At 44.5% G+C, this 231,314-nt stretch overlaps 1 protein-coding gene and 1 pseudogene across 8 annotated transcripts; one reads left to right on the forward strand and one right to left on the reverse strand.

The window, feature by feature from the left end:
* The first annotated feature begins 20,557 nt into the window (after positions 1-20,557).
* Positions 20,558-218,690, forward strand: LOC139277143 (DNA topoisomerase 1-like). 8 transcript variants are annotated; one of them, XM_070895198.1, is made up of 26 exons: positions 20,558-20,696; positions 20,812-20,848; positions 39,085-39,226; positions 46,911-47,010; positions 49,258-49,307; positions 55,596-55,704; positions 63,087-63,142; positions 67,476-67,580; positions 75,825-75,938; positions 77,633-77,725; positions 112,349-112,412; positions 131,192-131,352; positions 134,608-134,748; positions 140,478-140,593; positions 143,336-143,457; positions 167,333-167,455; positions 192,619-192,806; positions 193,826-193,970; positions 202,946-203,089; positions 205,297-205,482; positions 211,392-211,460; positions 211,663-211,777; positions 213,125-213,252; positions 216,477-216,571; positions 217,445-217,594; positions 218,231-218,690. In XM_070895198.1, exons 1-26 carry the CDS (start codon positions 20,664-20,666, stop codon positions 218,331-218,333), a joined length of 2,889 nt encoding a protein of 962 aa, XP_070751299.1. In that variant the 5' UTR covers positions 20,558-20,663; the 3' UTR covers positions 218,334-218,690. The 8 variants fall into 8 exon arrangements, with proteins under 8 accessions (XP_070751299.1, XP_070751304.1, XP_070751314.1 ...); XM_070895203.1 differs by lacking the exon at positions 134,608-134,748; XM_070895213.1 differs by lacking the exons at positions 20,558-20,696; positions 20,812-20,848; positions 39,085-39,226; ... (5 more) ...; positions 75,825-75,938; positions 77,633-77,725 and adding an exon at positions 84,638-85,079.
* On the reverse strand, positions 187,895-188,133 carry LOC139279896 (U2 spliceosomal RNA; annotated as a pseudogene).
* Positions 218,691-231,314: the final 12,624 nt, after the last annotated feature.

A 231,314-nucleotide genomic window follows, 5' to 3' on the forward strand; every position in this document is an offset into this window, starting at 1 on the left:
CTGGGGAACCTGTAGAGCCTGTGAACCTAGAAAACATAAATGAGGTTAGTAGAAGAGAAGGGGATGCCAGGCTGACATGAGAATGCTTATGCTATATAGTCATATGTTCAAGGAGCAACACTACCGCTATAAATATAAACGACAGACGTCATATAATTAATATCATGATAACACAGAATCTACATTGCATTACAATGATATTTCATGATCCCATCATTAATTGCATAGCATTACATAACATTACATCAATCATATGTTGTACTGAAATGGCATTAAATTATTTTAAATCACCAATGGTTTAAACATTACTCACATGGCACAAAAACAGGTTCAGCACCACTACGGCTGGCCAACCGATTGTGGACCCTCACTAAGACTAACGCCCAGTCTTCAAGGTCAGTCAATGGAGATATATCTGCCGATCCTCCCCCAGTACGCCTCTGTTCTTCTGCAAAGGTGACATGAGCATGGCATAAGATCATTGCCTAGGTACTATTACAGATATCAGATATTGTTACTATTACACAACACACACAGCACAACACACAGACAATCCCCAATTAGTCATCGCCCATGCTATTTATCATTAACGTTAGCTTCAGATGCAATTGAATGCATGGTTATATCTATGGTCTGAGAATAAATTTAATAAGATCGAGGTTAGGAACTAACGCACCACACCAAGATTACCAGCCTATTTACAATCCAGCAGATCTATATTTGAGTTAATCATTGCATCATAACAATTTATTTAATAAATTTCTTACTCTTCTGGAACCAACGAGGTCATTCCAGCGCTTGCTGCATTGGTTAGGCTCACGGACCTCATGTGTCGCGGAAGAGACCACTTCGGCGATCTCTGCCCAGATTCGTTGGTTCACCCGGGGGGGGGGGGGGTTCCACCATCACCTCAGGTCAATTGGGCCCAACGATCTTTGACCTCCGCAACTAGGACAGCATTGGCCTCCGCGGAAAAGTGCTTTGCGCGCCTTCTATCGCCCATCTCCTCTTCCACCTCACCCAGATCACCCATTTCAGCCACCTCCTGCACCTCTACAACGGTCATAATTACATCAATTTATTCCATTTTAATCAATAATTCAATAATCCAGCCACTAATCAATAATCCACACCAGCTTCCTCACAACAACTACTCTCTCTTTTCTGCGCATGTGCAGATGACACCTGATCTCCCGAATCGCGGGAAAAGCAAATCACAAAAAAAAACATGCATGCGCAGAGCAGCCGTTGCTATGGATGGCGGCCTTGCAGGATGAAATAAATCACTAACGTCCATTTCACACCACCACGGCTAACGCCCAAATAAAAAAATGGAAACTAGCGGGTTTTAAAATGGATGATATTCCAGCGATCCTGAAAAAAAAATCACTAACGCCGGAAATATCGCCCATTTTTGGGCGATCTGGACAATGATGCAAAGTCTAGCCCTGGGACTTGCCACTCCTAGGTTTAGTATGGCACAGAACAGATGTAATCTAAAGATCTCACTACTCTGCCCGAACAAGCTGCCTTAATCCTAAATTCAGCATACCTTTTACTGCACCAGTGTGACATGTTCAATTTCTCACATCTATTCTCTCTGAAGTTGTTAATTTAATGGAAATTAATGCCAAATTTTAAATGTGAACGGTTTAATCTGCATGAAACTCTTTCATAAGAACATAAGAAATAGGAACAGGAGTAGGCCATACGGCCCATTGAGCCTGCTCCGCCATTCAATACGATCATGGCTGATCTGATCATGGACTCAGCTGCATTTCCCTGCCCGCTCCCCATAACCCCTTATTGTTTAAGAAACTGTCTATTTGTGTCAAATTTATTCAATGTCCCAGCTTCCACAGCTCTCTGAGGCAGCGAATTCCACAGATTTACAACCCTTTGAGAGAAAACATTTCTCCTCATTTGTTTTAAATGGGCGGCCCCTTGTTCTAAGATCATGTCCTCTAGTTCCAGTTTTAAATGGGCAGCCCTTTTTTTTTTTAAGATCATGCCCTCCAGTTCTCGTCTCCCCTATCAGTGGAAACATCCTCTCTGCATCCTCCTTGTCAAGCCCCCTCGTAATCTTATATGTTTCGATAAGATCATCTCTCACTCTTCTGAATTCCAATGAGTAGAGGTCCAATCTACTCAACCTTTCCTCATAAGTCAACTCCCTCATCTCCGGAATCAACTAGTCAACATTCTCTGTATTGCCTCCAAAGCAAGTATACTCTTTCGTAAATATGGAAACTGGAGGGCATGATCTTAGAATAAGGGGCCGCCCATTTAAAACTGAGATAAGGAGAAATTTCTTCTGTCAGAGGATTGTAAATCTGTGGAATTCGCTGCCTCAGAGAGCTGTAGAAGCTGGGCCATTGAATAAATTTAAGACAGAAATAGACTGTTTCTTAAACAATAAAGGAAGAAGGGGTTATGGGGAGCGGGCAGGGAAGTGGACCTGAGTCTATGATCGGATCAGCCATGATCGTATTAAATGGTGGAGCAGACTCGAGGGATCGTATGGCCTACTCCTGCTCCTATTTCTTACGTTCTTATGTTCTTTAGTCCCTATTTTAATTGCCCGCCTGACAGCAACAATAGGGCACAAGAGCCAAGGTTTAGGGCCCCCCAAATAAATCAGGGTGCGATGACACAATTAAGACACCAACGCCATTTTAATTCTAAATCACAGAAGTTCCACCCAGTGCTCCATCCGCCAGTAAAACATGGCAACATTGGTCTTTCAGTCACTAAAGCAGTATTTAAATGGGTATTCACCTACAACTAATTGAATTACTGGAACTTTGTGCTATTTAGATTGCTAGGAGAGTTTTCAGCTTCAAGGTTATTTTCTAATTTTTTCAGTCTTATTACCCTCAGTAAGATTTATCTGCTTTGTGGTATGGCTGCTAGTTTTATTTGGATGGAGGAACAATGGATGAAAGGGTGAAACAGCAGTCGCCTCAGCAACGAGCAGCAGCAGCTGAGAGGGGAGGGGGCAGGGGGAGTACTGCTTGTCGGAGGCCATACTTTGCACATAGGGTGTACAGGCCAAGAGTCACTTTCTGAAAAGTAGTACATCAGGAGGCTGTGCTTCTCAACAATTTCAGTGACCTCATTCCCCTACCCTCAAAACTGACACAGAACCCCTCTGCATTAACATTCCTTATTACATCCTTCACCACTCTTTTAATTCTGCATTAAAAAATATTTAATCTGTTAATAATTACTTCCATTCATTTCTCACTTATCAACTCATAGTTTTCTAATTGTACTACCAGAAAGTGCTCCTCTAGTGGTCTCAGCAAAGCTGGAGGAAGGCTGCATTTCCTTATGTTGGGACCCATGAGATGCTTGTGACTTCTGGTTGCTCGTGTCTATGTGAGGAAAGTAGTTTTCTTTTGAAAGTGGGCCTCTGAAGTCTTCATTTCTGTCCTGCTCATCAGAGCTGAGAGAGGACTTCGCCCTCTAGCAAGCTCTTTTCTGGTCTGTCCCTGTCACCAGTACTTGCCGCTGCTCACATACTGGGTGTTTCACCACATGCAGATCTTGGCCTCACTATTTAACTTATGCAGAGTGCCAATGTCTGTACTAGTGCTTGGGAGGGATGATGCGTGTGCATCCTCAGCTGGATTATCCTCATCCGAGATATCTTCTTCAGGAGCCTCTTGACTCTCCCCTTTCCTCAGCAGCAAGAGTTAGGAGAAGCTGAACATTATCAGGTGATAGTCTTGAAAATATAGCTTGAACTTGTGAAGCTTGCTAAATATTTGCTGAGGTGAATGAAGTAATATGCAGCTGCTAGCCTCATCTTCCCCAATGCTCAGGGCTCCGCCTAGGTAAATAATCTTCAGGGGTTGAGGGCTATAATGTTGGATACTCACCCGCCAGTCTTGATCCTCGTCCTGGCATTATGTGTTGACTTATCCTACAGAAAGAGAGGGTGAGAGTTATTGAGTGGTTATTGAAAAGTTAAGTGGTGATGTGTATGGTTTGTGCGTCTGTTGGGAGGTGGAGAAGGAGGATGCAATGGGAATGTGGAGGTGATGAACATAAACCCAAGTATGTGGAATGTGAAGTGACAAAGGACTTCTGGGAAGAGTTAGTGGTTGTCTAAGTGCTCGGATGCGAGAAGAGAATTATGTTATTGTGTGATGTGAAGAGAGGAAAGAAAGATATAAGTATATTTGGAATGAGAAAGAGAGGTGTTGCAGTGAGGTCTTGTGATTGTATGCTGAAGGATGGATGGGATGGAGTTGTTAAGAGTGATGGGGAGGGGATGAAAGGAGTGTTGTTAGCAATTCCCTTGAATTACCCCCCCACCCCCGCTGCCCCCACACGGGGCCACTTTAAATCTTTAAATTTGCTGTGCGGCCACACATGCATGGTATCTCTTCCAGCGGCAGCAGCTGGTGAACGGCCTGCATGGGACCTCAAACATTGGTTGTCAAGTGTTATGAGAGAGGTGAGAGAGTGAGAGAGGTAATTGAAAGTCTTCCAACACTGAAGCCAGGTCATAACACTAACCCAGTCAGCCTCCTGTGTTCAGGCCAGTACATGTGTGTACCTGCAAATACTTCTGCGGGTGCTAAGGAAGCGTACCTCCCACCTTACCCTGAGCTCCTCCTCAAGGACCTCCAGGAAGGCATCAGAAAGCCTGAAGGCAGCCTTCCAACTTAACTCTGGTGCCACAATTATTCCTAACACTGCTGAAACAAAATCCAAAAAAACCTCGCTTTAAGAGGCGCATTCCTATCTTAAATAGGCCTGAAATTGTGCACATCAAGTGGCGGACTGCCCAATTTTAGACGTGATCAGGTGGGGCCGTCAATGACATTGAAGTGAGACCTGGGAGTTAAATTGCCCGGGCCTCAAGTCGCAACACCATGGGGGCTTCCTGCTTACCCTGCCCCCCACCCACACTAACCGTGAGTTAATTATTGGCCAAACCTAGTTGCCCTGACGGCATCTAAAGGCAACCATATATTGTGGACTGTCATGTATGTACTTTTGGTATCACTAGCCACCAGATGGCGTCACTGTTGGAGGCCATTGGGCTGCATGCACGTGTTTGCAGCCCAAGTATAAAAGTCCAGCCATTTTGTATATTAGTCACTTTGGGCCTTAATAAAGCAGAGCCAAGGTCATACCTCTTGGAGTTAAACAGTACTCAGTTTAACAGGTTTTGCATACACAACATGGACTGAAGTCACATGTAGGCTAGATCAGGTAGAGGTGGCAGGTTCCCTTCCCTGAAAGACATTAGTGAACCAGTTCAATTTTTTCAAGTGCTAGCCTACAAATTACCAGATTTACTGAATTCAATTTTACAGCTTGACATGGTGGGTTTTGAACTCATGACCTCTGAGTTGCTAGTCCATTGCACTACAATATGAAGGTTACCAGCCACGGTACTGGTGAGGGAATGTCAAATGGTCTCAAAGTTTTTGATTTAGACAAGTGGAAAAATCTTCAGCCCAGGTCACACCTGATCCCTATCCAGCAGCCACAGCTAGAAAATTTAGGTATGCAGATATTAGATAAGGATAGGATCAGATTTGGCTGTAAATAGCCTACTAACAATGTCTGTAAGGTCTGCATTCAGGATAGCTGGTTTAAAGAGATACTGAAGGACAGCTGACAGAAACCATGTCCCAGTATAAGTCACGGGGTGTTCACAGGGGTGTGAAGTGGAGCATGTGTGAATCTGGAGAAAGGGGGAACTGAGCTCAGCTGCACGAAGTGGGGGAGATTGTCAGAGTGTACATGAGTGGGGGAGGTAAGCGTGTGATACATACAGTGGGGGGGGGGAGGTTAGTGACACCGAGTCTGGAAGTGACAACTCAAGGTTTGGCAAATAAGGTATCACTAGCCAGCACAGACACAATGAGCCAAAGGGCCTCCTTCTGCGCCGTAAATTTCTATGGGCTAGACTTTCCATCGGGATCTATAGCGCTCAAAAATGGGTGATATTTCCGATGTTAGTGATATTATTATTTTTCTGGATCGCCGGAATATTGCCCATTTTAAAAACCGCTAGTTTTGATTTTTTAATTTGGGCGTTAGCGATTTATTCCGTCGTGCAAAGCCGGTGTCCATAGCAACGGCCGTTCTGCGCATGTGCGTTTTTTTTTAAGTGATTAACTTTTCCCGCGAATCGGGAGGTCAGGGGTCATCTGCACATCTGCAGGAGAGTGTGGTTGGAAAGTTGGTTTTGTTGATTGGATATTGAAGGGGAATAACTGAAAATAATTATAAATAAATAATGGAACACGTAGAGGAGGCCATGTTGAGTGATGTCGTAAAGATGGAGGAGGTGGGTGAAGGGAGTGATCTCGGTGCGTGGGAGAGATCGGTGACAGAAGGCATGCCAAGCATTTTTCAGAAGAGGCAAATGCTCCCCTAGTCCACGAGGTGGAAACTCGTTGGGCCCAATTGACCCGGGGTGGTCGTGGCAAACCATCCCCCAGGGTGTATCAGAGAATATGGGCGGAGATCGCCGAAGTGGTCTCATCGGCGGCACATGATGTGCGTGAGCCAAACCAGTGCCGCAGGCGCTGGAACAATCTTGTTGGTTCTGGAAGAGTAAGTATTACATTTATTAAATTTATAAATTGTAATGATGCAATGACTCATTAATTCAAATGTAGATCTGCTGGATTGTAATTAAACTGGTAATCTTGGTGTCATGTGTTAGTTCCTAACCTCGATCTTATTAAATTTATTCTCAGACAGTAGATATAACCATGCATTCAATTGTATTAGCATATAACATTAACGATGAATAGCAAGGGTGATGACTAATTGTGGATTATCTGTGTGTTGTGCAATAGTAATAGTATCTATTAATATCTGTAATAGTACCTAGGCAATGAGCTTATGCCATGCTCTTGTCACCTTTGCAGAGGAAACTGTCCAAAAACTGGGCCGAGCAGAGGCGGACTGGAGGAGGACCGGCAGATCTGTGCCAACTCACCAACCTCGAGGAGTGGGCGTTGGTGTTAGTGAGGGTCCACAATCGTTCGGCCACCCATGGTGGTACTGAACCTGTTCTTGTGCCACGTGAGTAATGTATAAACCATTGATGATTTAAAGTAATTTAATGCCATTTCAGTATAATATGATTGATGTAATGTTATGTAATTAATGACGTGATCATGAAATATCATTGTAATGCAATGCAGATTCTGAACTATCATGGTATTAATTATATGTCACGTCTGTCAGTGATATTTAAAGCAGTAGTGTTGCTCCTTGTATCTATGCCTGCGTAGCGCAAGCATTCTCATGTCACCCTGGTATCCCCTTCTCTTCTACTAACCTCATTTATGTTTTCTAGGTCCCCAGGCTTCGCAGCTCCCCAGGCTCTCCAGCCTCCCAGGTTCTATCTGGACGCAAGGAGGCAAGAGCCGATCCCCCTGCTTGTACAAGTGCTCTTGTCCACCAAGGACAGCGAGGAGGTGGAAGAAGAACTTGCAGCAGGGCACCCAGAGTGGTTCAATGCCTGCGCCGGCCTCGCGGAGGTTGGTTCGGCGAGGTCGGATTGCTCCCAGACCGGCAGAAGTCAACCTGGACATGGTACAACTGTCTCGGACGAGCGCGACATTGGTCGAGAGCTCCTCCAGGCAATGGGCGGGTTAACTGGGCACATTGCCACTCTGACCACGGAGATGCCGCGGATGGTTGCGGCAATGCAGAGAATAGCCGATTCCATGGATGCCAGACGGCAGGCTGTGGTCTCGGAATATGGTACTGCGCCCCAAGGTGCTGTATGGTGTTTTGTGTGCCTCGTGTCTCCATGACTCTCCCTTGAGTTGACTCGTGCTTTAAAACTCCCCGGTTTGGGTTGTTTCCCTTTGGACGGCAAGAGCTTTTGCCAATAGTTTCTGCCTGTCCCGTCAATTAGCGGGTAATCTCACAGAGAGAGAGAGAGAGAGAGAGAGAGAGAGACCAAGGTCAGATAGGTCTTCTCCTATGTCCGATGTGCAGCGTACCCCAGCGGGATTACTGTGTATCCCGGCCATGAGTGGATGGCCCCCGGTTGGTCTTCCGAATTATACCATGAACAACAAGCCCCACAACCCCCAAGTTCGTACGCAAGGAGGTACTATGCATAGATTATAATTGACTCAGACAAAACAAAACGGTCAAAGATCGATTCCTTTTATTACACTCACAAAACGACAACCCCTACTCCTTTCGCTTACGGCTTAAAGAGTAGGTGACTGTGGACACTAGCTTAAAACCTTAAACTAAATACACACTCTGTCGGTTTCGCCGAACCAACCCCCTTCCCAGAATCTAAGCCTAGATAATGGAAACCTTCTAACTAAACCCCTCTTCCGGTTTGGTCAGAACCCACACTTGGAAGCCTCCTCATACACACGTGTTAGTCTGCGTCTTGGACTCTTGCAGTTCCTCAGCAGTCAAACACGTTGGCGGTCTTGGGATTTCCAGAGGTGTATGCTGGATATAGTTACCAGCCCTTGTTGTTGATTCACGTGGTCCCGGGTCCGTTTGACTCTAAAGACAAAACCGTGCCTAACAGAGGCATGCGATGAGGCCTAGAGAGTTACGTTCAGGCGGTATGGCGAGGCACTCACTTCGGGTGTTCCTGGAGAGTAGCCACGCGGGGAACCCCGTCCCAGATGGTAGAGAAAAATAAGTATTGAATCTCAAAAGTTCAGCATATTTATACCCCGTATAATACACAAAACTGTCTAGGCGATTCCTGGTTACCATGGTTGCAGAGATGCTAGTTGGTCTTCCTGGTGACACCTCTGTCCTGGATTGGTCATCTTGATGAAAACAATTATAGGCCATTTCTGTAGATGAGTAGTTCTCGAAGTGCTAACTACTGAGTTATTGACTGCTCCTTCATTGAAACAATCCAGAGGAGTTACAATTGGCCTGCAAACCTCATTGTCCATCCAGACATACCGACTCCAGGGACAAAAGGTGTTTTTTCACAAATCACACAAAGTTTGAAATGAAAAGGACTTTGCCTTTCATGACGTCAGCGTTGAGACTGGTCCCATGGCAACCCAAAAGACAGACAGCTCCTGCTATACTTCACAGAAACCAAAAATCAGTCCTTTTAAAGTCCAAAAGTCCAAACTCCATTTTGAAATGCAGCCCATTTGCTTCTCCAATTTAAAATGGTACAGGGGACTGGGAGAAATTTAGAACACAGCAGAGGAGGACAAAGGGATTGATTAGAGCAGGGAAAATAGAGTACGAGAGGAAGCTTGCAGGGAACATTAAGATGGACTGCAAAATTCTATAGATATGTAAAGAGAAAAAGGTTAGTAAAGACAAACGTAGGTCTCCTGCAGTCAGAATCAGGGCAAGTCATAACGGGGAACAAAGAAACGGCAGACCAATTGAACAAGTACTTTGGTTCGGTATTCACTAAGGAGGACACAAACAACCTTCTGGATATAAACGGGGTCAGAGGGTCTAGTAAGAAGGAGGAACTGAGGGAAATCCTTATTAGTCGGGAAATTGTGTTGGGGAAATTGATGCGATTGAAGGACGATAAATCCCCAGTGCCTGATGGACTGCATCCCAGAGTACTTAAGGAGGTGGCCTTGGAAATAGCAGATGCATTGACAGTCATTTTCCAACATTCCATAAACTCTGGATCAGTTCCTATGGAGTGGAGGGTAGCCAATGTAACCCCACTTTTTAAAAAAGGAGGGAGAGAGAAAATAGGGAATTATAGACCGGTCAGCCTGACATCGGTAGTGGGTAAAATGATGGAATCAATTATTAAGGATGACATAGCAGCACATTTGGAAAGAGGTGACATGATAGGTCCAAGTCAGCATGGATTTATGAAAGGGAAATCATGCTTGACAAATCTTCTGGAATTTTTTGAGGATGTTTCCGGTGGAGTGGACAAGGGAGAACCAGTTGATGTGGTGTATTTGGACTTTCAGAAGGCTTTCGACAAGGTCCCACACAAGAGATTAATGTGCACATGGGATTGGCGGTAGTGTGCTGATGTGGATTGAGAACTGGTTGGCAGACAGGAAGTAAATGGGTACTTTTCAGAATGGCAGGCAGTGACTAGTGGGGTACCACAAGGTTCTGTGCTGGGGCCCCAGCTGTTTACATTGTACATTAATGATTTAGACGAGGGGATTAAATGTAGTATCTCCAAATTTGCGGATGACACTAGGTTGGGTGGCAGTGTGAGCTGCGAGGAGGATGCTATGAGGCTGCAGAGTGACTTGGATAGGTTAGGTGAGTGGGCAAATGCATGGCAGATGAAGTATAATGTGGATAAATGTGAGGTTATCCACTTTGGTGGCAAAAACACAAAGGCAGATTATCTGAATGGTGGCAGATTAGGAAAAGGGGAGGTGCAACGAGACCTGGGTGTCATGGTATATCAGTCATTGAAAGTTGGCATGCAGGTACAGCAGGCGGTTAAGAAAGCAAATGGCATGTTGGCTTTCATAGCGAGGGGGTTTGAGTACAGGGGCAGGGAAGTGTTACTACAGTTGTACAGGGCCTTGGTGAAGCCACACCTGGAGTATTATGTACAGTTTTGGTCTCCTAACTTGAGGAAGGACATTCTTGCTATTGAGGGAGTGCAGCAAGGGTTCACCAGACTGATTCCCGGGATGGCAGGACTGACATATCAAGAAAGACTGGATCAACTGGGCTTGTATTCACTGGAGTTCAGAAGAATAAGAGGGGATCTCATAGAAACGTTTAAAATTCTGGCAGGTTTAGACAGGTTAGATGCAGGAAGAATGTTCCCAATGTTGGGGAAGTCCAGAACCAGGGGTCACAGTCTTAGGATAAGGGATAAGCCATTTAGGATCGAGATGAGGAGAAACTTCTTCACCCAGAGAGTGGTGAACCTGTGGAATTCTCTACTACAGAAAGTTGTTGAGGCCAATTCACTAAATATATTCAAAAAGGAGTTAGAAGTAGTCCTTACTACTAGGGGGATCAAGGGGTATGGCGAGAAAGCAGGAATGGGGTACTGAAGTTGCATGTTCAGCCATGAACTCATTGAATGGTGTTGCAGGCTCGAAGGATCGAATGGCTTACTCCTGCACCTATTTTCTATGTTTCTATGGTCCATTTTTAAATCCTTCCGGCCCATACAAACACTGATGTTGGCACCGGCCAAATCCCAGAGTGTCACACCGCCATTGACGATGGATGCGAGTCAGGAGAAAGCAGTTGCTACTGACTCGGAGGACTTTTCTTTGGAAACGTCCTCTCCAGCCTCATCTGTGACTCTGCCACCGTCTGCCCCCACACAGCAGCAGTGCTCAGGGCATTCTGCTACAAGGCGGCTTGGTGTGGCTAGAAGGCGGGGTATAAGTGGGAGAGGGGGTTCAGACCAGGGAGGGGGTAAAGGCAAGGCGAGGTGTGGCCACAAGGCCAGGGAGGTAGGGGGGGGGGGGAAAGAGACTGTATTTTTGTATTATTATTGTTATTAATAAATTTGTTGACTGTTGGGTGGGTGGGTGTTTGTCATATTTATAATGTTTTTGAAAGTTTGTCGTTGTTATTATTGTTATTGTTATATAGTTATATATTATGCTGTTGGTACTGTTATTTAAAAACATGTCACTGTTGGGGTTCGGGGGTAGATGGGTGTTTATATATTTATTTTTTTAAATTCTTTAAAAATGTTGTAATCATTAAATATTTTTTATTAAACTAACATTGTTGTGCAGTGTCTTCCCAATAACAGAAAGGTTAACCATCAATACAAAGTTTGCAAATAATGGTGAGACCAGGCCAGGCAAGCCATGAAACATAACTTAACACAACTATAACTGTCACCAACGTAACTTCACACAAAGCGTTCATTTATGAGCTGCTGACGCAACAGTCTTGCAGCTGCGAAACTACCATGGGGCTTTTCCTGCGGTCTAGGGTGGGGTGGGGGCATGGTTTCAACGCCAGCCTGATTGTCCTCCCAGAGGCCCTCATCCACCTCCTCATTCGCCTCCCCTCTCTCCTGAGGTGGACTGGAAGTCCCATCCGGCAATTCTTGTCCCTTCCCAATAGCTAAGTTATGCAACATGCAGCACACCACAATGAACTCAGCGACATAGAAACATAGAAACATAGAAAATAGGTGCAGGAGCAGGCCATTCAGCCCTTCTAGCCTGCACCGCCATTCAATGAGTTCATGGCTGAACATGAAACTTCAGTACCCCCTTCCTGCTTTCTCGCCATAACCCTTGATCCCCCGAGTAGTAAGGACTTCATCTAACTCCCTTTTGAATATATTTAGTGAATTGGCCTCAACTACTTTCTGTGGTAGAGAATTCCACAGGTTCACCACTCTCTGAGTGAAGAAGTTTCTCCTCATCTCGGTCCTAAATGGCTTACCCCTTATCCTCAGACTGTGACCCCTGGTTCTGGACTTCCCCATCATTGGGAACATTCTTCCTGCATCTAACCTGTCTAACCCCGTCAGAATTTTAAACGTTTCCATGAGGTCCTCTCTCATTCTTCTGAACTCCAGTGAATACAAGCCCAGTTGATCCAGTCTTTCTTGATAGGTCAGTCCCGCCATCCCGGGAATCAGTCTGGTGAATCTTCGCTGCACTCCCTCAATAGCAAGAATGTCCTTCCTCAAGTTAGGAGACCAAAACTGTACACAATACTCCAGGTGTGGCCTCACCAAGGTCCTGTACAACTGTAGCAACACCTCCCTGCCCCTGTATTCAAATCCCCTCGCTATGAAGGCCAACATGCCATTTGCTTTCTTAACCGCCTGCTGTACCTGCATGCTAACCTTCAATGACTGATGTACCATGACACCCAGGTCTCGTTGCACCTTCCCTTTTCCTAATCTGTCACCATTCAGATAATAGTCTGTCTCTCTGTTTTTACCACCAAAGTGGATAACCTCAGGGTGGTATTCTAAGTCGCCTCCAAGCATCAGAAGTGCTGCTTAAGCACTCCAAATTGTTTTCCGATGATATTGCATGTGGCTCTATGGCTTTCGTTGCAGTGCTTCTCGGCTTCTGTCTGGGGCATCATGAGCCAGCTGGCAAGGCCATATCCTTTATCCCCCAGCATCCAACCGTGATCTTGTGGCTGACTCTTAAACAGGTCAGAGACAGTGCTCTCACGCAAGATGTGCGCATCATGGATGCTCCCTGGAAAATTTGCATTTACTGCCATGATTATTTACTTGTGGTCGGCAACGAGTTGCACATTCAGGGAGTGGAATCCCTTTCGGTTCTGAAACACCTCTGCATCCTGAAAAGGTGCTCGCAGGGCGATGTGCGTACAGTCTATTGCTCCCTGCACCTTGGGAAAAGTTTGCTACTCTCGAGAAACCCAAAGCCCTTTCAGTCTGTGCCTCCCTGGTCATAGGGAAGTTTATAAAGTCCATCCTGCGAGCATAAAGGACTTCAGTCACCTGTCGAATGGAGCAATGTGTGGCGTACTGAGTTATACCGCAAATGTCGCCAGCTGAGGCCTGAAAGGAACCTGGATGCACATAAGGAAAGTGGCGCAGTAACCTTGACCTCAACGGGTAGTGTGGTCCTGATGGTGTTGTTAGGCTGCAGATCTCCCTTAATTAGCTGGCATATCTCACTGATGACCTCCTTTCGGAAGTGCAGCCTCCTAAGGCACGTGTTATCGGACAAGTCGAGGTATGATCGCTTATCCCTGTAAGTGCGTTGGGTGTAAGGTCTCCTCCTCCTCAGCAGTCTGCCATCTCTTTGATTGAGCACATAATGCTCCTCAATATACCGTCTCCCATCTAGTCTGCAGCATGTGAGTAGTCATCAATATTGGCTGAGAAATTACAGGCCCAATTACTATAAATGCCCTATTATGTCTTCAAAATTATTAAGTTGTCCTCTAAAAACGCAATAGAAACTCAAAATTCACCACAATGTCATTAAATGGTTGTCAAGAGATTTTAAAACCTTAAAAGCACTCACGAATTACTTCAATGCGCTCATGAACTTGAAGCAGCCTTTTATGAAAAATCCTCCGAATGACAAAGTGGCATCCATACCGCTGGGTTAAGGTCAGGTGAGCGCAGTTTTCTTGAACATCTTTTTGGGCGAGCGATTATTTGGGCGGTATATGGACGAGATGCCGAAAGTAGCGGTCGGTGATAATCTGGCCGGTATTTGGGTGTTAGTTTTGTAGGGGAGGACGAAAACCCCTCATTTTACCCAGAAGGAAAAGGGCTGTGGGATCAGTCTGTGCTGTGAATTGAAACCGATGGAAGGAAAACTTTGGGACACAAATGGAGACCCCCCCCCCCCCAGTGTTTGGACTCATAGGAAAGGGAATTTAATTTGGAACTATCTACCAGAAAGTTTGAAATCCTAAAGTGCACATGGAAGAAACTACGAACTTTAATCGAATTTGGGATTTTTTTAAAGGTCTGCAAGAAAAGGGGTGGAGTCAATATCAAAAGGGCCAGTTTGGACATTGGAACTAATCAAATTGTCTGGGAACTGTATACCCTCGAAACTTGCCCCTTGAAAATATTAAGCATTTAAACAATGCCACATACATATTCCAACACCTTTTTCATCAGGCATAGAAAAATCTGGCTCAGGCCAGACTAGCACAATGGCTACAGGAGGCCAATGCAATCAACACCCACTCAAACCTTGAGTAGGTTAAGATCAGTGGGGAAAAAAAACCTAAAAACCTCAAACTGTTGCATTTTTCAAAATCAAAAGTCCACCAATGAGAAGAATCGACTTCAGCAGGAGAGGCGGACTGAATAATCTGGCTATAAAAAAGGGGTTTCTGACGTAGTGAGATAGAGGAGTGATGATTTTCCCTGCCCTGGTGATTCAACAACCACAACCACAGGCCTCTCGACACTGAAGGAAAACCAGCGTCCGAAGACACCAAAGATAGAAGAAACAAACCACCAGACTGCGGAAGGCACAGTAGTGAGTATAACCTCTGGTCCCCAGAACTCCCAACTCAGTTAGGCCAGGAAAGGTGGGAGGTTGGGCATTGTACTGCTAAACTGGTGTAAAGATTTTCGTTGTGTCCGTTTAGTGGGATTTAGGGGGATTGTTTTGTTGGTGTATTGCTGTTTGTTGAGTTACACCTTGCCAAATAAATTGGAAGCCTAAAGTTCCTCTTGGAATCACCTTGTCTCAGTTCTATTGTATTACATCTCCTGATCGTGAGTCTTATGTCAGAACCGTGTAAGGGAAGCTAGGAGCGCCTCGAAAACGCTCAACTGTGTGTCACAGGCTAGGGAAGAAGGGGTTAGGAGTGTTTGACACTCACAGGTGCCTCACAGGCGAGGCATAAGCTGTGGGGACACACGAGTCTCAAAACCCCCTTCATAAGCTGTGGACACAGTCTCTCCAGGGGTGCTCTTGCAGCACTCAGGGTACCTCACAGGCCAGGCATAAGCTGTGAGGGCAGAAACCCAGAGAGAGACACCCAAGGCACAACAACCCTGTGAAAACCCCTTACAGTTTCCATTAAGAATATAAGAACATAAGAAATAGGAACAGGAGTAGGCCATAGGGCCCCTCGAGCCTGCTGCGCCATTCAATAAGATCATGGCTGATCTGATCATGGACTCAGCTCTACTCCCCCGCCCGCTCCCCATAACCCCTTATCCCCTTATCGTTTAAGAAACAGTCTATTTCTGTCTTAAATTTATTCAATGTCCCAGCTTCCAAAGCTCTCTGAGGCAGCGAATTCCACAGATTTACAACCCTCTGACAGAAGAAATTTTTCCTCATCTCTGTTTTAAATGGGCAGCCCCTTATTCTAAGATCGTGCCCTCTAGTTCTAATCTCCCCCATCAGTGGAAACATCCTCTCTGCATCCACCTTGTCAAGCCCTCTCATAATCTTATACGTTTCGATAAGATCACCTCTCATTCTTCTGAATTCCAATGAGTAGAGGCCCAACCTACTCAACCTTTCCTCATAAGTCAACCGCCTCATCACCGGAATCAACCTAGTGAACCTTCTCTGAACTGCCTCCAAAGCAAGTATATCCTTTCGCAAATATGGAAATCAAAACTGCACGCAGTATTCCAGGTGTGGCCTCACCAATACCTTATATAGCTGTAGTAAGACTTCCCTGCTTTTATATTCGGTCCCCTTTGCAATAAAGGCCAAGATACCATTGGCCTTCCTGATCACTTGCTGTACCTGCACACTATCCTTTTGTGTTTTATGCACAAGTACACCCAGGTCCCGCTGTCCTGCAGCACTTGCTCTTTGATTTTTTTTCTGACAAAGTGCATGACCTCACACTTTCCAACATTATACTCCATCTGCCAAATTTTTGTCCATTCACTTAGTCTGTCTATGTCCTTTTTCAGATTTTTTTGTGTCCTCCTCACACATTGCTTTTCCTCCCATCTTTGTATCGTCAGCAAACTTGGCTACGTTACACTCGGTCTCTTCTTCCAAGTCGTTAATATAGATTGTAAATAGTTGGGGTCTCAGCATTGATCCCTGCAGCACTCCACTAGTTACTGATTGCCAACCAGAGAATGAACCATTTATCCCAACTCTCTGTTTGCTGTTAGTTAGCCAATCCTCTCTCTATCCATGTTAATATAGTACCCCCAACCCCGTGAACTTTTATCTTGTGCAGTAACCTTTTATGTGGCACGCTGTCAACTGCCTTCTGGAAGTCCAAATACATCACATTCACTGGTTCCCCTTTATCCACCCTGTTCATTACATCCTCAAAGAACTCCAGCAAATTTGTCAAACATGACTTCCCCTTCATAAATTCATGCTGACTCTGCCTGACCGAATTTTGCTTATCCAAATGTCCTGCTGCTGCTTCTTTAATAATGGACGCCAACATTTTCCCAACCGGAGATGTTAGGCTAACTGGTGTATAGTTTCCTGCTTTTTGTCTGCCTCCTTTTTTAAATAGGGGCATTACATTTCCAGTTTTCCAATCTGCTGGGATCTCCCCAGAATCCAGGAAATGTTGGTAAATTACAACCAATGCATCCATAATCCCTGCTGCTACTTCTCTTAAGACCCTAGGATGCAAGCCATCAGGTCCATGGGAATTATTGGGCTATAAACAGTCTTCTGGGTGGTGCACGAGTGATGTCGTCAGATTTTATTAAAAAAATATGGGCGGGCGATTCAGCTAATTCCCGGTTCAAGTTAATTAGATGGCGAAAGTTACGCCGGCGATAAATGGGCGATACGTCTCCATTTTTAATCGAATATGGACGTTAAACTGAATCTCAGTTGTTAAATGGGCGGTAACTGGGCAATCCCGATGGAAAATCTAGCCCTATGATTCTATCTCTTAGGAATAAGAACAATAATAGTATAATGCTTCCACTTATCATGTGCCTCATCACCAAAATTTCTCATGGTGCATCAAACATTGAATTAACATTAATTTAGTGTCACTCAGTCATAACGTTCCACGTCTTTTTAAAAAGGAGAAAGATATTATAAACAACATTTTGACTGTTTCGGGAAATGAATGTATTCCTGTGTCAACCAGGAATAACCTATCTTATTTATGTTTTTATACGACTACCAGCTGAAACAAAAAGATACTGTTTCTAGGTTTATATTTTCTTGCTTTACATGGCCTTGCCGTTCCCTATCTCTGTAACCTCCTCCAGCCCTACAATCCTTCATGAACTCTGCGTTCCTCCAACTCTGGCCTTTTGTGCGTCCCCCACTTCCTTTACCCCACCATTGATGGCTGTATCTTCAGCCGTCTAGGCCCTAAGCTCTGGAATCCCCTCCCTAAACCTCTCCACCTCTCTCCTCCTTTAAGACGCTTCTCAAAACCTCTCTCTTGACTAAGCCCAACCTAACATCTCCTTATTTGGCTCGGTGTCAATTTTTGTCTGGTTGAAGCATCTTGGATACATTTTGCTACATTTAAGGCTTGCTATAAATGCAATTTGTTGTTGTGTGGCTCCATCAAATCTCTGATACCTCACCCAAGTGGCCATTCTATGCCTATGAGTTTAGACAGCAAGTGTTGTCAGACTATTGTAATATTTCCAAGTTTGCTGACAACACAAAACTAGGTGGGATTGTGAGTTGTGAGGAGGATACAAAGACGCTGCAAGGCGATTTAGATAGGTTGAGTGAATGGGCAAACACATGGCAGATGCAGTATAACGTGGATAAATGTGAAGTTATCTACTTTGGTAGGAAAAACATAAAGACAAAGTATTATTTAAATGGTGATAGCTGGAGAAATGTTGATGTACAAAGGGACTTGGGTGTCCTTGTACACCAGTCATTGAAAGCAAACATGCAGGTGCAGTAAGCAGTTAGGAAGGCAAATGGTATAGTTGGCCTTCATTGCAAGAGGATGTGAGTACAGGAGCAAGGATGTCTTACTACAGTTATACAGGGCCTTGGTGAGACCGCACCTGGAGTATTGTGTGCAGTTTTGGTCACATTACCGAAGAAAGGATAAACGTGGCATAGAGGGAATGCAGCGAAGGTTCACCAGACTGATTCCTGGGATGGTAGGACGGTCATATGAGGAGAGATTGGGTCGACTAGGCCTGTATTCACTAGAGTTTAGAAGAATAAGAGGGGATCTCATTGAAACGTAGGGCAGCGAAGGTTCACCAGGGTGATTTGGACAGGTTAGGAGAGTGGGCAAATGCATGGCAGATGCAGTATAATGTGGATAAATGTGAGGTTATCCACTTTGGTGGCAAAAACACAAAGACAGAATATTATCTGAATGGCGGCAGATTAGGAAAAGGGGAGGTGCGACGAGACCTGGGTGTCATGGTTCATCAGGCATTGAAAGTTGGGATGCAGGTACAGGTGAAGAAGGCAAATGGCATGTTGGCCTTCATAGCTAGGGGATTTGAGTATAGGAGCAGGGAGGTATTACTGCAATTGTACAGGGCCTTGGTGAGGCCTCAACTGGAATATTGTGTTCAGTTTTGGTCTCCTAATGTGAGGAAGGACGTTCTTGCTATTGATAGCGATTGATAGCAAGTGCAGCGAAGGTTCACCAGACTGATTCCAGGGATGGCTGGACTGACATATGAGGAGAGACTGGATCAACTGGGCCTTTATACATTGGAGTTTAGAAGGATGAGAGGGGATCTCATAGAAACGTATAAGATACTGACGGGGTGGAACAGGTTAGATGCGGGAAGAATGTTCCCGATGTTGGGGAAGTCCAGAATCAGGGAACACAGTCTTATGATAAGGGGTAGGCCATTTAGGACTGAGATGAGGAGAAACTTTTTCACTCAGAGAGTTGTTAACCTGTGAAATTCCCTGCCACAGAGAGTCGTTGATGCCAGTTCATTGGATATATTCAAGAGGGAGTTAGCTGTGGCCCTTACGGCTAAAGGGATCAAGGGGTATGGAGAGAAAGCGGGAAAGGGATACTGAGGTGAATGATCGGCCATGGTCATATTGAATGGTGGTGCAGGCTCGAAGGGCCGAATGGCCTACTCCTGCACCTATTTTCTATGTTTCTATAATATTCTGACGAGGTTTTTCAGACTGGATGCGGGGAGGATGTTTACCATGGCTGGGAAGTCTAGAACAAGGGGTCACAGTCTCAGGATACGGGGTAGGAAATTTAGGATCGCGATGAGGAGAAATTTTTTCACTCAGAGAGTGATGAACCTGTGGAATTCTCTACCACAGAAGGCTGTGTCACTGAATATATTTAAGGGGGAGATAGATAGATTTCTAGACACAAAAGGCATCAAGGGTAATGGGGAAAAAGCGGGAATATGGTGTTGAGATAGAGGATCAGCCATGATCATACTGAATGGCGGTGCAGGCTCGAAGGGCCGAATGGCCTACTACTGCTCCTATTTTCTCTGTTTATTCCCTTATGATGCTGGAGGGCATCAGAGCCTAAACTGAACATGTCCTCTCCTGATGTCCATTTTTAACAGGGTGGGGACTAACTAACAAGTAGCAGTGGGAATCTTGGCTGATTAACTGTAAATAGTGGTATTAATGTTGGGTCAATGACCTTGTGTGTCAGTCACCAACAGTGATACATAATGGTGATATCTTCATTCTGCCTATGTGGCAAGAACAGTTCATCAATCTCTGCTCAATCTCAAGATACATTGTTGTTTTTATATGTTTGTGGAAGCTGTTTGGATAGTTTTATTTTATTTTCAGAAAGATATAAAATAAATACATATGTGGTTTTAAACCCGCAATGGTAGACAGTAGTAAATGACCAGGGGTCAAAATCAAATTATATAATTTGGGACTTCAACAGAAAACTGCATGCATTTAACTGTAGGTCTTGTGAATATATTTTCAACATTATTCCCATCATATTTCAAAATTATAATTTTCCAACTTTAATATTGTTATTCTGTGTTATTTACTTATAGAAATTTACAGCACAGAAATAATTTGTATTAGTATAAATATTTCGTGTTGTGTATGAGGTTATAAAAATCCTGTTACAAGAATTTTAAAACAATTGTTTTAAAAATAAAAACTACATGGTAACAATCTATTTGCTAACTCTAGACACAGTGCTGGGCGGGGAGGTCAAGTCGGGTTGTGCGAGTCGGGAACATGCGCAGTGCGGTCATTTCGGCACTTGGTGCAGGTTATAAGAAGGGAAGAGAAGGAGCGGCGGTAGCGGCGACAGTTTGCGTTCAATTTAAAATTAAATTAACGGCTTCGTGATCATTAAATATAATGAACGAAGCTGTACCTTTAACTTCATCGGAGGTGAGAGATTTAAATGAGAAAAAAAGTTCTCACTCAGTGACTGAATTATTCCAACCCTCTCTGTATTTTAGTAATTATTCGATGTTAAAGTTTGATGTTTGTGTCTATCCCGCAGGGGGAGAGTTTACCTCAGGACTCGGGCTCCTCGAGCGGTGAGTAGGATCTTTCTCTCCGGGTCCCGAATGGCGCTTTCCCCTCTGGTGTTTGGTGCCGGCCAGTTATTTTGGGGGATGCCGTCTCAGGCTCTTGCCTCCTTCCTCTTCACCCACCGGAGACCTTTCGGAAAACCGTCAATCAACGCCTCTGGGCTTCGTGTCAATCAGCGCGCGCGCGCGCGCGCTCCCCCTTTCGCTCGTGCACGCGCGCACTCTCACCACCCTCCCGCGGAGGCGCTCACTTACTCTTAATTCACCTGCACCCCCACCCACCTCCCCCGGAATTCTCTTCCTTCCCCCGTTCATGCACGTGCACTCTCACCACCCTCCCGCGGAGGCGCTCACTCTTAATTCACCTGCACTCAGCACCTCCACCCTCCTTCGCTCGTGCACACTCGCCACCATCTCACAAGGCGCTCAGTTTCTCCTATTTCACCTCCTCCCTGCACTCCCCATCCACCCCCTCCACTCACCCCGGCCCCCGTCCCTCCCCCTCCCCCTACTCCACACTTTTCCCCAACCCCCTTCTGCAACTCTTACTCCCCAACCCCTGTTTCCTCCTGGACCTAAGAGGGTATTGGTTTTTTTTAGTTATGCAACTGGTCAGATGGACTGCAATAGTCTATTGGCCCTATTGTAATCAATTTAGATAAAAAATAAAAGCTTGCTATCAGAAATTAAAATAGAAAATGTTGAAAATAACCAGCTAGTCAGCCTCTGAGAAGAGTGACAGTATTTCTTGCTGCTATGTTTTGCTAAACAAGTATTGGAAAAATGTTTGTAATATAGTTTCACAAAAATCTCACATCTATTGTATGTACTTGAACCTGAAGTTCAATATACCTGCAGTTTTTATTTCTTTTTATTTAATAAATATTTCATATACAAAGTAGGCATATTTAAGACTTATAATCAAAAAAACTATACTAGAATAGTTAATAGCGTGCAATAAATTTTGGACTGTTGGGGAGCCCTGTTGTGGTTGTGCAAAATAAATCGCATTTTGTAAAATACAGTAAAATGTAAAATTCTGTTAATTTATTAATATGGATAAAAAAAGGGAATTGTCCTGTACTTGAATATAGCATTCTTTGAATTAATAAGTTGTGTTTTTATAGAATTTAAAATGTTTTCTTTAGAGATCCCATTTTATATTTTAAGATATTTCTACAACACTGACTACATTTTGAAAGTACTTCATTGGCTTTCAAGTGCTTTCTGACGTCCTGAGGTCGTGAAATATGTTATATAAGTCTTTCTTTAATGAGCCCAGCTAGTAGCCATATTGACCATAAATCTAATGGATGAATAGCTACCTGGGACAGTCATAGAAAATATTTGCAGTTTATATGCTGCAAGGAAGCAGCCTCTTTGGCTTACGGCTCCCAAGATCTTTCTTTATAAAGTCAATGCGAACAGCATATCTGAATGAGGGACTGTAGCCATGCCATGAATGACTGGTGAATGCACATGATGAAGAAAAAGCTGGGCAAGCTAATCGTCTTCACTTTAATCTCCTGAAAAACACAGAAAATCGCAACAGAATTCTCCTTAAAACATCAATTGTCTAACAGTAAGATTCTTGACCATTTCTGAGCAAACATATTGCCTGATAGAACACACAACACCTAGCAGTAACTGAGAACCTCACCAGTCTACCTTGTTGTCTGCAAACTCTACTTCAGCTTCTGGGGCTGATCTCATCAGGAGAAATAACAAATCAGATTTTTGCAATCCCTATTACTGTACCTATTGCCTGAATAGTAGTCTTAAATATTTCTATCCACTGATGTGGATGGATACTGTACCTGTAGAAATTTTTCAAATATAGAAGGATGGGATCCAGTCTTTTTGAATTGCGACCAAAATGGCCAGAATGTTCCTTGAAACCTGCCGCGAGCTCTTCTCTAGCAAGATGGAGAATAAATGGGTACTAAGACATGCACAAGGGTTACACAGGCCTAAAAACAATCCTAGAATTTCTCTTTCCTGTGGCATTGTGCATAGGTAGTCAAGATCTAGTTCAAGTCAAATGGGGTTAGAGGGTGGTGGTTAATTGTGCCAAGATGGGGGAGAGGAGTGAGTCAGGGTGGTGGGTAGAACTACCTTGTGGGGCTTGGAAAAACTACTGAGGTGGGGGGTATGAATAGTTCCTTGGTGGGATGAATTACCTTCGCAATGAAGGAGCGGGGGTAGGATAAGTCCCTCAATAGGAGCAGTTGAAAATGTACTTCAGTGTGAGGGTCTCTGATCTTTCAACAAATTAGGGGGTCCCTACTTTTTTTTCGAACTGAAGAAGCCCTGATTTATTTTAAAGAAACAGATGCCTAACTGTACTAGCAAGATTTTATCCAGGTTTGTTTCTGAAAAAAATTGTGAGTGTTCCTAACATTAGCAAAGCTCAACATTGAAACTGTCTATTATTGTGCAGCCTACAGGTGTAATGGGTATTACAGGTAAATATGGACACTTTTATAGTATGCTTATCCTAGGATCGAGTTGAAGTAGGAGTTCTGAATGCATTTTGCAATGGAATATTATGTCCACCTACCATTTCAAATATGTAATTGTTGTTGGTGGTTCTTTGTTTTGTCAAAACACACTGATCAAGATTATTAATGAGCAGTGAAGTAAGAAGTGATTGACCCATCCAGTAATGCTTTGGAAATTGAGTACTGTTGCAAAAAAAAAAAGTAATTCTTAGGCTGCCACATAACCCAAGTACAGAACAATAGCAAGCACCTTTGTTTCTGGATAACAATGATTAATAGCTTTGTGAATGGGTCTCCCTCAAGAAACTGAGTGAATTATCCAGTGAATTGACTATTTTATCATAACCGAGATCAAGTTCTTTGATGACTTGCATATACTGGCTGGGAGCAATCCTATATGAATGGTCTTCTCTCCCAGATCCCAGTTTTTCCATATTGGTGCTTACAACCCTTGTATTTAGACTTTTTAAACAGATTTTGTGTTTTGGTACTATGGACTGTCCAGCCTCTGGTTTTGTTGCAAAAGGTTATAGCAGGTGATTCTATTAATGTGCAAGAAAGCTGTAGAAGGTAAAAGAACAAAAAGTACCTAATTCCATTTGGCTTGCTCGGATATAAGAGCTCAGAACACTTTCATCTACAATGCAACTTGCAGCTATCATGTATCTCTCAAATTAGGTAACTCATTGTTTCCTTAATTTGATGATAGGTCCTTGCTTTTGTTTTCTGGTTTTAACAGATCTTCTCCAAATCACCAATTTAAACTGTTAATTAAGTATTAACAATGTAACTTACTTGGTCTTGAAAGTTCCTTAGACATCCTAACCTATATTTGCTAAACAGTTTAACTATTTAGATAGCTACCTTCAATTAGCTTTAGCATACTGGAGCTGGTGAGGAGAGTGGGAGGGAGTGGAAATATGTCGGCCAGTAATTAGTTACCCCTGATGGAAAGTGCATAAATAAATGTCTACTGAAGACAGGATCATGCTCTGTTGAGATAGTCAAGCCTGCCAACAGTTGTATCATCGAGATTCGTGTGAAGAATGGCAGCTTGGATGACGTACTGGAGGATGGTTGGCACCTGTGGAATTGTATCTCTACGAATTGCCTCTTTCAGGAAAGAAGGGAAGAAAAGAAGCAAAAAACGAGAGAAGAACACTGTTGCATTTTTCCTGCTGCACTTCAGTTGTTTGTACAGGTTGAAACTCCCTTATCTGGAACTCCCTTATCCGGAGCCATCCTGGGTGGCGCATGCGCAGAACTCAGACATGCACAAATTGAAGTCCATTCTCGCTGCCGACTCCCGCTATCGCTGGCCTGACCCTGTGATTTCCGCCCCTCCTCATGATCTCTGCCGCATTCCCAGCCCCGATATCCCCTTGCTCAGTACCTGTACCATCCAATTTAACGTGGCCACCCCTTGTCTGGAAAAATCCCTTATCTAGAACAGGCCAGGTCCCGAGGGTTGCGGATAAGGGAGGTTCAACCTGTATAATAATTTGCATATTAGCAACAATACATATTTTTGTATATCTCATTAAATTAGTGCATCGCCTGTGGTGTTAATGAGAAAATTGCAAAGGAAAGTACATAAATAAATCTTCTTCTGGAACTCATCCTATTTGTGTCTATATCAGGCTCTTGCTAAATCGATGGTTAATCTACTTTAACCTGATAATAGTTCATATTTGCTCAGGCCTGTATTTCTCCAGAAACAATTTGATTAAGGAACCTGGATCATCATCATTCATAACATTTAGCCATAAAAATCTAACTTCTGAGATATAGACTGAGTGACGACAGTCATAATGGCTGAACTTTTTTTCCCTACCGAATTGGCTTGGTTTTGTAGAATGTGATTGGTTATTTTTTTTGTGCCGTTGTGATATCTAAAGGGAATTGAATATTTAACACCAATTTGTTTTTTTCAGGGGAGGTGTGGGCAGGCAGTCCACAATACAATCATGGATTCTAGATAGACTGGGCTTGATGGGCTGACTGGCTTGATTTTTGTTGTCTGTAATAGCTGTTTTATGCTTTCTAAATGATTCATACTTTCTTATGCTGGTTGTGTGCGTGTGTGATAGAGTTTTTAAAGAGAGTAAGGCCAAGTTGGCTAAAGGCTGTGCCATCAATGAAAAAGTGGAGAAAGGGGGAAATGTACAGGCTAGAGTTAGAAGAATGAAAGTTGCAGGCTGGAGGAAGCAGATACAAGGTAAGGTGAAGCCATTCGGTAATTGTAAATGCGGATGTGAATTTTCAGTTTCGTGGGTTGGGGGACGGAGCCAATGTACATTTGAGAAAATAAGTGATGCGGGACTGATGTAGGACAGGATGTGGCCCATCAAGTTTTTAAATTGGTTTATTTAGGGATCAGGGATGGCATTGGGGGTATGTAGATATATGAATAGATATATTAAATTCTTGTATAAAACACTTTGATACTCAAATGGCTCATTGGTAAGTAGATCACCTTGAACAATACCTTTCAGACACTACTTTATCACATAACTGCTGTTTGCTAATTGAGGCATTATGCTTGCAATACCACTTTCAAGGTCAGCAATAAATATAATGGATAACAAGACTCTTGAGTTCATTTTCAATATTGTTTGCCCAATTATAATTACAACATTGATGGATACCTTTTTGTTTCCAATGAACTATTCGATCTAACCTACAACTTTGTCTTCAATTGCAGGAGTTTTAACCAAAAGTTTGGAGAGTCTGAACTCGATATTTGACATTCATGAGCTTATATTCTTGGAAAATTCCAAAGTAGTTATGTTGTACAAACTGCCTTTCAGAAATGTATGGGTTAGATTTAGAGCCACAGGAAGTTACAGCACAGCAGAGGTCATTCAGCCCATCGTAGCTGTGCTAGTTTTTTGCTAAAGCGATTGAAAATTAATCCTCCAATTCTGTCTTTCATAGTTTCTGCTTCAAATGTTTATCGACTCTACCCTTAAAATGTACAACAACAACCACTGCCTCAACTACTCCCTATGGTAAAGAATTCCATCCACTAACCATTTTCTGCATTAAGAAACTCCTTCCTAACTCACTTCTCACTCTCTTGGTGACTGGTCTGCAATATAAAACTATCAGGCAATCAATCATCAACAATGTCTTGAGTCCTGTGAACCTGTCCATTTTTGGTATCTGATTACTCACAGACTGACCTCCATCTTGAAGCTAATTTTACCCCAAAGAAACCCTTCTTATTGCCATATGTCCATCCCAAGGAGGATAATCAGTAGCTGATCATTAGAAAACTGGGAAGAGTGGTTTTGAGCCCTTGCAAGACTGACAGCAGATACCAGAGACTCCTCACCAGCACAACAGTGAGCAACATCACCAAAAAATGTGAATACACTCCTATCGTCCTCCTGACCGCAGCAAGGATGCATACTATATTGCATCAAATAGTGGTACTAACCTTTTTCCAGTGAAGACCTTCCTTTGTCTCGTAGCTCAGATCCATCTGTTCATTTTTTTCATTATCCTTTCCAAATCTGATCTTTCCAAATAGTTTTCTTTTAAACTTTGAGTTCTTTTCCCAAAAATACTTTTTGTTTTTCTATTACTCAATTTTCTCGCCTTTAAAAAATAAATTATAAAAAATAAAAATTCCTATAATTAACTGGTGTTAACTGAGTTTGATGGTCAATTGCAGTACTTGAAAGTACAACATTCTGGTTGGCTACGAGTTGCATGTTGAAACTCAATTGGAGATCCCTGAAGTTCTTAATATGTGGGCAGCATGATTTCATTTACCACCTTTCATCATCATCATAGGCGGTCCCTCGAACCAGGATGACTTGCTTCCACGCTTAAAAAAAAAAAGGACGAGTTCACAAGTGTTTTACTGAAGGACCCGAACTACATCCTGAAGGGTGGAAGATGTCTGTGCGTGCATTTTTTTTAACGTGGGGTGGCCGTTGCACACCAGCCACCACACGGGCTTGACAGAGCTAGGTCTTGGTCCAGTGGCAAGGATTACCCAAGACAACAGGGGACCAGCTCTGCTGCACTGACCTAGTGCGCACATGCATTGCAATGTGGGCTGGTCCGTGCTGCCCCTGGGCCCCCGGCCCCGATCACGTCCCTCCACAGTCTCTCGCCGCTCCTTCGCCCCGACCTCACTGCTCCTGCTGTATCTGCCCACATTCCAATCACCGACCTGGATCTTGATGACTTCACTCTTCGCAGCCGTCACCCTCCTGCACCAGCTCGCGCTGTACCTTGTAGTGGCACGCCTCCACGCTGCCCATGGCCGCCGCTCGCCGCTCCTTTTATGGCCCTGACCTGCCGCTGATGTTCCCTCGCAGGTCTACATAGTGACCCATGATAAATGAGTCAAATTACTTGATGTAAAAATGGAAATTTTTCAATTAATGAACATAATTTGTCTAAATTACTTGTGTAGTAGCATCCAGGTATAGTGATCAATTTGGCAAATAGTGCAGATGATCATTCTATCTGACCAGGCATTATAACATTGCTGGTATCCCACAATCTTCCAGTTTCCCATGATCGCCACTTTCATTCATAAATTTACCCATGCATAAAACCATTGAAAAAGGATGACCTATTTGCTGCAATTTAATTTTTAAAATGTTGTAAAAGCTTTTTAAATGTCTTAAAAAGTTTGCTAATTTAGAAGAAAAGTCTAAAGGTAGGTAAGCTCCAACAATTGCTCATTATTCCTCATGAGACTTGATGGGATTGATTTGAGGGAGTTTAAATTTAAGATCTTTAGTGTGTCACTGGCAGCAGAGATTTCTTAGCTATCGCTGGATTTTTTTTTGAAAAATGCAAATAATAGTGAGTGGTAATGAAAACCAGGAAGCACTTGAAATTAAATTGATTTAAGCAGTAATAAAAGCCCCATATCCTTTACTTGGAAATTAAGATTCAGGCCTGTTGGAGGGACTTTGCCTCTTAGAAGTAGAACTCTACCTTAGGGTGCTGAATGACATACTTTTCTAAATTTCCCTTCTCATGAAGGTGATGATTCGTCCTGAAGAATCATTTTACAATAGCTGGTGCCATGCTTAATAGGTTATACTTTGTCTTTGAGGTAAGATGGCAACTATTTGATGGCTGTTTCACCCTGGCGGCATCATAGTTGAGGTCAGTCTTTTCATGAGATGGCGTGAACAGTTTCCAAAACATTTTTGGTGAAGTCTGTATTCATCAAGGTAAGGAATATTAGTTCAAGGAAATAGAATGCTTTTAAATTTTGCACCTAGTTTTTGTATCAACTATTTTAAGGTCCCTGCTCCTATGGTTCAGTGAACTTGTTCCCCAATGGCATGGTGAGTGCATCCTCTAGTATATAGTTGAGTCAGAGATCTGAAGAGGGGCTAGCTTGATAGCTATGATACTAGCCAAGAACATAAAAAATAGGAGCAGGAGTTGGCCACCTGGCCCCTCGAACCTGCTCCGCCATTTAATAAGATCATGGCTGATCTGATCATGGAGTCGGCTCCATTTCCCTGCACATTCCCCATAACCCTTTATTCCCTTATTGCTCAAAAATCTGTCTATCTCCGCCGTAAATATATTCAATGACCCAGCCTCCACCACACTCTGGGGCAAAGAATTCCATAGATTTACAACCCTCAGAAGAAATGCCTCCTCATCTCCGTTTTAAATGGGCGGCCCCTTATTCTGAGACTATGTCCCCTAGTTTTAGTTTCCCCTATGAGTGGAAATATCCTCTCTGCATCCACCTTGTCGAGCCCCCTCATTATCTTATATGCTTTGATAAGATCATCTCCAATTCTTCTGAACTCCAATGAGTATAGTCCCAACCTACTCAACCTATTTTCATAAGTCAACCCCCTCATAGAAACATAGGAAATAGGTGCCGGAGCAGGCCATCCGGCCCTTCCAGTCTACACCGCCATTCAATATGATCATGGCTGATCATTCAACCTCACTACCCCACCCCAGCCTTCTCTCCATACCTCCGGATCCCTTTAGTTGTAAGGGCCACATTTAACTCCCTTTTGAATATGTAACAAACTGGACTCGACAACTTTCTGTGGCAGAAAATTCCACAGGTTCACAACTCTCTGGGTGAAAAAGTTTCTCTTCATCTCGGTCCTATATGGCTTACCCTTTATCCTTAGACTGTGTCCCCTGGTTTTGGACTTCCCCAACATCGGGAACATTCTTCCTGCATCTAACCTGTCCAATCCTGTCAGAATTTTATACGTTTCTATGAGATCCCCTCTCATTCTTCTAAATTCCCGTGAGTATAAGCCTAGCCGATCCATTCTGTCCTCGTATGTCAGTCCTGCCATCCCGGGAATCAGTCTGGTGAACCTTCGCTGCACTCCCTCAATAGCAAGCATGTCCTTCCTCAGATTAGGAGACCAACTGCACACAATACTCAAGGTGTGGTCTCACCAAAGCCCTTTACAACTGCAGCAAGTCCTCCCTGCTCCTATACTCAAATTCCCTCGCTTTGAAGGCCAGCATGCCATTTGCTTTCTTTATTGCCTGCTGAACCTGCATGCCTACCTTCAATGGTATGTTGGCTTTCATAACTAGGGGATTTGAGTATTAGGAGCAGGGAAGTCTTACTGCAGTTGTACAGAGCCTTAGTGAGGCCTCACCTGGAATATTGTGTTCAGTTTTGGTCTCCTAATCTGAGGAAGGACGTTCTTGCTATTGAGGGAGTGCAGCGAAGGTTCACCAGACTTGATGGCTGGACTGTCATGAGGAGAGACTGGATCGACTGGGTCTTTATTCACTGGAGTTTAGAAGGATGAGAGGGGATCTCATAGAAACGTATAAGATTCTGACGGGACTGGACAGGTTAGATGCAGGAAGAATGTTCCTGACGTTGGGGAAGTTCAGAACCAGGGGACATAGGCTTTGGATAAGGGGTAGGCCATTTAGGACTGAGATGAGGAGAAACTTCTTCACTGAGTTGTTAACCTGTGGAATTCCCTGCCACAGAGTTGTTGATGCCAGTTCATTAGATATATTCAAGAGGGAGTTAGATATGGCCCTTATGGCTAAGGGGATCAAGGGGTATGGAGAGAAAGCGGGAAAGAGGTACTGAGAGAATGATCAGCCATGATCTTACTGAATGGTGGTGCAGGCTCAAAGGGCTAAACGGCCTACTCCTGCACCTATTTTCCATATTTCTATGACTGATGTACCATGATACCCAGGTCTCGTTGCACCTCCCCTTTTACTAATCTGTCACCTTTCAGATAATCTGCCTTCGTGTTTTTGCTACCAAAGTGGATAACCTCACATTTATCCACATTGGGCAAATGCATGGCAGATGCAGTGTATTCAGCTAACCTGTCCAAGTCACCCTGCAGCCTCTTAGCATTCTCCTCGCCGCTCGCACTGCCAACCAGCTTAGTGTCATCTGCAAACTTGGAGATATTACATTCAATTCCTTCGTCTAAATCATTAATGTAAATTGTAAATAGCTGGGTTCCCACCACTGAATCCTGCGGCACCCCACTAGTCACTGCCTGCCATTCTGAAAAGGACCCGTTTATTCCCACTCTTTGCTTCCTGTCTGCCAACCATTTCTCTATCCACGTCAATACATTACCCCCAATACCATGTGCCTTAATTTTGCAAACTAATCTCGTGTGGGACCTTGTCAAAAAGCCTTTTGAAAGTGCAAATACACCACATCCACTGGTTCTCCCTTGTCCACTCTACTAGTTACATCCTCAAAAAATTCTAGAAGATTTGTCAAGCATGATTTTACCTTTCATAAATCCATGCTAACTTGGATCGATCCTGTCACTGCTTTCCAAATGCACTGCTATTACATCTTTCATAATTGACTCCAGCATTTTCCCCACCTCTGATGTCAGGCTAACTGGTCTATAATTCCCTGTTTTCTCTCTCCATTTTAAAAAAAAAAGTGGTGTTATATTAGCTACCCTCCAATCCATAGGAACTGATCCAAAGTCCATGGAATGTTGGAAAATGACCACCAATGCATTTACTATTTCAAGGGCCACTTCCTTAAGTACTCTGGGATGCAGACTCGGGCCCTGGGGATTTATCGGCCTTCAGTCCCTAACACCATTTCCTGACTAATAAGGATTTCCCTCAATTCCCCCTTCTCGCTAGACCCTCAGTCCCCTAGTATTTTCGGGAGGTTATTCGTGTCTTCCTTAGTGAAGACAGAACCAAAGTATTTGTTCAATTTCCTTTTGCCCCATTATGAATTCACCTGATTCTGACTGCAAGGACCTACATTAGTCTTCACTAATCTTTTTCTCTTCACATATCTATAGAAGCTTTTGCAGTCAGTTTTTATGTTCCCTGCAAGCTTACACTCGTACTCTATTTTCCTCCTCCTAATTAAACCTTTAGTCCTCTGCTGAATTCTAAATTTCTCCCAGTCTTCAGGTTTGCTGCTTTTTCTGGCCAATGTATATACCTCTTCCTTGGATTTAACACTTTCCCTAATTTCCCTTGTTAGGCATGTTTGAGCCACCTTCCTTTTTTATTTTTACGTCACACCGGGATGTACAATTGTTGTAATTCATCCATGTGATTTTTAAATGTCTGCCATTGCCTATCCACTGTCAACCCTTTAAGTATCATTCTCCAGTCTATCCTAGCTAATTCACATCACATAGTTCAAGACCCTAGTCCCTGTGTCACTCTCCATCTTAATAAAGAATTCTACCATATTATGGTCACTCTTCCCCAAGGGCACGACCAGATTGCTAATTAATCCCCTCTCGTTACACAAGACCCAGTCTAGGATTGCTTGCTCTCTAGTTGGTTCTTCAACATATTGGTCTAGAAAACCATCCCTTATACACTCCAGGAACAACTCCACAGTATTGCTACCAATTTGGTTAGCCCAATCAATATGTAGATTAAAGTCACCCATGATAACTGCTGTAGCCTTATTACATGCGTCCCTAATTTCCTGTTTGATGCCGGCCCCAACCACCCTACTACTGTTTGGTGGTCTGTACACAACTCCCACTAATGTTTTCTGCTCTTTGGTGTTTCGTAGCTCTCCCCATATAGATGCCACATCATGCACGTTAATGTCCTTCCTTACTATTGCGTTAATCTCCTCCTTTAACCAGTAACGCTATCCCACCTCCATTTCCTTCCTGTCTATGCTTCCTGAATATTGAATACCCCTGGATGTTGAGTTCTCAGCCTTGGTTACCCTGGAGCCATGTCTTCGTAATCCCAATTACATCATATACGTTAACAGCTATCTGCACAGTTAATTCATCCACCTTATTACGAATGCTCCTCGCATTGAGACTCAGTCTTCAGGCTTGTTTTTGTAACACTCTTTGTCCTTTTAGAATTATGTTGTAATGTGGCCCTTTTTGATTTTTGCCCTTGATTTCTCTGCTTTTTCACTCATGGTTTTTCTCCTTCCTATCTTTTGCTTCTGCCCCCTTTTTACTTTCCTCTGCCTGCCTGCATTGATTCCCATCCCCCTGCCATTTTAGTTTAAACCCTCCCCAACAGGACTAGCAAACACTCCGCCTCGGACATCGGTTCCGGTCCTGCCCAGGTGTAGACCATCCGGTTTGTACTGGTCCCACCTCCCCCAGAACCGGTTCCAATGTCCCAGGAATTTGAATCCCTCCCCCTTGCACCATTCTTCAAGCCACATATTCATCTTAACTATGTAGCAATCCTGAGATTACTACCTTTTGAGGTCCTACTTTTTAATTTAACTCCTAGCTCCCTAAATTCAATTTGTAGGACCTGATCCTGTTTTTTACCTATACCGTTGGTACCTATATGCACCATGACAGCTGGCTATTCACCCTCCCCCTCCAGAATGCGCTGCAGCCGCTCCGAGACATCCTTGACCCTTGCACCAGGGAGGCAACATACCACCCTAGAGTCTCGCTTGCAGTCGCAGAAACGTCTATCTATTCCCTTTACAATAGAATCCCCTATCACTATAGCTGCCCCACTCTTTTTCCTGCCCTCCTGTGCAGCAGAGCCACCCCTGGTGCCATGGACTTGGCTGCTGCTGCCTTCCCTTGATGAGCCACCTCCCTCAACAGTACCCAAAACGGAGTATCTGTTTTGGAGGGAGGTGACCACAGAGGGACCCCTGCACTACCTGCTTTCCCTTGTTCTTCCTGATGGTCACCTATTCCCTATCTGCCTTTGTAGCCTTTACCTGCATTGTGACCAACTCACTAAACCTGCTATTCACGACATTGTAAGCATCGCGGATTCTCCAGAGTGAATCCATCCGCAGCTACAGTGTCGCAATGCGGTCTGTCAGGAACTGCAGCTGGATACATTTCCCGCACACGTAGTAGTTGGACACTGGTAGAATCAACCTCGTGAACCTTCTCTGAACAGCCTCCAATGCAAGTATATCCTTTGTTAACTACGGAGACCAAAACTGTACGTAGTACTCCAGGTGTGGCCTCCCCAATACCCTGTACAGTTGTAGCAGGACTTCTATGCTTTTCTACTCTTATCCCCCTTGCAATAAATAGCAACATTCCATTTGCCTTCCTGATTACTTGTTGTACCTGCATACTCACTTTTTTGTGCTTCATGCATTAGGACCCCCAGGTCTCGTTGTACTGCAGCACTTTTTGAAATTTTTCTCCATTTAAATTATAATTTGCTTTTCTATTTTTTTTCTGCCAAAGTGGATAACCTCACATTTTGCCACATTATACTCCATCCAAGATTCCAGACTTTCTGTCAGCATCCATGGATATGTCCTCACTCATCAGCAGGATAGTCTGACACATGGGTATACAGTCAAGTGGACATGGCCCTGGCAGTCCTCACCACTGACTGAAGTCTCATAGCTTCAGGTAAGACCAGGCCAAGGAAATCTGCTGTTTACCACCTACTGCAACCTCAACTGAAATAATCGGTGGTGCTTCATATTGGAGGAAACACTGAGGGAAGATTACTTTCCCACCTAGCCTTGTATCGTTGGCAAACTTGGATACATTGTACTCAGTCTCTTCACCTAAGTCATTAATCTAAATTGTAAATAGCTGAGGCCCATGCACTGATCCTTGTAGCACCCCACTATTAACAGCCTGCCAACTGGAAAATGACCCCTTTATTGCTACTCACTCTTCTGTCAATTAGCCAATCTTCTATCCATGCTGCCCCCAACCCCATGAGCCCTTATCGTGAGTAGCAAGCATTCTTTTATGTGGCATCTTATCAAATGCCTTTTGGAAATCCAAATATGCAACATCCATCTGGTTTCTTTAGACTTTATCTTCTTGGAGATGGTCATTGCCCGGCACTTGTGTGGCGTGAATGTTACTTGCCACTTATCAGCCCAAGCCTGGATGTTGTCCAGGTATTGCTACATATGGGCACGGACTGCTTCATTATCTGGAGTTGTGAATGGAACTGGACACTGCAATCATCACCATGGATTGGATCATCCACTTCTGACCTTATGATGGAGGGAAGGTCATTGATGAAGCAGCTGAAGATGATTGGTTTACGACACTGCCCTGTATGGGGCTGAGATGCCTCCAACAACTATGTCCTTTGTGCTAGGTATGACTCTAACCAGTGGCGTTTTCCCCCTGATTCCCATTGATTTAAATTTTACTAGGGCTCCTTGATGCCACACTTGGTCAAATGCTGCCTTGATGTCGAGGGCAGTCTCGCTCATCTCATGTCTGGAATTCAGCTCTTTTGTCCATGTTTTGACCAAGGCTGTAAAGAGGTCTGCGTACAGAGAGTCTCGAGGACAGAGAGTGGGGTGGTCTTGGACCTGGCCTGGAGACGGCGAAAGTTGAACAGGTTCCCACTGGTTCTGTAGTTGAGTTTGTTGACTGTGAGATGGAGCATGGTAGTGAGGAAGAGGGTTGAGGTGATGACGACGCGATTCCAGTGCAGCCTTCAGCCTCCTGAGGAAAAGAGTATTTGAAGACCAGGACCTCAAAACTACCACCAAGCTCATGGTCTACAGGGCTGTAGTAATACCCGCCCTCCTGAATGGCAGAGACATGGACCATGTACAGTAGACATCTCAAGTCGCTGGAAAAATACCACCAAAGATGTCTCCTCAAGATCCTACAAATCCTCTGGGAGGACAGACACACCAACATTAGTGTCCTTGACCAGGCCAACATCCCTAGTATTGAAGCACTGACCACACTTGATCAGCTCTACTGGGCAGGCCATATTGTTCGCATGCCAGACACGAGACTCCCAAAGCAAGTGCTCTACTCTGAACTCCTTCGTGGCAAACAAGCCAAAGGTGGGCAAAGGAAATGTTACAAGGACACCTTCAAAGCCTCCCTGATAGTGCAACATCCCCACTGACACCTGGGAATCCCTGGCCAAAGACCGCCCTAAGTGGAGGAAGTGCATCCGGGAGGGCGCTGAGCACCTCGAAGCTCATTGCCGAAAGCATGCAGAAATCAAGCGCAGGCAGTGGAAAGTGCATGCAGCAAACCAGTCCCACCCACCCCTTCCCTCAACGACTATCTGTCCCACTTGTGACAGAGATTGTGGTTCTCGTATTGGACTGTTCAGCCACCTAAGAACTAATTTTACGAATGGAAGCAAGTCTTCCTCGATTCCGAGGGACTGCCTGATGATGCACTCAATGTAACTTACGAGCAGAGAGGGCTAGCATTCTCATAAGCTGATCTGTCCAGCTAAAGTGATCTATTTTGATGTGCTCAGTGCCTTTACAACTCTGTTTTCCTCAACTTTACCTGCCTATTTTGAAAGTTTTTTGTTTTGAGCTATACTTAACCGACATATCGTGTAGCAGCACGAGTTTCCCCATGTGGATTTCTCCATTTACAATCTTGATGGAAGAGAACAGAAGAGTAAAGCAACATCAAAGAGCTGAGGACCGCTTGCTTTTAACCCCCTCATAATTTGTTGAAGTCCCTGAGACTGCGCCATCACTTTAATTCACTGAGGTGGTCTTGATCTATACCATGTTCGGCACAATGACCTGCAGTCCCAATTAAGTGCCAAGTCCAGTTAATTGCTATCCAAGCCAGTACAGCTCTGAATTTTTATGCTGCTGATCATGGACTGCTGTAACATCACCTAGGGTGCCATCCAAGCCAGCATTCAGCAGATCGCAGATACCATCTTCAGGAGTCCTGGAGATTTCACCCATTTTGTATTGACTCCGAGGCAGTATCTTCACAGCTATTTAGTTCTCTCATTGATGGTTCTCAAGTTCAAGGGGCAATATATATTGTCCATGTTGCATTGTAGACTCCTACTGGGATTCTTTAAATTTCCTCCATAGAAGGGGATTCCACTTTCTAACCAGTTAAATAAAATCTCATGTCGCTGCCAAATATGCAGGGAGTCTGTCATGAGAAATTTCAACCTCTCTGCTCTATTCAGGGAAGAAAATTACATTTTGGAGTGGCTCTGAAACGAGGTGTATCTCTCGTTTCCATGGCATATGACTGCACTTCAACTGCCAAACTGAACCTGATGGCCTACATCTTGGGGTTTTAAAAGAAGTAACTACAGAGATAGTGGCATTGTTTTTGATCATCCAGAATTCCCTAGATTTTAAAACTGTCCCTGTGGATTGGAAGGCAGCAAATCCTAGACCTGCTTTTCAAGAAAGAAGGGAAGAGAGAAATCAGGGATCTTTCGACCACTTAGCCTGACATCCGTAGTCGGGAAAATGCTAGAATCTGTTATTAGGGACATGGTAACAGGACACTTGGGAAAATTATAATATGAGCCGTGGCTCATTTGGTATCACTTGTGGGTTCATGTCCCACTCGAGAGACTTGAGCACAAAAATCTGGGTTTGACACTCCACTGAAGCACTGTCAGAGGTGTCATCTTTCAGATGAGACGTTAAACCGAGGCCCCATCTGCTCTTTCAGGTCGACGTAAAAGTTCCCATGGCACTATTCAAAGAAGAGCAGAGAAGTTATCAGTATCCTGGCAAATATTTATCTGTCAATCACCATCACTAAAAAAACATTATCTGGTCATTATCACATTGCTGTTTCTGGGAGCTTGCTGTGCATAAATTGGCTATTGAGTTTCCTGCATTACAACAGTGACTACACTTTTAAAGTACTTCATTAACTGTAAAGTGCTTTGCGATGTCCTGAGGTCCTGAAAGGCACGAAGAGGAATGCAAGTTATTTCCTTTCTGTCAGAACCACATTACCAGCAACAATCTCCTGCAGAACAAGAATGACATTGTAAATTGGAAAGTTTAACACAGGGTTTTTTTAATTGGAGGGAGTTTTGAGAACAGTTAAATGTTTTCATTTTTATACCCAGCATGTACATGGTATAAAATAACCTCAGGTTTATCTTCTGTACTACCAGCCATCTTTTTAAATCTCTCTGCTCCTTCCACTTTCACCTCTAACAATTAACATGATTAGCTCATGGTCTTTATAAAACACCAAGATAGTTTATCTGTTGAAGCCACTCTGGTGTTTCTGCCCCCTTACCCACTAAGCCAAACTCACTTAGTCAGCAAGCCAAACATTATCTACGACCCTATCCTGGCCATGCCCTGAACTCCTATCTTTCTCATTTTCTCCAGCAAAGTATTGGGAAGACTGAAACCATTGTCTTTGACCCTTGATACTAACTCCATCCTGTTCAGACTTTTTGGAACCTCAGCATCCTATTTGACCCTGAGCTGAGATTCCAACTACATATCCTCCCCATCATAATGATTGCCCATTTCCACCTCTACCATCGCCTGCCTCCGCCTGTACTTCAGCCCATTTGCTGCTGAAGCCCGTTTTCACTTCCAGAGGTCATTTTTTTCAATGCTTTCCTGGCCACCTTTGCATCCTTCATCCTCAACTTCGGATTATTAAAAACTCTGATGCCCTTATACAATCCTGCACCATGTCCCACTGTCCGGTCACCCTTGTCCTTGATGTTCGTTGGTTCCTGGTTCCCCAATGCCTCAAATTTAAAATCTTTATCCTAGTATTTAAATACCTTTTTAAGTAGCCTTGTGTCTGCCCATTTCTAAACTTTTCCAGCACAGCACTTTCCCATTTAAGAATAAGAACATAAGAATTAGGAGTAGGCCATTCAGCCCCTTGAGCCTGCTCTGCCATTCAATACGATCATGGCTGATCTTCTACCTCAACTCCATTTTCCTGCACTGTCCCCATATCCCTTGATTCCCTTAATATTCAAAAATCTATTGATCTCTGTCTGGACTATACTCAAAGACTGAACCTCCACAGACCTCCGGATAAGAATTTCTCCCTCCGCTCCAATTCTCTCTCTTTGCCTGTGGCCGAGGGAGCGCCCCCTCATTGCACCACTCTTGGCGCTGTGCATTCAGCCAAATAGGTCCCATGTCCTGGAATTTCCTCCCTAAACCCCTCTGCTTCATCACATCTTTCTCCTTGAAGACCTTTTAAACCCACTTCCTGTGACCGTTTTGTTTTGGCTCTGTTAAATGTTGTAATGTACTTTTGTGAAGAACTTTGGGATGTTTTTCTACATTAAACCTCTATTCTAAATCCAAGTTTTGGGCAATAACAGAGTGGAATAAGTTTAATTTTCAGTATGGGACACACATTAAATCTATTTGAATCAACCCCACCCAAGAATAGCCCATTTTGAAATTATTGCACAGAAACTGCCTGACCTGAGTGTTTCCAGAATTTTCTATTTTTCCAACTTCTGCAGTACAGGTATTAAAATTTTACAAATTTCTTGTTTGCTTATCATATGTTATCAATTTTAATACCTATATTTCAGGCCTGAAAGGTGCAATATCAAAGGACAATGAGAAAGAAAAAAAGATCAATAAATCTAAAAAGGACAATGAGGATGAGAAAAACAAGAGGTCAAAAACTAATTCACCACTTCACCCTAAGGCTGAGAAAGAACCAAATCACAGGTAACAACTGAATGAAATCTGTAACACTTTTGATGCAGAGAAGAGCTTGACATTGATGGTGTAATAAAGGGCTAAAGCATCCTGTGACATACATTGTTCAGACTGACCAATGTCTAGTCATAAGAATTTGGAACAGGAGTAGGCCATCTAGCCCCTCGAGCCTGCTCCGCTATTCAATAAGATCATGGCTGATCTGGCCGTTGACTCGGCTCCACTTACCCGCTTGCTCCCCGTAACCCTTAATTCCCTTATTTGTTAAAAATCTATCTATCTGTGACTTGAATACATTCAATGAGCTAGCCTCAACTGCTTCCTTGGGCAGAGAATTCCACAGATTCACAACCCTCTGGGAGAAGAAATTCCTTCTCAACTCTGTTTTAAATTGGCTCCCCCGTATTTTGAGGCAGTGCCCCCTAGTTCTAGTCTCCCCGACCAGTGGAAAATCAACCTCTCTGCCTCTATCTTGTCTATCCCTTTCATTATTTTAAATGTTTCTATAAGATCACCCCTCATCCTTCTGAACTCCAACGAGTAAAGACCCAGTCTATTCAATCTATCATCATAAGGTAACCCCCTCATCTCCAGAATCAGCCGAATGAATTGTCTCTGTACCCCCTCCAAAGCCAGTATATCCTTAAGTAAGGTGACCAAAACTGCACGCAGTACTCCAGGTGCGGCCTTACCAATACCCTATACAGTTGCAGCAGGACCTCCCTGCTTTTGTACTCCATCCCTCTCGCAATGAAGGCCAACATTCCATTCGCCTTCCTGATTGCCTGCTGCACCTGCAAACTAACCTTTTGGGTTTCATGCACAAGGATGCAGGTTAACTCAAAAGAGTTTCATGCACAAGGACCCCCAGGTCCCTCTGCACTGCAGCATGTTGTAATTTCTTCCCATTCAAATATTCCCTTTTACTGTTTTTTTTTCCCAAGGTAGATGACCTCACACTTTCCGACATTGTATTCCATCTGTCAAACCTTCGCCCATTCGCTTAACCTATCTAAATCTCTTAGCAGCCTCTCTGTGTCCTCTACATCCCGCTTTCCCACTAATCTTTGTGTCATCTGCAAATGTCATCTGTTACACTACACTCTGTCCCCTCTTCCAGGTTATCTATGTGTATTGTAAACAGTTGTGGTCCCAGCACCGATCCCTGTGGCACACCACTAACCACTGATCTCCAACCCGAAAAGGGCCCATTTATCTCGACTCTCTGCTTTCTGTTCGCCAGCCAATTCTCTATCCATGCTAATACATTTCCTCTGACTCCGTGTATCTCTATCTTCTGCAGTAACCTTTTGTGTGGCACCTTATCGAATGCCTTTTGGAAATCTAAATACACCACATCCATCGGTACACCTCTATCCACCATGCTCGTTATATCCTCAAAGAATTCCAGTAAATTAGTTAAACATGATTTCCCCTTCATGAATCCATGTTGCGTCTGCTTGATTGCACTATTCCTATCTAGATGTCCTGCTATTTCTTCCTTAATGATAGCTTCAAGCATTTTCCCCACTGCAGATGTTAAACTAACCGGCCTATAGTTATCTGCCTTTTTTTTTTTTTGCCCCCTTTTTTTTAATCGGAGGCGTTACATTAACTGCTTTCCAATCCGCTGGTACCTCCCCAGAGAATTTTGGTACATTATAACGAATGCATCTGCTATAACTTCTGACATCTCTTTTAATACCCTGGGATGCATTTCATCAGGACCAGGGGACTTGTCCATCTCGAGTCCCATTAGCCTGTCCAGCACTACCCCCCTCGTGATAGTGATTGTCTCAAGGTCCTCCCTTCCCACATTCCTATGACCAGCAATTTTTGGCATGGTTTTTGTGTCTTCCACTGTGAAGACCGAAGCAAAATAATTGTTTAAAGTCTCAGCCATTTTCACATTTCCCATTATTAAATCCCCCTTCTCATCTTCTAAGGGACCAACATTTACTTTAGTCACTCTTTTCCGTTTTATATATCTGTAAAAGCTTTTACTATCTGTTTTTATATTTTGCGCAAGTTTACCGTCATAATCTATCTTTCCTTTCTTTCTTGCTTTTTTAGTCATTCTTTGCTGTTGTTTAAAATTTTCCCAATCTTCTAGTTTCCCACTAACCTTGGCCACCTTATACGCATTGGTCTTTGATTTGATACTCTCCTTTATTTCCTTGGTTATCCACGGCTGGTTATCTCTTCTCTTACCACCCTTCTTTTTCACTGGAATATATTTTTGTTGCGCACTATGAAAGAGCTCCTTAAAAGTCCTCCACTGTTCCCCAATTGTGCCACCGTTTAGTCTGTGTTCCCAGTCTACTTTAGCCAACTTTCTGCCCTCATCCCACTGTAGTCCCCTTTGTTTAAGCATCGTACGCTCGTTTCTGACACAACTTCCTCACCCTCAATCTGTATTACAAATTCAACCATACTATGATCACTCATTCCGAGAGGATCTTTTACTAGGAGATCGTTTATTTTTCCTGTCTCATTACACAGGACCAGATCTAAGATAGCTTGCTCCTTTGTAAGTTCTGTAACATACTGTTCTCGGAAACAATCCCGTATGCATTCTATGAATTCCTCCTCCAGGCTACCCCGTGCGATTTGAGTTGACCAATCGATATGTAGGTTAAAATCCCCCATGACTACTGCCGTTCCTTTTTCACATGCCTCCATTATTCCCTTGATTATTGCCCGCCCCACCATGAAGTTATTATTTGGGGGCCTATAAGCTACGCCCACCAGTGACTTTTTTTCCCCTTACTATCTCTAATCTCCACCCACAATGATTCAACATTTTGTTCATTAGAGCCAATATCGTCTCTCACAACTGCCCTGATATCATCCTTTATTAACAGAGCTACCCCACCTCCTTTCCCTTCTTGTCTATCCTTCCGAATTGTCAGATACCCCTGTATGTTTAATTCCCAGTCTTGGCCACCCTGCAACCATGTTTCTGTAATGGCCACCAAATCATACCCATCTGTAATGATTTGTGCCGTCAACTCATTTACTTTATTTTGAATGCTACGTGCGTTTAGGTAGAGTGTTTTAATCCTAGTTTTTAATGCATGATTTTTAGTTTTGACCCCTTCTGCAGCCCCTTTATATTCCGTGGCCCTTTTTTTTTGCCTTGGGTTTCTCTGCCCTCCACTTTTACTCATCTCCTTTCTGTCTTTTGCTTTTGTCTCTTTTTTTGTTTCCCTCTGTCTCCCTGCAATGATTCCCATCCCCTGCCATATTAGTTTAACTCCTCCCCAACAGCACTATCAAACACTCCCCCTTGGACATTGGTTCCGGTCCTGCCCAGGTGCAGACCGTCCGGTTTGTACTGGTCCCACCTCCCTCAGAACCTGTTCCAATGCCCCAGGAATTTGAATCCCTCCCTGCTGCACCACTGCTCAAGCTACTTGGTACACTTACGTTCTCGTCTGTCTATATTTATAAAAGGTTTATAGACCTATGGAAAATGAGTAGCTCTGTATTCTCTTTTTCTTTTTCTTCCTTTCTCTCCCCATTCTTTTGCTCTCTTTCTCACTCTTGTGCCCCTCCCTCTCCTCTCACCTCATTGATCCTGACTTGATCGTATAATTGGGTCTTTAATGTACACTCTGACTACATAGAAACATGGAAAATAGGTGCAGGAGTAGGCCCTTCGAGCCTGCACCACCATTCAATAAGATCATGACTGATCATTCACCTCAGAACCCCTTTCCTGTTTCTCCATACCCCTTGATCTCTTTAGCTGTAAGAGCCATATCTAACTCCCTCTTGGCATCAACAACTCTCTGCGGTATTTCACAGGTTAACAACTCTGAGTGAAGAAGTTTCTCCTCATCTCAGTCCTAAATGGTGTGACCCTTATCCTTAGACTATGTCCCCTGGTCCTGGACATCCCCAACATCGGGAACATTCTTCCTGCATCTAACCTGTCAATCCCGTCAGAATTTTATATGTTTCTATGCGATCCCTTCTCATCCTTCTAAACTCCAGTGAATACAGGCCCAGTCGATCCAGTCTCACCTCATATGTCAGTCCTGCCATCCCGCGAATCAGTCTGGTGAACCTTCGCTGCACTCCCTCAATAGCAAGAACGTCCTTCCTCACATTAGGAGACCAAAACTGAACACACTATTCCAGGTGAGGCCTCACTAAGGCCCTGTACAACTGCAGTAAGACCTCCCTGCTCCTATACTCAAATCCCCTAGCTATGAAGGCCAACATACCATTTGCCGCCTTCACTGCCTGTTGTACCTGCATGCCAACTTTCAATGACTGATGTACCATGACACCCAGGTCTCGTTGCACCTCCCCTTTTCCTAATCTGCCACCATTCAGATAATCTGCCTTTGTGTTTTTGCCACCAAAGTGGATAACCTCACATTTATCCACATTATACTGCATCTGCCACGCGTTTGCCCACTCACCTAACCTGTCCAAGTCACCCTGCAGTCTTTTAGTGTCCTCACTACTCACCACCACCACCCAGCTTAGTGTCATCTGCAAACTTGGAGATATTACACTCAATTCCTTCATTTAAATCATTGATGTACACTGTAAATAGCTGGCGTCCCAGCACTGAGCCCTGCGGCACTCCACTAGTCACTGCCTGCCATTCTGAAAAGGACCTCTCTGTTTCCTGTCTGCCAACCAGTTCTCTATCCACGTCAGTACATTACACCCAGTACCATGTCCTATAATTTTGCACACCAATCTCTTGTGTGGGACATTTTGCAAGTCCAAAAACATCACATCCACTGGTTCTCCCTTGTGCACTCTACCAGTTACATCCTCAAAAAAATTCTAGAAGATTTGTCGAGCAGGATTTCCCTTTCAGAAATCCATGCTGACTTGGACCGATCTTGTCACTGCTTTCCAAATGTGCTGCTATTTCATCTTTAGTAATTGATTCCAACATTTTCCCCACTACTGATATCCGGCTAACTGGTCTATAATTATACGTTTTCTCTCTCCCTCCTTTCTTAAAAAGTGGTGTTACATTAGCTACCCTCCAGCCCATAGGAACCGAACCAGAGTCGATAGACTGTTGGAAAATGATCACCAATGCATCCACTATTTCTAGGGCTACTTCCTTAAGTACTCTGGGATGCAGACTATCAAGCCCCGGGGATTTATCGACCTTCAATCCCATCAATTTCCCGAACACAATTTCCCGCCTAATAAGGATTTCCTTCAGTTCCTCCTTTCCACTAGACCCTTGGTCCCCTAGTATTTCTGGAAGGTTATTCGTGTCTTTCTTCGTGAAGACAGAACCAAAGTATTTGTTTAACTGGTCCGCCATTTCTTTGTTCTCCATTATAAATTCACCTGAATCTGACTGCAAGGGACCTATGTTTGTTTTCACTAATCTTTTTCTCTTCACATATCTTGGAAGCTTTTGCAGTCAATTTTTATGTTGCCAGCAAGCTTCCTCTCATACTCTATTTTCCCCCTTCCAATTAAACCATTTAACCTCCTCTGCTGTATTACAAAATTTTCCCAGTCCTCAGGTTTCTGCTTTTTCTGGCCAATTTATATGCCTCTTCCTTGGCTAGAGTGGACAAGGGAGAACCAGTTGATGTGGTGTATTTGGACTTTCAGAAGACTTTCGACAAGGTCCCACACAAGAGATTAATGTGCAAAGTTAAAGCACATGGGATTGGGGGTAGTGTGCTGACATGGATTGAGAACTGGTTGGCAGACAGGAAGCAAAGAGTAGGAGTAAATGGGGACTTTTCAGAATGGCAGGCAGTGACTAGTGGGGTACCGCAAGGTTCTGTGCTGGGGCTCCAGCTGTTTATATTGTACATTAATGATTTAGACAAGGGGATTAAATGTAGTATCTCCAAATTTGCGGATGACACTAAGTTGGGTGGCAGTGTGAGCTGCGAGGAGGATGCTATGAGGCTGCAGAGTGACTTGGATAGGTTAGGTGAGTGGGCAAATGCATGGCAGATGAAGTATAATGTGGATAAATGTGAGGTTATCCACTTTGGTGGTAAAAACAGAGAGACAGACTATTATCTGAATGGTGACAGATTAGGAAAAGGGGAGGTGCAACGAGACCTGGGTGTCATGGTACATCAGTCATTGAAGGTTGGCATGCAGGTACAACAGGCGGTTAAGAAAGCAAATGGCATGTTGGCCTTCATAGCGAGGGGATTTGAGTACAGGGGCTAGGAGGTGTTACTACAGTTGTACAGGGCCTTGGTGAGGCTACACCTGGAGTATTGTGTACAGTTTTGGTCTCCTAACTTGAGGAAGGACATTCTTGCGATTGAGGGAGTGCAGCGAAGGTTCACCAGACTGATTCCCGGGATGGCGGGACTGACATATCAAGAAAGACTGGATCCACTGGGCTTGTATTCACTGGAAGAATGAGAGGGGATCTCATAGAAACGTTTAAAATTCTGACGGGTTTAGACAGGTTAGATGCAGGAAGAATGTTCCCAATGTTGGGAAAGTCCAGAACCAGGGGTCACAGTCTAAGGATAAGGGGTAAGCCATTTAGGACCGAGATGAGGAGAAACTTCTTCACCCAGAGTGGTGAACCTGTGGAATTATCTACCACAGAAAGTTGTTGAGGCCAATTCACTAAATATATTCAAAAAGGAGTTAGATGTAGTCCTTACTACTCGGGGGGGGGGGGGGGGTCAATGGGTATGGTGAGAAAGCAGGAATGGGGTGCTGAAGTTGCATGTTCAGCCATGAACTCATTGAATTGCGGTGCAGGCTTGAAGGGCCGAATGACCAACTCATGCACCTATTTTCTATGTTTCTGTCTATGTTAACACTATCCTTTATTTCCCTTGTTAGCCATGGTTGAGCCACCTTCCCAGTTTTACTTTTACTCCAGACAGGGATGTACAATTGTTGAAGTTCATCCATGTGATCTTTAAATGTTTAATGTTTAATGACTCAGCAGTTGCGTCCTTTAATGTTTTCGCTGTCTCGCTTGTGTATTGTGTACCATTGGGTCGACCGTTGTATAAATATCAGATTTATTAAGTGATGTGTTTATACAATAATTAAGTGAATTGCATTTTTAAATTATTTCAATTGAAAATTTAAATGCCTGGATGGCGGGGGCGGATGGATGGATGTCAACTTGATGCTTATTTTTCTTTTGGGTCCCTCCCAAACTTTCTGGAAATGATTCAAACCTGTAGTTGCAGCCAGCTCTGTAAAGCAGTCATTTGTCTATGTATGATATTCCTGGCCAAAAGCTGGAGGAACTAATTGGGACTTATCCTCCATAAAATGGTCACTTTTGTATTCTATAATATATGGCCAATTAATTCCCTTTAATTTGGATGGTCAGGCCTCAATTGCTGGAGTCTTTCTGATTTCATTCAAATCCTGAGTTGCTTATTGTTTTGTGCTGATAGATCTGCTGAAGTCCTCTGAACCTTGTTTTCATGCTGGGTAGGAGTCGGTGGCTACTGATTTATAGATATTCCACTCTTCTCGTTGAGCAGTCTTCAATTAAAAGCCTGCCACACAGATTTTTCAACCAGAGAAACTAAGTGATCATTTAGCATTCCAATCATTGTTTGTGTACACCTGTAGTGTGGAGCATGAAATCACAGGCAGCCTGCTTTGGAAGTTTAAACCAGGATTTGTGTTCCCCCCCCCCTTCTCATTTCTTTCCTCCATTAAAAAAATATATATATTTGTCGGTTTGCAGGAAACGCAAGAAAAATGTGGCAGAAAATGACCTGAACAAAAAGCACAAGGAAGACATCTCAAAGCTGGAAATAAACAAAGAAGTACAAATTGAGCAAAGGGTAAATCATGGTAGAAATGATGCTTTCTGGCTTTTTTCCTCCCCATATTCTCCTCCTCTTGTTGCAGGTGTGCAGTTTTCAGGGTGCTGCCCATCCTCCAGTACCTTACCCATTTGCCATTCTTGTGTGACCCAAGGCTGCTGTTTTATGATGGAGGGTATCAAGGCAAAGTCTCTTGGTCGACATGCACACCTCTATTCCAGTGATGCTGAAGCAATTTATAACATCTCATTGGCTGTGATCAGCCAAATCATTATACAATGCAGATCAAACCTGAGACCTTACAACTTTGTACCGCTTTGGTGCATTTACCCAGTAGGCTGTTGGGAGAAAACCTGGAAATAATGTCTGTTCAAAGCAGGGACTTTTCCTGGACCCAGAGTGAGGGAAAGGTTAGAGTATGTTTTTATTGGTTTGTAATGTATGTATGCCTGGGTTTACCTGCCACCAGGGGGAGTGACTGTTGGAGGTAATTGGGCCACAGACACAAACGTGCAGCCCTTGCATATAAACGAAGCCTCCATGTTTAATCCTCACTTTGAGAGCTAATAAAGTAGAGTCAGGTTGCACCTGATTGAGTTCACGGTACTAAGCCTATTGAGTTACTGCATACGCAACGTTTGGCGACAAGGTACAATACGAACTTTCACGCACAAAAAAAATGAGCACAGTTGCAATACTGGAGCGATTCGTGGAGGGAGAAGACTGAGGATTTTATAGATCGCCTCGACCAGTACTTCGTGGCCAACAAGATGGATGAAGACACTGATGCAATTAGGTGCAGGGCGGTTTTCCTCACGGTTTGTGGTCCAAAAATCTATGGCCTCATAAAGAATCTGCTTTCACCTGCATGTCCAATGAAAAAGACCTATGAGGAATTGTGTGCTCTGAAGGCATCATTATCTTGAGATATGCTTTTACAACCATGTTCGTTCTGAGGGCCAGGACGTGGCGGAATTTGTTGCTGACCTGAGACGTCTCGCTGGGTCGTGTAAGTTTGGAACCGCGTTGGAAGACATGTTGTGCGACGCCTTTGTAATAGGCATAAACCATGGTGATCCTGCGGAAGCTGCTGGCTGCGGAGACGCTGAATCTGAGCAGGGTCATCACGATCGCTCAGGCTTGCCTGACCACGGTCGATAGTACGAAGCAGATATCCTCGCAGAATTGGAACTCCACGGCACGTACTGTGCACCAGATTGTGTCGTCGGTTGGCAGAGCTGCACCTGGCAGGGCCTATCTGATTGTGTTTGCGAAACCTGTAGCTGCTCGAAGTCCGCTTTGGGCACGAATCTGATTTCATCCTGTTGGTATTATGGGGGCAATCATCGGCCTCATCAATGCCGTTTCAGACAGTATATTTGTAGAGTCAGCGAAAATGGGGCACCTTCAGCGGATGTGTCCGCAGCTCAGCAAGCGTGCTGCAACACACCACGTGGATGATGATAACCGATCCGGAGTGATCCGGCAATGCAACCTGAGATATCCGAGGAGGAAGTGTGTAATGTACATTCGTTCCTGACAAAGAGGCAACCGATAATGATTGAAGTAAAATTTAACGGCGTGCTGGTATCTATGGAATTAGACACTGATGCGTGTCAGTCAATTATGAGCCAAAGGTCTTTAGAAAAGCTGTGGACACCAAGGCCGTGAAACCCAAGCTGAGTCCAGGATATGCAAAATTGCGTACCTACACCAAAGAGCTCGTACCATTGATTGGCAGTGCAGCAGTCAAGGTGTCGTATGATGGGGCGGTTCATGATCTATCGCTGTGGATTGTTCCAGGCAATGGTCCAACTCTGTTCGGCAGGAGTTGGCTCGAAAAAATAAAGTGGAACTGGAATGATAAAGCTTTGTCATCAGTGGATGACGCTTCGTGTGCTCAAGTACTGAACAAATTTCCCTTGCTGTTTGAACCGGGCATCGACAACTTCACGGGAGCCAAGGTGCAGATCCACCTGGACTCTGATGCAAGACCTGCCCATCACAAAACCCAGGCATGCATACATTACATGGTTGGTGTTTAAAGTTTAAAGTAGGAAGCTGGACAGGTGGTAAGGTTAATGGAATACTTGGGATTTATCAGCTGTCTGGTTATTTAGGACGAAGGAGTAATGCAAAAAAAAATACATTTCACATCGTATATATGGTAGCCATTTTGGGTCTAGACGATCGACTTCCCTTTGTTGGTTTATGATGTCTCAATCCCTGAATAATTTTAACAAAGTAGTTCATTATTTCTTACAGGAGAGCTATGACACTACAGAAAAGAAAATGAATGAAAACTTATTGAAGAGGTAAAGAAAACATTCTTGTGCAGTATTTAAAAGAAAAAGTGAGGGGGTTTTAAAATCAAATAAATGACAACACCAGAAGTAGGTTGTTTGCCCCCATTGTGTCTGTGCCAACTGTGAGCTATCCATTCAATTACAACTTTTCCCATACCCTTTCAAAATAAAATGGGGCAATTTTCAAATATTTATCATCATCCCTTTCAAAAGCTATATTATGGATTCTGCTTCCATCCCTATATATGTTGGGGCATTCTGCATCCTAATACCCTTTTTAAGAAAAATGGGAACTCCTAACCAATGTTCCCTTTTTTAAAATACATGGCTGAGCATATGCAGTATCTTCCAGCAGCAACAGCTTGTGAAACAGCCTGCACGGGACCTCCTGATTAATGCGCGGCCTTGCACCTTAAGTGGAACATTGATCCTAACCTCTTCTTTTGGTGATGATCTTAAATTTATGCCTGCTCATTACCAACTCTCCAGTGAAAGTTTTTTTTTTCTTATTTACCTGATCAAAATGCTTCATAATTCTCACATTTTTAAAAACTTTTTAATCTTTTTCTGTGTAAAGAACCATATATCCTCTCTATAGTCTTGGCATCCTTCCTAATATCAATCAACTAGTCAGGTGGGCAGAACAGTGGCAAATGGAATTTAATCCGTAGAAGTGTGAAGTAATGCATTTGGGGAAGGCTAACAAGGAAAAGGGATACACATTAAATGGTAGGACACTGAGAAGTGTAGAGGAACAAAGGGACTTTGGAGTGCAAATCCACAGATCCCTGAAGGTAGCAGGCCAGGTAGATAAGGTGGTTAAGAAGGCATATGGAATGCTTGCCTTTATTAGCTGAGTCATAGAATACAAGAGCAGGGTGGAGTTATGTTTGAATTGTATAAAACACTAGCTCGGCCACAGCTAGAGTAATGCGTCTAGTTCTGGTCATCGCATTACATGTAGAAAGAATGTGATTGCACTGGAAAAGGATAGAGAGGAGATTTACGAGGATGTTGCCGGGAGTGGAGAATCTTAGCTATGAGGACAGATTGGATAGGCTGGGTTTGTTTTCCTTGGAATAGCAGAGGCTGAGGGGAGACCTCATTGAGGTGTATAAAATTGAGGGTCCTAGATATAGTGGTCTATTTCCCTTCGCAGAGGGGTCCACAACCAGGGGGCATAAATTTAAAGTAATTGGTAGAAGGTTTAGAGGAGGTTTGAGGGGAAATGCCTTCACCCAGAGGGTTGTGGGGGTTCTGGAACTCACTGCCTGAAAGGGTGGTAGAGGTCGAAACCTTCACCACATTTAAAAAGTATTTGGATGTGCAGCTGAAGTACTGTAACCTGCAGGGCTAGGGACCTAGGGCTGGAAAGTGGGATTCGACTGGATCGCCTCTTGGCCAGCCTGTGCTGTATTCTATAACTGAACACAGTAAGCTAACTGCAACCTAACCAATAACCTAACTCCTTTTGCTTTTGTACTCTCTCTCCCTAATTATAAAATCTGAAATCCTCTTTTTTTTTTTAAATGTAAAGCAGCTTTATCATCATCTCCCACTTATTAAAAATGTCTTATCTGAATCCCTGAAGGTCTCTGTTCCTCCACTCCTTTAAAAGTTTTATTAATTAGGAGATATTTTCTCCTTCCTCCCAAAATGCATCATCTCTCATTTAACTAAATTAAATTTCATTCGGCATCAATCTACCCAATCCACTCACCTTGTCGTCCCCTCCTGAAGTCACTTACTGTTCTTTGCACAGTTAATTTTGCTGTATATTTTTGCATTGTCTGCAAATTTTGTACTGAGAATTGGTCTTAAACTGACCTCTGGAGACAATCCTGCAGTGTGGGGAAAAACACCAATTTATCTTCTCTCTTTGCATAGAATCATAGAATAGTATAGCACAGAAGGAAATCATTCGACCGATTGAGTCTCTGGGGGCTCTTTCAAAGAGCAATCCAGTTAGTCGCATTCCCTGGCTCTTTCCCCATACCACTGCAATTTTTTCTCCTTCAACTATTTATCCAATTCTCTTTTGAAAGCTACTATTGCCACTACCTTATCAGGCAGTGCATTCCAAATCCTAACGTTTCTCTTTGTACATCTTCATGATTTTAAACACCTATCAAATCTCCTCTTGGCTGCCTTTGCTCTAAGGAGAACAATCCCAGTTTCTCCAGTCTATAATTGTAATCCCTCATCCCTGGAACCTTTTTTTAAAAAAAAAAATTCGTACATGGGTTGTGGGCGTCACTGGCAAGGCCAACATTTATTGCCCATCCCTAATTGTTCTTGAGAAGATGGTGACAAGCCGCCACCTTGAACTGCTGCAGACTTGTGGTGAAGGTACTCCCACAGTGCTGTTGGGAAGGAATGTACTCTGGGTGATTTTGACTCAACGACAATGAAGGAACGGCGATATACTTCCAAGTCAGGATGGAGGTGATGCTATTCCCATGCGCCTGCTGTCCTTGTCCTTCTAGGTGCTAGAGGCCGCATGTTTGGGAGGTGCTGCCTAATGAGCCTTGTCAAGTTGCAACTTGTAGATGGTATACACTACAGTCACAGTATGGTGGTGCTGGAGGGATTGAATGTTTAAGGTGGTTGCCAATTAAGCGGGCTGCTATGTCCTGGATTGTGTCGATCATCTTGAGTGGTGGAGCTGCACTCATCCAGGCAAGTGGAGAGTATTCCATCACACTCCTGACTTGTGCCTCTAGCTGAAGATGTTTACAAAACGCTTCAGCCTTGTCTTTTGTATTCACATGCTGGGCTCTGCTATCATTGAGGATGGGGATATTCATGGAGCCTCCTCCTGTTAGTAGTTTAATGGTCCACCACCATTCGCGACTGGATGTGGCAGGACTGCAGAGCTTTGATCTAATCTGTTGATTGTGGGATCACATGCTGCTTCCGCTTTTTAGCATGCATGTAGGCCTGTATTGCAGCTTCCCCAGGTTGGCACCTCGTATTTAGATACGCCTGATACTGCTCCTGTCATGCTCTTCTACACTCCTCATTGAACCAGGGTTGGTCCCCTGGCTTGATGGTAATGGTAGAGTGAGGGACATGAGGTTACAGATTGTGGTAGAATACAATTCTGCTGCTAATGGCCCACAGTGCCTCATGGATGCCCAGCTTTGAGCTGCTAGATATGTTCTGAATCTATCCCATTTAGCATGGTGATAGTGCCACACAACACGATGGAGGGTGTCCTCAGTGTGAGAAAGGGATTTCGCCTTCACAATGACTGTGTGGTGGTCACTGCTACCAATGCTGTCATGGACAGATGCATCTGCGACAGGTAGATTGGTGAGGACGAGGTCAAGTAGGTTTTTCCCCTCGTGTTGGTTCTCATTACCTGCCGCAGGCCCAATCGGCCAGTTATGTCCTTCAGGACTTGGCCAGCTCGGTCAGTAGTGGTGCTACTGAGCCACTCTTGGTCATGGACATTGAAGTCCCCCACCCAGAGTACACCCTGTTCCTTTGCTACTCTCAGTGCCTCTTCCAAGTAGTGTTCAACATGGAGGAGTACTTATTCATCAGCGGAGGGAGGGCGGTAGGTGATAATCAGCAGGAGGTTTCCTTGCCCATACTTGACCTGAAGCCATGAGACTTCATGGGGTCCGGAGTCGATGTTGAGCACTCCCAGGATTACTCCCTCCCAACTATATACCACTGTGCCACCACCCCTGGTGGCTCTGTCCTGCGGGTGGGACGGGACATACCCAGGCATGGTGATGGAGTCGTCTGACTGAAAGGTATGATTCTGAGAGTCAGGCTATTGCTTGACTAGTCTGTGCGACAGCTCCTCCAATTTTGGGTACAAGTCCCCAGATGTTGATGAGAACTTTTCAGGGTCGACTGGGCTGTATGTACCATTGTCGTTTCCGTAGCTGGTGCCGAGGTCGATGCCGGGTGCTCTGTCAGGTTTTATTATTGTTTCTCGTAGCGGATTTGTTACAATTGAGTGGCTTGCTAGGCCATTTCAGAGGGCAGTTAAGAATCACCCACATTGCTGTGGGTCTGGAGTCATGTATAGGCCAGACCAGAGAAGGACGGCAGCTTTCCCTCCCTAAGGGACGTTAGCAAATTGGATAGGTTTTTACGACAATCTGAAAGTTTCATGATCACCATTACTGATACTAGCTTTTTAATCCAGATTTATTTAATTAACTGAATAAAATTCCCCAGCTGCTGTGGTGGGATATGAATTCACATCTCTGGATCATTAGTCCAGCCCTCTGGATTACCACTATGCTACCGTTCCTATTACTACTATGCTACCGTATCATTCTAGTAAATCTCTCCCAAAGCCTCACGTCATTCCTAACGTGTGGTGCCCAGAATTGGACACCATACTCCAGTTGGGGCCGAACTAGAGTTTTATATAGGTTTAGCCTAACTTCCTGGCTTTTATACATTTCTGTCTGCCAGCCTTTGACTCCAATTTGCTGAATTTAGCTCTCCTCCAGTTGAGTATTTTTATTCTAGATTGTTCCTTCTCCTTCTCCATAACTAATCTAAACCTTATGATCACTATTCCTGAGAAAGAAACATAGAAAGTAGGTGCAGAGGTAGGCCATTCGGCCCTTCCAGCCTGCACCACCATTCAATATGATCATGGCTGATCATGCAACTTCAGCACCCCTGCTTTCTCTCCATACCCCTTGATCCCTTTAGCCGTAAGGGCCACATCTTTTGAATATATTTAGTGAACTGCCTCAACAACTTTCTGTGGTAGAGAATTCCACAGGTTCACAATTCTGAGTGAAGAAGTTTCTCCTCATCTCGGTCCTAATCTTTTTCTCTTCACATATCTATAGAAGCGTTTGCAGTCAGTTTTTATGTTCCCTGCAAGCTTACACTCATACTCTATTTTCCCCCTCCTAATTAAACCCTTAGTCCTCCTCTGCTGAATTCTAAATTTCTCCCAGTCCTCAGGTTTGCTGCTTTTTCTGGCCAATTTATATGCCTCTTCCTTGGATTTAACACTTTCCCTAATTTCCCTTGTTTGCCACGGTTGAGCCACCTTCCCTTTTTTATTCTTACGCCACACAGGGATGTACAAGTCTTGTAGTTCATCCATGTGATATTTCATGCCTATCCACCGTCAACCATTTAAGTATCATTCTCCAGTTTATCCTAGCCAATTCACGTCCCATACTGTCGAAGTTTGCTTTCTTTAAGTTCAGGATCCTAGTCTCTGAATTTAACTGTGTTACTCTCCAATCTTAATGAAGAATTCTACCATATTTTGGTCACTCTTCCCCAAAGGACCCCGCATGACCAGATTGCTAATTAATCCTCTCCTGTTACACAAGACCCAGATGCTCCCTGATTTGAAATTCTCCACTTGACCCACTTCATTCTCCCAGGACTAGACCCAGCGATGCATCCTTTTCTATATTTTACTCAACTTCCTATGCATTCTTCCACATTTCCTGCTCTCTGGTTTTGCTCTCTGGCTGAACCAAGTATCTTGGCATCCTGTATGACCCTGAACTGTGCTTTAAAACCCCATGTCCTACCACCAAGATCATCTGCTTTGTCCTCTACCTCAGGCCCTCTGTTACTGAAATACTTATGAATAAGTTTATCTCCTGATTCGACACTCTGATGCTCTCCCATCCACCACTTTCCATGAATTCCAACATCCAAAACTCTGGTGTGTATGTACCCGGTCCTGCATTAGATTACATTCATCCATTACCCTTAACTTACTCTGGCTCCCCATCTTTTAACACATTTAAAATCTTTGTACACCTTTTTAAATCCCTACTCTATCTCTGCAATCTCCTCCAGTCCCACCTGCTTCCTGAATACTCTGTTCTTCTGATTCTGACCTTTTGTGCATGTTCTTTCTCTTTTGAACCACCATTTGTGGCATATACCTTAACTGTCTTGCTTCAAACTCCCTTCTTAAATCTCCTTGCCTCTTCGCATCTCTCTGCACCTTTTTTAAAAAACCTCTCTCAGACCTGGCCTCGGGTACCCCTCTTAATCTCTTCCTTCCTTGCTAACCCTCTATTTTCATGAAGCCAATTTGTGAAGCATCTTGGGACTTTAACGTTGAATGCACAAAATAACTGCATGTTGTTATTGTTGTGTCCCTCTGATATAAATTGGGAACTAGTTTATGTAGGATATGTTCTCCTCCAACCTGGCACTTTTTTTCCCCCTTAAGTTCTCGGAAATTGCTGGGCCATTTTAAAACCGTGGGTCAGTTGGTGCTTCATGATTTGTTTGGATTACAATCCTGACCTTTTTTCTCCATGTTTTTATTTTGCACAGATCTTCATGTCAGGAATCCTTTGAAGACATGCTAATGGGTATGGATGAACAGCTCAAAGAATTCTGTGCCAGGAAACAGAAAAATAAGGATAGGAAACACAAAGAAAGGGTAATTGTGCAGTATTAAAGTTTGGAGTTATTTGCCCATCAAGTCTATTCCAGTCAGAGACCATACATGATTCTGCTGCCAGGAATGACCTTACTTCCCTCCCATTATCACCACCTCTTGATCCCCTACTTTAAGGAAAACTATGGTTCTCCCTTTTCTCCACAAGGGGACATAAACAGAAATCAAACAGCTTTATTAGTGTCTCGAACTCTCGATTTCCCCCTTTACATCAGTTTAGCTTCCTTTAAAGATTATGTTTTTGGGTCAGTATTTGCTTTTGCTCACTGAGCACCAAATGGAAGGTTTACTGGATATATGGGGTGTCCTTTGACTGGTATAGTCACATCCGAGGAAGATTGAGAAGAGGGTTGGGGCGATGACCCAGCCCTGCTTGACTCCGGTCCGGACGTGAATTGGGTCTGTGATGGATCCATTGGTAAGGATCACAGCTTGCATGTCATTGTGGAGCAGGCGGAGGATGGTGACATACTTTTGGGGGCATCCGAAACGGAGGAGAACGCTCCATTGACCCTCGCGGTTGACCGTGTATAAGGTCGAAGAAGGCCATGCATTTTTCCTCCATCAATCTTCCTTGCTGCCATGCTCCACCTCACAGTTAAGCTCCCTGCTGGAGTGGAACTAAATTACAGAACCATGGGAAGCTGTTCAAACTTCTCCAAGACCACGACAACCTCTCGTCGAGCTACAGTACGTGGACGACGCCTGCGTCTGTGCGCACAGAGGCTGAACTCCAGGACATAGTCGACGTATTTACCGTCGTATGAAAGCATGGGCCTTACGCTAAACTTGAGTAAGACAAAGGTCCTCGACTAGCCTGTCCTCACCGCACAGCACTGCCCCCCAGACATCAAGATCCACGGCATGGCACTGGACAACGTGGACCACTTCCCTTATCTCTGGAGCCTCCTATCAACAAGAGCAGGCATTGACGACGCGATCCAACACCCCCCTCCAGTGCACCAGTGCAGCCTTCGGCCGCCTGAGGAAGAGAGTGTTTGAAGACCAGTCCCTCAAAACTGTCACCAAGCTTCATGGTCTACAGGGCTGTAGTAATACCCGCCCTCCTGTATAGCTCAGACGTGGACCATGTACAGTAGACACCAAGATGCTGGAGAAATAACACCAGTGATGTCTCCGCAAGATCCTGCAAATTCCCTGGGAGGACAGACGCACAAACATTAGTGTCCTCGTCCAGGCCAACATCCCCAGCATTGAAGCACTGACCACACTTGATCAGCTCCACTGGGCAGGTCACATAGTTCGCATGCCAGAGACGAGACTCCCAAAGCAAACGCTCTACTTGGAACTCGTCCACAGCAAACGAGCCAAAGGCGGGCAGAGGAAACATTACAAGGACACCCTCAAAGCCTCCCTGATAAAGTGCGACATCCACACGGACACCTGGAAGTCCCTGGCCATAGACCGCCCTAAGTGGAGGAAGTGCATTCGGGAGGGCGCTGAGCTGCTCTAGTATTGTCGCCGAGAGCATGCAGAAATGAAGCGCAGGCAGCGGAAGGAGTTTGCGGCAAACCAGGCTCCCTGCCCACCTTTCCCTCAACGACTATCTGTCTCACCTGTGACAGAGACTGTGTTTCTTGTATTGGACTGTACAGCCACCTAAGAAGTCATGCTAAGTGGAAGCAAGTCTTCCTCGATTCTGAGGGACTGCCTTATGATATTCACATCCTGTGTAGAGCAATTAGGTTTCTGGGGGTAAGGAATATCATCTTGTATTTTGGGGCAAGAGGTGTGTGCACACACCCAAAATAGACAATATAAACACCCCTTAGCTGAGTTAAGAATGGTGTAGGTCTTTTTGTCATTGAAGAATGATGCACTTTTAGCAGCAGGGAGAGGGATGCCAGTTAACCAGCTGATGGTTCAAGTACATGCAGGACTAGCAGAACTGGTAAGAGGGGTTGGAGGTGCTTCGCAACAGGCAATGCCCCCTCAAGCTAAAGGAACTGGAGTGGCATCTGCTCCTAGATTTTCTGCTGTCCCTCAATCCTGTGTACCAATGAGGGAGGGCCCCCACCTATTCTGAACCTTGGTGAGCCAAGGCCAGGCTTTATGGGACCACCACCGATGGGGATGCCTTCTAACAGAGGAATTCCTCCAGGAATGAGATCACTAAGGATGAGCAGTCCTCTGGGATCTATAACCCACCCCCCAGGCCTTAACCATGTATCCAAGAAGGACTTTGTCATCAGGTTTTCAGTAATTACAGTAATAGTCCCACTGAATCATTTTACTGTAAACAGATTAGTTAATGAAATTAAGTATAGGAACCAAAAGTTCAATTTTCTCCAAAGCTTTTTTTTGGCATACTTGAAGAGTTACGGCCGTTTTTTGGGGGCCCCAAGTATGCCAAAAAAAAGTTCTAAGTTTTCCCGTTTGATTTCTTTATTTTGGCGCAGCCTAACCTGTCCTTTAGTTTTGGGGGTGGCCTTTCTGTCCGCTCCCCCGCCTATAGCCGTGACCGAGTGGCCTCTCGATCCGCTCCCCGCCCGCCCCTAGCCCCACATGCTTCCCTCACGCGCCCCTAGCCCCGTGTGGCTTGCTGGTCTGCTTCCTCTGCCCGCCCCGAGCCCCGACTACCTTGCCGGTCCGTGCGGTCTCCCCCGTCCCCATCTCGGGCTGAATGGCCCCCTGGCCCCCCCCTGTCCCCATCTCTAGCCGAGTGCCCCCCGTCCCCATCTCTGGCCGAGTGGCCCCCTGGTCGGCTCCCCCGTCCCTAATTATGCCCGAAAGACTTCATCCCCTCTCTCTTACCTCTCCTGCTGTCCGGGCATCTGCTGCACTTATCTGTGCCGATTTCCTTGCCTGCGCCGATTTCTTTACCTCTCCAAAAGGTTTTTCTGCAGAGGCTGCATATGCTGGCCTAAGAAGAACTGGAGTAACTCTCAGCTGGCCAAACTTACCTAAATGGCCAGAATTGGCGTGGGTGGTAGGTTGCACTCCTTTGGCTGAAAAAAAAAGTTACCTTTTTAAAAAAAAATCGTAACTAGCTGGTGCAAATTGATCGGGGAAACTTTTTTTTTAAACTTAGGCCAAAAAAAGCGTCCTGCTCCAAAGGAAGGTACAAATCACTGGGGAAAATTGAGCCCCAAGTTGGAAAGTGAAGCAAAACTTATGCAGGTTCAGCACAATGGAGACACATTCCATTGGAAAAGGGCTCCACTAATCTGAAACACGTCAGGGGTTCAGGGTGCCTGGATCACAGACCCTACAGCACAGCACAAGCATACAGAGAAAGTGAGGCATCTGAAAACAGTATTAGGAGCTCAATTTTGCCCAAGCCCGTTTTCTGGTGTATTGCCAGAGTTACGCCCATTTCTCTAGGCCAGAAATGCGCTGGAAATATTTTGCCAAAGTTTCCCCGATCTATAATTCAAATTTGCCGCCGCGCAGGTGTCCAATCGCCTCGGGGGGTGGAGCCTGCTGTCTGCGCTGAAAACTGATGCTGCATCTTCTGCGCATGCGCGACAAAAAAAAGTTAGGTTTTTGACGTCGTTTCAATGGATGCGCATGCGCAGTACAGCTCCGAGTTGGCAATTGGCCATTTTTAAAGAGCCAGTTGTGTGTGTTACAAGTGCTGTTTGAGAGCATTGGAAAAATCAGAGCTGCAGTAGTACAAGATGCATCGCGGTACAAGAACCAAAAATTTCTTGCAGGATGAAGTGGAGGCACTAGTTACTGTAATTGAGAACAGATGGCATGAGCTGGACACCAGCAGAGGTCACACAAAAGTTCCACCCAAAGAAATGAAGAAACGGTGGAACCAACTTGCAGAAGATTACTGTGCAATGGGTGACCACCCCGAGATCTGGAGGCCAGTGTAAAAAGAAGTGGCAGGATCTTGGTCAAGTAATATTTTAATTTATTCAATGCAATTGCAATTGTAAATGTGACCAGCTATATATGTCCCACCCAGCAGAAAGACACCCTCTCTTTAAAAAAGAAAGTTATGTTTGCATCTTTGCAGAGGAAAGTGGCACAGAACAAACGAGAAAGAATCCGAACAGGAAGAGGCCTGACAAATCTGCAGCCACTGACACCCTTGGAAGAGAGGGGTGCTGCTTTGATGGGTCCTGCCTGGAGAAAAGCAACCACCACTGCACAAGCTGCGCCCACACTCGAGGGAGAGGGTAAGTCCTGCAAATTCCACAGTATGGCCTTGCTAAATGTTAATGTTGGTTCCTTTGTATGTCTCCAGCAGCTATGCTTCGGTTGATGCAATGTGCTATCATTCATCATGGTCCTTCAAATCAGCCTGCTGCCTGACCTGTGCTGTGTAAACCTACTCATGCCATCCACCCTGCCCCCTCCTCTGCTGTTAACCATTTGTCTATGCTCTGTTATATTTTGCAGAACTTGAGGCCGACCCTCACTATGTCGAAGAAAATTCAGACGAGGACCAGCCTGAACAGGATAACATCTTCAAATCCAACCTTCCAGACCAAGAACATGGGGGGGGAGGGGGAGTGGATGGAACTGGATGAAGACCCCACTGTTTTACTGACTTTGGAGGAGGTGCCGCTCATTACGGTGACAGCCCCTTCCATGACTAGTGGTTTGAATGGTGGTGGGACATTCCATGGTTTCTGAATGTCCGAGGCTGCAGGTCCCAGTGATTGGGTACAGCGAGGCATACCCAGGGCCCCATCTTCCGAGGTTGTGGATCCCAGTGGTATGGTGCAGCAGGGCACACCCAGGACTCCACCTTCCCAGGCTGCGGGGTCCGTGGGGAGGAGGGGGAAGAGGAGCTCAATTGCGCTCTCCTGAGGTGCAGAATCTACCAGTTGTGGTACACATGATGTAATTGAGTGCGGATTGCATTGACCTTACCTGCTCATTCCTGGACACCATCAGTGGGGTGAGTGATGCGGTAGTGGGACTGTCTGGAGTAGGAACAGCAATGACACGAAATGGGAACGATGTCCGGGGCCATCAGTGAGGGAATAGTAACCATGAGGGAGGGAATTTCAGAGGTAGCTGATGCGCTGTCAGTGACCATCAGGGAGGGAATGTCAGATAGTGCAAACACTGTCGCTGACCATGAGGGAGGGAATGTTGCAGGTAGTTAACCCCCCCCCCCCCACAATAGGTGTGCACTACCCAAGATCTTAGAAAGATAAGCTTGCTACCAACCCCAGAAACACTGTGCCACTGCCTGCAGGCAGGGGTGGTGGAGTCACCAAGAACAAATGCGGCAGGCGGTCTTAGAATAAGGTGGAGGAGAGATGGGTGCAGCCTTTCTTTGCTGCTGTTATTATTGTTACAGTTGTAACTGTTCTCAAATTAAGTGTTTTGTAAGCTGTTAAATTTACACATTTATTAGTAAGTGATCGTAACTGAAAACTTTAAAGTTTGATACAAGAATAATTTTATTAAAGTATACTTTATATACTTTAAAGTATATTTAAACTTTTGAATAAAATATATTTTACATTAAAACTGAATCATTTCCATTATTTGTTTGCTTATTAAAACTTCTCTCTTTTTCCCCCACCCCCACCCAACTGATTGTGGTCTTGTAACTTCTCTTTCTCCCCGTCACCTGCCACACCCCCCGCAACTGATTGCAGTCTTCAGAAGCCTTCTGATCAGCACCTCCCTCCCCAGGCTCCATGTGCATAAGTTTTATGATCGGCACCGCCCTCTCTAGCCCCCCCTCCCCCCCGCCAATCTCCCCCAAACACATTGCAGTTTAAAGAAGCCCTCCGATTGGCACCTCGCTCCCTGGGCTCAGTGCATAAGCCTTCCGATTGGTCAGCACCTCCCTCTCTTTCTTCAACATCCCCCCCCGGCTTGTTTTCCAACCGAGCCCCAAGCCCCTGTGCCTGGGGCCGATTCTGCCGGCCAAAGCTACAACCCTCTAGCCCTGCTTGAAGATGTTCGGTGGTGGCGTGTGCGTAAGAAGAAAAAAATGAAAACTTCTGAAATCCCCAAAACTTCCATTTACTATGTTGACAGGTTTAAAAAAAAAAGTTGAAATTGATTTTTTAGAGTATTCTTGGCTCCCTCCAAAATCTTCAATTTAAAAACAATGGTGTCCTTCAGCGTGGATTTGTTTGAACAGGTTAGATGCAGGAAGGAAGATGCGGACGGGTTTAGACCAGTTAGATGCAGGAAGAATGTTCCCAATGTTGGGGAAGTGCAGAACCAGGGGTCACAGTCTAAGAATAAGGGGTAAGTCATTTAGGTTCGAGAGGAGGAGAAACTTCTTCACCCAGAGAGTGGTGAACCTGTGGAATTCTCCACCACAAAGTTGAGGCCAATTCACTAAATATATTCAAAAAGGAGTTGGATGTAGTTCTTACTACTAGGGGGGATCAAGGGGTATGGCGAGAAAGCAGGAATGGGGTACTGAAGTTGCATGTTCAGCCATGAACTCATTGAATGGCGGTGCAGGCTCGAAGGGCCAAATGGCCTACTCCTGCACCTATTTTCTATGTTTCTATGTAATGTGCGCTGCTTTCTGCTAACTCTCCAGGAGGTTTTTTGGGAGTGGCCAGATACGCCGACCAAGGAGGAAAATTTTTTGGCCAAACTGCAAAAAATTATGAAAACCAGTGCAGACATTACGTCAAAAAAAAATTTGCCTAGAAAAATCGTAACTAACTCAGTTACCCCAGCGCAGATCGCAGGGGAAAGCCAGAAAAAAGGCGTGCACCAAAAAAATGCTGTAAATGACCTGGGAAAATTGAGCCCTTAATATACATGCGTTGTGTGAGTGAAGCAAATCGATACGAGGAATCATGTGGAGGCAGGTGGTGAGCACTAGCCTTTTACATAGAAACATCCCATCCCAGCCCTCAGTTATTCTCTCATGGGAGCAAGTCATCAATTTGTAAGAGGTACTTGATGCAAAACAGTCAAAATTGCACCCTATCCACAACCAGGTGATCTTGTGTGCTGTAATGGATGATGGGTGTATTAGTTAAGATCAAGACTAGTTTCTCGGTGTGGTTGCCACATCAATAGTGGCTATTCAAACAGAAACAGTAGGTTGTGGAGACATCACAAAGCTTTCAGCCATTGTCTTTGGGCAGACTGAATATGTGCAGCAGATGCAAACAAAAACCAACCAAGCAAAGCCAGTATCTTGAAATTTAGAGTGTTCTGTGATCAGAATGAAGTTCAGGTGATGATTGATTCAAAGGGAAATCTAGCTCTATCAGTAGAATAGATGTATTCAACCTGTTGGAAATTGCTGGTTCAGAATAGCTATTCACCTACATTGCATCAGTCACAGTACCTGAAAATTAATTCATTGTGTGAAGAGTTGTGAGATGTTTTGATGTTAAGAGCAATGTATATATGCAAGGATTATTCAGTATTATAAACTATTTTTGCAGGAAAAGAGTAATTCCTCCAATAAACCACAAGACAAGAAGGAAGATAGCCTTAGCAGGTAATTTTCTCTCTTTTTTGACTCGTGTGACTGATTCTGATGAATTATCTCTAACTAGTTTACAGTGATTATTTTTTCCATTTTACATGTTAAGGCTTTCATGGGTAACAGTATCTTCTGGCACCTAACTCAAATGGCAATTTTTACCTGTCAGCCTAGATAGTGAATATTGTAGACTGTTCGACCGTGGAGGACATCTTGCTTCCATTCTATAAAGTAATGAAACTGATCAGGAGTGAACTTGAGAATACTCTAACTATAACCTGGGTAACGGTACTCAGTATGGATTCAGAAAGGGAAGATGGTCATTCCTGGCCAATACTGGTTTATTTGATGCAAAATAATCAGATTTACAGATGGTAATCTGTAATCCTGTGAAATCTGAAGAGGTTGAGTTCGACAAGATATGTACGTGGGCAGAACGATGTCCGATGAAATTTAAAGCCGACAATATAAAGAGCTGGATAGAGGAAGGATAAATAACCAATGAAAATACTTAATTAATGGTGTTAAAATAGTGTAATTGGAAGAGAAATACGAGTTTTCGTTGACACTAAATGGGCCCAAGTTTCCACAAGAAAAAAAACGGGCGCCCCTCCAAGCTGGGCGCCCGTTTTTCGCGCCTAAAACGGCGCCTAAAAAAAATCCTCGGTATTCTCCACCTATTTACAGGTCCTCTGGCCCTCGGCACAGCCAGCATGAGCTGTGGGGGGGGCGGAGCCAGGTCCCGGCGCTGAAAACAGTGCTGGGACCTCTGCACATGCGCGCTACAGTCGGCACGCAAGTGCAGTAGCTCCAGGCGCCGAACTGTGTGGGATGGGCCCGAAGCACGCAGCCTCGAGCCCTGGCTGAATGGCCTCACTGGGGCTGCGTGAATGAGGCTCCTCCCACGGCCAGCTCCTGCTCCACCCACCCCCGAACCAGACCCGACACTCGCTTCTCCCCCCCCCCCCCACCCGCTGACCCGACCCGACACCCCCTCCCCCCCCCGGCCGACCAGACCCGACACCCCCCCCCCCCCCCCCCTGCCGACCAGACACCTGCTCCCCCCCCGCCCCTCCCCTCTCTCTTGCTCCCCCTCCCTCCCCTCTCCCCCTCCCTCCCCCCCTCGCGCTCGCTCTCCCCCTCCCTCCCCCCCTCGCGCTCGCTCTCCCCCTCCCTCCCCCCCTCGCGCTCGCTCTCCCCCTCCCTCCCCCCTCGCGCTCGCTCTCCCCCTCCCTCCCCCCTCGGCGGCATGAACGGCTGCAGAATACTCCCTGGCTGAAGCACTTTCACACAGGTAGGAAGATGGTTTATTTCATCTTTTCTTGGCTTATAAATGTTTATTCAGTTTGGATTTATTTGTAGAAGTATAAATAAGGATTTATTGTCGAATTTAATGAGTTCCCCTCCCCCCCCCCACCTCGTTCTGGACGCCTAATTTGTAACCTGCGCCTAATTTTTTAATGTGTAGAACAGGCTTTTTCAGTTCTACAAAAATCTTCACTGGCTCCATTCTACTCTAGTTTGGAGTACATTTTCACTGTGGAAACTTTCAAATCAGGCGTCAGTGGCCGGACACGCCCCCTTTTGAAGAAAATATTCTGTTTTAAACTAGAACTGTTCTACCTGACTAGAACTACAAAAAAAAATGTGGAGAATTGCTATTTCTAAAATAGTCCGTTCTCCACCAGTTGCTCCTAAAAATCAGGCGCGAGTCATGTGGAAACTTGGGCCCAATATTTCCAACTAATGTAGAACAGCAATCAACAAAGCCAAAAGAATGTTGAACTACATAGCCAAAAAAGTAGACATCAAACGGTAGAACACTGCACCTTGAGGTCCGCTAAGACATTCAAGTACTAGAGGTAGTGAAGAGCCACAAGACCTACCCTCGTGTCAGAAGTTTGAGTTGTATGGAAAGAATGAAGAAGCTTGGGTTTTTAAGCCTAGAAAGGGGGCATCTGAGAGGTGATCTTGTAGAGGTATATAAGATTAAAGATACACACAATGTTACCTGGAATATTACTTTATATTAAACTAGGAGTAGCACAAGAGGGAACAGGTTTAAACACTAGTACAAGGTAATTTTAGGACTGATATCATCAGAAAATTCTTCATGTAGAGTGATCAATGTCTGAGATAGAATTCCAGATAGATTAATGGAGGCAGAAATGCTAGAATCATTTAAGAAACAATTGGATGCTACAGTGGCTGTAGGAGGAAGTTACATTTTCTCTGAATGGAGACAAGTGCCTTCATCAGCATGTGCCCACTAGGCAATCATTAATAATAGAACTCCTGGCTGATTTTTGTTTATCTCCTTACCCAAGGGTACTGAAGCTAATTGTACAGCTCATACTGCTACCTCAGTGAACTATCTTCCTTTTTAAACTGCTGAAAGATTAAAGATGGGGATATGAGCATTCCGTGGTAGTGCGGTTCCTGTCTGGTAGCGATTGAGAAGTCAAAATTGAAATGATCCTTGCCCGCCCTTCTCCTAAACCCTAGAAGAAAAGTTTGACTGAAGATATAGCTCAAAAATTGCATTTTTCTTTCAGCAGATTTCAAAATATTCATTAGTAGATTTCTCTAGCCCCAACTTCAATTCCTGTTCTGTGCCGAATTGGCAGCAGAGACACTGCATGTAGTTGGTAAAGAAAAGAAAAGATCAGCCAGATTTTCCCACTCCTGGTCTCTGCTGGAAGTGTAGACATCAGGTGAGGACAGAATTGGGATTTACTCTTCACCAACATTCCATGCCAAAGCTCACACAACAGAACTTTGATTAACTTCACTTCCATTATGCATACTCTGGATTTAAGAAATTTTACATAAACAAGATGAAAAGCAACTGAACCTTTGGTAGCCAATATTTCAGACTCTAGATCAAGAGCTTTAAAGAATAAGTAGCTGTTATCTGGATGTCTGGATCAAGAGATCAGTAATATTTGGGCTCCAAGGCAGCAGGAGTTTGGTATTGTCATGTTATTTCCTAAATTTATCTCTTAAATGGAAATATGTGAGTCTTTGATTCTCATACTGGAAATGTGAATGGTATTGGACGAGTCAGTATACCACTTGGTAGTTAAAAGCTCAGAACTTATAAACATCAAAATCGCAAGGTACTTGGGGATCAGGAATGCCATCATTGGGATATTTCACTACATTAAAGACACCATAATTGCAAGTTGCTGCTGTTGACTAATTTGCTGTGGACTTCAAGCACTTTCTGAAATATAATTTCTGATGGATGTTGTTCCATAACTCTGGTATGCAAAGCCAGTCCAAGGTAAGTTTTAAAAATAGGTTTCCCCAATGGCTGAGAGTTTATCCTGGGAGTAGCTGAGCCATATACACCAGGAAAATCCTGTAGAAACCAGTTTCGTTTGGCTAGTAGCCCAAATGGTCATGACAGCCAATTTGCCATGTGTACTATGGCTCAGTAATAAGTGGCACTTAAACAGTTAATTGATCACTTGCAGTGCCACTCCTCTAACAGCAACTGCACCTGCTATTGCTGCTTGGGCTTAGAAATTACAGCACTGAAACGACTCATTCAGCCCAACCAGTCCATGTCGCTCTTTACCTTTTCATGTAAGCGAATAGTTTTAATCACATTTACCCACGCTGTTCCTATATCGCTTCAGACACTTTCCATTCAACCACCAAATTATATAATCTTGAATGTTAACATAGTCTCTTTGCTGTAACCACTAATATTGGAAATGAATTCTACAGCCTCAATATAAGGCTCTGTAAAGATGTTTCTTTTCCTCTCTGTTCAAAATCTCATGCAGTCAATCATATCTATGGCCCCTTGTTTGAGATCCCTCGACTACAAGAAACAGTCTGCTGTCTATCTACTCTGTTCCATCTGTTCATAATTTTAAACACTTCTCCCTTTTTGTTCTGACAACAAAACCCCAGTTTTTCAGTACAGGTATTTTGTTTAATTTAGTCTCAAACTGGCATTGTGATGAGCCCTTCCCAGCTGTTTATAGTCCTGGTGAACCACATTGAACAGTTGAGCGGTCCTGACGACAGTTCTAATAGCTGATCACTAAACTGGATTTAAAAATCAAGTTAGAAGTTCATGTTCGTGTTAGTGTTTCTGTTGAGAATGGGCTTTTGACCTTTTGTTCATTGATTCTCATAAACTGAAATCCTCTTTTAAATGCCTCCTTTTATAATTAAACTGTCCTCTGGTTATGGACTTGAAATCTTCAGTTTACCAGCAAGGAGATTTTACCATTTGATACATTCCCAATTAGCTGTTGTGTGAGAAATTTACACATTTTAATTGAAACCTTTTTGGTGATCTGACCCAAGGTATATTTTTCTTGTACTGTAGACCAAATGATGATGAACTGGAATCAACAGGCAGTGATTATAGAGACACAACTGAAAAAATAACGAGCAAAGGAACTCCAGAGAAGGAAGATCAGCTTTCGGAGGAGTAAGATGAGAAATGTTCAATCTATTGCAATTTTGTTTTTGTTAGTGGTGAGGATTACTGTCTGGTGGTGGAGTGTATTGATAAATACCAGGGGCTGGATTTTCAGTTGTCTTAACGCTTCAGTGAGTGGCCAAAGGAGGTGTTAGTGGGAATGTAAGAGGTTATCGACTGAGCATGCCACTTTTAGCGTCCCGACCAAAAATTCATGAGAGACTCATCGGGGGCACAAACCATTAGCGCCTGGCTGCTGACCATCAGTGCAATCCTGACGACGTCAGTCCTGGCGCAACGCCCATGTTTGTGTCCGTCGGTAAATTCGGTGTGGCTGCCTCATTTAGTGACCGCCAAGAAAAACAGTCGGTACAGGCTTGCAGAGTCATTAACTGGTGACTATACTTAAAGGGATGAGAAGCGCTTCCCGTGGAGGTCACAGTCAGACATACCAGTTGAGCTTGAGAAAAAGTTATTTCTAAAACTTTAATGGGGGCATTACTAGTTCACCAGCATCGCAAGGTGGTGTCAAGAGAGAAGGGCTGTTGGCCATGTTGGCAGCCGAAGGAGGAGAGCCGGTAGATGTCTGGGCAGGAGGCCTTACCGCCCTTCCCCCCCCCACCCCCCCCCCCATGGCTTTACCGGCGGCAATGCTCATACCTTGACCTGTCCGAGAAACTGTCAGAAGGCTGCGCTTCCGTAAGGAGGTCGTCGGAGATATCCCATCTCCTGCAGGAAGACCTGCAGCCTCACATTGGCACCAGAACTGCGCTGCCCATTGCAGCCTCTGGTACCTTCCAGGTAGTATCGGGGACATATGCAGCATGTCTCAACTTGCAGCACATTGCTGCATCTGTGACGTCACACAGACTCTCTACACCCGTCGAGTGGACTTCATTACCTTCCCGTTGATCAGGGAGAAACAGGATGAGCTTGCAAGTGGATTTACCAGGATAGCGGGATTCCCGAGGGTACAACGATGTAGCCTTGACTGCACGCATGTAGCCTTGCGAGCACCATTCCAGAATGCACGGGTCTTCAGAAACCAAAAGAGACATCACTCCCCAAATGTGCAGCTGGTGTGCTGCCGAGACTGGCTGTTCGGGGACAAAGGATATGGCCTGGAAACTGGCTAAGGACCCGTCACCATAAACCCCACTACAGAGCCAGAGGAACGCTACAATGAGAGTCCTGCCATCACCTGCAATATCATAGAGCAAACAATTGGGCTGCTGAAGCAGCGATAATGGAGTCACAGCAGCCTTCAATACTCCCCTCACCAGGTCTCACTATTCATTGTGGTGTGCTGTATGCTGCACAACTTGGCCATCATGAGGGCCCGGGCCTTGCCAGTGGGGCGCGATCCCACCTCAGGAGGACAAGGAACAAGAGCCTGGCGATGCCCCGAATGTCCAGCAAGATGACGAGGACCAGCAGCAGCCATGGAGGAGGCAGCATCCCAATGGCGGCGGCAGCACGGCTATTCAGCGGCGGCTCATTAAGGAGCGCTTTGCTTAAATGGAGGGAGCTGAGGGATGCAGCTAATAATGACTGCTAATTGTGCCACGATAAGGCCACATCTCCGTTACAAGTCAACAGTCATACACCAGAGACTGAAAGAAATGGTCAACGTAACATTATATTTGAAAAACATCCCTCAAACAACCCCAAAAACCCTACAACCGCCCCCCCCCCCCCCCCAAAGAAAACACAATGGGGCACCCGCCCCTTAGACTAATACAACAGATGAATAACATTTATAACACATGTACGCAGGCCCATAAGGAACCATTTTCATCAGTGGGTCTTGCGTAGGCATTTCCCATCCCTCTGCCTCACCACCTATACTTGCCTACGTCTCCACAATGGGTCCTCGGTGCCTGCAGTAAGGCCGCTTGAGGGCTGCTGTGACTCCAATGGACACAGGACTGATGGCCTCACATGACGCTCTGGGCCTGGAAGGCCCGGCTGCTTACAGCACCGCCTGAGTGGGCAGCAGCAGTGTCTGATGGCTGGGGTGCTGGTGGAACGGCAGTGTTATGTAATTGGCATCACGGAGACATGGCTCCAGGGTGACCAAGGCTGGGAACTCAACATTTAGGAGGGACAGACAGAAAGGAAAAAGAGGTGGGGTGGCATTGCTGGTTAAAGAGGAAATTAATGCAATAGTAAGGAAGGATGGTAGCTTGGATGATGTGGAATCGGTATGGGTGGAGCTATGGAATACCAAAGGGCGGAAAACACTAGTGGGAGTTGTGTACAGACCACCAAACAGTAGTGAGGTTGGGAACAGCATCAAACAAGAAATTAGGGATGTGTGCAATAAAGGTACAGCAGTTATCATGGGCGACTTTAATCTACATGTTGATTGGGCTAACCAAACTGGTAGCAATGCGGTGGAGGATTTCCTGGAGTGTATTAGGGATGGTTTCCGAGACCAATATATCAAGGAACCAACTAGAGAGCTGGCCATCCTAGACTGGGTGATGTATAATGAGAGGACTAATAAACAATCATGTTGTGTGAGGCCCCTTGGGTAGAATTCTTTATTAAGATGGGAGAGTGACAGTTAATTCAGAGACTAGGGTCCTGAACTTAAGGAAAAGTAACTTCGATGGTATGAGATGTGAATTGGCTAGAATAGACTGGCAAGTGATACTTAAAGGGTTGACAGTGGATAAGCAATGGCAAACATTTAAAGATCACATGGATGAACTTCAACAATTGTACATCCCTGTCTGGAGTAAAAATAAAACTGGGAAGGTGGCGCAACAGTGGCTAACAAGGGAAATTAAGGATAGTGTTAAATCCAAGGAAGAGGCATATAAATTGGCCAGAAAAAGCAGCAAACCTGAGGACTGGGAGAATTTTGTAATACAGCAGAGGAGGACAAAGGGTTTAATTGGAGGGGGAAAATAGAGTATGAGAGGAAGCTTACTGTCAACATAAAAACTGACTGCAAAAACTTCTATAGATTTGTAAAAATAAAAAGATTAGTGAAAACAAATGTAGATCCTTTGCAGTCAGATTCAGGTGAATTTATAATGGGGAACAAAGAAATGGCGGACCAGTTAAACAAACACTTTGGTTCTGTCTTCACGAAAGAAGACACGAATAACCTTCTGGAAATACGAGGGGACCGAAGGTCTCGTGGGAAGGAGGAACTGAAGGAAATCCTTATTAGGCGGGAAATTGTGTTCGGGAAATTTATGGGATTGAAGGTCGATAAATCCCCAGGGCCTGATAGTCTGCATCCCAGAGTACTTAAGGAAGTAGCCCTAGAAATAGTGGATGCATTGGTGATCATTTTCCAACAGTCTATCGACTCTGGATCAGTTCCTATGGACTGGAGGGTAGCTAATGTAACACCACTTTTTAAGAAAGGAAGGAAAGAGAAAACGGGTAATTATAGACCGGTTAGCCTGACGTCAGTAGTAGGGAAAATGTTGGAATCAATTATAAAAGATGAAATAGCAGCACATTTGGAAAGCAGTGACGGGATCGGTCCAAGTCACCATGGACTTATGAAGGGGAAATCCTGCTTGACAAATCTTCTGGAATTTTTTGAAGATGTAACTAGTAGAGTGGACAAGGGAGAACCAATGGATGTGGTGTATTTGGACTTTCAAAAGGCTTTTGACAAGGTCCCACACAAGAGATTGGTGTGTAAAATTAAAGCACATGATATTGGGGGTAATGTATTGACATGGATAGAGAACTGGTTGGCAGACAGTAAGCAGAATGTCGGGATAAACAGGTCCTTTTCAGAATGGCAGGCAGTGACTCGTGGGGAGCCGCAGGGCTCAGTGCTGGGACCCCAGCTATTTACAATATACATTAATGATTTGGATGAGGGAATTGAGTGTAATATCTCCAAGTTTGCAGATGACACTAAGCTGGGTGGCGGTGTGAGCTGTGAGGACGACGCTAAAAGGCTGCAGGGTGACTTGGACAGGTTAGGTGAGTGGGCAAACGCGTGGCAGATGCAGTATAATGTGGATAAATGTGAGGTTATCCACTTTGGCAAAAACACGAAGGCAGAGTATTATTTGAATTGTGGCAGAGTAGGAAAAGGGAAGGTGCAGCAAGACTTGGGTGCCATGGTTCATCAGTCATTGAAAGTTGGCATACAGATACAGCAGGCAGTGAAGAAGGCAAATGGTATGTTGGCCTTCATAGCTAGGGGATTTGAGTATAGGAGCAGGGAGGTCTTACTGCAGTTGTACAGGGCCTTAGTGAGGCTGCACCTGAAATATTGTGTTCAGTTTTGGTCTCCTAAATCTGAGGAAGGACGTTCTTGCTATTGAGGGAGTGCAGCAAAGATTCACCAGACTGATTCCCGGGATGGCAGGATCGACGTATGAGGAGAGACTGGATCGACTGGGCCTGTATTCACTAGAGTTTAGAAGGATGAGAGGGAATCTGATAGAAACATATAAAATTCTGACTCGACTGGACAGGTTAGATGCAGGAAAAATGTTCCCGATGTTGGGGAAGTCCAGAACCAGGGGACATAGTCTAAGGATAAGGGATAAGCCATTTAGGACTGAAAAGAGGAGGAACTTCTTCACTCAGAGTTGTTAACCTGTGGAATTCTCTACCACAGAGAGTTGTCGATGCCAGTTCATTGGATATATTCAAAAGGGAGTTAGATATGCCCCTTACAGCTCAAGGGATCAAGGGGCATGGAGAGAAAGCAGCAAAGCGGTACTGAGGTGAATGATCAGCCATGATCTTATTGAATGGGGGTGCAGGCTTGAAGGACAGAATGGCCTTCTCCTGCACCTATTTTCTATGTTTCTATGTTAGGAGACCGAATCATGTCCTGAGACGACATGTTTCATCTCGACAGATGGCCTGCCACTTCCTGGGGGCAGAGCTTCAGTATCTAATCAATCTAGTGGAGTGCAGATTGATGGCCTACTTTGGCACCGTTGGCTCCCCATTGGACTGATTCGATGGCAGCAGCCAGTGCTTGCGTGGCATCAATTTAACACTACATCAAAGCATACAGTGCATTGATGCCAGCACGCACTGACGACATGGCAGAATGCAGTTGTTGTGTTGTCTCGGCCTCCTGTTCAATGGCTACTGCCATGTCAGCGACGGCCCACGCCATCATTTCTAGGGCCCCATGGTCACTTGTGGCCTTCGTCCATTGGAATTTACCAAGGATGGGCTCGATGGGCCCCTGAGACGCAAATGCTAAGGTTGAGGTGGCCTCCCCGACATCCACGATCCTCGCCAATGCACCCATTAGCTCACGGTGCATCTGTATTGATTCCATGGACATAGCCTCAAATTCCAGGTGCTCATCTGCCTATCTGTGAGCAGGACTCATGGGGCTACTTACGCTCCGGAGATCTGGCCCCTGAGCTTCCCCTCGTGCTGGGCATTGTTGCAGGCCACAGGGGCTAGGAGCTTCGAGAAAGACGGCCTCTATTACTGAGGTGCTCTTCCCTACTTGTAAATGAGGATGTCTCCACCTGTCCCAGCGCACTGCGCTACTCATCCTCCTCCTTGTCTGAAGTCGTCGTCTGAAGACATCGTCAACCGACGGGCAGGTGGCGCTCTTGCTCATCATTTAAGCACAAAGCAACAGAAGTGCAGTTGTCATGTTGGGGAGGGGGCAAGAAGGGTGGCATCGTTACTTCAATTGCAACATCTGGCCTCAAGGCAAAGCGGACTCTCACATTCACATACTGTCACTGTTGAGCGGGGGCTCTGCCCTCCACCGCCACGACTGCAGCGCCCATGAGGGTGGACACTCGCTCATCCATGTCGGTCAGGACCTGGAGGTAGGGCTGGCCCTCACCCTGACGATGCGCGAGTTTGACCTGCAATGACGAAAGCAAAAAGTTGTTGGTGGCTGTGTAGGTGCTGCTGTGCCACATGTGTTTGCAGTAGGGCACTCGGGAGTAATATGCTGAAGTGTGCATATCTGCATTTCATCCTGCATGGCATTGCACACTGAATGTGTGAACAGTGGGTCTGGGACACAAGCAACTACCACTAAATATGAGACTTGGGCCTGTGACCACATATGAAGAGTGGAAAGATGTTCTTACGTGGCCGCAGGCTGAGTGAGGTGCTTGAATGGGCAGGACATGTCTGGTGAGGTGATGGAGAGGTCTCGGTCTGGCTTCAGCAAGGAGGAGCATGGCCTGGTAGACATAGAGAAGGGGTAGGCACTGCAAAGTCTTTACATTGTGTGAGACAGTGAGGTGCACATGAAGACATTGGAAGATGAATGGAAAGAGTACTCATCCTAACGACCGTAATAACACCGTTTACTTTATTGCGACATTGGGTCGCTGTTGTGGCCACCGTGCTCCAGGCTGTAATGTGCTATGCCACCTCCCTGCACAGCCTCGTCAAATCCCGAGGTGCTGACATTCGTCCCCCTACAGGCTGGAGAGCGACTCTCCACTGACTCCAGGGCAGTGGGTGAGAAGCGGGTAGATTGCTGGCATCCTCCTTGCTCCTCCATTTTCGCACTCTGAAGCCACTGGAACTGGAACTGCGCATGTGCTAGCTTGAGTTGCTGTGCCTTTAAGACTCTGCTGTTCCTGGGGGTCTGGCTTGGAGTTTCTTGCATGCGCAATGGGTCCCACAACATTTAGTGACCAAACGTTTTTTATTGCTCACCCCCCCACCCCCCAGCTCTGGTGTGCAACGGCAGACTTGGCATTCCTGTCAGCTATTCGACCGATTCTGATGAATTTCTCGGCGGAAGGCATTAAAATTAACACTCCGCCTGGGGTACCATCCTAACTGAGGCGCAACCGAATTTCTCCCCCAAGGTCTGTTATCAATAGATTGATCAAATAATTTCTTGAACTTTTTCCAGTCCCATGAGGTTTCTTCCCTTGCTAGTTTCTCACCGTTAGACATTGTCTGCAACAGAGAATGAAAAATGAGCATTGTGTAACCAGAAGCAGATGGGTGCAGCTGCTGTGAAACTTGCCATCGGATGTTTTCACTCCACCCTCTGAGACCTAACCTGATCCCTACTCATCACTTCTCGGCAACGGGGCGATTGAGTTGGGAAATAGTCGACTAGAGCAATCGCTCCTGTGTACGTTGCTTTGGTACTCCAGTGCACTGCCCTGCTATCTTGTAATCAATCACATTTTGAACATTTATAAAATAGTACAAATAGCAAATATTAAAATGCATTAATTTTTCAGCATTTGTAAAGAGAAAAGAATGGAGAAGAGAAAAGATCCTATCATCTCATTGCAGATGTTAACTACCTTGCTCTGTATCGCCACCATTTTTTGTTCTTTTCAAATTTGCTGAGGTTTTATAATATTTGCATTTATTCAATGACCTCTGCTCTCGCACAAAGTATAAACATCATGAGTAATTTTATATATAAAGTAGATTTGTAAGTCATTCTGATGTTTGACTCGTGTTGTAGAAGATGCTATGTTTTATTGAGGAAGGTAAATTGTACACTTCTCACCAGCCAACATAATCTAGTGCCCTGTAAAGTTCTACTTTCCTTCGTTTTATGCACAGAACCAAAAGAAAGGAGTGCTGACTAATTTTTAAAATTTACTGTAATAAAAACACTATTGAGTGGTTGGTAGCAAAAGAAATGATCACTACTGTCCACCTTGCCAGTCTCTGAGTTCAAAAACAGAATAAACAGTACACTATTTTAGTCCCTGACTTAATTTTCCTCACCAAATGCCTGTCCAATGCTCAGTCAAAATTACTGATATCTGCTTCAATTACCTCCTTGGACAGTGTAGTCCAAACATTCAGCACCATCCTCTGTGTGAAATAGTTATATTTGATGTGCCCATTTGCCCATCCCTCTTCTGAGCATCATCGCCATGCACTCTTTCATTTCCAAGGCAGGAGTCCAGTCTTTTGGTTCAGCTGTCGGCTTCTTGAGCTTTGGTTGAGGGGCTTGATTCTTTGATTTAGGTTTCTGTTTGTTAACCACTGCGTGCCACCTGGTATCATGTATGGGCCATGTGGATCTGCTCCTTGCTCAGCACTGCATTCCTACAGCAAAATGAACCACCCTTGCACAGAACCCAACTCTGCCACTTGTGCCATGTCCCATTGGGTAGACCTGGATCTCCCTAACTAGTGCTTCGCTACTTAGCAACTAGGAACGCCCCCCCTTATCTCCCATTAATCTTGTAATATGTTTTTGGGAATTATTTTGCAAACATATTGTGCTGGGTATGTCCTTAATGTGTTCAATGCACAAATTGCTCTTTTTTTTTAAAAAAGGCTTATTTTGAATGTGAAATCAGAGCCACAAACCACTGAGGAAGATTCTGGAAATCATGAAAGCAAGCAAAAGGAGAAAAGCGATGAGCAGAGTGATGAGGATCCTTCTACAAAGTGAGTGTGAATTTGAAACTCCATTTATTTTAATGGAACTCTTGTGAAGGTGATGGAGATTGCATGTTCATAATCTGAAAAATAAACACTTCATGATTTTAAAAACTATCCTTCGTTTAGGCAAGGAATGCAATTATTGACTTTAATATAGAAAACATTGGGTACGATCTACTTTCATTAATTTGCCATTGAGAACAAATGTGCAGTGTTTTTAAATTTCTAATGAAAACAGTTGGAAATGTATATCTGGTCAGTAGGGATCAGAAAGAGAAAAGTCTGATTTTTATTTTGGGTGGAAACATTCATTTTTTTATTTTCCCTCTTTTTAAAACATTACCATGTGCTTCAGATGCTGGTTGACACTAGTTTTTTGGAGGGGGCAGGGGTGATTGAATAGGATGTAGATTTTACCTGTTACAACACTGGATTTATGTACAGCTGGTCTTAAACTCTAACATTTGATTTGCCTGGTAACTGCTGACCTCCACAACGGAGACTTTCTCTCCCCTCTGCTTTGAAGAGGCCCTGATCTATACTTCTCTTCTCCTTGCCATCCCCATCTCATTTTCCTGTCCACTGAGCCAGGAGCTGTGATCCTACCACTGGTAATTATATTTTTTTAAATGTCTTTTTTGAAATCTGGACATCCTGAACAAAAGTTCAGAAAAGATAAGTGCACTTGAGAGATCCTATTCTTTAAAACGTATCTTTCCAGAGATGCATGATGCTCTGTAACTGAGTCAAACTACCTCTTGAATGACTTAGTTTTTGTCTCCACTACCCTACCTGATGACCATTCCAAGAATGGTCACTCATTACATAAAGAAGTATTTCCTGACATCAGTCATAAACTTGCAAGTTCCCTTATCCTATAGTTCCAACTTGAAAAATTTCTCATGATTAATATCCTATACCACTTAATATCTTGAATATCTCTAGACGGTTCCCTCTTAGTTAGCTCCTTTCAATACTCTGTTTCTTCAACCTTTCCTCATAACTCAATCCTCTAGTGATCAGTCTTATAATCCTTCGCTGTATCACTTCTAAGATGTTGGTGTTGCCCTCTTGCCTCAGTGATCAGAATCAATACATTATTCAAGGAGCGGTCTGACGAGAGCATCGTACTGATTCAGCAAGGTGATCTCAGACTTGTATGTTTTTGCCAGTATAGCTCAGAATTAGGTTTACTTTTTTGATTTATGTTTTATGTTGTCTGTTCATAGGCTAGTTTACTTTAATACCCAGATCTTTCTCAGCCTCTTATCTAGCAATTAAGATTTAACTTCTTAATTGTTCCATTTTGTTCCTTTCCAATTGTACATCTTTTCACTTACCTGAACTGAATTTCAACTGCCATAGTTCTGCCCACTCTTAAATATTATCTCTTCCTTGGTGTGTTCCCCCGCAACCACCCCCCCCCCCCACCCCAAGTTTAATGTAATTCATGAAATTTGACCAACCATAACACTAATCACATAATGAAAAGAGACAAAACAAACCAGGCAGATGTAATAGCGTACTTTAGAACAAAGACAGTAAGTAAATATTAGTCTGAACAGAACTAAACCTACAGGAGGCTGAAGTTTTCCTGCTGTTTGTGGTGGGAAGGCTAAGATGAAGAGCCTCACTGCGAGGGACTGTGACATGAAAGTCTGCCCATTTAGAAAACCGGTTTGTTTTCTGTATAATTGCAGGTTGGGTGAAGAACAAGATCTGGACGGAGATCAGTTTCCTGTTGAAAGTATTAAGAAAACTAAAAGGGTCTACTGCGATACCGGTTCTGACCAGTAAGTGACTAAATGACGTGATTTTGGTGGTAGTCAAAGATTTGGTTGGTGTAATGAAGCCATTCAGTTATCAGATATTTATTGAACACCAATCGTTTCTATCATGTATTCAACTGTCATTGTAACCCATGTATAAGCTAACCTAAGTTGTACACCTTGAGAACATTGACCACAGGGGGCGAACTTGTGGGAGACACTCCTAACCTGGACTTTCCGGTATAAAAGGGGAAGCTCCACCACCGTCGCTCTCTTGAGGTCTTGGTAATAAAGGTAACTGGTCACAGAGTGATCTTCTTGAGTATGGGCCTCATTTGCATTTATACTGTATAGTAAGGACATATTGGTGATGAGAAACTTGGATTTAAACCAAGCGAGCATGGCCACTAGCAGCACAGAAGAGAGGTACTGTGTTGGTGATGATTGGGACGACTTTATTGAGAGACTACAGCAAAGTTTGTCACTCAGGAATGGCTGGGACAGGATTTGGCTGACAAACGCAGGGCTCATCTCCTGACAGTTTGTGGATCCAGAACGTACTCCCTGATAAAGGACCTTCTAATGCCAGAGAAGCCGGCGGACAAGACGTTCGAAGAGCTCAGTAAGTTGATCGGGGAACACCTTAAACCGGCGAGTAGCATGCACATGGCGAGACATCGGTTTTACACACACCGGCGGCGAGATGGGCAAAGCGTTCCAGACTTCGTGGCAGATCTCCGGCGACTAGCGAGCCTATGTAAGTTGCCAGATGCATGCAGAGCGGAGATGCTGCGAGACTTTTTTATTGAGGGCATCGGGCACGCTGGGGTTTTCAGGAAACTGAGACCAAAGACTTGACCTTGGAAGCGGCGGCTCTGATAGCCCAGACAATTATCTCTGGGGAGGAAGAAACCAAAATGATTTATGGCAAAAATCTTGGCTCAAATGCAGCAAACAACCAGGGAGTCAACATTGTTAATGCGGCAGACAAGGGTAATCGGACATGCCCCAGTATGCAGTCGAACCCAAAGGGGGAGTTCAACAGAGACAATGACTAGCTGAACGGCGATTCATGCCATCCAAGGGACAATGGGGCCATCAACACCTGTTAATGGTGCGTTTAAGGACAGTTACAGAGACAGTCAGAGACGATCGACTGGTAATGGACCTTTTGTTTCCAACAATGGGGCCTTTAACTCATGCTGGAGGTGTGGAGGCAAACACCCAGCCAGAGCTTGCAGGTATCAGCAATATACCTGTAGAAACTGCAACGTCAGCGGTCACTTGGCACGTATGTGCAAGAAGCCTGCAGCCAGGTTGATGTACGAGGAGGACGGGGCCAATGTAAGCCCTACGAGGCCAAATGAATACTGGGGGAAATCGCTGGAAGCTGAAGTTCAGAGAGTTCATGTGGAGCACATATAGTTCATATGCCAGGATGCCACCAATAATGATGAAAGTGCTCCTCAATGGCATCCCAGCATTAATGGAGCTGGACATGGGGGCCAGCCAATCCCTGATGAGTATCAAACAGTTTGAAAGGTTGTGGGTGTCCAAGGCCAGGAGGCCAAAATTATTGCCAATTGACTCACTGCTACGGACATATACAAAGGAGATCATTCTGGTGCTAGGCAGCGCCACGGTAGTCGTGACCCACAAAGATTCGGAGAACGGGTTGCCACTCTGGATTGTCCCAGGAGACAGTCGTGCACTACAAGGGAGGAGTTGGCATGCTGTCATGAACTGGAAATGGGGCGATGTCGATGCAATTTCTTCTGTGGAGCGAGTATCATGCTCACAGGTCCTGGTCAAATTTGACTCATTATTTCAACCCAGCATCAGCACTTTCATGGAGAGCAAGGTAGTGATTCACACAAACCCGGACGCCAAGCCAGTACACCACAAAATCAGAGCAGTGCCGTACGTGATGCGGGAAAAGATAGAATGCGAATTGGATCGCCTGCTGAGGGAAGGCATCATCTTGCCAGTCAAATTCAGTGGGCGAGCCCGATCTTGCCGGTGCTCAAGGCAGATGGGTCGGTCAGGATATGTGGCGATTACAATGCCACCATCAATCGGGTGTCACTCCAAGACCAGTACCCGCTACCGAGAGCGGAGGACGACTTTGCGACGCTATCCGGTGATAAACTTTTTTTTCAAAATTGGACCTGACCTCAGCTTACATGACCCAGGAGCTGGCGAGTGAGTCGAAGAAGCTGAGCACCATCACGACACACAAGGGGTTGTTTGAGTATGACAGATGTCCGTTCGGGATTTGTTCGACTGCCGCGATCTTTCAGCGAAATATGGAAAGCCGCCTCAAGTCGATTCCAAGGACGGTGGTTTTTCAAGACGACATCCTCATCACGGGTTGTGATACTGAAGAACACCTCCACAACCTGGAGGAGGTGCTACGCAGACTGGACAAGGTAGGGCTGCGACTGAAAAAGGCGAAGTGCGTCTTCTTGGCTCCAGAGGTAGAATTCCTGGGGAGGAGGGTAGCGGCAGACTGGATCAGACCTACTGTGTCCAAAACAGAAACGATCCAGAGAGCACCCAGACCCCGTAACACGACAGAGCTGTGTTCGTTCCTGGGGCTCCTGGACTATTTTGGCAACATTCTTCCCAAATTGAGCACGCTGTTAGAGCCGCTACACATGCTCCTACGTAAAGGTCTCAATTGGGTCTGGGGGGACAGCCAGGAAAGGGCTTTTGATAGAGAATGCAATTTGTTATGCTCCAACAAACTTAACATTATATGACCCGTGTAAGAATCTAGTTTTAACGTGTGAAGCGTCGTCTTAGGGTGTCAGGTGTGTGTTGCAGCTTGTGAATGCCAATAGTCAGTTACAGCCGGTAGCTTATGCCTCCAGAAGTCTGTCCTGGGCAGAAAGGGGCTACGGGATGGTAGAAAAGGAAGTGCTAGCATGTGTATATGCAGTAAAAAAAAAAATGCACCAGTACCTGTTTGGCAGGAAAATTGAGCTGGAGACAGATCACAAACCCCTAACGTCCCTTTTGGCCGACAACAAGGCCATAAATGCGAATGCATCGGCCCGCATACAGAGGTGGGCACTTACGTTAGCTGCCTATGACTACACTAGCCACCACTGAGAGGGCAGCTGTGCATGATGCTGAGATGGTCATGGCTGTTGAGGCTTTCGATAGCGAAGACTCACCTGTGACAGCCCGTCAGATTAAAGTCTGGACAAATAAAGACCCGCTTCTGTTTTTAGTTAAGAAATGTGTCCTGAATGGGGACTGGGCAGCCACGTACCGGGCATGCCCTGAGGAGTTTAAACCGTTTCATAAGCGCAAAGATGAACTCTCGATTCAGGCCGATTGCCTGCTGTGGGAAAAGCGAGTAGTCATGCCCCAGAAGGGCAGAGAGGTGTTTATCAGAGAACTTCACAATGAGTACCCGGGTATTGTCATGATCAAGGCAATTGCCAGGTCACACGTTTAGTGGCCAGGGATAGATGCAGACCTGAAACTTTGTGTTCGCAGGTGCAATACGTGTGCAACGCACCCAGGGAAGCCCCCCCTTAACCTCTGGTCCTGGCCCACCAAGCCATGCTCACACATCCATGTGGACTACGCAGGTCCTTTGATGGGAAAAATGTTTTTGGTTGTAGTAGACGCCTACTCCAAATGGATTGAGTGTGCCATTTTAAATTCAAGCACATCCTCTGCCACAGTAGAAAGTCTACAGGCAATGTTCGCCGCCCATGGTCTACCGGACGTCTTGGTCAGCGACAATGGCCCGTGCTTCACGAGCACTGAATTCCAGGACTTCATGGCCGGCAATGGAATCAACCATGTCAGAACAGCACCGTTCAAGCCGGCCTCAAACGGCCAGGCGGAACGAGCAGTGCAGATGATCAAACAGGGGATGCTCAGAATCCAAAGGGGTTCCCTACAAAGCCGCTTATCACGCCTCCTGTTGGCCAATAGATCCCGACCACACTCGCTCACAGGGGTTCCACCCGCAGAGCTACTAATGAAAAGGATGCTTAAAACCAGGTTATCCCTTAGACACCCTATTATGAAAGAAATTGTTGAGAGCAAGCATCAGTCACAATGTGACTATCATGACAGGGATGTGAGGGTGCGATGTATTGATGTCAATCACCCTGTTTTTGTCCTTAATTACGCTGCAGGGCCCAAATGGCTTGCAGGCACTGTGATTGCTAAAGAGGGGAATAGGGTTTTGGTAGTTAAACTTACCAATGGACAAATCTGCCGCAAACACGTGGATCAAACTAAAAGGAGGTTCAGCAACCCCATAGAAGAAGCAGAGGAAGTACACGATGTAGAGTTCACTCCACCATAGGTGACCGAACACCGGAACCAAGTGGAGGAGAACCCAGTCATTGTGGGCGGTCCGCAAACAGCAGACACTCAGGCCAGCGCCCAACAACTGGAGCCCCAACTCAGGCGCTCTACAAGGGAGCGTAAACCACCAGAGAGACTTAATCTGTGATCCCAATAAGACTTTAGGGAGGAGGTGATGTCATGTATTCAACTGTCATTGTAACCCATGTATAAGCTGACCTAAGTTGTACACCTTGAGAACACTGACCACAGGGGGCGAACTTGTGGGAGACACTCCTAACCTGGACTTTCCGGTATAAAAGGGGAAGCTCCACCACCGTCGCTCTCTTGAGGTCTTGGTAATAAAGGTAACTGGTCACAGAGTGATCTTCTCTCCAGTATGGGCTCGTTTGCATTTCTACTGTATCGTAAGGACATATTAGTTTCTCCCTTTTGATTTCTCCCTTTCTATTTAAAGCCACATGTCCCCACAGCTGTCCTGTAAACCAGCCCGTCCAGTGTAACACCTAAAATAGCAGATCTATGTTTTCTTTCTTGACCAATGCAGTTGTCTTAAGAATATTGGAACAGGAGTAGGCCATTCAGCCCCTTGAACCCTCACCGGTGATCTGTATCTCTGCTGTTTCTACTTTTGCTCCATATTCCTTGATGCCCTTGCACAATACATGTCTATTGATCAATGGAGAGAAAAACAGAGTTAATGTTTCAGGTCGATGACCCTTCCTCAGAACCCTTTCATGGAAGGGTCATCGACCTGAAACATAGGGCCCAAGTTTCCACATGATTCGCGCCTGATTTTTAGGAGCAATTGGTGGAGAATGGACTATTTTAGAAATCGCAATTCTCCACATTTTTTTTTTTCTGCAGTTCTAGTCAGGTAGAACAGTTCTAGTTTAGAACAGAATTTTTTCTTCAAAAGGGGGCGTGTCCGGCCACTGACGCCTGATTTGAAAGTTTCCACAGTAAAAATGTACTCCAAACTAAAGTAGAATGGAGCCAGTGAAGATTTTTGTAGAACTGAAAAAACCTGTTCTACACATTAAAAAAATCAGGCGCAGGTTGCAAATTAGGAGTCCAGAACGAGGTGGGAGGGAGGGGAAGGGAACTCATTAAATTTGACAATAAATCCTTATTTATACTTCTACAAATATTATACAAATAAATCCAACCTGAATAAACATTTATAAGCCAAGAAAAGATTAAATAAACCATCTTCCTACCTGTGTGAAAGTGCTTCAGCCAGGGAGAATTCTGCAGCCGAGAGAGAGAGAGAGAGAGAGAGACACGGGGAACAGGAGCGCGGGTCAGTCGGGGGGGAAGCGGGTGTCGGGTCGGATCTGGTCGGCGTGGGGGGGGGGGGGGGGGGGGCGCGGGTGTCGGGTCGGGCGGGGAGCAGGAGCTGGCCGTGGGAGGAGCCTCATTCACGCAGCCCCAGTGAGGCCATTCAGCCAGGGCTAGGGGCTGCGTGCTTCGGGCCCCTCCCACACAGTTCGGTGCCTGGAGCTACTGCACTTGCGTGCCGACTGTAGCGCGCATGTGCAGAGGTCCCGGCACTGCCCCCCCCACAACTCGTGCTGGCTGCGCCGAGGGCCAGAGGACCTGTAAGTAGGTGGAGAATACCGATTATTTTTTTAGGCGCGAAAAACGGGCGCCCAGCTCGGAGGGGCGCCCGTTTTTGTTCTTGTGGAAACTTGGGCCCATTAACTCTGTTTTTCTCTCCACAGATGCGGCCTGACCTGCTGAGGTTTCCAACATTTTCTGTTTTTTTTTGAATCCAGCATCCGTAGTATCCTGCTTTTTATAAAAAATCTATTGATCTTGAAAATTTTAATTGAGCCAGTAATTTACAGTTCTAATATTCCACTACCCTTTGTATGGAAACAGTGCTTCCCGATTTTGTCTCTTTAAATATCCGAGCTCTGATTTTAAAATTATGCCTCCTTGTTCTGGATTCTTCTACCAGAGGAAATAGTTTCAGTACCTACCCTATCAAAACCTTGTATCATTTAAAAGACCACAATTAGATCACCACTTAACCTTCTAAAGTCAAGGGAATGCAAGCCAAGTTTATACAACTTGTCCTCATAATTGAACTCTTTAAACTCTGGTATAATTCTGGTGAATAAATGCTGTTCACCTTCCAAGGCCAGTATATATTTCCTGAGATTCAGTGCCCAAAACTGAACACAGTACTTACTGCAAATAGGGTCAGACCAAGGCTCTGTATAACTGAAGCTCGAAAACAAATATTCAACTAACCTTTTTTGATTTATTTTTTTGTACCTGTGCACTTTTTGTGTGTATCTTTTAGTGATCTGTACACATGCACACACAAAATCCCTTTGCTCCTCCACAGCTCCTAGTCTCATCATTTTAAAAAAAAAACATTCTGATTTTTTTCTTTCTCTGGTCCAAAATGGATGACTTTGCATTAAACTCCACCTGCCATGGTTTTGCCTACTCACTTTCTCCCATTTTGTAATTTCCTGCTGTCAAAAGAGCATAAGAATTGGGAGCAGAGTACGCCATATGGTCCCTTGAGCCTGCTCCGCCATTCAATAAGATAATGGTTGATTGTCAACCTCATCTACACAATTTACCGTGCTTCAACTCAGTGTCATCTCAAAACTTAGATGCACAACTCTCTCTTCCTCCTTCCAAGTCATTAATATATATGGCGAAAATCTGAGGCCCCTATACTGTTCCCACTAATCAAAGAATGAGCCCTTTATCCCAACTCTCCGTCTCTTGCCTTCCAACCAATTAGACACATGTCACAAGGTTACCTCCAATTTTGTGCACTTTACTTTTTTTAATAATGGCCCGAAATTTGCAGTCAACAGCGAAGCAAAGCCGTTCACCGATGGCCCTGAAGTTAGCTGCGCACAAATATCTCGTGATCTCTGTCGCTGTTTGGGTTTTCTGATGTTCAATTCAAATCGATGGTGTATAGTGGGAATTCCCTTGTGCGAGCTGCTGTGACGTCAACAAGCTGTCTCAGAAGCCAATCAATACGCAGACTTCTTAGACAGCGAACAAGGAAGTGAGTAAGCTCTTAAAATTCTAACTTTTTAAATAAGTAAGAGAGAACAAAGCAAAGATTGGGACTCTCGCAAGGGGGAGAGGCAAACCTGAAATAAAAATGAACAAACATTTAAACTTTTAAATGTTTTTTTTAAGTTTATTATTTTTTATTAAAATGGATAAATTTGACACTGCAGAAAATTAACATTTGTTTTTCAGGGCCATAACCTTTGATTAGCAGTCAATATGCTGTTAAAACCCCAGTTACACTTAATCCCTTTGGGTCTAACTCTCTGGGGAATTTAACAGCGTTAAATCACTTTCCTTGCTTTGAATGATTACACTGATTGCCGGCTCTGTGGGGTGGGAGTGGGTGTGGCACAGCGCATCCTGTGTCGGGAGCAGTGAATGACAGACCGCACCTTCAGAATTCCCATGCGCCAAATCCTGAAGTTGCGGTCAATTTCAAAGGTGGAATGACGGCGAACGCTGCCAGTTTGCTGTCAGCCAAACCCCAAATTCCAGGCCAATCTCTTGTGCGTAACCTTATCAAATGCCTTCTGGAAGTTCATATATATTGACGATCTGCAAAGGCACTCCCTAGTGGCCATGCTAGTGACCTCCTCACAAAAAATTCAGTTGGACAAGAGTTATCCATACTGTGCCCATGAGAGAATATTTTAGAAAGATTTGCAATAACTGCATCAGATATCCTTCCTTTTATTTCTTGGGAATTACCTAGCCTCCAATCAGTACACTGATCCTGAAGCTGAGATGAACCAGCATAGGGCAAGTATATTCATGATTTCCGCCAAGGGTTAGTGGATGTAATTACTGCAATTGATCATGGATGCTGTGAAAATCCTTTAGTCTGTGAGTTATCTCAGGTGATGGAGGAATTATAATTATAATAGTTATTGGGCTGGATTTTTGAGAGGTTTACGACTGGGTATTCGCCACAATTTGACCCTCCGCAGTGAAAACCCGGTCGCAAAGTCCAGGCGGGATCCTTGGGTACCTGTTTGCGGCGGCGCTTCCAAGTAGCATCGGGAAGAGGTACGCCAACTTGCAACAACGCTGATTACATTTGCGATCAACTTTCTGCACTCTCCTGACCCGTACGCCGCACCCAGAATAGCGACAGGTCAAACCTGTCAGTGCAGCCCTGCCAGCAACGGTAAGTATGAAAACCTGCAAAAAAAGGTAAGTTAGTTTGTATTAATTTTTTGCAGCGATTAGATAGTTAAGGGTCTTGCAAATGTTTTTTGGAATTCCTTCCTCTTTCCGTCCCCCCCCCCCCCCCCCCTCCCCAAGGCGCCTCTCACAGGGGTTCCCAGCCCCGAACTAAAGTTGCCAAAACTCACGTTTTGCACCGCGAATGCCTATGCAACGCCTCCCTTACTGATGTGTCCTGGCGTGGACGTAAAGGCCGAAAGTTCAGCCTAAAAACAGTAGCGTAGCGAAAACCATAAGTTTCACGTATCACTACCGTTTTTGACGAAAAACCTTGGGCTGGATTTTCAGCTTTCGAATGTGTCTGGAGCAGTGGGATCCTGTGTTCACAGAACTGGGATTAATTAGCAGAATACAGCGGGTGCAGTACAGCATCATAGAATTTTTAATATCAGACTTATTAATCGTTCTTCCTGCAGGTACAAATTGCTAAAACACCCAGATTGGGTGATGTCTATAATGTGGAAATTTCAATTTTCCCAGCATTAAATGATCCGATGATGGACTATCTCCAGTGTAGCAGGCTGATTAACAAACAGTTGTGCCATTAATGATCGTTTTCTAACGCAGCATGTTTGTGATGAGACTAAGAGTAGTCAAATTCTTGATCTATTTTTTAGCAGTAATGTATTTAGATGTTAGCTGTAGCTCAGTGGTAGCACACTCACCTCTGAGTCAGAAGATTGTAACTTCAAATCCAACTCCAGAGACTTGAACATAAAATGTAGGCTGACACTTCAAATACTGAGGGAGTGCTGTACGGTCAGGGGTACCACCTTTTGGATGAGACATTTAAAAAGAGGCACTATCGGCCCTCTTGGGTGGATATAAAAGACTACATGGCACTATTCTGAAGAAGAGCAGGGGAGTTTTACCCAGTGTCCTGGCCAATATTTATCCCTCAACTAACATCACTAAAACAGATCATCTGGTGGTCATCTCCTTGCTGTTTGTGGGACCTTGTTATGAGCAAATTGGCTGCCATGTTTCCTACATTATAATAGTGACTACATTTCAAAAGTACTTAATTACTCTATCATTGGCCCACTCTTATTTGTTATCTATATGTAGCAACTCGGCGACATCATCTGAAGACACAACATCCGCTTCCACGTACGCTCTACATCACCACCTCAACTTTTCCGCTGCCTTTATGTTGTCAGGCCACTTGTCCGACATTCAGTCCTGGATGAGCTGAAATTTCCTCCAATGAAACATTAGGAAGATCGAAGCCACAGCTCTCCTCCTTGGCCAGTGTCTGAGGCTGAACCATACTGTTCGCATCCCTGGTGTCTATTTAACTCTGAACTGGGCTTCTGACCCCATATCTTCGCCATCAAAAAGACCACCTAAATCCACCTCTGTAATCTTGCCTGTCTCCGCACCTGCCTCCGCCCATTTGTTGCTGATACCATCATTCATGCTTTTTTTTACCTCCAGACTCAACTATTCCAATACTCTCCTGACCGGCCTCCCATCTTCCATCCTCTAAATGTGAGTTCATCCAAAACTCTGCTGCCCATATCCTAACTTGCACCGAATCCTATTTACCCATCATCTCTGTGCTTGCTGATCTGCATTGCCTCCCAGTCCTAAAATTCTCATCCTCATGTTGAAATCCCTCCATGGCCTCATCCCTCTCTATCTCTGTAACCTTATGATCCTCTGAGAACTCTACATTCCTCCAATTCTGATCTCTTCCTTCGTCCAATGACCATGCCACTAAGCCCCAAGCTCATTAATTCCTTCCTTAAACTTCTTTGTCTCTCTCTCTCCTTCTTTAAGGTTGTTTAAAATCTACCTCTTTGATTAAGCGTTTGGTCACCTGTCCGAATGTCACTTTCTTTGGATCGGTGTTAAATTTTGTCTGATTATGCCCTTGCGAAGCACTTTGGGATGTTTTATGATGTTAAAGGCGCTGTAAAGTTGCTGTTGCCGGTATCGCTCACATCCACAGAACATATATACAGTTACTCAGGATTATCACTAGAAGAAGACGGGGAAAATTAGAAGCTTTTTCCATTCTGGCTGCTTGGTACATATTTTGCTTTACCACAAGTGGCTTTGAGACATTGACTACAATAGCAACAATGTACATTTATATGGTGCCGTTAACCTAGAAAAATGTCCCATGGTACTTCACAGATGTAATCAATGGAAGCTGCGCCAAAGAAAGAAGCAATGACGGGGGTGGGAGTAAAGAAAGATGGCACGATTGGATGACGGGCAGTGGAGGAGGCAAGAAAGAAGGGCCCAAGAAAAATAAAGTAGAAGTAATGGGGTCAGGCAGGAGCAAAAATCAGTATCAAAATTGACACCGATGGAATTTGGGTTACATTAGCATAGCAGAGATGAGGCATGGCATATCCTAGTCGTAAACCGCAGACCTTCATCCTTACTACATGTCTCGCATCATCAGCATCAAACAATTGTTACCCATAATACCTCAAGTGATACATTGGGCCAGATTTCACACTCAAAATATTGGTAAGCCTAATGGCGCTCACTGTTGTTTATGCGCAAATGGTACAACTACTTCAGGCAAGGAGCAGACACATGTTTAAATGCCAATATCCAAAAGTTGCTGTCCAAGTTGCGCCGCTCCATCGTTATTTTTAGTGAAAAAGGCTCCATTGTTATTTTCATGAAAAAGGCTCCATCATTATTTTCGTGAAAGCGGCATCTCGCTGTCAGCCTCACCATTGAAATGCATTGAATGTCGTGAAATTACTGTATTTCCACAGTAGATATGAAATAAAATGTTGCGTGGATAGACTAGAGAAGCTGGGGTTGATCGAGCAGAGAAGGATGAGAGTAGCTTTGATAGATGTGCTCAAAATCATGAGGGGTCGAGATCGAGAGAAACTATTCCCATTGGCGGAAGGGTCAAGAACCAGAGGACACAGATTCAAGGTGATTGGCAAAAGAACTAAAAGCGACATGAGGAAAAACATTTTTATACAGCGAGTGGTTAGGATCTGGAAAGCAATGCCTGAAAGGGTGGTGAAGACCGACTCAGTCGTGTCTTTCAAAAGGGAATTGATTAATACCTGAAGGAAAATTTTGCAGAGATGCAAGGAAAGAGCGGTGGAGTTGGGACTAGCTGAAGTGCTCTTGCAGAGAGCCGGCACGTGCTCGACAGGCCGAATGGCCTCCTTCTGTGCTGTAACCATTCTATGATTCTCAATCCACTACAGGAATTTCAGTCTTGTCACTTCAAGTGTCATCATCATCATAGGCAGTCCCTCGAAATCAAGGAAGACTTGCATCCACTCTAAAAATGAGTTCTTAAGTGACTGAACAGTCCAATACGGGAATTACAGTCTCTGTCACAGATTGGACAGTCATTGAAGGAAAGGGTGGGTGGAACTGGTTTGCTGCACGCTCCTTCCGCTACCTCAGCTTGATTTCTGCATGCTCTCGGCGAAGAGACTCGGTGCTCAGCGCCTTCCCAGATGCACTTCCTCCACTTAGAGCGTCTTTGGCCAGGGACTCCCAGGTGTCGGTGGGGATGTTGCATTTTATCAAGGAGGCTTTGAGGATGTCCTTGAAACATTTCCTCTGCCCATCTTTGGCTCGCTTGCCGTGCAGGAGTTCCGAGTAGAACGCTTGCTTTGGGAGTGTGTTCGCATGCCTGACACACGTGGCCTGGCTAGCAGAGCTGGTCGAGTGTGCTCAGTGCTTCGATGCTGCGGATGTTGGCCTGGTTGAGGACGCTAATGTTATGTGCGTCTGTCCTCCCAGGGGATTTGCAGGATCTTGCGGAGACATCGGTGGTGGCATTTCTCCTTGAATTTGAGGTGTCTACTGTATATGATCCATGTCTCTGAGCCATACAGGAGGGCAGGTATGACTACAGCCCTGTAGACCATGAGCTTGGTGGCAGATTTGAGGGCCTGATCTTCAAATGCTCTTTTCCTCGGGCAGCCGAAGGCTGCGCTGGCACACTGGAGGCGGTGTTGAATCTCGACATCGATATCTGTCCTTGTTGATGAGCTCTCGAGGTATGAAATGTTGTCCAGGGCTGTGCCATGGAGCTTGATGACTGGGGGTGTAGTGCTGTGTGGCGGGGTCAGGCTGGTGGAGAACCTTAGTCTTACTGATGTTTAGTGTAAGGCCCATGCTTTCGTACGCCTCCGTGAAGATGGTGACACTGTCTTGGAGTTCAGACACTCAATGTGCGCAGATGCAAGCGTCGTGCGTGTACTGTAGCTCAACGACAGAGGTTGGGACAGTCTTGGATCTAGTCTCGAGGCGACGAAGGTTGAACAGGTTCCCACTGGTTCTGTAGTTTAGTTCCACTCCAGCGGGGAGCTTGTTGAGTGTGAGGTGGAGCATTGCAGCGAGGGAAGATTGAGAAGAAGGTTGGTGTGATGAGACAGCCCTGCTTGACTCCGATCCGGATGTGGATTGGGTCTGTAATGGATCGTTGGTCAGGATCACTGCTTACATGTCATCATGAAGCAGGCGGAGGATGGTGATGAACTTTTGAGGACAGCTGAAATGGAGGAGGATGCTCCATCGTCCCTCATGGTTGACAGTGTCAAAGGCCTTTGTAAGGTCAAAAAAGGCCATGTACAAGGGTTGGTGCTGTTCCCTGCATTTTTTTCTTGTAGCTGTTGCGCTGTAAAAAATCATGCCTGTTGTACCCTTTCGAGGACGAAATCCGCACGATGATTCCGCGGGGAGCTTCTCGGCCACGGGGAGAAGACGGTTGAGGCGGATTCTCATGACGACTTTCCCGGTGGCTGATAACCGGGAGATTCCTCTGTAATTGCTGCACTCGGACTTTAAATTCCCCAGCTGCTGTAGTGGGATTTGAACTTCCCTCGGCCCTCGATCATTAGTCCAATCCTTCTTGATTGCTAGTCCAGTAACACGGCCACCATTCCTGATTCTGCTCAGGCTCCAAATGATCAAATAATTCATGAGCAATACCAGTAACCTCAATCGCACATCCTAACAGTCCACGCTGCTTATCTTTCCTCTATCACTGACCATCACATCGTCCTCTTTCCAACAACACAAAAATAAAAACCACCAGAAAATGCACATTTCAATCCAATATTATAAATTCCAATCATTTTATCATGCATACAAAAATAAACTAATCACCCTTGTGCATTCCCTTAGTGCCTGTCCTCCGTGAGCCTTTGCTGATCCTAGTGTCCTACCAATAGCTTCCCCAATGGCTGCTGCATGGGTGAGGGAAGGGTTATGATCTTTAATTGAGGGGACTGCAGATGGCCTTGGAGGGTGACCTCTAGCATCTCTGGGCCTAGAGGGACCCAGCTTTAAGACTGCATCATCTCACCTAGGCTATAGCAGTCTAGACTGGCTGGTTGATGGGCAAGGTCAATGGTGGAGTAGCAGGGGTGGGTGCAGGAATGCTGTCATCCTGAGAGGATAACAGGTTCATTTTCCACGGAGTAACTGCCACTATCCCAGGGTGGCGCCTCAATAATCCTACTGATCTGTTGGAGAACAGATTGATGGATTTCTGGAAGTCTTTTTGAACAGTGGTATCCATTATCATCATCACAGGTAGTCCCTCGAACGAGGATGACTTGTTTCCACATGGGTTCACAGATGTTTCAATGAAGGACCTGATATTCCAGTCCTGAACTCCATTTGAAGGGTTGGAAGATGCCTGTGCGTGGATTTTTTTAACGTGTGGTGACCATTGCACATCAGCCACTACACGGGCTTGACCGAGCTAGGCCTTTATCCAGTGGCAAGGGTTAACCAGGACATCTGGAGACCTGATCTGCACGGACCTAGTGCGCGCACACATCATAGTGTGCGCTGGCCCATGCTGCCCCTGGGCCCTCGGCTCTTCTGGGCCCCGGGCCCTCATTCGCCGTTCCTCCACCACGATGCCTCGCTGCTCCTCCGCCACACACAATCACTGCACCTCTGCCACAAACATTCAGCGTTCCTCCGCCATGATCTCTCGCCGTTCCTCCACTGCATCTGGGCCCTGCAATGGAGCGTGGGTAGCAACAACGGTAACCTGTGTTTTGATGACATCACCCAGTCGGCCATGTCGAAGCCGTCGTACACTTGTAGCAGCTCGCGCTGGAAGCTGTACTCCCTGACCTGCGGCGGTGTCCTCTCAGTTTGGGGGACCACGATGTTCCAGGCCCGCGCTCCACCTCTTTTACAGTGGTATCTAGAGACATGGTGGCAGCAGTCTGGGCTTCCACTGCAGCACTTGGAGCTTTTGAAAACTCTTTATGCTGCAATGCAAGCTGCGACATCGGCAATCAGACGCTGCATCATGGGTTACACAGGTGTTGATGCAGGTGCCCACCCATTACATGTTGGAAAGGCTGGGTTCCAAGCTCTGCGCAAAGCCCTGTGGTGCTGGATTCCTTCATGTTCCTTGATATTGTACGCAGACCTTCCAGTGCACCAAGCATTTGGTTATGTATACCCATCTTCTGTTGCCTGGCCCATCGCAATCCTCATCTGATTTTCCCCCCACCTTGGCTCCTGTGCATGTATGCCCAGTTTCTCACTACATGATGATCTCTCTTCTATCCTAGCCTCTGACACAGCGCGGAATTTAATCTCCGAGCTGGTGGCGGTGAGTGTAAGATCGAGTAACTCTATGTCTCCATCTTCGCTTTCTTCTTCCTCTTCCTGCTTTGACTGGGAAGGTTTCAGTTCTCGGGTATCTGAAATGAAAAAGAGACCTGGTTCAGTTATGGTCGGGGAGAGGAGAAAGTAACAGGTGTGTGCTTTCACCATCTGAGTCCGAAGAGAGTTTTGGATCGATCGATCTCGTGATTGATCTCCATCATCCAGCCCTGCCAGAAGCCATGTAGAAAAACTGTCTCTTTCATGGGGTTTAAAACATGTAGGCACCCTTGTCATCCTCCGTTTCTTTCCTGCTGCCTCATGTTATGCACCACCCTCTTGTGCAATGTCATATGTTTGGGTGATTTGGCTGTCACTGTTGAATAACTACCAGTGTGTGGGTGCGAAGCTTGAAATAGTGCGAAGTGTGAGGGTGAAGTAAAGCATGTGAATTGAAGGATTGAGTACTAATTGATGAGATTGTTGGTAGGTGGGTGATGGAGTGAATTGAGCAGTGATGAGCCTTCGTAGTACAGTTGATAGGATACGCCATTTGAAGAACTCTCACCTTGATGACTTGTGTGCGATCTGTAAACTTCTGCCCACACTGCATCCACGTTCTTTTTTTAATTATTCATGGGATGTGAGTGTTGCTGGCAAGGCCAGCATTTATTGCCTATCCCTAATTGCCCTTGAGAAGGTGGTGGTGAGCCTCCTTCTTGAACCGCTGCAGATCGTGTGGTGAAGGTATTCCCAGTGATATTACCGAGGGAGTTCCAGGATTTTGACCAAGTGACAATGAAGGAACGGCAATATATTTCCAAGTCTGGATGATATGTAACTTCGATGGTAACTTCCATGTGATGGTGTTCACATGCGCCTGCTGCCCTTGTCCTCCTAGGTGGTTGAGGTCGCGGGTTTGGAAGATGCTGCCGAAGAAGCCTTGGCAAGTTGCTGCAGTGCATCTTGTAGATGGTGCACAGTGCAGCCACGGTACGCCAGTGGTGGAGGGAGTGAATGTTTAAGGTGATGGATGGGATACCAATCAAGTGAAGCAGGCTGCTTTGTCCTGGATGTTGTTGAGCTTCTTGAATGTTGGAGCTGCACTCATCGAGCCAAGTGGAGCGTATTCCATCACACTCCTCAGTTGTGCCTTGTAGATGGTGGAAAGGCTTTGGGGAGTGAGGAAGTGAGACACTCTCCGCAGAATACCCAGCCTCTGCTCCGCTCTTGTAGCCACAGTATTTATGTGGCTGGTCCAGTTAATTTTGTGGTCAATGGTGACCCCCCCCCCCAGGATGTTGATGTTGGTTTCGGCGCTGTTGATGCCTATGAATGTCAAGGGCAGTTGTTAGACTGCCGCTTGTTGGAGATGGTCATTGCCTGGCAATTGTGTGGCGTGAATGTTACTTGCCATTTATCAGCCCAAGCCCCTGACTGTCGTCCAGGTTTTGCTGCATGTAGGTATGGACTACTTCATTATCTGAGGAGTTGTGAATGGCACGAAACATTGTAGTCATCAATGAACATCCCCACTTCTGACTTTATGATGGAGGGAAGGTCATTGATGAAGATGGTTGGGCAAAGGAAATTTCCCCTGAGGAACTCCTCAGCAATGTGATGATTAATAATGGGGGACAAAGAAATAGCAGACCAATTGAACAAATACTTTGTTCTGTCTTCAGTAAGGAAGACACGAAAAACGTTCCGGAAATACTAGGGGACCGAGGGTCTAGCGAGAAGGAGAAACTGAAGGAAATCCTTATTAGTCAGGAAATTGTGTTCAGGAAATTGATGGGATTGAAGGCTGATAAATCCCCACTGCCTGATGGTCTGCATCCCAGAGTACTTAAGGAAGTGGCCCTAGAAATAGTGGATGCATTGGTGGTCATTTTCTAACATTCTATCGACTCTGGATCAGTTCCTATGGACTGGAGGGTAGCTAATGTAACCCCACTTTTTAAAAAAGGAGGGAGAGAGAAAACAGGAATTATAGGCCGGTTAGCCTGACGTCGGTAGTGGGGAAAATGTTGGAATCAATTATAAAAGATGAAAGTGCACCACATTTGGAAAGCAGTGACAGGATCGGTCCAAGTCAGCATGGATTTATGAAAGGGCAATCATGCTTGACAAATCTTCTGGAATTTTTTGAGGATGTAACTAGTAGAGTTGACAAGGGAGAATCAGTGGATGTGGCGTATTTGGACTTTCAAAAGGCTTTTGACAAGGTCCTACACGAGATTGGTGTGCAAAATTAAAGCACATGGTATTGGGGGTAATGTATTGACGTGGATAGAGAACCGGTTGGCAGACAGGAAGCAAAGAATAGGAATAAACAGGTCCTTTTCAGAATGGCAGGCAGTGACTAGTGGGGTATCGCAAGGTTCAGTGCTGGGACCCCAGCTATTTACAATGTACATTAATGATTTAGATGAAGGAATTGAATGTAATATCTCCAAGTTTGCGGATGACACTAAACTGGATGGCGGTGTGAGCTGTGAGGAGGATGGTAAGAGGCTGCAGGGTGACTTGGACAGGTTAGGTGAGTGGGCAAATGCATGGCAGATGCAGTATAATGTAGATAAATGTGTGGTTATCCACTTTAGTGGCAAAAACAGGAAGGCAGAATATTATCTGGTGACCGATTAGGAAAAGGGGAGGTACAACGAGACTTGGATGTCATGGTATATCAGTTATTGAAAGTTGGCATGCAGATACAGCAGGCGGCGAAGAAAGAAAATGGCATGTTGGCCTTCAAAGCGAGAGGATTTGAGTATAGGAACAGGGAGGTCTTATTGTAGTTGTATAGGGCCTTGGTGAGACCACACCTTGAATATTGTGTACAGTTTTGGTCTCCTAATCTGAGGAAGGACATTCTTGCTATTGAGGGTGTGCAGCAAAGGTTCACCAGACTGATTCCTGGGATAGCAGGACTGACATATGAAAGACTGGATCGATTAGGCTTATATTCACTGGAATTTAGAAGAATGAGAGGGGATCTCATAGAAACATATAAAATTCTGACGGGATTGGACAGGTTAGATGCAGGAAGAATGTTCCCGATGTTGGGGAAGTCCAGAACCAGAGGTCACAGTCTAAGGATAAGGGGTAAGCCATTTAGGACCGAGATGAGGAGAAACTTCTTCACTTATAGAATTATGAACCTGTGGAATTCTCTACCACAGAAAGTTGTTAATGCCAGTTCGTTAGAAACATAGAAAATAGGTGCAGGAGTAGGCCATTCGGCCCTTTGTGCCTGCACCACCATTCAATATGATCATGGCTGATCATTCACCTCAGTATTCTTTTCCCGTTTTCTCTCCATACCCCTTGATTCCCTTTAGCCGTAAGGGCCACATCTAATTCCCTTTTGAATATATCCAATGAACTGGCATCACGACTCTCTGTGGCAGGGAATTCCACATGTTATCAACTCTGCGTGAAGAAGTTTCTCCTCCATCTCAGTCCTAAATGGCCTACCCCTTATCCTAAGACTGTGTCCCCTGGTTCTGGACTTCTCCAACATGGGGAACATTCTTCCCGCATCAAACCTGTTCCATTCCGTCAGAATCTTAAACGTTTCTGAGATCCCCTCTCATCCTTCTAAACTCCAGTGTATAAAGGCCCAGTTGATCCAGTCTCTCCTCATATGTCAGTCCAGCTATCCCTGGAATCAGTCTGGTGAACCTTCACTGCACTCCCTCAATAGCAAGAATGTCCTTCTGCAAAATAGGAGATCAAAACTGAACACAATATTCCAGTTGAGGCCTCACGAAGGCCCAATACAATTGCAGTAATAGATATATTCAAAAGGGAGTTAGATATCGCATATGGCCCTTGCAGCTAAAGGGATATAAGAAAGCAATAAAGAAAGGAAAGATAGATTACGAAAGTAAACTTTCGCAAAACATAAAACCAGATAGTAAAAGCTTTTGCCGATATATAAAATGGAAAAGAGTGACTAAAGTAAATGTTGGTCCCTTAGAAGATGAGAAGGGGGATTTAATAATGGGAAATGTGGAAATGGCTGAGACCTTAAACAATTATTTTGCTTCGGTCTTCACAGTGGAAGACACAAAAACCATACTAAACATTGCTGGTCACGGGAATGTGGGAAGGAAGGACCTTGAGAAAATCACTATCACTAGGCGGGGTAGTGCTGGACAGGCTAATGGGACTCAAGGTAGACAAGTCCCCTGGTCCTGATGAAATGCATCCCAGGGTATTAAGAGAGAGCAGAAGTTATAGCAGATGCATTCGTTATAATCTACCAAAATTCTCTGCACTCTGGGGAGGTACCAGCGGATTGGAAAGCAGCTAATGTAACACCTCTGTTTAAAAAAGGGGGCAGACAAAAGGCAGGTAACTATAGGCCAGTTAGTTTAACATCTGTAGTGGGGAAAATGATTGAAGCTATCATTAAGGAAGAAATAGCGGGACATCTAGATAGGAATAGTGCAATCAAGCAGACGCAACATGGATTCACGAAGGGGAAATCATGTTTAACTAATTTACTGGAATTCTTTGAGGATATAACAAGCATGGTGGATAGAGGTGTACCGATGGATGTGGTGTATTTAGATTTCCAAAAGGCATTCGATAAGGTGCCACACAAAAGGTTACTGCAGAAGATAAAGGTACGCGGAGTCAGAGGAAATGTATTGGCATGGATCGGGAATTGGCTTGCTAACAGAAAGCAGAGAGTCGGGATAAATGGGTCCTTTTCGGGTTGGAAATTGGTGGTTAGTGGTGTGCCACAGGGATCGTTGCTGGGACCACAACTGTTTACAATATACATAGATGACCTGGAAGAGGGGACAGAGTGTAGTGTAACAAAATTGGCAGATGACACAAAGATTAGTGGGAAAGCAGGTTGTGTAGAGGACACAGAGAGGCTGAAAAGAGATTTAGATAGGTTAAGCGAATGGGCTAAGGTTTGGCAGATGGAATACAATGTCGGAAAATGTGAGGTCATCCACCCTGGAAAAAAAAAACAGTAAAAGGGAATATTATTTGAATGGGGAGAAATTACAACATGCTGCGGTGCAGAGGAACCTGGGGGTCCTTGTGCATGAATCCCAAAAAGTTAGTTTGCAGGTGCAGCAGGTAATCAGGAAGGCGAATGGAATGTTAGCCTTCATTGCGAGAGGCATGGAGTACAAAAGCAGGGAGGTCCTGCTGCAACTGTACAGGGTATTGGTGAGGCCGCACCTGGAGTACTGCGTGCAGTTTTGGTCACCTTACTTAATTGGCCTGGGTTTTTACCTGTTTTTTGCCTCTCCCAGGAGATCACATGGCTCTAGGTGGTGCGGAGTGTAAAATGTTGCGATACATGGGGTATCGCAGTTGTGTGGGGTGGACAGATTGGGTCAGATGCTCTTTACCTGTCTGCCAATGTTCATAGGTTTATATGTAACCTTCAGGGCTGCTGATCAAGGGCCGTGAAGCTCTTTGTCGGCTGGAGTGGACACGATGGACTGAAATGGCCTCCTTCTGCGCTGTAAATGTCCATGTTTCTAATGAGTCCCACAGGACCTACAGTCGGTCACAGGTGGGACAGATGGTGGTCGAAGGAACGGGTGGGGATGCCGTGCACTCCTTCCGCTGTTTACATTTGATTTCAGCTAGCTCTCGGTGTAGAGACTCTAGGTGTTCGGCGCCTTCTCGAATGTTTTTCCTCCACTTTGTGCGGTCTTGGGCCAGAGATTCCCAGGTGTCGGTGGGGATGTTGCACTTTTTCAAGGAGGCTTTGAGGGTGTCCTTGAAGCATTTCCTCCGCCCACCTGGGGCTCGCTTGCCATGTCGGAGCTCTGATTAGAGCGCTTGTTTATAGATAAATCACCAAAAACGGATGTGATGCATCCTCGGATGCGAAGGTAATTGAGGGAGGAAATCGCAGAGGTACTGGCCATAATATTCCAATCCTCCTTAGATACGGAGGTAGTGACAGAGGACTGGAGAATTGCAAATATGTTAGCACGTTATTGTTTGAAAAAAGGGTAAGATAAACCAAGCAACTACAGGCCAGTCAGTTTAACCTCGGTAGTGGGGAAGCTTTTCGAAGCAGTAATCAGGGACAAAATTAACAGTCACTTGGACAAGATTGGGTATTAGGAATACTAAGAGAGCATGAAAAATTCTTGGCAAGTAAAATCAAGGAAAACCAAAAAGTATTCTATAAATATATTAAGAGCAAGAAACATCGAAACATAGAAAATAGGTGCAGGAGTAGGCCATTCGTCCCTTTGAGCCTGCACCACCATTCAAAAAGAGCATGGCTGATCATTCACCTCAGTACCCCTTTCCCGCTTTCTCTCCATACCCCTTGATCCCTTTAGCTGTAAGGGCCATATCTAACTCCCTGGACTGGAAAATGATAGTCAAAATTCTCTCTTACTTCGCTCAATAGCTTGGGATGCATTTCTTCTCGGCTTGGGGACTTATCCACTTTCAAAGCTGCTAAAACCCCTCAATACCTCCCCTCTCACTGTTTCTTTCTTCCAGAATTTCACAATCCTCCTCAATAGCAGTATCTGCATTGCACCTTTCCTTTGTGAAAACGGACGCAAAGTACTCATTTAAGAACCATACCCACATCTTCCGCTTCCACACACAGATTACCCTCATGGTCCCTAATAGGCCCTACCCTTTAGTTATCCTCTTGCTTTTAATATAGTTATAGAACCACTTTGGATTTTCCTTGATTTTACTTGCCAAGAATGTCTCGTGCTCTCTCAACATTCCTAATATCCTTTTTAATTTCACCTATGAACTTTCTATATTCTTCCAGCGATTCTACAGTATTTAGCTGTTGGTGTATGACATAAGCTTCCCTTTTTTTTCTTTATCCTCCCCTGTAAGTCCCTAGACATGCAGGAGGCTCTAGAATTGTTATTCCCACCCTTTTTCTTGAAGGGCACATGTTTGGCCTGAGCCCTCTAGATCTCCTCCTTGAATGCCTCCCACTGTTCCAACACTGATTTACCTTCAATAGCTGTTTCCAGTCCACTGTGGCCAAATTACTTCTCAACTTAGCAAAGTTAGCTTTTCCCCAATTTGGGACTTTTATTCTTGATCTATCCTTGTCCTTACCCATAACTACCTTGAATTTGACTGAATTATGGTCACTGGCACCCCAGTGCTCTCTCACTGATACCCCTTCCACCTGCCCAGCTTCATTCCCCAAAACTAAATCCAGAACCGCCCCCTTCCGTGTTGGGCTTGTTGCATACTGACTAAAAAAAAGTTCTCTTGAATGCATTTTAGGAATTTGCACCCTCTATACCCATCACACTATATTTGTCCCAATCAATATTAGGAGAGTTGAAATCCCTTACTATTACTGTCCTATGGATTTTGGACCACAGGAATGTGCCTACATATTTGCTGTTCTATCTCCCTCCCACTATTTGGGGGTCTAAAATACACACCCAGCAATGTGATGACCCCTTTTTTATTTTTCAGTTTGACCCAAATGGCCTCATTTGATGAACTCTCTAACATATCAATACCCCTCACAGCTGAAATAGTTTGATTAATCGATAACATGACCCCGTCCCCCTTTTTACCCCCTCTCTGTCCTGTCTAAAAATCCTGTAACCAGGAATATTGAGCTGCCAAACCTGCCCCTCTTTCAGCCATGTCTCTGTAATGGCTATAATGTCATACTCCCAAGTGTCTACCTGTGCTGTCAGCTCATCCGCCTTGTTCACTACACTCCTTGCATTGAAGTATATACCATTTAGCACAGGAAGACCTCCTTGATTACTACTTATTAACCCTTGTTTCCTCTGTCTTACAGATTCACTTTCTACATTCTTGCTGTCCAATTTCAGTTTTACTTCCTTCCCACCCCCCTGCAAAGCTAGTATAAACTCTCCCCAAAAGCAAAACTCCCCGCGAGGATATTGATCCCGGCGCTGTTGAGGTGCAACCCGTCCGGTTTGTACAGTTCCCATCTCCCCCAGAAGTGGTTCTCCTGCACTAAGTCTCCAGCCACGTGTTGATCCTCTCTACCCTTCTGTTCTTGTACTGATTAGCACATAGCACTACCTTTTGAGGTCCTACCCTTTAATTTTTCTCCTAGCTCCCTAAATTCTGCCTGCAGGACCTCATCCCTCTTTCTACCTATGTCATTGGTCCCGATATGGACCCAGACCTCTGGCTGTTCACCTTCTCCCCCCAGAATGCCCTCGTCTGCTCTGTGACATCCTTGACCCTGGCACCAGGGAGACACCATACCATTCTGGAATCACGTCTATGGCTGCAGAAACACCTCTCTATTCCCCTAACTATTGAATCCCCTACCATTAAAGCTCTTATTCTTTGTCCCTCCCCCCCTGTGAAACTGAGCCACCCGTGGTGCCTGAGACTTGGCTCTGGCTACGCTCCCCAGAGGCACCGATGCTCAGAAGAGAATATCGGTTGGAAAGCGAGATGGACTCTGGCACGGGGGGGGGGGGGTCGTCACTTCCTGCACTACCTGCCTAGCGTTCTTCCTTTGTTTGGTGTTCACCCATTTCCTCTCTGCCTGAATGCTTTTAAGCTGCGGTGTAACCACCTCCTGAAACGTGCTATCCACGTAGCTCTCAGCCTCGCGGATGTACCGTAGTGACTCATGCCGCTGCTCAAGCTCTGAAATGCAGAGCTCGAGTAGTTGAAACTGGAGACACCTGTTGCACATGGTTGTGTAGGCTGCGCGAAGTGTCCAGGACTTCCCACATGCTGCGGGACATGCACGCCACAGGACTGAGCTGCCCTGCCATCCCTCTAATTAGACTTAGCTGTTATAAAAGAGAGAGAGATACTTATCAATCAACCAGCCAATCACTTACCTGCCTGGATGAGGGCTGTGAGTGGGCTGAGGTTGGAAACGCAGTTTGGAGCCGAATCTGAAATCGGCGGGGCATGGCAGTAGCGCACTAGGGAGCGGGAGGCCTGGCGAGGAGCAGGAGGCCCAGCGGCGGTTGGCGAGGAGCGAGAGGGTCGGCGGGGAGGCCCGGCGAGGAGAGGGAGGGTCAGCGAGGAGCAGGAGGTTCGGAGGTCGGCCTGTGACGTCACAGGAAAGCAGGAAACGGAACGAGAAAAGTCACATGACTCATTTTTAGCGTGGAAGCAAGTCATCCTCGATTCCGAGGGACTGCCCAAGAAGATTTTAACTACAGCCAGCCTTTTTAATACCTCCTCTTGATAGGATAAAAATTGATAAGGTATCTCCACTACCTCCTCCTCTCTTAGGCAGTCCCCCGGAATCGGGTTTATTATGTCTATGGCAGCTTTCTCTTCCTTTGGTGAAGACAGATGCAAAATACTCATTTAGTACCTCAGCCATACCCTCTGCCTCAATGCATAGGTCTCCTTTTTGGTTTCTAATCGGCCCCACCCCTCCTGTCCTTTTCCATAGCTAATTAAACCTTATGATACTGTGGTCACTGTTCTCTAAATGTTCACTTCCTGAAGCTTGCTCTACATGACCTACCTCATTCCCCAGAACCAGATCCAGCAATTCCTCCTCCCTTGTCGGACCAGAAACATACCGATGAAGAAAGTTCTCCTGAACATAGTTCAGAAAATTACAATCCCAGTCTATATTAGGATAGTTGAAGTACCCCATTATTACTATTCTATAGTTCTTACACCCCTCTGTAATTTCTCTACAAATTTGCTCCTCCATATCTTTCCCACTATTTGGTGATCTATAGAATACACCTAGCAGTGTAATTGCACCTCCTATTATTTCTTAACTCTAGACATATCGATTCTGTCCTTGACCCCTCCAGGACATCCACCTTTTCCAACACTAATATTCTCCTCAACCAATACTGCCACACCACCTCCTATCTTTCCTTCCCCATCATTCTTGAACACCTTATAACCAGGAATGTTTAATACCGAATCCTGCCCTTTTTGAGCCAGGTTTTGGTTATTGCCACATCATATTCCCATGTGGTTATTTGTGCCTGCAGCTCACTTACCTTGTGTACTATGCTTTGTATATTCACATACATACACTGTAAACCCATCTTACACCATCCTATATTCTTAGTTTGACCCCAGCTAATATCTTACTATTTCTTACTTTAGTGCTCTCTGCCTCTCCCAATCCTTTGAACACTTTATTTCCTTTTTCTAATGTTACATCCTGGTGTCCATCCCCCAGGTATGACTCCAGCCAGTGGAGAGTTTTCCCCGATTCCATTGACTTAAATTTTACTCTGGTTCCTTGATGCCACACTTGGTCAAATGCTGACTTGATATCAAGGGCAGTCACTCGCCTCATCTCTGGTATTCAGCTCTTTTTGGACCAAGGCGCTAATGTGGTCTGGAGCCGAGTGGTCCAGGCGGAACCTAAACTGGGTATCGGTGAGCAGTTTGATAGCACTGTCGACAACATCTTCCATCACTTTGCTGATGATTGAGAGTAGAATGATGGGGCAGTAATGGGATGGATTGGATTTATTCTGCTTTTTGAGGGCAAGACATACCTGGGCAATTTTCCACATTGTCAGATAGATGCCAGTGTTGTAGCTGTACTGAAACAACTTGGCTAGAGGCGTGTCTAGTTCTGGAGCACAAGTCTTCAGCACGATAGCTGGGATGTTGTTGGGGCCCATAGCCTTTGCTGTATCCAGTGCGCTCAGCCGTTTCTTGATGTGGGATCACATAGCCCTGTCTATAGCATGATGCATCTGCTGTTTAGTGTGCATGTAGTCCTGTGTTGCATCTTTCCCAGGTTGGCACCTCATTTTTAGGTACCCCTAGTGCTGCTCCTGATATGCACTTCTACACTACTTAATAAGTCCGGGTGGGTCACCTGGCTTGGTACTAGTAGAGTGAGGGATGTGCTGAGCTGAGGTTACAGATTGTTGTGGAATACAATTCTGCTGCTGATGGCCCACAGCGCCTCATAGATGCCCAGTTTTGATTTGCTAGATCTGTTCTGAATCTATCCCATTTATCAAGGTGGTAGGGCCAAACTACACGATGGAGGATGTCCTCAGTGTGAAGACAGGACTTCATCTACGCAAGGATTGTGCGGTGGTTATTGCTACCAATGCTGTCATGGACCAATGCATCTGTGACAGGTAGATTGGTGAGGACAAGGTCAAGTAGGTTTTTCCCTCATGTTGGTTCTTTCACCACCTGCCACAGACCCAGTCTGGCAGCTATGTCCTTCAGGCCAGCTTGGTCAGTAGTGGTGCTACCAAGCCACTATTGGTCATGGACATTGAAGTCCCCCACCCAGAGTACATTCCTGTGCCCTTGCTACTCTGTGCTTCTTCCAAGTGGTGACTAAGTTGAGGACACCGAGTGTTTCCTTGCCCATGCTTGACCTGAAGCTATGAGACTTCATGGGGTCTGGAGTCAATGTTGAGGACTCCCAGGGCCACTCCCTCCCAACTGTATACCACTGTGCCGCCACCTCTGGTGGGTTTGTACTGGGATGATGATGGAGGAGTATGGGACATTGGCCAAAAGGTATGATTCTATAAGTATGTCTTTGTCAGGCTGTTGTTTGACTAGTTTGTGGGGCAGCTCTCCCAATTTTGATACTAGTCCTGAGATGTCTGTGAGGAGGACATTGCAGGGTCGGCTGGGCTGGGCTGGGTGTGCAGTAGCTGGTGCCAAGTGGTCCATCTGGTTTTACTTATTGTTTTTTGTAGTTTTTTTTTACAACAGAATGGCTTGGTAGGCCATTGCAGAGGGCAGTTAAGAGTCAACCACATTGCTGTGGGTCTGAAATCACATACGGGCCAGACCAGGTAAGGAAGGCATATTTTCTTCCTTCAAGGAAGGAATCAGATTGGTTTTTACGACAATCCGATAGTTTCATAATATAACTATTACTAATGCTAGTTTTTTACTCCAGATTTATTTAATTAACTAAATTTAAAGTCCCCAGCTGCCATGGTGGGATTTGAACTTGCGTCCCTATATCATTAGACCAGGTCTCTGGATTAATAGTCCAGTAACATAACTACTATGCTACCATTCCCTTGGAGATATAATTCACGGTATCTACCTTCCCACTGCCTCTTGAGGATGTAGGGTATGTCTCTTTCTCTCCACACCTTGCACCAAGACCTCCAGCGCGTTGGCACAAAAGCTTAGTGCTCAGCCATTCCACAAAGTATCACAGCCCAGATTTACTTTTCAAAAAAAAACTGTCACTAGGCACCTCTCCTTTTAAGAGGTGCAGGATACCGTTAATAGGGTCCCCTCTCCCTCACTCTTCCCCCCCCCCCCCCCCCCTCCCCACTTTTCGGTCAGTTCCCCACCCACCCCTTCTCGCTCTGTGTCCCCTCGCTCGCTCGCTGCGCACCCGGCGTCCCCACCTCGCCCGGCACGCACGCTCCCTACCTCGCTCGCTCGCTGCCCCTCTCTCGCTCTCTCTTTCTCTCTCTGCCTCAATGCGAGGAGTATTCATAATAAGGTGGACGAATTAACTGCACAGGCAGCTATTAACGAATATGATATGATTGGGATGACGGAGACATGTCTCCAGGGTGACCAAGGCTGGGAATTCAACATTCAGGAAGGATAGACAGAAAGGAAAAGGAGGTGGGGTAGCGTTGCTGGTTAGAGAAGAAATTAATGCAATAGCAATGAAGGACATTATCTTGGATAATGTGGAATCTGTATGGGTAGAGCTGCAGAATACCAAAGGGCAGAAAACGCTAGTGGAAGTTGTGTGCAGACCACCAAACAGCAGTAGTGAGGTTGGGGACAGCATCAAACAAGAAATTAGGGATGCATGCAATAAAGGTGCAGCAGTTATCATGGGCGACTTTAATCTATATATAAATTGGGCTAACCAAACTGGTAGCAGTATGGTGGAGGAGGATTTCCTGGAGTGTATTAGGGACGGTTTTCTAGACCAATATGTCGAGGAACCAACTAGAGGGCTGGCCATCCTAGACTAGGTGATGTGTAACAAGAAAGGACGAATTAGCAATCTTGTTGTGTGAGGCCCCTTGGGGAAGAGTGACCATAATATGGTAGAATTCTTTAAGATGGAGAGTGACGCAGTTAATTCAGAGACTAGGGTCCTGAACTTAAGGAAAGGTAACTTCGATGATATGAGACGTGATTTGGCTAGAATAGACTGGCGAGTGATACTTAAAGGGTTGATGGTGGATAGGCAATGGCAAACATTTAAAGATCACATGGATGAACTTCAACAATTGTACATCCCTGTCTGGAGTAAAAATAAAACTGGGAAGGTGGCTCAACCGTGGCTTACAAGGGAAATTAGGGATAGTGTTAAATCCAAGGGATAGTGTTAAATCCAAGGAAGAGGCATATAAATTGACCAGAAAAAGCAGCAAACCTGAGGACTGGAAGAAATTTAAAATTCAGTAGAGGATGACAAAGGGTTTAATTAGGAGGGGGAAACTAGAGTATGAGAGGATCATAAAAACTGACTGCAAAAGTTTCTATAGATATGTGAAGAGAAAAAGATTAGTGAAGACAAACGTAGGTCCCTTGCAATCCGAATCGGGTGAATTTATAATGGGGAACAAAGAAATCGCAGACCAATTGAACAAATACTTGGGTTCAGTCATCACGAAGGAAGACACAAATAACGTTCCGGAAATACTAGGAGACCGAGGGTCTAGTGAACAGGAGGAACTGAAGGAAATCCTTATTAATCAGGAAATTGTGTTAGGGAAATTGATGGGATTGAAGGCCGATAAATCCCCAGGGCCTGATAGTCTGCATCCCAGAGTACTTAAGGAAGTGGCCCTCGGAATAGTGGATGCATTGGTGATCATTTTCCAACAGTCTATCAACTCTGGATCAGTTCCTATGGACTGGAGGGTAGCTAATGTAACACGACTTTTTAAGAAAGGAGGGAGAGAGAAAACGTGGAATTATAGACCGGTTAGCCTGACATCAGTAGTGGGGAAAAGATTTGAATCAGTTATTAAAGATGAAATAGCGCATTTGGAAAGCAGTGACAGGATTGTTCCAAATCAGCATGGATTTATGAAAGTGAAATCTGGCTTGACAAATCTTCTAGAATTTTTTGAGGATGTAACTAGTAGAGTGGACAAGGGAGAACCAGTGGATGTGGTGTATTTGGACTTTCAAAAGGCTTTTGATAAAGTGCCACACAAGAGATTGGTGTGCAAAATTAAAGCACATGGTATTGGGGGTAATGTACTGACGTGGATAGAGAACTCGTTGGCAGACAGGAAGCAGAGAGTTGGGATAAATGGGTCCTTTTCAGAATGGCAGGCAATGACTAGTGGGGTGCCGCAGGGCTCAGTGCTGGGACGCCAGCTATTTACAATATACATCAATGACTTAGAGAAGGAATTGAGAGTAATATCTCCAAGTTTGCAGATGACACTAAGCTGGTTGGCGGTGTGAGCTGTGAGGAGAATGCTAAAAGGCTGCAGGGTGACTTGGACAGGTTAGGTGAGTGGGCAAATGCATGGCTGATACTGTATGATGTGGATAAATGTGAGGTTATCCACTTTGGTGGCAAAAACATGGAGGCAGAATATTATCTGTATGGCGGCAGATTAGGAAAAGGGAGGGTGCAATGAGACCTGGGTGTCATGGTACATCAGTCATTGAAGGTTGGCATGCAGGTGCAGCAGGTGTTGAAGGCAAATGGCATGTTGGCCTTCATAGCTAGGGGATTTGAGTATCGGAGCAGGGAGGTCTTGCTGCAGCTGTACAGGGCCTTGGTGAGGCCTCACCTGGAATATTGTGTTCAGTTTTGGTCTTCTAATCTGAGGAAGGACGCTCTTGCTATTGAGGGAGTGCAGCGAAGGTTCACCAGACTGATTTCTGGGATGGCAGGACTGACATGAGGAGAGACTGGAGTTTAGAAGAATGAGGGGACCTCATAGAAACATTAAATTCTGACGGGACTGGACAGGTTAGATGCAGGAAGAATGTTCCTGATGTTGGGGTCTAGAACCAGGGGTTACAGTCTAAAGGATAAGGAGTAAGCCATTTAGGACTGAGATAAGGAGAAACTTCTTCACTCAGAGTTGTTAACCTGTGGCATTCTCTTTGGCAGAGACTTGTTGATGCCATTTCGTTAGATATGTGCAAGAGGGAGTGGGATATGACCCTTATGGCTGAAGGGATCAAGGGGTATGGAGAGAAAGGAGGAAAGGGGTACTGAGATGAAAGATCAGCCATGATCTTATTGAATGGTGGTGTGGGCTCGAAGCACTGAATGGCCTACTCCTGCACCTATTTTCTATGTTTCTGCACATTGACATGATCACGTGACTTTTCCTTGCTTATTGCATGTACACAACTCTGATCATCAGTTACACATTTTATCTCTAACTTACAGTTGCTGTTACATTGCTTGAGTGTGTGGAACTGTTCCTTTTAATTGTAGTGGGTTGCAGGCCTCCTTTTCAGAGAGCCTGCTTTCTTTACCCCAATCGTCTTCTACATTTGGTGCCACATAATCCTCCATCAGCGCTGCACCTCGTGGTCTGGCCGCAGTCATCTTTTTCTTCAGCGCCTTACCTCGTAGTTTGAGTGCCATCTTTCCTCCATCCACGATGTCGACTGCGATGATTCTCTTCTCAGGTGTTTCAATGAAGGACTTAATATTCCAGGACCGGAACTAAATCTTGAAGGATGGAAGATGTCTGTGCTTGGATTTTTTTAACGTGTGGTGACCGATGCACACCAACCACCACACGAGCTTGACAGAGCTAGGTCTTGGTCCAGTGGCAAGGATTAACCATGATGACTGGAGACTAGCTCTGCTGCATGGGCCTAGTTCACACGCACATCGCAGTGTGGGTTGGCCCATGCTGCCCCGGCCCCAAATTCACGCCTCTGCTGGGCCCTGATCACATCCCTCTGCAATCTCTCGCCGCTCCTTCGCCCTGGCCTCGCCACTCCTGCTGTATCTGCCCATGCTTCAATCACCGACTTGGATCTTGGTGACGTCCCTCTTCACTGCCGTTGCTCTCCTGTTCAGTATTAGAGCATCCAAGGACATAATAATTGGCGACGAGTTTACGGACCTTCACGCGAAAATGGCTACCCTTGGTACGTTGTAGCAGTTCTATGATGGCGATGTTTGGGATGCCTTTGTGGAGCGGCTCGACCATTTCTTCACAGCAAACGACCTGGCAGGAGATAACCCGGCCACACTGGTTGATAAACGCAGAGCTATCCTGCTAACCAGTTTGGGCCCACTGTCTATGGTCTCGTCAGGGACTTGCTGGCACTAACGAAGACAAATGACCAAGACGTATGAGGAGCTCGTAACCCTGATCCATGAGCAACTCGAGCCCAAGGAGAACATCCTCACAGCCAGACCGACCGGTTCTCTACCCACCGACTGCCCGAAGGCCAGGAAATCACGAAATACGCCAGACCTCAGGAGGCTGGCGGCACAGTGTGATTTCGGCAACCACCTCAACGAAGCGTTGCGGGACATTTTTGTCATTGGAACTGGCCATGAGGGCCTTCTTCATAAGTTACTGTCAGCGGACACCACAGTCACACTGCAGAAGGCCATCTCTGTGAGCCAGGCATTCAAGACCTCAGTTCTCGGCAGATGACTCACCATGTTAGTTCACTAGAGAGCACCATGTTAGTTCACTATGATGTATCTAAGGAGATCAAGCTAGCATGTGATGCCTCTCCGTCTGGAGTTGGGGCAGTGATCTCTCATATACTACATAGTGGGGAGGAGAGACCAATTGCTTTTGCTTCACGCACTTTCAGTGCCAGTGAGCGTAATTATGCACAAATCGAAAGGGAAGCTTTGGCATTAATTTTTGGGGTCAAGAAGTTCCACAAATACTTGTATGGTCTTAAGTTTACCATCATTACGGACCATAAGCTCCTGACAGCAATCCTCCATCCAAAGTCCCCAGTTCCAACATTTGCTGCAGACCGAATGCAGTGATGGGCTTTGATTTTGCCAGCATATACATATGATATTGAATCCAGATGATCAGCTGATCTCAGTAATGCTGATGCTATGACTAAATTGCCTTCCCCATCACAAGTTACACCCGATAGGGAAGAAGTGTTCTATTTTTCATACATTGATGAACTGCCAGTCACAGCTGAAGAGATTGGTAGAGCAATCAAACATGACCCAGTTATGTCAAAGATGTATGATTATATTGCAAATGGCTAGCCAAACAAGGTAATAGACAAAGATATTCATCTATTCTTCATTCATAGGAATGAATTATTAGTCGATAAAGATTGTATCATGTGGGGTGTAAAAGTGGTTATACCAAATAAATTCGGGTCCAAGTTATTCGGAGACCTCCATGACTGGCACCTGGGAATGTACTTGACGAAGAGCTTTGCACACAGTTACTTTGATAAAGGTAGAGTAAATGAGAGAGAGTTCAAATGGAAATCAAGGGCATCCCTTGGAGGAAAACTTCCCTCAGGATCAGCCTCGAATGAGTTTAAATTTGACACCATGTTTGGAAGGTTCTGTTAGAGAGCAAAGGTATCCTCTTCGAAACAGAAAACAAGTGGTTAAGCTTGATTTGTAAATATGGCAAAATAAGTCCATCTCTCGTATAACCATGCAAGTTATGTATGATGATTATTTTGTTACACTTCTCCCTCCTTAATGAAGAAGTAATTATAATATATGTATGCTCTACCTGTGGACTGCTGAGGCAATGCAGGCAGTGCTGTGTACAAATAAAGAGGGTACAGGTCACCCGACTAGAGTTCCGGAGTGTTCTACTATCTTAAGGCTTGTGTGTGTTTGAGAGTTGTACTGAAGATATCACAGAGATTAGTCCTGAGAATTTTTGAGATTTAATGAAAGCCTTGTGAGGTTGTGTGATGTCACAATTGTGACCATGTGGCTTCAGTTTCTATTGGCAATATACCCATTAGTGTTTGAGACAATGCTATCGACAAGAAGAGCACACCATGGTCTGCGAGAAAATGGAAGAAAGCTTGGAAGAAAGCGTTTTAGCCTTGGGTGCTTACAGAACTTGGTTTCATGCTTTGTTTCATGGGGTCAAAGAGGGAAAGAAATACTTAGTCAGCAGTGATGAGAAAGTTAGAAATGGTAGAAAGGAAGTTAGATGCCATAACAACATATGAAAAGACAGCTTTTCCTTGAAGCTTTATACTAATTTAATGGTTAAGAGCACAGAAAGGCCTGGGGAACGAATATTGGAATCCCACAGAATGAGCCCATAGCATATTTTAATTATCCTAGTTCAGCAAGGAATGGCTATTTCTGAATTTGAGCATCTGGTGAATTCAAGGGCTAGGTGAATGGTTAGGCCAGTAAACGTGTTTGTTCTGCTCAGGACATTGATACAGAATGTTGACTGCATCTGCAGCAGCTGTTCTGTTTTTTTTTAAATGTGGAGGTGTGTCTTAAATGGCAACAATGCTCAGACTGCTTCAGTCATAATCTTGCATAGGATTAACTGCCTAACGACATCTATGTTGGAGAGGGTGGGCTTTTAATTTTAATTCGTGAAACCAATATGGGATTATATAGAAGGTTGCAGAGGTAATCTCTCGTGTGCAGCCATTTCACATCATCTTTCCCTCACTCATAGGAGGGTATGGGATAAGCTCTAGGGTACAAAGGTTGTGCATAATAAATTGGGTGAGTGTTTGCTGAAGCTTGGACAAAGTGTGGGTTTTCTCCCTTAAGCTGCCGGCTTCTATCGGTTATGATTCTGTGGGTGTCAGGCATGCTCTGATAACTTGCATAAGTTACCATTCTTTCCTTGAGTCCAGGCAATGAGTGTGGGCAATCTGCTTGAATTGGGGCCTCACAGTTGAAGCCTATCCAATCCTTGCCCATGTGAGTAAACCTTTTCCAGCAGGTATCACAGCAGCACAGAACTGAAGATATTACCTCTTCCCCACCGTCTCCTAGACTGAGGGCCCTATTGTCATCCTAGCTGAATTCAACCCAGAACTTTCTGGTTCCTACGGCTCAGTTGTATTTGATTTGCCAAATGAACCATTGTGTACGCTTGGAATACATTTTTATAGTAATTGTCTTATTTTTCCTTTTTATAAAAGAAACATGTGAATTTTGATATGTTTTGTCCTGGCCCGAAATCTCTCGAAGCACTTCACATACAAATAATCATTTTGAAATGCTGTTTAATGACTCAGCAACCATTTTGCCAACAGTAAGATCCTACAAGCAGTAATGTGATGAATGACCAGTTTATCCTTTTGTTGTCATGTTGCCTGAGGGAGGATTATTGGCCAGAATGCTGAGAACTTGCTTCAAATACGGCCATGGAATCTTAACATCCACCTGAAAGGCAGATAAGAGCTTTGTGTAACGACAGTGCTGGTGTGTCAGCCTTGAATGGGATTCAAACTTGCAAGCTTTTGATTCAGAAGGCAAGAATGCTGCCAACTGAGTTAGCTGATCCTAAATATCGGTTAGTGTGGCTTAAATTTTCTGATACTAGCTATTTTTGAAAACATTTACCTCTTCTGCTTTATTTTTAGGTCAGTGTACAATTCCAAGAAACTAAAATTGGAAGTCGTCAAAGTGGATGATGAAATACCTCAGGTATGCTTTTCTAGGTTTCTATTCATTAAAGATCACACTGCTGTAATTTGCTTCAAAAAGAGCTGGTGCGCGGGGCCCTAGGACATTGTGGGCCATCCCAACCTGTGTGAGAACATTTCCACAGGTTGGGGCTTCAAAAAGAGCTGGAGCATGCCACTGAAGATTCCAGCGCGAGCTGACACAAATGTGCGACGGCTTCAAGGTGGGTGACATCATCAGGACCCAGGTCGTCGTTTGGAGCGTGGGCAGGAACATCGGCTGGGCCCTGGTACAACAGATGAGTGGGAAGGTTGTGGTGGACTTGCAACGAGTGACCGGGGCAGAAGAGCGATGAGAGATCGTGCCTGAGATTTGGGGATGATCGTGGCGGAGATTCGATGAATGTTTGGTGCGGAGGTGCAACGTGTTTTTCTGGCGGAGGCACGGTGAATGAGGGTACGGAGCCCAGAAGAGCTGAAGGCCCAGGGGCAGCACAGGCCTGCCCACACTGCGATATGTGTGTGCACTCGGTCTGTGTAGCAGAGCAGATCTCCAGTCATCCTGGTTAACCCTTGCCACTGGATAAAGGCCAAGCTCTGTCAAGCCCATGTGGTGGCTGATATGCAACGGTCACCACACATTATTTATTTTTTTAAATCCACAAGCAGGCATCTTCGACCCCCTCAATTGGAGTTCAGGACTGGAACATCGGGTTCTTCATTGAAGCAAGTCATCCTCGTTCAAGGGACCGCCTATGATGTAATTTGCAATATAAACTTTTTTTATATTCATCTGATTTCCATTACCCATATGGGTAAGAGGCAAACTGCCATGATTCGTCAACATTATCATCACGAACACCCTCGTTCCAAACACTGGCACCTGCTCGACTGTCATCGTCCGAGCCAGGGATCGCAAGGATGTGCGCATCACCCGCGCCATGACAGGAGCTGACGACTACTGGACGGACCACCGCCTAATCCGATCCATCATCGACATTAACATAGTCCCAAAGCAGAGGCGACAGCAGAAGCAGTACTGTAAAAAAAAAAAAAAAAAGTTAATGCCAGAGCACTTAAAGACCCAGCTAAGAGAGCCCTATACAGCCAGCGCCTCAGAGCTAATCTGGCGTGCCTTGATGACCCTGAGATGCTGAATGCCCACAGCGCTTGGTCTGCCCTCCAGGCCTCCATAACCAGTGCCTGTGAAGTGACACTTGGTTACTCAACCAGAAAACACCAGGACTGGTTTGATGAAAATGATTAAGAGATCCAAGAACTTATAGATCGCAAGCACAAAGCATTTCTGAGCCTCCAGCAACAACCCAACACTGGAGCTGCAAAACAACATTACAGACGGCTCAAGGCTCAGGTCCAACAAAAAATCCAGGACCTAAAGTACAGTTGGTGGATGGAGAAAGCACAGGAGATACAACAACCTGGCCGACAGCCACGATATGCGAGGATTCTTCATTGCAGTCAAGGCCACCTACAGTCCAAACTCCCAAGGCCCCACCCACTCCTGGCCAAGAACAGGAAACACTCATCAAGGGCACCAAGGCTGTCTGGGCCTGATGGAAGGGGCACTTTGAAGATCTCCTCAATCTAGACTCTGCCTTTGACTCGAGTGTTCTCAACTCCATCCCGCAGCATGCGACCCGCCACCACCTCTGTGAAACCCCAATGTTGCACGAGGTAGGCAAAAGCCATAAAACAGCTCAAGAATAACAAGGCTACAGGTGCGGATGGAATCCCTGCTGAAGCATTAAAGTATGGTGGAGAGGTGCTGTTGGCGCGGATACATGACCTCATCTCTCTCATCTGGAGGGAGGAGAGCATGCAGTGATAGTGACCATTTTTTAAAAAGGGGACAAGTCCGACTGCGGCAAATGCAAGGGAATCTCCCTGCTATCAGCCACTGGGAAAGTTGTCGCTACAGTTCTCCTCAACCGTCTTCTCCCTGTGGCTGAGGAGCTCCTCCCGGAATCACAGTGCGGATTTCGTCCCCTAAGGGGTACAACGGGCATGATCTTTGCAGCGCGACAGCTGCAGGGTGCAGCGCTAGCCCTTATAAATGGTCTTTTTCGATCTTACAAAGGCCTTTGACACTGTCAACGGTGAGGGTCTATGGAGCGGCGTCCTCCATTTCAGATGCCCCCAAAAATTTGTCAACATCCTATGCCTGCTCCACGACGACATGCAGGCCATGATCCTTACCAATGAATCCATTACAGACCCAATTCACGTCCGGACCGGGGTCAAACAGGGCTGCGTCATCACTCCAACCCTCTTCTCAATCTTCGTCGCCGCCATGCTCCACATCAGTCAACAAGCTTTCCGCTGGAGTGGACCTAAATTACAGTGGGAAGCTGTTCAATCTACGCCGCCTCCAGGCCAGGTCTAATCACTCCAACTTCTGTCGTTGAGCTGTAGTACGTGAACGACGCCTGCATCTGTGCACATTGAGGCTGAACTCCAGGATATAGTCAATGTGTTCACTGAGACATATGAAAGCATGGGCCTTATGGTTAACATCTGTAAGACAAAGGTTCTCCACCAGCCTGTCCTCGCCGCACAGCACAGCCCTCCAGTCATCAAGATTCACGGCGCAGCCCTTGACAATGTGGACCATTTCCCATATCTCGGGAGCCTCCTATCAACAAAGGCAGACATTGATGCGGAGATTCAACATCGCCGCCAGTGCAGCCTTCGGCCGTCTCAGGAAAAGAGTTTTCGAAGGCCAGTCCCTCAAATCTACCACCATGCTCATGGTCTACAGGGCTGTAGTAATACCTGCCCTCCTGTATGGATCAGCGGCATGGGCGATGTATTGAAGGCACCTCGAGTCGTTGGAGATATAGCACCAACGATGTCTCCGCAAGACCCTGCAAATCCCCTGGGAGGACAGGCGCACCAACATCAGTGTCCTCGTCCAGGCTAGCATCTTCAGTATTAAAGCACTGACCACATTCGATTAACTTCGCTGGGCAGACCACTTGGTTCGCATGCCAGACATGAGACTCCCTAGGCAAATGCTTTATGCGGAGCTCCTTCATGGCAAACGAGCCAAAGATGGGCAGCGGAAACGTTACAAGGACACCCTCAAAGCCTCCCTGGTAAAGTGCAACATCACCATTGACACCTGGGAGACCCTGGCCGAAGTCCGCCCTAGGTGGAGAAAGTGCATCCGGGATGGCGTTGAGCTCTTAGAGTCTCAACGCAAAGAGCGTGAAGAGGTCAAGCGCAGGCAGCGGAAGGAGCGCACGGCAAACCAGCCCGACCCACCCCTTCCCTCGACGAATGTCTGTCCCACCTGTAACAGGGTCTGTGGCTCTCGTATTGGGCCAAAGAACTCACTTTAGGAATGGAAGCAAGTCTTCCTCAATTCTGAGGGACTGCCTATGATTATGATGTATCATGTGACTACCAGGATGGTGGTAGGTAAACTAGATGAACCTTGAGTTTTTTCATCCTGTAGTATAGGGTTTAATGGGTAATGGTACCGCTTGGTGTGTGACCTAAGCTTTAGGTCTGTGTTGAGTTAACTGATCCCAACTAGTGCAGCAGTTGGGTTACCATTTATTGTCCTCCAACTAAGATTTGGAATCAATTCCTAGAATCATAGAATGATGTAGGACAGAAGGAGGCTGTAATATATTTGCTTCATGGGTTTACTTCAGAATTCACAGAAACATATTAAGAACTAGTTTGTTTGTTAAACCATTGTTAATAATCACACTACACATTACCAATTCATCCACCAGGCTCTCAATTGCATGCCTCATCTTGGATAACCTAGACCCCAACTGACTGAGGTTTTATTGAGTCTTATGAACGTCACGTGACTGGCTAAGCCACTCAAATGCAACAGCTCTACAAACCTGTGAGCATACTCTCAGGTGCATACATTACTGAGGGCATTCGGTCTATCGTACCTGTGCTGGCTCTTTGGTAGAGCTATCCAGTTAATCCCGCTAACCTGTTCTTCCTGTTTCCTCACGTCGACTCTGGTTCCATTGACAGTTACATCACCACTGACACCTGGGAGACCCTGGCCGAAGACCGCTCAAGGTGGAGAAAGTGCATCCGGGAGGGTGTTGAGCTCTTCGAGTCTCAACGCAAAGAGCGTGAAGAGGTCACACGCAGGCAGCGGAAGGAGCGTGCGGCAAACCAGCCCCACCCACCCCTTCCCCCCCCGATGAATGTCTGTCCCACCTGTAACAGGGTCTGTGTCTCTCGTATTGGACTGTTCAGCCATCAAAGAGCACACTTTGGGAGTGGAAGCAAGTCTTCCTCAATTCCGAGGGACTGCCTATGATGATGATGACAGTTACCTGGTTACTGACCCTTTTGCCACTGGAAAGTTTTTTCTTATTTACTCTGAACACCTATCAAATCTCCTCTTAACCTTCTCTGTTCTAAGGAGAACAATCCCAGCTTCTCCAGTCTCTCTACACAACTGAAGCCCCTCATCCTTGGTATCATTCTAGTAAATCTCTTCTGCGCCGCCTTCTCTCAGGCCTTGACATCCTTCCGAAAGTGTTGTGCACTGTATTGAATCCAGTATTCCAGCTGAGGACCAACCAGTGTTTTATAAAGATTTAGCATAACGTCCTTGTTTTTGAACTTACTTCCTCTATTAATAAAGCCAAGGATTCTATATGCTTTTTAATAACTTTCTCAACTTGTCCCTGCTACCTTGAAAGATTTGTGTATGTGAACCTTGCTGTTTCTGTTCCTGCACCGCTTTAAAATTGTACCATTTAGTTCATATTGCCTCTCCTCATTTTTCCTACCAAAATGTATCACTTCATACTTCTCTGCTTTAAATTTAATCTGCCCTGTGCATGTCGATGTCCTGAAGTATGTTACTATCTTCCGTGTTGTTTACTGCATTTCCAAGTTTCTTAAATCATATTTTCATCAGGGTCCTGAATGCTATCCAGCGACATATACTAGAAAATGCACTTGCATGAATGTCTGTCAAAGACTGAATATAAAGGCCTTTTTAAAAAAAATTTACAGGATGTGGGCATCACTGGCAAGGCCTGCATTTATTCCCTATACCTAATTGCCCTTGAGAAGATGATGGTGATCCACCACCTTGAACTGCTGCAGTCTGTGTAATGAAGGTTCTCCCACAATGCTATTGGGGAGGGAGTGCCAGGATTTTGACCCAGCGACGATGAAGGAACGGCGATAAACTTCAAGTCAGGATGGTGTGTAACTTGGAAGTGGTGTTCGCATGTGCCTGCTGCACTTGACCTTCTAAGTGGTGGAGGCCATGGGTTTGGGAGGTGCTGTCGAAAAAACCTTGGCGAGTTGCAGCAGTGCATCTCTAGATGGTACACACTGCAGCCATATTGCATTGATATTGGAGGGAGTGAATATTTACGGTGGTGGATGGGATGCCAATCAAGCTGTGTCCTGGATGGTGTTGAGCTTCTTGAGTTGTTGAAGCTGCATTCATCTAGGCAAGTGAAGAGTATTCCATCCACTCCTGACTTGTGCCTTGTAGGTAGTGGAAATGCTTTTGGGGAGTCAGGAGCTGAGTCACTCTCTGAAGAATACCCAGCCTCTGACCAGCTCGTAGCCACAGTATTTATGTGACTGACTGTGAAGTTTCTGGTCAGTGATAACCCCCACAATGGTGGGGGAATCGGACGATGATAATGCCATTGAATGTCAATGCAAGGTGTTTAGACACTCTTGTTGGAACCGGTCATTACCTGGCACTTGCGTGGCGTGAATTGCCGCGATATTGATCAGGTGTTACTGCATGCAGGCACAGACTGCTTCATTATCTGAGAAATTACAAATGAAATTGAACATTGGGCAATCATCAGCGAACATCCCCACTCCTGACCTTATGATGGAGGGGAGTTAATTGATGAAGTAACTGAAGATGGTTGGGCCTAGGACACTGCCCAGAGGAACTCCTGCAGCGAAGTCCTGAGGCTGAGATGATTGGCCTGCAAAAAGCACAACTGCACCCATCTTCCTTTTGTGCTAGTTAGACTCTAGTCGGGTGTAGAGTTTTCCCCCCGATTCCCATTGACTTCAATTTTACTAGGGCTCCTTGGTGTCACTCTGTCAAATGCTCCCTTGATATTAAGGGCAGTCACTCTTGCCTCACCTCTGGAATTCAGCTCTTTTGTCCATGTTTGGCCCAAGACTCTGAGATCTGGTGCTGAATGGTCCTGGGGAAATAAAACTGAGCATCAGTGAACAGGTTATTGGTGTAAATACTGCTTAATAGCACTGTCAATGACACCTTCCATCACGTCTAGTTGGTCTGTCTGCCAGTGGGACAGGACATACCCAAAGATAGTGATGGAGCCTGGGACGTTGGCTGATGGGTATGATTCTGAGTGTGACTATGTCAGACTGTTGCTTGACTAGTCTTTGGGATAGATCTCCCAATTTTTGACACAAGCCCCGAGATGTTAATAAGGAGGACATTGCAGGATCAACTGGGCTGGATGTGCCTCTGCAGTGTCCCAACTGCCTAGATTGAGGCCGAGTAGTCCATCCAGTCTGATCCTTTGTCACTACATGACAAAAAGTGACGGGTTAGGTATTAGAAAGCTACCTGAACTGGAGAGGAGAAATAGGGGGAAAACATGTACATACAATAACCTTCAGTATGATTCTCTACTTTTTGGCAGAATGTTTCTAACTTAAGAAATGGTTTGCCTTTTCCTTCCTTACATCATTTTTTCTCTCTGTCTGTCTGTCTGTCTGTCTGTCTGTCTGTCTGTCTGTCTGTCCCTACCACCTCAATGTTTGGTAGGAGTAGCAGAATAGTTAGGATGAATACGTGGCTTCAGGGATTCAAATTCCTGGGACATTGGAACAGGTTCTGGGGGAGGTGGGGACCATTACAAACCGGACGGTCTGGACCTGGGCAGGGCTGGAACCGATGTCCTAGGGTGAGTGTTTGCTAGTGCTGTTGGGGAGGATTTAAACTAATAGGGCAGGGGGGTGGGAACATATGCGGGGAGACAGAGGGAAGTAAAATGGGGTCAGAAGCAAAAGGTATAAAGGAGAAAAGTAGCCGTGGAGGGCAGAAAAATCAAAGGCAAAAGTCAGAAAGGACCACATTACAACAATTCTAAAAGGGCAAAGAGTGTTAAAAAAAATAAGCCTGAAGGCTCTGTCTCAATGCGAGGAGCATTCGTAACAAGATGGATGAATTAACTGCACAGATAGCTGTTAACAGATATGATGTAATTGGGATTAGAGAGACATGGCTCCAGGGTGACCAAGGCTGGGAACTCAATATTCAGGAAAGATGGACTGAAAGGAAAAGGAGGTTGGGTAGCGTTGCTGGTTAAAGAGGAGATTAACGCAAGAGTAAGGAAGGACATTAGTGTGGAGGAGGTGGAATATGTATGGGTACAGCTGCGGAAAACACTAGTGGGAGTTGTGTACAGACCACCAAACAGTCATCGTGAGGTTGGGGATGGCATCAAACAGCAAATTAGGGATGCGTGCAATAAAAGGTACAGCAGTTATCATGGGTGACTTTAATGTATATATAGATTGCGCTAACCAAGCTGGAAGCAATACGGTGGAGGAGGATTTCCTGGAGTGTATAAGGGATGGTTTTCTCGACCAATATGTCGAACCAACTAGAGAGCTGGCCATCGTAGACTGGGTGTTGTGTAATGAGAGAGGATTCATTAGCAATCTTGTTGTACGAGGCCCCTTGGGGAAGAGTGATCATAATATGATAGAATTCTTCATTAAAATGGAGAGTGACACAGTTAAGAGTCCTGAACTTAAAGAAAGGTAACTTTGATGGTATGAGACATGAATTGGCTAGAATAGACTGGTGAATGATACTTAGAGGGTTGACGGTGGATAGGCAATGGCAGACATTTAATGGATGAACTTCAACAATTGTACATCCCTGTCTGCCGTAAAAATAAAACGGGGAAGGTGGCTGAACCGTGGCTTACAAGGGAAATTAGGGATAGTGTTAAATCCAAGGAAGAGGCATATAAAGTGGCCAAAAAAAGCAGCAAATCTGAGGACTGGGAGAAATTTAGAATTCAGCAGAGAAGGACAAAGGGTTTAATTAGGAGGGGGGAAATAGAATATGAGTAAGCTTGCAGGGAACATAAAAACTGACTGCAAAAGCTTCTACAGATACATGAAGAGAAAAAGATTAGTGAAGACAAACGTAGGTCCCTTACATTCAGAACCAGGCGAATTTATAATGGGGAACAAAGAAATGGCAGACCAATTGAACAAATACTTTGGTTCTGTCTTCACTGAGGAAGTCACAAATAACCTTCCTGAAATACTCGGGGACCGAAGGTCTAGCGAGAAAGAGAAACTAAAGGAAATCCTTATTAGTCAGCAAATTGTGTTGGGAAGATTGATGGGATTGATTTCTGCTAAATCTCCAGAGCCTGACAGTCTGCATCCCAGAGTACTTAAGGAAGTGGCCCTGGAAATAGTGGATGCATTGGTGGTCATTTTCCAACATTCTATCAACTCTGGATCAGTTCCTATGGACTGGAGGGTAGCTAATGTAACCCCACTTTTTTTTAAAAAGGAGGGACAGAGAAAATTGAATTATAGACCGATCAGCCTGACATCGGTGGTGGGGACAATGTTGGAATCAATTATTAAAGATGTAATAGAAGCGCATTTGGAAAGCAGTGACAAGATCGGTCCAAGTCAGAGTGGATTTATGAAAGGGAAATCATGTTTGACAAATCTTCTAGAATTTTTTGAGGATGTAACTAGTAGAGTGGACAAGAGGGAACCAGTGGATGTGGTGTATTTGGACTTTCAAAAGGCTTTTGACAAGGTCCCACACGAGATTAGTGTGCAAAATTAAAGCACATGGTATTGGGAGTAATGTACTGATAGAGAACTGGTTGGCAGACAGGAAGCAAAAAGTAGGAATAATCGGGTCATTTTTCAGAATGACAGGCAGTGACTAGTGGGGTACCGCAAGGTTCAGTGCTGGGACCCCAGCAATTTACAATATACATTAATAATTTAGATGAAGGAATTGAATGTAATATATCCAAGTTTGCAGATGACACTAAGCTGGGTGGCAGTGTGAGCTGTGAGGAGGATGCTAAGAGGCCGCAGGGTGACTTGGACAGATTAGGTGAGTGGGCAAATACATGGCAGATGCATTATAATGTAGATAAATGTGAGGTTATCCACTTTGGAGGTAAAAACAGGAAGGCAGATTATTATCTGAATGGTGACCGATTAGTAAAATGGGAGGTGCAATGAGACCTGGGTATCATTGAAAGTTGGCATACAGGTAGAGCAGGCGGTGAAGAAGGTAAGTGGCATGTTGGCCTTCGTAGCGAGAGGATTTGAGTATCGGAGCAGGGAGGTCTTACTGCAGTTGTACAGGGCCTTGATGAGGCCTCACCTGGAATTTTGTGTTCAGTTTTGGTCTCCTAATATGAGGAAGGACACTTTCTATTGAGGGAGTGCAGCAAAGACTCACCAGATTGATTCCCGGGATGACAGGACCGACATATGAAGAAAGACTGGATCGACTCCGCTTATATTCAATGGAATTTAGAAGAATGAGAGGGGATCTCATAAAATTATTCTGACGGGATTGGACAGGTTCGGTGCAGGAAAAATGTTCCCGATGTTGGGGAAGTCCAGACCCAGGGGTCACAGTCTAAGGATAAGGGGTAAGCCATTTAGGACCAAGATTAGGAGAAACTTCTTCACGCAGAGTGGTGAGCATGTGGAATTCTCTACCACAAAGTTTTTGAGGCCAGTTCGTTAGATATATTCAAAAGGGAGTTAGATATGGCCCTTACTGCTAAAGGGATCAAGGGGTATGGAGAGAAAGCAGGAATAGGGTTCTGAAGTGCATGATCAGCCATGATCATATTGAATGGTGGTGCAGGCTCGAAGGGCCGAATGGCCTACTCCTGTACCTACTTTCTATGTTTCATTAATGGTAGCTCCTGAAGGGCGCAATGTTCTAACTGACTATTCCAAAATGTAGTGGGTATCCTGAATTTGTTACTCTTGTACTGAATATTACAGGACAAAGGGCTATGACATTGAAGAACACCACAATTGAAGCTGGCAAATCACTCAAGTGATGGGTCACTTTGTGTGTTGAGCTATTAGCCCATTTATTTAGCTGGCTATCACAGTCTTAGTTCATTGAAAACATTCACAACTTTTGTAAATATAAAATCAATATGAGCTAAAACTATTAAGCTTTAGGCACTTTGTGATGTTGCTATTTTATTGTGATGTAGTCATACCTGCAGGAGTATATGCGTTACCTTTTTTAAAAAAAACTTCACTGATTTTTTTTACCACACCAGTATGTGTGAATTTTTTTTAAAACTGCTGATTTGCTTCCACTAATTTGCAAACCCTTTACAATCTTTTTTTTTTTTGTTTTCATTTTCATTTTTTTGATTCTCAATTGAAATCTAAGCGCATGTTCTTTAAAATGGCTCAGCAAGCAATTGGAGAAAGACATTGAACCTGAACACTGGGATTGGAGTAGATTGAACAAGGATGTTTAAATAGTAATACGAATTTTTGTGTGGCAAATAGTAGATCTACAGGATTCTTGTTTCTTTTTCCTGTTCCTGTCAGTTGGAGCACCATGTCGGAATTAATGTTGGAGTCTCAGGTACCGCACTGATGGAATGCCATCAAAATTGAGCATGTTGTGTCCCTGGATCATTGTTGTCTCCATTGTTGATTTTATTCTCCAGTGATGCTTCATCTGTAAACATTCAGAAGAGGACTGAGAAGGGGTCAACTTTGACTCACTGGGTTGACATTGCTGCAAAGTGGTGGGACACAGGTCACCTACAATCTTCCACATGCTGAGTTTTCAATATCAGCAGTGGCTCTGCAGTAAAGAATTAGAGGAATACTAAATGAAGGGCAAGCTGGGTAAATCTGAGGGAGAGTCAGCCAGGTTTGTATTCATGCACATCTTAGCAGCTGGCTTTCGATAGGCTTCAGAGCAGGTCAGCCATCAGTAACCCCTGCTTAAAGGTATTCAGGTCGAGTGAGGACGGGATTAGGTTCATCTGTAAAGACCCTTTCAGTCTGCTAACCTACAAATGCGCATTCTTTAGTTTCACAGAGGCCTTGGGTGCCATATTGGAGAGGGCTGCCTGCTTCGACAGATTATAGACCACCCTCTCTGGACTTCAATGACCTTTATGTCTCCTTTCCCAAACAGTGGCCAAACAGATCCTGTTACACTTATAATAAATGGTCAGACCGAGTAATGTGTGTAATGAGCAAGTGTGACCGTAGCTCCTTTATTATAGTTCCAGAGTGCAGGTATCTTGTGGGTGGCCTGCTTATATACTGTGCTCCCAAGGGATGCTGGGATCCCTTGGGACTCCAACAGGTGAGCCCTCTGGTGGACAGGTGTGATGCAGGTTACAAGGGGTTAAATACATAACATCACTCCCTGTGAAGTCAATAATACACTTATTTACAAGGTGAGATGATCTGGGGCTTTGCGCTCCCTTGTCGATCTGCTGGGGATGATGTTCTGTTTCGTGGTCAACTGTGATGTCAGTTGCTATTTGTGTGTGTGTGTGTGTGTGTGTGTGTTGGAAGGTCAAAGTTGGTGGTGTCCTTCAGGTTGTACGTAGCTGTTGGTGAACCGCAGTTTAATTTGGTCCAAGTGTTTTCTGTGCATTTGTCCATTGGTCAGTTTGACCTGAAACACCCTACTCCCCTCTTTGGCTGTGACCATTACAGCGAGCCATTTGGGACCATGACAAGTTTGCGCGGTCATGGTGCGCACTTTGTTGATGCCGCTTGTCCTCCACATGATCATGTAGATCAGGGTGGACCAGAGAGAGTTTTGTTTTAAGCGCCCTTTTCATGAGCAGCTCAGCTGGGGGAATCCCGGTGAGTGAGTGGGGTCTGGTACGGTAGCTGAGCAGTACTCGGGACAGCCGGGTCTGCAGGGAGCCTTCCGACACGCGTTTCAAGCTTTGCTTGATGATCTGAACTGCCCGTTCTGCTTGGCCGTTGGATGTGGGCTTGAACGGCGCAGATGTGACATGTTTGATCCCGTTGCGGGTCATGAATTCTTTGAACTCAGCACTGGTGAAGCATGGCCCATTGTCGCTGACTAGGACATCGGGCCATGCGTGGCAAACATAGCCCGTAGACTTTCAGTGGTGGTCGTGGATGTGCTTACAGACATTATGGCACATTCAATCTATTTTGAGTAAGCGTCCACAACAACCAAAAACATTTTGCCTAGAAATGGGCCCGCATAGTCTACATGGATCCTCGACTGCCGTTTGAATGGCCAGGACCACACAAACTTAGCGGTGTCTCTCTGGGTGCATTGCTCAAATGAGAGCAAGTGTTGCACTGGCGCAAACATGACTCTAAATCTGAGTCGATGCCAGGCCACCACACGTGGGATCTGGCTATGGCTTTCATCATGATGCCTGGGTGGGTGCTGTGCAGTTCACAAATGAATGTGTCTCTGCCTTTCTTGGGCAAGATTACGCGATTGCCCCACAAAAGATAGTCCGCCTGCAGGGACAGCTCATCTTTGCATCTGTGGAATGGCTTAATCGCTTCCTGCATCTCCGCTGGGACGCTGGACCAGCTCCCATGGAGGACACAGTTTTTTACCAGGGACAGTAAAGGATCCCTTTGCTCTCCGAGAATAGCGATATGAGCGGCTTGTGGTCAGTTTCAAGCTCTAACTTGAGGCCAAATAAGTACTGGTGCATTTTTTTTTAAACCCTGTAAACGCTTGCCCGAGCCTCTTTTTTTTTTTAAACCGTGCTGTAGGCCCTTTCGGCCTTGGACAAACTCCTGGATGCATATGCAACTGGTTGCAAAATTCTCAATTCATTAGCCTGTTGTAACACACACCTGACCCCGCATGACGATGCATCGCAAGCGAACACCAATCGTTTACATGCATTATACAGGATAAGCAGTCTGTTAGAACACAATAAATTTCTGGCTTTCTTAAAGGCAGCCTCTTGTGAATTCCCCCATACACAGTCATCTCCCTTGCGTAGTAGCGCATGTAGGGGTTTTAGCAGGGTGCTTAACCCAAATAGGAAATTACCGAAGTAGTTACGGAGTCCCAGGAACGACTGCAGCTTTGTCCCATTCCGAGGTTGCAGCGTGTTCTTGATGGCCTCTGTTTTGGCATCGGTGTGTCTGATGCCGTCTGCTGCGATTCTCCTTCCTAAGAATTTGACATCCTGTGCCAGGAAAACACATTTCGAGCATTTCAACCTGAGCCCCACGATCCAACCGACTAAGAACCTCCTCCAGATTCTTCAGGTGCTTCATGGTGTCCCGACCTGTAACCAATATGTCGTCCTGGAAGACCACTTTGCAAGGAACCAACTTTAGCAGGCTCTCCATGTTCCGCTGGAAGATCGCTGCGGCCGACCGAATCCCGAACGGGCACCGGTTGTAGATAAACAGACCTTTGCGTGTTGATGCAGGTGAGGCCTTTCGAAGACTCCTCCAGCGTCTGCGTCATGTAGGTCGAGGTCAGGTCCAGCTTGGTAAACGTCTTCCCTCCAGCCAGGGTCGCAAATAGGTCATCTGCCTTGGGTAGCGGGTACTGGTCCTGCAGCGAAAAACGGTTAATCGTTACTTTATAGTCCCCGCAAATTCTAACCGTACTGTCCTCCTTGAATACCGGAACAATCGGACTGGCCCACTCGTTGAATTCCACCGGCGTGATGATGCCTTCACGTTGCAGCCTTTCCAGCTCGACTTCCACTTGTTCACACATCGTGTACAGTACCGCCCGAGCCTTGTGGTGGATGGGTCACGTACCGGGAACCAAATGGATCTGCACTTTCGCCCCTGAGAAGCTTTCAATGCCTGGCTCAAATAACAAAGGGAATTTGCTTAGAATCTGGGTACATGCGGTGTCGTCGACGGATGAGAGCGCTCGGATGTCGTCCCAGTGGATTTTACCCAGCCAGCTTCTGCCAAACGAGGTGGGGCCATCCCCTGGCACAATCCACAGCGGGAGTTCATGTACTGCTCCATCATAGGAGACTTTAACTTCAGCACTGCCAATTACAGGGATTAGTTCCTTGGTGTAAGTCCTTAGTTTGGTGTGAATGGGGCTGAGCTTGGGCCCGTGTGCCGCCTTTCCCCACGGCCTGTTGAAGGCCGTTTTACTCATTATGGCCTGACTTGTCCCCGTGTCCAGCTCCACAGACACTGGAATACCGTACCGTTCAGTTCAACTTTCAACATTATTGGTGGGCATTTCGTCGTGAACGTGTGTACCTTGTACACCTCTGCCTCCATAAGAGTTTCCAATTCCGTCTGATCCACTGTGGATCGATCTTCCTCTGCAACGTTATGGTTTGCAGCTTGCCTGCTCATTCGTTGGAGGTGTCCCATTTTTCTGCAGCCATTGCGCACAGTGCTTAAAGCGGCATTGATGGGGCCGATGATCACCTCCGCAGCGCCAACAGGGTGTTAACTGCCTCGCATTAACAGTTGATAGTGGACTCTGGGTCAATTGAGGTCGGGCCACAGCAGCCGGCATGTACGATCTGCCCTGTATATTTCTGCTCAAAACCGACGTTACTTTATGCATGGTACTGGCCGGAACTACTTTGTTCTGCGAAATCTACTTGGTATTGTTGCTGGTAGACACAAATGTCTGGGCTATCGTTATGGCTTTACTCAGATTCGGAGTTTCTCCAGTCATATCCGATGCCCAGTACAAAAAGGTCTCTGAGCATTTGTTCTAGGAATCCCTCAAACTCACAATGTCCTGCAAGGTGCCTTAGTTCGGCGACGTAGCTCGCCACTTCCTGGCCCTCCAATCGTTGACTCGTGTAGAACCGATATCTCGCCATCAAAAAACTTTCCTTAGGATTTTGGTGCTCTCAGACCAGCGTACACAGTTCTTCGTAGGATTTCTTTGTTGGTTTAGCCGGGGCCAGGAGATTCATCATGAGGCCATAGGTTGTTGCCCCACAGACAGTGAGGAGGATCGCCCTTTATTTGGTCGTGTTCTCGGCAACTTCCAGCTCGTTGGCCACGAAGTATTGGCCGAGTCTCTCCACGAAGGCCTCCCAATCGTCCCCCTCCTGAGAACTTCTCCAGGATGCCGACTGTTCTTTGCATTTTCACACTGTTGTTCATTACCTCGTCGCCAATTGTTACACTCATAATAAATGGTCAGACCGAGTACTGTGTAATGAGCAAGTGTGACCTTAACTCCATTATTATAGTTCCAGAGTGCAGGTACCTCGTGGGTGGCCTGCTTATATACTGTGCTCCCAAGGGATGCTCGGATCCCTTGGGACTCCCAACAGGTAGGCCCCCTGGTGGACAGGTGTGATGCAGGTTACAGGGGGTTAACTACATAACGGATCCAAAGCCAAATACTAGTGGGATGGCAAGAATGTATTTACATAATGATATTGTCTCTCAGGGTAGTAATTGATAGATGCCTTCCCATCATACCTCTGCGATGCCTACATATGTGGCAGAAAGGAGACAGGACCCGACTGCCCTTGCATATACGGAAGCAATAGGTTCATCTCCGGACTTGGCTGGCAAATTAGGGTCACCTCTATTCTATAAGCCTACTCCTATCTCTTGCGTAACATCTGGAGAAGCATAAGATCAAACATCCTATACTAATGTTAAAAGGAAACACATTGAAAAGAAACGGTAGGCACAATTACAGTATGGGTTTTGATATTTTGCAGGCATAGTTTGTCAATATTTAGAAGTGGCTTTGATGTAGCATGAATGAGATATGAGTAACATGATGCATGCAGAGAAGTGTCCATCTTTATGAAATAATTATGGTGGAAAGGGGAGATTGGACAGCTTGCTCATGCAGTGGACAGCGGTAATAATTGAGAAGGGCATGAATATCTTGCAGCCAGAAACTTCACAACCTCTAGGCAGCTACTGCTTATCTGGCTAATCCACCGATGTGTTTGGTTGTCTTCCTCCTCAAAGGCCTCTCTGAGAGGAGGCTTTTCTTGAAACAAAGTTATACAGCACACCCAACTTGAGATCTTAGCCAGGTGAAAATGTAGAACATCCCCAGACTGATGAGGCACCTGAAGCTTTCCCTCAAAATTGCAATATTGCACTCTTGCCAGTTTTGGTAAAGTGGGCCTGGTTGAAAAGGTACTCATCTGGGTCTTGGGGAAAGTTACACATGGGTGTAGGTTAGCTTTGATCTTCCAGGATCCATTCAGGTATTCCCTTCCTTCTTAGATAGAGGGAACCACCTGATTCTGCTCAGCACCTCCCCTATGAGTTCATTCTTTGATGTTTACATCGCTGGAAAGGCCAGCATTTATTGTTCATCTCTTACTGCCCTCGAGAAGCTGGTGGTGAACCACTACAGTCCGTGTGATGAAGGTACTCTCAGTGCTGTTAGGTAGGGAGTTCCAGGATTCTTACCCAGTGACGTTGAAGGAACAGTGATACATTTCCAAGTCTGAATGGTGTGTGACTTGTAGGGGAGCTTGGAGGTGGTGGTTCCATGTGCCTGTTGCTTTGGTCCTTCTAGGTGGCAGAGATTGCGAGTTTGTGAAGTGCTGTCGAAGAAGTCTTGGCAAGTTGCTGCAGTGCATCTTCTAGATGGGGTACACAGTTGCACTGGTGGTGGAGGGATACAATGGAGTGGCTTACTAGGTCACTTTGGAGGGCAATTAAACATCAACCACATTAGTATGGGACTGGAGTCACATATAGGCCAGACTGGGTAAGGACGGGATAATGTTCTTTGGAAAGATATTGGTGAACCAGCTGGCTTTTATGACAATGCAACAGCTTCATGGCCACTTTTTCTGATACCAGCTTTTCATTTCCAGGTATGTGCGCACTAGGCCCATGCAGCAGAACAGGTCTTAAGTTGTCTTGGTTAATCCTTGCCACTGGATCAAGACCTAGCTCTATGAAGCCCATGGATAAGGTGATTAAGAAGGCATACGGAATGCTTGCCTTTATTGGCCGAGGCATAGAATATAAGAGCAGGGAGGTTATGCTTAAATTGTATAATACTTTGGTTAGGCCACAGCTTGGAGTACTGCGTGCAGTTCTGGTCGCCGTATTATAGGAAGGATGTGATTACACTAGAGAGGGTGCAGAGGAGATTTACTAGGATGCTGCCTGGAATGGAGAATCTTAGTTATGAGGACAGATTGGATAGGCTCGGTTTGCTCTCATTGGAACAGAAGTGTTTGAGAGGAGACCTCATCGAGGTGTACAAAATATTGAGGGGCCTGGATATAGTGGATAGTAGGGGTCTATTTGCATTGGTGGAGGGGTCTATTACAAGGGGGCAGAGTTTTAAGGTGGTTGGTGGAAGGTTTAGAGGGGATTTGAGGGGGGGCTTCTTTACGCAGAGGGTTGTGGGGATCTGGAACTCGCTGCCTGGAGGAGTGGTGGATGCAGAAACCCTCACCACTTTTAAGAGATGGTTGGATGGGCACTGAAAGTGCTGTAACCTACAGGGTTACGGACCTCGAGCTGGTAATTGGGATTAGACTGGATGACCTTTTGTTGGTCGGTGCAGATATAATGGTAAGTACTGCAGGGAATAAAATACGGCCAGGGTGATCTCCTGGACTAGTTTCGATCGCCTGGATGGGTCAAAGAGGAATTTTCCCAGATTTTTTTCTCCCTAAATTGGCCTGGGTTTTTATCTGGTTTTTGCCTCTCCCAGAGATCACATGGCTCCGGTTGTGGTGGAGTGTAGAATGTTTCAGTATAGGGGGTGTCGCAGTTGTGTGAGGTGGACTGGCTGGGCTGGGTGCTCTTTGCCTTTCCGTCATTGTTCATAGGTTTATTTGTAACCTTTAGGGCTGCTGACCAAGAGCCGTGCAGCTCTTTTTCAGCCAGCGCAGACACGATGGGCCGAAATGGCCTCCTCCTGCGCTGTAAATTTCTATGTTTCTATTTGTGGTGGCTGGTGTGTAACGGCCACCACACGTTAAAAAAAAATCCACGCACAGGCATCTTCCACCCTACACTATGTAGTTTGGGACTTGGAATATTAAGTCCTTCATTGAAACACCTGTGAACTCATCCTTTTTTAGCGTGGAAGCAAGTCATCCTCATTTCGAGGGACCGCTTATGATGATTTTTAAACTGAATTCAAATTCTCAAATGGTAGCATTTGTACTCGCGTTGGCTGGATTAATCCAGGCCTCTGGATTACTGGTCCACTAACATGAGCACTACACTACTATATCCAAATGTAGGATGGGAGGTGAAGATGGAGCTGCTGGGTGAGGGAGTTCAGAGGGTGGGAGTTTACTGTTTGAAAGTTCAGCTGCTGATGTTGGAGTGGGAGATGAGGAGTAAGTGATGTTGAATAAGTAGAGGGTGCTTGCAAGGATAAATGCGATAAATGCTTAGTTAGGTAAGGTAGTGTGAGGCTGCGGGGATGAGGCTAAGGATTTAGTGCCAAATTACTTTTTACAACTGGCTATTCTGTGCTTGGGACTGTTTGTGCATTCTGAACACCAAAGTCATGTAGTATTCTCTACCAATACTGTAATTTCTCTCCCCCTACCCCTACCCAAGAATAAAGTTCCCCAGAATGTTATTTCAAAGTTAATGTGTAAATAAGTAAGTAAAACATTACAGAAGTGAGAGAGAATTAAATGAATTGCCTTCTTCCTGAAAGAGGAAAAAGAAACTTCACTAAAATGGACAGCAGTAACCTTTTTTGTTTGTCCCTCTTACTGTGCTCTTGAATACCATGTTAAAATGCCCTTTTTTTTTAAGTTTATATTTTAAATTTCAAAACAGACATCTACATGCAAAGTACAGAGAAGGGAATCAGAGAAGATAAAGAAGAGCGTGAAGATCGAGGTCAGAGAGAAGAGGAGGTCAAAGCAGAAATTGAGGAAAGAGGATAAAATCAAGACCCAATTGAAAGCGGAGAAAAAAGATGCAGATAAATGGAAATGGTGAGATTAATTGATTTGGGATGGGGTAGAGTTATTGTGTTCATAGTACCATCTTCAATTTTTTTAACTTCATATTACCTTTTGATGCATTCATCGTTTCTCTCTGTACAACCTCTGCCTCAAAAATAAGTGGGATTGGGAGCAGAGGTATGCCCACCTTAATATAGGTTGAGAAGGATATTTTAATCCATTGGATTTTTAATAAACCTTTTTTGCAATTTAAAATGTGTGTGCAAAAGAGAGAAAGTAACAATATAAAATCACCAGCACCAAAACTGGCTACTAGACTCTCCTTCCCTGTTAAATTTGTGGTTTCTTTACATTAAAAGAGGGTCCTGCATGAAAGAAAAACTTGCATTTATATAGTGCCTTTCACAATGATCGGATGTTCCAAAGCCCTTTATAGTCAATGAAGTATTTTTGAAGTGTAGTTACTGTTGTAATATAGGAAACGCGGCAGAAAATTTGCTAACAAGGTCCCACCAATACCAGTGAAATAAATGACCAGATTATCTAATTTAGGTGTTGGTTAAGAGATAAATAATTATCCAGGGCAAGAACTTCCCGAGGAGAACTTCCCTGCTCTTCTTTGAATAGTGCCATGGGATCTTTTATGTCCACCTCCAAGGGCAGGCGGGGGGCCTTGGTTTAACGTCTCATGTGAAAAACGACACCTCCCGCAGTACAGCACTCCCACAGTACGGCACTGGGGTGTCGGCCTAGATTATGTGCATTTGAGTTCCTTGAGTGGGGCTTGAACTCGCAACCTTCTGACTTGAGTGCTACCACTGAGCCACAGGCTGACATTTGAGACAGTGTCCCACTTTTTTATTTTTTGAAAGATTGATCAGATTCTTTCAGTATGTAAGATCTGCAAAAAGGAAATTAGTTAAATAGAATCTCCTTGCATTATTTTCAAATTGACACCGCATTTATGGCAAGGTCCAGAAATTGCCTGTGAATTTGTAAAGGAACAAAAATTCTAAAATAAATCTAATTGCTATTGAGTTGAAAAGTATTTGTTTTCACATTGAAACTGTCAACAATAAGTGAGGCTGTTTATTCCTTTCTCCATCACCCTGTTTTCTCTCTCCTTCCTGTTCACTCACACACTCAAATACAAATTCACTAGGAACTGAAAGTGAGGCTTGTGCTGGTCTGCAGGATCAGTTATGATGTGCAGAAATTTGTTGTATGTGGTGGGGGGGGGGGAAATGTAGCAGGACCACAGGAACCATTTCCAGGTTGAAAGTTCAAAATGTAGCAGTAATGAGTGAGGCGAGTGTTTCATGCATGGGGGCTTTTCTTTTTCAGTGCACTGTGCTTTGAAGTAAGCTAACCTCGGGATCTCTGCTCCGACTGTTTTGTTATGTTCAGATGGGTGGCTGCTGTGACAAAACTAGCCTTTGCTAACTTCAACGTTAAGCACACCTATTTATCTGTGAGGACTTTAAGATGTACAGTTTCTGTTTTTCAGAGAGCACATTTTGCAGGAAAGAGGTAGGTTAGAACTTTAAATTCTGTAGTCAGGTAGGGTAAAGTGGGAATTAATGGAAAGGGAGGGGATTGTTCTCAACAAATAGGTTAACTGGTAATAATGTCTTCAGAGCATTTTTATTTAATTTTATACTGGTTAACCCCTGAAACACTCTGTCCTTTCACTCCTGAGACATTGTAATAGCCTCACTGGTATATGTCTTGTGTGTGAGATTAATTGACTGGAAAATGGAAAGATAATGGGGTGGGTGGGAAAAGCGATGCTTGGTTGCACCGTGTTCAACTTGCCCATATTGAAAGTGAGGATTTTAAAGAACTAATGGGGCGAAATTCCCCAATGCCCTGATTTGGGGGGGAAGTTGCCCAAAGCCCTGATTGGGGGGGCGGTAACTGACTGGGTGGGACTTCCTACGCCCGGCACGGAAGTTCCACCCCGGCTGCGATATTGCATCCCTCACAGGAAGTGGAGCGCAATCTCACGCACTCCTCTTCCAGTTCGGACGGGTACTGGGGCACATTTGTGAGCGCTACGCGGCTGCTCCACATAGCACTGACTCGTTTCAATGCCCCTCCCCTTCGGTTAAAGGGGAGGTCCATTGCGCACTCTGCCGGGCCTTTGATGGCCTCCACTGGACCACTAGGGTGGCGTGGGTGCTGAGGACGCAGCCCGGCATCCAAAGAAACCAAGAAGGGCCCACCAATGAGTCGGACGGGGGAAAAAATGGCGCTCCCGACCTTTTTAACTACTGCCTCGTGAGCAGAGGTCGGCCCAGTTCATGAACCGCGAGGCTGGTGCTGACTCCGCGAGTGGTAGCCTCATGGGGTGCTGGCCAATTTCCACCGTGGAGCGGAAAGGGGTTGGCGCGCAACACTAAGGGGGTCACCATGCATGGCGGTGATGTCATTGCCAGTTGTGCGGTGGTCCGGGGCACTACCGGCAGGGCATGCCACTACCGTGGCAGTGCAGTTGCTAACTACCGTGCATTTTCGCGGGAGCCGGTTCAGCGTTCCCCGGAGATGCTAATTGGAGTCGCAAAACAGGGCAATTTTGACCCAAGAACTTTTCATCAAAAGCTGCTGAAAATAATATCCATTGCAACCCTCCAGTAGCACTGTGGAGCCCTATGAAATAGCAGGGTCTAGCTTCCACTGGACCAGTATTTAGACCACTATCAAGTTTGATTCTCTTGAGAATTGAGCCGTAGTATGAGGCTGAATGATTAAAGGTATACTCCCAGTTAGTAAACAGAGATATTTACTTAAATTAAGTTATGCCAAAAAACTGGGCTCCTTCAAGCAGAGAAGTGTTCAAAATTGAGGAATTTTGTAGGAGTCAATATGGTGAAACTGTTTCCACTGGCAGGAGGAGGTTCAGTAACCGGAGAACACAGATTAAAGATAATTGGCAAAAGAATCAGGTGGAGATGGGAATTTTTTTACGCAGCGAGTTATGATCTGGAATGCACTGCCTGAGAGGATGGTAAAAGTGGATTCAATGGTAATTTTTGAATGGGGAATTGGATATATACTTGCTATATGGAATCAAACTGCAACACTACGTACTATGGCATTACATTTCTCCCTGTTAAACTGCAGTGCAGCATCACAAATCCTTTTAACCATCTGATCTTTTCTTTTACATTATGATTGCATGATAAAGTGGAACTTTATTTTCCTTTTAAATTATAGCATTGGTAGATTCTTTTGCCAAAAATGTTAAAAGCTGAATCATGGAGCTCCCTTTCCTTGCGTCACCAGGTCCGCCACTTTGAGTGTAGCCACGTTGGGGGGTAATGAGAAGACGAATGGCAGCTTGAATGACGATGGCATCAATACATCCTACAAACTGCTGACTCACTATTCATTGAAGATTGTATATGACCCACACCGGCACTTTAGGTTTGAGCTTTTGAGGGTGTGGGGAGGGATTCTTGTGTGAGTCCACATCAGAAAATTGTGTAAGCATAAGATGATGAAAACCAGCAGGTATTCATGATATCATTAGGAAAGTTTCCCTCCAATTTAATGACCGCATGTAGCTCTTTATAAACAGCTGCCTGAGTAAATGAGAGAAAAATAATGCCTTACCCCTGCATAATGCTTTTAAACGGAGACATCTGGGGAAGGGCAATGGCTTTAAAAGAAAACTTTATATAGTGCTTTATCGCAGCTCCAAGGAACATCTCTAAGTGCTTCACAGGCAATGATATTTAAAGTACAATGTCTGTTACACATAGCTTTGTGCTGGCGCTGCGTTAAAGTTGTGCTGCACCTCTTGGTAGCTGTGGAATTTCTCCCAGGGATGTAGTAGACTACCTTGAGAGCAGTTTGTATTATTAGTTTTCAACGCCCTAATATATTGCCTATATAGCTTTCAAAAGCCGCCTTGCCTGCAGCCGACCGGGTAAAAAAAACTTTAAAAAGCTACGCACTTACCTGAAGCTGCTGTGCCCACACGAGTTCCCGGTCCTGAGGCCTCCACTGACTGCGTGTCGCAGCGTGTGCACGTCAGGACGAGCGCAGGCTGGAGCTGCAGCCAATCAGGTAAAGTATGTTCTAATTCATCATAATGGGAACTCTAAGTTGGAGTTCCCATTATTGTAAATGAGAACCCACCACCCCCCCCCCCCCAACACACACAGCAGTAATAAAAAATGGAAAAAATACATTACATATCAACATTAATTTAAATTCGTTATTTATGTATTTATTAAATATATTCTAATTTTTTTTAAAGTTTTTAATTATGCATTAAAATAAATTTAACGTGGGCAGGTTTTTTTTAAATAAACTGTTTTAAATTTTATTTATGTTTTAAGTGTGTTTTAAAACTCTTACGCCTGTAAAAGTAGGCTATGCGCCAGGCACAAGAATTTTCAGGGCATTTGCTGGGCAAGAGATGAGTAAATACCGCAATCTTGCCCATGCAAATGTCCTGGCTGCCAAGATACGAAAGATCTGTCCAGTTCCAGTGTGACATATTGGAAAAGCCGTTTTTCAGCGCATGCATATTATGCGCTGAAAACCGGCTTTTGCGATGCTTTCCTGGGTCCGTACAGACTCAGTACGGACCCGGGAGGCCGGAATTTCTGCCCAATGTTTACGATGGTGAATTTGTGGTCTAATCTTTAACTTCACGGTAAATTGAAGCAGTTTATGATTTTAATTCTTCATTCTTTGAATTCTCCAAGTACTTCTGGGGATGGCAGAAGCCATGCCTCTACTGTTCATCAAGGTACGATGTTTTGTTAAAGGCAATGAAACAGTGGGAAGAGATTATTTTGTTCAAAGTACTAACCAATTTTATAAAATAAAGTAATATACTGATCTTTATTTTTTTAAATGGCAATTTTCTTGCTGATACCAGTATGGAGACTCTTGTGTACATTCTACATCTCTGTTGGACAGCTCCAGTGATGATTTTTATACCAACTTGTCTCTTACAAAACAGCATTAGATGTAAATTCAAATAACCTGAAACCTTTTCTCGAGCCACCTAACTCCAGACCAGACTGCAAGCTATAAAGATGTTGATTTTCTAGTCTATTATCACCGTTTCCTGGGGGATTGGGTGGCTCTGGTATAAAAATCATCACTGGAGCTGTCCAACAGAGATGTAGAATGTACACAAGGGTCTCCATAATGGTATCAGCAACAAAATTGGCCATCAGGCTGAAGATGTTTCTCCTGCTCTTTACAGTGGAGCCACTGGAATGCTCTCCGTAATTGATGACGCAAGGCCTGCCTAAGGCCTTCCGTGCTCGGAATTAAAATTGAAACTCAAATCAATCTTGCTACTTTCTTCAATGCTTTGACTAAAAAGTAATCCTCCCTTCCCGTGGACAGACCTTTCCCTTCTGCTTGGTGCTTGTGATGTCATAACGTTGAACATTATGTACACGATCTTTCCCATCCCTCTACAAAAAAATAAACCTATGGTTTAAATCAGTTTTTCTCACCTTGGACCTCACTTCATCCCTAGCAATATATTTGATTGTCGGTATGGTCTGGTTCTGTTGCCACGCGATGGGGTAGAATTCTTCCTTTTTAAAAAAAAAAAAATGCTTGTATATGGAGGCTACAAACATTGACTTACACCTGAGCTTTTATGGTCAGAGACTCTTGTGATTCTGCCTTCTGTGGTACCAATAACATGGCTGCTTATAAAGTGTTTCTCTTTTTTTTTTGCTAAGACTGTGAAAAATGTGTTAAACACAGAAGTAAAATTGGTATGGATTAGGTGCTGGGCAACACTCTGTTCCATCAAAACTTTGGTTATGCACAATTTTAATTAAGTGATGCCGCAGGGCTATTTGCCCAAAGAGCCAGTTTGATACCAGCTTCAAAGAGCTTTTGTATGCTCTATTTGATCTGATCAGTATTAATGGTTTGCAATGGCAATTCCATTTTCTCATTCTGCCTGCCACGTCAGTCAGCAGTAATGGAGTTCTCCTTGGCATCAAGACAATCCTAAGATCCTGTGGAAGGAAGAGTTTCATCTTGGCAACAATCAGTGGTTTGGGCACCAGAGTGCCAAGAGGCCTGGCGATTCCTCAGATACTAAGGGCCCCATTCATACAGCCTGTCTTTGCCCTGGGATTGGAGTCATTGCTGCAGGTCTCTTAATGGTTAACTTCTTTGACCTTTACAGGTTTTAACTCCTCTGCGCACAAGGGGTTTTGATAGATTTGTGGAAGTGGCACATAGACTTAAATTGAGTGTATTAATTAGCCTGTATATACATAATTCCTGCCACCAACCTAAAGAAGTATACCAGATTCCATTTCTTTGTGACAAGATCTTCAGCTGGGGCATAATTTGTGGGATCAAAAATTCTTCACTAAGGAGTATGTCCTATTCAAGATGACATGGTTTTAAATCCATTGCCCATCTTTTATAAGCAAGTAGCTCTGCTCCAGTTTGTAATAATTGACATTCAAAGCCCTGCCAGTGAGCCATTCTTGTAGATGCTGGAGGATCTCCTCAGACCATCTCGCAACTGCAGCTTTGTAGCAGCTTAACGCAGAAAATCTTGAGTGGCCATGCATCTCAAGAAGTTTCTGGGAAAGCTGCTGCAGATGTCCTTCAATGGGAAGATTTCTTCAATGAAAACTGATGGAAATGTTTCAAGTACTATTAGCAGGATCTCTTTGCCATTCCAGGGATGATCCCTTGGGATAACATTGCCTATGCACCAGCCTACAGAATAAGACAGAACAGCAGCCCTTATGTGTCTCTTTTTTTTAAGCTAAGATCTTAGAGCAAACTGCTCTGATCTAGGTCCAATCCAAGGTAGCCAGCAGAAAATTGCCCAGAATTATTTATTTTAAAGTTCAGTAGTCATGTGTAAATGTGAAGCTGTCTACTTTGCTTCACAGCGAAAGAGTGCAGATTGATTTCAAAGATCAAGTCAGAAGACAATCTATGCAAAAACTCTACAAAACCCTGGCTAGACCACACCTGTAGTACTGTGAGCATTTCTGGGCATCATACCTTAGGAAGGATATATTGTCCTTGGAGTGAGTGCAGCATCGGTTTACCAGAATGATACCCAGACTCCAAGGGTTAAGTTACGAGGAGAGATTACACAAATTAGGGTTATATTCCCTAGAATTAAGGTTAAGGAGTGATCTGATTTGAAATTTTCAAGATACTGAGGGGAACAGATAGGATAGATAGAGATAAACTATTTCCGCTGGTTGGGGATTCTAGAACTAGGGGACCATAGTCTTAAAAATTAGAGCCAGACTTTTCAGGAGTGAAATTGGGAAACACTACTATGCACAATGGGTGGTAGAAGTTTGGAACTCTCATCCGCAAAAGGCAATTGATGCTAGATCAATTGGTAATTTTAAATCTGAGATTAATCTATTTTTGTTAACCAGAGGCATTGAGGGATATGGGCGAAAGACAGATATATGGAGTAGGGTCGCTTATCATGATCTCATTGAATGACTGAACATGCTCGAGGGGCTGAATAGCCTACTCCAATTCCTATGTTCCTATCAGAGTGTAAACCCTACAATCTGAGATCTTCCACATTTCTGCAACTTATTGGTGGGGCATTCCCAAACTGGTGGCAACCAAGATAGATGGTCCCTTGTCATTTCTTACGATTAAGCAATTTCTTTCCCCCCCAAAAGATTTTAGTCAATGTTTTTGGTTCCCAAAAAAATACATCTTTCACCCAATCTCTGATCACTGAACAAGTTTGTCAAAAGATATAATGATATTATCTCATCATTTAGGCTTTGTCCAGAAAATGTACAAAATGCCTGCTTTAACATTGCTATCCAGCCTTTTCCGAAACTCACTGTTTAATTTCCACAGTAGCAGTTGTAATCCCCGAATATTCCCTAAGGCTGCAGCACTTGCATATTTATCTATTTATAGATCACTCAAATGCTGCCCATCAGGAATAGCCTGGATAACTGTCTTTGCCACACTCCAGGAGGTTGACAGCGACAAGAAATCTAATCTTGAGCTAAACAGGATATGATGTCTACAAGTGTTCTGAGCAAGTTATTTTTTTTAACCTCTAGATTAGCTTGAAATTCAAATATATGATGATGATTCATAGTACACTAAAGTTGTGTTCCTGTATGATCATTTTTTTGGTCTCTAACATAAAAGAATTCACCCAGAGATGATCCTACTTTGTCAGTGATTTACATAACCACAGATCTCCATTTTTCCAACAAATGGAGATAGATGTACATTGAGTAGGCCAAGGTTTTTCATCTCCAGTAGTGGCTTCTGAGAAGAGAAAGAAATGCATTCATTGGTCCTCCTGGTGGTATAACCCTCGCTCGTATAAGGTCAACATTGGGGTTCTCTTGGCCCCCTCAGGTGAAGCTCTATCCACGATATAGCTATCAGTCTTCCATATTTTTTTTTTAGATATCCTTTGCTTTTTCAAACAATGTAAGGGGTCTAGAAATCTCATTATTGTTAAATTGTTCTCCCTTTAACCCTGTTGGTTAATGTGATCTAAAATTCTAATCTTGCAAACTTGTTTTGCTCATTGTTATGGATGAGTACAATCAAGTGTCTTTGATCAACCTTATCTTGCTTGTTTAGGGATTTACAAATACTGAGGGATTACAATTTGCTGAGGAAGCCTCTCAATGACTGACTAGTTTCATCTCCCCTTCCAGAATTTTCCTCCTTTGGTGCTCAACTTTGTACATTTATGGTTCCAGGACCTGCTATAAATGTTGGCAGGATACTTAGTTGAGGTTTTCTAGGGCCTCTGCTCACACCAGCCTATTCTCTCAGATCTTCACTGGGAACAAATTCATTGGGTCTTATCATTTTACTCTTGCGATTTTTGGGTCAGAATGAAGTGAAGCCTCAGTGTGGCTGGAGAAGGAATGTACATGTGGTCCACCATTTTATCAGGATCAAATAGATGATGTTCTGATGCATAGCTTTGCAATCATAAGGGTATTATCCCCCTGTGATTTTCCAGGCAAAAATTACTGAAGTGAGGCCTTACCTCAGTACTGTGTGGAGACATTAGCAGGTAGGTAGCATTTTCTATTGCTTAAATGTCATTGCAGATTATTTAGTATTGGTCTCTTCTAACTTTTTTTCTTCCCTGTGGGATGTATTGGTTCTGTCATCAGGTGGGAAGAGGAGCACTATGAGGATGGTGTAAAATGGATGTTTCTAGAACACAAAGGTCCATTGTTTGCGCCCAAATATGAGCGGCTTCCTTTAGGCGTTGATTTCTGTTACAATGGTGAGCACAGTGGACAGCCATTTTTTTAATGCAATAATGGTTTGGGTAAATTATCAACAGAAGATTCATTTTTTAATCATGTCAAGCATTATGCAACAAGCCAACCTAGTATCGCAGATTAAAATGTTACATTAACTATTAGGGGATGCTTTTCTCAAGTTTTGTGAAGCCACGTAATGAATTATATACCCTGAAAAACTTTGCAAATGTTTTTTTTTTAAAGTAGGGAGCTGGTAAGATGCACAATCGAGTTACTTCAGATTGCAAGGGGTTACACCTCAAATAATTTTTGAACAACATAATTGTTGATTGCATGCTATGAAATGGCCCAATCATGGGATTATAGAATAAACTACCTGATCTCCTGTTGCTTTACTCGGTTACAAAAATACATTATTGTGCTGTGACATATGTAATTTATACATTCTATTCCATTACTCCCCTGTTTGTAAAATTGACACATTCAATATAATAAATATATAAATGGGAAGAAAGTAAACCTTCCTTTCCTGCAAGATGTAAAAGGGAATGATATTCTTTCAACTTACTTTTATTCCTAAATGTTACAAATATAGCTGTTCATTTTATAGGTATGTCTTGGTTCTAAATGTGGTGCGTTAAACTGTTAGTTCAGACTCATACCAGTAGCTTAGTTGTTAGTGTATTGCCTGATGTGGAGGTTGGAAATGCCAATGGAATCATACTCTTGCACAGGAAAGGAAAGGGAAAATGCCTGCACAGGGATGACCAAACCTACCACTGAGAGCCATCCCCATGATTAAATCCCTAATCAAGAATATCCCGAGGCTGAGTAAAGCCATGTCTACTCTGCTATTAAAGAAGTTGCATTTATGTAGCACTTTCACATCCTCCCACATGTTCCAAGTGCATTACAACCAATGGATTATTCTTGAGGCAAGCGCACCTGCTAATTTACGCACAGAACGTGAATGAACGATGTTGATTGAGGGATCCGCATTGCTCAAGGCACTGAAAGAACTCTCCGCTCTTTTTCAAATATTGCCACGGGATCTTTTACATTTATCTGAGCAGATAGATGATGCCTCATTTATCATCATGTTCAAAAGATGGCACTTTGACAATGCAGCATACTCTTTAGTACTGCACTAAAGTATTGGTCTACATTGTGTGCTCAAGTCCGTAGTAGGGCTTGAGCTCTTAACTTCCTGAGTCACTTGGGAGAGTGCTACCAACTGAACTAGGTTCATTTTATTTTTAAAAAGAATGCATCTTCAAACAAACCTTTAAAAGTCAGTTACTGAAGTAGTATGACATTTTGATTCCCCACACCAGTTGAATGAATTGACTAAGATTTACCAATTCAAGCTGGGTTGACAATAACCTTAAACCCACTTGCTATCCTTGTAGCACATAATGAGTAAATGCTTTCAGGTCATCCAAATGGAACAGATTCCAGGTGAAAGAGCACTGTTCTAATTACTTCTAGTCCCTAATCTTTTAAACTATTAGTCATAGAAACATAGAAAATAGGTGCAGGAGTAGGCTATTCGGCCCTTCGAGCCTGCACCACCATTCAATATGATCATGGCTGATCATGCAACTTCAGTACCCCATTCCTGCTTTCTCTCCATACCCCTTGATACCTTTAGCCGTAAGGCCCACATCTAACTCCCTTTTGAATATATCTAACAAACTGGTCTCAACAACTTTCTATGGTAGAGAATTCCACAGGTTTACAATTCTCAGACATTTTTCCTCATCCCGGTCCTAAATGGCTTGCCCCTTATCGTTCGACTGACTCCTGGTTCTGGACTTCCCCAACATCAGGAACGTTCTTCCTGCATCTAACCTGACCAATCCCGTCAGAATTTTATGTTTCTGAGAGATCCCCTCTCATTCATCTAGATTCCAGTGAATATAAGCCTAGTCGATCCAGTCTTTCTTCATGTCAGTCCCGCCATCCCGGGAATCAGTCTGGTGAACCTTCGCTGCACTTCCTCAATAGTAAGAAAGACCTTCCTCAGATCAGGAGACCAAAACTGTACACAATATTCATTTCAAGGTGTGGCCTCACCAAGGCCCTGTACAACTGCAGTAAGACCTCCCTGCTCCGATACTCAAATCCTCTCGCTATGAAGACCAACATGCCATTTGCCGCCTTCACCGCCTGCTGTACCTGGATGCCAACTTTCAATGACTGATGTACCATGACACCCAGGTCTCGTTACACCTCCCCTTTTTCCTAATCTGTCACCATTCAGTAATCTGCCTTCCTGTTTTTGCCACCAAAGTGGATAACCTCACATTTATCTGCATCTGCCATGCATTTGCCCACTCACCTAACCTGTCCAAGTCACCCTGTAGCCTCTTAGCATCCTCCTCACAGCTCACACTGCCACCCAGCTTAGTGTCATCTCTAAGCTTGGAGATATTATATTCAATTCCTTCGCCCAAATCATTAATGTATATTGTAAAATTATGAGAAATTTGGATGTGGAAATAACCATCTGTAAACATGTTAACTTTTTTTAACCTTTTTTGTTAACCAGTTTATAGTTCTGGCAAAGAAATACACACTAAGCTGCCCTTTTTTTTTCTTTTCCAATAACGATGGAAATACACTGCTAGCCCAAAATTTTCCTAGTTTGAATTCAATTTGAATTTTTTTTAAATCTCTACGGTTAGTTTGTAGTAGATTTCCTTTTCCCCTTTTCATATTTGATGGCTTGTTTTGTAAATCGGGTTTGTTTCTGTTTGTAGGCAATAAAATGAAGTTGAGTCTCGCAGCGGAAGAAGTGGCCACCTTCTTCAGCAAGATGCTGGATCATGAGTACACTACAAAGGATGTCTTCAGACAAAACTTCTTTAACGACTGGCGGAAGGTGTGTGTTACTTTTGTTTTAATTGAGAAACCTAGATGATGGGTCAAGTTCAAAGTTGAAGAGTAGGATAGAAAATTATAGCCCTGAGAAATATTGATTAGGTGATGTGAAGCTTGGACTTTAAAAGTTTGTAGATTGGAAGACTGAGGATCTGAAGAATGAGTAAGAAATGGTTTTCACAGTTTTACAAATTTGATGTCACTAGAAGATTCCTTTTAACTATCAGCTTTTTAAAAATCAAGATGAATGGAATCAAAGTTAAATAGAAAACTGTAAATGTGAATTTAAAACTGAAAACTAGAAATCCTGTCCGCATCAGTAAAGAGAAAAGACAAATTACCATTTTGGGTTTAGAGATTTAATCAAATTTGTGTAGAATTCAGTCTACACTAATCTTTACTGTTGCAGATAATATCTGTGTATTTTTGGCATTCTGAACTGAATCTGACCTGGTCCAGCATTGAATTTATAATGGGGAACAAAGAAATGGCAGACCAATTGAACAAATACTGCGGTTCTGTCTTCACGAAGGAAGACATAAATAACCTTCCGAATGTACTAGGAGACAGTGGGTCTAGTGAGAAGGAGGAACTGCAGGATATTATTGGGCGGGAAATTGTGTTAAGAAAATTGATGTGATTGAAGGCTGATAAATCCCCGGGGCTTGATAGTCTGCATTCCAGAGTACTTAAGGAAGTGGCCCGAGAAATAGTGGATGCATTGGTGATCATTTTCCAACAGTCTACCGACTCTATCAGTTCCTACGGACTGAAGGGTAGCTAATGTAACACCACTTTTTAAAAAAGGAGGGAGAGAGAAAACGGGTAATTATAGACCGGTTAGCCTGACATCAGTAGTGGGGAAAATGTTGGAATCACTTATTAAGGATGAAATAGCAGCGCATTTGGAAAACAGTGATAGGATCAGACCATGGATTTATGAAAGAGAAATCATGCTTGACGAATCTGCTGGAATTTTTTGAGGATGTAACTAGCAGAGTGGACAGGGGAGAACCAATGGATGTGGTATATTTGGACTTTCAAAAGGCTTTTGACAAGGTCCCACACAAGAGATTGGTGTGCAAAATCAAAGCGTATGGTATTGGGGGTAATGTACTGATGTGGATAGAGAACTGGTTGGCAGACAGGGAGCAGAGAGTCGGGATAAATTGGTCCTTTTCAGAATGGCAAGCAGTGACTAGTGGAGTGCCGCAGAGCTCAGTGCTGGGACCCCAGCTCTTTACAATATACATTAACGATTTAGATGAAGGAATTGAGTGTAATATCTCCAAGTTTGCAGATGATACTAAACTGGGTGGCGGTGAGCTGTGAGGAGGACGCTAAGAGGCTGCAGGGTGACTTGGACAGGTTAGGTGAGTGGGCAAATACATGGCAGATGCAGTATAATGTGGATAAATGTGAGGTTATCCATTTTGGGGGCAAAAACACAAAGGCAGAATATTATCTGAATGGTGGCAGATTAGGAAAAGGGGAGGTGCAATGAGACCTGGGTGTCATGGTTCATCAGTCACTGAAAGTGGGCATGCAGGTACAGTAGGCGGTGAAGAAGACAAATGGGTATGTTGGCCTTCATAGCTAGGGGATTTGAGTATAGGAGCAGGGATGTCTTACTGCAGTTGTACAGGGCCTTAGTGAGGCCTCACCTGGAATATTGTGTTCATTTTGGTCTCCTAATCTGAGGAAGGACATTCTTGCTATTGAGGGAGTGCAGCGAAGGTTCACCAGACTGATTCCAGGGATGGCTGGACTGTCATATGAAGAGAGACTGGATCAACTGGACCTTTATTCACTGGCGTTTAGAAGGATGAGAGGGGATCTCATAGAAACGTATAAGATTCTGACGGGACTGGACAGGTTAGATGTGGGAAGAATGTTTCCGATGTTGGGGAAGTCCAGAAACAGGGGTCTTAGGCTTAGGATAAGGGGTAAGCCATTTAGGACTGATGAGGAGAAACTTCTTCACTGAGTTGTTAACCTATGGAGTTCCCTACCGCAGAGAGTTGTTGATGCCAGTTCATTGGATATATTCAAGAGGGAGTTAGATATAGCCATTACGGCTAAGGGGATCAAGGGGTATGGAGAGAAAGCAGAAAAGGGTACTGAGGGAATGATCAGCCATGATCTTATTGAATGGCGGTGCAGGCTCGAAGGGCCGAATGGCCTACTCCTGCACCTATTTTCTATGTTTCTATGTTAACCACAGTATAAATAGAATGTTGCACTTTTTTATTATTTGTTCTCAGCATATGGCCAATACTGGCAAATTCACTTTTATTGCCCATCCCTAGTTCACTTGAGTAGGTGGGGGTAGTGAGCTGCTTTGAACCTCAATAATGCTAGGTAAGGCATTCCACGATTTTTTTTCCCCGAGAACAATATGTCATGGAACCAACCAGGGAACAGGCTATTTTAGATCTTGTATTGTATAATGACAAGGTTAATTAATAATCTCATAGTAAAGGGTCTTCTGGGGGAAAGTGATGATAATATGGTAGAATTTCACATTGCATTTGAGAGTGAAACGCTGCAGTCCGAAATGAATCTTAACCGATATAATTGGCTTTATTTAAGTTTATGAGGGGCGAGTTGGCTAAGGTATGATGGTAGATATCCCATTTAGCACAGTGATAGTGCAACACAACAGGATGGAGTGTATCCTCCTTGTGAAGGCGGGACTTCATCTCCACAAGGATTGTGCGGTGGTCACTGCTTCCAATACTGTCATGGACAGATGCATCTACAACAGGTAGATTGGTGAGGATGAGATCAAATAAGTTTTTCCCTTGTGTTGGTTCTCTCACCACCTGCTGCAGGCCCAGTTTGGCAGCGATGTCCTTCATGACTCGGCCAGCTCAGTCAGTAGTGGTGCTCCCGAGACACTCTTGGTGAAGTTTCCCACCCAGAGTGCACTCTGTGCCCTTCCAAGGTGCTTCTTCCAAGTGGTGGTCAACATGGAAGAGTACTGATTCCTCAGCTGAGGGAGGGCAGTAGGTGGTAATCAGCATGAGGTTTCCTTGCCTATATTTGACCTGATGCCATGAGACATCATAATGTTTGGAGTCCATGTTGAGGACTCCCAGGGCCGCTCCCTCCCGACTGTGCCAGTGAGACAGGACATACCCAGGGATGGTGATGGAGGAGTCTGGGACATTGGCATGATTCTGAGTATGATTACGTCAGGCTGTTGCTTGACTAGTCTGTGGGACAGTTTCCCCAAGTCCCCAGATGTTAATGAGGTGGACTTTGCAGGATTGACTGGGCTGGGTGTGCCGTTGTCGGGTCCGAAGCCAATGGCGAGTCATTCCCGTTTTATTATTGTTTCAACTGAGTGGCTTGCTGGACCATTTCAGAGGGCAGTTAAGAGTCAACCACATCACATAAGGACCGCAGATTTCCTTCCCTAAAGAACATTAGTGAACCAGATGCGTTTTTATGACAATTGGGTAGTTTCATGGTCACAATTCCTGATGCTGGCTTTTTATTCCAGATTCTTATTTAATTAACTGAATTTAAATTCCACAGCTGCCATGGTGGAATTTGAACTTGTGTCTCCAAATTATTAGTTCAGGCCTCTGGATTACTAGTCCAGCAACTTATTAATAACTTAGTTGAAGGTACCTAGTGCAATGTATCCAAGTTTGCTGATGATACAAAGCTAGGTGGGAAAGTAAGCCTTGAGGAGGATGCAAAGTGCCTTCAAAAGGATATAGACAGTTTAAGTGAGTGGGCAGTAAGGTGGCAGATGGAGTAAAATGTGAGGTTATTCACTTTGGTAGGAAGAATAGAAAAACAGAATATTTTTAAATGTTGAGAAACTATTGAATGTTACTCAGATTTAGATGTCCTTGTACAGAAAACACAAAGTTAGCATGCAGATACAGCAAGCAATTAGGATGGCAAATGGCATGTGTTGGCCTTTATTATAAGGGGTTTGGAGTACAAGAGTAAGGAAGTCTTACGACTAGTGTACAGGGCTTTGGTGAGACCACAAATGAAGTACTGTGCACAGTTTTGGTCTCCTTATCTGGGAAAGGACATACTTGCCTTGGAGGCAGTAAAGTTTCAGTACATTGATTCCTGAGATGAGAGGGTTGTCCTAAGAGGAGAGATTGAGTAGATTGGGCCCATACACTCGAGTTTAGAAGAATGAAAGGTGATCTCATTGAAACATGCAAGATTCTGAGGGGGATTGACAGGATAGATGCTAAGAGGTTGTTTCCTGTAGCTGGAGAGTTTAGAACTAGAGGGCATGGTCTTGGGCTAAGGGATCGGCTATTAAGATTGAGATGATGAGGAATTTCTTCACTCGGGTTTTGAATTTTTGGAATTGTCTGCCTGAAAGGGCTGTGAATACTGAGTCATTGAGTATATTCTAGGATAAGATAGATAGATTTTTGGACACCAGGATAAGGGGTCAGTCATTTAAGCCTGTGATGAGGGGGAATTTCTTCCCTCGGAGGGTTGTAAATATTTGGAAATCTCTACCCCAAAGGGCTATGGAGACTGTGTTGTTGAGCATATTCAAGCCTGAGGTAGATACATTTTTGCACTCGAGGGGAATCCAGGGATTATGGGGATTGGCGGGAAAGTGGAGTTGAGGTCATAGAAACATAGAAAATAGGTGCAGGAGTAGGCCATTCGGCCCTTCGAGCCTGCACTGCCATTCAATGAGTTCATGGCTGAACATGCAACTTCAGTACCACATTCCTGCTTTCTCGCCATGCCCCTTGATCGCCCTAGTAGTAAGGACTACATCTAACTCCTTTTTGAATATATTTAGTGAATTGGCCTCAACAACTTTCTGTGGTAGAGAATTCCACAGGTTCACCACTCTGGGTGAAGAAGTGTCTCCTCATCTCGGTCCTAAATGGCTTACCCCTTATCCTTAGACTGTGACCCCTGGTTCTGGACTTCCCCAACATTGGGAACATTCATCCTGCATTTAACCTGTCTAAACCCATCAGAATTTTAAACGTTTCTGAGATCCCTTCTCATTCTTCTGAACTCCAGTGAATACAAGCCCAGTTGATCCAGTCTTTCTTGATATGTCAGTCCCGTCATCCCGGGAATCAATCTGGTGAACCTTCGCTGCGCTTCCTCAATAGCAAGAATGTCCTTCCTCAAGTTAGGAGACCAAAACTGTACACAATACTCCAGATGTGGCCTCACCAAGGCCCTGCACAACTGTAGTAACACCTCCCTGCCCCTGGACTCAAATCCCCTCGCTATGAAGGCCAACATGCCATTTGCTTTCTTAATCGCCTGCTGTACCTGCATGCCAAACTTCAATGACTGATGTACCATGACACCCAGGTCTCGTTGCACCTCACCTTTTCCTAATCTGTCATCATTCAGATAATAGTCTGTCTCTCTGTTTTTATCACCAAAGTGGATAACTTTACATTTATCCACATTGTACTTCATCTGCCATGCATTTGCCCACTCACCTAACCTATCCAAGTCACTCTGCAGCCTCATAGCATCCTCCTCGCAGCTCACACTGCCACCCAACTTAGTGTCATCTGCAAATTTGGAGATACTACATTTAATCCCCTCGTCTAAATCATTAATGTACAATGTAAACAGCTGGGGTCCCAGCACAGAACCTTGCGGTCACTGCCTGCCATTCTGAAAAGTCCCCATTTACTTCTACTCTTTTTGCTTCCTGTCTGCCAACCAGTTCTCAATCCACATCAGCACACTACCCCCAATCCCATGTGCTTTAACTTTGCACATTAATCTCTTGTGTGGGACCTTGTTGAAAGCCTTCTGAAAGTCCAAATACACCACATCAACTGGTTCTCCCTTGTCCACTCTACTGAAAACATCCTCAAAAAATTCCAGAAGATTTGCCAAGCATGATTTCCCTTTCACAAATCCATGCTGACTTGGACCTATCATGTCACCTCTTTCCAAATGCGCTGCTATGACATCCTTAATAACTGATTCCATCGTTTTACCCACTACCGATGTCAGGCTGACCGGTTTATAATTCCCTGTTTTCTCTCTCCCTCCTTTTTTTAAAAAGTGGGGTCACATTGGCTACCCTCCACTCCATAGGAACTGATCCAGAGTCTATGGAATGTTGGAAAATGACTGTCAATGCATCCACTATTTCCAAGGCCACCTCCTTAAGTACTCTGGGATGCAGTCCATCAGGCCCTGGGGATTTATCGGCCTTCAATCCCATCAATTACCCCAATACAATTTCCCGACTAATAAGGATTTCCCTCAGTTCCTCCTTCTTACTAGACCCTCTGACCCCGTTTATATCCAGAAGGTTGTTTGTGTCCTCCTTCGTGAATACCGAACCAAAGTAATTGTTCAATTGGTCTGCCATTTCTTTGTTCCCCGTTATGACTTCCCCTGATTCTGACTGCAGGGGACCTACGTTTGCCTTTACTAACCTTTTTCTCTTTACATATCTATAGAAGCTTTTGCAGTCCGTCTTAATATTCCCTGCAAGCTTCCTCTCGTACTCTTATTTTCCCTGCCCTAATCAAACCCTTTGTCCTCCTCTGCTGATTTCTAAATTTCTCCCAGTCCCTGGGTTCACTGCTATTTCTGGGCAATTTGTATGCCACTTTCTTGGCTTTAATACGATCCCTGATTTCCCTTGATAGACACGGTTGAGCCACCTTTCCTTTTTTATTTTTAGGCCAGACAGGGATGTACAATTGTTGTAGTTCATCCATGCGGTCTTTAAATGTTTGCCATTGTCCATCCACTGTCAACCCCTTAAGTATCCTTCGCCAATCTATCCTAGCCAAGTCATGCCTCATACCTTCAAAGTTAGCCTTCTTTAAGTTCTGGACCATGGTCTCTGAATTAACAGTTTCATTCTCCATCCTAATGCAGAATTCCACCATATTATGGTCATTCTTCCCCAAGGGGCTTCGCACAACGAGATTGCTAATTAATCCTCTCTCATTATGCAACACCCAGTCTAAGATGGCCTTCCCCCTAGTTGGTTCCTCGACATATTGGTCTAGAAAACCATCCCTTATGCACTCCAGGTAATCTTCCTCCACTGTATTGCTTCCAGTTTGGTTAGCCCAATCTATATGCATATTAAAGTCACCCATGATAACTGCTGCACCTTTATTGCATGCACCCCTAATTTCCTGTTTGATGCCCTCCCCAACATCACTACTACTGTTTGGAGGTCTGTGCACAACTCCCACTAACCTTTTTTGCCCTTTGGTGTTCTGCAGCTGTATCCATATAGATTCCACATCATCCAAGCTAATGTCCTTCCTAACTATTGCATTAATCTCCTCTTTAACCAGCAATGCTACCCCACCTCCTTTTCCTTTTATTCTATCCTTCCTGAATATTGAATACTATTCTGTCCTTCCTGAATGTCGATCAGCCATGATATTGAATGGCGGAGCAACCTCGAAAAGCCATACAGCATACTTATGCTCCTACTTTGTGTGTTATGTTTTTATTTTGACCTAGTGACGAAGAAGGAACAGCAGTATATGTCTAGGTCAGAATGGTAAGGTGACTTGGAGGGAACTTGCTGGTGATTCACTCACATGATTTTACAATTTTTTGCCCTTTTTGCTGTTCGAGATCAAGGGCCTGACAGGTGCTGTCAAAGTAAGCTTGGTGAATTGATACACTGCAACCTGTTTTTAGTACATACTGTAGCCACATTCCACTGGTGGTAGAAGGGGATGGATATTGAGTCTAGTGGCAGCAAGGGCACCCATCAAGTGAGCTGCTTTGACCTGGATGATGTCCAGCTTCCTCTGTTAGCAGCTGCTCCCATCCAGACGAGAGGTGAGTACAGGTGCAGCGTCGAAAATCCAGAGTTTCGGAATCTCGAATGTTCTGGACTCCAGGACAATCAGTGGCAAGGTCGTCCTGAATCCGTAAATGTTCCGGAATCTGGACCTGCCGATGCTGTCAACCTCAGGGCTCCACCGATGCTACCGACCTCGGGTCTCATCACCCCACTGCCGCTGCCCAACCCCCGCCCCCCCCCCCCCCCTCCTGCCGCCGTCTCTCATGGTTCCCAAATCCGGAAATACCCAAACCTGAGCTTGGGTGTTTCCGGATTCGTGGCGTCAGAAACACGTTCGAAAGTCCGGAAAAACAAGAAATCTGGAACGGCCTCATAAAAACTTAAGAGCAGGAGTCCACCTGGTCCCTCGAACCTGCTCCGCCATTTAATAAGATCATGGCTAATCTGATCATGGACTCCGCTCCACTTCCCTACTTGCTCCCTATAACCCTTTATTCCCTTATCACTAAAAAAATCTGTCGATCTCCGCCTTAAATATATTCAATGATCCAGCCTCCACAACTCTGAGGCAGAGAATTCCACAGATTTACAACCCTCCGAGAAGAAATTCCTCCTCATCTCAGTCTCACAATAAGGGGCACCCATATAAAACTATGTCCCCTTGTTTTAGTTTCCCCTGAGTGGAAATATCCTCTGCATCCACCTTGTCAAGTCCCCTCGTTATCTTATATGTTTCGATAAGATCACACCTCATTCTTCTGAACTCCAATGTGCATAGGCCCAACCTACTCAGCCTATCTTCATAAGTCAACCCCCTCATCTCCGGAATCAATCTAGTGAACCTTCTCTGAACAGCCTCAAATGCAAGTATATCCTTCCTTAAAGACGGAGATCAAAACTCTGCGCAGTACTCTAGGTATGGCCTCACCAATACCCTGTACAGTTGTACAGCAGGACTTCTCTGCTTTTATACTCTATATCTCTTGCAATAAAGGCCAACATTTCATTTGCCTTCCTGATTACTTGCTGTACCTGCATATTAACTTTCATGTACAAGGACCCTCAGGTCCCTCTGTACTGCAGCACTTTATAATTTAAATGGAGAAAAATTGCAATGTGCTTTTCTATTTTTCCTGCCAAAGTGGATAACCTCACATTTTCCCACACTATACTCCATCTGCCAAATTTTTGCTCACTCACTTAGCCAGTCTATATCCCTTTGTAGATTTCTTGTGTCCTCCTCACAATTTGCTTTCCCACCCATCTTTGTATCATCAGCAAACTTGGCTACATTACACTCGGTCATAAAAACATAAGGACAGAAGAATTAGGAACAGGAGTAGGCCATCTAGCCCCTCGAGCCTGCTCTGCCATTCAACAAGATCATGGCTGATCTGGCCGTGGACTCAGCTCCACTTACCCGCCCGCTCCCCATAACCCTTAATTCCCTTATTGGTTAAAAATCTATCTATCTGTGATTTGAATACATTCAATGAGCTAGCCTCAACTGCTTCCTTGGGCAGAGAACTCCACAGATTCACAACCCTCTGGGAGAAGAAATTCCTTCTCAACTCGGTTTTAAATGGGCTCCCCCGTATTTTGAGGCTGTGCCCCCTAGTTCTAGTCTCCCCGACCAGTGTAAACAACCTCTCTGCCTCTATCTTGTCTATCCCTTTCATTATTTTAAATGTTTCTATAAGATCACCCCTCATCCTTATGAACTCCCAACGAGCAAAGACCCAGTCTACTCAATCTATTATCATCAGGTAACCCCCTCATCTCTGGAATCAGCCTAGTGAATCGTCTCTGTACCCCCTCCAAAGCTAGTATATCCTTCCTTAAGTAAAGTGACCAAAACTGCACGCAGTACTCCAGGTGCGGCCTCACCAATACCCTGTACAGTTGCAGCAGGACCTCCCTGCTTTTGTCCTCCATGCCTCTTGCAATGAAGGCCAACATTCCATTCGCCTCCTGATTACCTGCTGCACCTGCAAACTAACTTTTTGGGATTCATGCACAAGGACCCCCAGGTCCCTCTGCACTGCAGCATGTTGTAATTTCTCCCCATTCAAATAACATTCCCTTTTTACTGTTTTTTTTTCAGGGTGGATGACCTCACATTTTCCGACATTGTATTCCATCTGCCAAATCTTAGCTCATTCGCTTAACCTATCGAAATCTCTTTTGCAGCCTCTCTATGTCCTCTACACAACCTGCTTTCCCACTAATCTTTGTGTCATCTGCAAATTTTGTTACACTACACTCTGTCCCCTCTTCCAGGTCATCTATATATATTGTAAACAGTTGTGGTCCCAGCACCGATCCCTGTGGCACACCACTAACCGCCGATTTCCAACCCGAAAAGGACCCATTCATCCCGACTCGCTGCTTTTTGTTAACCAGCCAATTCTCGATCCATGCTAATACATTTCCTCTGACTCCGCATACCTTTATCTTCTGCAGTAACCTTTTGTGTGGCACCTTATCGAATGCCTTTTGGAAATCTAAAGACACCACATCCATCGGTACACCTCTAACCACCATGCTCGTTATATCCTCAAAGAATTCCAGTAAATTAGTTAAACATGATTTCCCCTTCATGAATCCATGTTGCGTCTGCTTGATTGCACTATTCCTATCTAGATGTCCCGCTATTTCTTCCTTAATGATGGCTTCAATCATTTTCCCCACTACAGATGTTAAACTAACCGGCCTATAGTTACCTGCCTTTTGTCTTCCCCCTTTTTTAAACAGAGGCGTTCCATTAGCTGCTTTCCAATCCGCTGGTACCTCCCCAGAGTGCAGAGAATTTTGGTAGATTATAACGAATGCATCTGCTATAACTTCCGCCATCTCTTTTAATACCCTGGGATGCATTTCATCAGGACCAGGGGACTTGTCTACCTTGAGTCCCATTAGCCTGTCCAGCACTACCCCCCCCTAGTGATAGTGATTGTCTCAAGGTCCTCCATTTCCACATTTCCCATTATTCAATCCCCCTTTTCATCTTCTAAGGGACCAACATTTACTTTAGTCACTCTCTTCCGTTTTATAGATCGGTAAAAGCTTTTACTATCTGTTTTTATGTTTTGCACCATTTTACTTTCGTAATCTATCTTTCCTTTCTTTATCGCTTTCTTAGTCATTCTTTGCTGTCGTCTAAAATTTTCCCAATCTTCTAGTTTCCCACTAACCTTGGCCACGTTATACGCATTGGTTTTTAATTTGATACTCTCCTTTATTTCCTTGGTTATCCACGGCTGGTTATCCCTTCTCTTACCACCCTTCTTTTTCGCTGGAATATATTTTTGTTGAGCACTATGAAAGAGCTCCTTAAAAGTCCTCCACTGTTCCTCAATTGTGCCACCGTGTGTTCCCAGTCTACTTTAGCCAACTCTGCCCTCATCCCACTGTAGTCCCCTTTGTTTAAGCATTGTACGCTCATTTGAGACACTACTTCCTCACCCTCAATCTGTATTGCAAATTCAGCCATACTGTGATCACTCATTCCGAGAGGATCTTTTACTAGATCATAGTTTATTATTCCTGTCTCATTATACAGGACCAGATCTAAGACAGCTTGCTCCATTGTAGGTTCTGTAACATACTGTTCTAAGAAACCGTCTCTTCATCCAAGTTATTAATATAGACTTGGTTAGTGTCTAGCCAAGCACCGATCCCTGCGGCACCCCACTTGGTTAGTGTTTGCCAACCCCATTTCTCCCGACCTCTCTCTTTTCTGTTCGTTAAACAATCCTCCATCCATGCTAATATAGATATATAAAAAACATAGAAACATATATGTGTGTGTGTGTGTGTGTATTTTATATATATATATATACACTATAGCAGACATTTAAAGATCACATGGATGAACTTCAACAATTGTACATCCCTGTCTGCCGTAAAAATAAAATGGGGAAGGTGGCTCAACCGTGGCTTACAAGGGAAATTAGGGATAGTATTAAATCCAAGAAAGAGGCATATAAAGTGGCTAAAAAAGCAGCAAACCTGAGGACTGGGAGAAATTTAGAATTCAGCAGAGGAGAACTACGGGTTTAATTAGGAGGGGGAAAATAGAGTATGAGAGAAAGCTTGCAGGGAACACAAAAGCTTCTACAGATATATGAAGACAAATGTGAGTCCCTTACAGTCAGAATCAGGTGAATTTATAATGGGGAACAAAGAAATGGCAGACAAATTGAACAAATACATTGGTTCTGTCTTCACTAAGGAAAACACAAATAACCTTCTGGAAATACTAGGGGACCGAAGGTCTAGCAAGAATGAGGAAGGAAAGGAAATCCTTATTAGTCAGCAAATTGTGTTCGGAAAATTGATGAGATTGAAGGCCGATAAATCCCCAGAGCCTGACAGTCTGCATCCATATAACTTAAGGAAGTGGCCCTAGAAATAGTGGATGCATTGGTGGTAATTTTCCAATTCTATATACTGTGGATCAGTTCCTATGGACTGAAGGAGAGCTAATGTAACCCCACTTTTTAAGAAAGGAGGAAGAGAGAAAACAGGGAATTATAGACTGGTTAGCCTGACATCGGTAGTGGGGAAAATGTTGGAATCAATTATTAAAGATTAAATGACAGTGTATTTGGAAAGCAGTGACAGGATTGGTCCAAGTCAGCATGGATTTATGAAAGGGAAATCATGCTGTACAAATCTTCTTGAATTTTTTGAGCATGTAACTAGCAGAGTGGACAAGGGGGAGCCAGTGGATGTGGTGTATTTAGACTTTCAAAAGGCTTTTGACAAGGTCCCACACAAGAGATTAGTGTGCAAAATTAAAGCACATGGTATTGGGGGTAATGTTTTGACGTGGGTAGCGAACTGGTTGGCAGAAAGGAAGCAAAGAGTAGGAATAAATGGGTCCTTTTCAGAATGGCAGGCAGTGAATAGTGGAGTACCGCAAGGTTCAGTGCTGGGATCCCAGCTATTTACAATATACATTAATGATTTGGACGAAGGAATTGAATGTAATATCTCCAAGTTTGCAGATGACACTAAGCTGGGCGGCAGTGTGAGCTGTGAGAAGGATGGTAAGAGGCTGCAGGGTGACTTGGACAGGTTAGGTGAGTGGGCAAATGCATGGTAGATGCGGTATAATGTAGATAAATGTGAGGTTATCCACTTTGGTCGTAAAAAAGGATGGCAGATTATTATTTGAATGGTGACAGATTAGTAAAAGGGGAGGTGCAACGAGACCTGGGTGTCAAGGTGCATCAGTCATTGAAAGTTGGCATACAGGTAGAGCAGGCGGTGAAGAAGGCAAATAGCATGTTGGCCTTCATAGCGAGAGGATTTGAGTATAGGAGCAGGGAGGCCTTACTGCAGTTGAACAGGGCCTTGGTAAGGCCACATCTTGAATATTGTGTACACTTTGGTCTCCTGATCTGAGGAAGGACATTCTTGCTATTGAGGGAGTGCAGTGAAGGTTCACCAGACTGATTCCTGGGATGACAGGACTGACACATGAAGATCGATGAGGCTTATATTCACAAGAATTTAGAAGAATGAGAGGGGCTTCATAGAAACATATAAAATTCTGACGGGATTGGACAGGTTAGATGCAGGAAGAATGTTCCCAATGTTGGGGAAGTCCAGAATCAGGGGTCACAGATAAGGATAAGGGGTAAGCTATTTAGGACCGAGATGAAGAGATACTTCTTCATGCAGAGTTGTGCGCATGTGGAATTCTCTACCACAGAAAGTTGTTGAGGCCAGTTTGTTAAATATATTCAAAAGGGAGTTAGATGTGGCCCTTACAGCTAAAAGGATCAAGGGGTATGGAGAGAAAGCAGGAATGGGGTACTGAAGTGCATGATCAGCCATGATATTGAATGGTGGTGCAGGCTCGAAAGGCAGAATGGCCTACTCCTGCACCTATTTTCTATGTTTCTATTACCCCCAACCCTGTGAACTTTTATCTTGTTAAGTAACCTTTTATGAGGCACTTTATTGAAAGCGTTCTGGAAATCCAAATGCACCACATCCACTGGTTCTCCCTTATCCACCTTGCTCGTTACATCCTCAGAACTCCAGCAAATTTGTCAAACATGATTTCTCTTTCATAAAACCAGCTGATTCTGCTTGATTGAATTATGCTTTTCCAAATGTCCCGCTACTGCTTCCTTAATAATGGACTCCAGCATTTTCCCAACAACAGATGTTAGGCTAACTGGTCTATCGTTTCCTGCTTTTTGTCTGCCTCCTTTTTTAAATCTTCATCATTGGCAGTGCCTCGAATCGAGGATGACTTGCTTCTACGTCAAGAAGTTCACAGGTGTTTCAATGAAGAACCTAATATTCCAGGTCCCGAACTAAATCTTGGAAGGGTGGAAGATGCTTGTTCATGGATTTTTTTAATGTGTGGTTGTTGCACATCAGTCACCACACAGGCTTGGCCCAGTAGCAAGGATTAACCAAGACGACTGGAGACCAGCTCTGCTGCACAGACCTAATGCGCACACATATCGCAGTGTGGGCTGGCTCCTGCTGCCCCTGGGCGCTCACCTTTCCTGGGCCCCGAACTCGCGCCTCACCTGGGCCCTGATCACATGACTGCAACATCTCACAGCTCCTGCTGTACCTGCCCAAGTTCCAATCACCGACTTGGACCTTGATGACGTCCCTCTCCACTGCCGTTGCTCTCCTGCTCCAGCACGTGCTGCTCCCTGGAGTGGTACGCCTCCACGCTGCTCCTTCCGCTCCCCGGCCTGCTCAAATGGTGCTCACAGGCACCTTTAAATAGGAGCATTACATTTGCGGTTTTCCAATCTGCTGGGACAGCCCCAGAATCCAGGGAATTTTGGTAGATTACAACCAATGCATCCACTATCTCGGCAGCCACTTCTTTTAAGACCCTAGAATGTAAGCCATCAGGTCCAGGGGACTTGTCCTCATTTAGTCCCATTATTTTACCGAGTACTACTTCATTAGTGATTGTATTAAGTTCCTCCCTCCCTAAAGCCCCTTGATTATCCATTATTGGGAAGTTTTTAGTGTCTTCTACCGTGAAGACCGATGCAAAATATTTGTTCAACGTCTCTGCCATTTCCCTGTTCTCCATTGTTAATTCCCCAGTCTCATCCTCCAGGGGACCAACATTTACTTGAGCCACTCTTTTCCTTTTTATGCACCTGTAGGAACTCTTACTATCTGGTTTTTATATTTCGTGCTAGTTTACTTTCATAATCTATCTTCCCCCTCTCATTATCGGTCTCGAGGGTTCTGGATTTTAGGTGCTGCACCTGTATTCAACATCTACAAGGCTCAAGTTTGTAGTATGATGGGAATGCTTTTGAGTATTCAGGAGGGGATCCACTTATAGTAGCCAGGCTCTGCTCTGCTTTGCCCTTGTAGCCACCTTGTTGAGATGGCTGGTCAAATCAAGCTTCTGCTCGTTGGTGATTTTCTCCCAGGATGATGATGGTGCCATTGAAGATCGGGGGGTGGGGGGGAGAGAAGTGATCATTGTTCAAGATTGGACAGACATGGGAAAGTTTTCCTTCTATATAATTCGCCCCCCTCTAGTCTCTAGAGAAGTAACCTCTCATTCAGTGACAAGCTGCACGGCCAAGATTGGCACCTTTTCATTGATGCATAGAAACATAGAAAATAGGTGCATGAGTTGGCCATTCGGCCCTTCGAGCCTGCACCGCCATTCAATGAGTTCATGGCTGAACATGCAACTTCAGCACCCCATTCCTGCTTTCTCGCCATACCCCTTGATCCCCCTAGTAGTAAGGACTACATCTAACTCCTTTTTGAATATATTTAGTGAATTGGCCTCAACAACTTTCTGTGGTAGAGAATTCCACCGGTTCACCACACTCTGGGTGAAGAAGTTTCTCCTCATCTCAGTCCTAAATGGCTTAGCCCTTATCCTTCGACTGTGACCCCTGGTTCTGGATTTCCCCAACATTGGGAACATTCTTCCTGCATCTAACCTGTCTTAAACCCATCAAAATTTTAAACGTTTCGATGAGATCCCCTCATTCTTCTGAACTCCAGTGAATACAAGCCCAGTTGATCCAGTCTTTCTTGATATGTCAGCCCTGCCATCCCGGGAATCAGTCTGGTGAACCTTCGCTGCACTCCCTCAATAGCAAGAATGTCCTTCCTCAAGTTACTCCAGGTGTGGCCTCACCAAGGCATTGTACAACTGTAGTAACACCTCCCTGCCCCTGTACTCAAATCCCCTCGCTATGAAGGCCAACATGCCATTTGCCTTCTTAACCGCCTGCTGTACCTGCATGCCAACCTTCAATGACTGATGTACCATGACACCCAGGTCTCGTTGCACCTCCCCTTTTCTTAATCTGTCACCATTCAGATAATAGTGTGTCTCTCTGTTTTTACCACCAAATTGGATAACCTCACATTTATCCAATTATACTTCATCTGCCATGCATTTGCCCACTCACCTAATCTATTCATAGAAACATAGAAAATAGATGCAGGAGTAGGCCATTCGGCCCTTCTAGCCTGCACCGGCATTCAATGAGTTCATGGCTGAACATTCAACTTCAGTACCCCATTCCTGCTTTCTCGCCATACCCCTTGATCCCCACTCTGCAGCCTCATAGCATCCTCCTTGCAGCTCACATTGCCACCCAGCTTAGTGTCATCTGCAAATTTGGAGATACTACATTTAATCCCCTCGTCTAAAGCATTAATGTACAATGTAAACAGCTGGGGCCCCAGCACAGAACCTTGTGGTACCCCACTAGTCACTGCCTGCCATTCTGAAAAGTACCCATTTACTCCTACTCTTTACTTCCTGTCTGCCAACCAGTTCTCAATCCACATCAGCACACTACCGCCAATCTCATGTGCACATTAATCTCTTGTGTGGGACCTTGTCGAAAGCCTTCTGAAAGTCCAAATACACCACATCAACTGGTTCTCCCTTGTCCACTCTACTGGAAACATCCTCAAAAAATTCCAGAAGATTTGTCAAGCATGATTTCCATTTCACAAATCCATGCTGACTTGGACCTATCATGTCCCCTCTTTCCAAATGCGCTGCTATGACATGGGATGCTGGACTATGTTTCTGTGCATTTAACACATTGCGTTGTTTTTTGTTGAATTTTGAAAATAACATGTCTCCTATTAGTACACATAACAGTCTGATGAAATGACTCAGTTTGATCTTTATGCATCAAATGGCATGCTTGGACCTTTTACATTCCAAATGTATCTACCATGGAATCTGCTGAGATGATTCATTGAATTTTGCACCCAACCTGGTGGTGAGCCTCATTGGGAACGTGCAGGTATAATGGAGCAGTTATAACAATGCTAAGTATCACAGGTTTAAAGTATTTTTTTTAAATCAAAAACAAAATCATTGCTCTACCCTGTTAGCTTTTTAATAACTTTTATATAGCGCCTTTAATGTAGTAAAATGTCCCAAGGCGCTTCATTCATAAGTGTTACTGACAAACAGATAAATTTGACATCGAGCCACAGAAGGAAATTAACGCAGATGATCAAAAGCTTGTAGGTTTTAACGAGCATCTTCAAGGAGGAAAGAGAGGCACAGAGGTTTAGGGGGGGCGGGGGGGAGTTCCAGGGCTTGAAGCCCAAGCAGCTGAAGGCATGGCCACCGATAGTTGAGCAGTTATAATGAGGGATGTTCAAGAGGCCAGAATTTAAGGAGCGCAAACATCTTGTGGGATTGTGAAGCTGAAAAAGATTGCAGAGATAGGGAGGGACAATTTCATGGAGTGATTTGTAAACAAGGATGAGAATGTTGAGATCGAGGCGTTATTTAACTGGGAGCCAATGTAGGTCAGAAAGCACGGGTGATGGGGATCTAGACTTGTTGCGGGTTAGTACACGGGCTGCTGAGTTTTGGATGACTTCAAGTTTACGTACTGTGGAATGTGGAAGGCCAGCTAGGAGTGAGTTGGAGTAGTCAAGTCTAGAGGTAACAAAGGCATGAATGAGGGTTTCCGCAGCAGAAGAGCTGAGGCAGGGGCAGAGGCGGGCAATGTTACTGAGGTGGAAAAAGGCGGTTTTAGTTCTACCACGGATATGTGGCTGGAAACTCATTTCAGGGTCAAATATGACACCTAGGTTGCGAACAGTCTTGTTCACCCTCGGATTGATGCTAGTGAGAGAGATGGAGTCAGTGATTAGGGAACGCACTTTGTGGCGGGGATCAAAGATAATGGCTTCAGTCTTCCCAATATGTAATTGGAGAAAATTTCTGCTCATCCAGTACTGGTGATCATTTTCCAACAGTCTATCGACTCTGGATCAATTCCTATGGACTGGAGGGTAGCTAATGTAACACCACTTTTTAAAAAAGGAGAGAGAGAGAGAAAACGTGTAATTATAGACCGGTTAGCCTGACATCAGTAGCGGGGAAAATGTTAGAATCAATTATTAAGGATGAAATAGCAGCGCATTTGGAAAGCAGTGACAGGATCGGACCAAGTCAGCATGGATTTGTGAAAGGGAAAATCATGCTTGACTAATTTTCTTGAATTTTTGGAGGATGTAACTAGCAGAGTGGACAAGAGAGAACCAGTGGATGTAGTGTATTTGGACTTTCAAAAGGCTTTTGACAAGGTCCCACACAAGAGATTGGTGTGCAAAATCAAAGCACATGGTATTGGGGATAATCTACTGATGTGGATAGGGAACTGGTTGGCAGACAGGAAGCAGAGAGTCGGGATAAACGGGTCCTTTTCAGAATGGCAGGCAGTGACTAGTGGAGTGCCACAGGGCTCAGTGCTGGGACCCCAGCTCTTTACAATGTACATTAACGATTTAGATGAAGGAATTGAGTGTAATATCTCCAAGTTTGCGGATGACACTAAACTAACTGGATGGCGGTGTGAGCTGTGAGGAGGACGCCAAGAGGCTGCAGGTGACTTGGACAGGTTAGGTGAGTGGGCAAATACAAGGCAGATGCAGTATAATGTGGATAAATGTGAGGTTATCCATTTTGGGGGCAAAAACACAAAGGCAGAATATTATCTGAATGGCGGCAGACTAGGAAAAGGGGAGGTGCAATGAGACCTGGGTGTCATGGTTCTGAAAGTGGGCATGCAGGTACAGCAGGCGGTGAAAAAGGCAAATGGTATGTTGGCCTTCATAGCTAGGGGATTTGAATATAGAAACAGGGAGGTCTTAATGCAGCTGTACAGGGCCTTAGTGAGGCCTCACCTGGAATATTGTGTTCAGTTTTGGTCGTCTAGTCTGAGGAAGGAGGTTCTTACTATTGAGGGAGTGCAGCGAAGGTTCACCAGACTGATTCCAGGGATGGCTGGTCTGTCATATGAGGAGATTGGATCAACTGGGCCTTTATTCACTGGAGTTTAGAAGGATGAGAGGGGATCTCATAAAAACGTATAAGATTCTGATGGGACTGGACAGGATAGATGCGGGAAGAATGTTCCCGATGTTGGGGAAGTTCAGAACCAGGGGACATAATCTTAGGATAAGGAAGGGGTAGGCCATTTAGGACTGAGATGAGGAGAAACTTCGTCACTCAGAGTTGTTAACCTGTGGAATTCCCTGCCGCAGAGAGTCGTTGATGCCAGTTCACTGGATATATTCAAGAGGGAGTTAGATATGGCCCTTATGTTTAAGGGGATCAAGGGGTATGAAGAGAAAGCAGGAAAGGGGTACTGAAGGAATGATCAGCCATGATCTTATTGAATGGCGGTGCAGGCTCGAAGGGCCGACTGGCCTACTCCTGCACCTATTTTCTATGTTTCTATGTCTGAAAAGCAATCTGACAATTTAGATACCAAGCAGGGGTCGACAGAAGTGGTGGAGAGGTAGAGCTAGGTGTCGATTGCGTACATGTGGAAACTGACTCTCTGTTTTTGGATGATATCGCCAAGAAGCAGCATATAGATGAGAAATAAAAGGGATCCAAGGACAGATCTTTAGGGGACACCAGTGGTAACGATGCAGGAGTGGGAAGAGAAGCCATTGCCGGAGATTTTCTGGCTATGATTAGATAGATAAGAATGGAACCAGGCGAGTGCAGTCCCACCTAGCTGGACATTAGTGGAAAGCCGTTGGAGTTGAATGGAGTAATCAACTGAGTCAAAGGGATAGTTTACCTTTGTCACAGACGCAAAGGATGTCATTTGTGACCGTTTCGGTACTGTGGCAGGAGCGAAAGCCAAATTGAAGGGATTCAAACATTGAATTCATGGCAAGATGATCTCAAATTTGGGAGGCAACAACACGTTCAAGTACATTTTGACAGGAATGGGAGGTTGGAGATGGGGCGATAGCTAACAAGCAAAGTGGGGTCAAGGATTGGTTTTTTGAGGAGAGGGGTGATGACAGCAGATTTGAAGGAGAGGGGAACGGTACCTGAGGACAGAGAACCGTTAACAATGTCAGCTAACATGGGAGCCAGGAAAGAAAGTTGGGTGGTCAGCAGTTTAGTGGGAATAGGTTCTCATAGATAAGATGAGTTTGGTGCGATTAAGAGGGGAGATCAAAGAGAAACTAGAAAAAGATGAGTTTAGGGCTAGGGCAGGTGGGAGCGTCAGATGAAGTTTGGCCCTGTGGGCTAGGGGAAGGAAGGGAACTCGCAGAGGCAACTGATCGGATGATACAAAGAAATCCATGAGCTCTTCACACTTGGAGGTGAGTGTGGTGGAGACAGGGGAGAGGGGTTTAAGGAGACTGTTAGCAGTAGGGAATTGTAGCCTGGGATTATTTTTGGAATCCAGAATGATCCTGGAATAGTGAATAGTTTTTGTAGACAAGAATAAGAAATTATAGTGTTTTATGTGTTCGAGCCAGATCTGGCGGTGGATGGCTCAACCATTTGTCCGCCACATCCATTCAAGTCTGCACCTTTTTGACTTGAGGGAATGAAGATGAGGGCTGTACCAGGGGTAACAGTAAGGGTGGGAGAGAGTAATCATTTTAATAGGGACTAGGGCATCAAAGGTGGTAATGAGGGTGTGATTGAGCAGATTGGTGGCTGAAGAAATGTCTTTGTTAAAAGAGGGCCAAAGGTTGGACAGTTTCAAGTTGAGAAGTGCAGTTGTAATAGAATTTGGAAAGCGTTTTTTTCCAGGGATGGATGCAAAAGGAAGTAGGTTTGAATTGGGGAAGGGGATGTGGGTTGAGAGCGATACAAGGAAATGATCAGAGATGGCTTTATCTTTAATTGATACAGTTGGAATAGCAAGGCCACGAGAGATTGCAAGGTCAAGAGGGTGGCCGTCAATATGGGTTGAGTAATTTACATGGAGGGAGAGGTTAAGGGAGGAAAGGAGGGTAGTGAATTCAGAGGAGAGAGAACAAGATGAGTTGAGATGGAGGGGTTGAAATCATTGAGGTTGAGCAGTCGCTCGGTGCAAAGGCTGAGGGAGAAAAGCAGTGAGGATATATCCGTGATAAAGTTTATCATGTTTGGGTTGGCGGTAGAGAACGAGAATTTTGAATGAGCAGTTAGAGGGGCGGAATAAGGTGAGATGTTCAAAAGATGAGAATGTGTCGGAGGAGTAAAGGGACAGACCTAGGTATGATTTAGTGATGAGGGCTGTACCCCCACCACGGTGGTCTGGGCGGGGCAAGTGGTAGAAGGTATAGACTGGAGGAAAGGCTTTGATTAAAGGAAGTGTGTCATTATCCTTCAACCAAGCTTCCGTTAGTGCCATGATGTCAATGCATTCATCCATGATAAGGTCATGGATGGCAAAGGCCTTGTTTGAAAGTGAACGGACATTTTGTAAGAAAATTTTGAGAACATCCGTGCTGGCTGATCTACTACCAGAATACATACAGTCATTAGTTGGAGGAATACGTTGCACGGGGAGGAGATTTGCAAGGTTAGCCTTCACAGGGCAAGCTGGGCAATAAGGTTGGTGAGCGATTAGGATAGGGCAGTTAGGGTTGCTGCTTGTGAGGAGACAGCAACGAGTGCTATGGTGGGTCCTTCGGAGTATGCCAAGAGAGACACAGAGGGAAGCTGCAGGCTTGTCTATAAGGGAGTCAAGTCTGGGATGGCAGGAGAGTAGGAAGGTTGAAGAGTAATGAATTCTATGCATAAGGATTTTGAAGGACAGATTTTATGAGAGACGATAGATAAGAGGTAGCATGTCGACATTAGATATTGACCAGGGAGAGAAAGAGAAAAAGAAACTGGAGAAGAAAGTGTAAAAAGAAGTCAATGGCTCGGGTCTGAAGCGGCAGCCAAAATGCGCACGCAAATAGATACAAGCAAGAAAACAGGGAAATTCAATTTATGTGGTAAATACAATAAGGATTCTACAATAGTAGAATCAGTAAATCAAGATTGATTATATTAAATAAAATTAAATATATACAATAATCATAAATTAAGTTTTAAAATTAGAAAATCAACAACTGAAGCAAATTAAATTTGTTATTAGCTGTCTTTAAAATTTATTCCCGGTCCATTGATTCAATTAATATTGAAGGACTAATCAACACACTCTATCATTGTGATGTCATAGAAACATAGAAAATAGGTGCAGGAGTAGGCCATTCGGCCCCTCGAGCCTGCACCGCCATTCAATAAGATAATGGCTGATCATTCCTTCAGTACCCCTTTCCTGCTTTCTCTCCATACCCCTTGATCCCTTTAGCCATAAGGGCCATATCTAACTCCCTCTTGAATATATCCAATGAGCTGTCATCAACAACTCTCTGTGGCAGGGAATTCCACAGGTCAACAACTCTGAATGAAGTTGTTTCTCCTCATCTCAGTCCAAAATGGCCTACCCCTTATCTTAAGACTATGTCCCCTAGTTCTGGACTTCCCCAACATCGAGAACATTCTCCCCGCATCTAACCTGTCCAGTCCCGTCAGAATCTTATGTTTCTATGAGATCCCCTCTCATCCTTCTAAACGCCAGTGAATAAAGGCCCAGTTGATCCAGTCACTCCTCATATGACAGCCCAGCCATCCCTGGAATCAGTGTGGTGAACCTTCGCTGCACTCCCTCAATAGCAAGAACGTCCTGTCTCAGACTAGGAGACCAAAACTGAACACAATATTCCAGGTGAGGCCTCACCAGGGCTCTGTACAACTACAGTAAGACCTCCCAGCTCCTATATTCAAATCCCCTAGCTATGAAGGCCAACATACCATTTGCCGCCTTTACCGCCTGCTATACCTGCGTGCCATAAATTAAATGTCATAATGTCATTTAATTCTTTAAGGTAAAAGAATTGAAGTAGCTTGTTGAGTTAGTGTTAATTTGAGTACATGTTATTTGGATGACTTGCATCCCACTATAAGAGTCTGATAACTGACTGCATCATTCATTGTTATGGACTATATAACATCGTGATTGTAGCGGCATAATGTTTTCCTACTGAGGGATTGGGGCAGACAAGGGGTCATGCGTATAAATTACGCAAAGGTAGGGCTAGATTAGTGTTAGGTGTGTCTTTTCCCATGGAACAAGTTTCTGGCTCAAGTTTCTGACCCTCTGCATACATTCAAGAGAGCCAAACCAGTTTCTGACTATAGGAGAGATCACATCCTATAAAAGGTAGGTGAACAAAGTAATATAAGCATGATCAATGTGGTCTCCTGGACTAATTTTATTTGTCTAAAGGGATTGGAGAGAAATTTTCTATATTTTTGTCCCCTAAATTGTTCTACAGTTTTTCTCTCTTTTTCTCTCCAAGGAGGTTGCATGGCTGCAAGTGGTGGGTTGGGGGTGTCTCATAATGATGCTTCAGGCATCACCAAAGTAGGCTCAATGGTCTTTACCTGCCTGTCATGTTATGTTTGTATATCTCGCAACAATCACTTGCCACATTGTTTGTGGAATTTTGTTGTGTGCAGTTCAGCTGCTCACTTTGCCAATATAATAGTCACTTCATTTCAAAAATAATTAATTGGTGATAAGGCTTTATGCAAATGCTATTTTCCATGACTGCTCCTACGATTTTCTACACTACCGCTACCACATGTAGCATGATTTGGTGCCCAAGTTTTGCATAATAAGTCCTGAAAGAAATAAAAAGAAAAGGCTGTGAGCCTATCTGAGTGATGAATCCTGTGTACTAATGTAACATAACTCATTTACTGTTATGGACTTCCTCTCGTGTACAGGAAATGAATGACCATGAGAAGAAGTTGATCACCAACCTAAAAAAATGCGATTTTAGCAACCTGCATCGCTACTTCACTGAAAAAACAGAGGCCAGGAAACTGTTGCCCAAGGAGGAAAAACAGGTGAGAATATATTTGTCAAGTAGAAGAAATTATGAACTTCCTCTTCTGTCCTTGAGCATTGATTCATGCTAGGGTACAATCCAACAGGTATTGGCAGTTGACTAGCCTAGATGGTGAATGCCAGCAAGCTATTCAAGCTGGGAGGCACATCGCAGCCCAAACCTGTCTGCTCTTTAAATATGCAAATTTGTCATGGGACTGGAGATAGATTAATACAATAACTTTGCTCAAGAAGGGAGATTAAGATAAAATGGGTAACTAGAAACCAGTTAGTCTAACATCATCATGTTTCTACTTCTCTGTAGAATAACTCCACGAGGCCTAATGCTATGCTTGAACTGCTGTGATCTTAGTCTCTTTATTGTAACTCCAGAGTGAGGCAGCAACGTGGTGACCAGCCGTTTATACAGCTCCTGCCTGGGCCGCCCACAGTTGCACCTTCTAGTGGTACCAGCATAGTATATACAGAGTACACATCAGTTGTGGGAAAACTCTTAAAGACAAGGTTATGGGAAGAGCGTGTGGGGGGAATTTATTTGAATTGCTCTATCAAAGAGCTAGCACAAACTCGATGGGTGAAATGGCTGCCTCCTTTGCTGTGAACTTCTATGATGACCTGGTTCATCCTGATGTGTTGAGGTAAAATCTCTCCATCTCTTATCATCTCTGCTGTTGGCTTCTCCACTTCCATAGTACTCCAAGGGACTGCATTATTGATCAGGCAGCCTGGTGTATTAATGGGACCTGATGGGATAGCCTACCCGTGGAGATGGAAATCCTTTACATTCAGTACGAGATAATTGTGCAAGCCAATGGCTTAATGGGTAACTGTTCCTTGTTGGCCTAGCGAGAGAAAGCTTACTCGTCTCTGTCCTTGTCAACTGTGCAGTTTCAGCTGGTTAAATACCAGCACTATCCTTGCATGTACTTCCATAAGCCTTTGCTACTGCCAATCTGCACAATAAGCTCTAATGCAAAAGCAAAATACTGCGGATACTGGAAATCTGAAATAAAACAGAAAATGCTAGAAATACTCCAGTCAGGGAGAGAGAAACCGAGTTAACATTTCAGGTCGATAACCTTTCACAAGAACTGGAAAAAGTTAGAGATGTAACAGTTTTTAAGCAAGTACAGAAGCAGGGAAGGGGGGAGGGGAGAAAGAACAAAGGAAAGTTTGGTAAGGTGGAAGGCAGGAGTTTCAATGACAAAAGACAATGATGGTACAAGGCGAAAGGAGATGGTACTGGTGCAAGGCGAAAGGAGATGGTACTGGGACAAGTAAAGAAACAAAAGATGGATCTGGAGGATGTATAAATGGGAAAATCAGAATCATCAGCAATAGCTGCCGTCCGAGAAATTGGCGGCAGAGGTTATGATCTGAAATTGTTGAACTCAATCTTGAGTTCGGAAGGCTGTAAAGTGCCTAATAGAATAATGAGGTACTGTTCCTTGAGCTTGCGTTGAGCCGAACAGCCCTCTGAGTGAAGAAATCTCTCCCCTAAATGGCTGATCCCTTAACCTGAGACTATGCCCCCTCGTTTTAGCCAAGGGAAACAGCCTCTCAGTATCTACCCTGTCACATCCTCTCAGAATCATATGTTTAATGAGATATAGGCTGACATCATAAATTGTTGTCTTGGCACCAATTATTATTATTAGCCAGTCCCACTGAGGCCAAAGGATGATTGGCATGAAAATGCAAAAAATGACACACTGCTATAGTAGGAGCTTGTCTGAGATACCGATTAAAGAAATCTTTGCTCTGCATTTAAACTTGGCTATATCAGACCTGTCAGTGATGGTGGTGACAGAATTGAAAAAGATTGAATTTTGACTTCATGAATACAAAAAAAATCCCTTGCTCAGAGCAAAAAGCACCTCATCGCGAACATGGAAATGGAGGATTCATCATATTGGTGCCTTGTCCAAAACATGACTAGCTCATGTTTGGTAAACCAGCTGCCCTTCTATTTACAGAAGCTGATGGCTCGGCTCCATTGATAAAGACACTGTGGAATTGAGCCATACAAACTAGGAAGGTCCCAGATTCACTTCCAGTTGGTGTTGAGTGAGCTGATAAGTACCACAGTTAGTAATGGGAATGGTATAATTGGACTCGGCACTAGGACTAGGCAAGCCAAAATTATCCAGCACTCACTCCTGATCACATTAGGTGACTTCTGCTGGAAAGTGCATGTGGACATAATGACTACAGGATCAGACTCGACTGATGCTCCAGTGAGTGAATAGGCTGACGCCACTGATTGTCAAAGCTCACATTTAAGGACAGGCCAACGGGCTACTGCTGTCCATATTCTATACCTTGGTGTCTTCAGAAGAGAAAGGCAGAATATGAGTAAAACATAAATAGCACAGACAACAAATATGGTGAAATTAAACTGTAAATACATTTAAGTTTTCATGTAAAATAAATTCAGATACTTGCTATTGTGGCTGTAGGTTGATACTGGTTGGGTCAGGTGATGTGATCCAGCACATTTTCTGTGTCTGAGGCTAGAGTTCAAAGGCAGAACGCTGGGGAGGAAATCCAGAAGTGATTGGCTGTGGTGACCGTATTGATGGTGCAACTGTGCATGCTTCTTGCTCTCATTTGCAATCCATTTCTAACAAGTTGGTTGAGATTTGGTGAATTCAGCCCAACATATTTAACCGATCTTTGAATATTGGTTGACCTGATGTGCATATTACCAGCAGTGTGTTTTTTCAGATTTCTAGGATTCATTTCCAAAATATTTTATGGCCTTTTGAGTCTTTTCTGAATGTTTGTACCTGTATCACAATGTACAAAGGATAAACTGCTAAGTGCAAGATTGCCAGTCCAAAAATGACACTAGTTATCTCCTATGAGTGCACTGAGTGGGACTGATATCAGAAACTCCACAGGCATGACCTTACAAACAAACATACAGACCAAGTGCTTATTTATTTCCCCCCCCCCCCCCCCCCCTTGAGAAGATACTACTTTGGGGAAGTATACAACATAGCTTGTCATACAAAGCGATTTTTGGCTAGGCACTAACATTAACTCTGCCGTTACCCAAATTCAGTCGAGCAAGAGAATGAGGCTATCTCATGGCACTTCTCTTTCATACTGGGTAGAATGTAACAATGTCTAGTGTAAAGGCAGATTCTGATTTTTTTAATTCATTTTTTTAATCTATTTACAAAGTCACAAAATAGAAATGGAGAGTAGGCCATGTATTAAATCACTTTGTTTGAATTACTTCCTGATATTCGTCATAAATTTGTCTTTTGCTTGGTCTTGTGCCCTTTATCCTGTCATGATTTGGTTTGAAATAGTGTTCTGGATTTAAATTCTCTCTGCCATTTAGTATATTATATCTGGACTCAACAGTGAGTTCAATAATTTCAGATCATAACCTCTGCCCCCATTTTTTTCGAGCAGCAGCTATTGCTGATGATTCTGATACTTCCATTTGCACCTCTTCCAGACACATATTTTGTTTCTTTACTTGTCCCATTACCATTTCCTTTCGCCTTGTATCATCATCCCTTTTGTCATTTAATCTCTTCTACCTTCCACCGTATCAGACCTCTGCTTTTCTTCTCCCCTCCCCCCCCCCCCCCCCCCCTGCCTCTAGTTGCTTAAAACCTGTTGCATCTCTAACCTTTTCCAGTTCTGACAAAATGTAATTGAGCTGAAATGTTAACTCTACTCTACTCCATTGATTGATGCCTAACCTGCTGAGTATTTCCAGCATTTTCTGTTTTTATTTCAGATTTGCAGCATTTTGCATTTGCACTAAATTATATGTCTGAAAAGTATGTACTTACCGTTTTAATATTAGCAGAAAACTGACCCATCTGCTCTTTGCTAACATTAGAATGTAACCGTAGGTTGGATGCCAGTGACCGGCTTCCCCCACCCCCAAGCAGCACAATGCACGTAAATCAGTTTTCCCTGGCAGTGCAATTTGGGTCAGTTGGCCCAGTATCATTCTAGATATTGCTGGTTTCGAATGTATTATAAGATCATAAGATCTCTCAAAATGAAAAATGCTGGAAACACTTAGCAGGCCAGGCAGCATCCTGGAAAATGAAGATTCTTAGTCATGATCTCCCAAACTGCTCTTGATTCCAAAATTGTACCCTTGGATTGGAAAATTGCGAATGTCACTCTATTATTTACAAAGAGTGGGAGCGAAACTAGGAAATTGTAGCCCTATTGGTCTAGTGGCTGTTGTGGGGAAGTTACTAGAATGTTATTGAGGACAGAGTGACTTGAGACCTTGGACAAATATGAACTGATCAGAGAGAGCCAGCATGAATTTCTAATAGGTACGTCCTGTCTAACTAACCTAGTTGAATTTTTTGAGGAGGTTACTAATGTGGTACATAAGGGAGTGTCTATGCATGTTATTTATATGGACTTCCAGAAGGCATTTGATAAAGTTCTACACAAGACTGGAATAAATGAAAGCATATGGAATTGGAGGCAGCCTATTGACATGGGTAAGGAATTGGTTAGGAGGTAGGAGACAGAGAGTAGGATTAATGGGTATGTACTCCAATTGGCAGGATGTGACACTAGTAGTGTCACCCACTGGAGCCTCAACTTTTCACTATATTTATCAATGACTTAGATGAAGGAATAGGGAGCCAGATATTTAAGTTTGCTGATGACACTAAGTTAGATAGCACAGTAAGTAATATAGATGGGAACAGAAAGTTTCAAAGGGACATTGATAGATTAAAGTTAGTGGGCAAAACTGTGGCAGATGGAGTTTAATGTGGGGAAGTACAAGGTCATCTGCTTTAGAAACACAGAAATTTACAGCGCAGAGGGATGTCATTTTGGCCACTCGTGTCCGTGCCGGCCGACAAAGAGCCACACTGCCCTCGGTCAGCAGCCCTGAATGTTGCATTTAAATCTATGAACACTGGCGGAAAGGTAAAGAGCATCTGGCCCAACCAGTCCGTCGCACACAACTGTGACACCCCTTGTGCCACAACATTCTGCACTCCACCCCAACTGGAGCTATGCAATCTCCTAGGAGAGACAAAAAACCCAGGCCAATTGGGGAAAAAAAACATCTGGGAAAATTCCTCTCTGACTCATCCAGGCAATCTAAACTAGTCCAGGAGATCACCCTGGCCGTATTTGATTCCCTGCAGTACTTACCATCATATCTGCACCAGCCAACAAGAGGTTATCCAGTCTAATCCCACTGCAAAAGCTTCTATAGATATGTGAAGAGAAAAAGATTAGTGAAGACAAACATAGGTCCCTTGCAGTCAGAATCAGGTGAATTTATAATGGGGAACAAAGAATTGGCAGACCAATTGAACAAATACTTTGGTTCTGTCTTCACGAAGGAAGACCCAAATAACCATCCAGAAATACTAGGGGACCGAGGGTCTAGTGAGAAGGAGGAACTGAAGGAAATCCCTATTAGTTAGGAAATTGTGTTCGGGAAATTGATGGGATTGAAGGCCGATAAATCCCCAGGCCCTGATGGTCTGCATCCCAGAGTACTTAAGGAAATGGCCCTAGAAATAGTGGATGCATTGGTGGTCATTTTCCAACAGTCTATCGACTCTGGATCAGTTCCAAAGAACTGATGGGTAGCTAATGTAACACCACTTTTTAAGAAAGGAGGGAGAGAGAAAACGGAATTATAGACTGGTTAGCCTGACATCAGTAGTGGGGAAAATGTTGGAATCAATTATTAAAGATGAAATAGCAGTGCATTTGAAAGGCAGTGACCGGATCAGTCCAAGTCAACATGGATTTATGAAAGGGAAATCATGCTTGATAAATCTTCTAGAATTTTTTGAGGATGTAACTAGCAGAGTGGACAGGGGAGAACCAGTGGATGTGGTGTATTTGGACTTTCAAAAGGCTTTTGACAAGGTCCCACACGAGATTGGTGTGCAAAATTAAAGTACATAGTTTTGGGGGTAATATATTGACGTGGATAGAAAACTGGTTGGCAGACAGGAAGCAAAGAGTCAGGATAAACTGGTCCTTTTCAGAATGACAGGCAGTGACTAGTTGGGTTCCGCAGGGCTCCATGTTGGGACCCCAGCTATTTGCAATATACATCAATGATTTAGATGAAGGAATTGAGTGTAATATCTCCAAGTTTGCACCAAGGGCCTTGGTGAGGCCTCGCCTGGAATATTGTGTTCAGTTTTGGTCTCCTAATCTGAGGAAGGACGTTCTTGCTATTGAGGGAGTGCAGCGAAGGTTCACCAGACTGATTCCTGGGATGGCAGGACTGACATATGAGGAGATTGGATCGACTGGGCCCGTATTCACTGGAGTTTAGAAGGATGAGAGGGGATCTCATAGAAACATATAAAATTCTGACGGGACTGGACAGGTTAGATGAAGGAAGAATGTTCCCGATGTTGGGGAAGTCCAGAACCAGGGGACACAGTCTGAAGATAAGGGGTAAGCCATTTAGGAGCGAGATGAGGAGAAACTTCTTCACTCAGAGTTGTTAACCTCTATCACACAGTTGTTGATGCCAGTTCGTTGGATATATTCAAGAGGGAGTTAGATATGGCCCTTACGGCTAAAGGGATCAAGGGGTATGGAGAGAAAGCAGGAAAGGGATACTGAGGTGATGATCAGCCATGATCTTATTGAATGGTGGTGCAGGCTCGAAGGGCCGAATGGCCTACTCCTGCATCTATTTTCTATGTTTTTTACCAGCTCTAGGTCCATAACCCTGCAGCTTACGGTCCATCCAAGCACCTTTTAAATGTGGTGAGGGTTTCTGCATCCGCCACACTTCCAGGCAATGAGTTCCAGACCCCCACAACCTTCTGCGTGAAGAAGCTTCCCCTCAAATACCCTCTGAACCTTCCACCAACCACCTTTAAAACTATGCCCCCTCATAATTAACCTCTCCACCAAGAGAAATACGCCAATGCAATCCACTATATGCAGGCCCCTCAAGCTTTTCTACACCTCAATGAGGTCTGTTCCAATCAGAACAAACCCAGCCTATCCAATCTGTCCTTCTAGCTAAGATTCTCCATTCCAGGCAGCATCCTATTAAATTTGCTCTGCGCCCTGTCTAGTGCAATCATGTCCTTCCTATAATACAGCGGTCAGAACTGCACACATTATACCTGCTGTGGCCTAACCAGAGTATTATACAATTTAAGCATAACCTCCCTGCTCTTGTATTCTATGCCTCAGCCAATAAAGGCAAGCATTCCGTAAGCCACCTTAACCACCTTATCCACCTGGGCTGCTATTTTCAGGGATCCCTGGACAAGCCTACCATTTAATGTGTATACCCATTCCTTATTAGCCCTCCCCAAGTGCATTACCTCAGACTTCTCCGAATTAAATTCCATTTGCCACTGTTTTGCCCACCTGACCAGTAGATTGATATCCTCCTGCAGTCATGACTTTCCTCCTCATTATCAACCACACAGCCAATTTTTGTGTCATCTGCAAACTTCTTAATCATACTCCCTATATTCAAATCTAGATCATTGATGTATACCACAAAAAGCAAGGGACCCAGTACTGAGCCCTGCGGAACCCCACTAGAAACATCCTTCCAGTCACAAACATCCATCAACCACTACCCTTTGCTTCCTCCCTCTAAGCCAATTTTGGATCCAACTTATCACTTTGTCCTGGATCCCATGGGCTTTAACCTTCATGATCAGTCTGCCATGTAGGACCTTATCAAAAGCTTTGCTAAAGTCCATATACACTACATTGTACACACTACCCTCATCAACCCACATGGTTACCTCCTCAAAATTCAATCAGGTTCGTCAAACATGATCTTCCCTTAACAAATCCGTGCTAACTTTCCCTAATTAATCCTTGCCTTTTTAAATGTAGGTTTATCCTGTCTTTCAGGATTTTTTCCAATAGTTTCCCACCACTGAGGTTAAGCTGACAGACCTGTAATTACTCGGCCTCTCCCTTTCTCCCTTCTTAAACAAAGGTACCACATTAGCAGTCTTCCGGCAGCATCCCCAAATCCAAAGAGGACTGCTATTTCCTCTTTTCCTTTGCTCAACAGCCTGGGATGCATTTTGTTATGTCTCAAATAAAGCAACGTGATTGAGTACTGTAGACTTGAGTTAGTCTCTTTCTTCTGACTCCAGAGTGCCAACACAGCATGGGAGTCTTGCTTATATGCAGTGCTCCCAAGGGATGCTGGGATCCCTTGGGACTCCAACAGATGCACCCTCTGGTGGCGGTAGAATGCTGGTTACAACGTGTGACATACATAACATCACTTCCTCCCAAAGTCAATAGTACACTTATTTACAGGGTGAGACGATCTGGGGCTTTCCGCTCCCTAGTCGATCATCTTGGTACAAAGACAAGTGCAGGTGAATTGGTTGAGCCTTCGCTGGGCTGCTGCGCAGCTGGCCTTGCTGGGGATGATAGGTTCAGCTTTGTGGTCAACGGTGATTTTGATTGTGGCTTGTGTGTGTATTGGAGGGTCGAAGTTGGTGGTGTCCTCTTCAGGTTGCTCATGGCTGTCTGTGAATCGCAGTTTGGTTTGGTCCAAATGCTTTCTGCAAGTTAATCCATTTGCAAGTTTGACCTCAAACACCCTACTCCCTTCCTTGGCTACGACAGTGCCAGCAAGTCATTTGGGACCATGTCCATAGTTGAGTACAAATACTGGGTCATTGACTTCAATATCGCGTGACAAAGTTGCGCGATCATGGTACATGCGTTGTTGATGCCACCTACCTTCGACATGATCATGGAGATCAGGGTGGACTAGAGAGCCTTGTTTTGAGTGCCCTTTTCATAAGCAGTTCGGCAGGGGGAATCCCGGTGAGCGAGTGGGGTCTTGTGAAGTAGCTGAGCAGGACTCTGAACAAGCGGGTCTGCAGGCAGCCTTCCGACACTCGTTTCAAACTTTGCTTGATGGTTTGGACTGCCCATTCTGCCTGGCCGTTAGTTGCGGGCTTGAACAGGGCAGATGTGACGTGCTTGATCCCATTGCGGGTCATGAATTCCTTGAATTCAGCGCTGGTGAAGCACGGCCCATTGTCGCTGACAAGGACATCAGACAAGCCGAACGTGGCAAACATGGCTCGTAGGCTTTCAATGGTGGCAGTGGACGTGCTTACAGATATTATTACACACACAATCCATTTTGAATAAGCATCCACAATAACCAAAAACATTTTGCCTAGAAACGGGCCAGCAAAGTCAACGTGGATCCTAGACAACAGTTTAGAGGGCCGTGACCACAAACTTAGCAGTGCCTCCCTGGTTGCATTGCTCAGTTGAGAGCAAGTGTTGCATTGGTGCACGCAAGACTGCAAATCTGAGTCGATGTCGAGCCACCACACATGGGATCTGGCTATAGCTTTCATCATTACTATGCCTGGGTGGATACTGTGTAGGTCGCGTATGAATGTTTCCCTGCCTTCCTTAGGCAATACTACGCGATTACCCCACAAAGGACAGTCCGCCTGTATGGACATTTTTATTTGCGCCACTGGAACGGCTTGACCTCTTCTTGCATCTCCGCTGGGACGCTGGACCAGCTCCCATGGAGGATGCAGTTTTTTGCAAGGGACAGTAAAGGATCCTGGCTGGTCCAGGTCCTGATCTGGCGAGCTGTAACGGGTGACTTTTCGTTTTCAAATGCATCCATCACCAAGAGCAAGTCTGCAGGCTGTGCCATTTCCACCCCGGTGGTGGGCAATGATAGCCGACTGAGAGCATCAGCACAGTTCTCTGTGCCTGGCCTGTGACGAATTACATAGTTATATGCAGACAGCGTGCGCGCCCATCTTTGGATGCGAGCACAGGCATTGGTATTAATACCTTTGCTCTCTGAGAATAGCGATATGAGCAGCTTATGGTCAGTTTCTAACTAACTTAAGCCCAAACAGATACTGGTGCATTTTTTTCACCCCATAAATGCATGCCAGAACATCTTTTTCAATCATGCTGTAGGCTCTTTTGGCCTTGGACAAACTCCTGGACGCATAAGCGACCAGTTGCAATGTTCCCAATTCGTTTGGTTGTTGTAACATACACCCGACCCCGTACGAAGACGCATCGCAAGCTAGCACTAAACGTTTACAAGGGTCATACAGAAGAAGCAGTTTGTTGGAACATAACAGATTTCTGGCTTTCTCAAAAGCAGTCTCTTGTGATTTTCCCCTATACCCAGTTATCTCCCTTGCGTAGCAACATGTGTTGGGATTCTAGCAGGGTGCTTAACCCAGGTAGGAAATTACGAAAATAATTGAGTCCCAGGAACGACCGCAGCTCCATTACGTTCTGTGGTCTCAGCGCGTTCTTGATGGCCTCCGTCTTGGCGTCGGTGGGGCCGCAGTTCTTCTCCCTAAGAACTCGACCTCTGGAGCCAAGAAAACACACTTCGATCTTTTCAACCTGAGTCCCACATGATCTAGCCGACTTAGAACCTATTCCAGGTTCTGCAAGTGTTCGATGGTGTCCTGACCTGTGATCAATATGTCGTCCTGGAAAACCACGGTGCGCGGAACCAACTTTAGCAGACTCTCCATGTTCCTTTCAAAAATAGCCGCAGCCGATCAAATCCCAAACGGGCATCTATTGTAGATGAACAGACCTCACATGCATGTTGATGCAGGTGAGGCCTTTCGAAGATTCCGCCAGCTCCTGCGTCATGTAGGCCGAGGCCAGGTGCAACTTGGTGAACGTCTTCCCTCCTGCCAGCGTCGCAATTAGGTCGCGGGTACTGGTCCTGCAGCGAGAAACGGCTAATCGTTACTTTATACTCTCCCCAAATTCTGACCATGCCATCGCCCTTGAGAACCGGAACAATTGGACTGGCTCACTCGTTGAACTCAACCGGCGCGATGATGCCCTCTCATTGCAGCCTGTCCAGCTCGATCTCCATTTTCTCTCGCATCATGTATGGCACCGCCTGTGCCTTGTGCTTGATGGGTCGTGTACCGGGAACCAAGTGGATCTGCACCTTCACCCCAGAGAAATTGCCAATGTCTGGCTCAAATAACGACGGGAACTTGCTCTAAACCTGGGCACATGCGGCGTCGTCGACGAACGAAAGCGCTCGGATGTCATTCCAGTTCCAGCGGATTTTTCCCAGCTCGCTTCTGCCGAACAGTGTGGGGCCATCTCCTGGTACAATCCATAGTGGGAGTTCATGCACTGCTCCATCATAGGAGACTTGTATTGCTACACTGCTAATTACAGGGATCAGCTCTTTAGTGCAAGTTCTCAGCTTAGTATGAATAGGGCTCAGCTTGGGCCTTTGTGTCTTGTTGCACCACAGCCTCTTGAAGGCCTTTTTAGAAACATAGAAAATAGGTGAAGGAGTAGGCCATTCGGCCCTTCTAGCCTGCACCGCCATTCAATGAGTTCATGGCTGAACATGCAACTTCAGTACCCCATTCCTGCTTTCTCACCATACCCCTTGATTCCCCTAGTAGTAAGGACTTCATCTAACTCCTTTTTGAATATATTTAGTGAATTGGCCTCAACAACTTTCTGTGGTAGAGAATTCCACAGGTTCACCACTCTCTGGGTGAAGAAATTCCTCCTCATCTCGGTCCTAAATGGCTTCCCCCTTATCCTTAGACTGTGTCCCCTGGTTCTGGACTTCCCCAACATTGGGAACATTCTTCCTGCATCTAACCTGTATAACCCCGTCAGAATTTTAAACGTTTCTATGAGGTCCCCTCTCATTCTTCTGAACTCCAGTGGATACAAGCCCAGTTGATCCAGTCTTTCTTGATAGGTCAGTCCCGCCATCCCGGGAATCAGTCTGGTGAACCTTCGCTGCACTCCCTCAATAGCAAGAATGTCCTTCCTCAGGTTAGGAGACCAAAACTGTACACAATACTCCAGGTGTGGCCTCACCAAGGCCCTGTACAATTGTAGCAACACCTCCCTGCCCTTGTACTCAAATCCCCTCGCTATGAAGGCCAACATGCCATTTGCTTTCTTAACCGCCTGTTGTACCTGCATGCCAACCTTCAATGACTGATGTACCATGACACCCAGGTCTCTTTGCACCTGCCCTTTTCCTAATCTGTCACCATTCAGATAATAGTCTGTCTCTCTGTTTTTACCACCAAAGTGGATAACCTCACATTTATCCACATTATACTTCATCTGCCATGCATTTGCCCACTCACCTAACCTATCCAAGTCGCTCTGCAGCCTCATAGAATCCTCCTTGCAGCTCACACTGCCACCCAACTTAGTGTCATCCGCAAATTTGGAGATACTACATTTAATCCCCTCGTCTAAATCATTAATGTACAGTGTAAACAGCTGGGGCCCCAGCACAGAACCTTGTGGTACCCCACTAGTCACTGCCTGCCATTCTGAAAAGTCCCCATTTACTCCTACTCTTTGCTTCCTGTCTGACAACCAGTTCTCAATCCATGTCAGCACACTACCCCCAATCCCATGTGCTTTAACTTTGCACATTAATCTCTTGTGTGGGACCTTGTCGAAAGCCTTCTGAAAGTCCAAATATACCACATCAACTGGTTCTCCCTTGTCCACTCTACTGGAAACATCCTCAAAAAATTCCAGAAGATTTGTCAAGCGTGATTTCCCTTTCACAAATCCATGCTGACTTGGACCTATCATATTACCTCTTTCCAAATGCACTGCGATGACATCCTTAATAATTGATTCCATCATTTTACCCACTACCGATGTCAGGCTGACCGGTCTGTAATTCCCTGTTTTCTCTCTCCCTCCTTTTTTAAAAAGTGGGGTTACATTGGCTACCCTCCACTCCATAGGAACTGATCCAGAGTCAATGGAATGTTGGAAAATGACTGTCAATGCATCCACTATTTCCAAGGCCACTTCCTTAAGTACTCTGGGATGCAGTCCATCAGGCCCTGGGGATTTATCGGCCTTCAATCCCATCAATTTCCCCAACACAATTTCCCGACTAATAAGGATTTCCCTCAGTTCCTCCTCCTTACTAGACCCTCCGACCCCTTTTATATCCGGAAGGTTGTTTGTGTCCTCCTCAGTGAATACCGAACCAAAGTACTTGTTCAATTGGTCCGCCATTTTGCTCATGATAGACTGACTCGCACCCATGTCCAATTCCATGGATGCTGGAATTCCGTTCAGTTCAACTTCTAACTGGATCAGTGGACATTTCATAGTGAAGGTATGTAGCCCGTACACTTCTGCCTCCTCTGTTCGAGTCTCTAGTTCAGTTTGATGCGCCATGGATTGGTCGTCCTCTGCACCGTGGTCGTTTACAGGGTTTGCAGCTCATCTGCGCATTTACTGGAGGTGTCCCATTGTTCCACAGCCTTTGCACGCATAGTGTTTGAAGCGGCATTTATGGGCTCGATGATCACCTCCACAGCGCCAACAAGGTGTTAATTGCCTCACATTCACGCTTGATGGCGGACTCTAGGTCATCTGAGGTCGTGCAGCTGCAGGCGTGTATGCTCTGCCATATGCATTCCTGCCTGAAAACGAAGTTACTTTGTGTACAGTACTTGCCGATGCATCTTTAACCTGCAAAATTTGTTTGGTGTTATCGCTGGTGGACATGAATGCCTGGGCTATTGTTATGGCTTTGCTCCGGTTTGGTGTTTCAACAGTCAATAGTTTGCGAAAGATAACCTCATGGCCAATGCCAAGCACAAAGAAATCTCGGCATTTGCTCCAGGAATCCATCGAATTCGCAATGTCCTGCAAGGCACCTTAGTTCGACGACGTAGCTTGCCACTTCCTGGCCTTCAGACCGTTGACATGTATAAAATCGATACCTTGCCATCAGAACGCTCTCCTTCGGATTCAGGTGCTCCCAGACCAGCGTACACAGTTCTTCATACGATTTGGTTGTTGGTTTCACCGGAGCAAGAAGATTCTTCATGAGGCTATAAGTTGTTGCCCCGCAGACGGTGAGGAGGATCGCCCTTCATTTGGCAGCGTTCACATTCCCTTCCAGCTCGTTGGCCACGAAGTATTGGTTGAGTCGCTCCACGAAGGCTTCCCAATCATTACCTTCTGAGAATTTCTCAGGATACCAACAGTTCTCTGCATTTTCGCGTGATGGTTCGTTATCTATTACTCGTCACCAGTTGTTATGTCTCAAATAAAGCAACGTGACTGAGCACTGTAAACTTGAGTAAGTGTGACCTTAGTCTCTTTATTCTGACTCCAGAGTGCCAGCACAGCATGGGAGGCCTGCTTGTATGCAGTGCTCCCAAAGGATGCTGGGTTCCCTTGGGACTCCCAACAGATGCGCCCTCTGGTGGCGGTAGAATGCTGATTACAAGATGTTGCATACATAACACATTTCATCTGGGCCGAGGGACTTATCTAATTTCAAAGCTGCTAAACCCCTTGATACTTCCCCTCTCTGTTTATTTCATCCAGAATTTCACATTCCTCCTCGATAGCAGTATCTGCATCGCCCTTTTCCTTTATGCAAACAAATGCACAGTATTCATTAAGAACTATACCAACATCTTCTGCCGCCACACAGAGATTGCCCTCTTGGTCTCGAATAGACCCTTTAGTGATCCTCTTGCTCTTAATATATTTATAGAGCATCTTTAGATTTTCCTTAATTTTACTTGCCAATCATTTTTCATGCTCTCTTAGCATTCCTAATATCCTTTTTAATTTTACCTCTGAACTTTCTATATTCCTCCAAAGATTCTACAGTATTTAGCTGTCAGTATATGGCATAAGCTTCCCTTTTTTCTTTATCCTCCCCTGTAAGTCCCTAGACATCCAGGGGACTCTAGAATTGTTTTTCTTGAAGGACACATGTTTGGCCTGAGCCCTCTGGATTTCCTCCTTGAATATCTTCCACTGTTCCGACACTGATTTACCTACAAGTCGCTGTTTCCAGTCCACTGTGGCCAAATCACTTCGCAACTTAGCAAAGTTAGCTTTTCCCCAATTTGGGACTTTTTTTCCTGGTCTATCCTTGTCCTTATCCATAACTACCTTGAATCTGACTGAATTATGGTCACTGGAACCCAAGTGCTCTCCCACTGATATCCTTTCCACCTGCCCAGCTTCATTCCCCAAAACAAATCACAAAACTGCCCCCTCTCGTGTTGGACTGGTTACATATTGACTTAAAAAAAAAGTCCGTTTTTAGAAAGATAGCTGAGTATTTTCTGAAAGGTGGGAAGCTAGAAACTGGAGGAGCTGAGTGATTTAGGAGGTCCATGTACAGAAATCACTAAAACTAGTGGACAGGTGCACTTTTTTTTTGGAAATCTAATAGAATGTTGGCCTTTATCGCAAAAGGGGTGGATGTTATGCTACAGTTTTATAAAACTCTTGATTAGACCGCACCTGGAGTATTGCATTCAGTTCAGTCCTCCGGAAGGAGATTTTGCCCTTGGAGATTTTGTCAGTGCAGATTCACCAGAATGATATCAGTCTAAAAGGATTACATTTATGAGGACCGATTGCATAGATTAAACTTGTGGTCCTTTTGAGTGCAGAAGATTATGGGATGATCTAATTGAGGTATTTAAGACATTTAAAGGATTTGATAGAGTAGATAAAAATAAACTATATCCTCTGGTGGGGAACTCCAGAACAAAAGGCCTATGACGTTCAGGGGTGATATGAGGACGCACTTCTTCATACAAAGGGTAGTGGAAATCTGGAACTCTCTTCCCCAAAAACTATGTTGAAGATAGGCTAATTGGAAATTTCAAAACTGAGATTGAGATCTTTGTTAGGTAAGGGATATTAAACCAAGGTGCGTAAATGGAGTTTATGCAGATCAGCCATGATCTAATTGAATAGAGGAAAATAGGGAGTAGACCATTCAGCCCCTGAAGGCTGTTGCGCCATTCAATTAGATCATGGCTGATCTGTATCATAACACACTTTACCTGCCTAGGGCCCAATATTCGCCACCATTTAGTGCCAATTTTTTTTGAGGTATCAGTGTTTTTTGGAGCTAACTTAATTTTGCAAGTTTCGCCAAGGGTGTAACGCCGTCCTTAACAGGTAACGGCCGATTTTTTTTTTTAGTTAACGTTTTTATGACATCTTATATTATATCCAAACTAATTAAAAATGTTTGTTTGTGCGGAGGATAAAAAGAAATTTTATTGCAGTAAATTGCGAGTTGAATTTCCACCACCACAACCGCTGCTCACTGGGCTTGAGGCACACGGGGTCGAAGTGCCGGCTGGCAGGATCGCTCCCTCGGCCAGACACAGGAGCTCGGGGCTCAGCTTCCAAAGATGCCTGAGGGGAGTTGGAAGCCAAGCTGGGGAGAGGGGAGTCAGCGGGGGTGGCCTTTCGGCTAGGGATAGGGGCAGCTGCAGCAGGCCATTTGCAAACCGTCGGCTGAGACTGGGAGTTTCAGATTCAAAATACTTCCAGGGCAGGTGCAGCACTGATACAAAAGCAAAATACTGGATTCTGGAATAAAAACAGAAAATGCTGGAAATCTCAGCGGGTCGTCACAGGAAAAATCAGCACAGGTTAGCTACAGAGTAAAGCTGTACAATTACATGTTACCCTGTGTCATGTATGCACATTCTGTTTGTAGCCACTGTTGGAGGCCACTGAGGCGTCATTGTTGGAGGCCACTGAGCAGCATGCACATGGTGCTGCTCGGGTATAAAAGGCCAGCTATTTTGAGAGTCAGGCACTTTGGGCCTAAATAAAGCAGAAACAAGGTTGTACCTTGCTTAGTTAAACAGTGCTTAGTTAAACAGTACTCAGTTTGAATCTTTATTGCATACATAACATTTGGCGACGGGAATACAAGAATCTTTATTTGCAAAGTGAGCGCGATTGGATTTTTAGAGCGATTCGTGGTGGGAGAAGATTGGGCAGACTTTGAGCAGTTTGAACCAGTACTTCATGGCCAACAAAATTAAGGGGGTCGATGATGCAGATTGGCGCAGGGCCGTGTTTTTCACCTGTGTGTGGTTCAAAGATCTACAGTCTGAGAGAGAATCTACTCATGCCTAGTGATTCAACAGAGAGAACGTACGAGGAGATGTGTACATTGGTACGGGAGCACCTCAAGCCAGATGACGGCATCATCATCTCGAGGTACAGGTTTTATACATGCGTTCGATTGGAGGGCCAGATCGCGGCGGAATTCGTTGCTGACCTGAGATGTCTAGCAGGACCATGCAAGTTCGGGACGGTGTTGGCAGACATGCTGCGGGACTTCTTTGTTATCGGCATCAACCACGAGATGATCCTGCGCAAACTTCTGGCGGTGGAGGAGTTGGATTTAACAAGGGCCACCCAGATTGCTCAATCATGTATGACGACGGACAGGAGTTTAAAGCAAATGGCTTTAGTTCCACCGAAGCACCGAACCTTGGCAAGTACTGTAAATGCGATTGGTTCGGCAGAGCGGCACATGGCAGGACCTATCCGGCTGCGTTCGCAAAACTGTGGCTGCCCAAAGTCCGCCAGGGGAATGTATTCGACTTCTCCGTGTTGGCGTTGTGGAGGAAATCATCGGTACCAGCAGTGCCAATTTAAGCAATATAGTTGCAAAGGCTGTCTGAGAGTGGGGCATCTCCAGTGCAAGTGTCCGCAGATGAGCAAGCAAGCTGCGGCACTCCACTTGGAGGCTGAGAGTCAGACTAGCGCGGATCTGGATACGCAACCCGAGATGCCAGAGGAGGAAGTGTATGGGACTGTACTCCTTCATAACCAAGAGTAAACCAATTTTGATTGATGTGAAGTTTAACGGGATACCGGTATCGATGGAACTGGACACGAACAAGTCAATCGATCGTGAACGAGAGCGGGCATTTAATAAGCTGTGGGATACGGGCAGCTCTCGATTATCCGCACATGGATGCAACGGGAAACCGTTGCAACTGCATTTAAAATTCCGTGTGTGACACGTCACTTTGAAACTCTGATGTTCCTTTCGAATGTTGCCTGTTGAGCCTTGCTTTTAAGCGCTCTGCCTTGCCTCGGCTCCAGCTGCTGCTCGCACACAGGTCCACTGCCTCTGTCAAGCCTGCACTTGCCGCGCTGCTTTTAAGCGCTCTATCTTGCCTCAGCTCCAGCTCCTGCTGCTGCTCGCACACAGGTCCACTACCTCTCATAATTCATTAAAATGCCATGAACAGTTACAGGAAGTAATCAACAAGCCTAATTGTCTTTAGATCTAGAGGACTAGAATTCAAGGATTAGAAGATACGCTACAGCTATTGGTTAGAGCACACCTGCAGTACTAATAAGCATTAACTGTAATGTCCACTCGCTCTAACGGAGAAATCGTTTACCCGGCATAGCCCAATCCCTGAGGGACCCGGATAATCGAGAGTTGCCTGTACTAAGACTGTGATGCCCAGGCTGAGCCCTGTTAACACCAAGCTGTGCACGTACACCAAAGAACTGATAAAAGGTGATTGGCAGTGCACAAATTAACGTGTCCTATAACGGTGCAGTTCACGAGTTACCGCTATGGATTGTTCCAGGCAATGGCCCAATGCTGCTCGGCAGGAGCTGGTTGGAGAAAATCAGATGCGACTGGAACGACATAAAGGCATTGTCGGAGGAAGATACATGTGCCCAAGTATTGAGCAAGTTCCCCTCGCTGTTCGAACCGGGTATCAGCAACTTCACGGGAGCCAAGGTGCAGATCCACGTGGATTCAGATGCAAGACCCATCCATCATAAAGCTCGGGCAGTGCCGTATATGATAAGGGAGTAGGTCGAAATTGAACTGGACAGACTCCAGCGTGAAGGGATCATATCACCGGTTGAATTTAATGAATGGGCCAGCCCCATTGTTCCTGTGCTGAAAAGTGATGGCACAGTCAGAATCTGTGGAGACTACAAGGCTACGATCAACAGGGTTTCAAAACGAGATCGGTACCCGTTACCGAAGGCTGATGACTTGTTTGCGACGCTAATCGGAGGGAAGCCGTTCACAAAACTGGACTTGACATCAGCCTATATGACACAGGCTTTGGTCGAGACGTCGAAGAGACTTGCGTGCATTAACACACACAAAGGACTGTTTATTTACCACTGGTGCCCTTTTGGAATTCGCTCGGCTGCAGCAATATTCCAGAGGAATATGGAAAGTCTAGTGAAGTCTGTTCCCACAACCGTCGTGTTCCAAGATGACATCCTGATCACCAGTCGTGAATCCAAGGAACATCTGAACAGCCTGGAAGAGGTTCTACTGCGTTTGGATAGAGTGGGACTCGGACTGAAACGCTCGAAGTGCATCTTCATGGCACCGGTCGGGAGGAAAATCGCCGCTGATGGCATCAGACCTACTGACGTGAAAACCAAGGCCATCAAGAATGCACCCAAGCCGCAGAATGAGACGGAGCTGCGTTAGGTCCTGGGTCTACTCAACAACTTTGGTAACTTCCTACCTAAATTGAGCACCTTACTAGAACCACTGCACATGCTATTGAGAAAAGGCGACAACTGGGTGTGGGGCACATCGCAAGACAGAGCTTTCGAGAAAGCCACCAATCTTTGCTCGAACAAGCTGCTGGTACATTATGACCCATGTAAAGGTTTAGTTTTGGCCTGTAACACATCGTCATATGGAATTGATGGCTTGTTGGAGTACGCAAATGAGTCGGAGAAACTTCAACCTGTCACGTATGCATCCAAAAGTTTGTGTAAAATGGAAAGAGCCTACAGCATGGTAGAAAAAGAAGCTTTAGCGTGTGTGTACGGTGTTAAAAAGATGCATAAATACTTGTTCGGTCTGAGGTTCGAGTTACAGACCGACTGATCACAAGCCGCTCATTTCATTGTTTTCCAAGAGGAAAGGTATCAATACCAACGCTTCATCCCGCATCCAAAGGTGGGCGCTGACATTATATGCCTATGATTGTCATTTTGCCACAGACCTGGCAGAGAATTATGCCGATGCTTTGAGCCGGTTGCCGTTGCCCACACCGAAGGTGGAAATGCTACAACCGGTGGATCTAACTTTAATCATGGATGCTTTTGAGTGAAGGAACCCCTGTCACGGCTCAACAAGTTAAGACCTGGACCAGCCAGGACCCGATTTTTATCGGTGGTAAAGGGTTGCATCCTCAAAGGGGATTGGTCTGCCATACCTATGCAAATGTGCGAGGAGGCCAAACCGTACATTTGTCGCAAGGTCAAACTGTCTATTCAAGCAGATTGCATATTGTGGGGCAATCGCGTTGTAATGCCCAAGAAAGGGAGAGAGAAGTTCGTGCGTGAATTACACGCATCTGGGTATAGTGGTGATGAAGGCCATCGCCAGGTCCCATGTATGGTGGCCAGGAATTGATTCTGAGCTGGAAGCATGTGTGCATCGGTGCAACAGTTGCATGTAGCTCAGCAAAGCACCAGCAGAGTTTTTTTTTTAATTCGTAGCCAATCGTTCCAATTCTTTGTCAAATCACAAACGCCAGAGGTCACCTTGCACACATCAAGGATCACTCTGCGCCAATGCTCTTAGCCAAAAGGCCTAGAGCCACTGCACCGTTCCTGGAAGTACTGCAATACCAGGTTCGTGCCATGGAGGTGGATGGGTCAGGCCCCCCACACACCTCCGTGGAGGTGGATGGGTCAAGCCACCCCACCCACCTCCTATTTCCAAAAAAGCAAGCATATACCTTCCTGATCCAGGGAGAACCACCTTGGGGTTATGGTGGTTACTCCCCTGTCAGGTCAGTTACGCATGATCTTAGCCAAAAGGCCGAAAAGCACCAGCAGAGTTGCCGCTGAATCTGTGGTCGTGGCCATCCAAACCTTGGTCCAGATTCCATATAAGTTTTGCAGGTCCCTTCCTGGGCAAGATGTTTTTAGTGGTGGATGCTTATTCGAAGTGGATAGAATGCATCATGTCATCCAGCACGTCCATGGCAATCAGAGAATCTTAATTCCATGTTCGCGACACATGGTCTGCCTGACATAGTGGTGAGCGACACTGGGTCCTGCTTCACCAGTCAGGAATTTCCGGGGTTTGTGAAACTTAATGGCATAAAACACGTAAGGTCAGCACCGTTCAAGCCAGCATCCAACGGACAAGCCGAACGTGCAGTACAAATTATCAAACAAAGCATGAGAAACAGAAACATAGAAGCAAGGTGCAGGAGTAGCCATTCAGCCCTTCGAGCCTGCACTACCATTCAATATGATCATGGCTGATCATGCAACTTCAGTACCCCATTCCTGCTTTCTCTCCATATCCCTTGATCCCTTTAGCCATAAGGGCCACATCTCATACCCTTTTGAATATATCTAACGAATTGGCCTCAACAACTTTCTGTGGTAGAGAATTCCACAAGTTCACAACTGAGTGAAGAAGTTTCTCCTCATCTCAGTCCTAAATGGCTTACCCCTTATCCTTAGACTGTGACCCCTGGTTCTGCACATTCCCAATGTCGGGAACATTCTTCCTGCATCTAACTTGTCCAATCCCGTCAGAATTTTATGTTTCTGAGATCCCCCCTCATTCTTCTAAATTCCAGTGAATATAAGCCTCGTCAATCCAGTCTTCTTATCAGTCCTGCCTTCCCGGGAATCATTCTGGTGAACCTTGCACTCCCTCAATAGCAAGAATGTCCTTCCTCAGATTAGGAGACCGACCAAAACTGTACACAATATTCAAGGTGTGGCCTCACCAAGGCCATGTACAACTGCAGTAAGACCTGCCTGCTCCTATACTCAAATCCTCTCGCTATGAAGGCCAACATGCCATTTGCTGCCTTCACCGCCTGCTGTACCTGCATGCCAACTTTCAATAACTGATGAACCATGACATCCAGGTCTCATTGCACCTCCCCTTTTTCTAATCTGTCACCATTCAGGAATATTCGGCCTTCCTGTTTTTGCTACCAAAGTGGATAACCTCACATTTATCTACATTATACTGCATCTGCCAATCATTTGCACACTCACCTAACCTGTCCAAGTCATCTTGCAGCCTCTTGGCATCCTCCTCAAAGCTCACACTGCCACCCAGCTTAGTGTCATCTGCAAACTTGGAGATATTACACTCAATTCCTTCATCTAAATCATTAATGTATATTGTAAATAGCTGGAGTCCCAGCACTGAACCTTGTAGTACCCCACTAGTCACTGCCTGCCATTCTGAAAATGACCCGTTTATTCCTACTCTTTGCTTCCTGTCTGCTAACCAGTTCTCTATCCACGTCAATACATTACCCCCAATACTATGTGCTTTAATTTTGCACACTAATCTCTTGTGTGGGGTCTTGTCAAAAGCCTTTTGAAAGTCTAAATATACCACATCCACTGGTTCTCCCATGTCCACTATACTAGTTACATCCTCAAAAAATTCTAGAAGATTTGTCAAGCATGATTTCCCTTTCATAAATCCATGCTGACTTGGATCGATCCTGTCACTGCTTTCCAAATGCCCTGCTATTACATTTTGTAATAATTGATTCCAACATTTTCCCCACTACCGATGTCAGGCTTAACCGGTCTATAATTCCCCGTTTTCTCTCTCCCTCCTTTTTTAAAAAGTGGGGTTACATTAGCTACCCTCCAATCCATAGGAACTGATCCAGAGTCTATAGAATGTTGGAAAATGACTACCAATGCATCCACTAGTTCTAGTGCCACTTCCTTAAGTACTTTGGGATGCGGACTATCAGGCCCTGGGGATTTATCGGCCTTCAATCCTATCAATTTCCTGACTAATAAGGATTTCCCAGTTCCTCCTTCTCGTTGGACCCTCGGTCCCCTAGTATTTCCGGAAGGTTATTTGTCTCTTCCTTAGTGAAGACAGAACCAAAGTTCAATTGGTCTGCCATTTCTTTGTTCCCCATTATTAGTTCACCTGATTCTGACTGCAAGGGAACTACATTTGTCTTCACTAATCTTTTACTCTTCACATATCTATAGAAGCTTTTGAAGTCAGCTTTTATGTTCCCTGCAAGCTTACTCTATTTTCCCCCTCCTAATTAAACCCTTTGTCCTCTTCCCAGTCCTCAGGTTTGCTGCTTTTTCTGGCCAATTTATATGCTTCATCCTTGGATTTAACACTCCCTAATTTCCCTTGTTAGCCACGGTTGAGCCAACCTCCCTGTTTTATTTTTACGCCAGACAGGGATATACAATTGTTGAAGTTCATCCATGTGATCTTTAAATGTCTGCCACTGCCTATCCACCGTCAACCCTTTATCATTCGCCAGTCTATCCTAGCCAGTTCACGTCTCATACCATCGAAGTTACCTTTCTTTAAATTCAGGACCCTAGTCTCAATTAACTGTGTCACTCTCCATCTTAATGAAGAATTCTACCATATTATGGTCACTCTTCCCCAAGGGACCTCTCACAACAAGGTTGCTAATTAATCCCCTCTCATTACACAACACCCAGTCTAGGATTACCAGCTCTCTAGTTGGTTCCTCGACATATTGGTCTCGAAAACCATCCCTTATACACTCCAGGAAATCCTCCTCCACCCTATTGCTACCAGCTACCAGTGAGGAGAGTAACCCAAGGGTCACTGCAGATCTGCTTGTCCTGCATACTGCTGAATTACAGGACAAGACCCCACACACTCACCGGGGTCTCCCTGCTGAACTCGTGCTGAAAAGAGGTCTTAAGACCAAGCTATCCCTGGTACACCCGGATTGAAATAATCATGTTGAATACAGAAGACAAAGTTAACAAGGGTACCACGATCGCGCAACTGTGTCAGGCAAGATTTCTGTTAATGATCCTGTATATGTGTTGAACTATGGTCACAATCCCAAATGGATCTCTGGTATGGTCATGGCCAAGGAGGGCAACAGAATATTCGCTGTTAAGTTCCAGAATGGGCAAACTTGCAGGAAACACATAGATCAGACAAAGCTGAGGCACACAGACGAGCCAAAACAGTCGGACGAAGAAACCATTGACGACCAACCAATCTACCAGCAGTCGTCAGAGGACTCGAGGGTCATTAGTGAACTGGGAATTTCCATCATGGACCTGTTCAATAAAAATTAACTTGCAATTCCTGACATGACCACTGCCACCCCCAACAAGTCAGTCATCCAGCCTTCAGCCACAACAGACCCCAAGATTGGAATCGAACCCGGGAGCGCAAAGCACCGGACCATGGTGCTGCTCAGGTATAAAAGGCCAGCCATTTGGAGAGTCAGACACTTTGGGCCTTAATAAAACAGAAGCAAGGATGTACCTTGCTTAGTTAAACAGTACTCAGTTTGAACCTTTATTGCATGCATAACACCCTGGAAACTTAAATGCTTGGGCATGCTTGGGGTTAAGTTTCTCAGCATTATCAATTAGCTCCATCCACAGAAGCCAAGGTGTTTCTGCGTGGCGCCAAATTCAAACAGAAAAATGACTAAACTTCGGATTTTTTTTGGCACTACTTTGGCTTAAAAAATTGTCCGTTAATCTTAATTAATGCCAGAGAAAGACAATGTGAAATTTTGGGTCCTCTGTTCCATATCCCTTCAGATTCCCTATCAAACTGGCTCAGATTTGCTGAATTGCCTGCTCAGTTCTTCTGTAGAGAACAGAAGAGCTGATATTTTGTTTGTGGTTACCCTTTGTCTAAACTCAAAAGTTTACATCCAGGTAGTGAATCTGGCCGGGCGTCGGACAGAGACTCGGGGAAACATTTATTTAAATGAGGCCCTGCCGATGTTAACAGCAGGGCCCTCCATGTGACTGGACTCTGCGGGTGGCCTGCCTCCTTTTAAAACTGGGGCCAAACAATGAACACTGAAAATGTGCAGAAAATATCAGGAATGCATATGTGCATCAGCATCTGAAATGAGAAAAGGCAAATTGGCATTTTAGGGTGAGTTCCTTTATTAGAGCTGATGAAGGAAAGCAGACCAAACTCGTTGCAGATCTAATGAGAGGAAGCAGAGATAAAGCAATCTGTACAGATGTAAAAAGGCATTAGAAAATGGAAGTGAAACAGCTCCAAGACCCTAATCTTGGCTGTTTGCCAATTTCTGAGGTTGCAATAGGGGTATACAATTCATCATGGAACCCCAGGGCTACAGAAGATATCTAGTGAGTCAGGCCTGTCCAGAATTAAATACCTTGTCCAGTCTCCCACATAGAGAATGGAAACTCAGGTGAGCTATTAGAGGCAGAAAGGAGCCTATGCACCTGTATCCTAGCACGAGCAGGGAAGAAAATGGGTGGCAATAAACGTAGAATTGTCCAGTGAAAATCCAGTCTTTCCCTACAGAAACTAAAGTTAGAGCAAGACGCAATCACCGAGGCATATGGCTACTGTGTAATGGATGGCCATCGGGAGAGAATCGCCAACTTCAAAATCGAGCCACCGGGGCTGTTTCGTGGGCGTGGCAACCATCCAAAGATGGGAAAGCTAAAGAAAAGGATCATGCCTGAAGATGTCATTATCAACTGCAGCAAGTAAGTGGTTTATGTGATGAATGTAAGAAATAGCAGTAGAGAATCCAGCCAACCCTGTCATTTGGGTCCCCTCACTTTTTTTTTAATCTTTCCATCCTGTTCCTCTCACCCATGTCATTTCCTTTTTAACATGTGAACTGAATCCATTGCTTAACAATTTTCCCAATATATTTGTGGCTGAATTTCACTTGTTTCTTGTGACAATCACTTCTATTTGTGGGGGCGGGGAACTATTTGCTGTACCTTGCTGTTTAATATGAAGCAAAAAGTAACCCAGCAGAAGTGGGGCCCACCTTGGGAGTCCAAGCAAAGGAGATAGCTTGTCACCCAAAGGGAAAGAAGCAGAGACACAAAGACCTGCACTTGCTTTTACTTCTATAAAGGTCATTTCACTGACCCCCTGCTCCCAGCAGGGAGTGTCAATCAGAAATGGGCAGATCTGGTAGCACTATTAAGTTGGTACTTGCGGTAATGCCCTCGTACGGGGGGGGGGGGACACTGAGTCAAATTGCTAAGATTCTGGTGGTGGGGGGTGACTTGGCAGGTTGAGGCTGGATTTCACAGCAGCTTAGGACAGGCAGGCTTCCATTAGTCCCATGTAATTTAGGTGCCCACCTCCTGATCCTGCAGTCACCGGAAGGGTCAGCGGTGAAGGCACTGATAAACATGACCCAGTGTAAATCCTGGAATTGCTGGGATGCTTATTTTTGGAATTAATAGCTGTTGGGCTGTATATATAGTCAGTGCAATCCTTTTCCTTATTAGAGAATCAGTTATAGTTCTATATCAAAATGGCCAGGTACTTAAAAAGTCTTTGTAGTAAAGGCTCTTAAAATATCACAGAACTCAGGATATCTTGAGTCCTGAATGCAATACAGAAGGCTGCCTGTCACCTTCTATACATTTTAAATGTAACCAGTCTGCTAATCTGTCACTGAGTGGTCTAGTTTACAAATATAATTTGAGATAGTCTAACTTTTTCAGCCATCTGTTTTTCTAAATTAAGCTTATTTTTTCAGGGATTCTAAGATCCCAGTTCCCCCAGAAAATCATGTGTGGAAGGAGGTGCGTTTCGATAATAAAGTAACCTGGCTGGCATCATGGACAGAAAATGTCCAGGGACTCATTAAATACATCATGCTCAATCCAAGTTCCAAACTTAAGGTATGTGTTCTCTGACAGCAAATGACTCTCATTTTCTTCTTTGTTTAATAGGCACAAGATTTATTGTTTTGTTCTTTGCCGGGCCACACATTTGTCAAACACCTTGCCTCTATCTTCCCTTCCTGTTCCAAACTATAGACATTTAAAAACAAGCTCAGTGACATCTAACCACTGCCACTTTATTTAACCTAGTCTTCTAGGTTGGAGTCCTTTTCATGAAAAAATTAAGAGGAGATTTGACTTGTGTTATTCAAAATTGAGAATGTATGATGAGGTAAATGGGTGGGAGGAGTGGGATGAAACTACTTCCACTGACTATGACATGGTAATTATAGGGCACAAAAAGACCACCGCCAAACTAACGGAGAGATTTTTTTACTCCAAGGTAGTTAGAAACATAGAAAATAGGTGCTGAAATAGGCCATTCGGCCCTTCGAGCCTGCACCACCATTCAACAAGATCATGGCTGATCATTCACCTCAGTACCCCTTTCCTGCTTTCTCTCCATATCCCTTGATCCCTTTAGCCATAAGGGCCATATCTAACTCCCTCTTGAATATATCTAACGATCTGGCATCAACAACTCTCTGCGGTAGGGAATTCCACAGGTTAACAACTCTCTGAGTGAAGAAGTTTCTCCTCATCTCGGTCCTAAATGGCCTACCCCTTATCCTTAGACTGTAACCCCTGGTTCTGGACTGCCCCCAACATCGGGAACATTCTTCCTGCATCTAACCTGTCCAGTCCCGTCAGAATGTTATATGTTTCTATGAGATCCCCTCATTCTTCTAAACTCCAGTGAATACAGCCCCAGTCGATCCAGTCTCTCCTCATATGTCAGTCCTGCCATCCCGGGAATTAATCTGGTGAACCTTCGCTGTATTCCCTCAATAGCAAGAATGTCCTTCCTCAGATTAGGAGACAAAAACTGAACACAATATTCCAGGTGAGGCCTCACCAAGGCCCTGTACAACTGCAGTAAGACATCCCTGCTCCTATACTCAAATCCCCTAGCTATGAAGGCCAACATGCCATTTGCCGCCTTCACTGCCTGCTGTACCTGCATGCCAACCTTCAATGACTGATGTACCATGACACCCAGGTCTCGTTGCACCTCCTTTTCTTAATCTGCCGCCATTCAGATAATCTGCCTTAATGCTTTTGCCACCAAAGTGGATAACCTCACATTTTGGGCTTCAATCTTTGTTAACAGTCTCTTGTGAGGGACTTTATTGAATGACTTCTGGAAGTCGATATAAATAACATCCACAGACATTCCCCTACCTGAATTTTTTGAAGAGGTTACCAAAATAGCAATCGGGTTTGTCAAACATGACCTACCTTTTACAAATCCATGTTGGCTCTCTCCGATCATCTGAAAATTTTCATGGTGTTCAGTCACCCTATCCTTAATTATAGATTGCAGTAATTTCCCAACAACAGATGTTAGGCTAACTGATCTATAATTCCCTGGTTTCCTCCTCTCGCCATTCTTAAATAGTGGAGTAATGTGCAGTTTTCCAATCTGAAGGAACGATTCCTGAATCGAGAGAATTTGGAAGATCTGCAATGTGCCTTTAAAACCCTGAGATGGAAACCAATTTGTCCTGAAAATTTGTCACTCTTTAGTGCCATTATTTTCTTCATTATTGTTATTTTGTTTACGTTAATCTTGTCGCTTCCTTGTCCCTGATTCAATATTAGTTTTCTTGGAATTTCTGGCATGCTATCCTCTTCCTCTGCCACAATATTGACACAAAGTAATTATTCTGCAAACTTCTTAATCATGTCCCCCTACATTGAAATATAAATCATTGATATATATATATATATACCACAAAAAGCAAGGGACTTAAAACCGAGCCCTACAGAACTTCACTGGAAACAGCCTTCCAGTTACAAACACTCATCGACCATTATCCTTTGCTTCCTGCCACTGAGCCAATTTTGGATCCAACTTGCCACTTTCCCTTGGATCCCATGGGATTGTACTTTTCTGACCAGTCTGCCATGTGGGGCCTTGTCAAAGTCTTACTAAAATCCATCAAGCGCGCTACACTCATCAACCCTTCTTATTACCACCTCAAAAAATTCAATCAAGTTACTCAGACACAGCCTTCCCTTAACAAATCCATGCTGACTGTTCCCGATTTAATCCGTGCCTTTATAAATGATGATTTTTTTTTCTTCAGAATTTTTTCCAGTAATTTGCTCACCGCTGAGGTTAGGCCGGCTGGCCTGTAATTACTCGGTCTATCTCTTTCTCCCTTTTTAAACAACTGAACAACATTAGCCAGTACTCTGGCACCACACATGTAGCCAGAGAGGATTGGAAAATGATGGTCAGAGCCTCTGCTATTTCCTCCCTTGTTTCTCTTAACAGCCTGGGATACATTTCATCTGGGCCTGACAATTTATCTACTTTCAAATATTTCGCATCTCTATGTTTATCTCATCTAATATTTCACACTCCTCCTCCTCCTATCTGCATCAACCCTCTTCTGTGAAGACAGACGCAAAGTATTCATTAAGAACCATACCCACGTTTTTCTCCAGTACACACAGGTTACCTTTTTGGTCTCTCAAAAAAAAAACCCATGCTTTCTCTAGTTATCCTCTTGATCTTTATCTCTTCATAAAATATGAGGAATACATCAAGAGGAAACGTTCAGCTGGTTAGGCAGTTTCTGTAGAGAAAGGAAAAATGTTAGTGCTTCAGCTATAACCCTTCATCAGTGAGTTTGTTAGCTGTGCTCCAAAAGTTAACTGAAATGCCCTATGCTGGTATCGGAGTCATCGGCATTCATTTGTTATGTGTTGAGAATATCATGTATCCGATGTTGTCTGGCTCCTATATGAATAACACTTCTATTGCACATTCACTAATGTCAGCTTTTCTGTAGAGCACTGCACTGCTGACGGTTACCATAATGTGGGTAAAATAATGCAGAACATAAAGAATACAGATCTCGTTGTGTGCGGATACAGATCTGATTGGTTGAAGTCCTTGCAGTGGGACACATCTCCCTTCCCATCCTTTGTCAAATCCTTTGTTTTTTTTTTAAGAATTTTAGCTTCCACTCCCAGCCGCCCCCCCGACCCCGACCCCAACCCCAACCCCCATTCTCCCACTCTTCAAATTTTCAACTCTTTTCTTCTAAAGGTACTAACATGCTGGGAAGGGGTGAGAAATACAGTTTAGGGGCAGCAGTCGCCATCCAGTATCTCTGCTCCTGAAGATACTGCCACAAATTTTGGGGGGACGAGGGTCCCCTTCTGGAAGCAGCAGCCTTTGTATGTGAAGCTAGACCATGTCTAAGGCTTTTGCACCATAGGGGGCATCAAATCCAAGCCTGATGCTTCCTCATCCAGTGTATACACGTGCACACTTTCAACCAAGAATCTGGATAACCATGAAGTGGGGGAAATACTAGCTGCAGTCCTCTCTCATGTCTGTCATCTTATCTAAATTCATCATGTGCTCTCTCCTCTCTGCTGAGTTTACTACCCTCCTATTCTCCCTTAATCTCTTCCATGTAAACTCCCCAACCCAATATTCACGGCCACCCCCTTGATCGCATCGTGACAATCGCAGATAAGGCCGTCTCTGACCACTGCCTTATATCGCTCTCCACAACCCACATCCCCCCCCCCACCCTCAATCTCTACTTCTTTCTGTGTTCACTCCTGGAAAAAAAACTCTCTTCCAAACTCTCAACTGCACTTGCAAAATCCCAACTGGTCCAGCCTTTGGCTCTCCATTCACCACGACATTTCAGCAGTTACCAATTTGCTAAATCACGTCCTCACCACCTTTCATACCCTAGTTCCTATTAAAACTATTACTCTCTTACACCCTGGCCGTTATCCTTGGTACAGCACTCACCTTCGCTCCCTTACGTCCAGGGGACTTGAACTGATGTGGTGGACAACTGGTTTAGCCATTCACCGCCAGATCTGATTGGACCACAAAGCATTATGAGGTCCTGCTCTCCAACCAAAACTGCTCACTATTCCAAGATCATTCTGGAATGCAAAGATAACTCCCAGCTTCTATTCTCCACAGCTAACTGTCGTCTTAATCCACTCCCCCCCTGTCTCCTTCACCCTCGCCTCCAACAGCAAGTGCAGGAGCTCATGGATTTCTATGTCTCTAGGATTATCCGATCAGCTGCCTCTGCCACTTCCCTTTCTCCCCCCTAGCCCACTGGGCCAAACTTCCTCGAAGGTTCCCCCCTGCCCTAGCCCTGAACTCACATCTTTCTCCAGTTTCTCTCCGATCTCCCTCATGACTTCTCCATGCTCATTTTGTCCATGCGACCCACTTCCTATTCCCTTGACCCTATTCCCACTAAACTGCTGATCACCCGACTTCCTTTTCTGGCTCCCATATTAGCTAACATTTTTAACAGTTCTCTTTCCTCAGGTACTGACCCCTCTCTTTCAAATCTGCCGTCATCACCCCTCTCAAAAACCCTTGACCCCCTCTGTCCTTGCAAACTATCACCCCATCTTCAACCTCCCTTTTCTCTTCAAAGTCCTTGACTTGTGATCATCCAACTCATGCCCATCTTTCCTGGAACTCTCATGTTTGAAACCCTCCAATCAAATTTCCGCCCCACCACAGTACCAAAACAGCTGATCAAAGTCACATATGACATCCTTCATGATTGTGACAAAGGTAAACTATCTCTCCTCATCCTTCTCAACCTGTTTGCAGCCTTTGACATGGTTGACCACTCCATCCTCCCCCTACACCTCTTCACCATCATCCAGCTGGGTGGGACTGCACTCACCTGATTCCATTCTTACCCATCTAATCATAGCCAGATAATCACCTGCAATGGCTTCTCTTCCCGCTCCCGCATTGTTGCCTTTGGTGTCCCCCAAGGCGCTATCCTTGGCCCCCTTTCTATTTCCCATCTACATGCTGCCCCTCAGCGACATCATCTGAAAACAGCATCAGTTTCCACATGTCGACACCCAGCTCTACCTCACTACCTCTTTTGACCCCTCCATGGTCTGACATCTAGTACTAGATGAGCTTAAATTTTCTCCAATTAAATATTGGGAAGACCGAAGCTATTGTCTTCGGTCCCTGCCACAAACTCTTTATCCGAGCCACAAATTCCATCCCTCTCCCTAGCATCTGTCTGAGGCTGAACCAGACCTTTCGCAACCTTGGTGTCATATTTGACCCTGAAATGAGCTCCTGGCCACATATCTGTGGCATAACTAAAACCGCCTATTTCCACCTCAGTAACTTTGCCTGCCTCCACTCCTGCCTCAGCTCATCTGCTGCTGAAGCCCTCATCTATGCCTTTGTTAGCTCTAGAATTGACTACTCCAACGCACTCTTGGCTGGCATCCCACACATTCTACCCATACGTAAACTTGAGGTCATCCAAAACTCGGCAGTCTGTGTCCTAACTCGCTCCAATTTCAGTTCACCCATCACCCCTGTTCTCACTGACCGACATTGGCTCCTGGTTAAGCAATGCCTCGATTTAACTTTTCTCATCCTTGTTTTCAAATCCCTTCATAGCCTCGCCCCTCCCTATCTGTAATCTCCTCCAGCCTCTCAAATCGTCTAATTATTCGACGAGATAAACATATTGAAAGGAAATATTAAGGGGCTTAGCAGCTTTGAAAGTGGATAAATCCCCAGGTCTGGATGAAATGTATCTCAAGCTGTTAAAAGAAGCAAAAGAGGAAATAGCAGAGGCTCTGACCATCATTTCCCAGTTCTCTCTGGCTACAGGTGTAGTGCCAGAGGACTGGAGGACTGCTAATGTTGTACCTTTGTTTAAAACGGGAGAAAGGGATAGACTGAGTAATTACAGGCCAGTCAGCCGAACCTCAGTGGTGGGAAAATTATTGGAAAAAATCCTGAGGGACAGGATAAATCTTCATTTGCCAAGACATGGATTAATCAAGTATTGTCATCATGGATTTGTTAAGGAAAGGTCGTGTCTGGCTAACTTGATTGACTTTTTCGAGGAGGTAACCAGGTGGGTCGATGAGGGTAGTGCTTATGATGTAGTGTATATGGATTTTAGCAAAGCTTTTGATAAGGTCCCACGTGGCAGACTGGTCACGAAAGTAAAAGCCCATGGGATCCAGGGCAAAGTGGCAAGTTTGATCCAAAACTGGCTCAGAGGCAGGAAACAAAGGGTAATGGTTGATGGGTGTTTTTGTGACTGGAAGGCTGCATCCAGTGGGGTTCCGCAAGGCTCACTGCTGGGTCCCTTGCTTTTTGTGGTATATAAATCAATGACTTGGACTTGAATGTTGGGGGTATGATTAAGAAGTTTGCAGATGACACTAAAATAAGCTGTGTGGTTGATAATGAAGAAGAAAGCTGCGGACTGCAGGAAGATATCGATGTACCGGTCAGGTGGGTAGAACAGTGGCAAATGGAATTCAATCTGGATAAGTGTGGGGTAATGCATTTGGAGAGGTCTAACAAGGCAAGGGAATGCACACTAAATGGTACGACACTGAAAAGTGTAGAGGAGCAAAGGGACCTTGAAGTGCAGGTCTACAGATCCCTGAAGGTAGCAGGCCAGGTAGATAAGCTGGTTAAGAAGGCATATGGAATCCTTGTTTTTATTAGTCGAGGCATGGAATACAAGAGCAAGGAGGTTATCCTTGAACTGTATAAAACACTAATTAGGCTGCAGCTGGAGTACTGTGTGCAGTTCTGGCCACCACATTATGGGTAAGAAGTGATTGCACTGGAAAATGTGCAGAGGAGATTTACAAGACTGTTGCCTGGACTGGAGAATTTTGGCTATGAGGAAAGATTGGAGATGCTGGGTGTGTTTTCTTTGGAACAGAGGAGGCTGAGGGGAGACCTGATTGAGGTGTATAAAATTGAGGCGCCTGGATAGAGTGGATAGGAAGGACCTGTTTCCCTTGGCAGAGGAGGCATAGATTTAAAGTAATTGGGCGGGGGTGGAAGTTGGGGGGGGCGGGGGGGGGGGGGGAAACGGTATAGTGGAGATATGAGTGGAAATTTCTTTACCCAGAGTGTGGTGGGGGTCTGGAACTCACTGCCTAAAAGGGTGGTAGAAGCAGAAAGCCTCACCACATTTTTTAAAATACTTGGACGTGCACTTATTATCTGAATGGTGGCAGATTAGGAAAAGGGGAGGTGCAACGAGACCTGGGTGTCATGGTTCATCAGTCATTGAAAGTTGGCATACAGGTACAGCAGGCGGTAAAGAAGGCAAATGGTATGTTAGCCTTCATAGCTAGGGGATTTGAGTATAGGAGCAGGGAGGTCTTACTGCAGCTGTACAGGCCCTTGGTGAAGCCTCACCTGGAATATTGTGTTAAGTTTTGGTCTCCTAATCTGAGGAAGGACATTTTTACTATTGAGGGAGTGCAGCGAAGGTTCACCAGACTGATTCCCGGGATGGCGGGACTGACATATGAGGAGAGACTGGATCAACTAGGCCTTTATACATTGGAGTTTAGAAGGATGAGAGGGGATCTCATAGAAACATAAAAGATTCTGACAGGACGGGTCAGGTTAGATGCGGGTAGATTGTTCCCGATGTTGGGGAAGTCCAGAACCAGGGGATATAGTCTTAGGATAAAGGGTTGGCAATTTAGGACTGAGATGAGGAGAAACTTCTTCATTCAGAGAGTTAACCTGTGGAATTCCCTACCGCAGAGAGTTGTTGATGCCAGTTCATTGGCTATATTCAAGAGGGAGTTAGATCTGGCCCTTACGGCTAAGGGGATCAAGGGGTATGGAGAGAAAGCAGGAAAGGGGTACTGAGGGAATGACCAGCCATGATCTTATCGAATGGTGGTGCAGGCTCGAAGAGCCAAATAGCCTACTCCTGCACCTAATTTCTATGTTTAAAGTGCCATAACCTACAGGACTACTGACCAAGAGCTGGAAAGTGTAATTAGGCTGGATAGTTCTTTGTCGGCCGGCGCGGACACAATGGGCCAAAATGGCCTCCTTCCGTGCTGTAAATTTCTATGATTCTATAATCCCCGGAGATATCTGCACTCCTCTTGAGCATCCCTGATTTTAACTGCTCAACCATTGGTGGCCGTGCATTCAGCTGCCTTGGCCCTAAGCTCTGAAATTCCCTCCCGAAACCTCTGTCTCTCTACACCTCTTTCCTCCTTTAAGATACTCCTTAAAACCTACCTCTTTGACTAAGCTTTTGGTCATTGCCTTAATTTCTTCTTCTTTGGCTCAGTGTCAAATTTTTTTCATCTTCTAACACTCCTGTGAAGTGCCTTGGGATGTATTACTATGTTGAAGGTACTATATAAATTGTAGTTGTACTTTAGCCCAGGGTGCTGCTGGTGATTATAGCATCTGCACGACTGTCTTAGTTGAGATTAGCTAACTGCACACAAACGTGAGAGTGAACTTGGGTATTTCTGGATCTAAAGGTTGAGCAGGTTGGGCCTATACTCATTGAAGTCTAGAAGAATGAGAGATGATCTTATTGAAACATATAAGATACTGAGAGGGTTCAACAAGGTAGATGCAGAGAGGATGTTTCCACTCATGAGGAATCTAGAACTAGGGGGCATAGTTTAAGAATAAGCGATCGCCCACTTAAAACTGAGATGAGGAGGAATTTCTTAGAGGGTCGTAAATCTGGCATTCTTTACCCCAAAGAGCTGTGGAGGCTGGGTCATTGAATATATTTAAGATGGAGATAGACAGATTTTTGAACGATAAGGGTGTGAAGGGTTATGGGGTGCGGGCAGGGAAGTGGCGCTGAGCCCAAGATCAGATTGAATGGCGGAGCAGGCTCGAGGGGCCTACTCCTGCTCCTATTTCTTATGTTCTTATATCGATCAATTCCACACGTCATTGATTGCTGAGGGCGAGGTGCTCTGGATCCATTTTCTTTAACTCTACAGTAAAGTGAAATGGTATCTCCAGTAAGTAACTGATAGGACTAACTTTGTATTGTTTCCTGGTAATACTTCAGGGTGAGAAGGACTGGCAGAAATATGAAGTAGCACGGCACCTGAAGAACAGGATTGATGCAATCCGAACTCAGTATCGTGTAGACTGGAAATCAAGAGAAATGAAAACACGACAACGAGCAGTGGCACTCTATTTCATTGACAAAGTACAATATTTTTTGTGTTTATAGTATATTTCTGTTTTGCACTGTTGGTGAATGAGGTCAATGCAAGAGAACTTTTCATAACAAAACATGGTACAAGAAAAGGCCATTTGACCCTTTCTTCCAAATTAAACAATTTATAAAGTGTAAGCGATTATCATGAGGAAAAAGTTGGACGTATTAAGGACCCAAAGGGAAATCTTCATGTAGAGGCAGAGGAAATGGCTAAAATATTAAATAAGTACTTGCATTTGTCTTCGCAATGGAAGCAGTTGATGTGAAGGTTACAATAAAAGAGGAGAAATAAGTTATGGACAGGATAGTAATAGATAAATAAGTTGTACTACCCAGATTAGCATTACTAAAACTTGGTAAGTCACTTGATCTGAATGAAATGCATCCTAGGTTGCTGAAAGAAGCAAAGGTAGAAATAGCAATGGCATTGGTCATAATATTTCAATCCTCACTGGATGCAGGCTCCAGGAGTAGTACCAGAGGACTGGAGGGTTGCTAATATTGTTTAAGGGGAGAGTGATAAACCTGGAAAGTACAGGTCAGTCAGCCTAACATTGGTGAAGGGAAAGTTATTGGCAACCATTATCAGCGACAAAAGAAACTTTCATTTAGAAAGGTATGGGTTACTCCAGGAGAGCCAGTATAGATTAATCATTCTGACTAACGATTGAATTCTTTGATGATGTAACAGAAGGTTGATCAAGGTAGTGCAGTAGATGTTTTGTATATATGGACTTTGGGAAGGCATTTAACAAAGTACCACACAGGAGGCTTAAGAAGATGAAAGCCCATGAAATTAAGGGAAAGTGGCAGTATAGATTTGGAATTGGCTCAGTGACAGAAAGAGTGGTGATTGACTGGGAGGTGGTTTGCAGTGATGTTCCCCAAGGGTTAGTTTTGCGTCCATTACTCTTCAATCTTTATAAGCGACCTAACGAATCCACCGTTCGTTGATATCCTTTACCCTGGCACCAGGCAGGCAGCACACCACATCTGTGGTTGCAGAAATGCTTGCCTACTCCAATGACTATTGTATTGAATCCTCTAACAACTGCAGTGCTACACTTTTTTGTGCCCCCCGCCCACCCCGTGCAGCTGAGACTCACTCAGTGGTGTGGAATTGTTTCCGACTGTGTTATCACCCTTGCTGGTATTCAACACTGAATACCGGTTTATGAGTGCCACACTCACCGGGATTCCTGTACTGCCTGCCTTTTCCTCCGAGTCTGCCTGGTGGTTACCCACTCTCTGCCCAAACTGTAGCTGCAGGGTGACCACCTCCTGAATTATACTAACCACAAAACTGTAGTGATGCCAAGTGCCCCTTAAGCTCAGAAACTTCGAGCTCGAGCAGTTGCTGGCACTTCCTGCATTCTGGAGTTCCCACATAATGTGCATGCGACTGACCCCAGCTGTCCTGCCATGTTACCACTTACTTTAAATTGTTTGTTTAGCTTTTAAAGCTGTTTAACTGTTTAGTGGTTAGTTTTAGTGTTTGCTAAACACTAACCAATAAACTAAATTCTTAAACAAACTTGACACTAACTACCAAATACATATCCTGAATACTTACCTGTAATTCCTGGTGCTCCACCCTCACTGGTTGAAGTTACTTCTTCACCTTTTCTCCCTCTGGTTGTTTTGCGATGCTCTCGCTGCACCTGCACTATATTTATGCTCCTTGGGTCTCCCGCAATGCTCTCTCCCATCCTTTCATTTCCATATTTCCATTAAGCTGTAAATATCCCACTTTTCTGATATCAAAAGATCTTGCTGTCAGGATTTTGGATTTCTCCACTAATAAAACGTCTGTTTGCTAACTCTAGGTCCACAAAATTTAAACAGGCCAAACCAGCAAATGAGATTTGAGCACAAAGTAAGCTCTGGCTTCCTGGAGCAAATTGTCAAGCCTTGGAAGAGCTGCAGGTTGGACACTGGTGACGTAGAACCAAAGTGCAGTGTTAGCCAGGTCATTAAGAAAAAGGCAAAAGGTGGGAGGGAGAAGAGAGAAGACAGAACCTGGTGAAAGAATTGCTCAGTTACATCATATCATTGTCATCCCAATAATGGAGGAAGATTGAATAAGTTACTTCAAACTGCAATGCATAGGCAATGATGGATAGTTGTATTTCATTCAATATATTACTTTTCAACTACACTTTAATTAAGTAGCTTATTTTTCTGTTTTTTTGCAGTTAGCATTGAGAGCTGGAAATGAGAAGGAGGAAGGAGAGACTGCTGATACAGTCGGTTGCTGCTCACTCCGTGTTGAGCATATTAAATTGCACAATACCCATGGTGGATTGCAGTGTGTGGTAGAATTTGACTTCCTGGGAAAGGATTCTATTAGATACTACAATGAGGTTCCAGTGGAAAAACAGGTACCGACTGCATCTCCAGGAAGAAATGCAAATGCACTATGTAACACCATTCGCCTCTTAGCCTACCTTAATCTGGTTGATTCAATTATATTTCATTAATGGCTGTTTAGAATCAAAAATATGATTGTTTAAATCTATAAAACTCCTTCAGTGGTTTAGTTGTGAATGTGTCAAATGGCATAGTACTGAGCCACACAGACCAGCAATATGGCCTATGTTGAGCTGAGTTGAGGGAGCTACAGTGAGATTGCTAAACTCGTCTTCATGTCTGAGCTACTGAAGACAAATTGTCATTATCTCCTGATTGCTGTTGAGTATTGCTGAAAATGGGAATCTTGGGTGAGAGGAGATCTGGCTCAGTTTTCATGTACTAGTGACAAAATTTGTCTGGATTCACATGAAGAATAGCACTGGGAAAAAACACCTCCATCGAGCCATACACTAATGTGAGTGAATTAATGATTGTGGCAGGTTATTTGGTCATAGTGGAGCACTACAGCCAAACCTGAACCCTGTCTTTGCATGTGTATTCCTAGTACAGTTACTGGAAAGTGATGGGAGGCCTTTTGGGGTTTTGTCGCCTTGATAGCAAGGCAAATTTTTAATTCCTTGCCCCCTGTTGCATTTGCGATTGGCTAAACTGCCAATCCAGTTCAAACCCAGGACCTTTCTGATGTGTAAGACTTGGTACTGCACCAGTTACCTGCAGAAACACCGAATCCCAGCCAGACATCACAGTTGAGATTGTGAACTTAGTGTGAGGTGCAGTCAAAAGCATTGCCTACATCATACCACTCTGGTTTTGTACACTTGTGCTCTGTGGTAATACTCAAATAGCCAAGCTATAAATATCAATCCTAGTTCTCAGATTTTCACTGGATTAGTAACAAGGAAATTGTTCCTCCTAGTTTTGTGATAAGTGAATGGGGAAAATTACACCACATTCTTTAAGAAAGCAAGGTCGGTTTGAAAGACAACTGTTAATCCTATTAGCTGCTCATTCCTTTTACAGACTGTATAGTAATCTAGCCCAGATTTGATCCAAAAAATGTAATCTCGAGAGGCAGGATTCTGCAATATTATCCCCCAGCTCTGCCCCAAAGGCAAATTGAGCAAAATTCTAGAATATCTAGCCTTGCATCCTACATTAGTCATCCTTGACTAGTTATCTTCCTTGGTATGGCATTCTGTAGTCTCAACAGTTTAGCGACTTGTGTTCCAGCATCTCTCCCTATATATAGTCACAACAGTAAATTGAATACCGTGGACTTGAGAGAAAAAAGACTTGTATTTATATGTAGCGCTTTTCATAACTACCTGACATCTCAAAGCGCATTTTACAGCCAATAGTACTCCCAGAGTCACAATGCGGATTCCATCTACTAAGGGGTACAACCGACATGATCTTCACCGTGCGATAACTACAAGAGAAATGCAGGGAACAGCCCCATCCCTTGTACAAACGCCTTTGACACTGTCAACTGTGAGGGACTATGGAGCGTCCTCCTCAGTTTCGGCTGCCCCCAAAGGTTTGTCACCATCCTCCGCCTGCTCCACGACGACATGCAAACTGTGATCCTAACCAATGGATCCACCACAGACCCAATCCACATTCGGACCGGGGTCAAGCAGGGCTGCGTCATCGCACCAGTGTTCTTCTCGATCTTCTTTGCTGCAATACTCCCTTTTGCTCTCAACAAGCTCCCTGCTGGAGTGGAACTAAACTAGAACCAAAGGGAACCTGTTCAGACTTCGTTGCCTCCAGGGTCGTCCCATCCTCTGTCATCGAACTACAGTACGTGGACGACGCTTGCATCTGCGCACATTCAGAGGCCGAACTCCAAACCATTGTCAACAGTCTTCATTTGAGGCGTATGAAAGCATAGGCCTTCCACTAAACATCCATAAAACAAAGGTCCATCATCATCCTGACCCTCACCACACAGCACTCTTTTCCCCCCCCCCCCCCCCCCGGTCATATCAGAATCCACGACATGGTCGTGGTCAACATGGACCATTTTCCATATCTTGGGATCCTACGATCAGCAAGCAGCAAGGGCAGACATCGACAATGAGGTCCAACATCGCCTCCAGTGTGCCTGCACAGCCTTCGGTCGCCTGAGGAAGAGAGTGTTTGAAGACCAGGACCTCAAATCTGGCACCAAGCTCATGGTCTACAGGGCAGTAGTGATACCCACCCTCCTATATGGCTGAGACGTGGACCATATACAGTAGATACCTCAAAGGGCTGGAGAAGAACCCCAGCACTGCTTTAGCAAGATCCTGAAAATCCCCTGGGAGGATAGCCACACCAGCATCTGTGTTCTTGCTCAGGCCAACAACCCCACCATTGAAGCACTGACTACACTTGACCAGCTCCGTTGGGTGGGCCACATCGTCCGCATGCCCGACCCGAGACTCCCAAAGTAAGCGCTCTACTCTGAACTCCTACATGGCAAGTGATCCCCAGATGGGCAGAGGAAACATTTCAAGGACACCCTCAAAGCCTCCTTCATTTAAGTGCAACATCCCCACGAGCCCCTGGGAATCCCTGACCCAAGACCGCCCTAAGTGGAGGAGGAGCATCCAGGAGGACGTTGAGCACCTCGAGTCTCGTCGCTGAGAACATACAGAAACCAAGCACAGACAAGCGGAAGGAGCGTACGGCAAACCAGATTCCCCACCCATCCTTTCCTTCAGCCACTGTCAGTCCCACCTGTGGCAGAGACTGTATAGTCACCTGAGAACTTACTTTTAGAGTGGAAGCAAGTCTTCCTTGATGTCGAGGCACTGTCTATGATGATGACATGTCAAAAAGGTGTATTGTGAAAACTGCAGAGCACAGTGAAAAGTGTGTGCTAACGTTTGTCATTTGATTTTTGTGTAAACCTTTGGTTAACATAATTTGGTTTTTAAATTTTTGGAACAATGTGTGCGGTGGGGTCACTAGATTGCATGAAACATTATGGCTGACCCCAATTCTGTCCTCGCCAGACATCTACTTCCAATAGGGTTCGCTAGAGAACAATCAGAAGTGATAATCCTGAATGTTTCCTTTCCTTCCCCATCTCTATTTGCTAACACATTGCAGACTGGAGGGGTCATTCCAAGTAAGCTAGGACCTTCCTGGTCTGTGTGACTTAGTTACTCTGGCTAAATCCTCTGAGCCATGAGGAATGGTGCTATTAATTCATCACCTCTGATTTAGTTGCACCTCAGGCTGCCTCTACCACTACCCCAATGAGTGTTAAATACGTCAAGATGCTGTCCAAACCAAACACAAATTTGAAGAACATCTATAATTGGATTGGAGTACTTTTTTGTAGTGGGCAGAATAGGAGTATTTCACTTGCTTATTATTGAATTTAACTAAAATCCTATTGACTGCAATCCTATGCTTCTGGTCCTGGATTATAACGAAACACACTGGATGGTCACATGCTCTTTCCTTATTAACATAAGAACATAAGAAATAGGGACAAGAGCAGGCCATTCGGCCCTTCAAGCCTGCTCCGCCATTCAATAAGTTCATGGCTGATCTGATCATGGACTCGGCTCCACTTCCCTGCCCGTTCCCTGTAACCCCTTATCCCCTTATCGTTTAAGAAACTGTCTATTTCTGTCTTTAAATTTATTCAATGTCCCAGCTTCCACAGCTCTCATCAGGCAACGAATTCTACAGATTTACAACCCTCTGAGAAGAAATTTCTCCTCATCTCCATGTTAAATGGGCGGCCCCTTATTCTAAGATCATGCCCTCTAGTTCTAGTCTCCCCCACCAGTGGAAACATCCTCTCTGCATCCACCTTGTCAAGCCCCCTCATAATCTTATGCGTTTCGATAAGATCACCTCTCATTCATCTGAATTCCAATGAGTAGAGGCCCAACCTACTCAACCTTTCCTCATAAGTCAACCCCCTCATCTCCGGAATCAACCTAGTGAACCTTCTCTGAACTGCCTCCAAAGCAAGTATATCCTTTCTTAAATATGGAAACCAAAACTGCATGCAATATTCCAGGTGTGACCTCACCAATACCCTGTATGACTATGCCTCATAAAATGTTAGCCATGGCTCAGTTTGTAGCATTCTTCCCTCTGAGTCAGTAGGTTGTGGGTTCAAGCCCACTCCAGAGACTTAAACACACATTCCGCAGGGCTCGGTACTAGGTCCCTTGCTTTTTGTGGTATACATCAATGATCTAGACTTGATTATAAGGGCTATGATTAAGAAGTTGGCAGATGATACTCAAATTGGCTGAAGAAGAAAGCTGTGATCTTCAGGAAGATATCAATGAACTAATCAGGTGGGCAGAATGGTGGCAAATGGAATTTAATCTGAAGAAGTGTGAGGTAATGCATTTGGGAGGGCTAACAAGGCAAGGGAATGCACATTAAATGGTAGGACACAATGGTAAAGGAACAAAGGGACCTTGGATTGCATGTCCACCGATCCCTGAAGGTAGCAGGCCAAGTAGATAAGGTGATTAAGAAGGCATACGGAATGCTTGCCTTTATTAGCTGGGGCATAGAATATAAGAGCAGGGGATTTATGCTTGAACTGTATAAAACACTGGTTAGGCCACAGCTGGAGTATTGCATGCAGTTCTGGTCACTGCATTACAGGAAGGATGTGATTGCAGTGGAGAGGGTACAGAGGAGAATTACAAGGATGTTACTGACGCAATATTCGAGGTGAGGCTTCACCAAGTCCCTGTCCAGCTGCAGCAAGACCTCCCTGCTCCTGTACTCAAATCCCCTAGCTATGACGGCCAACATGCCATTTGCCTTCACCACCTGCTGCACCTGCATGCCAGCCTTCAACGACTGATGTACCATGACACCCAGGTCTCGTTGCACCTCCCTTTTCCTAATCTGCCGCCATTCAGATAATATTCTACCTTCATGTTTTTGCCACCAAAGTGGATAACCTCACATTTCTCCACATTATACTGCACCTGCCATGCATTTATTTGCCACTCACCTAACCTGTCCAAGTCGCCCTGCAGCCTCTTGGCATCCTCCTCACAGCTCACACTGCCACCCAGCTATGAGGACAGATTGGATAGGCTGGGTTTGTTTTCCTTGGAACAAAGGAGGCTGAGGGGAGACCTCATTGAGGTGTATAAAATCATGACGGGCCTGGATATAATGGATAGAAAGGGCTTATTTCCCTTAGCAGAGGGGTCAACAACCAGGGGACATAATCTTTTAGCAATTATTTCAAATTTGAGGGGAAATTTTGTCTCACTAGGTTGAGAGGGTATGGAACTCATGCCTGAAAAAGTGGTAGAGGCAGAAACCCTCACCATATTTAAAGAGTACTTGGATGTGCACTTGAAGTGCCGTAACCTGTTGGGTTACGGACCTAGAGCTGGAAAGTGGGATTAGGCTGGATAGCCTCTTGTCAGCTGGCACGGACACAATGGGCCGAAATGGCCTCCTTCCGTGCTGTAAACTTTTATGATTCTATAATCCAAGCTGACACTTAGTGCAGCATTCCCTCAGTACTGCAATGATCAGAGATGTTGTCATTTTGATGAAATGTTCAACTGAGAACCTGTATGCCCTTTCAGGTGGACTTAAGAGATCCTACGGGATTATTCAAAGAAGAGCAAGGGATCCCCCCCGGTATCCTTGCCAATATTTATCCCTCAACCAAAAATTGTTTGGTCATGTATCTCGTTGCTGATGGGAGGACCTTACTGTGTGCAATTTGACTGCCACATTTCCTACATTACAACAGTGACTGTACTTCAAAAGTATTATTTAATTGGCTATAATGTGCTTTGGGAAGTTCTGAGGTCATGAAAGGAGCTATATAATTGCAAGTTCTTTGTTTTTTTTCTTATTCCTGTATTTGTGCAACATATGCAGTTCCTTAGTAATGTGTTACTTGTATTTGTTCCAGGTATTCAAGAATCTCAAATTATTCATGGAAAATAAGGATCCTACAGATGACCTGTTTGACAGATTGAACGTAGGTTTTGTTTGTTGTGAATCTCACTAATTTACATTTATCTAATGCTCAGTTTTTTTTCTACCCTTCTGTATACCTGTATGAAAATAATGCAGAGGGGAATCTGTTGAGATCAGCTTACACTCCCCATCCATAGATTAAACTAGACATCTTTCTGGAGCTAAGAAAGAGAACTAATGTGAGTTTTATTTTCTATCTTTAGACCTCGGATCTGAACAAGCACCTTCAGGAGTTGATGGAGGGGCTCACTGCCAAAGTGTTCCGAACGTACAATGCCTCCATCACCCTGCAAGAACAGTTGGTAGAATTGACTGACCGTAAGTAATTATCCTATCATTGAATACTTTTTTTGGCATAAAATTGAATCTGAATAAGAATAGAAAATGTAGGCAATGCATCTGAATAAGATCGGTTAACGGTTTACGTAAGACCCTTCTGTCCGAAATGGGATAAGGTACTAAAAACCTAACTTTAGATTATGCTTTAGCTACAGAGAAGCAACAGAATATCGCTTTGCTTTAGGCTTTAACTGCACCGAAAACATCAACTTCTCTTTCTGCACTCTATTTCCAGCACTGTTCTCTTTTTAAATTTGATTTAAGCATCTGCAGTTGTCCCTTATCTTTAAAATGTTGGACAAGTTTCAATCCACTTGGGTTAAGCAAGAAGTGTGTTTTTCTGAATTGTTTCATAATCCTAACTATTACAAAGAGTTCATGTAGTTATACTAGTGCCTCCATTCCCTTTATTTCTGCTTGATATGTTTAAAACTGACTACCAACATTGTGTGTAGAATGGGCTCAGCGTTATGGAGTTAGGATTCAGAGCTGTTTCTCTCTTGGTGACCAAAGTAGCCAACATTTAAACTGGAGAAAGGATTCTAATAGCAAATGAATGTTACTGGGAAACAGGGCTAACCCAGTGTCCATAGAGGGAGTGAGAGCCTTGAATCAAACCAATAGGCCCAGTGTTTTTTTTTCTTCTTTCTTTTCCTGTGCCTTCCCTCCACTTTATCAATTGTTTATAATACTGTGATCGAAATGTGAATGCTCTGTGTGGGGAAAGTGCTGGTACAGGTCCACTTCCCATTGTTCTGTAAGGCAGTGTCTTTCATTCCCATGGCAGCTCTTGAGCAACACCATGTTGGGATTATGGGGTGATCTAATTGGGTGTTAAATGTAAAAGCGATTCAATAGTGCAAATACAGAAAAACTATTTATTTTGGTAGGGAAATTCAGAACAAAGGAGGTTAATCTTAAAATTAAAGCTCGGACATTCAGGAATGAAATCCGGAAATACTTTGCCACACAAAAGTTAGTGCAAATCTGGATTTCTCCCCAAAAAGGCTGAATGCTGGGTCAATTGGAGCTTTCAGGACTGAGATCAATAGATTTTGCTGGGTAAAGGTATCGAGGGATATGGAAAAAAGATGGGTAAATAGAGTTAAGGTACAGGTCAGCCATGATCTAATTGAATTGTAAAACAAGCTTAAGTGGATGATCGACCTAATATTCCTACGATTTGCGATCCTTGACGAAAAGTTGGTGCTACAGGATTCCTTCCTTTTCTAAAACCTTACCCACCTGAAACAATTAAATAGCGGTTTTTACTATAATTCAATTATTTGATCAAGGACATGGTTTGCTTGCTTTTTTTCTTTACAGCCGATGAAAGTATCGCAGAAAAAATTTTGGCCTACAACCGAGCCAACAGAGCAGTGGCCATTCTCTGCAACCACCAGAGGGCGCCTCCGAAAACCTTTGAGAAATCCATGCAAAACATTCAGACCAAGGTAGAATGTCTTGACAACTGGAACAGAAAATGCACACTGAAATAAACATAACACTCATTAGAATATGTAAAAAAACACAAAATATTCATTTAGTGCTAGTTCAATGAATAAAACGGGAATATTTAGTGCAAGCAAACCCTATTCTTTTTAATGGATTCTCAACCCTTTCTATCCAATCTCTCAATCCTTCCTATAGAAACATTTCAGATTGTGCTGCAAACCCATTTTTACCATCTGGCTTAAAGGCCTTTCTTGGATATTTAGACCCACATTTTGGCTGGAAACATTCCACTACATGTTTCTAACTTTCTCATTTTTAAACTTGTATTCGGAGTCTTTACCATGGTAAACAATTTGCCTGGATTACTTTTACCAATTCTCTTCATAATTTTGAAAACTTCAATTAGGTCACATAGAAATTTACAGCACAGAAGGAGGCCATTTCAGCCCATTATGTCCGCGCTGGCAGACAAAAAGCCGCACGGCCCTCGGTCAGCAGCCCTCAAGGTTACATATAAACCTATGAACAACAACGGAAAGGTAAAGAGCACCCAGCCCAACCAGTCTGCCCCACACAACTGCGACACCCCTTACACTAAAACATTCTACACTCCACCCCAACCGGAGCATCACAAATTGAGCATGATGGTGCTTTCGAAATCACTTTGAGGTGCTAATGTTACAGCCTAGAGCCACTTGTGACCTATTATTGTCAGCAGACTTGTTGCTCAATTTGTTTGGCATGATTTTAGATGTTATCAGCTATGGGGTGTGAGAGAGAAAGAAATATGTTGAAAAATTTGTGAAGAATTCATTTTTTTTAAGTAAAATTTAAGTGCACGTATGTTTCTAGTGGTATATGTGAGTCACCTTCTTTAAAACAGCCCTGCTCAGGATTGCAACCTAGGGGCTGCAATACCGATAACAACCTGCTGGTGGCTACACTTGACAACCATTACTTCCACAGTGCTCAACAATGTCATCAGTAAGAGGGAAAGAGTTGTGTCTGTAAAAGTAAAAGAATAGAATCATAAAATCTTAACAGCACAAAAGGCCACTTGCCTATGCCGGCTCTTTGAAAGAATTGTCCAATTAGTCCCACTTCCCTGCTCTTCCCCCATAGCCCTTCAAATGTTTACTTTTCAAGTACATCTAAGAACATAAGAATTAGAACAGGAGTAGGCCATCTAGCCCTTCGAGCCTGCTCCGCCATTCAAAAAGATCATGGCTGATCTGGCCGTGGACTCAGCTCCACTTACCCGCCTGCTCCCCATAACCCTTAATTCCCTTATTGGTTAAAAATCTATCTATCTGTGATTTGAATACATTCAATGAGCTAGCCTCAACTGCTTCCTTGGGCAGAGAATTCCACAGATTCACAGCCCTCTGGGAGAATAAATTCCTTCTCAATTCGGTTTTAAATTGGCTCCCCCCGTATTTTGAGGCTGTGCCCCCTAGTTCTAATCTCCCTGACCAGTGGAAACAACCTCTCTGCCTCTATCTTGTCTATCCCTTTCATTATTTTAAATGTTTCTATAAGATCACCCCTCATCCTTCTGAACTCCAACGAGTAAAGACCCAGTCTACTCAATCTATCATCATAAGGTAACCCCCTCATCTCCAGAATCAGCCTAGTGAATCGTCTCTGTACCCCCTCCAAAGCTAGTATATCCTTCCTTAAGTAAGGTGACCAAAACTGCACGCAGTACTCCAGGTGCGGCTTCACCAATACCCTGTACAGTTGCAGCAGGACCTCCCTGCTTTTGTGTCTCGCAATGAAGGCCAACATTCCATTCGCCTTCCTGATTACCTGCTGCACCTGCAAACTAACTTTGAGTTTCATGCACAAGGACCCCCAGGTCCCTCTGCAGCATGTTGTAATTTCTCCCCATTCAAATAATATTCCCTTTTACTGTTTTTTTTTCCAAGGTAGGTGACCTCACATTTTCCGACATTGTATTCCATCTGCCAAACCTTAGCCCATTCGCTTAACCTATCTAAATCTCTCTGTAGCCTCTCTGTATCCTCTACACAACCTGCTTTCCCACTAATCTTTGTGTCATCTGCAAATTTTGTTACACTACACTCTGTCCCTTCTTCCAGGTCATCTATGTATATTGTAAACAGTTGTGATCCCAGCACCGATCCCTGTGGCACACCACTAACTATCGATTTCCAACCCGAAAAGGACCTATTTATCCCGACTCTCTGCTTTCTGTTAGCCAGCCAATTCTTGATCCATGCTAATACATTTCCTCTGACTCCGCGTACCTTTATCTTCTGCAGTAACCAATCCCTTTTGAATGTTACTATTGAATCTGCTTCCACCACCCTTTCAGAGAGTGCATTCCAGATCATCATAAACTTACTGCGTTTATATTTTTTTAAATTGCCTCCTTTCCCCTCTGGTTCTTTTGCCAATTATCTTAAATCTGTGTCCTCTGGTTATTGACATAACATACATTTGTGAAATTAAAAATTGACTGTTCAAATAGCTATGGAAGGAATTTTAAAATGAGCACTAGTCCTAAAGACACATTAAATGAGTTGAAACATGTGTTTTACCTGTTAACTGAATATTTTCAGATAGTGTATCTCAATGTTAAATGAAATTTGATGCCAATGTTCCCTTTAAGTTGCGTGGCCGCACAGCGATCTGCAGGCCTCATGCAGTCGACTCAACATCGTTCTAATGACAAAAACAACACAGGCATGGTCATTTGAATGGGCTGCGCAGTCCCTTAAAGGCTGCTCACCCAAAAACAATTAGCAAGAACATGGTTTGATACAGAAATTTTCTTTTAAGCTAGAGGAGGTTGAGCTCCACCTGATGTGGCAGTGTAGTAGAGTCCAATTCCAGCTTTGATCTCCATTGTTGGCAAAGCAGTGGGATGGTATAGTCTTCCTCCGTGTCACTTCGAGTGGGCAATTTAATCAGCCAGGGTCCGGCTCCTACTACTTTTTGAATCCTGCTTCTGTAGAAACCAGTGAGGAATTGACTGAGACCACCATGGTCAAATAGGTGGTCGATGCACTTTGTCTAGGTTCACACTTGAGAAATCAGTTGGGTGAATGACTTACGGTGCATGACTAGCCTTTCAGAGGAAAGGGAGATTACCTGTGATATCCCTTTCTGTCTGATCATTTAATTCTTGGGCTGGTAGTCTGTAAATGTGATAGTAACAAATGGGCTGTGATTAGAGTTCATATTTCTCTATTGGCAGATTCAAGCAAAAAAGGAACAACTTTCTGTGGCCAAGAGAGATCTGAAAAATGCCAAGGTGGATTACAAAGTGAAAAAAGATGAAAGATCAAAACAGTAAGTATTTCCTGAGCAGGACCACACAGACTCCGTAAACAGCCTCCTGTTGAACCAAGGCCTTCAATAGGAAAGAATAAAATGTTTTTAAATCTCATTTTTTGCAGTTCAACTGGGAGGAAATAATTGTCTGCTTTTACAATATTCACATTCTTTTAAAAAGAAGCATTAATCTCCTAGTTTGATCAATTGGCAAAATGGTGCTATATGGAGCTGAGCCTAGCACTAGTAGGCATGGAACAGGAGGAGGCCATTCAGCAGAAGCCTGTTCCACCATTCAATTAGATCACGGCTGATCTGTATCCATAATATCCTTCCCTAACACAAATCCATCAATCTCAGTTTTAAAATTGTCAATTGGCCTAGCCTCAACGGCTTTTTGGAGGAGGGAGTTCCAGATTTCCATCACCCCTAAATGGCCTAGCTCAAATTTTACGCTTATGCCCTCTTGTTCTGGATTCCCCACCAGAGGTAATAGTTTGTCTTTATCTATTTACCCTATCAACTCTTGAAAGATGTCTAGTGAGAACCAGACACAGCTGTGATTGTACCCTTTGATCAAATGCTCTGTCAACATTCAGTGATCACATATTGACAATGGCCATGTGGGCAAAGTACTGGGGAGCACCCAGAGGAGCTGTGGAATTGTAAGCCAAGTTGGAAAGTAAATTGTTTGGGATGGGTTAGGTGAGGGTGAAGAGAGCCACGATGAAATCTTGGCCTAAAAGTGAGTCGTCTTGAATTTGCTATCACTTCCCAAAGAATTGTGACATGACCTGCTTGCCATGTTAGGGCAAGGAGTCTAGAAATAAAGATGACTCTTGTTTAAATGATCTTGTTCTAAAGGGACTGACATTAAGTTTATTTGTGCAGGATGGCAGAGAAGAAGAAGAAGCAGTTACAGAGGTTAGAGGAACAACTGATGAAGCTGGAGGTTCAAGCAACAGACAGAGAGGAGAACAAACAGATTGCGTTGGGCACGTCCAAACTCAACTACCTTGATCCTAGGATCACCGTGGCTTGGTCAGTAAAACTGTGCAAAGTTTTTGGCATACAACGTTACCTCAACTGCCGCATGAGGTCATGGGATTGATGTAATTTGATGTCCTGAATAAACGAAACCATGAAAAACAATGTTGGTCGGGTATGGCAGTTACAAGCCAAGCAGCTGGCAGTAAAGGCAGTGTTTAGATATTTTAATGTTGTTGCACCCCTACTCGCCAAATTCAGTTTTTGAGTGAGGTGTCTGGAATGATTCTAAAGCATAAACTTGAGACCAGAATCCGATTCGGTTCTGACAAAGTTTCTCTCCTCGAAACTTTAACTTGTGTCTCCTCTTTTTCAGATACTGACTGACCTGCTATATATTTCCAGCAATTTCTGTTTTTGTTTCAAATTAGCATTTGTTTTTTATAATTCGAGCAAGTCTTTTTGAGAACTTTCTCTTTCTCCCTCATCTCCCGAACATCAAAACTCAGGCCCTGATCCTACCCTTTGACTATTTTTCACCTTGCCTGATTTGGGATTTGGTAAAAGATGACAACCCTTGTCAGTGTATTAACTTTTTGTATAATCTTGCATATTTATGAAATCACAGAATTACTAGCAGCCTAAATATGTACTATATGTTTACCCATTTATTTCCTTTCTTTGTTGAAGGTGCAAGAAATGGAACGTTCCCATTGAGAAGATCTACAACAAGACGCAGAGAGAGAAATTTGCCTGGGCCATTGATATGACTGACGAGGACTTTGAGTTCTAAAACAAACCACAAATGTCACAAGAAACAATTACACAATACCTCAGGGAGTCAAACAAAGATGTTACATTATAAAGATTTGCACTTGAACACTAATCACTGAATCTGTGTTTCTTTCAATAGGTTTTATTTACAAATTGATATAAATCATTTTTTGATACATTTGCTTTGTTGCACAATTGGTAAGATATGTTCATTTCAAAAGAATTGAGATTAAAGTTATTGAAATGTAAAGCTTAATGAAAGTAAACGTTTTGGCTTAGCAGTGCTGTATTGCAGTATGTGTCTGTAAGCACACATTGGGAAGCCATGAGGTGCTTCAAAAGAAAAAAATAAACTTGCATTTATATAGCACCTTAATACATCTCTCAATCATCTCAAAGTTCTTGAGATGTTACCTGTAAAAGTTCACAACCACTGCACTGCAATTGTAGGTGAATATCACACACCACAAAACAAAATGCAGCATCTCAGTGTAGCTCAAGCTATTGACAATGGCATAGAGCAAAAACAAAGGAGTATTATAAGCATTACAAAGCAGTTGAATGGAAACAAGTACTATGAAACATTGGGTTGGAAAATGAAAGTATCTGCCCATTGTGTTTGTAGATTGGTGCTAATTTGGGTTCAGGGTCAGGTAATTCCTATGCCCTAGGCCCAAGAAAGCAAAGTGTGGGGGGGAAAAATCTATTGTATATTAAAAATGGTGCATATTCAAAACATTCTAAAAAGATTGTACCCATGGATGTGAGTTTAATGTGTGATATAACATTATGTGACAAGGCCACCTAAAACAAATACAGACAATCTTTGAAATTATCCTAGGGAAAATCATTTTTGTTTAATTATCACAGAACAAACATCACAAACAAAAAGAAAATATTTGTTTAACTTACACATATAACAGTCTGCCCTCAATTGAAAATTTGCATGTCACTTATTTGACTTGAGTTTTGCTAAACCTTAATCTAGTAGTATGATATTTGCTTTGCTTTCCAAGCCAAACGTAGGTCCCTTGCAGTCAGATTCAGGTGAATTTATAATGGGGAACAAAGAAATGGCAGACCAGTTGAACAAATACTTTGGTTCTGTCTTCACGAAGGAAGACACAAATAACCTTCCGGAAATACTAGGGGACCGAAGGTCTAGTGAGAAGGAGGAACGGAAGGAAATCCTTATTAGGCAGTAAATTGTGTTGGGAAAATTAAAGGCCGATAAATTCCCGGCGCCTGATAGTCTGCATCCCAGAGTACTTAAGGAAGCGTCCCTCGAAATAGTGGATGCATTGGTGATCATTTTCCAACAGTCTATCGACTCTGGATCTGTTCCTATGGACTGGAGGGTAGCTAATGTAACACCACTTTTTTAAAAAGGAGTGAGAAAGAAAACGGGTAATTATAGACCGGTTAGCCTGACATCAGTAGTGGGGAAAATGTTGGAATCAATTATTAAAGATGAAATAGCAGCTCATTTGGAAAGCAGTGACAGGATCAGTCCAAGTCAGCATGGATTTATGAAAGGGAACTCGTGCTTGACAAATCTTCTGGAATTTTTTAAGGATGTAACAAGTAGAGTGGACAAGGGGGAAGCAGTGGATGTGGTGTATTTGGACTTTCAAAAGACTTTTGACAAGGTCCCACACGAGATTGGTGTGCAAAATTAAAGCACATGGTATTGGGGGTACTGTACTGACGTGGATAGAGAGCTGGTTGGCAGACAGGAAGCAGAGAGTCAAGATAAACTGGTCCTTTTCAGAATGGCAGGCAGTGATTAGTGGGGTACCGCAGGGCTCAGTACTGGGACCCCAGCTATTTACAATATACATCAATGATTTAGATGAAGGAATTGAGTGTAATATCTCCACTTTTGCAGATGACACTAAGCTGGGTGGTGGTGTGAGTTGTGAGGAGGATGCTAAGAGGCTGCAGGATGACTTGGACAGGTTAGGTGAGTGGGCAAATGCATGGCAGATGCAGTATAATATGGATAAATGTGAGGTTATCCACTTTGGGGGCAAAAACACGAAGGCAGAATATTATCTGAATGACGACAGATTAGGAAAAGGGGAGGTGCAATGAGACTTGGGTGTCATGGTACATCAGTCATTGAAAGTTGGCATGCAGGTACAGCAGGCAGAGAAGAAGGCAAATGGTATGTTGGCCTTCATAGCTAGGGGATTTGAGTATAGGAGCAGGGCGGTCTTACTGCAGTTGTACAGGGCCTTGGTGAGGCCTCACCTGGAATATTGTGTTCAGTTTTGGTCTCCTAATCTGAGGAAGGATGTTCTTGCTATTGAGGGAGTGCAGCGAAGGTTCACCAGACTGATTCCCGGGATGGCAGGACTGACATATGAGGAGAGACTGGATCGACTGGGCCTGTATTCATTGGAGTTTAGAAGAATGAGAGGGGATCTCATAGAAACATAAAATTCTGACGGGACTGGACAGGTTAGATGCAGGAAGAATATTCCCGATGTTGGGGAAGTCCAGAACCGGGGACACAGTCGAAGGATAAGGGGTAAGCCATTTAGGACTGAGATGAGGAGAAACTTACTCAGAGTTGTTAACCTGTGGAATTCCCTACTGCAGAGAGTTGTTGATGTCAGTTCATTGGATATATTCAAGAGGGAGTTAGATATGGCCCTTACAGCTAAAGGGATCAAGGGGTGTGGAGAGAAAGCAGGAACGGGATACTGAGATGAATGATCAGCCATGATCTTATTGAATGGTGGTGCAGGCTTGAAGAGCCGAATGGCCTATTCCTGCACCTATTTTCTATGTTTCTGGCTCTTCTCAATTCAGCCACCCTCAGCAGTCTTAAAAGGGCAGACCAAGAAAAGTATAAAATCAAAATATCATAATCCGCTTCAACAAAATTCCTTCATCTTTTCTCCACTAATGCACTTAAAATAATGCTGTTATAAGATCACCTAATTACAGATGAAGGCCATTCAACCCATCTTAAGAACAGCCTTATGCTCCCCCACCCCTGCATTTGTTAAATGATTCCAGGGTTTTTGTCTCCATGACTTTTATAAAAAAAATAAAAAAAATTATAGATCCAGTCTCTCCTCATATGTCAGTCTTGCCATCCCGGGAATCAGTCTGGTGAACCTTTGCTGCACTCCCTCAATAGCAAGAACGTCCTTCCTCAGATTAGGAGACCAAAACTGAACACAATACTCCAGGTGAGGTCTCACCAAGGTCCTGTAAAACTGCTCTCTGCTCCTATACTCAAATCCCCTTGTTATGAAGTCCAACATACCATTTGCCAATTAACTCTCTGTTTAAAGTAATTGCAGGTTTACCCTTTCTATTCCAATTAATATTGTCTATACCTCAATGAGTTCACTTCTGAGAGTATTGGTGAGGCCAAGACTGGAGTACTGCGTACAGTTTTGGTCTCTGTATTTAAGAAAGGATATATTTGCATTTGAGGCTGTTCAGAGAAGGTTCACTCGGTTGATTCGGAGATGAGGGGGTTGACTTATGAAAGTGAGCTGGGCCTATACTCATTGGAGTTCAGAAGAATGAGAGGTGATCTTATTGAAACATATAATGAGGGGGCTTGACAAGGTGGATGCAGAGAGGAAATTTCCACTCATAGGGGAAACTAAAACGAGGGAACATAGTCTCAGAATAAGGGGCAGTCCATTTAAAACAGATGAGAAATTTGTGGAATTATCTGCCCCAGAGAGCTGTGGAAGTTGGGTCACTGAATATATTTAAGGCGGAGATAGATTTTTGAGCAATAAGTAAATAAAGGGTTATGGGGAGTGGACAGGGAGAGGAGTTCATGATCAGATAAGCCATGATATTAAATAGTGGCGCAGGCTCGAGGGGTAAAATGGCCTACTCCTATTTCTTATGTTCTGATCCTTGCTTTCCAGTCTGAACAACCCATCCCTCCAGTCTTTCCATATAGTTCAGCCCTTTGATAAGACATAGCCCCTATCTCTTGTGTCTCAGTGACCAAAACTCGATGCTGTATTATAGGTGCAGTCTGACCAGAGTACGATAAAGTTTGTTTACTAGCTCCTTCTGAATTGCATTCTACTGTTTTGGCTGTATAGTCCAACATCCTATTGGCTTTTGTTTATTACTGTTTTGCACTGGTTTGTTGAGTATCGGGTTCTAAGATGAACTGCTAAGACTCCTAGCTCTCTGTTTTATACTCCATGTACTTTGATTAATTCCACGTAATATCAAGAAATAGCTGAGCACAGGCTATGAGCCCTAAGATCCCGGCTGTAGTGCTGTGCTCCAGAACTAGCTGCGCCTCTAGTAAAGCTGTTCCAGTACAATACTGACATCTACCCAACAAAGTGGAACGTTGCCCTAGGTATGTCCACAAAAAGCACGACAAATCTAACCTGGTAATTACCACCCCATCAGCCTACACTCAATCATCTACTAAGCGCCACTAATCAATAACCTGCTCACCGATGCCCAGTTTGGTTTCCGCCAGGACCACTCGGCTCCAGACCTCATTACAGCCTTGGTCCAAATAGACAAGAGTTGAATTCCAGAGGTAAGGTGAAAGTGACTGCCCTTGACATCAAGGTAGATATAACTGAGTTTGGCATCAATGAGCCCAAGTAAAATTGAAATCAATGGAAATTGGGGAAAACACACAGGTTGTGTTTGGTGCAAGACCAGTCATCTCAGCCTCTGGACATAGAAAGAAAGGTTTACATTTATATAGCACCTTTCATGACCACTGGATGTCTCAAAGCACTTTACAGCCAATAAAGTACTTTTGGAGTGTAATCACTGTTGTAATGTGGGAAACGTGGCAGCCAATTTGGGCACAGGAAGCTCCCACACACATCAATGTGATGATGACCAGATAATCAGTTTTTTGTTATGTTGATTGAGGGATAAATATTGGCCAATCCCCCTGCTCTTCTTCAAAATAGTGCCATGGGATATTTTTAGTCCACCTGCGAGAGCAGATGGGGCCCCGGTTCAACGTCTCATCTGAAAGTACAACACTCCCTCAGCACTGCACCAGCGTGTCAACCTAGATTTATGTGCTCAAGTCCCTGGAGTGGGACTTGAACCCACAATCTTCTGACTCCGAGGCGATTGTTCCTCAGGACAGTGTCCAAAGCCCATCCATCTTCTGATGATTGCGCAGTGTTCAGTTCCATTCACAACTCAGATAATGAAGCAGTCTATGTTAACATACATCAAGACCTGTACAACATTCAGGCTTGGGCTGGTAGGTGGCAAGTAATATTCACGCTATACAAATGCCAGGCAATGACCATCTCCAACAGCATCATAGGCAGTCCTTCGGAATCGAGGAAGACTTGCTTCCACTCTTAAAATTAGTCCTTAGGTGGCTGAACAGTCCAATACGAGAGCCCTAGTCCCTGTCACAGTTGGGACAGATAGTTGTTGAGGATAAGGGAGGGTGGGACTGGTTTGCCACATGCTCTTTCCGCTGCCTGCGCTTGATTTCTGCATGCTATCGACGATGAGACTCGAGGTGCTCAGCGCCCTCCCATATGCACTTCCTCCACTTAGGGCGGTCTTTGGCCAGGGACTCCCAGGTGTCAGTGGGGATGTTGCACTTGTCAGGGAGGCTTTGAGCGTGTCCTTGTAACGTTTCTTCTGCCCACCTTTGGCTCATTTGCTGTGAAGGAGTTCCGAGTAGAGCGCTTTGGGAGTCTCGTGTCTGGCATGTGGACAATATGGCCTGCCCAGCAGAGCTGATCAAGTGTGGTCAGTGCTTCAATGCTGGGGATGTTGGCCTGGTCGAGGACGCTAATGTTGGTGCATCTGTCCTCCCAGGGGATTTGTAGGATCTTGCGGAGACATCGTTGGTGGTATTTCTGCAGCGACTTGAGGCGTCTACTGTACATGGTCCATGTCTCTGAGCCATACAGGAGGGCGGGTATTATTACAGCCCTGTAGACCGTGAGCTTGGTGGCAGATTTGAGGGCCTGATCTTCGAACACTCTTTTCCTCAGACGGCCGAAGGCTGCACTGCTGCACTAGAGGCATCAATATCTGCTCTTGTTGATAAGAGGTATGGGAAATGGTCCATGTTGTCCAGGACTGTTCCGTGGATCTTGATGACTCGGCGGGGCAGTGCTGTGAGGCGAGGACAATCATTCTTGCCAATAATCCAGGGGAGAGTACCTAATTGGCACAACGGGAGTAAAACATAAATAAATACTTATTAGCTGAGTTAGTGATCGTAAGCAATATTAACCATTCGATCACTGATTAACTAAAAACATACACCCAGCAACTGTTGACAACAGATGAATAGATTAAGGTGTGTCCAGATGCAAATAGAACAACTAAAAACCAGTTTAGAGATAGGTAGTGCTTTTAAATGAATTCCGAGCTATGGAAACATCTATGGAAAACAACTAGCTAATATTAAGTAATGGATTAAAACAAAAATCAGATGGATGGCAAAAAATTTTGGATTTTCTTCACATGAGAAAACATTGGCAAAGATCAAGGCCCACAGAGAAGGACACCACAGAGGGTGAAAAGAGCAGGAGGTAAGATAAAAGAAAGAAAGACTTGCATTTATATAGCGCCTTTCACATCCACCAGACGTCCCAAACGTTTTACAACTAATGAAGTATTTTTGAAGTGTAGTCACTGTTGTAATGTAGGAAACGCGGCAGCCAATTTGAGTCCAGCAAGTTCCCACAAACTGCAACGTGATAATGATTGGATAATCTGTCTTGTGTTGATTGAGGGATAAATATTGGCCAGGAACCAGGGTTAACTTCCCTGCTCTTCTTCGAAATAGTGCCATGGGATATTTTACGATCACCTGAGAGAGTACATAGGGCCTCAGTTTAACGTCTCAACTGAAAGATGGCACCTCCGACAGTGCAGCACTCCCTCAGTACTGCACTGAAGTGTTAGCCTAGATTTTTGTGCGCAAGTCTCTGGAGTGGGACTTGAACCCATAACCTTCTGACTCAGGGTGCTACCAACTGAGCCACTGGCTGATGAGGTAAATGAAGTCAGAGAGCTACAATTGGCTTCAGCACTCGATAGATAAAAAGAAGTGTTCCTATTGCTGATACACCATAAAAATAAACATGCCAGTGTGTTGATATCTAATGGATACCTAGCAGTAAGTTTAACACTGCAATCGAATTGGTGGACTAAACTGGTTTATGCACAGAATTATGGATACCAACAATGAGTTAGAGACTGGAATCTAATTGAGAAATTCAATTGTTTTTTTATTGGAAATAACAATGGATACTGGGACTGGGTTACAGGCCAGAATTTAATCAAAGGGTTCAAATGGTTTATATATAGACTAAGGGATAATCAGAAGTGAGTTCTGTGCTAAAATTAATTGAAATGTTTGGTTGATTTATAAAGGAGACTATAGAATGAGTTGCATGTTGGAATTTAATCAAGGTTTAAATAATGGATATCAATCTATGTACATTATATAAAAATAGGTCAGTCTATAGGTTATGTAATATCTGTAAGAATGTAAGAATCTGATCAAAATATTAATCTTTCATGTTTATTAATTTTCTCCCTTTCCCTCTAATTGGTGAATAACGAAAGTAGAAAATAACTAATCAAGCTGCATAAAACCAAAATTTCTCCCAATCATATTATAGATTTATTTTCTTCTAGATACAGCTGTCATGACAGTTCCTCACCCACCCGACTATATACCAATAAAATCAAAACAATAATTGGCACACAATCAATCAAATGATTCACAAAGAAACTCCATTCCACCTTCCATGTTGTGACATCTCTTCTCATCCCCAACCCACACAAAATTGACCACCTTGACCTTAGATACGCTGTCCCTGATAACAGATACCGTGGTCTGGCACAATGTAGGCCTTCTGTCTGGTACTCTCTTGTGGATGAAGTCCCATTGTGAGAGATCTTTGTGGCAAAATGCAGTAGTTGCAGGTGATTTAAGGAAAAGGTCATTGCTATATTTGGAGAGTGGGGTGGGGGAGGGGTTAACACTTTTTTTACTCGAGTTTTTTTGGCTTCCATGTTTCAGGCTCTTCTCAGTTGAGTCCACACAGTCTTTTCATTTGCCCAGATATCTAGGTAAAGTTGATCATATTCCCACCTAATGAACAATGAACCCGTTTAAAGATTACTTCAGCTATTAGCTCTTTCTCATTCCTTCACAGGATCCTCAATTTTTAAAAAAAGGGCAGCAGAATAACATCAAACTGAACTTTTTTAGTATTTATCGGCTAAAATAAATTATTTCATAGTTATAGAACAAGCAACTAGTAACACATAAATTGCTAAATATCTAGAAAGCAATAGAGAAACCCAACACAGATTTCAAAAAGAGTGATCGTACTGACAAACCTGATAGAGTTCTTTGATAAAGTAGAAGGCAGAAATGCAGTGGATGGTGGTGTATATGGACTTTGAGAAAACCTTTGATGAAGTACCACACAGGAGACTATAGTAGAAGATGAAGATGTATGCATAGCAATTGGAATTAAAAACTGGTTAGAACATAAGAACATAAGAAATAGGAGCAGGAGTAGGCCATTTGGCCCCTCGAGCCTGCTCCGCCATTTAATAAGATCATGGCTGATCTGATCTTTGGCTCAACTCCACTTCCCTGCCCGCTCCCAATAACCCTTCACTCCCTTATCATTCAAAAATCTGTCTATCTGCACCTTAATGACCCAGCCTCCATAGCTCTCTGGAGCAGAGAATTCCACAGATTTACAACCCTCTGAGAGAACAAAATCCTCCTCATCTCAGTTCTAAATGGGCGACCTCTTATTCTTAAACTACGCCCCCTAGTTCTAGATTCCCCCACGAGTGGAAACATCCACTCTGCATCTACCTTGTCGAGCCCCCTCAGTATTTCAATAAGATCACCTCACATTCTTCTAAATTCCAATGGGTATAGGCCCAACCTGTTCAACGTTTCATCATAGATCAACCCCTTCATCTCAGGAATCAACCGAGTGAACCTTCTCTGAACTGTCTCCAATGCAAGTATATCCCTCCTTAAATAAGGAGACCAAAACTGTACGCAGTACTCTAGGTGTGGCCTCACCAATACCCTGTACAGTTAATAGAAACATAGAAAATAGGTGCAGGAGTCGGCCATTCGGCCCTTTGAGCCTGCACCACCTTTCAATGAGTTCATGGCTGAACATGCAACTTCAGTACCCCATTCCTGCTTTCTCGCCATACCCCTTGATTCCCCCTAGTAGTAAGGACTACATCTAACTCCTTTTTGAATATATTTAGTGAATTGGCCTCAACGACTTTCTGTGGTAGAGAATTCCACAGGTTCACCACTCTCTGGGTGACGAAGTTCCTCCTCATCTCGGTCCTAAATGGCTTACCCCTTATCCTTAGACTGTGACCCCTGGTTCTGGACTTCCCCAACATTGGGAACATTCTTCCTGCATCTAACCTGTCTAAACCTGTCAGAATTTTAAACGTTTCTATGAGATCCCCTCTCATTCTTCTGAACTCCAGTGAATACAAGCCCAGTTGATCCAGTCTTTCTTGATATGTCAGTCCCGCCATCCCAGGAAGCAGTCTGGTGAACCTTCGCTGCACTCCCTCAATAGCAAGAATGTCCTTTCTCAAGTTAGGAGACCAAAACTGTACACAATACTCCAGGTGTGGCCTCACCAAGGCCCTGGACAACTGTGGTAACACCTCCCTGCCCCTGTACTCAAATCCACTCACTATGAAGGCCAACATGCCATTTACTTTCTTAATCGCCTGCTGTACCTGCATGCCAACTTTCAATGACTGATGCACCATGACACCCAGGTCTCGTTGCACCTCCCCTTTTCCTAATCTGTCACCATTCAGATAATAGTCTGTCTCTCTGTTTTTACCACCAAAGTGGATAACCTCACATTTATCCACATTATACTTCATCTGCCATGCATTTGCCCACTCACCTAACCTATCCAAGTCACTCTGCAGCCTCATAGCATCCTCTTCGCAGCTTACACTGCCACCCAACTTAGTCTCATCCACAAATTTGGAGATATTACATTTAATCCCTTTGTCTAAATCATTAATGTACAATGTAAACAGCTGGGGCCCCAGCACAGAACCTTGCGGTATCCCACTAGTCACTGCCTGTCATTCTGAAAAGTACCCATTTACTCCTACTCTTGGCTTCCTGTCTGCCAACCAGTTCTCAATCCACGTCAGCACACTACCCCCAATCCCATGTGCTTTAACTTTGCACATTAATCTCTTGTGTGGGACCTTGTCGAAAGCCTTCTGAAAGTCCACCACATTAACTGGTTCTCCCTTGTCCACTCCACTGGAAACATCCTCAAAAAATTCCAGAAGATTTGTCAAGCATGATTTCCCTTTCACAAATCCATGCTGACTTGAACCTATCATGTCACCTCTTTCTAAATGCGCTGCTATGACATCCTTAATAATTGATTCCATCATTTTACCCACTACCGATGTCAGGCTGACCGGTTTATAATTCCCTGTTTTCTCTCTCCCTCCTTTTTTAAAAAGTGGGATTACATTGGCTACCCTCCACTCCATAGGAACTGATCCAGAGTCTATGGAATGTTGGAAAATGACTGTCAATGCATCCGCTATTTCCAAGGCCACCTTCTTAAGTACTCTGGGATGCAGTTCATCAGGCCCTGGGGATTTATCGGCCTTCAATCCCATCAATTACCCCAACACAATTTCCCGACTAATAAGGATTTCCTTCAGTTCCTCCTTCTTACTAGACCCTCTGACCCCTTTTATATCCGGATGGTTGTTTGTGTCCTCCTTAGTGAATACCGAACCAAAGTACTTGTTCAATTGGTCTGCCATTTCTTTGTTCCCCGTTATGACTTCCCCTGATTCTGACTGCAGGGGACCTACGTTTGTCTTTACTAACCTTTTTCTCTTTACATATCTATAGAAGCTTTTGCAGTCCGTCTTAATGTTCCCTGCAAGCTTCCTCTCGTACTCTATTTTCCTTGCCCTAATCAAACCCTTTGTCCTCCTCTGCTGAGTTCTAAATTTCTCCCAGTTCCCGGGTTCACTGCTATTTCTGGCCAATTTGTATGCCACTTTCTTGACTTTAATACTATCCCTGATTTCCCTTGATAGCCACGGTTGAGCCACCTTCCCCTTTTTATTTTTACACCAGACAGGGATGTACAATTGTTGTAGTTCATCCATGCGGTCTGCCATTGCCCATCCACCGTCAACCCTTTAAGTATCATTCGCCAATCTATCCTAGCCAATTCATGCCTCAAACCTTCAAAGTTACCCTTCTTTAAGTTCTGGACCATGGTCTCTGAATTAACAGTTTCATTCTCCATCCTAATGTAGAATTCCACCATATTATGGTCACTCTTCCCCAAGGGGCCTCGCACAACAAGATTGATAATTAATCATCTCTCATTACACAACACCCAGTCTAAGATGGCCTCCCCCCCCTAGTTGGTTCCTCGACATATTGGTCTCGAAAACCATTCCTTATGCACTCCAGGAAATCCTCCTCCACCGTATTGCTTCCAGTTTGGTTAGCCCAATCTATATGCATATTAAAGTCACCCATGATAACTGCTGCACCTTTATTGCATGCACCCCTAATTTCCTGTTTGATGTCCTCCCCAGCATCACTACTACTGTTTGGAGGTCTGTGCACAACTCCCACTAACGTTTTTTGCCCTTTGGTGTTCTGCAGCTCTACCCATATAGATTCCACATCATCCAAGCTAATGTCCTTCCTAACTATTGCATTAATCTCCTCTTAACCAGCAATGCTACCCCACCTCCTTTTCCTTTTATTCTATCGTTCCTGAATATTGAATACCCTTGGATGTTGAGTTCCCAGCCCTGATCATCCTGGAGCCACGTCTCCATAATCCCAATCACATCATATCCGTTAACATCTATTTACACAGTTAATTCATCCATCTTATTACGGATACTCCTTGCATTAAGACACAAAGCCTTCAGGCTTGTTTTTTTAACACCCTTTGTCCTTTTAGAATTATGATGTAGTGTGGCCCTTTTTGTTTCTTGCCTTTGTTTACTCGGCCTTCCATTATTGCTTTTTACCTTTCTACCATCTGTTTCTGACTCCATATTACTTTGCCCTGTCTCGCTGCATAGGTTCCCATCCCCCTGCCATATTAGTTTAAACACTCCCGAACTGCATTCGCAAATGTTACCCCCAGGACATCAGTTCCAGTCCTGCCCAAGAACAAACCGTCCCTTTTGTACAGGTCCCACTTCCCCCAGAACTGGTTCCAATGTCCCAGGAATTTGAATCCCTCCCTCTTGCACCACAGCTCAATGTTGCAGCAGGACTTCTCTGCTTTTATACTCTATCCCCCTTGCAATAAAGGCCAACATTCCACTTGTCTTCCTGATTACTTGCTGTACTTGAATACTTAACTTTTTGTGCTTCATGGCCAAGGACCCCTAGGTTCATCTGTACTGCAGCATTTTGTAATCTCCATTTATATAATAATTTGCTTTTTTATTTTTCCTGCCAAAGTGGATAACATCACACTTTCCCACATTACACTCTATCTGCTAAATTTTTGCCCACTCACTTAGCCTATCTATATCCCTTTGCAAATTTATTTGTGTCCTCCTCACAATTTGCTTTCCCACCCATCTTTGTATCATCAGCAAACTTAGCTACAGTACACTCGGTTCCCTCATCCAAGTCATTAATATAGATTGTAAATAGTTGAGGCCCCAGCACCGATCCCTGTGGCACCCCACCAGTTACCATTTGCCAACTGGAAAAAGACCCATTTATCCCTGCTCTTTGTTTTCTGTTAGTTAGCCAACAAGAACATAAGTAACAGGAGCAGGAGTAGGCCATTTAGCCCCTCGAGCCTGCTCCGCCATTTAATAAAATCATTAATACGGCTAATCCGATCATGGATTCAGGTCCACTTCCCTGCCCGTTCCCATAACCCCTTATTCTCTTATCGGTTAAGAAACTGTCTATCTCTGTCTTAAATCT

Source organism: Pristiophorus japonicus, chromosome 1 (assembly GCF_044704955.1).
Source record: "Pristiophorus japonicus isolate sPriJap1 chromosome 1, sPriJap1.hap1, whole genome shotgun sequence".
Classification (NCBI taxonomy): Eukaryota; Metazoa; Chordata; class Chondrichthyes; family Pristiophoridae; genus Pristiophorus; species Pristiophorus japonicus.

Coding starts and splice junctions, on each gene's coding strand:
- LOC139277143 (XM_070895198.1), top strand. CDS start 20,664: ATGAACGAAGCTGTACCTTTAACTTCATCGGAG. Junction 77,726..112,348: donor TGCGATACCGGTTCTGACCA/GTAAGTGACTAA, acceptor CTTTATTTTTAG/GTCAGTGTACAATTCCAAGA. Junction 192,807..193,825: donor GTCATTATCAACTGCAGCAA/GTAAGTGGTTTA, acceptor TTATTTTTTCAG/GGATTCTAAGATCCCAGTTC.